The sequence below is a fragment of the Diceros bicornis genome, chromosome 27 (genome assembly GCF_020826845.1).
Source record: "Diceros bicornis minor isolate mBicDic1 chromosome 27, mDicBic1.mat.cur, whole genome shotgun sequence".
NCBI classification, from domain to species: Eukaryota; Metazoa; Chordata; class Mammalia; order Perissodactyla; family Rhinocerotidae; genus Diceros; species Diceros bicornis.
In genome coordinates, this window is record NC_080766.1 from 43,916,504 (window position 1) to 44,200,681 (window position 284,178).

The following is a 284,178-nucleotide window of genomic DNA, read 5'->3' on the forward strand; positions in this document are numbered from 1 at the left end:
TGAACTTAAGGTGTGAAAGATAGAAGCCCCCCCAAGAAGATGCTTAGAAAGGATTAGAAAGGGGGTGTTGGTACTTGGAAAGCTTCATGTGACTTGAAGTGGGGAGCGGACACGGGATCATTTGCTCGAGTTGACTAGGAGACTCAGCAGTTGCAGCAGAGACCCGAGAGGCTCGTTCGAAGGGGGCTGTGCTTTTTCAGTTATGGTGCGTTAAAAAAAACAGCCAGCATATTTCTGTACCCTCCCACACCCAGACGCCCCGTGCCTGCGTTCGCAGGGGGCAGGGGCCGGTGTGCGCAGCCTGCCCACCGTGGACAGAGGGGCACTTCTCTGCCCGCCGCCCAGACCAGAAGTGCAGAGTGGGAGGCGGGGCTCAGACGCGGCTGTCGAGGCCCACCTTGCTGCCTCCCATGGCACACGCTCCCTCCGAATTACGCCAGTCCACAGGAAACTGGCGGCCCCGCCCCCTTTCCATGAGAACTAAATCCAGGCAGCCAGTCTTAGTGTGGGTCCCCTCTCGTGACAGATGCCACGCGGAGCAGGTAAGCGCTGCTGCTGGCTGACCAGCGGGACGCAGGCGCCTTGGTGATTTGGGTCCCGCTTCTCCACCCACCCCAGGGCGCACACAGCGGGGAGAGGGTCCCGCCACACAAGAAGCTTGCCACCCGGTGGGTTTGTCCCAACGGATGTCACCCTGGGTCAGGGAAAGAGAGTGGACCAAGGCCAGGTGGGAGTGGCAGGGTCCTGCTACTGCCACTCATGTCCCATGGGGGCTAGACGGCCTCAGCGCTTTGGGGGGCTGGCCCTTCCTTACTGCCAGGGAACTCTTCCTTTGCTCTTACGCCAGAATCAGCCTCGAGCCTGGATGCCACCACAGCATGGCTCTTCAGGGGGTGCACAGGGAGTGGATGGGGCTCCCTCCCTCCCCACTCCTTTGCTGGCCCCCCAGCCTACTGCCTGCCTTCCCCTTAGTGCTGGCCCGCCAGGCTCCTGCCCTGCCCCTGCTGGGAAGAGGAGGTGGGCGAGGACCCCAGAGCACACAGAGGGGCTGCTCCCTCTCATCCTGAGCCCAGAGTCGGGGGCTGCTGGGCCCTCCTGGGCTACTCATCCCTTGGGGAGTATCCTGGGGGAGGGCACCTCCCTCCAAGGAAGATCACTAGGACCCCAACTCCAGGACCCCAAAGCTCCTTCCTGCTCATGGGCGCTCCTACCCCTGGTTCCCCGGAGCCCTCGGTTCTTCCAGGGTGCAGCCCTCCCTCCCTCTCCCCTCTTCCCGCGTCCTCTTCCCCTCCTCCAACTTCCTCTCCCCTCCCCTTAAGGGACCCCTTAAGATGACGCCCTGCCTGGGCCCACCCTGTTCCTTGCTGCCATATGCGAGTGCAGACCCCTCCACACCCCTGTGGGTCCTCAGGCTGACTCGGCCCCCTGCCCCACCGATGGGCCTTTGACCTCATCTTAAACCTGCAGAGGCTGGGGTCAAGCCAGCCCCATCGAGGGACCAGTGTTGACAGTTGTGGGGACTTGACAGAGGGGTTGCCTCAGTTGGCCCGTCCCGGTAGGGGGGCAGTGGGGTCGCACCTTTGTGGGATGTGGGTGACCACTGGCTCTCATTGCAGTCCAGGTCAGGGGCCCTCAGAGGGCTCACTGTGCATGCCCTCCTGACCCCATCTGCAGAGCCCCTTTTACCAGAGAGGTCGTACTTCCCAGGGTCTGGGGGTTAGGGCGGGGCGACTTTGAGGTTCCTCTAGGGGCAGAGGGGAGGAACAAGCAGACTGGCCCCGGGAGCCACCCCAGCTCGGGGTGGCGGCTAGGTATCTCTTCCTTCACCTGGGAGCCGGTGGGAGGGGTCTTGCTTCTAAGGAGACCTCAGGGCCAGAGGGGAGAGGAGGGGCAGTGAGGGGCTCATGGGGCCCCCTCAGAGCCGGATCTCCCTGCCCGGCCACACGGAGACTTCCTGCTCCTTTGGTCCTTGGCCTCACTGTGGATGCTTCTCACGGGACAGAGCCTCACCCCTGCCCCTGCCCCTAGGAGGGGGTGCCGGTGCTCACAGCCTCCTGCTACCTCAGCCTCCCTTCCCTTTTGGGCTTTGGGGCCCCCAGATGCCCGGTTACATTCACATTGAGCTCTAAGATGTGCAGGCGGACTCGCCATCAGATGGGGGTCCCGAGTGGGCTAGGCCGTCTTGGACAGCTCCTCCCCTGGGGCGTCAGCAAAGCCAGGGCAGGAACCCGAGGAATTCTGAGCAGCAGAGGTGGCACAGGGCCCTGGGCACCCCCTGAGGTGGGCGCTGTGCACGGCCCGGCCCCTGCTGGCTCGCCTTCCTGCCCCAAGCTCCCCGGGCTGCCTTGCAACGGGTTCTCGACAGATGCGTTTGCCCGAGACTTTGATCCTGGACTGAGTTTACCTGGGGAGGAGGCAGGGCTGCTGGTGCAGGCTGTGGTGGAGGTGGAATGTTCTGGACTTGTGGCAGCTCCCGGCCAGGGCAGGAGCCTGGGGCGGTTTCTGGAGTTGTCTTTCCTGGAAGTTCGGTCTCAAGTCTGATTCTGCCGTCCTCCCCACTGACTGTGATCCCTCAATAAACCTCTTTGTGCTTAAATGAGCTGGAGTGGATTCTGCTGTTTGCATCTCTGCGGCTCCACGCGGCCCAGACCGCCCTTCCGTCACTGCAGCCCTGGCCGTGCCGCGCTCCTGACCTGCGAGCCCACAGCGTGGAGGAGCCGGGTCCGGGCAGGGGGCGGTGGTGCTGGATCCGGCTCATACTGGCTCGAGATGGCTGATTGCTACAGTGTTAGGACTTTTGTGAGCCAGTTGACATGATGGCAGCTTGAGGCTGACCCTGGGGAGTCTTTTCACCGAGGCTACGGACAACCACTAAAACTGGGACCCTGCTCTCCGGCCCTGCTGCTGGGGGCGACCTTTCAGTCTGGGGTGAGAGTCACCTGAGACCGCCACCGTCAGTAGTGAAGTGCTGTGCCCATGTCAGGACAGGGTCTCCACATGGTCACAGAGGCCCCAGGCCCAGCCCAAGCTCTGCTTCCCAAGGGCCGAGACCATCCTGCTTCGCCTTCCGCTGGCTGCCTGGTGTCCCCCACAGCCCTGCCCCACCCCAGGCCTCAGCCTGCTCTGGGGTCCCAGGTGCCTGCTGCTCCCTGCCCGTCTGCTGCTCCCTGCTGCCTGGCCAGGTCACGTGTGTCCTCCAGGATGGCCTGGGTGCTCCCCCCTGCTCTCGGAGCCCGGCCTGCCCCTCAGCTCCCAGGGTGGGGGAGGGGAGGCCTCTTCACCTGCAGCGACTCCCGCTTGCCTTCCCAGGGCTCGCACACGCGGTCCACTACACACATACACTGTGCAAGCAAGTTCACACGCACAGTCCTGTACACACGTGCACGCACACACATACTCATACATGTGTACTCACGGGCTCACAAACACGCACACACATACTTTCACTACGCATACACACCAGGCAAACCCATGCACGTACGTAGTTGCACACATTCACATGCTCACGTACACATACACGCTCACACGGGGCCATGCACTGCACACTCGCACACACCCCCCGCTGACAGGTGTTCCCACATGTGTACACAAGCTCACTCATCACTTCTCCCCCTGCCAGGGGAGGCCTCAGGGCCCCTCTCAGCCTCACCCACCCCAAGCTGGAGAGAGAGGGAGAGCCTTGCCGATCCCCTGACCCCGGGACTCCAGGGCAGATGTGCGGGGGTTCCCCGTGCGCCAGGCTGGGTGTGGGGTTGGGATCAGGAGGAAGCGACCGTCAGAAGGGAAGGCTCTTCAGGGGGCAAGTGCTTTGGACAGCTTTGAGGAAGGGCCTCTGGATGGGAGCCCGGGCCCAGAGGCGGTGAGGGTGGGCCGGAGGGTGAGCTGCATGTGGAAGGCGCGGGCTGAGGACAGGGACGAGACTCCAGGCTCAGCGGCGGCCAAGCTGTACAGCCTGTGGGAACTGGGCAGGGAAGCCAGCTCTCAGGCCTCCGGGTGGGCCCAGGGCACGCCGCCCACCAGGGAAGGGGCAGCAGCCACGAAGTCCCGTGGCTAGCAGCACCACGGGCCAGGCTTGCTCACGAGAGTGCTCAGCTAATTTTCACAGCGGCCTGGCGTGGTTGGGTCGGAAATATTTCTATTTTCAGACGAGAAACCCGAGCTTCCAAGATCCAGAGGGGAGAAATGACGAACTCAGGAGCTGGCTTGTTTGGGGCAGAGCTGGGCTGGAATCCGGGCCTTCTGACGCCCAGGCCTGGAAATTCTCACTGCGGGAAACGCGGGCCCTGGAGTGTTGTCAAAACAAAGAAGCGAGTCCTCAGCTTAGCACCAGATTGAACGGCCAGCGGGTGAGGTAGAGCGGAGCCCAGGGTTGAAGTTCTGTCCCTGCAGCAGCCGCACCTGGCCAGGAGCAGGGATTCGAACGCTGGGAGCTGCGTGCCTCGGGGTCTGCATCTGTAACCATGGCAACCCCACTGCCGGGAGTGGGCGCAGGTTGGCTGCCAGGCCCGGCCACCAGGTGCTGCTGGCCATGTTGGCTATCCGAGGCAGCCATGCGCCTGTCTGGCGCTCTGTGCGCAGGGAGGTGCTGAGACAGCGTCCCAGAGCGACAAGCCCGCTAAGCTGATCTCCCCTGCGAACCCAACTGCTCTTGGAGAGGAGGGAGCTTTCAAAGGAAGGGCCACTGAGGCAGCGGAGGGAGAAACAGCCAGGGGGTATATGGAGAGTGGCCACCAGGCCAGGAGCCGATTCCGGAGGTGATGTTAGCGGCCAGCCCTTACAGATGGGGAAACTGAGGCACAGAGAGGTTAGATGACCTACCCAAGGTCATGTGAACTGGTGAATGCCCATCTGGGATGTGACCAGGCTGCTGGGCAGCAGTGGATGGCGGACAGACGTCCAGCGGCCGTCCACGAAGCCTCAGCCACGGAGCATGACGTTGGAGCAGTTAAGATACAGAGAAAATCCTGAAGGAAGGAGAGTGCATTTATTTAAAGACAGGATGACTGCACATTCCCCCAACTTGTGACTGTGGCAGTGTAGCTCCCAGGGCAGAGCCCAGAGACCGAGTTGTCATCCGGTCACCTGGTTGTTGAAAGTCTCTTGTTGCATCAAACCACACTGACCCCCAGCGCCCACCAGCTGGGGGGCAGGGAACCCGATGAGAATCGTTGTATGGTTCCTCTGCCGCCCCTCCTCCTCTTCACCCCAGCCCTCCGCCACACACACACTCAGACTCTTGGAAGGTCAGTGACGAGGCCCCAGAGGCGTCTCTGAGCAGCAGTCACCTCTGTGCTGGACTTCCCGAGGGGCCTGTTGTCCATGCCCGTGAGCAGTGTGGGCATCTAGGCCCAGGCTGGCGGGCCTGTGCCCAGCCCAGGCCCCCTGGCACAGCTCCGAGGTGCTGCCCCACCATCCCCACAGGAGAGCTGGAGGTGGCTCTCTTGGAGGGTCACCCACTCTCCTGCCCCCTAGAGCCCTCAGCACCCCCGCTATCTCACACTCAGCTGGCACTCCCTCTGTGCCAACTTCTGGGCACCAGCCAGGGTGGGTTGGGCTTGGCCAGCAGGGCTGGGTCCTGCAGTCTCTCTGAGGGGCGGTCGCCACCCAAGGTTAGTGGTGTTGGTGGTGCTGACCAGAGGGTGGCCCTGGGTGTGGTCAGTCGGACCCAGTTCCCCGCCAGGCTCCCTGGTGCTTTGTGGTCTCTGCGTAGCCGCTCGCGGGAGTCACTGGATCAAGGGCTTGGAATGGACGCCAAACCTCCTGTCTTTGCCCCAGCGGAGAAGTCACCTTCGAATCAGAGCCTGTCAATCTGGACGTCACAATAATTAGGACACTAAGACTGAAGTTTTCCAAGCCAGTAACTTGGATCACTGTTGTAAACAGAGAGGAATGGCTTTGTTCTGATTTTAATTGGTTAACATTCCCACGAGAAAGACCCGGGCAGGTCCTGGTCACTGCAGCTGGCCCGGGAACACCTGTCATTGTGACATTTGCTGATGACCTGTGGGTGTACCTCATCAGAATTTAAGTCTGTTTTCCACCGTTTGAATTTCTTCTGCTGTGAATGTTTGCCCATGCCCTTCGCTCCTGTTCCCAGGGCGCGTCGTATCTGTTTTAGTTTGTCATTCCTTCGGACCCCAATTACTGAGCATTCGAACGAATCAAGCCCTGGGTGTGCCAACAGCTTCATTAACTGGTGCTGGTATTTCAGCTTTACTTATTTATATTTTTTAAAAATGTAACATTATATATTCTACAAATACATAACACTATATACATGTGTATACTATATACATGTATACATACAAGTACATAACAGTATACACATATACACATACACACTTACATCTCTTCCCTTTATATTTATTTCATTTACTTCTATTTCATTTATTTCCATTGTTTTTACCTTTAGAAAGTTCCCCCTCAGTAGAAAAAAAAATTCTATTCTAGAATCTTTTCATTTCCAACATCTGTAACTTTAACTTTTCAGAATTATGCCAATACCACATTGAATTTTTTAATTTTAGTGTAATTTAATATCTAGTCCCCAGAGCCTGCGAATACGTCAGGCTCCATAGCAAAGGGGAATTACGGTTGCTAATCAGCTGACCTTGGGGAAGGGATGTTATCCTAGATTATCCAGGTGGGCCCAATGCAGCCATCCGGGTTGTTATAGGTGGAAGAGAGAGGCAGGAGAGAGAGAGCCAGAGAGAGGGCAGCATGATCAAGACGTGACCACCCATTGCTGGCTTTGAAGATGGAGGAGGGGCCATGAGCAAGGAATATGGGAGCCTCTAGTAGCTGGAAAAGGCGAGAAACAGATACTCCCCTGGAGCCTCCAGGAGGAACCAGCCCTGCCAGCAACTTGATTTTGGCCCAGTGAGGCCCGGGTGGGACTTCTGACCTCCAGAACTGTGAGAGAATACATTTCTGTTGTTTTAAGCCACTATGTGTGTAATAATTTGTTACAGTGACCACAGGAAACTGACATATGGGGCCCTAGCTGCTGCTTTGTGGCCACTGCAGGTGGTGCTTCTCTGTCTGGACTCTGCTGTCCTCCCTCCACGGAAATGAGGCAGGATGGTTGGGCTCAGATCCCCTTATATGCGTTTATTGGTCAAGGGAATTCACAAAACTCTTTTACTGTTTTGTCAACTTAAAAAGCAAATTCGCGGGGCCAGCCCCATGGCGCAAGCGGTTAAGTGCGCATGCTCCGCTGCGGTGGCCCAGGGTTCGCTGGTTCGGATCCTGGGCGTGCACTGATGCACTGCTTGGCAAGCCATGCTTTGGCAGCGTCCCATATAAAGTGGAGGAAGATGGGGACGGATGTTAGCCCAGGGTCAGTCTTCCTCAGCAAAAAAAAAGAGGAGGATTGGCAGATGTTAGCACAGGGCTGATCTCCTCACACACAAAAAAAGAAAAAGCAAATTTGCCTGTTATTTTATCTCAAAATGAGTTTATTCGGGAACAGCCAAAAGAATTGCAATTCAGGATGTGCATGCTCTGGGGAACCACAGAGCAAATCCAGGGAACAAAAGATGGGAGCTGCTTTTATAGAGAAAAGGGGGAGAGGGCGGGGCTGCTCTAAAGGAGAGTCCATTGGGGGAGAGTAACAGTTCAGGGCAGCAACAGCTCCTCATTTGCTGAGCTGTGGTGTTTCTCATTGGCTGGGCTGTGGCATTTCTCATTGGCTGATCTGTAGTGTCTCTGATTGGCTGGGCTGCTGCTCGGTGCAGAGAGAAATCTTTCTTAAGTAGTAAGGTAGTTGTACTTCCTGTCTTAGATGTAAGAGTAAGTCTCTTCCTGTTTGGTGCCATTGACCACGTGTGATGGAGGTGAGAGCTCCCCTCCAGGCCTTCTTGACTCCAGTTTAGTTGAGGTTTCTCTTATTAGTTTCCTGTTTCTAGTAGGTTTCTCACTGACCCTCTGTGCTTCTCCATCTGGGAAACAGATCATCTGCAAGGCTTCACTGTGTGTCTTCTCTTTCTCATACCATGTCTCTTACTGTGTCCTTTGCTCTCACTGCCAAGGCCAGAACTGCCTGGACTTCGGTCCATGAACAGTGGGCCACCAGGCCACTGGGTGCCTCCCTGATTATAATCTGAGGGCTCAAGGGTTTCATGGTAAATATACTGCTACCTGTTGGTCTGAGAGCTGTCTTTGTTATTATGAGAATTAAGGACATGAAGATGTGCCCCCTTTGGAGAACTATTTGGTAGTTTGTTATAAACCCTATGACCCAGCAGTTCTGCTCGTAGACATTTGCCAAGAGAAATAAAAACACGTGTCCACACAAAAACATTCAATGATGTTTGTGGCAGCCCCAAATGGGAAAGAACCCAAAAGTCGATCAATAGGAGAATGGATAAACAAATGATGGGATGAAGCAATAAAAATCAATAAAAACAAACAATAAAAACCCGCAATGAAAATGAGCAAACTGCAGATGCATGCGATGACATGGATTAATCTCAGAAACAGTGACCCGAGTGAGAGAGGCAGACACAAGAGTGTGCTGTGTGGTTCCATCGAAGGGAATTCAAAGACAGACAAAATGCCCAGGACAGAAAGCAGGTGGTGGTGGGTGGGGATTGATGGGGACGTGGCACAAGGGGACTTTTGAGGGAGAAATGCTCTAGGCCTAGTTTGGAGTACGGTTGTAGGGATGTATTCAATTGGCAAAACTTACTGAGCAGAGCACTTAAGATCTGTGCATTTTAATCGAATAAAATTAAATAAATTAAATCAAAATAAAATTAAACCAAGATCGGAGCCCTGCACGAAATTGAAAACAATACTTCAGAGTCATGAAAAGAACCACAGCCTGGCTGAGATGCCCTTTCGTTTACTCCACGCTGGCTCACACTCCCCTGACCTAACAGGTTATTATAAGGACTCTCCTAACATTAAACCATCCTTCCCTTGGTGAGGAAACCCTCCTAGGGCATTCTGTGCTATTGCTAGCTTTGATTTGCGAGTGTGTGGTTTAAATAAATGAATCCATGTTCAAAAGTAGGGCAGGCCTGTCCTTTTCCTTCAGACGGGGTCCTAAGTAAGAAAACACAGCTGAGCAGATACGTGATGAGGAGCCCGGGGTGCTGCTGTCCACTCTGCATCCGGGACCTGTGCTCTGGGCCGCATGATATTCATATCACGTAACCCTTGCCGTAGCCCAAGGGAGGAGGGCTCTTCTCTCTATTTTAGACCTGAGGGGACCTCCGGGAAGCAAGGTTCAGGGTAATTTGCTCAAGTTCAAACAGTAAATGGAAGAACCAGGGGGTGAACCCCTCTCAGTCTCACTGGAAAACTGTGCACTTTACACTCCTGCTGGACTGTGTCTACACAGCATGTACACCTGGAGCACCCTGGGGAAGGCTGGGAGCGCCTGGAGCACGTGCACCGTGGGGAAGGCTGGGAGCGCCTGGAGCACGTGCACCGTGGGGAAGGCTGGGAGCGCCTGGAGCACGTGCACCGTGGGGAAGGCTGGGAGCGCCTGGAGCACGTGCACCGTGGGGGAGGCTGGGAGCAGGAGGAGAATCTGCACCAAAGTTCCAGGCCAGAGACTAACGAGTTACTAAGCATGATCTTCTAAAGTTCTGTAAATGCTGTACATAAACTAACCCGTTGATGTGAGAGAGAAGGGAGTGTTTTGTGTGCCATGGAGTGCAGGGGTTGGGTGGCGTTTCTCGTGATGTGATTCAGGAAGAGCCTGAGGGGTGACACAGAGCTGAGAAGGACAAGGGAGTGTCAGCCTGGAGAAGAGCAGGTGTGGAGGCAGGTGGGGGTGGGGTGGAGTCCAGCCTGAGGGAGGAGGGAGCTGGCCTGTGACGGGAGAGGGGAGGACAGCCAGGCGGTCCTACAGGGCCTCGGGGTCGCTGTGAGGAATTTGGGTTTTAGCCACCGAAAGGTTTAAGCGTGGCCAGGACTGTATGGTCATGTGTGTGTCCCCAGGCCCAGCAAAGCGGCCGGCACATAGTGGGCACTCATGCGTGAGCAGGCAGCAGTTGCCACTGGCAGGTATCAGCCAGCACTGAGCTCCAGCTGTGAGCCAGACCTGGGGGAGGGTGCCAACTGCCCAAGACACAGCCCCTGGCCGGAAAGAATTGGAAGATGTGTACATGTGTGTGCATGTGTACGCACAGGCACGTGCAAATGTGGAGAGTGTATGCATGTGTGTGTGCATGCACACCTGCGTGTGTGTGTGGCAGAGGGCGGGGCGCGTCGGCGGGGCGAGGTTGGGGGTGCCTACAGGAAAAGTCCAACAACCACGATGCCAGGAGCGATGACCACGGTGAAAAGAAGCCCTGGCAGATTTTGAACTAGGTCGAGCCCCACCCATCCTGGCAGGGTGATGGAAGAGGTGATTTCCGCACGTCTGTTGTCCTTCCCCTTTTTCGGGGTTCCAGCAGGGATCCTTGGAAGTAGGGAGTGGATGCAAAACCTGCCATGGAGAGTATTTCTCCAGGAAATCACGACCTTGAAAAAATCACCCCAAATGAAAAGTGCAGTTTGCACACAGATGTTCTTACAGTGTTATTTATCACAGTCAAGACTGTTGAATTCCTGTGGATTAACAAAAGCTGACCGGCTCAGTAACCTCCGGAGCTGCGCCACCAGGAAGCACAACACGGCCGTCAAAATGACAAAAATGTGGCCACGTCAAACCGTATGCAAATTCACACGACACCGCAGGCTGCCTCGCGAGTGTTTATCCACAGGACAAACCAGAGGAGCTTGCTAGGAGGATGTGAATATTTTAATGTCTACATTTCCCCTCTTGTTCACATTCATAATTTAAACAAATCTTGATTTACGGGTTTTTGTTCCCATCCCGTGGAACAGAGATCGGATATTGTGCTAAGGACCTGGTGGCACCGTTTGATCCTCGACGAAGTCCTGGGCAGGGACGCGGTCGCTCCCTCTGTGTGTGCTGCTGCGCTGGCGCGGACGCCGGCCGCCTCCTTCCTCCCGGAGCGCCAGCCCCCCAGTGGTGAGCCAGACACTGCAGCGACACCCGCAGGGCAGAGAGGAAGCCGGCGGACGACCGGGTCACCCCAGGGGGAGATGCTGTGTAGGATGGGTGCTTGGGGAGCGTGGACCAGCGCCCAGCTCGCCCATCCCCCGTGGGTAAACTGAGGTCGGCGATTGGGAAGTGGCAGGTGGGACTAACACGAGACACCCTGACTCCTGAGTGCCTCGGCCAGTTTGCACGCTGTGTCCGTCAGGGCTCTCCCGAGAACAGCACCAGCTGCATGTGTGTAGAGAGAGATTGATTATGAGGAGTTGGCTCAGGCGATTGTGGAGGCTGGTGAGCCTGTATCTGCAGGGTGACGGCGTTGGGGTGACCCAGGAGAGCCGAGGAGCACTTCCAGTCTGAAGGCAGTCTGCCAGAGAAGCCCCCTCCTTGGGTGGCCAGTCTTTTGTTCCATTCAGGCCTTAGCTGATTGGGTGAGGCCCCCACCTTGTGGAGGGTGATCTGCTCTTCCCAGAGCCCACCGATTCGTGTCCATCTCAGCCAGACACTCCCTCCAAACTGACACATTAAAATTGACCATCCCAGGTATGGAGGCTGGGGTCTCAGAGGCCCCCGCAGGGCTCCTGGCCTGGGCAGCTCCCTCTCCTGTGTGGGTGCCCTGCCTCTGGGGGCACTTCTGGGGGTCCTTCTGTAGAATGAGCCCTGAGATGACAGGCCACTGCCCCCCAGCCTGTTCCAAGGCTGCCTCACCACAGGCCACCCTGGGCCCATGATTCTCCTTTTGTCCCTCTTCTTATGGGCTGCTCAGGCCCTGCCTCAAATCCCAGTTAAAATCAGAACACCCCCAGCAGGCCCCAAGAGGTGTGGCTTGTCCCTTTCAGGGACGGTGGGCAGATGGAACAAATCAAAATACAGACACCCACTTGAATCTGAATTTGAGATAAACAACAAACACTCCTTTAGTATATGTTCTATGCAATGTTTGGGGTGTATATACATATAAAGCATTCATTGTTTATCCGCAGTTCAAATTTAACTGGGGATCCTGCACTTCGATCTGGCACCCTCGGCCCACCCTCCCTGGACCAGCAGATACAGGGCTGTCACTATAACCCAGCAGGACCAGACATATGTGGGCCCCCGGCTGCCCAGGGCAGGGACATGGCCAGGCCTTAGGGACAGCGACAGCAGGGGTGTGTGGGTCCAGTAGGGACGGGGGGACTGCTGCAGCGGGGCCTGACTTGGAGGGAGGGGCACATCCTCATTCTCCAAAATACTGAGTGTATGCATAGGGCCGGGAGGGGTGGGGAGTGTTCCACGGCCGGGGACATCCTAGCCCTGGGACTTCTCTCTCACACAGGTCCCCTGGCCTGGCCCCAGACTCCCAGAACCTGAAGGAGGCTCTAGAAAAATCTCAGGTTTTGGAAAGCAGGAGGGCCCTGGTTACAGTCTTGACATCCCAGATCTGGTCTGGACTGAGGAGGAGTAGGCTCAGCTCAGGCTTCCTTCCTGAGGCGGGGGCCTACTCAGTTCTCACGTGGAACCAACCATGGGAGCAGGGCTCCGGCTGGCTGGAGCTGCCACTGTGTGATCTTGGGCAAAAATCACTGACAATTTCCCGACAGAAATAGCAGAGCATTAAACCAAGTGTGGGGCCTTCCTGCCATGGAGCGCCCACACCCCACCCTGTGCAGCATCCGCTCTCCGGGCAGGCTGGGCGTGGATAATGGAGAAGGCCTGGCCATGCTACCATCCCATGGTCTCCTGGCTGTGTGTGGACCCCACAGGGCCTTCCCAGCCAAACCTCTGGCACGGAGCCTTTACCTTCCACCCAGAGGCCTGCCTGGTGGTGCTGGCGTCTTCCCTCCAGGTTCCTAGACGTGGGAGGAGCTGAGCGAGCACTGGCCCCAGGGAGGCATTCTGAGTTGGTCCTGCATAGCCGAGGCCAGCTGCAGTGACCGGGGAGGCCAGCCTGGGCACCCAGGCATGAGGGCCCCACTGACCAGTGGTGTCTCCTGTGGGTCCCACCGTGGGGAGGAGACGGTACACATGCCGTGCACCGCTTGGATTCGTGACCTAACCCTACTCCCGCTGCATTCATGGGTAAACTGAGGCCAGAGGAAGAAGCTCCCTGCAGAGGGGAGGTGCCCTCTGTCTGCGATGGTGACTAGGGACCCGGGGGCGCGTCCCGCTGCAGTCGCAGAATGAGTCCTCCGGCCCGGTGACATGCTCACTGAGACTCAAGTCCCCGCCAGAAACATGCAGACGCAGCCGAGCTCCCTGTAAAGAGCGTCATAAATATATTTCAGTATAGACAGGATACAATAAATAACTGGCACGAACACGTAAGCGGCGTGAAGCCTGTCCCAAGTCTGGGCCCGCCAACGGGGAAGGTGACGAGGCCCCGCTGCTTTTGAGGTAAAATTTTGTGTGGACTTATCCTTTGAAGGGAAATCCTTGTAGGACACCCAGACTTGCAGGGGCGGCTCTGGTCTTCCGCCAGACCGACCACGAGGCACTGGATCTGGCCATCACGGTTCCCAGGGTGGAGAGGTGATGGACGTCCCCGACTGGACGATGGCAGGGACGATGCACTGGAAGCCACGCTGCCCGGGCTCGTGCCCCCGGAGGTTCTAGGGCTCCTCGGGCAGGATTCTGGGTGCGCCGGGCAGGTCCTGTTCCTGGGAGCCCAGGGACTGTCACCCTGTCCTCAGCCTCAGGACCCGGGAGAGGGGCTCCTTGGCGCTGGAGTAGACGAGGTAGGCACCAGCCGTGGTGCGGAAGGTTTCCCAGTCCCTGCAGCCGAAGGTCGGGAGGCTGTGCACGGCCACGAAGCCTTCGTACCCCTGCCACCTGCGGGGAGAGACAAGTCAGCCTGGGGACAGGGATGGCCAGGCTGCTGGCAGAAAGGGAGAAGCGTGCCTGGGCATCGGGGCTGCCCCCTCCCCGTGGCTCCCACCCCACCTGGTTCTGTGATCCTCTCCCACCGGGCATGGCGTGGAGGGGCCACGCACCCCTAGGCTGCACAAGCTCCTGGGTCATCATCAGAGAGCTGGGCTAGCAGGGGCCTTCTCAGCCTGTAAAGAGGGAAACCGAGGCCCAGAAGGGGGAACTGCCCTGTCCAAGACCCCGCAGCTCCTCACATCCACCCAGGGTCCGGCCCCAGCCCAGAGTGCCCTCGGGGTACCCCCAACGGGAGAGGGGACGGGGAAGGGGTCCTGGCAGTTCCAATGGGTACTGCAGGGGCCAAGCCGATGTCCCTCCCCACCCCTGGGGTCAGCGTTGACAGTGAGGCACGTGCCTTCAAACACACGCCCGTCACCACACACACTGGTATGGCCACCTCTGTCTTTCAGTGAAGGAAGCGCACTCCTGGAACACTGCTCTGCCACTCCCACCCCCGAGTTAGGATGCCGCACCCGCTGGCATCATCCTGCCACTGGCACAGCCAGCGGTTTCTAGATTTTGCCTTCAAAAGGGATTTATGGACATCTGGTTCCATTTTCATAGGGTGGAGTCCTCAAAGCGGAGCCTGGATCAAAGGCATGAGCAGTTTTAATTTTCATGTTTTTCCAGATTACTTTCTGGAAAGGCTGAGGCGGTTCCTGTCCTGATGGGAAAGGGCCAGACACCACCCCCGACCTGCCTTACAGCACAGTGGGTCTTTAAACTGATTCCAAATGGTTGGGGGAAAATGTATCATCATTGGGCTTTGAGGAAAGAAACTTCTTATGTGTTTATTCACATTTTTCATTTTTCCTTCCGAAAATTCCTGTTCATATCTTTTGCCCATTTTTTGAAATTTAAAAAATGTCTTTTATTAACTCATAATGGTTCCTTTTCTGTCATATGTGTGGTAAACAGTTTGTCTTTTGACTTTGAATAGGATGTCTTTTTCCATAGAAAACTTTTAAATTTGGGCAGGCAGCCTGGTGACCTCTTTCCAGCCTTGTTTAAGGTCCCCGCATCTTTGTGTAACTTCGAGGTTTTACAAAGTCGTCTTAGCTTTCCTTCTAACATTTCTGTTGTTTAACTTTTTACATCTAGATCCTTATAAAATTTAATCCTGATAAAATTTGTTTTTGTATATAATATGAAGCAGAGATAAAGCTTTGTTTTCTTCCAGTTGGACAGAAAATTATATGAAATTGTTTTATTAAGTAATGCATCCTTTTCTTATTGAATAGAAATACAACACACTTCATCACATTAAATGATCATAAATTACTGGCTGTCTTCTGGATTGTATTCTGTTTCTCTCCTATATTTGTTTATTTCTGGCAAAAAATCACCCTGCCTTTTTTACGTGCTCCCAGGGCCTCCTTCATTCTTCTTCTTTTTCAAAATTTTCTTGACCATCTTTGAAAATGTATTCTTCCATATGAAATGTAAAATCACTTTGTTATGTTGAAAATTTTACGGCAATAAATTAGAAAGTCTAAAGAAAATTTATGATTTTTCTGGTAAAATATAGATGGCGAAAATTGTCTCAAGAAGAGATGGAAAACCTGTTTAAACCAATAACCGTGGGAGAGATTAGACAAGTTGATCAAGAGACACTATTAAGAAGGCACCAGGGGCCGGCCCGGTGGCGCAAGCGGTTGGGTGCGCGCGCTCCACTGCGGCGGCCCGGGGTTCGCTGGTTCGGATCCCGGGCGCGCACCGAAGTACTGCTTGGTAAGCCATGCTGTGGCGGCGTCCCATATAAAGTGGAGGAAGATAGGCACAGATGTTAGCCCAGGGCCGTCTTCCTCGGCAAAAAAAAAAAGAGGAGGATTGGCGGATGTTAGCTCAGGGCTGATCTCCTCACAAAAAAAAAAAAAAAAAAAAAAAAAAGAAGGCACCAGGCCCAGGGGGCTTTGTAACTGAATTTGACCTAATCGTAAAGAAAACAGATAAATCCTACTATTCAAACTATCCCAGTCCACAGGTGCAGGTGGAAAACTCTGCAGTGGCTTTCTGTAAGTCAGGCTCCATCTCAAACTGGACAGAGGTCAAATCCCCCAAAGAAAACTACAGAGCCGTTTCATCTCCTAGTAAAAATGCAAAAATCTGAAATCAGTCAAACGGTTGGTAGCCAGTGGCATAGTAAATAACGACTCTTCATCATTCAGTGGCCTTCATCCCAGGAATTCAAGGAAACCCCTCATGAATCAATTCATCCACAGATGAACCGAGAAGACCCATGACAGGCGCTAATGACCGCCGAAGGGAGCCACGTAGACGCGCCATGACAGCTCACGTCCTCTCAAACAGCGTGATGCTCACCTGTTCTCACCCATCAGAAGACAGGTCCGCCGGCCATTGCCGCTATTGTCCAAGATTGTTCTGGATTCCTAGCTAATTAAGAAGACTAGCTAAGCAGTAAAAACAGGAGCAATTAGGAGGTAAAGTTGCCTTTATTTGCAGGGGTGGTTATATTCCTAGAAGTCTCATGAGACTCTTCTTCAGAAAACTATTAGAACTGGTAAGATAATTTGGTTGGGTGGGTAGACACAAAAATTAATTTTCACGATAAGCAGCTGGAAATGGAAATGAAGAATCCCAGTTGTCGTGCTTACAATAGTTGAAAAACTCCCAGCAGTGAATTTAATGAGAACGCCACGGTGCCCACGTGAAGAAATGGAAAATTCTATTGAAAGATGTGATAAATGGAGAGACCTGCCATAGTCCTGGGTGGGAACACTGAACAGAATAAAATATCAATAACTGTCAAATTAGCGTGTGGCATATGCATGGCTGGCGGGTCACTTGGCTAACATCAGGGGTGTGACCCAGGCTCAGCCTGCATTCAGGTGTGCCCGGCCCAGGTGACCCATGGACTCGATGGCCTGTGGCTCGCTCTGAGCCTGTGATCATCTGTGGGGATGGTGAGCGACCCTAGGTGAACCAGGTGGTGAGGAAGGGCCCTAGCCTGGCAGCTCTTTACCTGTAAATAATACTGTTGACTGAGAAGGTTTTTCCGTCGAAGGAGTTTGCAACCACCAGGAAATAATCTTCTCCCACTGAGAAGAACTCCCAGTCCAGAGCACTGTGGAGGCAAGAGGGCAGATGTTAGGACATGGAGCTCCGGGACACTGTCAGAGAACTCGGGGCGCTGACTTCAAGCCAATTCTCCCCCTAATCTCAGAACTCAGGGGCTAGGTCCCACCTGCAAAACCCACAGAAGGGGGAGCGATTTTCTCAGTCACACGGTGAGTTGCTCTATTCCAGGGAAATCAAATTAGTCATCCACTTAAAAAAATTTTAATTGTGGTAAAATACACATAACATAAAATTAACCATTTTAACCATTTTTAAGCGCACAGCTCGATGGCATTAATCACATTCACGTTGTTGCACAAGCATCGCCACCATCATCTCCAGAACTTTCTCATTTTCCCAAACTGAAACTCTGTCCTCGTTAAACACTAACTCTGCATCTCCCTCCCCCAGCCCCTGGCACCCACCCTTCTACTTTCTGTCTCTATGGATCTGACTCCTCTAGGGACCTTGTGTAAGTGGAATCATACAGTATTTGTCTTTTGTGACTGGCTTATCTCACTCAGCATAATGTCCTCAAGGTTCATCCACGTTGTAGCAGGTGTCAGAATTTCACTCCTCCTTAAGGCTGAGTAATATTCCTCTGTATGGATGGACCGCATTCTGTTTATCCACTCATCCGTCATTGGACACTTAGGTTGCAACTGTGAATAGTGATGCTATGAACATGGGTGCAAAAGTCTTTCACTTTGAAGAGGCTGAAATCATCAGAGAAAAAGTCCCAAGCTCATGGTCACCCCCTGAGGGCTGCAGCACCCCTGGAGGGAGAACTTGAGGACACCGGCCGAGAGGTCACCCATTTGGTCCCGGCCCCTTCCCTGACACCACCCAGGTGCCGACACAGCACGCTCCCCCGCACTTGGAAGCTGTGGTTCTTATCGCAAACCAACGCACTGCGTTCTGTCTTAGAGGAGAGTCTCCTGAATTTGCTAAGGGTGATTCTGTGCTCAGAGAGGGTCAGCTCCGAGGGATGTGACAAGTGGCCTCCTGGAAGGAATCCTCAGAGCCCCCGCCCCACTGAGGAGCCCACCTGGGCTGTCAGCCATGGCCCCACCATCACCTGTCTGACTACTGCAGGCCCTGAAACTGAGGCCACAGCCTTGCAGCAAGCAGGCGTCAGCCGGACACTCAAGGCCAGGCCAGTGCATCCGCGTCTGGCGGCCTCAGGGCTGCAGCCTGTTCAGGCAGCAGAGGGCCACCCTCCCTTCGTGGACACTCACCTCTGGGTTCCTTCCCTCTGGGAACTGAGGGTGCTGGTCTAGAGCAGGATGCTCACACAGGACCCTGGGAGTGAGGGGGCCCACGGAGGCATGTGGGGACATGCAGGGCAGGGCGCAGGCCAGAGGGGGCCCTGGGGCTCCTCACTCCTTCTTCTCCCATTGGCCAGGATCATGTCTCGGGCCCCTTCCAGCGACGGCCAGTTATGATTTGGCCCCAAAGTGGTGGGCGTGCCTCTGCTCACTGAGGAGTGGCCTGTGGGGTACCCTTGCCCGTGGGGTGGGGCCGCGGGCAGCGGGGCAGCCATGTGGTTGTCATGCGTTATTCCTCCAGTCGTAGCTGGGCTCTAAAACCAAGGCCCGTGGAGAGGAAGCACAGCAAAGTTCTGACTTACACCGTCTGCACTTCAGCTCACATCAGAGGCTGCCTCGGCTTACCCCGGGAGGAAGTGACGGGTGAGGCCGTGACCTCCTGTCTGCCCCAAAGCAGCAAGACAGGAGTTACACTGACAGTCATTTGAGGTATATTTTTATTTTCAGAACCACACCATTTGGTCAAAAGGTGGAAACAACCCACATGTCCATCAACAAACAAATGGGTAAACGAATGTGGTCCATCCATATAACAAACATCATTTGGCCATAAAAGGAATGAAGCTCAGATGCCTGCTATGACGCAGGTGGGCCTTGAAAACATGATGCAGAGTGAAAGAAGCCAGACACAAAAGGCCACCCACCGTATACTCCATTCATATGAAACATCCAGAAAAGGGCAGTCCACAAGCACAGACAGTAGACTGGTGGCTGCCAGGGGCTGGGGGAGACGGGGCAGAGGGAGTGACAGCTAAAGGGCAGGTGGCTTCTTTTCAAGGTGATGAAAATGTTCTGAAGTTACCGGTGGTGCTGGTTGCACATATCCGTGAATTTAATAAAAACCACTGAATTATAAAAAGTAAACAAGCAAACCAACCACACCATCTGAAAGCAATCAGAGCCTCGATGACAAATATGAGCCACAAAATCACTCAGCTGTCCCCAGAGAAGGTTCGAACCATGTTGGACCGTAGGCCACCTCACACCCTTAAGGGATGGGGCAGCCTTCTATATCGGCTAGCCGCTGCCCAGAGACCTTGGGGCTCGCACCCGAGGCCCAGCTGCTGCCGTCTCTAAGCCACGTGGATGATTACAAAGAGCTTCCTCGACACCGAGCCCAGCCCAGGCCTCGGTCTGCCCTTCTCGCCCCCCAGCCTCCGTGGGTACCTGCAGGTAAGAACCTCCTGGAACTTGACGAAGGTCTGGGCGCGGACGTTCAGCTCGTAGATGACAGAGTTGATGACGTAGGAGTCGTTCTGCACGTGCATCTCCATGTCGTAGCTGTGACTGTTGGCGACAGCCAGGAAGATCCTCTCTCCTATGTGGAACACTTCCCAGTCGGCGGCGCCGAACGTCTAGACAGAAGGAGAAGGCAGCAGAGCGCACGCGTGAATAGAGGCTCCCTCAGGATGGCCAAGTGCTGCCCCAAGGAGAAACAGCTGACCCACGAGCACGGCCGGGCACCCACCATGGGCTCCAGGCACCAGCCTGGTGATGCTCCCTGGTCTGGCTCACTCTCCCAGCCTCAGCGACCACCATTCCCCTTTACGAACGTCAGTGCCAGCTGCACCCGCACCAAAGAGATCATCTGCATAGAGTGCTTCTTAGCCTCTGTGCCTCCCACTCCCCCACACCCCAGTGCTGCCCGTCCTGCGAGGTCCAGCTGTGATGACACCTCTTCCAGGAAGCCCTCCCTGCTTCCTGCAGTCCCAGCTCTGAACTCCAGAGCAACGTCTAGGTACCTCTTGTGTTTCTTACTACGTGCTGTCCCTGGCCTGAGGTTCTCCTTTGGCTCTATGGACAGCCCCATCTCTGGGTCCCTGCACAGGCTGTTCCTCATAAACCACTTATCACCCATGAAGGTGAGGTGTGCGTGGGGCCACAGGGCGGGATTTTTACACGAATGGCGAGCTGCAGAGCCTTCCCCCAGACCTTGAGCTGTATAAGCTGACTTGCACACGGGGCCCAAGAGGAGGAAGTTTATGACCAGCATCTGAGGGATGATGGTGGTGGGATGCAAGGAGGAGAGGACCAGAGAAATCCTGATCCAGGCCCTGGTCCAAGCCCTGCAGGGAGAGGGTGGGGCAGAAACTAAAGGAGACACTTTCCTGGGGAACAGGTGTGGGTGCAGGGACAGGCCCCGTGTGGCGGGGGTCAGGGTGGGAGAGGCAGAACATGGTGGCACCCTGTGGCAGGGGCCTGTGGCTGAGGGAAGAGAGTGTAAACGCTCTCAGGGCCCCCGGGCGTCAGCAGAAAGGGGTTGAGTTGACTCTGTCTGTTCCCACAGGCTGGTGAGGGCTGTGAAAGCTCCATGCAGCACTTTGCATTGGAACTGCCTTTGGAAGTCTTGCCTCCTGATTTTCGAGTTCAGAACCTAGTGAAGAAACTTATATCAGACTGACCCTCCTGCTGAGAGCATTGTAAACTCTGGATGAAATACTTAAAAATGCCCACAACCGGGGCGGCCCTGTGGCTTAGTGGTTAAGTGTGTGTGCGCTCTGCTACTGGCGGCCTGGGTTCGGATCCCAGGCGTGCACCAACGCACTGCTTGTCAGGCCATGCTGAGGTGGCGTCCCACATACAGCAACTAGACATGTTGTGCAACTAGGATGTGCAACTATGACATGCAACTATGACATACAACTATCTGCTGGGGCTTTGGGGAGAAAAAGGGAAGAAAAGGAGAAAGATTGGCAATAGATGTTAGCTCAGGGCCAGTCTTCCTCAGCAAAAAGAGGAGGATTGGCATGGATGTTAGCTCAGGGCTGATCTTCCTCACAAAAAAAATAAAATAAAATAAAAAGCCCAAGACCACTGAAGGCCCTGGGCCAGGGGCAGCCAGAGACTGCAGGGGATGTGAACATTCTCTGAGGACCCTCCTCATCCTGTGGCATGTAGCCATGGCACTCAAGTGGATGCAGCAAGCTGGTTGGACGGGGAGTCCGAGGTGAGAGTTTAAGGCTTCCAGAGTGTTTAGAAGCAGAAGGGGAATATCCCAGAAAGGTGGGAGCCACAGAAGCGGAGCCCCAGTATCTCATATCAACTTCTCGCAAGTCCTTGTCGAGCTCCTGAATCGGGCACACACACATGGAGCAAGATTCCAGTGACCCAGAGACAAACAACAGCTGAGAGGCTGAAAGATCTGACCAGAGACTTCAACAGCTGGGGAAACAGCAGGCAAACGTGACCTACAACCAAGAGAAGAAACAGTATGTAGAAATAGGCTGACACCATGCAAAGGTTGGAGTTAGCAGATGAAACTTTACTATAACTATGACAAGAATTTATAGGGAAATATGAATGTAATGAGCAATGAGATGGGGAAATTCAGAGAGCTATGAAAACTCTAAAAAGAGCCAAAAAGAAATCCTGTAACTGAAAAGTATAATATCTACATCCATAAAGATATTGGATGGGATCAAGAGCTACAATCCAGAAGAAAGAATCTTTGAACTAGAAGACAGACCAATAGGAATTATCTGAATTGAAGCACAAAAGGGCAAAAAAAGATGATATAAATGAGAGTGAGCAGAGCGTTGATGACCTGTGGGATAATACAATGTGGTCTAACAGACACGGAGCTGGGTCACAGCAGGAAAGGAAAGGAGAAGGAGGCAGAAAAAACATTAAATAAATGATGGCTAAAATGTTTCCAAATTTGATTAAAAACACCAAACCACAGATCCAAGAATATCAGAGACCCAAAGCAGAATAAATACAAAGAAGCCACCCCTAGACACATCATATTCAAATAGCTGAAAAGAGAAGATAAAGAGACATTGGAAAAGCAGCCAGAGAAAAGGGACACATTCAGTCCAGAGAAACAATGATGCCAGTGGTCCTCAACTTCCCATCAGAAACAAGGGAAGCTCCACATCAATAGAAGAACATCTTCAGAGTACCTGAAAGAAAAAAACGTGAACCCAGAATTCTGCAACCAGCGAAAATATCCTTCAAGGGAAAATAACATCGTTTTCAGATAAAAGTGGTAGAACGAATTGCCAGTAGACCTGCTTTCCTAGAAACACTGAAGGAAGCTACTAAGGGCTGAGGGTGGATTACGCCAGATGAGATTAGAATCTGCAAGAAGGATGCAGAGGGTGCTGGGAAGGGTGAGTATGAAGGTATATAAAGAGAACAGCAAAATCATGGTGAACCGTGGAGCTTATAACAGAAGTAGAAGTGTGAGTACATATATGCACAATAGCCCCATGGAGGGGTAGGAATAAATGAAATTATACTGTTATTAGGTTTTGCATTATGTGTAAAGTATAATATTAATTCAAAATAGACTGTAATAAGTTAAATTGAGATTGTGATTACTGGAGCAACACAGTAATACAAAAAGAGGAGACAGAATAGAAGACTATATATGTGACAAAGGACTTGTAACCAGAACATATTTAAAAATTCCTGGGGGCGGCCTGGTGGCACAGTGGTTAAATTTGGTGCACTTGGCTTCGGTGGCCCAGGGTTCAAGGGTTTGGATCCCAGGTGCGGACCTACACACTGCTCATCAAGCCACGCTGTGGCAGTGTCCCACATACAAAATAGAGGAAGATGGGCACGGATGATAGCTCAGCGCCAATCTTCCTCACCAGAAAAACAAAAAACAAAAAACAAAACCAAAAAACTTCTACATATCAATAACAAAAAGGCAAAAATATTAAATACGGGCAAAAGACTTGAACAGACATTTCACCAGTGAAACTACAGAAAGCCAATGTGTCCATGAAGAGGTGCTCACTATCTAGAATTGAAACTTAAAAACCACATGGGGGTACCACTTCACATCCAATGTGTAAAACTAAGAATACAGACAGAACCAAATATAGTCACGCACCACACAACGACGTGTCAGTCAACAACAGACCGCATGGACAACGGTGGCCCCATAAGATTAGTACCACAGAGCCTCGGTGTGTAGTAGGCTGTGCCATCTAGGTGTGTGTAAGTCACTCTAGGATGTTTGTACAATGACGAAACCACCTAATGATGCATTTCCCAGAACGTGTCTCTGTCATTAAGGGACGTGTGACTGTTTTGGCAAGGATGCGGCAGGACTAGAACTCTCCTACATTGTTCGTGGGAGTGTATGAAATGGTACAACCGTTTTGAAAAACTATTTGGCCATTTCTTCAAAAATTAAACATAGATCTACCTTATGACCCAGAATTCCACTCCTAGGTTTTTACTCAAGAGAAATAAAAACATATGCCCATGAGGGGCCGGCCCCGTGGCTTAGTGGTTAAGTGCGCGCGCTCCGCTGCTGGTGGCCCAGGTTCAGATCCCGGGTGCGCACTGACGCATCACTTGCCTGGCCATGCTGAGGCAGCGTCCCACATACAGCAACTAGCAGGATGTGCAACTATGACATACAACTATCTACTGGGGCTTTGGGGAGAAAAAGGGGAAAAAAAGGAGGAGGAATTGCCATAGATGTTAGCTCAGGGCAGGTCTTCCTCAGGAAAAAACAAAAAAAAGAGGGGGATTGGCATGGATATTAGCTCAGGGCTGATCTTCCTCACACACACAAAAAAACATATGCCCATGAAAAGCCTCGTATGAGATGCACTTAGTTGATTTGGTCATAATAGTGAACAGCTGGGAACAGCTCAGGTGCTGTTTCCATCAACAAGAGAATCGCCGACAAATGGTAACATATTCCTGCAGCAGAGTGGTACTCAGCAATAAGAAGAAACACACTGTGTGTGTGTTCAACAGTAGACAGCACGTACGGTCTGATTCCATTTATTAGAAGTGTTTTAATAAGAAAAACTATTAAATAGTCACAGAAATCAACCGTGGTTGCCCAGGGTGGGTGGGGACGGAGGAGCCATTGACTGCAAAGGGGCAGCAGGGACGTTTTGGAAAGGAAGATGATATTCAATATGTTGATCAAGGTGATGGCTAGAGGGCAGATACACTTGTTGGAATAATCAAACTTAAAATCTGAACATTTCATTGTGTATGTACAAGAGAGTTCTAAAAAAAAGTAGGGCTCCTTGCCCAGTGAACTATGAGTCTGTTTCCTCCTCATCTTAAACCCTCCGGGGCTGGCCAACTCAGAGCCTAAAAGGGGAGCCCAGTGTGTTCAACGTCCACCTCCCCTGGGTGGGGCTCCGGCGGCGGCACCTTGCAGCCGAAGGAGATGCTGTGAGGGAAGAAGCGCGGGCAAGGATGGAGCGCAGGAGGAAGACAGAGGACGGGTTCCTTCAGTCCAGCAGCAGCGTTCAGTTTTTCCAGGAAAGTTGGAATGAGTAACCAGATCCAGAGATTTCTGTTTCGCAGCCACCTCCGAAGCAAGAAATACATGTGTTTTTGGAACTTTAGGTCAGCATTTGGGGGCACATTCCTTTGCCCTGTAACCGCTGCCGGGAGGACAGGAAGGTGCCTCCATCCCCTCGAGGGGGCGTCCCCACCAGCCACTGTGCACCTGCAGGAACGGGGACGACTCCCCGTGTTTGGATGGCGGTCGGCTGTTAGACCTCACCTCCTCCCCGCGCGTTTTGGGGTCATGCTCAGGTCTGGGTTCCAGTCCATTGTATAGACAAAGAATTGAGCCCAGGGACACAGAGATGCCCAAAGGCACGCAGGGGGGGAGTTGGGACCTGGGCTGCTTCCCTGGGGACACTGTGCGTCCCCCTGAAGCAGGTCGGTCCTGCGTCGTCCCAGGTCGTCCTGGAGAGGGGCAGAGCTGGTCACGCTGCAGGAGCATGCCTCAGATCCTCCGACCACGTCTCCCCTCCGCCCCCTGGCTTCCTCCACGTCCAGTGAGGCCTGTGTTTGAAGGACATCTCGCAGCTCCCAGAGGGGGTCTGATGTGAATGCCCCTCCTGGCACTTCAGTGACTTCCTTGGATGTCACTTTCCCCGCCTGTAATTCAGGACGTGCTGCCTGGCCCATCGTCTCGTCCCCTGCCAGTCTCAGTGCCTGGCTGGAGGCTCCGATGGGCACTTTGAAACGGCTGCTGGACCCAGAACAAACTCTGGCCAGATGCGGCAGTGTCTCCTCAAGCCCAGCAGAGGGCGCCATTGCCTACGCGGCCCCGCCGGCCTGGCCCTCAGCGGGAACATTCCCCGCGGGACCCCTGAAATGGGCTCATGGCCCTGGCGGCTCTAGAAACGAGTCTGGACCCGTCCTGAGGAAACAAGTGAGTTTAAGCTAACGAGTAAGACTCCCTAGGACAAGGGGCCAGGACTCCGGGCAGTCCCCGACCCCTCCCTGGGGCCAGGAGGCAGGCTGGGGCCTCTCTGGATTAGTGAGTCCTCTCCTCATCGAGGCTCTGTGAGGTGGCACTATTCTGTCCCCCAGGGCCACCCCACAACTACTGAGCAGGCTTGCAGACACTTGGGGCCGCGGGCTCTCAGCATCCTCCACTCTGCAGCTGCTTCACAGAAGACGACTGTTCAGGACCCGCACACGCGTGGAGAGGACACATGAGCCAGCCTGACTCTGCGGAAACCTAACAGGAGCCGTCAGACTGCTGGAGCACGGGCTCCTTCCGACTCCGTGCTGAGGAAACCACGCCCATGGGAAACCCACCCGTGCACACATGTAAATGCACATGCCTGTGCTCACACACCCACGACATGTACACACAGCTGTGTGCACACGTGTTTACACACACCTGCAGACACACACGTGTACAGACACACCTGGATGCACACACCCACGACATGTGCACACAACTGCATGCACACGTGTGTATACACACACCTGCACGCACACATCCACATGTGCACACACCTGCATGCACACATGTGTATACACACACCTGCACGCACACACCCACTACATGTGCACACACCTGCACGCACACATGTGTATACACACACCTGCACACACACCCACTACATGTGCACACACCTGCACGCACACATGTGTATACACATTTGCACACACACCCACTACATGTGCACACGTGCATGCACACGTGTATACACGTACCTGCATGTAAACACGTGTATACACATGTATACATGTGTGCATACCTGCAGGTCTATACAGGCACACTCCTGCATGCACATGTGCACGTGTGCATACACACACAGTACACGGGGCCAGGAGCGGGTCTGAGGAGGGCAGCTCCCCCGGAGCTCCAGGGCTTCTTTCCAGCTCTGAGCTCCTCCACTCTCAGCTTACTTGTCTGGAGCCCCGGCACGGAGGGGCGCACAGATTGGGGACTGAGGAGGGGCTGCGGGGCTTTGGGAGCACAGGGAGAAGATGTCCCGGAGGCGAGGAGGAAGGACGAGGGCGTGAGGCAGGGAGGGGCATCGACATGAGCGTGGATTAGAGGGGGCTCTCATCCTGCCTCTGCTCCTGCACCCAGCAGGGTCGGGGCACTCGATACAGCAAACCCAGGGGTGCCCCGTTCAATGTGAATTTCAGATAAACGTTGATTTTTCAGTCTACATGTATCCCATGCAATACCTGGGACGTGCTTTTTCTAAAAAATTATTCATTGCTTATCTGGAATTCAAATTGAACTGGGCGTCCTCCTGTATGTTATCTGGTGGAGGCTGGCAGCGACCTGCATGGGGTCTCGCTGGCTCACTATCACGGGCTGTTGATGACTCCTCCTCCCCATACCGGGGTGCCAGAAGCCCCTCAGAGAGCGGGGCCAGCACTGCACCCTCAGCCAGAGGCCAGGCTCCTCCGGCTCAGAATGGAGAGGGTGCAGTCTCCGGCCGGGGCTGCACCAGCCTGGGCAGGGGGTGTGCGGGCCTGGGGCCTGCTGTCAGGCTGCTCCTGGATCCTAAGCACATTAGGGACTCAAGGGGGAGAGAAGAAGAAATCCCCACATCAAACAGCCCCGCTGAACCCTGCTGGAGCCAAGGCGGTCAGCGGCCAGACACCTGCTGGGCTGGGCGGGCCCTTCCCCCCTCCTGAGCGGAATTCCCCTGGAGCCCTGCCCAGCCAGCCCTGGCACGCGGCGAGCCGGCTCCGGAGCACCCTGCAGGGATGACGGTGCTTCCTGGACTTGACAGCCAGGAGCCCCAGGAGCCCCTGACAGCCTCCCTCGAGGGTGGGTGGCTCCTGGTAATCAATGGATCAGTGGCTGGGCAAGGAGGCCTTGGGTTCTGGCTTTGATGGAGCAAAGAATCAAGGTCTGGGAGTGCCCGAGGGAGCCGGGGTGCACCTCCAGGGGCAAGCAGGCAGCCCCCGCAAAGGGCCCTGGGGGGCTGTTGCCATCCTCACTGTGCCTGTTGGCTAAGGTGGGCGAGGGTCCCATCCTGGGAGGCTGAGGGGGCAGCATGCTCCCCTGCCAACTTCTGGGTGCCCCTCGAGCTCTCCTCGGGTCAGCAGCTCCTCCAGACCTGCTCCGCGATGCTCAAGTCCCTTAGTCGGCCCTCTGAATCAGCGGGTTCTGCATTCAGGGATTGAATCTACCACAGATGGCTCCTTCTCCAGGCTGCTTGGGCCCCTGCCAGTCCCGCCTCACAGAGCAAACAGGAGTCACCAGGAGGAAGCCCCTCGCCCTCACCCTCGTGAGCACCTGCAGTCTGGCTGAGCTGGCCCCTCCCAGGGTCATCTGGGCAGTGCTGACCACTAAGGGGCGCTCTCACACCACCTCTACAGAGAGGGATCTTAACCGAACCTTCTTGCCTCTTTCTTTTCACTTGTTTCTGGACATTTACATCCTTGGTGGAGACTAAGCTCCCGACAAGCCCACAGCTTCACCTGCCGCCCTGGCACACCGCTGAAAATTCTGGCCAGCACCTCTACCCGTCCCCTGACCTGCCCCGTCTCGCGCTTCCTCGGGGCTTCACTGACCCTCTCCATCGAGTACCCCGGCCACTTAGCCGGCCCCTCCTGCTCCAAAGCTCCTGCTGCTTTTGGTGCCCAATTCCTCAGACCCGCCTCCCGAGCAACAAACCCAGAATCTCCCCTCCCCCCAGCACGACCCCCTCCCCAGGGCCCCCCCCATTCTGGGTCTACGTTTGATGACGGCAACCACAGGCCCCACAACCAGTCCCTCAGGGAGCAGAATGCCCAGCAGCTGGGTTTCCCGTGGACGGAGCCCTTTCCTTCCTGGACAAGCCCAGCTCGGGCCTCCTTGGGTCTACGATGGGGAGGCCAAGTTCTTGGATCCTTGGTCCCTGCCACCTGGGGAAAGTTCTAGAATTCCTGGTGGGGGGGGAGACCTAGAGGGTAGGGCTGAGGAGTGTGCCCCTGGGTGGGCAGCCAGCCTCCCACTCACACCGGGGCTGCCCACCCAGCGTGGCCGAGGCCTTCCTCATGAGCTGAACTCACCCGCAGCCCTGGGGCCCACCCGGCGCTCCTCCCCACCTGGTCTGTGCGCACAGTTCAGCATACACCGGCCTGCGCCCTGTGCCCACCGAGCCCTCCAGAAAGGCTCCCTGCGAGGTCAGCACCTCTCTGCACACGCACTTGCAAAGCACCCAGCCTCCCAGCTTCAAAGCTCACGGTCATGAAAGATGTTGCAAAACTCCAAACCCAACAGTAAACACATTAAGGCATATCCAGGACCTAAAAGGATTTAAACACAATATGAAAAACGTTGGCAAAACATGAAAGTGGAATTTTGTGGGTTTTGAGGAATTACTGAGCTGTGAAGAGATGCTGCTCGTGAGAGAAGGCAGCTGTCAGGCAGGGCGCAAAGTGCCCTCCCTCGGACGCTTGCAGGCGGTGGAAGACAGCAGTGCCCTCGGGGCAGTTTGCTTGCAGCCCCCAGAGTTCTGGCTTCTGGGACAGCTCTGCCTGTCGGGCTGGAGATGTGCTTTCTCATGGTCACCCTTCCGGATGTTTCTTTCAGGCCAATGTCACGCCCTTTGGCCTGCTCGCCTTCAGGTTATGTAGCTCCGACAGGCCCTGGCCTCGGCTCAGCTGGCCCCGTTCTGTCCCTCTGTGCCGGCCCCTCTTCTGAGGACACCTGCTGTGTCCAGGGCCTGTGGCCAGGCTGGGTGCAGATCGGAGCTGGCTCTCAGATGCCACCTGGAGATGCAGAGTGGCCACTACCTTCCAGGCCAGCTTGTCTCCTGCCACCAACGTCCCCCAGGATGGAATCCTGTAACCACATTCTGAGAAGACCTCCTACCTGCCTTCCAGAGCCGGCTAAGACCCTGGGTGAGTCTGCTCCGCAAAGCTCAGCATCTAGTCCTAACCCTCTTTGTATGAAGAGCTAGTAGTGTGTCAAAGGGACGAGCCACACACAGGCGAGGAGAGGAGACACCACGACTCGAGTAAGCAATGTGTCCAGGGAATCCTTCAAGCACAGCCCAGACTCCAGGCCTGGAGGAGGGACCTCGTATGGACGCAAGGACACCTGTAGACGACTGGCTCCTCCACTTACCACCATATGTTCCCCCCAGCCAGGTCCCCTCACTCCCCAGCCTCAGCTTTCTCATCTGTGAAATGGGTCTGAGACAGAATCACGAGCTGGCTGAGCACATGCAGCCACAGACCTCCCTCCAAAAATCTCTGTAAACAGCAGAAAGGCTTTTCACAAAGGGAAACAAGAAAGGTTGCCATCAGCGGAAATTCCAGGGTTACTGGAATGAGGCTGCCAGGAACGGAGAAAACCGGGCCCCGAGCACAGGGCGGGCCCGGGCCGTGGGGTCCTGCTTATTTGAGAGCGCCAGCGTGCCGGCGCCTGGCCCGGCACCTGAGGACAGAGCTGCCCCTGCCTGGGGGCTGTGGGTGACTGTCCCACTTAGGGGGTCCTGGGGAGGCCCCTCTGATTCCTGGTGGGTGGCTTTGGCATCCTCTCTTTGTGCCCCTCTGTAGGGCCCAGGATGAAGACAGGGGCTTGCTTCACACGTGGACCCTGCGTGCCGCGTACAGTTGCTTTTCAACAAGTTCCTAATTGCTTCTTCCTAAATCCCTCCCTCTGCTTTCCCTTCTGGGGGAAGAACATCCCCGTCTCTGCACTAACGATGTCCCCCAGCTCCTCACTTCTTCCCCTCCCCGAGCCCGTCTCTCCTTCCCTGCAGACGACGCGTCCTCAGCACCCTCCTGGGTTCCACCGTGGGTCTCTCCACCTGCAGTTGGTGCTTCCTCCGTGTCTTCAAGTGGTCCAGCCCACGTGTGTCCACGGAGTCCTCCTTTTATCCCGTAGTCCTCCGTGCTGGGTCCTGACACGCTTTTGCATCTCCAGTCTCACTTCTGCCTGATGGAGGCCCCCAGGACACCACAGAGGCCTGCTCTCCTGTCCCTCCGCTCGTCTGTTACATATTTAAACCATCACGCTGCATCGTCTTTCAGAACAAAGTCTTCACTGACTGCGGTTGTCCCTCGTGCACTATGTTTCAAATCACTTCCAGATTCTGGCCAGTCTCCGTGAACGCTCCCCAGCGCACTGGACTCCAGACGTGCGAACACCTGAAACCACCTCCTTGGGTTGGGCACGCTCCCTGGAGGGCAGCCCGCCAACCCATTGGCTTTCCAGGCACCCATGCAACCCAGGTGACACATGCAATTGATTTAGAGCCCACGGGGTTTCCCCAGGAACCGCCGTCAGCCCATCGTCTGCACCGCCTGCCAGGCCTCCACGTGGCCCTTTCACTGCTGCCCGACACCACCCTTTTCACGGTTAGCCACCGTCCCCGCTTGTTGGGACTTCCTTGGGAATCCTGATTTTACTGCCCTGTAGGTGTGCTACCTCCAGCCCACCACCAGCCCCAGACACTTTTGCACCTCCAGTCTCACAGGCCTGGCGTCTAATTCCCGTCAGAGATTCGGTCACCGATGGGCAGACCCCAGGCCAGCCTACTGCCGAACGCTTGTCAAATCCACGTACGCGCACCCAAGCACACTGGTGTCTAACCCAAGACAGCTATGTTGTTTTCCGGAGTCTTAGCGTCTATAAGGAGCTACAGCGATGATGAATATGACATCAAGGCTGATGGAGCAACAGCATCACACCGCCTGGGATCCAGTCCCGGCTCTGCCAGGAGCAGGTTCCTAACCTCTGAGCCTCTGCTTCCCTGTGTGTGAGGGTCTAGCAGCAGAGCTGACCTCACAGGGTGGCTGTGAGGACTGAGATGGAGGAAGTGGGTAAAGCTCTTGGCACGGCTGCCTTACATGGTTGCTGCTCAGCAAGCAAGAGTCACTGTCACGGCTCACCTCCCGAGACCGTCAGGAAGGAGAATGGCCGCCAGGGATCGCGCCTCATCCCAGCTCCGCTCCTCCCCAGGGCGCCCATCTCAGGAAACAGTACCCTGGGTCCATCAGGAAAACGGAAGGGCAGCCAGCTTCTGCCCCGAGAGCCTGCGATGGACAAAGGCCCCACCCAGCACCTGTGCTTCCCTTCACAGTTCTGTCACTAGCCCGGGACACGTGTGGTTCCCCGGGGCCTCCAGCACTGTCCCATCCTAATAAACACTTTTCACTTCCTCGACTCAAAGGGCTCGCTTGCCAGCCCACGGTGACGGGAAGTAGCTAAGGGACCCTCAAGGTCTGAAGGACAAATAGAGTGTGCTGCCCCTCCTCCCCCATCCCCCACGTGGCCGGGTCAGAGGCCAGCTGCCTGGCTGCCCCAGGGCAGGAGCCCAAGGCCCATCCGAGGGCGGGTCAGACCCCAGGGACCTGCCCGGGGGACCAGGGGCCTGCCTGAGTGCCTGCTGCTGCCCAGGAAAACTCCGTGCCCGAAGGAGGGCAGAGCCAGGGAGCCCCCCCATTTCAGGGCTCCCCAGGCTGTATTTGGGGCAACATGGGCTCAGCCTGAGCCTTACATGGGGGAGGCGCCCAGGTTGGGGGGTCTGGGGTGGAGGGTCTGGAGCCGGATGCTGGTCTCGGCTCATTGGGTCCCCCAGTCCCACGTCACACGTCTCCAGCAGCCACGCTGCGGACACCAGGTGGTGTGCCGGATCTGAGGTGAGGCTCGGCGGGTGGAGAAGACAGGGCTCAAGTCAGGTTCCCTACCTGGAAAGACTGGAAGAGCTGGAAGGAGCCGACGAGCCAGACGTAGAGGTGGGAGTTCACCTTGGTGGACGTGCCGTTGAAGGCGTTGGCCACCGCCAGGAAGGAGTAGGGACCCACGGTGAAGAACTCCCAGTCGTAGGCGCCCGAGGTGGCAATGGTCTGGTTGGCCTCGAAGAGACGGGTCCTGGGGTTCCACTTGTAGATGACGCTGTCAATGTTGTGGTTGTCACCTGGAAGCCAAGCAGCTGTGTTGAGGGAAGAGATGGACTTTTACAGCCTCATGGGGGCCTTGTGGGAACCCTGGCCCACCCTGTCCATCTAGTCCAGCCAGGCCGGGGGAGGCAGCACTCAGGACATGGCCTTGCTCACCCCTGTGCTCTCCTCCACCCTCCCCACCCCACCAGCCATGCTGGCCTTCACGTGACCACACCTCCTGCCTCTGTGCCCAGATGAAAACCCTCAGTGCGTCCTCATCTTTGGATGGCTCCGGATGGCCCATTGGCCTTCCAGTATCTTGGAGGTGGGACCCCCTCTCCCAGCCTCACCTCTCACACTACCCAGTGTCCCCTTTGCTCTCCTCCTGTGAAACTCTGCCCCGCAGGGCCTGCTGCTGCCTTGGACCCAGTCCACTCCTTGAGTTATAGGACGGGCTCACTGTGGTCAGCCGGGGCAGTCACTGGCCCAGAAACCAGGTACCCCAGCCCCTCCCAGGCCTGTCTCCCCACTGCACCCATGCATCACACAGAGTTTATGCCCAGACGGATGAGCCTGTCCAGGGGGAAACAACTCTCCCAGCTTGTCGGTCCACACCAACATCCTCTCCCTAACTCTGGGCCTGCTGTCAAATACCTTCCCACCTACTGCAGCCAGACTCCTCCCAAGAGGAGGTTAGTTAGTTAGTCAGCTGGTTAGTTTCAAATGAGGCAGTCTGTGCTGGGGGCTGGGCCCACATGTCCGTGGTGACTCTCCTGAGAGCGGGTACCCACACAGACCGGGTGTTTGTCTTCCCACCTGGACAGGTGGGAAGCAGGTGCTCGGGTGTGTTCGAGGGTGTGTTCGAGGGTGTGTTCACCCTTAGACCCCACTGTCAGATGGCCAAGCCCAAGGAATCAGGCCAGCTGTGGTTTATGGTTATTTTTTAATGAGATGAAAATGAACTCTCAGGCGAGTCATGCCCGGCCCCTGGGATGGTTTCCTTCCGGGTCAAAGGCCACAGCCCCTACCTTCCCGATGGTTGGCCACGGCCAGGAAGTGCTCCCCAGCCACCTGGAAGGCCTCCCAGTCCCGGGCGCTGTGGGTGGGGACCCTCTGGTATGGTGTGAACAGTAGCTTTCTCTGGCTCCATTTGTAAATGACGGAGAATTCCTGACCCTTCTCATTTGGTTCAAAGTTGGCCACGGCCAGGAAGATCTGAAAGAGAAGACCCAGGACGCTTGGTTCTCGTGATCGGTGCGAGCGGTCTGGTGCTAAAGGCTCCTGAATATCAGCGTCTCTGTCCGAATGGCATGGGGGACAGAGGCTGAGCCTGCCTCTCTGTTACTGACGGCCTTGGGGTGGGCCGGGAGCCCATTACTGTCTCCAGATCAGCTAATCATGTTTAAGACCCTTCAACATGTACGCGTTCCCCAGCCCATTACTTCCATTTCTATCTCCCAAACTCAGGGAAGTCTCTATGCACAAAAACAGTCTTCGTCATCCAGAGGAGTGGAAAGTCTTAGCGCCCTCCTGCAGTAAACACGTGTCTGTCCCGCAGTGAGTACATGGAAATGCCCCGTGTGTCACGTGACCAGGAGGCACGCTCGCTCGCCTATGTGGGTGTAACAGGAGCCAGGAGCTCGGTGTGCAGGACGTGCACACTGTGCCTGGAATCGAGGAAGCCCAAAGTGCACCCTGATCTGCTTGGGTGACACGAAAGCCGATTTTTCCCGTTGTTTTTCTAAATTTCCTGATTTTTCTTTGATGTATGTAAAGTTTTTATAATGAAAAAATAAAAACTTTTAAAATGGCATCAATTAAAAAACGAGAGAGCTAGTCACTCCTTCCCCACATTGGACTGGAGCGCGGCGGAACCATGGCGGCTGCGAGCGGCAGGAGAGCCGAGCTCTCTGTCTTGCTCACTCGCCCACCACCAGCGGGGGGGCCCAGGTGAGGGCAAGGCTGTACTCGGCCCACACGTGCTGGTGAGCGAGCGATTTGGGGGACAGGCAGGGGATGGTGGCCCTAGGACACCGCCATTTGGAGCCGAGGATGTAGAAGGAGCTGGGAAGAGAAAATTTATCACGATGGGGACGGCCATCCCAGACCCACCCGCCGTGGGCCCCCTGCTCAGTGCAGTCCTGACTGGAAGGGGGGCTGCCCATAAGGGTCTCACACCCCAGGCCTCCTGGGTCCAGCCCTTGCCATCCATGCCTGTACCCGCTCCACTGGACATCACGTGTCCTCAGTGTTTGTGGAGTGAGTAAAGGAAGGATCCAGAATGTAGATCCATTTCCATTCTCAAATGATTTCTGCGTTGTTGCCTGGTTCAAGTCAATGACCACAACACGTTTTTAATTTAGTAATGATGGGTCCACACAGAACTGGATAGCATCTTAGAAATGATCTTGTCTTCTATTTTGTAGGAAGCTAAAAACACTGTCTCAAAGTCACGTTCTGGATTTAGAGACTCAGCTGAGTGACTCTGAAAGCCGTTTAGAACCTGAATAAGGTGTTGAAACCATGAGAAATACTTTTTCCTGTAGAATCTGTGTGAGGAGCCCACCTTTGGACTCTGGGTTTTTCCAAGATAAAAAGGATCAAGAAAGTCACCGAATGCACACTTGCCCTTTTTCCAATGGTGAAATGTGTCCAGGACTGAGCTTGGTATGTGGGGATGTTCTGGTACGAGGCGAACTTTCCATCGGTCCACTTGTAGATGGCGGATGTGGTTTTCCGATTGGCGGTTGCTACAAAGAGCCCGGCCTCGGGGATGACGAAGACCTCGATGCCCAGAGTCTCCGAGTTTGTGAACAGGCTCTGATGTTCCTCCACATAGTCCAGTTTTTCCTTGGCTTGTGACAGAAATATTGAGACCCTGTTAACAACCCCAGAATGGAAGCCCAGAAGGACCGTCTTGGGAGCATGACCCCCAGGGAGCATTAGTATAGGGTGTCACTTTCACAAAGGGCGAGTCGCCCGGAGCGCCGTTTCACCCTCATGGAGAGGTCCGTCAGAGGAGCCTGCTCACTCCTGCACGGCTTTTAGGGTCTGGAGAGCCCCCAGTGATACTAATCAGATGGAATTGGTATGTCAGGTCCTTATTAGACATTTCCCATGCCTCTATGCTTCTATGAAAGGTTGTGCACTAGAGTGAACTTAAAGAGTAGAGTCAAGAGCTTGCGACCAGACCAGCTGGAGCCAGTTCCCATCTCCTGCAGACAGCTCATTTGGAGCATCCGCGGCAACCCCTGCTCAGCCTTCCCGTGAACAGGACTGGGCTGCTGAAAGCGCTTGCTGTAAACAATAATACTCTGGCGTCGTCGCACAGAATCTACGACCAGAGTGGGCAGACAGGGCGTGAGGAGGCAGGCGGGGCCCACGAGGGAGGCCGGCCCCCACAGGGAGACCCGTGCTCTTCCCTAGACTGGGACCAGGTGGGAGAGGACAGCCCTGCCAGCCCCCGTGTCGTGCCCAGGGTGGGGGTCGTTTCCTATTCCTAAGTCACGCTGGCTCCAAGAAGAGCCCCTGAGTCCCCAGGGCCCCAGAGCCACGACCCGCCCGCCCGTCTCACCTGCTAACACGGAGACCCACTCGCTGCCCACGCACAGGTACAGCCCCCTCCGGCTGGCGTCAAACCAGAATTGGGCGTCCTCCACTTTGGTACACGGAGGCCGGGATCCCAGTGTCACCTTCATGTCGGTTTCTGGGGGGAGACAAGGAAGATGAGTGTCCTGCGGGGACGTGCTCCCTGGAGGAAGACGGGTCGGGAGATGGACCCTGTCCAGGCGGTCCTGCCTTGCCTTTGCCCGCTGGGCTGTGAAGAACCACTCAGGGGTCTTAATTGAGGTCTCAGGGAGGCAGGTGAGACCCGGAGAGCACGTGGCCAGTCCTGGGGCATCTGCCCGGCAGGGCGCTGTGGTGGTCCCTGCACGTCCGCCTCCCAGCCTGCTCCAGAAGGCAGCGCATCTTCCCTCGGATCCTTAGCTCTTCTGAAAATCCTTAAGAGCTTGGGCACGGCCTCGCCCATCTCTCATATTTATTACTTATTGGCATGACTGTATCTAAACTTCCATTTTGTTGGTTCTGCGGCATTTCGTCCCCATCACTTCTCGTAATTCCGCCTCCATCTCAGGTCACACACGTCCTAATGATGCTATTTGGCCACCTTAAAGTGACATACATGCTGCACCCCAGTCCTGACAGCCAGGCTGTGACACTGAGCACGTCGTTGACCTCTTGTAGCGCCCGGCAGACGCCTGGGGGTCCGACTCCTGCCCCTGAGGCGCCCTCCAGTTACAGTGGCCTGTGCTGCCACCAAGGAAAACACGCCAGAGGCCTGACGCCTCTGAGAATTTGTAAACACCATTCCAGGGTTGGATCGGAAGGGGTGATGTGCTCGAGGGGGCTCCCCTGGCTTGCAAAGCAAGGACTGGGAGACTCGGCCCGTGGTGGGGAAGGGGTCGGGGAGGGGATTTTGGATTCTCCACGGCAGGGCTGTGGTTTAAATAAACGGTCAACATTGTAACTTCGCAGTGGTTAGATGCAAACACAGACTACAGAAGCAGAGCTGGGGACCCTCTGGGCTGGGGGTGGGGGGCAGTCATGGAACATAGAAACAAACCTCGGGAAGGTCAGGGTCCCCAGCGGGGCAGGGGCTGAGGTCTGGATGTCTGTCGGAGAGGGTTGGGGAGAAACGGCCCCAAACGCTGCTCTGAGGGCAAAACAGGCAGCAGGTCGAGGTCAGACACTCCAGGGAAGGAAGAGGGTGTCAGCGAACAGCCTGGGTCCCAGCAGGACGAGCGGTTCCTGAGGGCACCCTCCAGGCGGAGGCTGGATGACCATGCAGGAGTCCTCTGGAGGAAGGGTGGATGATGCTGTGTGTCTGACCCCACCGTTGGCTTTCCCTGGGGGCCTGGCTGCATCAAGGCTGAACGTTCCCTTTGTCAATTTGACAGTGGCTGTCCTGTCTCTGCGCCCGGGAGAGGTTGGGCAATGACGTGGCTCTTGGGGTCTACTGTTGGTGGGGGCAGGGAGCGGGTGGCTCTGGCCTACTAACCATAGGGATATTTTGGCACCTCATTATCTTCTGGCCTCCCTGTGAGACCCCACAGGATCGGGGGGATGGACAGCACAGCAAACTCGGCATTCCTGCAGGGACACAGCCTTGGGGTGGCGTCCGAGCCGGGCAGCAGGACCAGCTGCCTCAGCAGGCCCTGCAGAGAGAGGGACAGCACGTTCAGACTCACGCTGACGGAGAGGGATGGGACCACTGGCCTCGGCCTGTGCAGACCCTGAGGGAGGGGTGGGATGTGGGAGGAGGGTCTAACCTTCTTCAGAGCTAGAAGAGAAGAGTCTGCATATTGGTTACTTGTGGTGGTGGGGGGTGGCATTGGGAGCAATGGTGGAGAACTGTAACCTGTTCTAAGGTAATTAAACCACGGAAGGAAGTTTTCCTGTGGACTAACCTAGGGTAACTAGGCTACAATGCTCATCCATTTGTTATCTGTCCATTCATATATCCAGCCATATGTTCATCCACTCATCCATTCACCACCCATCCACCCACCCACCCATCTACACATCTACCCATTCACCCATCCATCCATTTGACCATCCATCCAACTATCCATTCAACCATCCATTTGTCCATCCACCCACCTATCCATCCAACCATCTCTCCATCCCTCCATCCCTCCATCCATCTATCTACCTATCCGACCATTTGTCCATCCATCCATCTGTCCATCCATCCGTCCATCCATCCATTTGTCCATCCATCCATCTGTCCATCCATCCATTTGTCCATCCATCCATCCATCCAAGCATGCCATTGATAAATATTCACAGAGCTCCTACGATGCATTAGGCATGGTTCTAGACACTAGACACAGCAGGGAACAAAAGACCCATCTGTCATGGAACAAAGTCCACCCCCACCCCCCCACTCCAGGGGAGAGAGAGACAATGAGCAAACACACAGCTGGTCTGCAGGTGGTCAGGGCTGGAGTGAAAAGACACCTAGGGGAGGGACTGGGAAGGCTGGGTACAGGGTCATCATCTCAGGGTGGTGAGGAAGCCTCCATGGTAAGAGGACAGGGCAGGGCCCAGGGCGTAGGGGTGAGCTGTGCTGGCAGTGGGGATGAGTGTGCCAGGAGGAGAGAACAGGAAGTGCAAAGGTCCTGTTGTAGGCATGTGCCTGCGTGCGGGGCTCCACTGCGCCCTCGTTTTCCCCATTTCCATTTAGCACACACAACAATCTGTCGAACCAGAGCATCGTGGTGACAGACCTGTGGTGACAACCCCTCTGCGGGCACTGGTGCTGAGAGGGCCAGGTGGGCAGCCCCCTCCATGCTTACCGTGAACAGGCCTTTGGTTCTCCTCCGGCTGCCGATGAAGAACCGGGCTCCTCGCACTGACAGGGTGGCCGGGAAGGGCACATCGGCCGTTCTGAAAACATTGGAGGTGGGTTTTAGGGCCATGGGAGGGCAGGGTCGCAGCCCGTTTATGCAGAAAAGGACAGAGTCAGCACCGCGTGAGGGACGGATCAGTGTCCGAGGGTGGCCGTAACAGAGCGCACAGGCTGGGCGGCTGAAGCAACAGAAACGTGTTCTCCCCTGGTTCTGGGGCCAGAAGTCCAAAATCAAGGCGTCGGCAGCGCCGTGCTCCCTCTGAAGGCTCAGGGGCGGATCCTTCCTGCTTCTTCCAGTTCTGATGACCCCAGGCGTCCCTGGCTTGTGTCAGCATCACTCCACTCGCTGCCCCATCATCACACGGCTTCTCCTCTGTGCCTCTTCTCCTCCCCTATGAGGACACCAGTCTCTGGATCAGGGCCCAACCTTCTCCAGTGTGACCTCGACTTAACCTGATCACATCTGCGAAGAACTTGTGTCCCATTCACAGGTTCTGGTGAGTGTGAATTTGGGGGGATGCTGTTCACCTCAGGACAAGGGTCTTTGGCAAAAGCGTATCCTACAGAGGTGTTCAGTGGCTTTTCTCCATCTCACAGGAACCTCCAGGAACGTGCACAGGGTCCCCAGCCTGCCTGCCCTCCACTGAGCGTGGTGGGGGACAGAGGGTCAGGGCAGGGGGGATTCGCCTTGATGGTGACCCAGGAGGTGTTGGAAGATGTGGCTGGAGTTGGGTCTTGATGTGCAAGTGCATCTGGGGATGGGGAGAAGGTGGGCGCCCTGCTGGAGGGGATGGGATGGCTGGAGCCTCTGGGGTGGAAAAGCCAGGCGTGTAAAACACACACTCCGGGCTGCCCAGCACCTCTCGGGCCACGAAGGCACGTCCTCTTATAAAGCACCGCTCCTTCTAGTCTTTGCTGTCTGGCTGCAGCTGGCCGTTGTGAAGTCAGCTCCTGACGGCTGTTCCAGAATGTCCTGTGCTCCAAGCACAGCTCCCCAGCCTCCTGAGTCCTGGCGTGTGCCCTCCATGGTGCCTGTCAGACCCGTGATGCCTGACCTCAGGGCCTAAATTCCTCCTTGGCCACCATCAGCTCCAGGCCCAGCTCCTCATCCCTACCTGGCCTGGCCTCCTGCACCCTCCCCATCACAGAGCTGTCCCCACTGCCGGCTCTCTGAGAAGTCACCGCCCCCAAATAGGCCCCCATGTATTTAGGGGCATGGTGAAGGAGGGTTGTAATAAAGACATGTTCAAACAAAGTGTATAAATGTTAAGCACTCTTTTTATTACAGAATAAGTTTCATAATAACAAAGCAGAGTAAGAGTCTACCTTTGAAAGTAATATTTGGAATAATGATAGATTCAGCATAAACTAGACCATTCGTGATTAAAGAGAAACAATCGCCAGCCTCACCCAGCAAGGATGGCAGCTGGGGGCCGATGTGGGTCATCAACTGGCCGGGCTGCGAGGACTCACCATTCCCTGGTCCAGCCTGCTGACTTCCAGGCCATGGGACCCAGGTGATCACGAGGACGAGACATGACCTCAGGCTTCCAAGCGCCCGGGGTTGTGTCAAAGGATTATTCTGCACGGTTATTTAGCATTTTAGTGAATATTTACTCCCTCATCCCAGACGAGGAAAGCAAGTCACAGGTTAAATCACGTGTTGAGAGTCACAGAGCAAGACCTGGGCCTCAAGTCAGGCCATAGCTCCAGGTTGGCTCTGCTGCCTGTGTTCTTTACGACCCCCTGCGGCCTTCCTGATGGTAACAACACTCTGCCGGGCACGTACCCCAGTCCAATCCAGGCCACCCAGCCTGGATGCCGGGCCTGGCGTCAGCTCCGTCTAGTCCCCCTCCTCCGGCAAGTGCCCCCACCCCACTGTGGCCTTTCTGGAGGGCAGGTTTGACCTCAGGCCCTGCCAGTGACCCTGATCCCCTTGCCGCAGTGGGTGGTTCCTAAGGATTGTTCCTCCACCAGCCTGACCCCGCCGGGGTGCGGGGCTCTGCCCCTAGGCCGGGCCCACACGGCACCCCGCGAGCCGCACCAGGGCCGGCCACTGCGGACCGGTCCAGTCGGGCAGTGCACAGCACATGCGACCCTCTCCGGGCGTCCTGGTACCTACATGTCCACGGGGAGGCCGCAGTCCATGGTGAGGGAAAAGGATCCTTCAGAGACGGCCAAGACCAGCGTGTGCCACTCGCTGTCCATCAAAGCCGGGCTGCGGAAGGACACGCGGGTCTGCCAGACGCCCGCCGCGTCCTCGCGGAGGAACAGGAAGTGCAGCTGGGCGGGCGAGTAGCGCAGGCCGAGCAGCAGCGCGTCGCGCTCCTCCGCCAGCACCGTGAGCAGGTACTCGTTCTTCTGCAAGAGAGGGCGGCGGGTGAGGGCGGGGCCGGGAGGGCGGGGCCTGGGAGTGCGGGGAAGGTGAGGGCGGGGCCGGGAGGGCGGGGCCTGGGAGTGCGGGGAAGGTGAGGGCGGGGCCTGGGAGGGTGGGGCCTGGAGGGCGGGGCCTGGGAGGGCGGGGGGGGAAGGTGAGGGCGGGGCCTGGGAGGGCGGGGCAAGAGAGGGCAGGCCTGGGAGGGCGGGGCCTGGAAGGGCGGGGCAGGTGAGGATGGGCAGGTGAGGGCGGGACAAGAGAGGTCAGGCCGGTGAGGGCCGGGCAGGTGAGGGCCGGGCTGACCGGCTGCAGGGCCTGCTGTGGTAACCATGGTCTGTGATAAAGCCAAATCCACCTCTCACACCCGTGAGCATGGCTACTGTCAGAAAAGCAGAAAATAGCAAATGTTGGCCAGGATGTGGAGAAATCGGAACCATTGTGCACTGCTGGTGGAAAGCAATGGTGCTTCTGTTGTAAAAAACAGTATGATAGTCCCTCAAAAAATCAATATAGAATTAGGTATGATCCAGCAATTCCACTTCTGCGCATATACCCAAAAGGATTGAAAGCAGGATCTTAGATATAGTTGTGTACCCATGCTCACAGGAACATTACTTACAGTAGCCAAAATGGAGAAGCAACCCAAGTGTCCATCAATGGAAGAATGAGTGGATAAGTCAAATGTGATCTATCCATACAGTGGAATACTATTCAGCCTTGAAAAGGAAGGAAGTTCTGACATCAACATGGATGAGCCTTGAGAACATTATGCCAAGTGAAATAAGCCAGTGACAAAAGGACAAATACTGTGTGATTCCACTTATATAAGGTACAAAAAGTAGTCAGAGTCATAGAGACAGAAAGTAGAAAGGTGGGTGCCAGAGGCTGGGGGAGGGGGATGGGGAGTTAGTGTTTAATGGGGATAGAGTTTCAGTTTGGGAAGATGGGAAGTTCTGGAGATGGATGGTGGTAATGGTTTTGCACAACGATGTGAATGTGCTTAATGCCACTGAACTGTGCACTTAAAATGGTTTGTGTAATGTGTATCTGACCACAATGAAAATCCATGCACTGCCCACCACGATCGTGATCTCAGGACACCAGCGATCCCGGCCCCACGTCAGTTTCCAGCTCGGACTATGCAGAAACCGTGTGTACTTGACTATATGTAATTGCAATTTAGAGCCTGTTAATTCCCAGCTTGACACACTAAAAGCGTAAAACATTGAAAGTGATTAAACCTGAATGCTTAAGCAGATATGTAAAGTAGTTATAGAGCATAATCTTTTTTAAGCAAGTCTGCCCAAATTCCATGCACCTCTTATGCTAAAGAAGTGAAGAGCCTCCATAGCCCTCATAGTTAATATAACGCTTAATTCAGCGAAACCCACTTGGTCACATGGCCTCTGCCACTCCAGGGGCTGAGGGGGACACACATGACCCATCGGTTTCCCTGGTGGGAGGTGGCACCTGGACGTGCCTTCCACGGGAGGGGAACTTTCCCATGTGACAACGTTCAGGAAGTGGATGTGATGCTTGGAGGCCAGCAAATGACAGTAAGGACAACATCCTTAGGGTGATGTCTGGGAACATGAGGCAGGTGGCTGGGGAAGGGGTTGACTTCACAGCAGGGCGCCTCGGAACAGGGAATCTCCACGCTGCCTGGTCACGTCTCAGGCACAGGCCTGAGCAGGCTCTGACCTTCCTGGGCAAGGGCGTGAGTCCCACCCAGGGACCCTGCCCAGAGGGATGAGGCCACTGCCCTTTGGGATTTCTCAGTCACTCGTTACTACGGATATTTGTGGCTGGAGGAGACCAATGTCTGGTCAAAACTGTGTGTGTCCCCCACCCCCCCGAGTGTCAGATGAGGGAAGCAGATCAGGTGATGAGGTGAGTTTATTGAGGAGTCCGAGAAAGTGCTGACAGGTTGGAAGTCGACAAGCAGAGTCTGACCAGAGCAGAGAAACTGGGAGAGGACAGGTGACCTGGAGGCAGGAGCTGGGGCAGCAGCGAGGTTGGGGGTTCCTGGGAGGCAGAGGTCAGGTCAGGACAGTGGACACATAGGGGGGCCCCGTCCTGGGTGGGGGCAGCCACCTAACAGGTCAGGACTGGACTGAGGGGGCCACAGTCATGGAGGAGCCTGGCTGGACCTGGGGGCAGTGCCTGGTCAGCAGCAGGACTTGTGGGCCGAGACGGGGCCACAGCAGGCGGCGAGGGAGCACACGGGGCGGCAGAGCAGGGACTCGCAAGAGGCCAGGCGGGAGCAGCTGGGCTGGCAGGAGGCGGGGGCACAGCAGGAGGAGACGGGCACGCAGCAGGCGGGCCTGCACACAGGGCGGCAGATGAGGGACACGCAGGAGGAGGGTCTGCAGCAGGATGAGGGGCAGGGGGTGTGCTGGTAGCACGAGGGGGCTGGGCAGGGGGCGGCCCCAGAGCAGACGGGTGTGCAGGAGACGGGCACACAGCAGTCCTGCTGGCAGGGGGAGGAGGTGCAGCAAGAGGGCTGGCAGCTAGACTGCTGGCAGCATGAGGGGTCTGAACAGGGAGAGGCCCCAGAGCAGACGGGCACACAGCTTGCAGGCTTGCAGCAGATGGGTGTGCAGGAGACAGGTGTGCAGGAGACAGGTGTGGAGCAGATGGGTGTGCAGCAGACGGGCACACAGCAGGACTGCTGGCAGGGGGAGGAGGTGCAGCAGGAGGGCTGACAGCTAGACTGTTGGCAGCAGGAGGGTGTGCAGGAGCTGGTGCAGGCTGACTGGCAGGGGCTGCACACACAGCTGGCTGGGGTGCAGAGGAGGGTCAGGCAGGGGGCCGGGGCGCAGCAGCTGGGGGCGCAGCAGGGGAGCTCGCAGCAGCTCTCTGGGCAGTCGTCCACCTGCCAGGAGGACCCAAGGCAGGAGTCCCAGGACCCGGGCTGGCAGACCCGGCTGCCGTAGCTCAGGTCGCTGGAGCAGACGGACAGGGTGGAGGCGGCCATGGTGGGGCTGTGGGGCTGGAGGAGGGTGTGAGTGTGAGTGTGTGAGTGTGTGAGTGTGTGCAGTGCCCGGGGTTGTAGGCTTTTATACCCCTCCAGGGTGTGTGTTGCCCCATCAGGAGGCTCAGTGAGCCTTCTCCTTCCTTGTTGGTGTTTGAGCTGAGTCCTGGGAGCCCTTATTACTCTGGTTTATTTACATAAAAGTGTTTGCTGCTTGTAAAATGCCTGTCATTGTTGAGGACATGGTTGACCCCCTGACCTGTGTTTGGTTCTCCAAGCAAACACCACAGGAAAAATCTAGAGTCTGGAGCCCTGCCAGCGGGTGTCTGCCCTGCTCACTCGCTCGCTCGCTCGCCCTCCAGGTGTTCTCTGTCACGCTGCAGGTGAGGAGGAGTGAGTCCCAGAGTCTCAGTGGCTGAGAACGTGGAGCTGGAAGCAAGACAGTGCAGATCATCAGGGTAGGACAGCCCCCCAAACAGAAGGGCTGGGCACAAGGACAGACCAGCCCAAGAGGAAGTGGGAAGATAGACAAAGAAGTGTATCAAACACAGTAAGAGATGGAATACAGGAAGGAGACTTCAGAGAAGCAGATGATACTTCTAGAAGGTCCAACGTTCACCAAATAGGATTTCCAGAAAGAGAGAGCAGTAAAAGGGAGAAACAGAACATTTTCCGGAGCAGAAGGGAAAGATGGGACTTCAGATGGAATTTGACCCAATATGGGACAAAATGAATGGAAAATGGTGCGTGTCTACACGCACTGGTGAAGTGTCTGACTCCAAACAGGAAGATACATCCTGAAAGCTTCCAGAGAGATCAGCATCTTACTTCAACTCAGCAAATCAAGATGCCTGAAGACGACGGAACCAAATCTTCAAAGTCTGAGGGAAAACGACTTGGATTATATAACTGCACTAGGTCATCTGGTGTACGGATATTGAAGTATTTCCGATAATACAGCTATTCTGAAAAAGTGCCACTCATACACTATCCATGAAAGCATCTCAAGAGTACATGGTCCAGCCAAACAAAACACAAACCCAAAGGAAGTGGAATACAAAAAATAATAAAGAAAAAAAAAAACCCCAAAAAACTAGCACAAAGCAGGTTAAGGGTGTTAGCTTCTTCGGGGAAAAGAAATGCATCTGCTTGACCTCACAGAACCAAGGAACTGTGAATCCTCCTCCTTCGTCTTCATTTAATTCACTCCTTGTGCTGTGTAGCTCTGAGTTCTGTGTGTACGTACCACCCCAGCACCACGCAGAATTCCTCCCCCTCTAAATTTCCCTTGTGTTGCTCCACTGTAGTCAACTCCTCCCTCATCCCAAACTGCTGGCAACCACTGATTCTGAGTCACTATGTTGTGTCTCTTCTAGAATGTCATATAAATCCATCATATAGTACGTAGCCTTCTGGGTCTGACTTCTTTCATTTAGCGAAATGCACTTGAGATTCATCTGTGTGGTCGTGTACATCAATAGTTCATTCCCTTTTCTTGCCGAGTAGTGCTCCACTGAATGGATGCACCACAGTTTGTTTATTCAGTCAACGACTGAAGGACATTTTCATCATTTCCTGTTTTTGATGATTAAGAACAAAGCTGCTATAACATTGTGTGCAGATTTTTGCATGATAACGACTTTCATTTCCCTAGGGTAAAACACCTAGGGGTGGAATTGCTGGGTCACGTGGTAGGTGTATGTTTAACTTTACAAGAAACTGCCAAACTACTTTCCAAAGTGGCTGTGCCTCTTAATATTGTGAGAATTTTTTTATATTTTAGCCGTTCTAATAAGTGTGCAGTGATATCTTATTGTACTTTAATTTGCATTGCCCTGATGACTAGTGATGTGCTGAAATTTTTTAATGTGCTTATTTGTCAAACTGTCTTCCAAAGTGGTTGTACTCTTTTACATTTCCACCGACACTGCAGGAGAGTTCCAATTCCTCCACGTCCTTGCTGACACTTGGCAGTATTTCTTCAAATCTTTAGGCCCCTTCCTTCGTTAGGTTTTCTTAATATTGAATTTTGAGAGTTCTTTATGTATTTTGGATGTAAGCAATTTGGTCAGATGTGTGATTTGCAAATATTTTCTACTACTCTGTGGTTCATCTGTCTTTTCATTCTCTTGACAGTGTCTTTTGAAGAGCAAAAGAGTTTAATGTTGATAAAGTCCAGGTTATCACTTTTTTTCTTTCTTAGATCACGCTCTTGGTGTTGAATCCAAGAACTCTCTGCCTAATACAAGGTCACAAAGATTTTCTTCTAAAAGTTTAAAACTTTTACATTTAGGTCTATGATCAGTTTTGATTAAATTTTTACATTAAGTGCAAGGTATGGGCCAAAGTTCATGTTTTTTTGTAGATAGACATCCAATTCTTCCAAATATGCTTCTGTTTCATTAACTTGCCTTTGCACTTTTGTCCAAAATCAGATGAGTCTATCTATGTGAGTCTATCTCTCTATTCTGTTCTGTTGATCTGCATACCTCTCCTTTTGTCAACATTGTGTTGTCTTGATTACTACAGCTTTATAGAAAATCTTGAAGTCAGATAGTGTGAGTCCTCCAACTTTGTTCTTCATTTCAAATTATTTTGTCTATTTGAGCATCTTTTCCTTTCCAAATAATTACAGAATCAACTTGTCAATATCAACAAAAAAATCTTTCTGGGATTTTGGTTGGGACTGCCTTGATCTAGCTGGAGGTAACTGACATCACAACAATACTTCAACCTGTGAACATGGTCTTGTTCTCCATTTATTTCTGTCTTCTGTGATTTCTTTCATCAGTGTTTTCATTATGTACATTTTCTGTTAGATTTATACTTAAGTTTTCATTTTTTATTCTGTTGCAAATCATACTTTTAAACAAAATTTTTGAATTCCAATTGTTTACTGCTATTATATAGAAATATAATTAATTTTTATTATTTTAAGCTTGCATTCTTCAACCTTACTGAATTCTCTTATATTTCTGGGAGTTTTTTTTTTTAATAGATTCTTGAGGGTTTTCTATATGGACGATCATGTCTTCTGTGAATAGACACAATTTTATTGCTTCATTTCCAATATGTATGCCTTTTATTTCCTTTGCCTGCCTTCTTGCACTGGGTGGACCTTCAGTACGATCTGATTCAGAGGACATCTGTGTCTTGTTCCCGGTCTTAGGGGAAAAGCATTCAGTCTTTTACAATTGAGTATGGTGTTGGCTGTAAGTTTTTCATAAATGTCTTTTACCAGATTTAGGATTTTTTAATTTATTCCTCATTCACTGTAAGCTTTTTTAAAAATTAAAGAGGAAGTAACACTCCCTAACTGATTCTGCGAGGCCAGCATTACCCTGAGACCAAAGCCAGATGAAGACACTACAAGAAAAGAAAACTGAGGACAAATATCCCTTATGAACATTGATGCAAAAAATCCCCAGCAAAATACTAGCAAACTGAATTAAGCAGTATATTAAAAGGATTATATACTATGACCAAGAGAGATCTATTCCTGGAATGCAAGGATAGTTCTACATATGAAAATCAATCAATGTAATGCTTCACATTAACAGAATGGAGGAAAAAAATACATAATCATTTCAATTGATGCGGAAAAAGCATTTGACAAAATTCAACACCCTTTCATGATAAAAACACCCAAGAAACTAGAAATAGAGGGAAACTACCTCAACAGAATAAAAAATATATATGAAAAACCCACAGCAAACATCATGTTCAATGTTGAAAGACTGAAAGCTTTTCCTCTAAGATCAGGAACAAGGCAAGGAAGCCCACTTTTGTCACTTCTATTCACCCCAGTACTGGAAGGTCTAGGATTGCAGTTAGGCAATAAAAGAAATAAAAGGCATCTAAATTGGAAATGAAGAAGGAAAATCATCTCTGTTCGCAGATGCTATGATATTATATGTAGAAAATCCTAAAGATTCAACAAAAAATACCTGTTAGAACTAATAAATGAATTCAGCAAAATAGCAGGATACAAAGTCAACGCACATAAAAAATCAGATGTATTTCTGCATGCTAACAGTGAACAACCCAAAAAAGAAATTACAAAAACAATTTCATTTACAATAGCATCAAAGAGAATAAAATAGTTAGGAATTAAGTTAACCAAGGAGGTGAAAGACCTATACAATGAAGACTATAAAACATTGCTGAAAGAAATTAAAGAAGAGATGAATAAATGGAAAGACATCCCATGTTCATAGATTGGAAGACTTAATATCATTAAGATGTCAATACTATCAAAAGTGATCTATAGATTGAATGCAATCACTATCAAAATCTCAATGACATTTTTTGCAGAAATATGAAAACCCATCCTAAAATTCATATGGAATCTTAAAGGACCCTGAATAGCCAAAATGATCCTGAAAAAGAACAAAGCTGGAGGGCTCACAATTCCTGATTTCAGAACTTACTACAAAGCTACAGTAATCAAAACAGGGGGGTACTGGCATAAAGACAGACATATGGACCAATGGAATAGAATAGGGAGTCCAGAAATAAACCCTCACACATTAGGTCAAATCATTTTTGACAAGGGCACCAAGTCCATTCAATGGAGAAAAGATAGTCTTTTCAACAAATGGTGCTGGGAAAACTGGATCTCCACATACAAAAGAATGAAGTTGGACCCTTACCTAACACTGTATACAAAAATTAACTCAAAGTGGATCCGTGACCTAAATGTAAGACCTAAAACTATAAAAGTCTTAGTAGAAAACATAGGACAAAACCTCCATGCATTGGATTTGGCAATGATTTCCTGGATATGACACCAAAGGCACAGACAACATAAGAAAAATACACAAATTGAACTTCATGGAAATTTTAAATATTTTTGCATGAAAAGACAATATCAACAGAAAAAAAAGATAACCCAAAGAAATAGGAGAAAACATTTGAAAATCATGTGTCTGATAAGGGATTAATATCCAGAATACAGAGAGAACTCCTAAAACTCAATAACAAAAAGAAACTGCTTCGGGGCCAGCCCGGTGGCGCAAGCAGTTAAATGCGCGCGCTCGGCTGCGGCGGCCCGGGGTTCGCCGGTTCGGATCCCGGGCACGCACCGACGCACCGCTTGTCAGGCCATGCTGTGGTGGTGTCCCACATAAAGTGGAGGAAGATGGGCACGGATGTTAGCCCAGGGCCAGTCTTCCTCAGCAAAAAGAGGAGGATTGGCAGATGTTAGCTCAGGGCAGATCTTCCTCGCAAAAAAAAAAAAAAAAAAAAAAAAACTGCTTCAAAAATGGGCAAAGGACTTGAATAGACATTTTTCCAACGAAGACATACAAATAGCCAATAAACACATGAAAAGATGCTCAACATCACTAATCATTAGAGAAATGCATATCAAAACTACAATAAGATACCACCTTACATCTATTAGGATGACTACTATATATAAAAAACAAACAGAAAATGACAAGTGTTGGTGAGAATGTGGAGAAATTGGAACACTTGTGCACTCTTGGTGGGAACAGTAAATGGTATGACTACTGTGGAAATCAGTATTATGGCTCCTCAAAAAATTAAGAGTAGAATTACCATATAATCCAGTAATTCTACTGGGTATATGCTCAAAAGAATTGAAAGCAGGGTCTCGAATAGATATTTGTAAACCCACATTCATAGCAGTGTTACTAACGATAGCTAAAACGTGTAATAAACCTAAGTGTCCATCCATGGATGAATGGATAAGAAAAATGTGGTATATACATACATTGGAATATTATTCAGCCTTAAAAAGGAAGCAAGTCTGACATCAACATGGATGAACCATGAGGATACTGTGGTAATTGAACTAAGCCAGTCACAGAGAGACAAATACCATATAATTCCACTTAGATGAGGTACTTTAGAGACAGAAAGTAGAATGGTGTTTCTCAGGGCCTGGGGAAGGGAAGAATGGGGAGTTATTGTTTAATGTTTACAGAGTTTCAGTTTTGAAAGTTGAAAAGAGATCTGAATATGGATGGGTGGTGATGGTTGCACAACATTATGAATGTACTTAATACCACTGAACTGTATACTTAAAAATGGTTGATAGTAAATTTCATGTTATGTGTATTTTACCTCAATAAAAAAATTAGAAAAAAAAAGAAATAGGCCTTCAAGCCATGAAAAGACATGGGAGAACCTTAAATGCACATTTCTAAGTGAAAGAAGCCAATCTGAAAAGTCTCCATAATGTCTGATTGCAACTATGTGACATTCTAGAAAAGAGAAAACTATGGAGACAGTAGAAAGATCAATGGTTGCCGGGGGGGGGGGGGGGGGGGGGGGGGGGGAAGGAGGGATGAATAGGTGGTGCACAGGGGATTTTTAGGGCAGGGAATCTATTCTGTATGATCTATAATAGTCCATATTTATCATTATACATTTATCAAAACTCACAGAACGTACACTGAGAGTGAACCCTAATGTAAACTATGAACTTCGGATGATATTGACGTGTCAATGAACCAATGTTACAAATAAACCACTTTTGTAACAAATGTATCAACATCTCAAGATGTTGATAGTGGGAGAGGCTGTGCAGGTGTGAGAGTGGGGGTATTATGGGAACTCTGTGTACTTGCCAATCAATTTTGCTGTGAACTTAAAACTTGCCTAAAAAAAAAGTCTATTAAATTGATATAGAAAAATTAAGTTTGTCTGTTTTTTCTTGAGTGAGTTTTGGTAGTTTGTGTCTTCAAGGAATGAGTCCATTTCATCTTAATTGTCCAATTTTTAGGAAGAGAATTGTTTGTTATACTCCCTTTTAATCCTTTTAATATCTATGGGGTCTGTATTAATTCGTCCTCTTCCATTCCTGATATTGGTAATTTGTGTCTTCTTTATGTTTTTCTTACTCAATCTAGCTAGAGTTTATCAAATTTGTTTATCATGTCAAAACACAAGTTTTGGTTTCATTGATTATCGCTATTGTTTTACTGTTTTCAATTTCATTGATTTTTGCTTTAATCTTTATCATTTCAAAATTTATGCCTGCTTGGAGTTTAATTTACTCTTATTTTTCCATTTTTAATTTTAACCTCTTTTTTTCTTTATATTTAAAGTGTACTTCTTGTAGGCAGCATAGCTGGGGTTTGCCATTTTGTCCAATCTGACAGTCTCTTTTCTGTTCATTCTCTCTTTTCTTCTTTGGGGACTCCAATTACACATGCATTCGGTCACTTGAAATTGTCTTACAGCTCACTAATGCTCTGTCTGTTTCTTTTTCTTCTCTGTGTTTCATTTAGATGATTTCCATTTCTCTACCTTCAAGTTCACTTGTCTTTTCTTCTGCAGTGTCTATTTTGCTGCTAATCTCATTTAGTGTAATTTTCACCTCAGACATTGTAGTCTTCCTCTCTAGATGTTCTATTTGTATCTTTTTTAGGTCTTCCATGTCTTTCCTTAATATGCTTGGTTAATCTTTTCTCTAACTTCTTGGACAGATGGAACATAGTCATAAGTCTTACTAATTCTATCGTCTGTGACATTTCTGGCTTGGTTTTGATGGATTGATTTTATCCTCATTGCGGGTTATATTTTCCTGCCTCTTTGCATGCCTGGTGATTTCTGAATGGATGTCTGACATTATGAATTTTACCTTGTTGAGTGCTGGATATTTTGTATTCCTATGAAGATTCTTGACCTTTGTTCTGGGGTGTAGTAAGTTCCTTGGAAATGGCTCATTCTTTGAGGCTTACATGTAAGCTTTCTCAGGTAGCACTAGACCAGTGGTAATGCTGGGGCTAGTTTTACCCCACAACTGAGGCAATACCCTTCTGAGTAGTCTACCTGGTGTCCTGAGAATTATGCGCATTTTCCAACTGGCAGGTGGGGCAGGCACTAGTTCAGTCTTGGTTTGATCCCTGGGGATCGGTCCATCTAATTTTATTGGTTTGTGCCAGTCTCAGTATCACATGTGTTTGCTGATGATTATTCAACTGACCCTGGACGGAGACCCTCTGTGGAACTGGGGAGTACTCAGTGCAGCTCTCTTCTCTCTGGCACTCTGACGCCAAACATGAGCTGCCTGGGTCTCCCCCAATGCCCAAGGCCATCTCTGAAACCCAGGGGTACGTGGAGCTCCATGTGGGTTCACTCTTTCTGTACTGGGGCCTGGAAATATTCTCTAGGTGGTAAGGTGGGCCAGATGTGAGAGCCACTTTGCTGTTTCTCTCTCTCTGCTGTGCCTGTTCTCTGTTCCTCAAGTCTAGTACCTGAACACCATTGTTTCATGATTTTGTCAATTTTGGGGAGTGGCCCAGGTGGGAAGGTCATCCAGTCCCTCTTACCACATCTCAGTTAAAGCAGCTCTTCTCTCCCTCCGTCACATTTCTGATAAAAGTCTAGACCTGTGGATGGACCATGAGGGTGACCCCGGGCCCTGTAGAGTCTGTGCTGCATGGAGCCCCCAGGCTGGCTTCCTGACAGGTAACCCTGGGGGTCTGGTTTGCCCAGATGGGAAAGTGGGTGGACATGGTCAGGGGAGCTGAGAACCCCCAGACCACGTCTGCAGGTGACCAGACTTGAGGAAGCAGTGGGCACAGGCCTGAGCAGGCACTGACTTTCCTGGGCAAGGGCGTGTGTCCCACCCGCTACCCTGCCCAGAGGAGGGAGGCCACTGCCCTTTGGGGTTCCTCAGTCATTCATTTCTACAAATATTCGTGGCTGGAGGAGATCAATGTCTGGTCAAAACCGTGTCCCTCCCCACCCACCCCAAGTGTCAGATGAAGGAAGCAGATCAGGTGATGAAGGGAGTTTATTGGGGAGCCCAATGAGGTGCTGACAGCTGGGAGTCAACAAGTGACCCGAGCAGAGAAACTGGGGGAGGACAGGTGACCCAGAGGCAGGTGGGGGTGCCTCCTGGAGGCAGGAACTGGGGCAGAACCCCCAGGTTGGGGGTTCCCGGGAGGCAGAGGTCAAGTGGACACATGGGGAGACCTCGTCCTGGGTGAGTGCAGCCACCTAATAGGTCAGGACTGGACTGAGAAGGGGCTGGGAGGACCATAGTCACAGGGGGGACCGGGAGCCCGGCTGGCCCCAGGGGCAGTGCCTGGTCAGCAGCAGGACTTCTCGGCAGAGGCGGGGCCACAGCAGGCTGCGCGGGAGCACACTGGGTGGCAGAGCAGGGACACACAGGAGGCCGGGCGGCAGCAGCTGGGCTGGCAGGAGGCGGGGCACAGCAGGAGGAGACGGGCACGCAGCAGGCGGGGCTGCACACGGGGCGGCAGATGAGGGACATGCAGGAGGAGGGTCTGCAGCAGGATGAGGGGCAGGGGGTGGGCTGGCAGCACGAGGGGGCTGGGCAGGGGGCGGCCCCAGAGCAGATGGGTGTGCAGGAGACGGGCACACAGCAGGACGGCTGGCAGGGGGAGGAGGTGCAGCAGGAGGGCTGGCAGCTAGACTGCTGGCAGCATGAGGGGGCTGGGCAGGGGGAGGCCCTGGAGCAGGTGGGCACACAGCACACAGGCTTGCAGCAGACAGGTGTGCAGGAGACGGGTGTGCAGGAGACAGGTGTGTAGGAGACAGGTGTGCAGGAGACGGGCACACAGCAGGATGGCTGGCAGGGGGAGGAGGTGCAGCAGGAGGGCTGGCAGCTAGACTGCTGGCAGCAGGAGGGCGTGCAGGAGCTGGTGCAGGCTGACTGGCAGGGGCTGCACACACAGCTGGCTGGGGTGCAGAGGAGGGTCAGGCAGGGGGCCGGGGCGCAGCAGCTGGGGGCGCAGCAGGGGGGCTCGCAGCAGCTCTCTGGGCAGTCGTCCACCTGCCAGGAGGAGCCTGGGCAGGAGTCCCAGGACCCGGGCTGGCAGACCCGGCTGCCGTAGCTCAGGTCGCTGGAGCAGACGGACAGGGTGGAGGCGGCCATGGTGGGGCGGTGGGGCTGGAGGAGGGTGTGAGTGTGAGTGTGTGAGTGAGTGTGTGTGCGGTGCCCGGGGCTCTGGGCTTTTATACCCCTCCCTGGCTTGTGTTGTCCCCAGGATGCCCTCCCTTCCTTGTTGATGCTGAGAGCCAGCTGCCAGAGGCCCTCATTAGTGCTGGGTCATTTTCCACAATAGTTCTCACTCATTAAACCTGTGTGTATGTTGCAGGATGTGTTTTCCCACATCTCCTTTGTTTGGTCCAGAAAACTTATGGAAAATATGTGAGGCGAGTTTTTGCTGAGTTGGGGTTTAGAGGGGAGCACTTCTCCAAAGTGGTTAATTCTGGTTCCGTCTCTCCTGTGTTTGGAGTGCTTTCAATTATTTTACTACTTTGAGGTATTTTAAAATTTAGGTGTAAAATGACACTTGCACGTGTTATAAAATACAACTGGTGCAGAGGATTAGGTCATAGAGACGGGTCTAAGGCCACGTTTGCGGAGGGCATGGTGGGGGACCACAGGCAGCCACCACAGCCCTCCCCACACTCGTTGTGCGGGGCGAAAGCAGGTGGGAGAGACGCCCAATGCCATCGCAGCCCCAACATACGGCGCCCGAGAGGAACGTTAACGGACTGCGGATAAGGCGTGGATACATTGTGCAACTGCACAAACAGCATGCATGTCGTATCTGACAAAATTGAGGTGCCATGACATAGCCATGGGGGACTCAGGGCCGTTACCGTCCTCAGTCACTCAGTGTCCATCAAGATTTCACCCACACACACATGGCCTTCCAGCACGTGCCCGTGCACTCCTCCTCTATGGCCGGACAAACACCTCCTCTGGCCAGAATTTGCCTCACTCAAGGGTGATGCCCAGAAAGACTTCGTTCACTGAGGGGGAGAGAAAGACCGTCTCCTGAAGACCCCACCTGTGAGAAACGGACACGTGGATCCAGGGCAATGCCCAAGAAGAAAACTGAGGCAACAGTAGCTTTGCGTCATGGAATACAAGACAATATGGTCCCAGTGAACCCGGGACGCAAAGTCCTAATGGACTGCCCCTGGTGAAAACTTCAATTTCTTAGAAATGATCCTCAAATAGCTCTGAGGACACTGCTAGTGATGTTAGATGACGTTTTCTGAGTGCATGCTCTGTACCAGGTGGTGTTCTGAGCATTTCACATCTGTTAACTCACCTATGTTCACATCAACTCAGTGAGGAAGTTCCTGTGCACAGATGAGGGAGCCTGGGTGCAGAGACGTTAAGCAACCTCCTCAAGGTCACACAACCTAAAGTGGCAGCACTGGGACTGGAGGGCAGCCATGTGTATACAGGATCTGCGCTCTTAACCAGGACGTCCCCATTCCAAATACAGTGGTGGAGATGAAAGACGGCAAGTGCCAAGGAAATTTACATCAAGCAGCTGGATTAAAAATTCACAACAGAGGCAGGAAGGAGCAAAATTAACACCATGGAGAATCAGTTCAATGGTATTAAGGACGAACATTGCTAGTTCCTCCAAAACACAGAAGTAAAAGATGACACCCACAAACTCAATGAGAGAAAATATAGTAAACAGACGGTGTGTTTAGCTGACACCAAATATGACAACTCAGCGTGAACCACTCTGAGTTGAATGGACAAAGATGTGTGCATCTGGAGTGGAAAGAGTTCACAAATTTCAAGAGAATCAGGTCTCTAGAGCCCACCCTAGACATATCCGGGCAACTTTTTAAATGAAAAGAATTAAGAACAGTCCCATCGCCACGCAGGAAGAAATGGCGTGCTCTCTGGAAATGCACCAACGCCGGACTGACCCTGGACCCCTCCTCCAGCAAACAGAGAAAGACACAGAGCTTCTAGGGGAACGCCAGGCACTAAGGGTGAGCTTTTCTTTTTCAAATTATTACATCGTCCTCAAGTAAAGATAGCAATGTATTTTCACATAAGCAAGAGCTTGGAAAGTATTCCACTCATGTTTCCCTTCTGAAAAAAATACTGAAAGAAATATGACAAGTGACCAAGTTCAAGGACACAGAGGTTGGGCTGGTGTGGGTGCAAAGGAAGGGAGACACGGGCGGAAGTCTAAATATCCTGCGCCATGGGTTCTAAGTGCAAATGCAAATCTCCGACTTATTATAACCGACGTGTGGTGGAATAGGTCCTCTGTCACAACAGCGGTGAGGCCCTGATGCTTTATCCCGTGCTGTCAATGTGAGAGCACTAGCCACTTGTGACAACTGAGCACTTGAAAAGTAGCCAGTACCGCATGTTGAAATGATAGCATTTTGGATATATTGGGTTAAATAAAATGTTATTAAATTAATTTCACCTGTTCTTTTCCATTTTCAAATGTGGCTACTATAATAGTTACAGTTACATACGTGGCTTGCGCTGTTTCTGTTGGAGAGTGCTGCTTTGGATTATACAGTCGTGTGTCACAACAATAGGGACGTGTTCTGAGAAATGCGTCATTAGGCGATGTCGTCATGGTGCGAACATCATAGAGTGACTTACACAAACCTGGATGGTACAGCCTCCTACACACCTGAGCTCGATGGTACTGGTCTTATGGGACCACTGTCATATATGTGATCCACCATTGAGTGAAACGTTGTGATGCAGGGCCTGACTGTGCCAGAAAGACTGATGAGTGGGAGGGTGGGGGGTGGAGGTGTGGATGGATATGGAGGAAGGAAAATCAATTCTGTCTTTGATAGACGTTTCTCACATTGTATTGTTTCATTCTTGACTTTAATGATTAAAACATAAATATAAAGGAAAACAGATATTCATTAGTATAACTAAAAACAGAATACATATATTTCAAAATTTCATGGTAGATATTTTAAAGACTAAAAGCAGCAGAAACAAGAAGAAAACTTACAACGCAGAGAACTTCACCAACATGGCAGAATCCAGAGCCAAGTGGTCAAAGTAAATGTCATCTAATATTTCTCATTAGATGAAAAAAAGTCTCTCAGAATGGTTCCTAAAATAAAAACCCAAAAGATGGCAGCACGGTCACAATTCAATCACGCGCCGCCCCCGCAGCAGTCATGCAGTGAAAGGACGGAAAGAGACAATGTGTAGGTAACGGCTATTTGCACCCACACTCAGAGCTTCCTCCCTTCTTCCCACTGAGCGGAAGGATGGGGTCTGCAAATGGGGGAACCTGTGTCAGCATGGCTCCCAACACCCCCAAGTCCGTGAAAAGTGCGAGACCAGGGCTGACAGAAGGGAGGGCTGAGCCCCTGCATGTGGCGTGCTCGTTTCATCCCAGCATCCCAGGCAGTGGGGACATGTGGCCGTCTGGCAGGGCGGGGCTGGTCCCAGGCAGGGGGGGACCCACGGGAAGAGCAGCCGCCACCGCCAGGGACTGCGGGCGTGCAAAAGCGCCCTCCCCGCTCCCACGTGGTACGTGGACCTGCCAACAAGCCAGGCCACACGGTGGGGGCGAGCCCGGAACACGCAAGGTCAGGTGGTCTCGAGGCAGGGTGGGTGGGCTCACGGGGCCTGCAGACCAGGCTGGGCACGGGGGGCAGGACAGCACTCCCTGCCGTGCCCCCCCACTCCCTCCCGGGTAGCCTCAGATGCTCATAGATCCTTTCCCAAGGATAAGGACCATTACTCAGCCAAAGATAACCAAGCACACCAGGAAAGAAGACACATGAGCAGGAACTGGCTGACACGGCAGAAAACCGAAACGGACCTGCAGAGACGTCAAATATGGCAGTTACCGCCCGCAGATGATGAAACGAATATCCACAGATACTTAGAGAGAGGAAAGTCAGCTTTAAAACATCTTCAGGAGTAAGAAACTCTAGAAAGTGATGGGGAGTGGGCAGCTGGGAGACGAGGGGATTGGTGGGCGATGGGCAGGCAGGTGGGCTGGTCACCGTGTACGGCTTGATGCCGTGAAAGGGTCTGTCGTGAGGCAGGATCTCTGGAAAGCTCACCCTGGCTGTGTGCAGAGAGAGGATCACTGCAGAGAGCGGAGGCAGGACTGGGAGGAGGGGTCTGCGGGAGAGCCAGGAGAGGGAGGGTGCCTGGGTGTCCCTGGGGGAAGGAGAGGGCGGGTTAGAAGATGGAGAGCCGCGTGGGACAGGGCAGAGGAGGGGAGGGGTAGGACAGGGAGAGGCTGGGCCAGTGCGGGTGGCTGGTCCCAGAGACCAGTGAACACAGGGGCAACGCCTCCAGGACCAGGGAGGAGGGCAGGACGTGCCCCACCCCACCCTCAGGAGGCTGCCGTGTTGGCATCCACGGGGATGGCCAGCCAGTGGTCAGCCAGCCACCATGGAGGTGGGAACCCGCGAGGACACCTGCTTCCTCTGACCTGGGGTCTGTGCATCATGACATCACCAGGCACATTTCCCTCGAATGTGGCCTGGGGTATTTGAGGTCCCCTAGCCAAGGCCCTTCCTCCCTGGGGACCACCTGTGGCTCAGGCAAGGCCTGCGTCCTTCAGGTGGTGTGCCTGCCCAGCATCGTCCCTGCAGGGCCAGTGTGAATCCCTCCTCCCTGGATCTCCCAAGAGGGTGACTGCCTTAATACTTGAATTCCTGAGGGAGCACCCAGTGAGCCCCCACATTTCAAAATATCGCACCCCCCTCAGCTGTTGGTTCCTGGATGGTTAATTTGGTGTGTCAGCTTGGTCAGGCCATGGTGCCCAGATGTTGGGTCAAACATGTCTGGATGTTGCTTCGAAGGTTTTTCTTAGATGAGGTTAACATTAAATCAGTGGACTCTGAGTAGGGCAGATTGCCCTCCCTAATGTGGGTGGGCCCCAGCCAATCAGTTGAAGGCCTTAAGAGAAAAGACTGAGGTCCCCCTAGGAGGAAGGAATTCTGCCTCCAGACCATCTTCAGACTCGAGCTGCAACATCAACTCTTCGCTGGGCAGCCTACCCTAGATTTTGGACTTGCCAGCCTCCACAACCACATGAGCCAGTTTCTCAAAATACATCTCTCTCTATATATACACACACATCCTATTGGTCATTTCTCTGGAGAACCCTGATGAACACAGGCTCCCATGGTCGCTGCATGTGGCTCTGAGCCTCCTGGCATCTTCGAATGAGGAAAGCACCCATCCCCATGCCCAGGGTTGCTGGAGAGCGGCTGGCACCAGCTTGCCCGAAGCTGGACCTGGAGTGGGCTTCATGCCTTCAAGGCAGATGCTTTATTAAATAGGGTTTCCTTTGTCATTAGCAAAGCTCCAATGCCTGGACATGCAGGGCCCAGGGCCTAGGCAAGTGGCCCCTCTGTCCCTTATTGGTGGAGGTGTTGGGAGGCACATGGGGGTCTCCCAGGTGGGCAGGATTTCCTGCACCGGAGGCTGCAGGGGGCTTGATACTACAGGAGACCCGGCAGAGGGTGGGAAGGCCTGGCCAGCCCTGCCCGATGGTGCTGTCGCCCCTGGACGTAGATCAAGGTCAGGTCTCAGAGGGATCAACCCACATGCCACATCAAGTTCTTCCCCATGGTTTGTCTGGATATGCTTTATTTGTCAACAGAGTGAGAGTCCCTTGCTAACATGGGGACAGAGTAACTGTCCTCCCACCAGGGGATGGACAGGAAGATGCTGAGTGAGACACAGGGCCTGGATGAAACTTGGAGCCTGCCCAGGGAGCCAGCCCAGCCTGCTGAGGTGGGTGGCTCTGGGGCAGAAGGAGACCCCAGAATGGGCTCAAGGCTGCAAAGATTTCAGGGGAAAGTCAGAGTGGGCCCTAGGAGTGGGGGGTGGTGCCTGGTCAGCAGCAGGACTCCTGGGCTGAGGCGGGGCTGCAGCAGGCTGCGAGAAGCACACAGGGCAGCAGACCAGGGACACGCAGGAGGCGGGGCGGCAGCAGCTGGGCTGGCAGGAGGCGGGGCACAGCAGGAGGAGACGGGCACGCAGCAGGCGGGCCTGCACACGGGGCGGCAGATGAGGGACACGCAGGAGGAGGGTCTGCAGCAGGACGAGGGGCAGGGGGTGGGCTGGCAGCACGAGGGGGCTGGGCAGGGGGCGGCCCCAGAGCAGACAGGTCTGCAGCAGACGGGTGCACAGCAGGACTGCTGGCCGGGGGAGGAGGTGCAGCAGGAAGGCTGGCAGCTAGACTGCTGGCAGCATGAGGGGGCTGGGCAGGGGGAGGCCCCAGAGCAAGTGGGCACACGGCAGATGGGGCATGGTGTTTGTACTGACTGTTTAGGCCCTGTGAGGCACTCTTATCCCACAGTAATGGGAACCCTCCCCAAGTCCCATTCCCAGATGCCAGCCAAGGGCCAGCCTTGTGAGCAGGCCCGGGGTGGCCGTCCCTGCCTGCCACACTAACTCCTTCCTGCAAAGGGCCTGTGGGGTTCAGCCTTCTGGAGTGGGGGGCTGGAGACAGTCTGAGGTCAGGAAAGTCATCCCTGAAGGGTGGCCCCTCCCCAGGGCAGGGCACCACTGTCAGATTATTCACTTTTTGTGTCCTTGAAAGTGAGTCAATCTCTTGGATATACATGTAATCAGAGTGATGGGGGCTTTTTGGACACCACTGAAGGGGCAGGACCACCCTTATGTGGGGGAATGTGAGGCAGGGGTCTTGGTTATAAACAACAGAAATGAATTCCAGTTAAATTCATCGGGAAAGGAATTTATTGGAAGGGACTGGCAGGTCAGAAAATGAGGGGAAGATAAAGAAACCAGCTCAGGAACCAGTGGAGGAGGCTGGGCCACACCCGAGTCCTGTCACAGCGATGAGAAACCAACTCCAAGTGATTCATCTTCTCTCCTTTCTCCACGCAAGCTTCAAAGGCCTGGGAGAGTCCAGCTGGCCTCGCTGGGGTCACTGCCCACCCCGGCTGGGGAGGCAGGGCACGTTGACTTGGGGAAAGTCAATACTTGAAGAAATGGGTGAGATGTTCTGAGGACTACACGTGGGTGACCAGGTGGCCGCAAATGCCCACTGGGAGCCCATGAAGGGGACTTGACAGCTGTCTGGGCTCCTGGTAAAGAATCCATGGGCTGCAGATGGCAGTGAGCTCTGGGGTGAGCTTTGGGGTGCCTTTAAGATCCCTCAGCAGCAGGACTTCTGGGCTGAGGTGGGGCCATAGCAGGCCGCATGGGAGCACACGGGGCGGCAGAGCAGGGACACGCAGGAGGCCGGGCGGCAGCAGCTGGGCTGGCAGGAGGCGGGGGCACAGCAGGAGGAGACGGGCACGCAGCAGGCGGGCCTGCACACGGGGCGGCAGAGCAGGGACATGCAGGAGGAGGGCCTGCACACGGGGCGACAGGTGAGGGACACGCAGGAGGAGGGTCTGCAGCAGGACGGGGGGCAGGGGGTGGGCTGGCAGCACGAAGGGGCTGGGCAGTAGGCGGCCCCAGAGCAGACAGGTCTGCAGCAGATGGGCACACAGCAGTCCTGCTGGCAGGGGGAGGAGGTGCAGCAGGAGGGCTGGCAGCTAGACTGCTGGCAGCATGAGGGGTCTGAGCAGGGGGAGGCCCCAGAGCAGATAGGCACACAGCTCATGGGCTTGCAGCAGACAGGTGTGCAGGAGACGGGTGTGTAGGAGATGAGTGTGCAGGAGATGGGCAGACAGCAGTCCTGTTGGCAGGGGCAGGAGGTGCAGCAGGAGGGTGTGCAGGGGCTGGTGCAGGCTGACTGGCAGGGGCTACACACACAGCTGGCTGGGGTGCAGAGGAGGGTCAGGCAGGGGATCCGGGCGCAGCAGCTGGGGGCGCAGCAGGGGAGCTCGCAGCAGCTCTCTGGGCAGTCGTCCACCTGCCAGGAGGAGTCAGGGCAAGAGCCCCAGGGCCCGGGCTGGCAGACCCGGCTGCCGTAGCTCAGGTCTCTGGAGCAGACGGACAGGGTGGAGGCAGCCATGGTGGGGTGGTGGGGCTGGAGATGGGTGTGTGTGAGTGTGTGTGTGAGGCGCATGGAGCTGTCAGCTTTTATGCCCCTCTGTGCTGTCTTTTGTCCCAGCAGTAGGCTTAGTGAAGCCTTCCCTTCCTTGTTGGTGTTTAGCAGTGTGCTGTGTTTTAACAGCGCTGAGTTACTGTTGTGAATGCCATGGCTTGTGAGGCTCCTGAGTGGAGTTGAGGCTATCCTGACCCTTGTTTGTCCCTGTAGGAAAGACTGTAGAACTGCTTTTGCAAGGACAGGAATAATCAGGTGACTTTCTGAAGGCAATAGCCCTTTGCTCCATCTCATGAGGGGCTTGTTCTTGTAAACAGAACTTCTACTCCAAGGGAAGGCATGAGGATGGGACAATCCCAGAACCTGGGCCTTGAGAAAAGGGAGATGTGTTCAGCTGTGGACACGTCTGATGATGCACTTTGTGGGTTGATGCTGCTGGCTCTAGAAGGCGTTAAGGGGCATGTGTCTACTGGGAGCGAGTGCTGGGGCAGTGTGAGAGAAAAGTGTCCTCCTGGGGCAGAGATTGGCTCACAGGAAGTGGCAGGGACACAGACGCAGTCTAGCACACTAGGAATGACCATGAGGGGCAAATGCCTTTTGCTTCATTGCAACTTTGAGCTTTTACAGAACTCTTCCTTGGATAGCATGCTCACACGCTCCTCCTCTCCTCATGGCCCAGATGCTATCACTTGCAACAGGGCCCTTGGGGGCTCCTGCAGCCCCTGTGTGCAAATCAGAACAAAGTCTCCTCCCTCAAGAACACCCCTCCACAGGCAGAAGGTCATCAGGATGTGGTGGCTTGTGAGCCTGACCCTCTATTGTCAGCTCCTGGATGCTGTCATAGTAAGTGTACAGTAGCAGAGTCTGGTTGTCAATGGAGCCTTGTCCCACAGACACCTGCACACCATGTAGCAGCCCATGCCCCAGTGCTCGGTTCTGCACCTGCAACCTCGTGAGCAACATCTGGTCATGGCCCCTTGTGTCCTCATTCTTCAGCCACTGGACACTGCCGAATCTCTGAAGGGGCAAGGGCAGGGGCCTCAGTGAAGCTCTGGGCTGCAGGGCTCTTCAAAATTAGCCCAGGGCTCCATGGAGGACTTGTTGGGGGGCTTCAGGGTTTGAGGCCTCACTGACTTTTGATGGGTAGGGCTGGGGGCTCTGCTGGAGGACTACACGGCAGTCAGGCCACAAGGGAGAAATATTATTATTCAAAGAAATAATGGTTGAAAACTTTCCAAGTTTACTGAAAAACTTTAATCTATACATCCAGGAAGCTCAATGAACTCCAAGTAAGATACACACAAAAGAACAAAAACAGACAAATCACAGTAAAAATGCTAAAAATCAAAGACAAGGGGAAAGTCTTGAAAGCAGCAAGAGAAAAACGATGAGTCATTCACAAGGGAACCCTAGTAAGAGTAACAGCTGGCTTCCCATCAGAAACAATGGAGACCAGAGGGCAGTGGGATGACATATTTGAAGTGCTCAAAGGACAAAAATTGCCAACCCAAAATCCTATAGCCAACAAAGCTATCTTTCAAAAATGAAGGTAAAATAAAGACATTCCCAGATAAACAAACTGAGAGAATGTGATGTTAGCAGGCTCACCTTATAAGACATACTCAATGGAGTTCTTCAGGCTGAAAGCAAATGACCCCAGACAGAAATTCTAATCCACATGAAAAAACAAAGAGCACCCGCAAAGATAATTATGTAATTACAAAAGACAATACAAATGCATATTTTTTCTCCTCTCTTCTCCTAACTGATTTAAAAAGCAACTGTATAAAACAATATGTATATAATGTATTGTTAGGCTTACAACATACAGAAATGTAATATATTTGATGATATTGGCACAAAGGAGGCACATGGGAGCAAAGCTGTATGAGGCAAAGGAAATGACTCCAGAAGGTAACTCAGATCCACAGGAAAAAGTGAAGAGAACCAGCAGTGTTATAAAGAAGGTTAGTGTAACAAAAGCTATAAATATATACTTGCTTTCCTTTCTTGTCTTACCTTCTTTAAAGTCATAAAAGCGTATTAAGTCATAATTATAATAATATATTGTTGGTTGTTTAACATTTATAGATGTAATATGTATAACAAGAAGCCCCCCAAAAGAGAACTAAAAGGAATAGAGTTATATAGGAGCAGGATTTTTATATCTCACTGGAATTGAGCTAGTATAAATCAGAAGTTGATTCTGATTAAGTTAAAATAAACATATGATAAGCCCTAGAACAAACACTAAGGAAAAACCAAAAAATATATAGAGGCATAAAATCATTACAGAAATAAAAATGCTACATTGGAAAATATTCAGCAAAGGCAAAAGAAAGCAGTGTAGGAGGACTAGAGGAGCACAGCAAAAAAAGACAGGAGACACGGGAAACAAAAAAGCGAAATAGCAGACATGAATCCAGCTACAGTCAATTCTCATTGTTAGTGGTGATTTTGTTCTATACAGTCACCGCAAACTCTGAACTAGCCAATACTGAACCATGGCTCCTAGGGGAAATAAAGAGGTTCCTGTGAGCCTCTGGTTTTATTTTTGTCAACTAATCAATACGTAACCTTGGTTTACGTGTGTCTAGAAAAAACGCACTGTGTTTTCCTTCATTCTCACAAATAATGCTTCTCACACCAGATGTGTGAGTGTTTTCCCACACTGGCCAATTCTCCTGCTGAGTGTCCTATAATTCAATTCAATTCAATTCAATTCTGAAACTAGCCCGAGTTAGCATAGTCCCTACAGGTTAAGGGCTCCGTCCAACAAGATTGGTGCCCCTGACTTCAGACTCCTATCACAAGTAGCATGTTCCCAGGTTCCCCACAACTTCTGTCCAACTTGGCTACAAATCAGAGGTTCCCATGACCCCCTCTTAGGGTTTGATAATTTGCTAGTGTGGCTGACAGAACCCAGGAAAACAGTTTACTTGTTATTGCTGATTTTGAAGGACATAGATAAACAACCATATGAAGAGATACATAGGGTGAGGTCTGGAAAGGTCCTGAGTGCTGGTCCTGAGTTCTGTCCCTCAGGAGTTGAGGCACATCACTCTCCTGACACATGGATGTGTTCACCAACCCAGAAATTCTCCAAACCCATACTTTTGGGATTTTGATGGAGACTTCATCATGTAGGCAAAATTAATTATTAACTCAATTTCCAGCTCCTTTCCCTTCTCTGGAGAATGGGGAGTAGGGCTGAAAGCAACAAGCTTCTAATCATGGCTTGGTCTTTCTGGTGACCAGCCCCCATCCTGAAGCTCACCAAGAGTTGCCTCATTAGAACAAAAGATGCTCCTATCACCCAGGAAATTCCAGGGGATTTAGGAGCTCTGTGTCAGGAACCGGGGTCAAAGACAAAATATTAGCAAGAACCAAGGGCAGAGCCATAAATATATATATATTTCCTACTATTTCACAATGTGTGCTTAATATTTATTGTTAATTCATTAACACTGAACTCACTTCCAACAGCTACATAACTCATGCCTGAAGGAAGCTCATCCAACACACGTATTTTCTCCCTAACGCACATCACAGCCTTCTTGCACTTAGGAACACTAGACAGCACTTCAGCACTACACCGGGGGCCATTTAAACAATGAAACAACCAATAAAAAGCACAAAAATGTGGAAAAGGTGGCACTTATTAAATAGACAGCAAAAAAGACGCTTGTTTACAGTAGGAGCTGACACAAGAAGGCACAGTGTCACCTTGTCCATCCTCAGCCGGGAACATGCATGTTGGACACTCACATGTTTTGCTGCTCTATGCATGTCCATCAATGACTAGGAAAGTGCCACGAGTATTGATTTGGGGGTTATGGATCAATTTTAGTGAGTAGGTGACTTTGTAAATACAAAATCTGTGAACAGTGAAGGTTGACTACATATCAATAATAACATTAAATGTGAGTGAATTAAACAATCCAATCAAAAGACAGAAATTGTTAGACTGGATAAAAATATGAGATTCAATTATATGCTCTCTATAGGAGACACACTTAAGATTCAAAGATACAAATAGATTGAAAATAAAAGGATAAAAAAAGATATATCATACAAATGGCAACCACAGGAAAACACTAATATTTTACTAGTATCAGATAAAATAGACTTCAAAACAAAAATTGTAAGTAGAGATAAGAGAGACACTTCATAATGATAAAAAGGTCAATCCATCAGGAATATATAACAACTATAAACATACATGCAAATAATAACAGAGCACCAAAATACATGAAGCAAAAACTGACAGAAACAAAGGGAAAAATAGACAGTTCCACAATATTAGTTGAAGACTTTAATATCCTAACTTCAATAATAGATAGAACAACTAGAGAGAAGATTAAAAGGGAAACAGAGGACTTGAACACACTATAAACCAAGTAGTCATAACCAATATCCATAGAACACCCCACCAACAGCAGAATACACATTCTTCAGAAATTCACATGGAACATTCTCTAGGATAGAACATAAGCTAGGACATAAAACAAACCTCAATAAGTTAAAAATAATAGAAATAACACAGAATATGTTCTTTGACCACAATAGAATGAAATAGAAATTAATAATAGAAAAAAATTTTCTATTATTTTTTTCCACTATTTGTGGAAACTCACAAATATGTGGAAATTAAACAGCACAATCCTAAATAACCATAAGGCCAAAGAAGAAACCAAAAGGGAAATCATAAAATACTTTTAGATGAATGAAAACAAAGATCAAAATACCAGAACTTATGGGATGCAGCTAACGCACTTCTTAGAGAGAAATTTATAGCTGTACGTATAAGTATATTAAGAAAGAAGAAAGGTCTCAAATCAATAATCTAACCTTACACTTTAAGACACCAGAGAAAGAAGGGCAAACTCACCCTAAAGCAAGCAGAAGGAAGGAAATAATAAAGATCAGAGCAGAAAGAAATGAAATAGAGAGTAGAAAAACAATAGAGAAAAATCAATGAAACCAAAAGCTCGTTCTTTGAAAAGATCAATAAAATTGACAATCCTTTAGCTACATTGATCATAAAAAAAAGAGAGAAGTCTCAAATTACTAGAATCAGAAATGAAAGAGAAGACATTGCTAACAACCTTACAGACATAAAAAGGATTATAGAGAAATGCGATCAACAACTGTATACAAATAAATTATATAAATTTGATGGAATGGACAAATACTTAGGAAAAAAATAACTGCAAAACTAATACTCTGAAAACTACAAAACATTGTTTCTGTTTTATTAAATAAGATCTAGCTCAGTGGGAAAACATCCCATGTTCATGGATCAAAAGATTAAACATTGTTAAGATGGCAATATTCCCCCAATCTATCTACATATTTATGCAATCTCTGTCAGAATCCAAGCTGACCTCTTAGTAAAGGTTGGCAAGTTGATTTTAAAATTCATATGGAATTACAAGGAACTCAGAATAGCCAAAACAATCTTGAAAACAAATTCGAAAAATTCATACTTGCCAATTTCAAAATTTACTACAAAGTTACAGTAATGAAGACAGTGTGATAGTAGCATAAGGATAGACAAATAAGTGGAAGAGAATTAATAGTCCAGAAATAAACCCATACATCTATGGTCAATTGACATCAAGAAGGTGCCAAGACCATTCAATGGGAAAAGAATAGTCTCATCAACAAATGGTGCTGGGACAACTGGAAATCCACAAGCAAAAGAATGAAATTGGAACCCTACCTCACATATACAGCAATTATATACATATACAAAATTTAACTCAAATGGATCAAAGATCTAAATATAAGAGCTAATTTTACAAAATTCTTAGAAGAAAATGTTGGAGTAAATCTTCATGACCTCAGATTTTGCGTTGGATTCTAAGATATGACACTAGAAGTACAAGTGAGAAAAGAAAAAAATAGATAAATCTGATGTCATCAAAATTAAAAGCTTTGTGCTTCAAAGGACACTACTGAGAAAATGAAAAGATAACCCACAGTATGGGAGAAAATATTTGAAAGTCACGTATGTGATAAGGGACTTACATCCAGAATATATAAAGAACTCTTATAAGTCAACTGTAAAAAGGCAAATAATCCAATTAAAAACTGAGCAAAGGACTTGAATAAACATTTCTCCAAAGAAGATTCACAAATGGCCAATACACACATGAAAAAATACACAACATCATTATTCACCAGGGAAATGAAAATCAAAGCCACAATGAGATATTGCTTCGTGCCCATGAGGATGACTACTATCAAAATGTCAGATAATAACAAGTGTTGGTGAGGATGTGGAGAAATCCCAACCCTTATCCACTGCTAGCAGGAATGTAAAATGGTGCAGCAGCCTTGGAAAACAGTCTGGCAGTTCCTCAAAAGTTAATCATAGAGTTACCATATGACCCAGCAGTTCCACTTCTAAGTATATACCCACGAGAAATGAAAATATATGTCCATACAAAAATGTGTACATGAATGTTTATAGCAGCATTATTTATAATAGCCAAAAGGGAGAAACAACCCAAACGTCCACCAACGGATGAATGGATAACCAAAATGTGGTATATCCACACAGTCAAATATGATTGGGCCATTAAAAGGAATGGAGTACTGATAACGCATTACAACACAGATGAACCTTGAAAACATGCCATATAAAAGAAGACAGTTGCAAAGACTGTATATTATATGATTCCATTTATATGAAATGTCCAGAATAGGCAAACCCATAGATAGAAAGTAAATTAGTTGCTGCTCAGTGCTGGGGAGTGGGGTGAGAGTTAACGAGCACAGGGTTTCTGTTTGGGGTGATAAAGATGCTCTAACTAACTGTGGTGAGGGTTGCACATATCAGTTGATATACTAACATGATTGACTGTGCACTGTAAAGGGGTGAACTGTATGGTATGTGAATCATATCTCCATAAAGCTGTTAAAAAATTACTGAGCATCACAGAAAATAAACAGATAAAGCAGACAGCAGAGCCAGCCCCCTGGGTGACCCGCATATTGGAGACGTCCGTAGAATGGAGTCGTTTCATCCAGATATTGGAGTCACAGTCAAGAAAGTAGCTGACGAGACAAAGACTTTAACCTGAAAACTGGAATTTATGTAAAAAAGAAGAAAATGGAAATTATAGAACTGAAAAATGTAATGACTGGAATTGGAAACTCAGCAGTTGGGTTTGACAGCAGATTCGACGGAAGGAAAGGAGAGAGGTTTAGTGAACTAGAAGTCAACAGAAACTCTCAGGGTGGAAACTCATTCAACAGAGAAAACCAAGGAGGAGACCCACACTCAAGGAGGATGGAGGATTCTGACTTGGAAACACGAAGACTCTGTTGCACACTGTGAAGTGCATTGTCCTAGAACCCGTGGAGAAGGGTGGCAGCCGCCCTCGGTCCTTGCCTTCCAGGGGGCTTCCAGCCTAGTTGGGGAGCCTGGGAAGGTTAGCTGGATCTGCGGTGGATGGGGCTGCAAGTCACAGGTAAACAGATCCCAAAAGGGTATGTTTTTGTTATTTTGTCGTTTACCTTTCCTGCGAAAGTTTGTCAAACTAAAATCTCTTAGCATTATCCCTAGCCTTTGACAGGTTAGCACACCAGAAAAATGATAATTGCAGGAATTACCAGTACAAACCCCCAGCAAGTGGTCACACAGGCTGCCTGCACACCTGCAGTAATGGGGACCTCACCACCTATCAAGACTGGCCACTCTTGGTCCCAAAGATACCCCAGGAGGCCTTGACCGGTGCCTCGTCAGAACCTGGAGCAGCCGTGCCCTTTGCAGGCTCTGGCACCGACAACACCGCAAAGAAAATCAGGCCATTCTAACACGAGGATAAAAAGCGTGACTGACCTTAGGGGGAAGAATGGGAACTTTCAAGGTTACAACGATGGAAAATTCTTCAGGGAACAGGTCGCATCTGACGAAAATCCTCGAGGCAGGGAAGCTCACGGCGTGGGGGGCAGCGGCCGAGAGCTGCAGTCCTCGCACACCTTGAACCCGCATCACCCTGATTCCGCCCGCGACGCCATCCAGAGGGACCGCCTCTGCCAAGATGTCCAGGGGGCGCAGGTCTGTGTCAAGGAAATCACAGCGGGGTTATGCCAGGTCGTTATGGGCCCCCAGCCCGATAGGCTCTGGCCTCAGCACTTCACAGAAGCCTGCAAAGCCCCTCGGAGCTGGTATCACCATTACTAACCCCATTTAACCAGGGGAAACGGAGGCACGGAGAGTTAACAACGCACCCAGGCCTGCCCCTGCTCTCCTCTCCTGAGCTGAGAACAGAAAAGCAGAGTGGGAGGAAACTGCATTGCTTCTGGAAAGAACCCGTGCTATAAAATAAGCCACTCACAGGGCAAGAGTGAAGACATTCGTACGCAGAAGGATCCAGGTCCTCTAATGTATCTGAATATCTAGGGCAGGGACCACCCCGGAGGCAGCTGTGTGTGTGTTGGGGGGTGGATCCTAGAATGACTGTAGGGAAGATTCTGGCATCTCAGTGGTAGGGGGCAAGTCTGTGCTCCGGGAGCCTGACCCTGACCCAAGGCTCGGGCTGGCCATGGCGTGGGGGTTGGACTCCACATCCTGTGATGTTGTGCCTGGTTGGGGTCCCTGGAGAGCGTGGGGCTCTAAGTAAACACTGTGTACCCTAAATTCACCCCCAAAACCTCCGAGAGACACAGGGTACATGGGGCCTGCTTGACAGTGGGCTTGCCCCTCTGGGTTTTAGCTTGGCTCCCTCATTTGGGAAACGTGAAACCAGGCAGGCCGCCCAGCTTCCAGAACATGCCTCATCCTGTGAGCCCCGGGCACAGGCAATTTGGGTGCATTAACAGCAAGGGGAACCCCGAATTCAGCTAATCCCGGTGGGATCCTGTCCCTCTATTGTTTAATTAAAATAGCCTCTTCCCGCTTCCACCCCACTCCCATCCGTGCAGACACGAACAGTCTTTGCTTTGACGAATATTCAGTCCATGTGGATTCGTTTCTCTATCTTTGCCTCATCTACATGCACAAGGGGAGAGTTTTCCAGGTTAACAGACACAGTGAGTTTTGTACCTTCCTGGAAATGTTCCCGCTGGATGCAGGAATGGGCGAGGGACTGAGTTTACGAAAGTGAGAGCTCTCCCCGGACATTCAGACTCAGGCAAGTGATAAAGTCCTGCAAATTAATTCTAATCAATTCGACACGCATTCATTAGCACCTGCTGTATTTGTGCTGAGACTGAACACACAAAGGACAATGGCCAAGCCATATATGCACGTGGAGAGAACTCCGACCCACACCTTCTGCAGCGACCAGCCCCTGCAGCCATCGGCCCAGAACAATCAGGACTTGGCCATGACTGACAGCTTCCCTAATTTTTGTCGCCACTTCCAATTCAGGACAACCAGAAAAGCCAGATTTGTTCCCTAACCAGTCACACAGGACACCCAGCTTGTGTGAGCCCACAGGCTCCCCTGGCCCCAGCCTCCAGCAGGGCACAGCTGAGCCTTCCTTTCTTCCACTCTAAGCCGTCCCCTCCCCTGCTCGTCTGAGTCTCTGCCAAACCCGAGTGATGGTGGTGGACCCCTGCTCCTGCCGCTCTGTATAAACGGCCTTTGCTGGTTCTCATCTGGGTGGACTTCCTTTATTCCACAAAGGCTTCTTGAAATGGCAGCTCAGAAATAAATAGTTGTCGCCCTCGAGGAACTTCCAATTTAGCACAGGGGACGTGGGAGCCACAAACAGATTAACTCAGAGCTGAATTCACATAGGGGCCTAAACCAGACCTCAAGATCTTGAGATCTGGCCCACGACTGACTCACAGAACCTCTCTGAGCCTCAGTTTCCTCGTCTGTGTAGTGGGAGGGTGGTGACTCCCCCTGTCAGGCCCAGCTGAGCTGGAGAAAGAGCTGAGCTGTCAAGTTTACAGCAAGAAGCCCAAATGGAAGGAACATGAAGGCTTCAGGCACTTAATGTGATGGTATAAGCAAGAAGTTAGAACCTGAGGAAGTGCTGGATGAAAGCTCCCTTTCATCATGCCCCATGGAAGGGGTCTCGGTGTGGGTCATGCCAGGGGAGCCCCAGGACAAAAGCCTCCTGCAGTTTGATGGGGGAGGAGGGGAAGGAGGAGGAGGGCGGGCTGGGAGTGGAAAGGCACTGAATACTGAGTCAGAGTCAGAAAAGTGTCCTCAAGACCCGCTAGGGAGGCCTCTTAATGGAGGCCCGGGGCTGGGAATGCAGATGTACTAGGAGTGAGGCCGTTGTGCCTGAATCCTTGATGCAGCTCCCTCCTGGACGGCAGGGCCCTGGCTGTGCCCCAGGCCTGGCGGGCGGGGGGCAGCTTCCTCGTGTGGCCTGTGGGTGAAGACTTTGTGACCACCTACCTATTCTCGGCCAGGAGCCAGGCTCCTCGTGCCCAGAACTGTTCCTTGGGGAGACTCTCTGCACTGGAGCCTGTGAGGACAAGGTTGTTCAGGAGGGGCCAAGGCCTTCGCTGGAAGTACAGGTGTGAGCCACAGGCCCCTCAGCCAGGTGGATGCCTGGCCACACTTTAGACAGTCTCTGGAAGGAGTTCCTCCACTGGGGGTGCGAAGGGAGAAAGAACTAAATGGCCAAGAAAATCCTCTTCCCCCTGTGGATTTCGTTGATTTAAATTGTGTGCCAGGGGCCGGGAACAGTTTATTTCCAAGAATTTAGGTTAGGGTATTGTAAGGGTTGCCCTGCGGGACAGTGAGACTGACTGTACAGCCACAGGAACAAAACAGTCCAGTTTGGGCCCAAGAAGAGGCAGAGGGACCAATGATGAGAGAGCATCGGAGAGCTCAGAGAGAGACCCTCAGGTAAGCAGTGCCCAGCGCCTCGCGGATCAACGGGGAGGGATCCACTGATCGGTGGATGGTGATGGGAAAGCTGGGCTTCTGTGGGGAGAAAAATCAAGCCGAATTCCTCCCTGAACAGGACACACCACTGTCAACTCCAGGAGGGGTAAAAGGTGAAACTTCCAGGTTACAGGGAGGAGTTAGGGGCATCTTTGTGACCTCAGGTTACAGAAGATTTCTCAAGGAAACTCAGTAAACACAAACCATCGGAAAGAAGTTAGTACATTTGCTCACATCAAAACAAGAATTTCCGCTGTGGGCAGTGCTGATGGTCACAGGACAGAACGGGAAAGGTGTTTGCCATGCCTAACACTGACCAGGGTATAGAAGGAACAGGGAGGCCCTAAAAACCAACAAGGAAAATGTAACATCAATCCTCAAAAAAAGCAGGCAACTTAAAAGAGCCAAAGGGCTCACAAACGTGATAAAATGCTCAAGTCAATAGAGTCAGAGAAATGCAAATTAAGGCAGTAACAAGATATCGCTTTTCTCCTATTATGCTGGTTAAAAAAGGAAGTAGAAAAAGTGTGAAGATGGAGCATAACTGGGAAAATGACTCGTCTCCCTTTTATGTGTTCAAAATTGCATTTCTTAACTTGTTTTAAAGGAAGTCGAGGGATGTGGAAAAAGCGTGGCCCGCTGGGCTTTGAATGGAGCACTGGGGTCTCTGGGGCTGCAGCAGGGGTGTGTCCACAGCCTGGAAAGCCAAAAGCAACGTGGAGATCAGGCCACTGAAGCTACAGAGGAGGTACTGAAATAGCAGCGACACCAACAATATCCCAGCAAACTCGAAACAGAGTGCTCCCTGGGCCGGCCCGGGCTAAGCCCTTTACACACATCAATGCTTTTAAACCCATACACATCCACTCCTTCAGTCATCCTCCAAAGTCCGCCTTAGCTCCTCGGAGTCAAGGGTTCTCAGAATGCACGACATTGTCCAGAGGGCCAAGCAGAGGGTGCAGCAAGGACCGTGGCCTCTCTTGGGACCTGCTGCGTTTGCAGCCTCTGTAACTGATCTCTCAGAGGCTCGGTCTCCACATCAGCAAGAGGAGATGGCACCCCCTTTCTCGTAGGGCTGTGGGAGGGATTGGAAATATCGTGTGGCAGGCAGAAGTTGCTCCCCCAAAATGGACTGCCTCACAGTGACTAGATTGGAGATGGACTGCCCGTCCCTTACAATGCAGTCAACCCGGTGCTGGGCCCCTTTTTAGGTCCAGTTTTAACTCCCGCCTGAGTTTGCGGGAGGGTCTGTGCCTGCAGGAAGGCGGCTGCCAGGCTGGCTGAGCAGGCCTCTTGAGTAAGATCCATGCTGCTGGAAAACAGCTGATGTTAAGTTGACTTTACGTAAGTAGGCTATAGGGCATCCAGGGGCGCCTTACAGCTGATGCAGAGAAGTCCACACACAGAGTGGGAACCAGTCCATCTGCTGGCCCCATGCTTGCCGGCTCAAAACCAGAACCTTTGCTCTCCTTTCTTGAATGTTGTCCATTAGGTACACCAACTGCTTGGCCTCGCTGGGCATATGGACGTTCAGGATGTGCAAGACCATGCGTGCATCACACAGACGGCAGAGCTGGCACGGGGCTGGGGGTTTGATCCGAGCTCTTCCAGGACAGGATGCTCAGCTGCCCTCCCACAGAATGCACCTCCACTGATCCCAAATGCCTCCTCCTGCCCTCCTCTGCCAGGAGCTCAGAGGGGGAGAAGCGAAGAGGCAGGGGAAGTCCCTGCCCCCAGGGGACTTTTACAATGAAAACACCGCTTTCTCCTGCCAGGCATGATTATCCCTGCCGCCCAGCCAGCTTTCCCTGTTCCCTTATCTCACGTCCTTCTGGTGAGTGAAAACATGAACGGAGGATTCCAGCTGCAACAGCCTCAGGCTGCAGGATGTGGAAGTCCAACCACTTACACCTAGCGGTTTACCTGCTGTCAAATCCCACTGCGTGTGGGTCCTCACCAACTCTCTCACCCTTAGAACACGAGTACTGGATCCAGGAATCATGGAATCAGAGCCAGACAGGACCGTGGTGATCAGCTCATTCAAAGCCTCGGGTTATAGACCAGGACCGTGGGCACAGAGAGGATTGTGGGACGCAGCGAAAGGAGAGGGAACTTCATAGTACTCACGGCTTCCATTCGGAAAGAAGAAAAATGTCAAACCAACCAGCTAAACTTCGACTGAAGAAACTTGAAAAAGAAGAGCAAATGAAAGCCACAGCAGGCAGAGGGAGGGACAAGGTGGAAATCAAGGTAACTGAAAACTAAAGAAAAAGTCAGCAAAACCAAAGCTGATTCCTGGAGAAGATGAAGAAAATTGATAAACTTCCAGCCAGACTGACCAGGGGAAAAAGCAAGAAGAAACAGTTTGTCAATATCAGCAACAAAAAATGGGATATTACTAAACATCTTTCAGAAATTAATAGGATAACGGGGGAACTCTACAAACCACACGACGCCTGTCAGTCAAGACCTTAGATGGAGTGGACCAGCTCCTCCATAGGCACAGGCAACCGAAACTCGTTCAAGAAGAAACAAATAATTGGAATGTTCTGTATCTATTAAAGAAAACTCTGGTTTCCTAGAAGACTCTACCAAACATTTAAAGAAGACAAATGCCAACTGTCTGCAGTCTCTTATAGAAAATAGAAAAGGAGCAGATGCTTGCCAACTCCTCTTGTGATCAACCAAGGATGATCCAATAAAAGAAAACCACAGGCCAATATCATCATGAATACAGACATGAAAATCCTGAATAAAAGATTAGCACATCAAATCCAGCAACGTATAAAAAGGACAAAACATCACAACCAAGCGGAGTTTATCCAGGAATTCAAGACTGTTTCTACATTCAAAAATCACCCAGGGGGTCGGCCCTGTGGCTTGGTGGTTAAGTGCGCGTGCTCCACTACCCGCGGAGCGCGCACCGCCACACCGCTTCTCCAGCCATGCTGAGGCTGCGTCCCACATATAGCAACTAGAAGAATGTGCAACTATGACATACAACTATCTACTGGGGCTTTGGGGAAAACAAAGGAGGAGGATTGGCAATAGATGTTAGCTCAGAGCCGGTCTTCTTCAGCAAAAAGAGGAGGATTAGCATGGATGTTAGCTCAGGGCTGATCTTCCTCACACACACAAAAAAATCAATCAGTGTGGGTACTCAGCACCTTTCTACACTAGCTTCGCAATTTCCTGTGACTCTATACCTATTTCAAAATAAAAAGTTTAAAAAATCAATTAATGTAAGTCATCGTGTTAACAGACTTAAAAAGAAATCTATATGATCATCTCAACAGGTGCCTAAAAAGCCTTTCATGAAATCCAACATCCATTCATGATAAAATCCCTCAGCAAGGAACGGAATTTTTTAGCCTGAGAAAGCAAATCTAGAAAAAAACTGCAGCTAACATGATCCTTAACAGTGAAAGACTGAATGTGTCCCCCTAAGTGCAGGCACGTGCTGGTACACATACATATGCCTCCTTGCTCTACCCACCGGGGGGCCTGGGAGCAGTGACGCCCAGTAGCAATGAGCACACCTAGCTCCAGATCTTGGTATCTAAATGCCATCATTCACTAAAAGGACCAGGGCTCCTTGGAGAAGTGGTTGATTCCAAGGATGGGGTAAAGAAAATTCAAGATGAGCTTGGTGCAGAAAGTGAGAAGTCGGGGAGTGAAGGCATGCCGAAGGGGTCCAAGAACCAAATGGAAGAGGTCCCAATGGTCAAAGTTGGAATGATTTAAATAACAAAATAAATAATGATAATATTATAGTATAACTCAATGAAATAAATATTCTTTAGATCATATTGAAATAGAATAAATATAGAAATGGAGGAGAAGGAACAGCTCTTCCTTACAGAAGAGTTTTAATCAATAAATGGAGATTGAATGTGGAGGGGGAAAATCACCATGGGACCACACAGTAACCTCAGTAACCGCGGCTGCAGGCAAAATCCCCAGGGGGCGCCAAGACCAGTGGGCAAATCCGCAGAAACTGGATATTTGCCAAGTCTCAATCTCCCCCAAATATTCATTAGTATAAAGGGAAAAATAGACACATCCCCACTGATAAGTTGCAACAACCACTGCTTCACTTGGACACATGACTCCTGTGGGGCTCCTCCCCAAAATGTAACAGCCCCAGTCTAACCGTGAGAAAACATCAGACAAACCCAAAGTGAGGGACGTTCTGCAACATGCCTGACCAGTGCTCTTCAAAAGTGTCAAGGTCACAGAGGACGAGGAAACTGGGCAGCTGTCCCACACTAGAGAAGACCAAGGAGGCTGACAAATGCAGCTTGGGGGCCTGGAACACAGGGAGGACATTTATGGGAACTGGTGAATCCGAGTACAGTCTGTCCTTGCGTGAATGGTAATGTACCAATGCTGATTTCTAAGAATCGGAAATTGATCTACGGTTACACAGATGTTAACACTAGAGGAAGCTGGGTGAGGGACACGTGAATTCTCTATACTCTTTTTATGATTATTCCATAAAATAAACTAAAATATATCATCCCGTGAGCTCAAGCGGTGCCTGGGCGAGCAGAAGACGTGCATGTGCTGCCGACCTGTCACGCCACGTGCCACCGGCACCCATCCTTCACCTGCTGCAGACTGGAGTCCCGGGAAAGGAGACCTGCTCAGCTTTCCCTCTGTCCCAGACTCTGGCATGTGTGTGCTTCAGAACAGGTACTTGTCATGGGTTAAATTATGTCCCCAAAAGGAGGCTGCTGCCCGAGCCCCCAGGCCCTGAGAATGTGACCTTATTTGGAAATAGGGTCTTTGCAGAGGTGATCAAGTTACAACAAGGTCATGAGGGTGGGCCTGAATCCAATCTGACTGGTGCCCTTATAAAAAGGAGAAATTTGGGCACAGACATGCACACGGGGGGAACGCCATGTGACGACGGAGGCAGAGATCGGGGTGACGCTTCCACAAGCCAAGGAGCACCAAAGATTGTCAGCAACCACCAGAAGCTGAGGGAGAGCCTGGGAAGATCCTCCCTCACAGCCTCAGAAGGAACCAACCTGCCGACGCCTTGATCTGGGACTTCTGGCCTCCAGAATTGTGTGAGCATACATTTCTGTTGTGTGAGCCGGCCTGTCTGTGGAGCTTTGCTATGACAGCCCCAGGACACTGACCCCGTACTGCACACAAGTCGTGACTCACGTTCTCTCTATCTATAAAAAACCTCTTCTGTGACCTTCCAACCACAGAGCACATGACCTTCTTCAGCCAGCAGGGCACCCACAGCAGCTCACCCCTGACCAGCGCCAGGATCTAGCACCCCACAGACATGAGCTCTGCCCTGGCCCCCAGTGACACCGGCTAAAACAAGATAACCTACACTCCACCCCAAGTTTTCTTTCTAGGACTAAAAGCAAGTAAAGACACCCCAAGCCAATTTCAAGAGTGTTGGGAGCTGAGCCATGACTCCTGGAAATAAAACAGCTTCTGTTTGTTCTCCAGGACCGGGATCCCAACAGCAACAAGGAAGGGAGGGCGTGGTGAGCCGTGTGCGGGGCAAACATAGCCTCAGCCTCGGACGGGTATAAAAGCTGACGGCCCCCAGCACCTCACACACTCACTCACACACTCACACACTCACACCCTCCTCCAGCCCCACCGCCCCACCATGGCCGCCTCCACCCTGTCCATCTGCTCCTGCGACCTGAGCTACGGCAGCCGGGTCTGCCAGCCCGGGTCCTGGGACTCCTGCCTTGGGTCCTCCTGGCAGGTGGACGACTGCCCAGAGAGCTGCTGCGAGCCCCCGTGCTGCGCCCCCAGCTGCTGCACCCCAGCCCCCTGCCTGACCCTCCTCTGCACCCCAGCCAGCTGTGTGTGCAGCCCCTGCCAGTCAGCCTGCACCAGCTCCTGTACACCCTCCTGCTGCCAGCAGTCTAGCTGCCAGCCCTCCTGCTGCACCTCCTCCCCCTGCCAGCGATCCTGCTCTGTGCCCGTCTCCTGCACACCCATCTGCTCCACACCTGTCTGCTGCAAGCCTGTGAGCTGTGTGCCCATCTGCTCTGGGGCCTCCCCCTGCTCAGACCCCTCATGCTGCCAGCAGTCTAGCTGCCAGCCTTCCTGCTGCACCTCCTCCCCCTGCCAGCAGGACTGCTGTGTGCCCATCTGCTGCAGACCTGTCTGCTCTGGGGCCGCCCCCTGCCCAGCCCCCTCGTGCTGCCAGCCCACCCCCTGTCCCCCGTCCTGCTGCAGACCCTCCTCCTGCGTGTCCCTCACCTGCCGCCCCGTGTGCAGGCCCGCCTGCTGCGTGCCCGTCTCCTCCTGCTGTGCCCCCGCCTCCTGCCAGCCCAGCTGCTGCCGCCCCGCCTCCTGCGTGTCCCTGCTCTGCCGCCCCTTGTGCTCCCGCGTGGCTTGCTGTGGCCCTGCCTCGGCCCACAAGTCCTGCTGCTGACTGGGCACGGCCCTCAGGGCCAGCCGGGCTCCAGGTCTCTCCCGGGACTGTGGCCCTCCTAGCCCCTCCTCAGTTTGGTCCTGACCTGTGTCACGTGGCTGCCCCTACCCGGGACAGGGTCAGGTCCTACCTGGAAGCTGACCGCCACATCCTGAATTGCTCCAGCACTCAGACCATTTCCTAACGTCTGTGGTCCAGTCTGCTCCTGCATCCATCACAGCTGGATGATGTGGAAGCACAGGGCATCCATACTCAATTCTGCGGCCCTGGAGGGGGCTCCTAGTAAGTCCTCATGGCAGTGGCCCCTCCTCCATATCTACCACACCTCAGGGTCAGCTCAGCCTCCACCCACGGTGTCTCTGTCCCCTCAGCTCAGTGACCCTAAGCCTTCTCTGGACGCACTTGAGCAAACTGACCAATAAATACCCCTGACTCTTAGCACAGCACTGAGATCTGTGTGTCTCTATTGTTTGTTAGTCCTCAGCTTGACCGCATGTCCACGTTTCCCCTCTGTACACAGCACTCTGCTGTCCTGCAGGGACTTGTGTGGTTTCCTGTGGCTCCCAGGGGCCCCGACTGGACCACAGAGGGTGGGGGTGGGCTTTGCAGCCATTTGGCCATTTGGAGCCATCTTGGGTTCATCTTTCCCCCTCCCGTACTGTTATTCACTGAATGGTTCTTTTCCTTGATTTGACTTTGTAACTTCTTCTCCACAGACATATTTACCATGGGTTCTGTGCAAATGGGACACCACGGAACCTGGGGTGGATGGGGGGTTGATGATGTTTCTCATGGAGCCCAGAGCCCCCTAGAAGTTAGGCTGAGGTTTCTCATGTCTCTCCAGGACCCACTGTTCAAGTCCCTACTTGGAGAATGTTGGCTGCATGGGCCAGTCCTGGGGCAGCAGGTATGTCTCAGGTTGGGCTTGAGTTTAGCTGGAGCCTATACCGGAGTGGAAGTAGACGGATTCAGTTTCAGAGTCAGGGAAGATTTGAGTAGTCAAAGAGGGAAGCAAGGGATCAGGCTGGATGAGAAACAGAGTTCCCAAAAACTAGGGTCAGGCTTTGCTTTGGGTCGTGATGAACCTGACTTATCTCCCACCTGAAGTAACTAGAAAATGAAATGAAAGATATGAGGCACCTGTTTTCAGACATTGGACAACTGACGGTGCAGAATGTGGGTCCCTGAAGGAAGAGAAACAAAAGAAGTGAACCCTGAGACTTCCCCGGCTCACGGGCTGAGAGAGTTTCCAGGTTGCGGCACACAGAGTGGAATACCAATAACATGGTGATTTTGCCCAACTGAAGAGGTAGGAATCAGAGTACAAGGAGGCTGAGGCAGCTGGAATTTGTGGAGCAGACACAGGAGAAGGAGATATACAGAGACAAACTCCACGAGGTTCCCTTGGGTTCACTGCTGAATACTAAGCCATTCATCCAGAGCTCAGAACCCCACGAGCCTGGACAAGAACCATCATGGAGCTGAAAGGTGAACAGTTATGAGAGCTTACCCAAGACTGAGAGACATCAGAGCTCCAGACAACTAGAGTGACCTTGCTGAATACCAGAGGCATTTAGTGCAGACCCCAGAGGAGTCACATCTGAATAGTTGTGCTAAACCTGCCCAAGAGTAAAGGCTTCTCTAGATCTGTCCTAATAAAACTTAAAAACAAGCTCAGAAGCATTGAAATCATCAAGCCAATCCACAGGTAGTAACTACCAGACAGAACAAGGTGCAGCACTCTTTAAAGGAAGGAGATGAAGTACAATGTTCAGCAGCATTACAGTATTGTTTTATCAAAGTCCAGCATTCAATAAAAAATTACTAGACACATGAAGAAGGGGAAAATGTCACCTATAACCAAGAGATAAAACAGTTTATAAGAACAAACCCAAAAATGACAGAGTTGATAGAATTAGCAGACAAGGTAGTTGAAACAACCACTGTAAGTATTTTAGAGATTTAAAGGAAAACATGAACATAATGAGCAGAGAAATGGAAAATAAAAAAGAGAACTAAATGGAATGCCAAAGTGTAAAAATACAACATCAACAATAAAAAATTAAAAAGATGAGCTTGAAAGTAGATTAGACACTGAAGAAGAAAGGATCAGTGACCCTGAAGACATAGCCATAGAAATTACTAAGCCAGAGGACAGTGAGAAAAAACATAAAAAATTTACAGAGCCTTGGTGACCTGGGGAACAATATTATGTGGTCTAACATACATACAATTGGAGTGTCAGAAAAAAAAAAAAGGTGGAGGGAGGGCAGGAAAATATTTTAAGAGATAATGGCCAAATATTTTCTTGATTTGATGAAATTGATAAGTATATAGAAAAATTGAAAAACACTATAAACTAACCTGACCTAATTAAAATTTACACACTATACCATCCCCAAAAGAGTAGAATTCACAGTTTTTTTCAAGCACATATGAAACGTTCAGCAAAATAAGTTATATGCTAGCCCATAAAACAAATCTCAATGTATTTAGTAGGATTGAAATCATACAGAAAATGTTGTCTGACCACAACAGAATCAGAAATCATTAACAGAAAGATATCTGGAAAATTGTCCAATGTTAGGAAATTAAACAACACACTTCAAAATAATCCACGATTCAAAGAAGAAATCACAATGGAAAATAGAAAATATTTTGAATAAAATGAAAATGAACTTTGTGGAATGTGGCTAACAGTGTATAGAGGGAAATGTAGAGCTTTAACAACATATTAGAAATGAAGGAAAAACTAAAATCAATTATCTAAGTTTCTACCTAAAGAAGCTATAAGAAGAAGCACAAGTTGAACCCAAAAATAAGTAGAGGGAAGAAAATAATCAAGAATTGTAGAAATCTACCAAATAGAAAGTGGACAGACAAGAGAGAAAATGAATGAAACCAACTAGTTTTTTGAAAAGACCAAAAACATTGATAAATTTCGAGCTTTCCCAGTCAAGAAAAAAAGAGAAAAGAAATAAATTACAAATATCAGGAATGAAGAAAGGGTTATCAGCACAGATTCTAGGTACATTAAAAGAGCAATAAAGGATAGATTTATGTTGATTTTATGCTGATACATTCAACAACTGTGATGAAATAGGTAAATAATTGGAAAGACATAAATTATAAAAATGAATACAAGACAAAATCAAAATCTGAATAGCTCTCTATCAATTGAAGAAATTGAATTCATAATTAAAATCTTTCCCACAAAGAAAATGCCAAGCCTAAATGGCTTGACTACTGAAAATCCTAGGGAAGGAATAGTATACAAGAAAGCCATTAGAATTCATAAGTAAGTTTAGCAAGGTTGCGGGATACAAGGTCAATATACAAAAGCCAGTTGTATTTCTACATAGTAGCAATGAATAGTTGGAAATGAAATGGAACATTCCATTAACTAAAACATCAAAAAATGAAATAATAGATAAACTTAACAACATATGTACAAGGTCTATGTACTAAAAATGACAAAATATTGCTAAAAAAAGCAATCAAATGACAGGAGAGACATTATGTTCATGAATTGAAAGACCCGATATTGTTAGAATGTCAATTATTTCCAAATTTATCTACAAATTTTATACAATTTCAATCAAAATCCCAGAAGGCTTTTCTGTAGAAATCAATGAGCTGATTCTAAAATCTATATGTAAATGTAAAGGATCTAGATTAGCCAATTTTGAAAAAGAAAAACAGAATTGAAGAACTTACATTGCTTCATTTCAAGACTTAATTTAAAGCCACATTGACCAAGACAGTGTGTTATTGGTTAATAATAAACGTGGAAGAATGGAACAGAATAGAGAGTCCAGAAATAGATCCACACATACAAGGTCAATAGATTTTTTCGCAAGGGTAATTCAGCGTAGAAAGGATAGTCTTCTAACAAATGATGCTGGAACAACTCACAATATATTCAAAAATTAACTTGAAATGGATTCTAGAACTAAACATAAAGTTAAAATCATAAAATATTTAGAAGTAAGCATAGGGCAAAATCTGTGTGACCTTGGGTTTAGGCAAAGATTTCTTATACCATTGGAAAAAAAATTGATAAATTGGAATTGTTCAAAATTAAAAATGTCAGCTTTTCAAAAAGCACTGTTAGGGGGCCGGCCCCGTGGCTTAGCGGTTAAGTGAGCGCGCTCCGCTACTGGTGGCCCGGGTTCGGATCCCAGGCATGCACCGACTCCCCGCTTGTCTGGCCATGCTGAGGCGGCGTCCCACATACAGCAACTAGAAGGATGTGCAACTACAACATACAACTATCTACTGGGGCTTTGGGGGGAGGAAAAAAAAGGAGCAGGATTGGCAATAGATGTTAGCTCAGAGCTGGTCTTCCTCAGCAAAAAGAGGAGGATTAGCCTGGATGTTAGCTCAGGGCTGATCTTCCTCACACACACAAAAAAAGCACTGTTGGGGGGCTGGCCTGGTAGCATGCCGGTTAAATTTGTGCATTCTGCTTCTGCGGCCCGGGGTTCACCGGTTCAGTTCCTGGGAGCGGACATACTCACCGCTCATCAAGCCATGCTGAGGTGGCGTCCCACATAGAGGAACTAGAAGGACCTACAATTAGGATATACAACTATGTACTGGGGGCTTTGGGGAGAAGAAAGAAAAAACAGGAAGATTGGCAAAAGATGTCAGTGCAGGGCCAATCTTCAAAAAAAAAAAAAAAGAAAAAGAAAAAGCACTGTTAGGAAAATGAAAAGGCTCACCACAGATGAAAAGATTTGCAATACATGTATATGATAAATGACATATCCAGAATATTTAAAGAACACTGACAATTTAATAATAATAACACAATCTGATTTGATGAAAATGAGCAGAGGTTTTGAACAGACACTTCACTGAAGAAGATACACAAGCGGCAAATGAGCACAGGAGACGATGATCCCATCATTATCCATCAGGGAGACGCAAATAACCCTACACACGCTACACTTACCACATGGCGCAGCAATCCTACCCCTCAGTATTTACCCAGGAGAAATGAAAACATGCTGAGTGCAGGTGTCGACAGTGGCTTGGTTCATAATCACAAAACCTGGAGACAACCCAAATCTACTCAACAGGTGAATGGGTCAACAGCTGTGGTATATCCATTCAATGAAATACTACTCAGCAATTAAAAAGGAATTAACTACTGATATATACAACAAAAAGAGACAAGCACACGAAGCCAAACACCGAGAGTACATGCTGTGGGATTCCTGTCGTGTGATGCTGGAGAAAAGACCCATCTGCAGGAACCCAGCAGGGCAGTGGTCGAGGGGCCGTGGGTGGAGGTGGTGACTGGGAATGGATGGTAGGAAAGCGTTGGCATGATGGAAGTGTTATATGTCTTGACATAGTTGGAGGCTGCAGGATGTAGACCTTTTTCAACCTCATCAAACTGTACAATTAAATTGGGTGAGTTGATTACATATAAACTGTCCTTGACAAAGCCGATTTTAAACGGAAGTGGTGGGTGAAAGGTTGGTTAAGAGGTGAAAGGTGGAATTTGGGGGAAGGAATATGCAGCAGGTGGGGCATGCAGCATGGGGTGGGAGGGGCCTGGGGTTCAGGGGAGAAGGCTGAGACCCTCAGGGGACAGGGGGCTCCTGTTGTGGGTTCTGGCCAGGGACACAGGCCTCAGGAAGAGGGAGGGGCTCACGGGCAGGAGGGGGCGCCTAGCCCATGGTGGGCTCGGGAAGGGCTGAACATTGTCTGATCCCTTACGGGCTGGGGACAGTCTTCCACTTCCTGCAACAGTTCTGGCCACCCTCCCCGTGGGTGATCTTCCTGGGAGATTCCTGCCCGTGTCCACCTGTGCCCCCACGTGGTGCCAACGTCGTCCTCATGTCAGAGCGGGCTGCTGTCCACGGCCCTTTGGTACGTCCAGACCTGGCGGGGCGCTCAGGTCACAGGGGAGGCCCTGCAGCAGCGACTCCCGTGTCCCTCACCCTGCCAGATGGAATCTAGACCCACCAGAGGGGGCCTTCGAGGCAGGCGCAGGACACGGCACCCTGTAGGTCCTGCCACCCACCCCTAATCTTTTGTTCTCACGTCTAGCCGTTCAACTCCTGTGAACTTGGAGCGGCTCCTGTCTCCTTCCATCACGTCTCTGCTAAATGGGTGCAACACGCTGGTGGACCATGAGGCTGACCCCAGACCCTGTAGAGGCTGTGCTGTATGGAACCCCCAGGCTGGCTTCCTGGTGGGTGACCCTGGGGGTCTGGTTAACCCAGACGGGACAGTGGGTGGAAATGGTCAGGGGACCTGAGAACCCCCAGACCATGTCTGCAGGTGACCAGCCTCTGGGCACAGGCCTGAGCAGGTTCTGACCTTCCTGGGCAAGGGCGTGAGTCCCACCTGGTGACCCTGCCCAGAGGAGGGAGGCCACTGCCCTTTGGGGTTCCTCAGTCACTCGTTCCTACAGATATTCGTGCCTGGAGGAGACCAGTGTCTGGTCAAAACCATGTCCGCTCCCCCACCCCCCGAGTAGGATGACAGAAGCGGATGAGGTGATGAGGTGAGTTTATTGGGGAGCCCAAGGAGGTGCTGACAGGTTGGAAGTCGACAAGCAGAGTCTGACCAGAGCAGAGAAACTGGGAGAGGACAGGTGACCCAGAGGCAGGTGGGGGCGCCTCCTGGAGGCAGGAACTGGGGCAGCAGTGAGGTCAGGGGTTCCTCGGAGGCAGAGGTCAGGTCATGACAGTGGACACATGGGGGACACTGTCCTGGTGGAGGCAGCCACCTAACAGGTCAGGACTGGACTGAGGGGGCCACAGTCACGGGGGGGACATGGAGCCCGGCTGGTCCTGAGGGCCGTGCCTGGTCAGCAGCAGGACTTCTGGGCCGAGGCGGGGCCACAGCAGGCCGCAAGGGAGCACACAGGGCGTCAGAGCAGGGACACGCAGGAGGCGGGGCGGCAGCAGCTGGGCTGGCAGGAGGCGGGGCACAGCAGGAGGAGACGGGCACGCAGCAGGCGGGCCTGCACACAGGGCGGCAGATGAGGGACACGCAGGAGGAGGGTCTGCGGCAGGACGAGGGGCAGGGGGTGTGCTGGCCGCACGAGGGGGCTGGGCAGAGGGCGGCCCCAGAGCAGATGGGTGTGGAGCAGACGGGCACACAGCAGTCCTGCTGGCAGGGGGAGGAGGTGCAGCAAGAGGGCTGGCAGCTAGACTGCTGGCAGCATGAGGGGGCTGGGCAGGGGGAGGCCCTGGAGCAGGTGGGCACACAGCACACAGGCTTGCAGCAGACAGGTGTGCAGGAGACGGGTGTGCAGGAGACAGGTGTGTAGGAGACAGGCTTGCAGCAGACGGGCACACAGCAGGATGGCTGGCAGGGGGAGGAGGTGCAGCAGGAGGGCTGGCAGCTAGACTGCTGGCAGCAGGAGGGCGTGCAGGAGCTGGTGCAGGCTGACTGGCAGGGGCTGCACACACAGCTGGCTGGGGTGCAGAGGAGGGTCAGGCAGGGGGCCGGGGCGCAGCAGCTGGGGGCGCAGCAGGGGGGCTCGCAGCAGCTCTCTGGGCAGTCGTCCACCTGCCAGGAGGAGCCTGGGCAGGAGTCCCAGGACCCGGGCTGGCAGACCCGGCTGCCGTAGCTCAGGTCGCTGGAGCAGACGGACAGGGTGGAGGCGGCCATGGTGGGGCTGTGGGGCTGGAGGAGGGTGTGTGTGTGAGTGTGAGTGTGTGAGTGAGTGTGTGTGTGGTGCCCGGGGCTGTGGGCTTTTATACCCCTCCTGGCTCTTGTGTCCAGGCCCACAAGCTTCCGGTTTGGGCTCCCGGGCCGGCATTAGGGATGTTTGTTTGCCTGTGATGTTGTCCAGCTCATAAATCTCCTGGGATTGTCTGGCTCAGGAGTCGGTCCCATTGTGCCCCCAGGGGGGCAGAAGCAGGGATGGGCGGGGTCCTGGCCCAGGTCCTGGGGGCAGAGTGGGTGGATGTTGGGTGGGTGGTGGTGCCTGGGGCCATCCTGGGTGTGCTGGGACCTCATCCAGTCACCAGCTAGGGCAGCCCCAGGGCGTCCTCGCTTTGCAGGCAACTGGCATGAGGCCATGTCTCCCTATAGCTCAAGCGTCTCATCCCATGGAGACACAGGACTGTTGCCACCTTGTGAGGGAGGAACCTGAGGCCAGGGGCATTCACTGTTCTCCCAGGGCCACACGGCTGTGACAGGACCTGGACCTCTTGGCCCGAGGGCTCATCGCCAAAGCGCCTGTCCGAGGCCTCCTGTCTGTGTGTCCACCTCCTACCTGTCCTTGAGCTGGGGAGACCACAGGACTTTGTGTTCTAGGGCAAATCGTGTGGTTCCCTTCCCCGCAGGATGATGACAGCTTCCTGGGCGCCTGGTTTCCACTCGTGAGCCAAGCGGAGCACCAGGGCTGGACCACAGAGTTGTCACAGCCCTCATCTCCCTCTCGGGAGCCTTCTCTGTTCGGACAGCCCAGCTTCTCTGAGACAGCCCCCATCGGCCTTCACCCAGCCCTTCTGCTGGCTGGATACCCAACCTGCCTCCCCCACATGACACCAGACAACCTACAGGTCACTGAGTAGCACGGGGCCACAGAACAGAACAAAGAGACAGGAAATGCAGCCATGGAGAGGTCTCCCTCGCTTCCGTCTGCCAGCACCCATGTGCCCTCTCAGCAATCAGCTACTTCCACCCATTTATCTTCTCTCTCTCTGTCTCTGTGCCTCTCTCTGTCTGTCTCTCCCTCTCGCTCTCCCCCTCTCTTACTCTCTCTGGTTCTGTCTCTCTCTGCACACACACACACACACACACCCACAGCGTCCATTCTCATCGTTCGCAGTAGTGTTCTATAAAGTCAGCACAGACACTGACTTGGTGAACACAGACCCAGCAGCTCTAGGGGAAATACAGGGTTGGGTTCTCGCCAGCCTCTGGGCACATTTTCCTCAACTGATCCATATGCAACCTCACTTGATGTGTGTTTCTCTTTAAAGACATCTTGTTTAATATATATTTGATGCTCATCTTATTTAACACTGGACTTGCAGCCAACAGCACTATAACTCACTCCTGAATGAGGCTTATCTAACGTATTTTCTCCGTAAGGCACATCACAGCCTTCTCGTGCTCAGGAACACTAGACGGCGACTCAGCTCTGTTTGGGGGACATTTTAACCGGCAAAGTCAGAAGCATAAAGCCCCAAAATGTGTAAAATGTGGCACTAAAGAGACCGTGCAAAGGACACATTTACAGGCAGAGCTGAAACAAGAAGGCAGAGTTCCACCCCTCCTTGCTCCACCTCAGCTGGGAACACGGGCCTTAGGGGTTTCAGATTTTCGGCTGCTCTGCACATGTCCACAAATGACCACGTGAGCACTGCGAGTATTGGTTTTGAGGCTACAAATAAATTTTGTAAGTGAGTTTGCAAATAAGGAATCTATGAATAATGAGGACTGACTGTGTATATCTTTCTATCTATCTATCTATCCATCTATCTATCTATCATCTATCTATCTACCTATCATCTATTCTCTATATGTGTATATACATATGTAATGTCTTTGTGTGTATAAATTTTTAAAATACAAATTATATTCTACCACTAGGGTTTTTTTTTTTTAAACATAATATAATGTGGAGCTCCTTTCCTATGAATACATACAGATGGCTCTTTCTTATTTACAGCTGCGTAGAATTCCACATTGGTCTGTGTGTTGGTTTCTTTTGCTGTGTAACAAATGACCACAAGCTTAGTGGCTTAAAACCACACACATCTGTTGTCTCACAGTTTCTGAGCCAGGAGCTCAGGTGCAGCAGAACTGGGTTCTCTGTGGGGCCACATCACTGGGTCTCATCTGAAGGCTCGACTGGGGAAGGACTCACTTCCAAGCTCACGTGGTTCTTGTCAGAATTCAGTTCCTTGCAGGTGGTCTGACTGATGCCTCAGTTTCTTGCTGGCTGTCTACTGGAGCCCACCCTCACTTCTTTGCCATGTGGCCCTCTCCATGGGCAGCTCGCATGGGACAGCTGGCTCCTTCACAGCCAGCATGGGGGAGAGAGTCTCCTCCCCAGACCAGCATTACAATCTTACATAATGTAATCATGCACATCCCTTCACCTTGCTGCATTCTTTGTGCCTATAAGCATGTCATGGGTCCTGACCCCACTCAAGTGGCAGGGACCATATGGTGAATGGACACCAGGAGGTGGGGGGCATGGGCCACTCAGTGTCTGTCTCTTGTGGTCTGTGTCACTGGCTGTTGAACAAGCTCACCGCTATGATGCATTTGCACAGACCTTATGCCTCTTCAGGAACACCTGTAGGATAAATGCCTAATGACTCTGATGCAAAAGTATAAGGTTTTAAATTCTGACACCTAGTAGCAAACTGCCCTCCAGAGCTGTGGAAGCAACCACATCCCACAGCAGGCCAACAGTCCTGACCTGCCCACTCCCTGCCCAAACCATGTCTGCAGCATCAACGATTTTCATCTTTTCCTGTTTGATATGTGAAAAATGACATTGCATGGTCATTAAATTTGTTTTCTCTCATTTTGAGTGGGGTTGAGCATATGTTCACATTTAAGAACCTTTCCTATTTCTTTCTCTGTCAGTTTTCTCTCTGTATCCTTTGCTCATCTTCTGTTATGTTGTTGGCATTTATTAGCAACTTGTAGGAGTTCTGTGGGTATCAGTTAGCTCTTTCTCTGTGATGTGCGTGACAAATATGTTTCTCATATTTTTGTTTGTCTTTTACTTTATGATGTTTTATCCCATGCAATTTTTAAGAATTTATGTAATTAAATTTACCAGTCTTTTTTGTTTTAATAGCTTCAATGTTTTACTCCAAACTTAGAATAGCCTTTCCCATTCTGAGATTATTTTTGTCTCCTTTTCTATCAATTATTGAGAGAGGTGTATTAAGGTCCCCAACTATGATTTTTACCTTTCTCTATTTCTACTTTTAGTTCTGTCAATTTTTAATTTCTATGTTTTAAGCTATGTTATCATGTGCATACATGTTTAGAATTGTTATAGCTTCCTGGTGGGTTGACTCTTTCAGCTTTATGAAATGTCTTTATCTCAAATAATGCTTCTTGCTTTAAAATCTACTTTATCTGGTATTAATAAGCCACATCAGCTGTTTTCAGTTAGTGTTTCCGTGATGTATCCTTTTCCAGCTTTTTACTTCCAACCTTTCTGTGCCCTTATAGTTAGGATCTAGCTCTTGAAGGCAGCACACAGGTTTTCTGTTTTATTTTAATCCAGACTAACAATCTTTATTTGTAAATTGGAATATCTAGTACTTTACATTTAATTTAATTATTGACAATTGGGTTTATACCCACCATCTGATTATATGTTTTCTATTTGTCCCAATACATTCTTTTTAAAAATTATTTCCTGACTACTTCGGATTAATCAGTATTTTTATATTCATTTTCCCTTTTTTATTTATTATAAGTTATACATGGCTTTTACCCTTCTTTCAGTGGTCACCCTAGAGATTAGAGAATGCATTCTTGGGTGATTCACGCACACTTAGTACTTTCACCTCTTCCAAAGCCATGCTAAGACCACAGAATACTTTAACTCTATTTATCCTTCCCACTTTTTTCTGTTAATGTTGTGATGCATTTTATTTCTACTTAGAGTTTAGACCCCCCATAAGAAATTATAATTGTGATAGATATCATCATAATACTGTGAATGTAAATATAGGTCAATTTTCACTTCTGTTTGTCCTCTTATTTATCCTTTCGTATTCTCCTCAATTTTTCCTGCATTTCTATCCTTCGGTCATCCTGCCTGAAAAATTCCCTTTAATATTTTCTTCAGAGTGGGTCCTCTGGTGCTGAATGTGCTTGGTTTTGGTTTGTCTGGTGATGTTCTGTTTCGCCTTCATCTCTGAACGGTACTCTCAGTGGACTGGAATTCCAGGTCTGCAGTTCTTTTCTTTCAGACCCTTAAAGATGCCGTTCCATGACCTTCTTGCTTTTCATTTCCGTTGGGATATCTGCTCTAAGTCTTATTGCTGCAACTTTGAAGTTGATGTTTCTTTTTCCTCTGGTTGTTTTCAACAATTTGTCTTTATCTTTGGTCTTCATCAGTTTCATTATGATGCACCCAGGTGTGGCTTTTTTAGTATTTATTCTCTTAAGGCTTATATTATTACTTGGATATGAAGTTTGACTCTTAGTTTTGGAAAATTCTTTAGCATTATCTCTTCAGATATTCCCCCATTCTCTCTTTCCTCCTATATGGGACTCCAATGACCAAAAAAATGTGAAATCTCTTTACCATGTTCTATCACATATTCAGTTATGTTCCCTCCTTTTTACTCTGCAGCGTCATCCCATATGCTTCACAGCTTCCAGTTCACTAATCCTTTCTCTGCTGTCCATTCTCTTATTAAACCCATCTGTTGGTTCATAAATACTATTGTTACATTTTCTCAGTCCTAGAATTTCTACTTGTTTCTTTATGTATTTCAGTTTTTTGATAAAATTCTCCATCATTACACCTATTTTTTCACACATATTCATCAAAATTATTTTAAAAATCTATGTCTGATAACTTCAACACTGGATCATCTCTGGGTCTATTTCTATTGTCTATTTGTCTCTTGGTATGACTGTAATTCTTGATTGAATGTTTGACATTGTGTATGAAAAATTCTAACAGCTCTGAGTGAGTTTCTCTTCCTCTGAAGTTTCACCTCGTCCTCTGGCAGATGGCCTGAGTGGGGGCAGAGGACAGGTACTGACATGAGGCTGGAAGGCAGTCTCTGGAAGGTCTGGTTTTCCACACTCCTAGGATTTAGCTCTCCAGGGACCCCAACTGAGGTTGGGGTTGAGCTCCTTCTTGGCTAGTCTTGACTCCCAGTTTTGTCTCCTTGGTAATGAGGTTGCAAAAAGTCTGCTTGGCTTTTTAGTGGCTTTCTGTCTGCCTTCTTAGTGTCTTCCCTGCATAGCATGAAAATCTGGCAAATTCCTTGAGGGTTCAACCTTCAATTCTAGAGTTCTTCTTGGTGCCTCCCATCTGTCTGAGATCTTGTCCCCTTAACTTCTTGCTGTCTCTGCAGTCACAAATTCCCAGATAATTTTCTCTAACCCCATAAAATTTCTAGAAGCTCTGCTGGCTTCTCTACATTTTAGTTGCAGCCTTCTACCCACCCCACTCAAAGATTTATCAGTTGCACTTAAGAGAAAAGCCATTTGGAGTTGCTTGCTGACCTCTCTGAAGTTCCCTCATCTCCAGAATGTTTGCCCCTCAATTCTTAGTTTCATCAGCAGCCTTCAAAAGCTTTAAACAGATGTTTTTGTATTTTATCCAGATTTTCAAGTTATTCCCAGCAAGAGTATATGTCTGGCACAAGCTACCTTGTTATAGATGGAAGCAGACACGTCTTCTCTCTCTCTTTCTCTCTTTAATGCACATCCAGTTTATGTGATCAGTTCCTATACCTCTGGAAGGGCCAGGAGCTGAGCACAGGAGGCCGGGCTCAAACCTATATTATTTTTATAACTCAAAATATAAATTTAATTGAATTCCTAGATCTCCTTTCTTGCCTTTCATAAATTTCCTAGGAGTTGAGAGGCCTGGGTTGACAACCACCATTGGAAACAAAACTGCCAGGAAGGGTGAGGATTTGAGGCCCCAGACTTAGTGAGAGCATCACACTCTGCCCCAGACCCTTCCCACCAGGGTCAGATGCCATTCCTCTCGGCCCAGTGCATGCTGTGCTGTGCCCAGGCATCATTGACATCACAGGGCACCGAGAGCCCGCCTCTGCTGGGCTGGCGAGGCTCCACAGGTTGGGGCTATGACTGCATCTTTGCATTCTCGAGCCTAGCGCAGTTTCCAGCACATGGGAGGATTTGCTGCATAATGAATAAGTTCATGCTTGGGAAGTAAAAGGACCAGAGAGGATTTGAAACACATTTAGCAGAGAGAACCAAGAGGACTTGGTGGCTACTTGGATATTTGCAGAAGGAAAGGAGAGACTTGGGTGACTTTCAGATATCTGGCTGGGGTGAGGCAAGGAATTGTTTGGTTAACAATCAAAGAAACCAAGAGGAAGCACAAGAGCAATCGTTGGTTTTCGTACAAGGCTTTGCTGCATGGCTGTGCCTTCTGCGGGGAGAGGGACAGGCAGCTCTGGTTTACACTCACAGCTTTGCAGTGTTTGGGGTGAAGGCAAATGGGGATGGCAAGGCTGTGGACAGATGTGGGGTCTGGGCCTCGCTGAGTGGTCAGGCGGAAGGCAGGGGTGTGCACTGCCCACCCAGGGAAACAGGAAGTGTCGCCACCTGACTGCCTCACCTTCACTTGTTTGCCACCTGTGCCCTCAGGGGACCTCCTGCACCAGAAAGGGTGCTGGGGAATCGTATGGGAGCTCTTCTGGCCTCACTCCCCCTCTGACCTGCGCTTCTCCAGCCTGGCACTCTGGAAGCCATGGCGCTCTAACAAGCAGAGTCCCCAGGTGTGCACAGGGCCCATCCCAGGTGTCGGCACAAGGGCTGTTAGGATTAGGAGAGATGGATCTCTTATGCTGAGAACACAGACCCAGGACATGCTATTTGTAGACACACATCCGTTCTACCTCAACATTATGTTCTGGACCAAAGGTCGCCTAGGATGTATCACCACACCCCAAATACACTAGGAGTTTTGTAGCTGAGCAACACCTCATGGGACTAAACACAAACTGACCTTAATGAGTTTTCACGGCGCCAAACATCAACAAGGAAGGGAGGGCGTGGGAGCCTCCTGCTTGGGCACCACACACCCCGGAGGTGTATATAAGCCTGAGCAGCTCACAAATCCTCAACCACCCACTCCCACACTCACTCACACACTCACACTCACATCCTCCTCCAGCCCCACCGCCCCACCATGGCCGCCTCCACCCTGTCCGTCTGCTCCAGCGACCTGAGCTACGGCAGCCGGGTCTGCCAGCCCGGGTCCTGGGACTCCTGCCCCGGCTGCTTCTGGCAGGTGGACGACTGCCCAGAGAGCTGCTGCGAGCCCCTCTGCTGCGCCCCCAGCTGCTGTGCCCCGGCCCCCTGCCTGACCCTCCTCAGCACCCCAGCCAGCTGTGTGTGCAGCCCCTGCCAGTCAGCCTGCACCAGCTCCTGCACACCCTCCTGCTGCCAGCAGTCTAGCTGCCAGCCCTCCTGCTGCACCTCCTCCCCCTGCCAGCCGTCCTGCTGTGTGCCCGTCTGCTGCACACCTGTCTCCTACACACCCTCCTGCTGCCAACAGTCTAGCTGCCAGCCCTCCTGCTTCACCACTTCCCCGTGCCAGCAGGAGTGCTCTGTGCTTGTCTCCTGCACACCCGTCTGCTCCACACCTGTCTGCTGCAAGCCTGTGTGCCGTGTGCCCATCTGCTCTGGGGCCTCCCCCTGCTCAGACCCCTCATGCTGCCAGCAGTCTAGCTGCCAGCCCTCTTGCTGCACCTCCTTTCCCTGCCAGCAGGACTGCTGTGTACCCGTCTCCTGCACACCCGTCTGCTCTGGGGCCGCCCTCTGCCCAGCCCTCTCGTGCTGCCAGCCCACCCCCTGTCTCCCGTCCTGCTGCAGATCCTCCTCCTGCGTGTCCCTCACCTGCCGCCCCGTGTGCAGGCCCGCCTGCTGCGTGCCCGTCTCCTCCTGCTGTGCCCCCACCTCCTGCCAGCCCAGCTGCTGCCGCCCGGCCTCCTGCGTGTCCCTGCTCTGCCGCCGCATGTGCTCCCGCGTGGACTGCTGTGGCCCCGCCTCGGCCCACAAGTCCTGCTGCTGAGGGATCTTAAAGGCACCCCAAAGCTCACCCCAGAGCTCACTGCCATCTGCAGCCCCTGGATTCTTTACCAGGAGCCCAGACAGCTGTCAAGTCCCCTTCATGGGCTCCCAGTGGGCATTTGCGGCCGCCTGGCCACCCACGTGTAGTCCTCAGAACAACTCACCCATTTCTTCAAGTATTGAATTTTCCCATGTCAACGTGCCCTGCCTCCCCAGCCGGGGTGGGCAGTGACCCCAGCGAGGCCAGCTGGACTCTCCCAGGCCTTTGAAGCTCACGTGGAGAAAGGAGAGAAGATGAACCACTTGGAGTTGGTTTCTCATCGCTGTGACAGGACCCGGGTGTGGCCCGGGCTCCTCCACTGGTTCCTGAGCTGGTTTCTTTATTTCCCCCTCATTCTCTGAGCTGCCAGTCCCTTCCAATAAATTCCTTTCCTGATGAATTTAACCGGAATTCATTTCTGTTGTTTATAACCAAGACCCCTGCCTCACATTCCCCCACATAAGGGTGGTCCTGCCCCTTCAGTGGTGTCCAAAAAGCCCCCATCTCTCTGGCTACATGTATATCCAAGAGATGGACTCACTTTCTTTTTTTTTTTTTTTTTTTATAATTTCATTTTTTATTTATTTTTCCCCCCAAAGCCCCAGCAGACAGTTGCATGTCGTAGCTGCACATCCTTCCAGTTGCTGTACATGGGACGTGGCCTCAGCATGGCCAGAGAAGCGGCACGCCAGTGCACGCCCGGGATCTGAACCCGATCTACCAGCAGCGGAGCGCGCGCACCCAACCGCCAAGCCACGGGGCCGGCCCTGGACTCACCTTCAAGGACACAAAAGGTGAACAATCTGACATTGGTGCCAGCCCGGGGTGGGGGGCCACCCTTCAGAAGTGGACCCTAGACTGTCTCCAGTCCCCCACCCCAGAAGGCTGAACCCCACAGGCCCTTTGCAGGAAGGAGTTAGTGCAGCAGGCGGGGATGGCCACCCCTGGGCCTGCTGGCAAGGTAGAACTTGGGGGGCATTTGGGAACGGGACTTGGAGAGGGATCCCCCACCGTGGGATAAGAGTGCCTCATGGGGCCTAAACCATTGGTATAAACACCATGGCTTGTGCTGATCCCTGCTCTCCCTGCTGGAGTCTGGATTTTGGTATGTGCCAGGCAGAGGCTGCCTGTGGGCCCAGCCCCCCGTAAAAACCCCAGGCGCTCATCTTGGATGAGCTCCCTGGTAGACGATATCTCACACGTGTTTCACGGCTCCACGTGGGAGAGTTAAGCACATCCTGCGTGACTCCATGGAATGGGTTCTGGACGCATGCGCCTGGTGTCCCCGGAACCCCCACACGTGCCCTCTCCCTGCACTGAGTTAGCTCTGCGTGCTGAGTCCTATGAGTTCTCGCAAATCATTGAACCTGGTGGGGGAGGTCCTGGGGACCCCAACACCCATCAGATTGACAGAAGTGTTCAAGTCTGGTAATAACAAGCATGACCTGGAGTGTAGAGAAAGACCTGCTCTACGCTGCAGGGAAGAAAGTCATCTTTCAGAGCAAGTTGGTACTACCCGGAAAAGCTGAGCCAGCACACAATCCACACCCCGAGGGTGGCTCTCCTGGAGACCTCACACGTGTCCACACGAAACTCACACAGATCATCTCACAGCATTGTTGGAAAAATCTGATTATAAAAATTGTCTAAATGCTCTTCAAGAGGAGAATGGACAATTAAACCAAAGTACATACGCACAAAGGAAGAGCACATGGCGGTTAAAATGACTGAGCCGGGAAAGACATCAATGTGGGTGAATTGCAAAAACATAACATTGACTTAAAAAAAAATATGCTGCAGATTGATATGTACAGAATAGTACATATTTAAAGATCAAAATCACAAAGCAATTCTTTGTCTCCACGGCTATAAACATCTCTATTCAAACTACAAAGGCTTATGTGGGAATGACAGACACCAGCCTCAGAACAGTGTGCCCTGAGGGAGAGGGTAAGGATGGAACAGGAGGGCACGCGGGGGCCTCAGTGGCATCTGTAATAGTCTGTAAATGTGGCAAAATGTTAAGATTGGTTTATGCTGATTTGTAGATACATGGGTGTTTATTATACTATTTTCTATACTTTCTGAAATATTTCATAATAAAAAACTATCTAGACAAGTAACAAGAGGTGACATAGACCACATTCCTGAGCCAGATTCAGTGAGATAAACTTATAACAATAAAATGAAAGTCTCCTATGGGAAATTTAAAGGTGCTGCCTCAGGATGAACAGAAAAGGGGAAACCCAGTGACAAACTCAAGAAATAAATGGGGAAAGTCCTAGACCACAGAAGATGAGAGCTTTGGAAAATCAGTATTCAGGGAATAGACTAAATCCTTAAAGACCAACAGTAGAAAATAAGCAAGACTGAAAATAAATAAGATTTCAGTTCAGAAAGTTAGAAAAACTTCTAAAAGGAAGTAAAAGAAATAATGATGAAATTAATGAATTAAACACAAAGAAATAGTAGATATAATTAACAGAATGAAACATTTGTTTTTAAAAGGTCTATAAAAGAATTAAAATGTGGGCAAATCTAAAAGAGATATAAATATTAAATATGAAAACAGGCACAAGACTGAAGATGGAGAAATTTTAAATTATGAGAAAAATGTGTATCTTTAAGCGCACACAACTGAAATTTTTAGATGAAGAGGATAATTTTCTAGGAAAACATCATCACTGGAATCGATACAAGAAAAGGTATAAAACTTGAACAAGTTGGTGAGCCCAGAGCTTGAAAAGAAAAGAGAACACTTTCTGTAGCAGTAAGTACGAGATCCAGATATCAGTACAAGGAGAGATAGATAGACCAAGGTGACCCAAAGGAGTCAGGCAATGACCCACACCTACGTTGTCACTTGATTCACAATCAGGGTGCCTCTGAAAACTAGAGGGTCGTGATAGTACTGGATAAATGGACATCTGTATGGAAAAAAATAAACTGACTTCTACCTCACACCATGTACAAAAACTAGTTGGAGATGGATCACAGGGTTAAACGTGAAAGATAAAATAATGAAGATCTAGAATAATATGCAAGAGGATGTCTTCATGACATTGTGGTAGGCAAAGACTTTGGAAATAGGACATAAAAAACATTGAACATAAAAGAAAAGAATCAATAAAGTGGACTTCATTAAAATTAAGAACTGCTATTCATTAAAAGACACCATGAATATGACAACGCATCCATTGGAATGACTCAAATGAAAAAGACTAACAGGGGCCAGCCCCGTGGCATAGCGGTTAAGTGCGCGCTCCGCTGCTGGTGGCCCGGGTTCGGATCCCAGGTGGGCACCGATGCACCGCTTCTCAGGCCATGCTGTGGCGGCATCCCATATAAAGTGGAGGAAGATGGGCACAGATGTTAGCCCAGGGCCAGTCTTCCTCAGCAAAAAGAGGAGGATTGGCATGGATGTTATCTCAGAGCTGATCTTCCTCACACACACAAAAATATATATATATATAAAGACTAACAATACCCAGGGTCAACAAGTGAGGGACTGGAACTCTCATACATTTGCTGACAGGAACGTAAAATGGTACAATCACTTCCAAAACACTTTGGCAATCTCTTAAACATGAACCACTCACCTATCACATGACCCAAACCTTCCACTCTGGGCTATTTCCTCAAGAGAAGGAAATACACGTGTCCACACAAAGAAGTGTGCACAAATGTTCAGAGAAGCCTTTTTCATACTACCATCTGTGCATCAACAGTTGAACAGATAACAAGTTGTGTTATAGTCACACAATTGGAATTTGACTCACAAAAAGGAACCCAGCGCTGACACATGCCACCACACGTGTACTTCCACATCTCAATATGCCGAGGGGAAGAAGCCACACCAAAAGAGTTCATACCATATAATGCAATTCATGTGAAACTCTAGAAAGAGAGATCTAATCTAGATAGGGAGGAGTCTGTAGTTTCCTGGGGCCAGCACCAGGAGGGGGTGGGACCAACTGTGAAAGAACCCACAGGAAACTTCTGGGATGATGGGAAAGTTCTCTATCTTGCTTGTGGTAGTGGTCACACATGTATAAATGTTTCCCAAAACTCAGCAAACAGAAACTTTAAATGGGTACCTTTTACAGAATGTAAGTCATACCTCAACAAAGTTGACTTTATAAAAAGGGCACCTTCAAGAGGATAAAAACACAAACCCAGACTTGGATGAGCTGTTTGCAATGCACTTATCCAGTGGTGTGTTGGAGTGGTTGGACCTGCACCAGCTCACGAGAGCTGACCCTGCACCTCTCTTCCCAGCTTGGTGTTCGGTAATATCACCTTGGTAGCTATGGTGCAAGTATTTACACCATGGAAATTGGAAAATACAACAAAATGGCTTTTTTGTTTTTGTTTTACAGGCAGCCAGTTATTAAACATTTACTGGCACACCACTGCATATATACAGCAAATAACTCATCTTTAGAATACATAATAAATTTCTACAAATCAATATGATACAAAAACCTCAGTTAAAAAAAAGGTAAATGACTCGAATAGGCACCTCACAAGAAAAGATGTCCATATCTTCAATGAGCAGCTTTACTCACCAGGGAATGCAAATTAATACGACTATATGGTATCCCCACACATTTTCCAAAATGGATAAAATTTAAAAAGACTGACAACACTTCATTTTATAAAGGATATAGAGCGATTGGAATTAAGTTTCTTTAGAAAGTTGTTGGGCAGTATATGCTAAACTAAATGTATACCTGTCATATGACCCAGCAATTCCACTCTTGGGTGTACAAGGAAAAGAAGTTAGTAAATATATTCACCAAAAACAAAATGTACAAGAATTTTTATAGTGGCATGAATATTAGCCAAAATCTGGAAATAATCCAAATCTCCATCATTGGGAAACAGACTGGATAGGTAACGTGTGGTAGGGTTTAATGCAATGATGTACAGCACAGCAAAAAACAATGAACTATGATGCAGGTAGCGACATGGGTGCTTATCACAGACATTTTGTTGAGCAAATGGAGCCGTAAACAAGAGAGTAGATAGAACAGGCAAAACTAATCAATGGAGAGAGAGGGAGGAAGAGCGATTACTCCTTGGGGGAGGTAGGTTAACCAAGAAACAGCACAAGAGAACATTTAGAATTCTGGAAATGTTCTACATCTCCAACAAAATATTCTAAGGGAAAACTTTTCCAATCCAGAAGACTATACTCAGCTAAACTATCAATGCGGTATAGGGTGGAATAAAGACATTTTTAGTTACGCTACACTTGAAAATTTAATCTCCCATGCATCCATTTTCAGAAAGCTACTGGAGGGTGTGCTCCACCAAAATAAGGGCATAAACCCAGAGAGAAAAAGACATGGCATCCGGGAAATAAGGGATCCATGATAGGAGGGAGATGAAGGAAAATTCAAAGACAATAGTCAAGGGAATCTCTGGATGACACCTGTGCATCAGGCTGAAGGAACAGCCAACAGAGATTGGCCCATAAATAAAGAGGGCTCTAGGAGAGATGTTTCCAAAATTAAATGAAGCTGACAGATTACCTGATATGTTTGAACCTCTTGAGCAGAGTTTGGGGATGAATTAGTCAGAGAGCTTGGGGATGATTTAATGATAGGTACACAGAAAAATAAGCAAATAAACAGAAGAAGCAATTGTTAACTCTAAGAAAAACACAAGCAAAGACAAAACACTTACAAGTAAGGAAATTAAATCTGGTTCCACTACACAGACTTGGCTATGAACAACACTCAGTTAAAGTAGTACAGACTTTGAAGACTGATATAACCAAATATTGGGGTATTGCTGCCTTCTGAGGATGGGAAGAGGGGAACTTGTCACGGGGCTGGTGGGAAACAAGAAAAAGCGTTTTCTTCCACAATAGAAAATTAGATCATATCTAAAACTGAAAACTCTAGAAATAACAGAATATGCACCTTACTTGGTAATTGTGCGATAAAGAGGAAAACTAAGCACAGTGTCTGGGATGGATATTGGGAGTGACATATGCAGAGAAGAGCCGTGGACACTCCACCAGCGTTTGCAGATGCAGCAGGCGAGAGGGAGCACTCCTTCAGGTCAAGACACCTCTCGTTCAGTGGAGGAAGGTCTGAGACATGTGTGGAGCATCTGTGGGTATAAAACATCCTGGGACTAGAATTCATACCAAAGATACACAAGCATAGAGATGGAAAGAGGAGCCAAGGTTTTACAGACACACCCAACACAGGAGCCATTCATCCAACAGAAACTCTGCATCTCAGCGCTCGCTTTAAGGACACAAAGACACCGCCAGTGACCATCCATCACCGGACACACTCAGAAGTCTTGGGGACTCTGTTAAAAACATCTTATAGCAAATAAACTAATAAGTGTTGTCTGGAAACACACTCTGAGCAACAACAAGGAAAGGGAAGGCTCGTTGAGATCGGGTGAGGCTTAGCATCCCAGGGAGGGATATAAAAGCTCCAATGCCCAGAGCACTTCACTCACTCACCTGCCACTCACCCCCATTCAGCTCCCCTCCAGGTGCACAACCCCAACATGGCCGACACCTGCTGCCCTAGGACTTGCGTTATTGCTGCGTCCACCCTGTCTGTCTGCTCTAGCGACCTGAGCTGCGGCAGCCGGGTCTGCTCACCCAGTGCTTGCGCTGGGTCCTCCTGCCTGGTGGACAATTGCCAGGAGAGCTGCTGCGAGCCCCACTGCTGTACCCCCGGCTGCTGTGCCCCAGCCGCCTGCCTGACCCTTGTCTGCACCCCAGTGAGGTGTGTGTCCAGCCCCTGCAAATCAGCCTGCACCAGCTCCTGCACACCCTCCTGCTGCCAGCAGTCTAGCTGCCAGCCCTCCTGCTGCACCTCCTCCCCCTGTCAGCAGTCCTGCTGTGTGCCCGTCTGCTGCACACCCGTCTGCTCTGAGGCCGCCCCCTACCCAGCCCCCTCGTGCTGCCAGCCCACCCCCTGCCCTCCGTCCTGCTGCAGACCCTCCTCCTGCGTGTCCCTCATCTGCCACCCTGTATGAAGGCCCGCCTGTTGCGTGCCCGTCTCCTCCTGCTGTGCCCCTACCTCCTGCCAGCCCAGTTGCTCCCGCTCGGCCTCCTGTGTATCCCTGCTGTGCCACCCGTTGTGCTCCCGCGTGGCCTGCTGCGGCCCCACCTCAGCCCAGAAGTCCTGCTTCCGACTGGACATGTCCCCCAGGGCCAGCTGGGCTCCATAGATCCCTCTCCCCTCTACCCCTGGAAGCCTCTGATCTCCCAGCCTCCTTGGCCCACCCTACCCAGCTATAGCTCAGCACAGAGGAAACACTAGCCCCCACTTCCGCCAGCACAGCCCAGGTCTGGGGCCTAAAACACTCACGGAGCTCCTCTCCTGATTTTGGTCCACAGGCACCCTGGCCACTCCACACTATGCTCCTTGCTCCAAGCCATGTCCCTCCTCTGGTCAGGGCTGGGCCCTGCCTGACCCTGGTCTTGCACCGAGCTATGTCCCTCTCAACCTCTGAGTACCAATAAAAAGTCTGCTCCCCTCACTGGCCCTTTGTGCTGACTGTGCCCACACCCGGGGTAAGAGGGGCAGAAGTGAGGCCTGGGTCCCTCTCTATGTCACCATCTTTGGGGACACCTGGAAGCTCACGTCTACCTTGTGCCATCATTCTTCTCTCCTGCCACTGTCCCAGGTCCTATGGGGTTCCAGAAGCTTTACTCTTGGGCAAGTCCCATGGGCTCCAACCAAAGGCCCCCCGACTCACTGTGGGTAGAAGCAGCTCCTCCCTGGGGGACAGTCTGGGCTGCAGTCGTGCTGGGAGATGGGGACAAGGAAGACTTTGGCAGCTGCTGGCCTGGTGCCCACACAGTCCTCTCAGACGGTTGGGCATCCTGGACTCTTGCACACATTCACAGACTTCACACTCCAGTACTGTGCCAGCTGCTGGATGCAGAGGGCAGAGAACAAGGCGTAGTCTCGGTGCTTCTGCCCGCTGGGCTGGGTTGGTGGAAAGCAGGTGGGAAAGGGAAGATCTCAGGTGGTGATGGTGGAGAAAGCCCAGAAGAGTGTGAGAAACTTGTCCAGACCATGGGGCAAGGAGGCACATGAGAACACACATGTCCAGATGTAGACAGTTTCAGTTTCACACACAAATAAAAATAGGCTGAGAACTAGAAGTGAAGAGCACAGGGGACAGACCCTGGTGATGTGAAAATCACCATGTTGCCCACAAGAGGTTCTGGGTCCTTACTTCTTAATAACAGCATAGATTCACATTTTTCTATCTTTGCCAATTTGATGAGGAAAAATATCTTATGGTGGTTTCTTTTGCCCAGGGGCATAGGATCCCAAAGTGTGGATACAGCATTATTGATTTATGCAGAACCAGGTGGATGGGCATTTAAAGTCTCTCTAGTTTTGATTATTACAAACACCACTGTGAGGGTCCTCACCATGTACTTGTGTGCGTGAGTGTGCGTTTTCACAGTGCCTCAATTCCTAGAAGTGGGATTTCCACGTTAGAGTCTTTGCCAATTTTAAATTTTAAGAGTTACTGATAAATGCTCTCAAAAGGACTTTTCAAAATTGTGCCTGCTAAGAATGACGTCTGAAAACATAGGGAATAGGGAACTCTAACCCCCCAAGAGAAACATTGAGAAACTAGCAACGCTGTCAGAATCAACTTTATCTGAGCTCTGGAAAATGATCAAAGGTTTACAACAACCAAGGGAATGCTTCATTAAGAAAAAAGTGATTGCAGGTAGAGGAGCTTTGTGGCATTGCAGTGGACCTTGCCTTTCCCCCGTCCCCAGCAGCCTGGGTCCCGGTGAGGGTCCTGGTGCTGGAGGGAGCAGTGTGGACCTTGTTCTGAAAGAAGTATGGCTGTCTGTTTTAACCCGCCTGGTGGCTTCTTGAAGGACTCAGATAAAGGGCTTTATTTCTCCTAACTCAGAACTCTCTCAAGGTGGAGAAGTAGCTACACAGAGAATGTCAAATGAATCCATTCTTGCACGTGGGAAAGGCACAAGTTGTGGCAAACAGAAGACACCCCAAAAAGCCTAGGATGAAATGCAGAGGAATGAGATGCGTTGAGGAATAGGGCTTTCAAAGCTTCCACAGATTCCTGGGAGTCTAAAAGGCCCCACAGATACCCACAAGGGGGCACACGCTCAGAAAGGACCTGAGAAGGCCCTCAGCACTCATCTCTGGCTGCACTTCCAGGCCTGAGCAAGCAGGAAACAGGTGAAGGCAGAGTTGTAAACTGCCCAGCTGAGGGTTGAGGGTGTGCCCCAACACACAGAGCCCAACTACAAAGACTGGGAAAATATTTTATGGCTCCAAGTGTTTAGGAAACTCTCCGTTGAATCACCATCTGACCACTAAGCTAATGGAATAGTGACCACACATGACAAAGAGTACAGCCATCATAAAAATAGTTTAGGACAGTCACTAAATAAAAAAACAACTACAAACCACAGTAATCAGCAACAATAAACTCTAGAGAGGGAGGAGAGTCTGATATCCAGATTTATCACATTATAATGTTCAACATGTCCAGTTTATGACGAAATTTATGAAGCATGCAAAGAAGAAAGAAACCATGGCCCATTCACAGGGGAAGAAAAGCAATTAGTAGAAATATTCCTGAAGAAGCCTAGGCTTTGAACTTATTAGACAAAGCCTTTAAATCAACTCTCTTAATATACTCTAAGAGTTAAAGGCAACCGTGAACAAAGAACTAAGACAAACCAAGAGAATGATGTCTCACCAAATAGAGATGATCAACAAAGAGAAATATAAAAAGGAACCAAACAGAAATTCTGGAGTTGAAATGTAAAATAACTGAAATTAAAACTTCACTAGAGGGGCTCAATAGCACATTTAAGCAGGCAGGAGAAAGAGTTAGTGAATGTGAACACAGGCCATCTAAAATACTCCAGTCTGGGGGACAGGCCCCGTGGTGTAGCAGTTAAGTGCACGTGCTCTGCTGCTGGCGGCCTGGGTTCGGATCCCAGGCGTGCATTGAGGCACCGCTTGTCAGCCCATGCCGTGGCAGCGTCCCACATAAAGTGGAGGAAGATCAGCATGGATGTTAGCTCAGGGCCAGTCTTCCTCGGCAAAAAGAGGAGGGTTGGCATGAATGTTAGCTCAGGGCTGATCTTCCTCACAAAAAAATAAATAAATAAAATACTCCAGTCTGAAAATTGATTGAAAAAGAAGAATGAAGATAAATGAACAGAGCTTAAGGGACCTGTGGGGCAGCATCATGTATACCAACGTACACTTAACAGGAGACCCAGAAAGGGGAGAGATTGAAAAGAGCTGAAAATTTCCCAAATTTGATAAAACATATGAATCTACACATCCAAGAAGCTCAATGAACTCCAAGTAGAATAAACTCAAAGAGATCCACACTGAGACACATTATAATCAAATTATCCAAAGACAAAGACAGACTCTTAAAAGCAGCAGGAGAGGTCAACGGCCAATTTCTCACCAGAAACTGTGAAGCCAGAAGGTGTGGGATGAAGTATTTAAAGTGCTGAGAGAAAAAACTGTCAACCAAGAAGTCTACATCCAGAAAAAATATCCCTCAAAAATGAAGAAGAAATGAAGACATTTCCAGATAAGTAAGAGTTAAAGGAATTCATCACTAGTAGATCAGTCCTGCAAGAAATGATCATTCAGGTTGAAATAAAAGGGCAATAAACAGTAACTTGGAGCCATATGGAGAAATAAAGAACAGAAGTAAAGGTGTCAGTTTTGGTAGTTTGTGTGTTTGTAAGGATTTTCCCATTACGTCTAGGTTATCTAATTTTTTGGTGTACGGTTGTTCATAGTACTCTCATATAATCCTTTTTATTTACGTAAGGCCAGTAGTGATGTTCCCATTTTTGTTTCTGATTTTAGTAATTTTTGAGTCTCCTCTCTTTTTTCTTAGTCAATCTAGGTAAAGTTTTGTTAACTTTATTGCTCTTTTCAAAGACCCAAGTTTTGTTTCATTGATTCTCTCTGTTGTTTTTGTAGTTTCCATTTTGTTAATCTGTGCTCTAATCTTTATTTCCTTCCTTCTGCCAGCTTTGGGTTTAGTCTGCTCTTCTTTTTTGATTTCCTTAAGGTATAAAGTTAGGTTATTGATTTGAAATCTTTCTTCTTTTTTAATGTAAGTGTTGATGGCTATAAATTCCCATCTGAGCACTGCTTTTGCTGTATCCCATAAGTACTGCTTTGTTGTATTTTCATTTTCATTCATCTGAAAGTATTTTACAAATTCGCTTGTGATTTCTTCTTTGACCCATTGACTGTTTAAGTGCGTGTTGTTTAATTTCCACATATTTGTGAATTTTCCAGTTTTCCTTGTTATTGATTCCTAGTTTCTTTTCATTGTGATCAGAGAAGACACTTAGTATGATTTCAATCTTTTAAAATTTATTGAGATTTATTTTGTGACCTACATATGGTCTAATCTGAAGAATGTCCCATGTGCTCCTGAGAAGAATTGTGTTCTGCTGTTGTTGAGTTGAGCTTTGTGTATCATCTGTTAGGTCTAGTTGGTTTACAGTGTTCCTCAAGTCCTCCATTTCATTGTTGATCTTTGATGTAGTTGTTCTATTATTTTATTTTTTTATTAGTGGAAATGATTTATTGAAGTCTCCAACTATTACTGTAGAACTAGAACTGTCTATTTCTTTCTTCAGTTCTGCCAATTTTTGCATCATACATTTCACAGGTCTGTTGCTAGGTGGTTATATGTTCAAAATTGTCATATCTTATGATATATTGACCCTTTTGTCAATATTTAATGTCCTTATTTGTCTCTTACAATAATTTTTTGAGTCAAGTCTATTTTGTCCGATATTATTATACTCATTCAGTTCTCTTTTGGTTACTATTTGCGTGAAATATCTTTTTACATCCCTTTACTTTCAATCAATTTGTATCTTTGGACATAAAGTGAGTGAACTGACTCAAGAAGAAACAGACAAGCTGAATAGACATAAAATAAGTAACAAGATGACATCAGTAATCAAAAACCTCCCTAAAAAGAAAAGTCCAGAACCAGGTGGCTTCAATGCTGAATTCTACTAAACATTTATAGAACAATCAACACCAATCCTTTTCAAAACCTTCTAAAAAGCAGAAGATGAGGAACATCTTCTAACTTATTCTATGAGGTCAGCATTCTCCTGATATCAAAGCCAGACCAAAACAAACAAAAAAACTCTACAGACTAATATTCCTTATAGATAAAGATAAAAAAATCCTCAACAAAATATAATCAAACCAAATCCAGCAGCATATTAACAGGATTATACATCACAATCAAGTGGGATGTAGCCCAAGAATGCCAGAGTGATTCAATGCATGAAAACCAATCGGTGTAATGCACCACATTAATAGAATGAAGATGGGAAATCACATGATCATCTCAATCGATGCAGAAAAAAGCCAACAATCTTTCACAATAAAAACACTCAACAAGGGGCCGGCCCGGTGGCGCAAGCGGTTAAGTGCGTGCGCTCCGCTGCGGTGGCCCGGGGTTCGCTGGTTCGGATCCCGGGCGCGCACCGACGCACTGCTTGGCAAGCCATGCTGTGGCGGCGTCCCATATAAAGTGGAGGAAGATGGGCACAGATGTTGGCCCAGGGCCGTCTTCCTCAGCAAAAAAAGAGGAGGATTGGCGGATGTTAGCACAGGGCTGATCTCCTCACAAAAAAACCAAAAAAAACAAAACAAAAAAACACTCAACAAGCTAGGAATGGAAGAGACCTTCTCAACATACTGGAGGGCATTATGAAAACCCACAGCTCACATTATACTCAGTGGTGAGAGATGAAAGATCTCCCCCTGAGATCAGGAACAAGACAAAGGGGCCACTTTCACCTTGTATTCAACATCGTACTGGAAGTTCTAGACAGAGCAGCTGGGCAAGAAAAAGAAATAAAAAACATCCAACTTGGGCCGGCCCGGTGGCTTGGCAGTTAAGTGCGTGCACTCCGCTTCTGGTGGCCTGGCTTCGGATCCTGGGCGCGCACCGATGCACCACTTCTCCGGCCATGCTGAGGCCGTGTCCCACATACGGCAACTAGAAGGATGTGCAACTATGACATACAACTATCTACTGGGGCTCTGGGGAAGAAAAAAAGGAGGAGGATTGGCAATAGATGTTAGCTCAGAGCCGGTCTTCCTCAGCAAAAAGAGGAGGATTAGCACGGATGTTAGCTCAGGGCTGATCTTCCTCACAGAAAAAAAAAAAAAGACATCCAACTTAACAAGGAAGAAATAAAACCTACTACAAAGCTACAGTAATCAAACAGTGGTATTGGTATAAGGATAGACATATAGATCAATGGAATAAAATTGAGAATCTGGATATATAAACCCATACATCTATGGTCAATTGATTTTTAACAAGAGTTTTAACAAGAGTATCAAGACCATTCAATGGGGAAAGAATAGGGTCTTCAACAAATGGTTCTGGGACAACTGGAAATCCACATGAAAAAGAATGAAGTTTGACCATGACTCAAACCATATATGAAAATTAACTTGAAATTAGTCAAAGATCTAAATACAAGAGCTAAAGCTATAAAACTCTTAGAAGAAGCCATAGGGGTAAATATGCATGCCCTTAGATTTGGCAACGGTTTCTTTGATATGACACCAAAAGCACAAGCAACAAAAGAAAATATAGATAAATTGGACTTCATCAAATTAACAGGTTTTGTTTATCAAAGGACACTATCAAGGGAGTGAGAAGATAGCTCACGGAATGGGAGAAAATACTCACAAATCATAATTCTGATAAGCGTCTAGTATCCAGAATACATAAAGAACTCCTACAACTCAACACAAAAAGACAAGTGACCCAATTAAAAATGGACAAAGCACTTGGATAGACATTTCTCCAAATAAGATTTACAAATGGCCAACAAGCACATGAAAGGAAGCCCACTATCATTGGTCATCAGGGAAATGCAAATCAAAGCCACAACGAGATGCCACTTCACACCCACTAGGGTGGCTATAATTTTAAAAATAGAAAATAACAAGGGTCGTTGAGCTTGTGGAGAAATTGGAACCCGCATACACTGCTGGTGGGAATGTAAAATGGTGCAGCTGCTGTGTAAAACAGTCTGGCAGTTCCTCACAAGTGAAACACAGAGTTACCATATGACCCAGCAATTCCACTCCCAAGTGTATACCCAAAAAAATTGAAAAGAAGCATTCAAACAAAAACTTGTACAAAAATGTTCATAGCAGCATTATTCACATTAGCCAAAAGGTAGAAGCAATGCAATTGTCCGTCAATTGATGATTGGATAAATCAAATGTGGTCTATCCATATGATGGAATATTATTCAGCCATAAAAAGGAATGAAGCACTGATACATGCTGCAACGTATCTGGAAATCTGGAAAACACCAGGCTAAGTGAAAAAAGTCAGACACAAAAGGCCACATATTGTATAATCCCTTTTACATGAAATGTGCAGAACAGGCAAATCCGTAGAGACAGAAAGCAGAGTAGTGATTGACAGGGGATGGGGAAGGACTACTTAATAGCACAGGATTTCCTTTTGGAGTGATGAGAATGTTCTGGAACTAGATAGTGGTCATGGTTGCACAATATTGTGACTGTACTAAATGCCACTGAATTATACACTTTAAAATGGATAAAAAGGTAAGTTTTATATTATGTGTTATCACAATTAAAAAAAAAATCATGCCTGTTAAGTTTTTGTAAGGGTGAAACCCCCATGTCCAACAGCACTGGAAATTACCAGAATTGTAAACCTTGGGTGATCTTACAGGTGGGACACTTATGTTGTAATTTGAGAAACTTGAATCATTAATGAGATCAAGTAGCTTTTCTTATGCTTCTTGGGAATTTGAGTGTTTTGAACTTTGTATTCGATTCTTTTGTATCTTACCCTGTTTTAGTTGTAAGAAGTTTTTAATTTTCATATTAACCTTTCATCCATCATGCACACTGCAGATATTTTCTGGCAGTTCAATATTCTCAATTTATATACCAAAGAGATTCCCTTTGGGTTTGATTGAAATCACGCCAGTGGTGGATTGCCCTGGAGCCTCTCCACACCACCCTCGCTCCCTGCCTCCTCCTCCAGATTAAATCCCACCCCGCCCCCGAGTCCTGTCCCCCGACTTGCCTCCCTCGGGACAACTGACCATGGGCTCCGGGAGACATGGTTTAGGACCCGAAGGTCAGTCCCTGTATCTGGTCCTCCCAATGAACCAGGGAGTGCAGGCCTTGCTGGAATGTTCCGTCTCCTTCTTGGGGAGGGCAGGCCCTCTCCTGTCCTCTGGCCTCATCCTCCTCGTTGCCCTCTGCCGACACTGGGACCATGAAGTTCACGGAGCCCACCCAGGAAGGGCTGCCTTCACGTTGTCTTCGCCCCAAAATGGGCACCTCCAGCCACTTGTCCCTTAATCACAGGCCAGGCCACCCGGCCCAGGTCAGGGCCTGCACACAAAGCCCAGACCCACATGGAGTGTGTCCCCGTGGGCCCAGAGCCACCGTCACTAGGCATTCTGGCTCATGACCCACCGGGTGGAGGCCGTGGGGTCAACCACAGGGCGGCTGCTCCTTCCCTGCAGGAGTCCCTGTCGGGCCAGACTCAGGACAGGGACGGCCAGCCCTGCCCAGCACTGCCCCAGTTTTACGAGCTGAGCAAGGACATCTCAGGACGCAGGACAGGCCCTAATGAAGGTCCTCACAGCGCCAAACACCAGCAAGGAAGGGAAGGCGTGGGAGCCTCCTGCTGGACAACACACCCCCCAGAGAGGCATAAAAGCCCAGAGCCCCGGGCACCGCACACACACTCACTCACACACTCACACTCACACCCTCCTCCAGCCCCACCGCCCCACCATGGCCGCCTCCACCCTGTGCGTCTGCTCCAGCGACCTGAGCTACGGCAGCCGGGTCTGCCAGCCCGGGTCCTGGGACTCCTGCCCAGGCTCCTCCTGGCAGGTGGACGACTGCCCAGAGAGCTGCTGCGAGCCCCCCTGCTGCGCCCCCAGCTGCTGCGCCCCGGCCCCCTGCCTGACCCTCCTCTGCACCCCAGCCAGCTGTGTGTGCAGCCCCTGCCAGTCAGCCTGCACCAGCTCCTGCACGCCCTCCTGCTGCCAACAGTCTAGCTGCCAGCCCTCCTGCTGCACCTCCTCCCCCTGCCAGCCGTCCTGCTGTGTGCCCGTCTCCTGCACACCTGTCTCCTGCACACCTGTCTCCTGCACACCCGTCTCCTGCACACCTGTCTGCTGCATACCCGTCTGCTCCACACCTGTCTCCTGTACACCCATCTGCTGCAAGCCCGTGTGCCGTGTGCCCATCTGCTCTGGGGCCTCCCCCTATTCAGACCCCTCATGTTGCCAGCAGTCTAGCTGCCAGCCCTCTTGCTGCACCTCCTCCCCCTGCCAGCAGGACTGCTGTGTGCCCGTCTCCTGCACACCCGTCTGCTCTGGGGCCGCCCTCTGCCCAGCCCCCTCGTGCTGCCACCCCACCCCCTGCCCCTCGTCCTGCTGCAGACCCTCCTCCTGCGTGTCCCTCATCTGCCGCCCCGTGTGCAGGCCCGCCTGCTGCGTGTCCCTCATCTGCCGCCCCGTGTGCAGGCCCTCCTCCTGCGTGTCCCTCATCTGCCGCCCCGTGTGCAGGCCCTCCTCCTGCGTGTCCCTCATCTGCCGCCCCGTGTGCAGGCCCTCCTCCTGCGTGTCCCTCATCTGCCGCCCCGTGTGCAGGCCCTCCTCCTGCGTGTCCCTCATCTGCCGCCCCGTGTGCAGGCCCTCCTCCTGCGTGTCCCTCATCTGCCGCCCCGTGTGCAGGCCCTCCTCCTGCGTGTCCCTCATCTGCCGCCCCGTGTGCAGGCCCGCCTGCTGCGTGCCCGTCTCCTCCTGCTGTGCCCCTGCCTCCTGCCAGCCCAGCTGCTCCCACCTGGCCTCTTGCGAGTCCCTGCTCTGCCGCCCCGTGTGCTCCCGCACAGCCTGCTGCGGCCCTGTCTCGGCCCACAAGTCCTGCTGCTGACCGGCTCCATCTCGTGCCTCTAAAGCTGCCATCTTTGCACCTGAGCACAGGTCTCCTCTCAGGAGCCCCTGGAGCCTCCTGACACCAGGACCTCCCTTCTCCCCATCGGTGGACTCACAGGAGCTGCCAACGGGGATTTGAACATGCTGCCACCATCCCTGTCTGAGAAGAGATGAGCCACAGATCCCTCGACGGGGAGAGGACTGGGGGACCCGGGAGCCCTCTTCTGCACGATTGGTTGCTTGTATTCGGTGTGACAAAGGTCAATTGCTATAATCAATACAATATTAGTGTCAGGAAATACCAACCAGTGTTTGCTTTTTCCTCCTCTGGAGCCCCCCGCCCGCCCTTGACCACTCCAGATGTGGGCAGCGGGTGCCCCATTGGTAGAACCAGACAATAAAGACTAGTCTCACCTACGAGTTCAGACAGCTGGGAGACGAGAGCTGAAAGCAGATGCATCCGCATGCTTTGCTCCCCCTCCCCGTCCCAGCAGCCCCCGCAGTGGAGAGCCCTCCAAGGCTGGGCCCAGGAGGCAGATGTGGTGCAGGAGGCTTGGACCCTGAGGGGCCTTGGGCTTCCTGTCCACTCCATCCCCCTGCCCTTGCAGGATGAAGGTGAGTGGGGAGCAGCAGAAACCCTGTGTGGTCGGGGATGGTGCTGATGTCCCTTGGAAAGAGGGGCCTACAGAGAGGAGCACCTGCCTGCTGGTCCAAGCACAGGACCTTGAGGCCTACCCCTGCAGGCTCTGAAGCATCAGCAAGTTCCCAGGAGCCCTAAGAGGGGTATGGGGGTCATCTCTGACATCATTCATTTTACTGAAGCTTTCAAGGCCTGATTGAAGAGGCACAGAGCAAAAAAGACACCTTGCAGACAAACCCATGGGACAGTGGGGGAGGATGAGCCTGCAGTCTCAGTGGACCACTAGCACTAGAGAGTCAAGTGGGTATCAGTCAGACTGACAAGGTCAGCATTGGACACCCTACTTATCCCTTGGGCCAGGAACAGACCGAGGAGGCCCGTAGGACCAGGAACAGAAGGCACCTTCCCAGGGAGGCCACTGCGGAAGCCTGTAGGACCCGCCCCCACCCCAGCTTAGTTCTACCCAGGGGAAGAGGGGATAGAGCAGAAACCTTTAAAGAGAAAGTGCGTGGATTGTAAACCTGCCTTGGCTCTGAAATCTCTCACTTTGCCCGGGTTTGTTGAAAACCCGTACCATTACTTGTTCATTAAATTTTAAGAGAAATGGGACCATTTCCGTAGATAAACAGACAAAGGCCTTGATGGACTCTTCACAGCACAAAGAGATAAAACAGACATGGAAGTTTTCACCTCATCCCTCACCCAAAAAAGTGAAGTGCAGGGCTGTTGACACACGTGGAAACCAGCAACTTACAACCCACAGTGACACCAGAACAGTCCATCGGGGGGACGGACAGAAGGACGGGGCCGTCTGCACGGACGTGCTCTGCCTTGATCCCTCTGGTACCAGACTATCCAGAACCCTCAGATGGTTCCTGACAGGAAAGTCAGTTGCAGCCACGGATGGGCACGGCCCTGCACCACGTGGCCGCGTGTGTACCGTGTGACCCACGGAAAAACAGGCTGAGCTGCTGGCAGCCGCGGGCGTCTACACGGGTCGCATCGGCAGTGCGGACACAGAAGCAGAGGATCAGAAAGGACGGGGAGTCTGTACTTTGGAGGTTTATTTAATACACGTTTGTGATGCAACGACCACTCCAAATGCCCTGAGACCCCCCAGATCTCAGGGGGCTGCTCTGTCGGCAGCGAACGAGGCTCGTGCTCCTGGACCCTGTGACACCCCATCATCCGTCCTGAGACCAGGACAGTTGCAGCCCTCACAGGATCACCGGAGGAGCCTGTGGAGTGCTGGTGGACAGCGCAGGCAGCCACGGGGGTGTCGGGAGGGTGTCTGAAGGCGAGGACGTGACATGGAATGATGCAGCTTGGAGACTGGGGACCCAAAACAGCCGGCGAGACCGTTTGGTTCAAATGGAAAGCCGGATGAGACAGTGCTGTGGGTAGTGGGCGCTCTAAGAATTCCTCCTGCCTTTCACGTCCTCATTAACCTGTGACATCATCATAATGGAAGTTTCTAGACGTGTGTCTTCCGGCAGGAAGCTTCCCGTTGGTGGCACTCCTCTTAGACTATTTCTTGGTTCCCAAACAGCTCCCCCCTGGCACCCTGGTGTGCCAACAGCTTCCTTCTCCTGAGGACGGTGACCCCTCGGGCATCTCCCTCCGCTCCCCAGGACGGCCCCAGTGCCTTGCTCCTGAGTGGCCCATGGTCACACCATGGGGCTAAGCCAGCGCTTTCGGCGGCAGCCCTCAGCTTTCTGGGCCGGATTTCCCCTGCCCTGAATGATGCTGGCATCCCGCACGGGGGATCCTCCTTCTACAACCACCATGATTCCCAGACAGAAGCGGGGCCACCACAGGCCTGGTGTCGGCCTTCCTCTGTGAACTTGGGCTTGGCCTGTGTCACAGCGTGTGTCAGTCAGAGTGGAATTCTCAGATTGGAGTCTCCTGTCCCCTCGTTCCCCAGGAACCAACAACAGATGCCACAGTCCCCAGGGAGCCACAGCACTGCCAGGTGGGTGGATAAAGGAGGGGCCTGTCTGGTCTTGTAGCTTTGAGCTGACCCCCATTAGGGGTTGAATTGTGTCCTCCTCCAAAAAGAGATGCTGGTGTCCTAACCCCTGATGCCCCGACCTGACCTTGTTTGGAAATCACGTCTTTGTGGAGTAGTCAAGGTAAAATGAGGCCGGTGGGGTGGCCCTAGTCCATAGGACAGACGACTGTGTCCCCATGAGAAACAGGACACTGTGGACACAGAGACGTGCACAGAGGGCAGACGCTGTGGAGAGGGAGGCGGAGGTTGGGGTGATGCGTCTACAAGACAGTGGATGGCAAGGGCACCAGCAAACACTGAGGATGGGAGAGGATGGGACAGACTCTCCCCCACCGCCCTCGGAAGGAGCAGCCCTGCCCACACCCTGGTCTCAGACTTCTGGCCTCCAGACTGGGGGGAGTAACTTCTGTTGTTTCAGTCACCCAGTATGGGCACTTTGTTGAGGGAGCCCCAGGAAGTTACTAGACCCCCCAACTCCAGCCCCCAACGAGGGTGGAGAGCCAAGAGGAGGGGCCCGTGAGTGCCGAGGCCGGGAGTCCAGGCTGGCGGGCGCCGGGGTCCGGAGAGCATTTCCTTGGTGAGAGCTGTGCCGCATCCCCCCGCCTCCCGAGGGGGAGGGACTGGAGCTGTATGTCCTCAGCAGGCAAGGGAGGGGGCTCCCAGGGGATCAGCAGGAGGGTGACAGAGGCCCCGCAGGGAGGGCCACCGCGGCCTGGGTCCCACACAGCCCAGGATCTGTGCTGGATGCTCCGGGGAGGAGGGCGGGTGGACTAAGGGGGATGCTGCTGAGTCCCCACGGGTCAAGTGAGGACCCTTGGGAAAGAGGACGGGGGACTGAGGCCGGGCAAGAGCCTGGAGCGGGACAGCCCCGGGCAGACGGAGAAGGGACAGGCCCAGCTGGAGCGGGGCGTCCTCCTTGGCTGGGGCTGTGGGGCAGAGCTGCCGCAAGGTGAGCACACGGAGGAAGAACGGGCTCAAAGACCCCCCAGCTGGGAAGGAGGAGCCGGCCTCACAGCCTCCGGGGCACGCCCTCCTTCCCTCCCCAGGTGTCTCCCGCCTCCTCCTACACACCTAGTAGTCAGGGCTGCTGTTGGCAGGAACCCGGGGGGGGGGGGGGGGGGGGGGGGAGATCGGAGGCTGTGCCATAGAGAGGTTGTGTCTGTCCTGTGGCTGCCATAAAGAAAGCCATGAACATGGTGGCTAAAACAACACAAATTTATCATCCCGCATCTGTGGAGGCCGGAATCTGAAATGGGTGTCACGGGGCTAAAATCAAGGAGGGCAGGCTGGCTCCTTCCAGGGGCTCCAGAGAGAATCTGTTCCTCGTCTCTTTAAGCTTCTAGAGGCTTCCACATTCTTCGGCTTGTGGCTCCTTGTTCCACGAACATCTTCCCATGGCGTCCTCTTCTGTAGCCGGGTCTCCCCCTGCCTCCGTCTCAGAGTCCCTGTGATGACCACAGGCCACCCGGATGACCCAGGACCATCTCCCATCACAAGACCCTTAATTTACTACCATCTGCAAAGTCGCTTTGCCTGTAAGGGGATGTATTCACAGGTTCTGGGATTAGGATGTGGACATCTCTGGGGGACCACAGAAGTTACCCACGGAGCTCTTTCCCACCGGCTGGGAGGAGGAGGAGCTGCACTTTGCAATGGAGTTAGTTTTAATTTTTATATTATAATGGGCCCCGCATATTGATTGCTGAGCAGGGGACCTATGTACGTAAAAGGGGTCAGATCAGAAAGTTAGAGATTTTCCCTCAATCCCACCCAGAGCAGGGTAGGAACTTACCTCAAAAGTTTAAGGGACAAAGTTTCTCGAAAGGAAGCCCTGGGGGTCCCATCAGGCTGAGTGCTGGGAGCATGTCCACTCGCCCAAGTGGCCACCTTTGTGGGTCAGTCTCCCAGGCTTGGCCATCTGGTAACCTGGTCTTTCCCTGCAGAGAAGGAACTTTCCAGAATCCTTGGGAACCACCCCTGGGGAAGCAGTTTAGGGGAAGTCGCTAAGAAGAGATGTCACTAAGTGACACACTGGAAGAGCGTCCACTCTGGTGTTTATTAGACCTTTGATGCTGGAGGCTGCAGAGCCTGGACACACCGCACCAGCCAGTTTGGGCACCGAGGGGATGACCCAGGCCGCGGCCAGGGGCCACTGGGGGGCGAGTCCCTCAGCTTGGCTGGCTGGGATGGAGCAGCCTTGCTGCAAGGTGGTCTAGTTGGGTCCAGAAGGTCTGAAGTGGACGACACCTGGGCTGCCTCACAGGAGTTCAGAGAGCCGGCTGCTTCTGACCCCACATGTGGAGGAGGAGTCCTGGGAGGCTGCAGGCTCAGGAGCAGGAAGGGGTGCAAGAGGGGACGGGTCTGAAGACCAGGGTGGGGCAGGAGGGCTGGCAGCACCCGGAGGACTGGCAGGAGGGGGCCACACACACAGTGGGCCTGCAGCTCACGGGCACACACACGGCGGGTCTGCAGCTCACTGGTGCACACACAGCTGGCCGGGAGCTCACAGGTGTGCACACGGCTGGCCTGTAGCTCACGGGCACACAGCAGGTTGCCCGGCAGGGGCTGGGCACACAGCAGGCCGGGCTGCAGGAGGAGGCCTGGCTGCAGACCACTGGGCAGACTGGGGAGGGACAGCCGCAGGCCGGCTGGCAGGAGGTGGCGGAGCTGCATGTGGGCCGGCACAGCAGAGTCACGCTGGAAGCTGGGTGGCCGCAGGAGCTCCCGCAGCCTGGGGGAGGGCAGCAGGTGGCAGGGCAGGCTGGCTGGCAGCCCGAGGAGCAGCTGGTGTGGCACATGGTGGCGTGGGGACTGGGCTGCTGTCAAGGAGGAGGACGGGGCTGGTCTGCAGGCTCCTTCCCCGGGTGGCCTTTACACCAGGGCTGTGGGCGTCCTGGCAATGAGTCACACACATACTTTCCTTGTGGTTACCTGGTTGTTTTCCTCCTCTTCCTCTTCCTGGAGGAAGCCTCTTCCTGGAGTTTCTGGTTGAAGTGACGCAGTTCAGGAAGCTCCTCCTCAGCTGGAGACTCACTGGGACTCAGCGACCCTGTGATTTTTGGAGTCCGAGCCAAGAATGGACGGTGAAGGGCCCTCAGCTGGGAACAGGGGACCCCACATCATGATTTTCCAGGTCCTCCCCAATTTTGAATACCCTGTCCTCTGTCTGCACGAGCACAGTCATACTCGCTGGACCGGGGATCCCCCATTTTGCTTTGGACACTCCGTGATCCAGAAGGTCTTCCCAACTGACGAGAGCCACATGGTTGGCCTCCTCACTGGGAAGTGCAGGGACCATGTTATTGCAACAATAACAATGATAATAATAATAACAAATTCCAGCTTTGTGCCAGGCACCATATAAGCATTTTATGTGGAAGATGTTGTATCTGATTAATTACCAATCCTGCCACCATTCAAGGGGTTGGTGACACCCCATTGCTACAGACGTGCACTTAGGAAGATCTAGAAGGAGTCCATGATGTGGGCACATTCTCATCACTGCAGATGGGGGAGCGGCATTTGAAGCTGCTTGGTTTCACTCTGGAATCTGTCATCTTTACCATTCTGCCAAATTATGTTGGGGCTTTAGGGGTTTTCTGAGATTCTTGGATCTGTAAGTTAGTCTTTTTTTTAAAAAAAAATCAAATTTTGGAACTTTGTCCATTATTTCTTCAAAACATGCTTCTGCATCAGTGTCATTCTCTTCTTCTTGGGTTGAAATTACTTGTATGTTAGACTTTCTGATATTGTCTCATAGGCCCTCTTCCTTTTTCTTAACTCTTTTTCCCTCTTCTTCAGATTGGATAATTTCTACTGATGCGTCTTCAAGTTCACTGATTCTTTCTTCTTCCATCAGCCTAGGATTGCAGGATTGCAATGCCTGGTACTCAGGCTGCAGGATCTGAATCTGTCCACCTGCCCCTGCACCCTCGCACCCCACATGACGGGATTTCCCACTGCTCCTGGGACATGCCCACTTCTGCAGCAGTGTCCTCCCCCCGATGGCTGCCTCTGCCTGGAACACCGTCCACTGACCCCTCCACATCCCCCCTTGCCAGCTCAGCATGGCCTCCTCACAGAGGCCCCCAGACCACACACCAGCATCCCGGTTACTCTCTATCTGCTGAACCTGGTTTCCTTTCTGGGACTCAGCCCTCTCTGGAATTATTTCATGCATGAATTTCTTCATTCACTCATTTATTCATTGCCCTGGAAGGCTCAGGAGGCCAAGACATCTCTATGGCCAGCACACAGTATGTATTTGTTGCATGAAGAAATCAATTCCTGTATAGGTTACCATAAGGCAGGAGTTGAGGTAGACAAAGGAGTACCCTTTCCATAAAGAGCAGATAGTATTTCCAGCCTTGCAGTCACACAGTCTCTCAAGTCACTACTCAGCATTGTGGTGCAAAAGCAGCCCTAGACATCACGTAAACGCCTTGGCATGGCTGTGTCCAATAAAACTTTATTTACAAACAGGCAGCAGGCCAGATTCATCCCACAGACTTCAGTTTTTGAGCCTTGCTTTAACGCGTCCTGTGCAGAACAAGAGATCAAAATACGTTATCGCCTGAAAGTCTCCGTTGATGGCACGAGACAAACAGGAATGAAAGGACACATTCCTGAGGGGGCCTGGGGGCTGTGTGCACGATGATGGCCTGGAGAAACCCCACGTAAGGTCAAACCAGAACATCCTGTTCACAGAAGGAGAAACTGCCCTAAAGCCAAACTTGTTTGTGGTGGAGCCTAACACAGGGACGTGCGTCTCCGGATAAGAAGATGTTGGGGAACGTGGTGGAAACAGCCAGGAGGAAGTCAACAGTGTGCTCTGTGTTGTCAGGACGCCCACAGTCAGGTATAAAGGCCGCCCAGGGAAGAAGCCTGCAGACATCACCACCTCCACCCCAACACCAGCCCAGCCCCACGACACCATGTGCCACACCGGCTGCTCCTCGGGCTGCCAGCCGGCCTGCTCTGTGCCCAGCCCCTGCCAGGCATCCTGCTATGTGCCTGTGAGCTGCAAGCCAGCCGTGTGCACACCTGTGAGCTGCAAGCCAGCCGTGTGCACGCCCGTGAACTGCCAGCCTGCCGTGTGCACGCCCGTGAACTGCCAGCCTGCCGAGTGCACGCCCGTCAGCTGCCAGCCTGCCGTGTGCACGCCCGTCAGCTGCCAGTCAGCCGTGTGCATGCCCGTCAGCTGCCAGCCTGCCGTGTGCACGCCCGTCAGCTGCCAGTCAGCTGTGTGCACGCCCGTCAGCTGCCAGCCCGCTGTGTATGTGGCCCCCTTCTGCCAGTCCTCTGGGTGCTGCCAGCCCGCCTGCCCCACCCTGGTCTGCAGACCAGTCTCCTGTAGCTCCCCTTGCTGCTATTGACCACAATTCCCTTACTCAGCTGCTCTCCGTGCAGACGGGTCCACACCTGTACCCCTCCCAGAACAAGTCCTCTCTGGGCCTCCAGGTTCTGCACGTGGCAGATGAAAAGCATGTTCAATGAAGCCTCTGACCTCCAGCGTGAGAATGTGGCAGGATGATCTGGATCCCTCTATGACCCTGTGCATCCCCTCAGGGAAGCCCTGGTTCCCAAGGTCCTTCTCTGTCTCCAGCAGGAAACCAAACCCCATGTGAGCCAAATAAATCATGTTTTCCAATGCAGCTTGTCCCTCTATTTTATCTTCATATAGTTTTGAAGTTCATCCCTTGAAGGTGTTTACAAATCGTAAGCACAGCAGCCCCTCCTCAAAGAGCCCTCTTCCCGATGCCTCAGCTGAAGGTGGGGGCCCTTGGTGGATGGAGGGGGTGGGGAAGGCGCTGTCCCCACCTTGACCAACTGAGACTCACATTGTGGATGGGGAAGGGCAAAGGAAAAAATTCCCTCTCCCTGAGTGAGACATGGGAAACAGGCCTGGGCCCGGGTCCCATGCGGTACCTTAAAGGATTACTACACCAGGGAGGGCAGGAAATTCTCACACAGTCCCACCAAATACAAAGCAGGGTCCGGCCATCCCTGAGAGAAGCGTCAGGAAGTGAGACGGCCTCGCCCTCCACGTCCCAGGCACCCAGGGCCTCCTCAAGACTGACACTGGGACAGGACGCCAGAGAGCCCTCCTGTCTCCCGACCCACCTGGCCAGCACAGCTGCATGAGCAGCAGCAGTCTCCACCTGGGAAAGGGTGTCGAGGTCCCCTCCACGTGCCAGGCATGAAGGGGCAGCTGAAAACTCAGGGTGGAGCAAGAATGCTGCACCCCCAGCCCTGGCCCGAAGCACAAGCTGACGGCAGCCCACCACAGGACGAATCTGAAGCCTTTGGTACCCTAAAGGTCACCACCACAACAACAAACCCAAACCAAGATCAACATGTGACCAGGTTGATTCAAACCTCCCCACACACACACTGACGACCTGACAGAAGACATACCCACTTCCAAGAGGAAATTCAAAGTTCAAAAAGAAGAAAATTCTGAAATCAATTATCTAAGTTTTCACCTTAAACTAGAAGAGTGGGTTAAACTCAAAAATATCAAAAGGAAGGAAATAACTTAAGATATCAGCAAAAAACAATGAAATAGAAAAACAATGGAAAAAAACCACAATGAAACCAAAACCTGCTTCTTTGAGAACAATACAATTGATAAAACTCTAGCCTGATCAGAAAAATAAAAAAGAAAGAAAAGAGACAAAATACCAATATTAGAAATAAAAGAGTTATTACAGATCTTACAGTTGTTAAAAGATTATATCTTACATCATTACAGATATTACAGTCATTAAAAAAGATCATAAGGGAATGATATCAACAACTTTATACTAATAAATATAATAACAGATGAAATGGTCAAATTCTTTAAAAGGCTTAACTACAAAAGCTCATTCAAGAAGAAATAGATAATCTAAATAGTCTCATATCTACCCAAGAAATTGAATTTACAGTTAAAAATCTTACAGCAAGGAAAACTCCAAGAACAAATGGCTTCACTGGCAAATCTGCCAAACATTTAAGAAAGAAATACTGCCAATTCTACATGAACTCTTCCAGAAGATAAAGGGAAATACTCTTCCCTATTCATATGTAAGGCCAGCAGAATCTTGATATCAAAATTAAATAAAACCATTACAAGAAAACTGTAGACCAATATCTCTCATGAACAAAGGTGCAAAAACCCTCAACAAAATATTAGCAAGTCAAATCTGGAAATATGTAAGAGAGATAAAATGTCATGATTGTGTGAGATTTATCCTAGGAATACAAGGTTGGTTCAGTGTTTAAAAATCAATTTATATAATTCCCATGTCAACAGACACATTGTCTCAATAAATTCAGAAAAGAATTTGACAAAATTCAATGTACATTTAGGATAAAAACTCTCAGCAAACTAGAAACTAAAAGGAATTTCTTTTAAAGGGCATCTACAAAATGCCTACCGCTAATATCAAACTTGATGATGAAGGACTGCATGCTTTCTCCTGAAAATCAGGAAGAAAGCAAGGATTTCTAATTTCACCTTTTCTATTCATTACCATACTGCAGTTCCTAAACAGCGCACCAAGGGAACAAAAATAAGTACAAGGATACAAATAGGAAAGGAAGAAATAATATGGTCTCTATTAACACATTATTTTTTATCTAGAAAATCCTTAAACTTCCATGATAAAGCTATTAGAACTAATATGTGGGCTCAGCAAAGTCAAAGAATAAAGGTCAATATACAAAAATCAAGTATATTTCTAAATACTAGCAATGAATAATTGAAAATTGACATCGAAAAAGAATACCATTGACAAAAGTATAAAATACTTAAGGATAAATCTTGGGGAAAAATGTGCAAAATTTATATGTTGGAAACTATAAAACATGGGTGAGAGAAATCAAAGAAGATCTAAATAAATATAGCATGTTCTTAGATTGCCAGATATGTCCCCCAAATTGATCCATAGTTTAAACACAATCCCAATCTAAATCTCAACATGAATTTTTGTAGATATTGATAAGCTTATTCTAATATCTATTTGGAAAGACAAAGAAACTAGAATTGCCTGAACAACTTTTTAAAGAAGAAGGAACAAAGTTGGAGAACAAACATTTATCATGGAGCTATGCTGACCAAGGCAAGACGGTGTTAGCAACAGGACAAACACTTAGCTTACGACCCAGCTATTCCCATCCCAGACATTTATCTCAGAGAAATCAAAACCACGTCCACGAAAAAAACTGTATGTGAATTTATAGTGGATTCAGTGGTTGCTAGGAGGGGAGGGAGAGGATTGATAACAAAGGAGCATGAGGAAATTTGTGGGGTGGTAATGTTCTATTTCGTGATTATGGTGCAGATGTGGTATATATAAACCATACGCATTTATAAAAATTCATTAAAAGTACACCTAAAAAGACTAAATTTTACTGTATGTAAATTATACCTCAATACACCAGACTTAAAAAGTCAAACAAACAAAAGAGAGCGTCAATAGCAGGTGTTGTTGAGGAGGAGGAACCAGAACCTCGTACCAGCTGGTGGAAGCATAACCTGGTGGAATTACTTTACACAACGTACCTGAAAAGCATTTATGTTGGGCTTTATCTACTAAGTTGAACATGTGTGTGTCCTAAGAGCCAGAAATTCTGCTCCTAAATATACACCTGATAGAAATGTGTACACACAGAACACGAAAGATGTGTGCATGTGTCGGCTTAACATCAGTTTGCATCACAGCCATAAGCAGGGAACAACCCAAAGGTCTGTCAACTGTAGAACGGATAAGCTGTGGTACATCCATACGATGGCACACTAGAGCAATAAAGATGACTAGGATACCACTCCTGATGTCAGTGTGAACCTGCGTCCCCACAATGTTGAGAGGGAGAAGACACAGGCAGATGCACTGCCCGAGTCCATGTCTACAGTGTTCAGGAACAATCTGTGCCGTAGACCTCAGGACATGGGCTCCTCTGAGGAGCAGTGATTGGAGGGGCTGGGAGAGGAGGTCATGGGGTGCCGGAACTTTCTATTTCTTCTATTTCCTTCTATTTCTATTTCTGTGGTTTCACATTTGTGTCCACTCTGTGGTCATCAAGCGGCCCATTTATCATTTGCACACTTTTCTGTATGCATTTTATATTTCAATAAATTTTTTTTTTAATTCTGAGAGATTACTTTTCACCTAGAATTGTAGACCCAGCAGAATATCAACATCAATTAAGCGTGATACACAGCTCAACTGGGTGTAGAAAATAAACACAACAGTAGACCCGGGAGATCAGAAATCCTACTTCCCAGAACCTGGCCAAGAAGGGAGACAGTGAGGAAGGAGGAAGGCCTGGGACCCAGGAATGGGGCCCACTCCCTGCAGGAGGAAAGAGGACCTCCCGGGCGGCCCAGCGCAGCGGCCTGCACGGCCCCCAGGCCAGGTTGGATCTGGACAGAGGGCTCCAGGGTGTGAGTGTCAGGGTGGCCAACAGGTATATGATGACGATGACACCCACTCATCTCAGGAGAGGGGTCACACATTACAGATGACATGCCACCTCCACCCCCATCCTGGAGGAAGTGGAGAGCCAGCACCCACAAGAAGTAACCGGGAGCCAAACGCCAGCGTCTAGACTTTCCTATGACAACCAACAGCAAGGAACTCCGAAATAAATCCCAGCAGAGCGAACACCAGCCGGCCTCAGAGGTTCCCAACGTGGTTTCAAGCTCTGCTGTCACTCTCTCGAAATTCCCACTTTCCTCTGTGACCCTGTGATCTGTAACTGAAGTCCAACGGGACAGGGGAGCATGTGCAAGCAACAAGACACATGCAACACGTGTGTCACTGTTCCCAGCGCCTGCTCACGTGCAGTGTCTGTGTGCCCAGGAGTGGGGAGCTCCAGGGCCACCAAGGTCAAGGCGGGTCCAAGGCGGGCAAGCTACATCTGTGACTGAGCAAGCCAGGACAGGAGGGACTCCTTGGAACACAGACGGGAGGCAATGGCATTCTAGAAACCAGATGACGTGACCAAGAGGCCCCGTTATAACCTTTCAAGCTTGTGTTATCTCCTGAACCAGCCAACCCCCTAGGCAGAAAATGGTGACACAGAAGGACGAGAGGAAGGGGCAGCCCCTGGGCCCCTTCCTCCTCAAGGAGTGGGAGGTAGAGCGTGCACATTAAGACGTGAAACAAACACAGCCGAGCACATTAGTGTGGTGTCCCCACCGTCCTGGAAGCACGAAATGCACTGTGCACGCTAACTGCAGGAACAGGGCCCCGCGGTGACTGCATTCCAGGAGTGTGTGGGGGCAGGGCCGGAGATGGAGGGAAGCCGGTGGATGGCCCTCGTGAGGGCCGCCATGGCCCGGGGTTGTAGGTCACTCGCTGACAGTGAGGGGGTGGGATGGGGCAGAGGCCTCCAGGTAGGGTGACCCTGAAATTGACTATCAAAACTGGGGCAATTTTGAGAGAAAAGAATCATTATTAATAATTACATGGGACTACCCTGGGGAAATGGACCCGGGGGCATCCTCACTCTAAAGAACTTGGACCTGAACCCCCCCATCTGGAAAGCAGGGCCAAGGGCAGAGTTTGGGGTTCAGGGTGGTGGCCAGCCTCATGGGTTGCTCCTGAGGACATGAGCAACGCCAAGCTGGGACAGCTGGGGCACCTTCCGGACAGAGATGACATGGCCCGTGTCTGTGCAGGACCAAGGGTGGGCCCAGGAGAGTCGGGGCTGACTGTGGAGGGGACCTTCAGGAGAAGCAGGGGAAAGAAAGGCAGCCAGGCACACCCAGACACGGGTCTGCGTCCTCTTTTATTAGCTATTGGGTGACAGCTTAGTTGGGCGGGAGCCCCCACAGCCGAGACATGGACCCTGGGCCCCGGAAACACAAAGGTGAGGGCAGATGAGCCATCCTGCCCTGGGCATAGTGGGCGCCCGGAGTTCACCGGGAGCACAGCAACAGCACATGCAGGATGTTGCAAAGGAGGCTGAACACTAAGGTGGGGTCTGTGACAGGGCCTCACGGAGGTGACGGAGACCAGGAGTCACAGCCTCACACCAGGTTCTGAGCAGGCTCAGCACAGACGGGGCCCTGGGGGACAGATGGCAGGAGGGGCCATGCTCACGGCGGGCCTGCAGCTCACAGGCACACAGCAGGTGGGGCCGCAGGGGGAGGCCGGGCCACGGGCCGCTGGGCAGCACGGGCACGGGCAGCCGAGGAACAGCAGGTGTGGCACACAGTCTAGGTCCCTGAGGTGACTGAGGGGAAGAAGGGGTCAGGGAAGACGGACAGGGTCTGGCCCGGGTCCCCATCAGGTGTTACAAGAATCTTCCATCCTGTTTTGGAGGTGAGCTTGGCTTTAGCTCCCATAGGCAGGACCTTTTATTCGGCCTCACCACTGCAGCGGCCTGAGGCCTGTGCTCTGCACCGTGGGGGTCTCCAAACTAGGCTTCCTCCTTCACAGGCCCCGGGGAGCACTGGCTGTGGGTGGGAGAGCACCACACCAGCACTGCACCCGCCTGCAGGGCCCATGTGGAGAGAAGATCGCCCTGCACACCCAGGAAGTCTGCTGCTTCAGACGGGGAATGTCGTGAACAGGAAAGCAGATTCGGGGTAACTGCCCCAGAGGGAAGGTCCACAGTCAGCTCTGTTCACACCCCCCCATCACCCCTGACCATCCCCCAGCCCCCAATGACTGGTTAATAAACTGATCTATCTAGCACTCTCTCCTTGGAAATTGTCATCAGCACACACCCCCAGGGCTGGCAGGGGTGGCTCACTGTCTGGAGGAAGGGTCCGGGATGAAGGGCTGGGGGCTGCCCCGTCCTCATGAGTATGGCCCGAGTGTGGCCTGAGCCTGGTGACCACCTCTGTTCCCCCTGCAGGTTGCTGGCTGTTCTCTGCCCTCGCAGCTCCTGCTGCAGCCTGTGAGGCTGTGCGCCCGGGCTGGCCGCCACGCTCCCCTTATGCATGAAGCCTGGGATGCTCTGCCAAGCCTGTGAAAAAACCCTCCCGGGTCGGGGCCGCTGCCAGGGAGACTGGTGCTCCCCGCAGCTCCCCAAGCTGTCCCTTCTCGCCACTGACCGATCCTCGGCAGACAGAAGCAGCGCCTTCCTATCTGAGCATATCGCCTCTGGGCTCCTCAGCCAGCTCCCTGAGCAGCGCGCCAGTGTGCCGGCCATCGCCATCACCGGGCTGGGGGTGCTTGTGGCCACAGTTCCCTCCAGGATGGAGAGGAGCAGGACACCAGCTCTCCTCTTATCTCTGACACCACATTTGATATTTCCCAAGCACCTCTGTGGAGGCCCAGGGCAGAGGGCCATGAGCTACCACAGGCAGAGCCCCAGCCCAGTCCAGTGGGGGACAAGATGACCCTCGGATGACCACACAGGTCAGGGTAAACATGCAGCTGCAGCCAGAACAGAGAGGGTGTCACGGTGCACGTGCCAGAGCGTGCATCTCCCTGCTGCTCTCATTGCTGGCCCTTTCTCAGCTTTTGCAGTCTAGCCAGTGGTGTCTCGCACAACTCTTGGACTCACAGAAACCTTCTTCCCCCCTCCCTCCTGTGAAGGGTAGTGTCTGTGTAGTCTGGAGCTCAGCAGCCCTCTCTCCATCGGCAGGGCAGGGGTTAAGGGCAGGGATCAGGTGGAGCTGGGTTTGAGTTGTGGCTCCACCATCTACAAACTCTGTCACCAGGAGCAACAATCCACCTCTCTGTGACCTCAGTGTCTCCATCTGTAAAATGGGTACTTGACCAGTGCCTGACTCAGGAGGTTGTGATTAGTGCTCAAGGAGATGCTGTTTCTGGCACATGTTTTCTAGAGGCTTGCACCTCTAATCAGGGCTTTTCAAAGTTAACACAACTGAAGAATCTCGAGTGTGAGCTTACAATCCCAAACCCAAAACACCTGAGAACACGTGCCCACACAAGCAAAGGGCAATGGAAACAACAAACAATAGAAGCAGGCATTCCAAAACGTCATGTTGTGGAATTCTTGATCACAGAATTGTAAATAAGTGTGTTTAAAACATCTGTAGAACTGAAAGATAGAATATAAACATGAGAAAGGAACAAAACAGATATATTTGAGAGAACCAAATACAGCTGCTGTAGCAAAAACATACAAAATCATTGAAATAAAAACACACTGCATGGGTGAGATGGAAGATTAGGCAGCCTGCATAGAGTTCACATGAACTAGAAGGCTGACCTGAAGAAATTATATGAAAACAAAAGATATTTTTTAAAAGCTGAAAAAGTAGCTAAGAGATTTTTAAGATAGAAAGAGAAGATCCAATATTCAATTAATTGATATTCTGGAGGAAGAGACCAGAGAGAACTGGGGAAGGCAACACTCAGAGATATAGACTGTTCTCCAGAAATGGTGAAAAACATGTACCTCAGAGTCACAAAGCACAACACATATTAGTAAAAAGAAATCCACGCCTAGATCCACATAGTGAAAACCAAGAACTCAGGAGAGAATATGTTGAAAGCAGCCAAGGAAAGGAGCAGCTTGCCCACAAAGGATGACTAAGACCGGGCTTCTTGGGAGCAACACAAGAAGGCAGACAGAAAGGTCAAAATGCCGAGATATGATCATGCTCAGCCTCGAACTGCACTCACCAATAAACTCTCATTCGAGAACTAGAACACTATGATATTTTCAGACAAAGAGAAACAGTATTTACCAGCAACACTCACTACGGAAATTCTACAGGATGTGATCTAGGAAGAAGGCCAATATCCCAGGAGGAAGATCTGAGAGGCAGAGAGAAGCAGTGATTTAACAAGTTGGTAGACATGTGGATAAACAAACATTAACTGAGTAGAATAATAACAATGCAGACTAATTAGAGGGTTTAGGGAAAAAAAAGCAAGGTAAAGCTAGAGCCCTGGACAGATGCTGCAGATACGTGGAGGGGATCTGCCTTCACTCACAAGGCGAGAAGGAATGTGACCAACCCCACCCAGACTGCATCAAGGACGCCTGCTGAAATCCTAGGCATCACCAATAAAGGAATTGAAAGCATGTGAACTTCTGGACCAGGTAAGGCAGAAAAAGAAACAAAAAATTGTAAACCATCCATACAAATGCAAGTAGATAAGGACTTTTACAAGAGTGCAGAAAAGTCAGAGTAAAGAGAATCACAAAATAAGATAATAGAAATAAATTCAAATATATTAGTAATTACAATAAAGGTAAATAGATTAAACTTGCTAGTTCAAAGACAGAGATTGGATATTTTCTGTTTGAGACTGGATTTTTTTTAAAACAAAATCCAGCTGTATGCTATTTGTAGTCTAAGTCAGAGGCTGGCAAACTATATCCCTTCCTCTAGGCAAATCTGGCCTCTGCCTGTTTGTAAACAAAGTTTTATTGGATGCAATCATGCTCCTTTGTGTATGGATTATTTGTGGCTGTTTGTGCTACAGCAGCAGGGCTGAGAAGCTGTGACAGAGACCATAAGTCCTGCAAGCTTGAAATATTCACTATCTCCTCCTTTCCAGAAAAAGGATGTCAACCCTGGTCTAAAACATAAAGAACAGAAAGATTGACAGTAAAAAGAGAGAAAGAATTACACCTAGCAAATACTAAGCAAAGAGATCTAGTACAACTACTTTAATAAAATATACTTTAGGGTAGAAAACATTATTATGAACGAAGACAATTTCTCAAACGATAATAAAGTTCAATTCACCACAACGATATAATAATCCTCAACTTCTATGTATCAGAAAGTATAGCCTCAAAATGGCAAAATCTGGTGGATTCCAGGGAAGAAAGACAAATCCTCAGTGATAGGGAAAGACTGTAACACACTTTTCTCAGAACATGACAGAGTAAGCAGACTGACAACATTAAAGATCAAGTTATTCAAAATTTGAAAAACCACAAATAATTTTTTTTAGCTTTAGATGAGTTGTGCTGAAATGAGACACCAGCTAATTAATATTTGGAGTACGTTTTGTGTCAAAGAACTTCCAATTTTATGAGGAAGTGTTGTTAATTAATGACCTAAAAATTGTGCTCATGGTATATATACATACTTGAATCTTTTGCCTCTGTCAAAGAGGAATTTCAGCTAGGTATAAAAAAAGTGGTTTCTATGACAATTGATGACCCCCAGGGATGACACGTCAAAAATCTGAATTAATTGTCTTTTTAAAACAAGGGATGGATGTTTCCCTTTTTGCTTTGTTCCACTATATGACATAGCGAAAATATTTGTGTTCAGTTTTCTGAAGATTTCCTGTGAAAAGTGTCATGGAAAAGCTGTTAAATTCTTTCAGTATATAAATAGCAAAACTATGGGCAGAAATTAATGAAATACAAAACAATAACACCACACAGATCAACAAGGCCAAACTATGGTGCTGTGAAAAGACAAATCTTTGACAACACTGGCCAGTGGAATAAAAGAGAAGCACAAATAAAGACTATTAGGAAATTAGGAATGAAAAATATGTCACAACTAGAGATAAAAGAGAGATCTTAAAAATAATCATTGGCCATTATGAATGACTTTATCCCAAGAAATTTTCTAAAAATATCTTCTACCAAAATGAATTATTTAGAAATCTGAATAACCTTTAACCATTAAAGAAATTGAATGGAGAGTTAGAATCCACCCGCCAAGACGGTACCAGACCCAGATGCTTTTATATATCTTGGCTGACAAACATTCAAGAAATAAATATCTCTAAACTTATACAAATTCTTGCAGAGAATATAAAAATAAGACAGCCCCTCACTCATTTTATGAGGCGAGACTAACCTGAGCACCAAAAGCAGTTAAAGACTACAGGATAAAAAGAAATGGGTACTGTTGATTCCACTTATAGAAGTTCAAAAACAGTTGAAACTAACCAATCATGCCAGAAATCAGGGCAGTGTTTGCTCTGGGAGGATGGGGGGAGGGGTGACTGGAGGAGGCATGAGGGTCTCGGAGCTGGCTGTGATCCTTTCCTGGACCTGGAGGCAGTTACAGGGAATGTAAATACTCATTGAGCTGTATCCTTATGTTTCATGTACTTTTCTGTGTGGGTGTCACTCTATAAAAAATAAATAACATAGAAAATAAAATTCCCAGGACGTATTCTACAACCATCAGACTGCCCAAATTTTGAACATCTGACAATAGTGGCTGTGGGTTAAGATGTGGAGTAGCCCAATCCCATCCCTGTTGGTGTTGTAAATTGGAAACAACCACTCAGCAGTGTTGCTCTCTCTGGTGTAGGTGAAGGCACGCATAGCTATGCACAAGCAGGAGTACTTCTAGGTAGATAACCTTGAGAAACTCTGGCGCATGTGCACAAGGAAAAAATTAAAAGAATGGTATTTGCAGAATTTGGGGTAGTAGCCAAAAATTAAGAACAACCCAAATGCCTGTGATAGGAGAATAAATGGATAGATTGCCGCATATTCAGACAGTGGACTACTATACGGTTGTGAACAGAAATGACCAAAGCTACACATATCAGCAGGGATGAATTGCTCCAACATAATGTCGAGAAAAGAAAAAAAAAGCAAGTTATAAAAGGGTACACAGCTTATGGCAGCATTTAAACTTTAAAAACATGCCAAGGAATATAATGTATTGTTTCAGAACACGGATGAAGAAATGCACTGGGGTAGTGAACCCAGCTACAAGTGGGGGCTTCCTGCAGAGGGAGCGAGGGAGGGTCTTTCAAACCCAATAAAGCTCATTTTCCCTTTTCTGGACTCTGCTAGCAGTGTTTATCTTGCCACACACCTCTCACACTGCAACGTAGACAAAGGTTCCCGCGCTCGCTCCCTGTCTCCCATCTACACTGTGAGCTTCACATGAATTACCACCGGTCAGTTCAACAAGGGACCCCGACAAGGCAGTACAGCACCATGTGGGTGCATGTGTGGGTGTGCATGTGTGTGTGTCCGTGTGTTTGCACGTGCATGCAGGAGTTGTCTGTGATATGGGACCAGGTGGAGACCGGGCCAGGCGGACCCGCTGGAGTACCACCTGAAGCAGGAAGAGGGAGGCAGACAGAAGGCCCATCTGTAGGGAGCTTCTGTGGAAAGATGCCTCAGGGCCTCTCCTGGGCTAAGTCTCCCGGGTCACGATCCTCCTGCGCCGAGACAGGAACCATCATGGCAGGGTGTGAGTCAAATCAATGGTGCTGTGGACATGACAAACTGCGTGGAAAGTAGGGTACAGAACTGACAAGAAAACAAACAACCAGGTTCCGCTTCTGCAGGAGAAACGGGCTGCAGACCCTGTGACAGCTGTCAAGCCTGAGCAATGATCCAACCCAGCAAATCCAACAGGATAATCAGGTGTTGGGAACGGAAGAGGAAGACTAGTGTGCTCTGTATCTCCTGGACGCCACGGCCAGTCCTCTGCTCTAACCCCACCCCAGCCCCAAGCCACCATGTGCCACACCAGCGGCTCCACTGGTTCTCTGGGCTGTGTCCCCACCTGCTGCCCTCCCTCGGGCTGCGGGAGCTCCTGCAGCCACCTGGCCTCCAGCGTGGCTCTGCCTCCTGCCAGTCGTCCTGCGGCTGCCCATCCCCACGCTGCCCGATGGCCTGCAGCCAAGCCTCCTCCTGCAGCCTGGCCTGCTGCGTGCCCAGCCCCTGCCAGGCGGCCTGCTGCATGCCCATGAGCTACAGGTCCACTGCGTGTGTGGCCCCCTCCTGCCCGTCCTCCCAGTGCTGCTGACCCTCCCGCCCCACCCTTGTCTGTAGGCCTGTCCCCTGTGCCACCCCTGCCTGCTTCTGACCATCCGTTCCTGGTCCTCCAAATCCTGGAGGAACTGCTCTGGTCACATCAAGCAGCCCTCATGAGACTGTCCAACTGAGCCAGGGCCTCCCCCCTCCCTGGACCTCTTTCATGGTGACAGCAGGGGCACCTAAGGGCCCGTTTCTGACTTGCTCCCTTTCTTCCCTTTACCATGACTTTGAAGAAAATTGGACCTTTCACTGGGATATTTTCTAAATTAATAAATCTGTCAGATTTTCATCCTCTTTTTTGGTTTCTCCTGTTCTAAACTTTGCTTCCTATGGCATGTCCGATGTGGAAAACCAGCATGGCAGAATGGAGGCTGGGAGGGGCCACAGCCCATGCAGGGCAAGGCTGAGCGGGCCTCTGTGCTCATTCCTGCCCCTCCCTCCACTCCTGCTCCCACCGGCCATTTCACCTCTTGCTCCCAACTTGGGAGACCCGAGGGCCTGCATGTGTGTGCTGAGTGTGCACATGCACGTGCATGTGTATGCATGTCACACATGTGTATACGCTGGGTGTGTGTATGAGTTTGTGCATGTGCAGGTGCATGAGGGTATATGTACATGTTCTGTGTGCACATGTGCATGTGTGTATTGATGTGTGTTTGTGTGTGCATGCTGTATACGTGTTTACATTGGTTGTGTGCATGTGAGTCTTTATGTCCAAGTTGACTGGTTCCATTTCTGGGCCAATTTTATCTAAAGCTTCCCAAACTTAAACACTACATTAGGTTCCAGACCACCTCGGCTAAAAGATTATAAAACCAGTTTTGCAACTCTAAGCTCATCATCTGCCTCCAGGACATAAATAAAAAAGTTGGAAATCCAAGGTGGCCAGTAGTGAGAATGTGTTTAGAGGGACTGTGTCCCCTCCCCACCCACAGGAAAGGGAAAGGGGTACTGCCCTTGACGGTGGGTGAAGGAAGCCCCAGGATTCAAGCACTCTATCTAGAGAGCTGACGTGACTCCCCCACCCGCACTGGCCCCGTATGGAATCTCGGGGACAATGGGGTCCAGGGGGTGGGTTTGGGGAGAAGTCCAGCGTATTGTGACATCTGATCAGCTGAGAGCCGGGAGGGAAGAATGGAGACTCCTGGACAAGTGAGCAGTCATGCTCCTGTCCCCAGGGCTGGGCTCTGGACTTTAGCTGGGAACAAAGCAAAAGAATCCAGTGGCCACCATGGTGCTGGCACATCAAACTACACCCATTTCGCCCTCTTAGAAAAGCTCCCAGGAAAATTCACCACTAAATGAACCCCCAGAAACAGAAGGTGTGGAATCCGTGGTTGTTTCCGAGAGGGAGGTGGGAAGTAGATTTTCCTGCATCCCCGGCCACTGCCTGAGGCGTCCACCTGGATGCCAGGCTCTACCTGGCTGCCTGTGGGCACGGTTCCCGAACTGTCAACGCCCGTGCCTGAGGATGGCACTGGCTCCTGCGTTTGCACAAGTTGGCCAGCTGCTCCCTGTGACCCGGCCGCTCCCCTGCAGAGCCAGCGTCTCCAGCGTGTTGCCGTTCTCTCTGCCGCCACAAACAGAAGATGAGCACCTTGCTTGGGGTGGGAGGTTGGCTTGGCCCCAAAGAGAAAGGTCACGGATGCCGAAAGGAGGGACAAGGACAGTCTTCAACCAGGTCCTCCCGCCCCACAGTCCCCTCAGCACCCTTGGCTATCCACCTATTGGAGCAGGTTTAACCTGAAACAGCCCCCAGTAGAACAGCAGAAGAGGTCAAGACGAATGGACCACAATGCACAGGACATGCGGAGGAATCTTAGCAATATTGTACGGAGTGACTAAAGTAGGTTCCAGAAGGTTGCATTCGGGATAATGCCCTTCTAATGTAATGCAAAACCATTAAATTAGGAAACACATTTTTCAGGAATACATAGACTCAACTCTATTTTTTTAAAAGGTAACAATAATGAGCACACACTTCCAACAGTGGTTACCCTGAAAAGTTAGGGGTAAATTATTAATGTTCTAGGTTCCATGTTAGGTAGTGAGTTCATGGTGGTTTACTATATTATAATACTCAACAATTGACTTTCAACCAGTCAGTCAAAAATGGGCCACACCCAGACTATTGATGGAAGTGAGTCATGAGTCAAGGACCAGAACTAATCCAGTTCCACAAACCTGAGGTGCAGAAGAGTCAGAGGCTGCCCCATTGATTTAACTCTTCACAACACGGGAAATAGGACATCTTCCAACCAGATGGGTAAAACCATCCTCGCGGCCTGATGCATTTGACATCAACCACAGTGCTCGCTGCCCCTAGAGGCAGGAATCTACACCCAAGACAAGCAAGAGCAGCCACCGAGAGAGGGCATGTCACTGCCCCTGGCCACGTGCACCTGGGTCTCGGAGCCTCGGGAAGCGTGAAGGCATCAGCCACTCCCTCCACCCAGGAGCTCCCCCTCCCACTGAGCCTCTGTGAAAAGGGATCGCTGAAGACAGGATAGCCTGAAACCCTTCATATAACAGGCCAGATAGTCAGAAAACAGAAATAGAGAAAGACAGGAATACAGAGAGCATGGGAAAGCACGATTTATTTGGCTCACATGGGGTTTGGTTTCCTGCTGGAGACAGAGAACGACCCTGGGAGCCAGGGCTTCCCTGAGGGGATGCACAGGGTCGCAGAGGGATCCAGATCATCCTTCCGAATTCTCAACCCTGGAGGTCAGAGGCTTCGTTGAGCATGTTTTTCATCTGCCACTGGCAGAATCTGGAGGCCCACCAGGACTCGTTCCGGGAGGGGTACAGATGTGCACCCATCTGCACTGGGAGCAGCTGAGTAAGCGACTCGTGGTCAATAGCAGCAAGGGGAGCTACAGGAGACAGGTCTGCAGACCAGGGTGGAGCAGGAGGGCTGGCAGCACCCGGAGGGCTGGCAGCAGGGAGCCACAGAAGCAGATGGATTGCAGCTCACTGGCACACGCACCAAGAACTGGCAGGAGGGGGCCACATACACAGCGGGCCTGCAGCTCACAGGTGTGCACACGGCTGGCTGGCAGCTCACTGGCACGCAGCTGGACGCCTGGCAGGGGCTGGGTGTGCAGCAGGCAGCCTGGCAGCCTGAGGAGCAGCTGGTGTGGCACATGGTGGCGTGGGGCTGGGCTGGTGTCAAGGAGGAGGGCGGAGATGTCTGCAGGCTCCTTCCCTGGGCAGCCTTTATACCCGAGCCGTGGGTGTGTGGACAACATGGGACACGTTTTCTTCCTTGTTTTGGTTCTTCTGGGCCATCTCCCAGAACTTGGCTTCTGCTGTAGACATTGTGTTGTTTGCTTGGCTCTCCCCTCATGACTAATTGCCCCTTCCTCAAGCTCTTGTTACACCTGGAAATCAGAGCGTATCTCGGGAGCTTCGAGATGGAGTCGAGCACTGGAGGGTGCACAGGAAAGAGATGGAGACCCTCGCTCACAGGACAAGTGTACACTGATGGGTGAGTTCACAGGGAACTCCGGGGAGGGTGACCTTGGATCCTTGTCTGGAGGAAGCCTCACAGTTAGAGAAGTGAGATGAACACCGCCAGTGGACCTCCTGCATGGAGACACAGACCCACAACAAGCAGAGCAGGCCCCAGCGGGCCCCAGGTAAGTGTGTAGGGGCAAGTGGAGGGCCCCTGGGGGCCCGGGAAGGAGAGGTGTCAGCTGTTTGTGGAAGGCCTGACTCTGGACATGTCCAGGGTAACCCCGCTGGCACCACTGTGGCCTGTAGATGTCCCCACAGGGTCACTTGACACTTGTGTGAGGGTGTGCCTAGTCCGGCAGCGGCTCTTTGCACAGTCTGTTTGGGACAGCCAAGGTGAGGGAGCACAGCCCCCTAGAGACCACAGGGATGGTGGTAGAGTAAGTCTTCTCCAGCACACTCTGCCCTCTCTGGTGCTAGTGACTGTAGAATCTGGATTATGCAGTTGGACAGCCCTCCATACCATTTTTACAAGAATTCAAGGTCCTTTTATATCACCTCCACCTTTGACAGTGAGGGAGCTTTGAGAAGTTAATACAGAAGATGATGTTTCTGAAAACGTAGCTCCTGAGTTGACACACCCAGGGCAGGATTTATAAGATTTCTCTTCAGGGGGTCCCTAAATACTGACACACAGCTCAGCGTGGTAGACCCACCTCAAAATGTACACATGCCTGGGCCCAGGCATACACTCACAGGTGGGACCTATTTGTGCCCCCACCCCTGAGGTCTTCTCGACTGGGAGATACCCTCTACACTCCCTGCACTGCCCTGGCCCCACCCACACCTCACTCTCCCTGCAGAAGGGAGAGGATCCTCAGAGGGGGGACCCTGGGGCAAGGATTGGGACCAGCCTGATGGCCTGCAGAGAGTACCTGCTGTGGTCGGCTTGGCCAGGGCACTCTCAGCACACAGACCCGGACCCTGTGGGTGGTCTGTGGTTTTCCAGGATGGCCTGTCCCTGATGGGAGATTCTGACACATTCTGTTCTAGAAGACAACCTCTAGCCAAGTCCTCCAACTGTTCTCTCAGCGATACCAGGTGGATTGAGCTCCACCTGCCTGGTGGCTGCCTCTCTCCTCTGGTTCCACACTGAGACAAAGACGAGTGGTACCCGAAGACCTCCTCAAACCACAACCTCTGCTTCATGGACCAGGAACCTTCAGAACAGATAAGAGTTGAATACGGGGAACAAAATAACACTGGCAATACTCGATGGAATAACTGGTACAGACCAGCCCTCCCACCAACTATACGACTGAAGGAAATTGATGAGACACCCTTTACAGGCAGTGGTCAACAAGCAGCACAGACTGTGACTCCTGGGAGAAAAGAAACGTACTAGATGAGCTCTATATCTGCCCAGCTCTCTGCCTGGGCTCAACTTCAACGGATAACTTCTTAGACTCATACGACCTCCCAAAACTGGACCAAGAAGAAATAGAGAATCTGAATAGACCAATCACAACTAAAGAGATTGAAACAGTAACCGAAAATCTCCCAAAAAATAAAAGTCCAGGACCAGATGGCCTCTCTGGAGAATTCTACCAAACATTCAAAGAAGATTTAATACCTATCATTCTCAAACTATTCCAAAAACTTGAATAAGTCAGAACACTTCCTAACGCATTTTATGAGGCCAACATCACCCTGATCCCAAAGCCAGACAAGGACAACACAAAGAAGGAAAATTACAGGCCAATAGCGCTGATGAACATAGATGCAAAAATCCTCAACAAAATATTGGCAAACCGAATACAGCAATACAGTAAAAGGATCATACACCACGATCAAGTGGGGTTTATCCCAGGGACGCAGGGATGCTTCAATATCTGCAAATCAATCAATGTGATACACCGCATTAACAAAACGAGGAATAAAAACCACATGATCATCTCAATAGAAGCAGAGAAAGCATTTGACAAGATCCAACATCGAATCATGATGAAAACTCTCAATAAAATGGGTATAGAAGGAAAGTACCTCAACATAATAAAGGCAATATATGACAAACCCACAGCCAACATCACACTCAATGGGGGAAAATTAAAGCCATCCCTCTGAGAACAGGAACAAGGCAAGGGTGCCCACTCTCATCACTCATATTCAACATAGTACTGGAGGTTTTGACCAGCAATTAGGCAAGAAAAAGAAATAAAAGGTATCCAAATTGGAAAGGAAGAAGTGAAATCTCGCTGTTTGCAGACGACATGATTTTATATATAGAAAACCCATGATTTTATACATAAAAACCCATGGGAAAACTATTGGAAATAATCAATGACTACAGCAAAGTTGTAGGGTACAAAATCAACTTACAAAACTCAGTTGTATTTCTATACTCTAATAACAAACTAGCAGAAAGAGAACTCAAGAATACAATCCCCTTTACAATCGCAACAAAAAGAATAAAATATCTAGGAATAAATTTAACCAAGGAGGTGAAAGACCTATACACTGAAAGACTTCTACAATGAAAACTATAAGACGTTATTGAAAGAAATCAATAATGACCTAAAGAAATAGAAAGATATTCCATGCACGTGGATTGCAAGAATAAACATAGTTAAAATGTCCATACTACCTAAAGCAATCTGCAGATTCACTGCAATCCCAATCACAATTCCAATGACCTTCTTCTCAGAAATAGAACAAAGAATCCCACAATTAATATGGGGCAACCAAAGACCCTCAATAGCTAAAGCAATCCTGAGGAAAATGAACAAAGCTGGAGGCATCACAATCCTGTACTTCAAAATATACTATAAAGCGATAATAACCAAAACATCATGGTACTGGTACAAAAACAGACACACAGATCAATGGAACAGAATTAAAGTGCAGAAAGAAAACCACACATCTACGGACAGCTCATTTTTGACAAAGGAGCCAAGAACACACAACAGAGAAAGGAAAGTCTCTTCAATAAATGGTGTTGGGAAAACTGGACAGCCAGATGCAAAAGAATGAAAGTAGACTGTTATCTTTCACCATACACAAAAATTAACTCAAAATGGATCAAAGACTTGAATGTAAGACCTGAAACCATAGAACCCCTAGAAGAAAATACAGGCAGTACACTCTTTGACATTGGTCTTAGAAGGATCTTTTCGAATTCCATGCCTCCTCGGGCAAGGGAAACAAAAGAAAAAATAAACAAATGGGACCTGATCAGACTAAAGAGCTTCTGCAAGTGAAGGAACCCAGGAATAACACAAAAATACAACCCACTAACTGGGAGAAAATACTTGCAAATCATATATTCAACAAGGGGTTAATCTCCAAAATATATAAAGAACTCATACAACTCAACAACAAAAACAGAAAGAACCCGATCAATAAATGGGCAGAGGATATGAACAGACATTTTTCCAAAGAAAATATACAGATGACCAACAGGCACATGAAAAGATGTTCAACATCATTAATCATCAGGGAAATGCAAATCAAAACTACAATGAGATACCACCTTATACCTGTTAGAGTGGCTATAATTACCAACACAAAAAACAACAAATGTTGGAGAGGATGTGGAGAAAAGGGAACCCTCCTACATTGCTGGTGTGAACGCAAACTGGTGCAGCATTGGAAAACTGGTGCATACTATGGAAAACAGAATGGAGATTTCTCAAAAAATTAAAAATATAAATACCATACGACTGGGTATCCCACTACTGGGTATTTATGGAAAGAACTTGAAATCAACAATTCAAAGAGACTGATACACCCCTATGTTCATTGCAGCATTATTCACAATAGCCAAGATGTGGAAGCAACCCAAGTGCCCATCGATTGACGATTGGATAAAGAAGATACAGGGGCCAAACTGGTGGTGTAGCAGTTAAGTGCGCGCGCTCCACTTCTGCAGCCCAGGGTTGGGAGGTTCGGATCCCGGGCTCCCACTGATGCACCACTTGTCGGGCCATGCTGTGATGGCATCCTATATAAAAACTAGAGGAAGATGGGCACAGATGTTAGCTCAGGGCCAATCTTCTTCAGAAAAAAAAAGAGGAGGATTGGCATTGGACGTTAGCTCAGGGCTAATCTTCCTCACAAAAAAAGAAAAAACAAAAACAAAAACAACAAAAAAAGATGTGGTGTATATATACAATGGAGTACTACTCAGCCATAAAAAACACAAAATCGTTCCATTTGCAAGAACATGGATGGACCTGGAGGGTATTATGTTAAGTGAAATCAGCTGGACGGAGAAAGGCAAATGCCATATGATTTCACTCACGTGTGGAAGATGAACAAACACACGGACAAAGAGAACATATTAGTGGTTTCCTGAGGGGAAGGGGGTTGGAGGGTGGGCATAGGGATAAAGGGTCACGTATATACAGCGACAGACAAATAATAATGTACAACTGAAATTTCACAGTGTTATAAACTATTAACACCTAAATAAAATAAAAAATAAAGAATTCTATATCTAGCCCCTGAAAAAAAATATCCTTCAAAATAGAGGGTGAAATGAAACATTTTCAATAAGCAAAAGCTGAGAGAATTCCTCACCAGCAGACCTGCACTACTAGAAATACTGAAGGATGCACGTTGGGTAGAGTAGAAATGTGCCCAGAAGGAACACGAATCTTCAGGAAGGAAAATAGAAAAGATGCGTTTTCACTCATCCAGGAAAGGACTTGAAGGAGACTGACTGTTTCAAATGTGTCCTCAGGAACGAGGTCATATTTGGATATGTGATCTCATATGGCTGCTCCAAATTCTCTTTGTTTTCGTTTTTGTTTTTTATTTTTGGTGAGAAAGATTAGCCCTGAGCTAACATCCATTGCCAATCCTCCTCTTTTTGCTGAGGAAGATTGGCCCTGGGTTAACATCAGTGCCCATCTTTCTCCACTTTATATTTGGGATGTCTGCCACAGCATGGCCTGAGAAGCAGTGTGTAGGTCTGAAATCCGGGATCCGAACCTGTGAACCCCAGGCCGCCAAAGTGGAGTGTGGGATCTTAACCACTATGCCACCAGGCTGGCCACTGAATTGTCTTTGATTTAAGTGTGGTTTTCAACTGTGATCACAGTCAAAGGAGGAGCCTGTGAAAGAACTGACCTCAGAGGAGGGAGCAGCGCTGCCCTGAGAGACGGTCACTCCCCGTGACACGGCCCCACAACAGAAAACGTGCTATGTTCCACGTGGAAAGAGAACAGAGCCAGGGAACATGAGGAAGAACATGGAATCCACACCCCACCCCGTGGCCTCTCGCCCTGTGGAGGGGCATCACGGAATTCCATGCTGCTCCTCTCTCCACTACCTGCTCTGCAGGGGCCAGGCTGATTGGACCCTTGGGCTGGAATAGGAATCCGGTATGGGGAGCTCGACCCTCTCACCACATTCGGTCCTCCTGGGCTCCACCTGCAGACGGTTGTCTGCAGCCACTTGTGCTGCCTGACTAGGTGGGCAATTCTGGGGTGTGATGCTGGTCTCCACGGCAGCATGTAGGTGTTCGTACACCTAAGCCGTGCTCTCCACGGACCCAAAATGACTGGTATGGTCATCTGTCTGCCCCTTGCTCTTGTTTGTCCCGACTGATTCAGGAATTCAGGATATGTCACTATTGAACCCTAAAGCCCCAACATAATTTCGCAAAATGGTAAAGACCATGGATTCCCGACTGAAACCAAGAGCTTCCAATGCCAATTCCCCATCTTCAGTAATGAGAACATGCATACACCATGAAATCCTTCTAAATCTTCCTAATTGAACATCTGTACAAAAAGGGTCTCACCGACCCCTTGAAGGGTGGTAAAGATTGGGAACAAATCTATTATAAGATAATCCATGTAAAATGCTTATACAGCACCTGGCACAAAGCTGGAACTTCGTTATTACTGTTATTATTGCGATAACGCAGTCCCTGCACTCTCCAGTGAGAGGCCCAACCCCACGGCTCTCATCAGCTGGGAAGACCTTCTGGGTCACTGAGTTCCTGAATCAAATTGAGGGCCCTTAGCCCAGTGAGTATGACTGTGCTTGTGCAGACAGAGGGCAAGGTAATTAAAATTGGGGAGGACCTTGAAAATCATGACATGGGACTCCCTGCCCCCAACTGATGGCCCTTCACCATCCAACCTGGGCTCTGATTCCAGAAATCACAGGGCTGCTGAATCCCAGTGAGTCTCCAACTGAGGAGGATCTTCCTGAACTCAGTTACTTCAGCTGGAAACTCCAGGAAGAAACCCACAGAGAGAAGAGGAGGAAAACAACCAGGTATCAATGAGGAAGACACTCATATCTGTGAGTTCATTTTTTCTTTTTAGAATCCACATGTAAGTGAGATCATACAGTATACGTCTTTCTCTATCTAACTTATTTCCCTACTCATAGTTATTTTAAAGTTTCTGTCTGATAGCTCTAACATCTGGGTCATTTTGGAGTCCAGTTTTGTTGATTGCTTTGTCTCTTGACAATGGACTGATTTTTCCTTGCCTAGTTGATTGTCTTCTGTTTTTGAGTGAATATCAGATAGCATGTATTAATTGAAATGGACATGAACACTGTTTCCTCCAGGAAATAGGTGTCTCTTCTGTCACGTCCTCAGTGTGTGTGTGGACAGGTTTGAATCAACCTGCTCACTTGTTGACCTTGGTTTGGGTTTTGTTGTTATTGTGATGACCTTCAGGGTACCCAGGACTTCAGATTCGTCCTGTGGTGGGATGTCAGCAGTTTGTGCTTAGGGCCAGAGCAGGGGGTGCAGTGTTTTAGCTCCACCCTGAGTTTTCAGCTCCCCCAGAGTGCCTGGCACACAGAGGGAACCTCAATGCATGTCAGCGTTTCCCAGTGGAGACTGATGCTGCTCATGCAGCTGTGCTGGAGGCTGAGTCGAGAGGCAGGAGGGCTCTCTGACTTAGCGTCCCAGTGTCAGTCTTGAGCAGGCCCTGAGTGCCTGGGACCTGGAGGGCAAGGCTTTCTCACTTCCTGACACTCCTCCCTGGGATGGCCAGAATCTGCTTTCCATCGGTGGTGGGACAGTGTGAGAATTTCCTGCCCTCCCTGCTGTAGTAATCCTTTAGGGTACCGCATGGGACCCGGGGCCCAGGCCTGTTTCTTGACCCCCATTCAGGAAGAGGCAAGTTTTTCCTCTTCCCTTCCCCATGCACAATGCAAGTTTCAGTTGGTCAAAGTGTGGACAGCACCTTCCTCAACCTCTCCACCCACCAAGGCCCCACACCTTCAGCTGAGCCATCAGGAAGAGGGCTCTTTGAGGAGGGGCTGCTGTGCTTATGATTCCTATACGCCTTAAAGGAAAGAACTTACAAAATAAATGAAGATAAACTAGAGGGACAAGCTGCATCCGAAAAACTAGAGGGACAAGCTGCATCCGAAAAATATGATTTATTTGGCTCACATAGGGTTTGATTTCCTGCTGGAGACAGAGAAGGACTCTGGGCACCAGGAATTCCATCACGCAGAAATCCAGATCAGAGGTCAGAGCGTTCGTTGAGCATGCTTTTCATCTGTCACCTGCAGAAACTGGAGGCCCAATGAGGACTTGTTCCAGGAGGGGTAGAGGCGTGGACCCATCTGCACTGGGAGCAGCTGAGCAAGGAACTCGTGGTCAATAGCAGCAAAGGGAGTTACAGGAGATGGGTCTGCAGACCAAGGTGGGGCAGGAGGGCTGGCAGCACCCGGAGGACTGGCAGGAGAGGGCCAAACACACAGCTGGCCGGCAGCTCACGGGTGTGCACACAGCAGGCCGGCAGCTCACGGGTGTGCACACAGCGGGCCTGCAGCTCACGGGTGTGCACACAGCGGTCTGGCACCTCACGGGTGTGCAAACAGCAGGCTGGCAGCTCACAGGTGTGCACACAGTGGTCTGGCAGCTCACAGGTGTGCACACAGCAGTCCTGCAACTCACAGGTGTGCACACGGCTGGCTGGCAGCTCACGGGCACACAACGGGATGCCTGGCAGGGGCTGGGTGTGCAGCAGGCCCGCTGGCAGCCTGAGGAGCAGCTGGTGTGGCACATGGTGGCGTGGGGCTGGGCTAGTGTCAAGGAGGAGGGCGGTGATGTCTGCAGGCTACTTCCCTGGACGGCCTTTATACCCAAGCCGTGGGTGTGTGGACAACACAGGACATGATGTTGTCTTCCTTGTTTTGGCTTCTTCCAGGCCGTGCCCCAGAACTTGGCTTCTGCTGTAGATGTTGTGTTGTTTGCTTGGCTGTCACCTCATGACTAATTGCCCCTTCCTCAAGCTCTTCTTACACCTGGAAACCTGCCCAATGTTTTACTGGCTTCATCTGGATTCTGCCTCATTCCTTAACATTTCACCTGAGCGACTTTTCTGTGATTCCAAAAATGTGGGTCTCCGATTTCCCTCTCTGTGTGACTACGGTCCTGGACCAGCATCCTCTCCCGTGTCAGGAGGGCTCCACAGCAGAGGCAAGGAGAGCCGAGCGTCTCCTGGGAGCTTCATGGTAGAGTTGAGCGCTAGGAGGCACACAAGAAAGAGATGGAGACCACTCGTCCACAGGACAAGTGCACGCTGAAGGCTGTGGTCACAGAGAACTTCTGCTGGGCATGACCTAGGACCCTTGTCTGGAGGAAGCCTCACAGTTAGAGAAGTGAGATGAACACAGCCAGCGGACCTCGTGCATGGAGACGCAGCCCCACAAAGAGCAGGGCAGGATCTAGCGGGGCCCAGGGAAGTGTGTAGGGGTGAGTGGAGGGCCCCCAGGGGCCGTGGAAGGAGAGGTGTCAGCTGGTTGTGGAAGGCCAGACTCTGGACATGTCCAGGGCAGACCTGCTGGCCCCTGTGTGGCCTGCAGATGTCACCCACGGGGTCATTTAAGATTTGGGTGAGGGGGTGCCTAGTCTGCCAGCAGGTCTTGGAGCGGCCTGTTTGGGAAAGCCGAGGGGAGGGAGCACACAGGGAGAGTGTCAGAGCGAGTCTTCTCCAGCACACTCTGCCCTCTCTGGTGCTGGTGACGGTAGAATCTGGATTATGCAGTTGGATAGCCCTCTATACGATTTTAACAAGAATTCAAAGTCCCTTTAATTTCACTCTCCCTCCAACCTTGACAGTGAGGGAGCTTTGAGAAGTTAATACAGAAGATGGTGTTTCTGAAAGAGTAGCTCCTGAGTTGACACACCCAGGGCAGGATTTACAAGATTTCTCTACAGCGAGTCCCTAAACACTGACACACAGCTCAGCGTGGTAGACCCACCTCAAAACGTACACACACCTGGGCCCAGCGCACACTCACAGGAGGACCTGTTTGAGCCCCACTTCTGAGTCCTCCTCCATGGAGAGATGCCCATTACACTCTGGTCCCACCCTGCCCCCACCCACTCCTCATCGTGCCTGCAGAGGGGAGAGGATCATCAGAGGGGGGCCCCTGGGACAAGCCAGGGGACCCGCCTGCCTGCCTGCAGGGAGCAGCTGTTGTGGCCAGCTTGGGCAGGGCACTCTCAACACACAAACCCAGACCCTGTGGGTGGTCTGTGGTTTTTCAGGATGGCCTGTCCCTGATGGGAGATTCTGCCTCATTCTGTTCTAGAAGCCACCCTCTAGCCAACTCCTCCAACTGTTCTCTCAGGGATAGCAGGTGGATTGAGCTCCACCTGCCTGGTAGCCGCCTCTCTCCTCTGGTTCCACACTGAGACAAAGATGAGTGGTACCCGAAGACCTCCTCAAACCACAACCTCTGCTTCATGGACCAGGAACCTTCAGAACAGATAAGAGTTGAATACAGAGAACAAAATAACACTGGCAATACTCGATGGAATAACCGGCACAGACCAGCCGTCTCATCAACTCTACAACTGAAGGAAATTGATGAGACACCCTTTACAGGCAGTGGTCCACAAGCAACACAGACTGTGACTCCTGGGGGAAAAGAAACATACAAGATGAGCTCCACATTTGCCCGGCTCTCTGCCTGGGCTCAACGTCTCAAATGTGCAACAGTGAGCTGGAGTTTGAGCAGAACATGAGGGCCCTGCTCCAGTGAGGAGGAAGAGGTCAGTGTTGGGCAGTGGAAGCACCTAGAATCAGGAGTGGGGCATCAGAAAGAAGGGACCTGTGCTGAAGGTAGTGTGAGAGTCCTCAGTAAATCTGTGGAGGAGGGCGGGCTGTCTGATCAGGAGAAAACCTCTGGAGGCTTAATACTGAGAAGCTGCTTCAGGACTGAGAGTGGACCCTCCTAGCACCCCACTGAGATTACATACAGTTGCCCCTAAGGAGGTGGGACCACACACCAGAGTAAGACCTACCTAGACCTGCCTTGACAAAGCCCAGCCAACCCACGGCCAGATTGCCCAGGAACACAGTGTGAAAGTTGAGTCCCACCGAGGTAGAGAGCTTAGGAATCGCTTTGTGTTTTCTGCAGATCCACCCTAAGAAAGTGTAAAACCAAAACTGCACAAGTTCAGAGTGAGGACCTAGTAACAGACTGTCTGCTAGAACAGAAATCAATAATCAGTAAAAGACAATAGATGCAGACTCTAAATGTACTATCATAATTCCCAATACACAATCAAAAATCACTAGACATAAAAAGATATAGGAAAATGTAGTTCATAGTTAAAGAAAAAAATCAATCAATAGAAATGGAACCTGAGATGGTCCACATATTGGCTTGGCAAACACCGACTTTAGAGCAGCTATGATAAATATGTTTAAAGAATCAAAGGAAGATGTTTTCCAAGAATTAAAGGAAAACATTATTTCCATGAGTGAATACATAGGGAATCTCAGCAGAGAAATGGAAACTGTGAAAAAATAAGAGTTCTAGAACAGAAAAGCACAAGAGCGGAAGTAAAATGTCCACTGGGTGGGCCTAACAGCACCTCGAGGATGGAAGAAGAAAGAATGAGCAAATGTGAAGACACATGAATAGACATTCTCCAGTCTGAAGAAGAGAGAGAAAGAAGAATTAAGAGAAATGAAAAGAGGCTGTGAGACAATATCCCAGACCTAACATCCATGTACGTTCAGCCTCAGGAAAGAAGAGAATGAGAATGCATAGAAGCATGAAAGCGTTTTGAGGATATAGTGAACAATTTTTGTAAACTTGATTTAAAAAAAATACCAACTTACAGATCCAAGAAAACCCAAAGCAAGACAAATACAAAGAAAAACATATGGGCAGGTACCAGTTAAAAAGAGGAAAACCAAAAATAAAGAGAAATATCTTCAAAGCAGTGAGAGAAAAAAATCATGTTACATACAAGGAAAGGGACAAGAGCTGACTTATCAGAAGCAACCGAGGCCAGGAAGCAGTGAGGGGACATCTGTAAAGGCTGAAGATGACACTGCCAGTCAAGAATCCGAGATCTAGCCCCACCTCCCCCCAAAAATATCCTTCAAAACTGAGGGTGAAATGAAACATTTTCGATAAACAAAAGCTGAGAGGATTCCTCACCAGCAGACCTGTGCTACTAGAAATACTGAAGGATGCCCCTTGGGTAGAGTAGAAACACGCCCAGGTGGAGCGTGAATCTTCAGGACGGTAGATAGAAAAGATTCATTTTCACTCATCTAGTAAAGGACTTGAAGGCAACGGACTGTTTTAAATGTGTCCTCAGTAACTAGGTCGTATTTTGACATGTGGTCACCTGTGGCTGCCCTGAATTCTCTTTGCTTTAAGTGTGGTTTTGACCGGTGGTCACAGTCAAAGGAAGAGTGTGTGAAAGAGCTGATCTTGGAGGAGGGAGCAGCGCTGCCCTGAGAGACGGCCACTCCCTGTGACACAGCCTCACAACAGAAAATGCACGGTATCCCACGTGGAAAGAGAACAGAGAGCCGGAGGATGTGAGGAGGAACATGGAATCCACACTCCAGCCTGCAGCCTCCCGCCCTGTATAGGGGCATCATGGAATTCCGCTCTCTCCCACAAACCGCCCTGCAGGGACCAGGCTGATTGCACCCTTGGGTTGGGAGAAGAATCTGGCATGGGGAGCTCAGCCCCTCCCCCACATTCACTTCTCCTGGGCTCCACCTGCAGAGGGTTGTCGGCAGCCAAATAGTGCTGCCTGACTAGGTGGGTAATTCTGAGCTGTGATGCTGGACATCCACGGTGGTCATACACCAAAGCTGTGCTCTCCATGGACCCAAAATGACTGGTATTGTCCTCTGTCTGCCCCTTGCTCTTGTCTGTCTTGATTGATTCAAGACTTCAGGATACGGCACTATTGAACCCTGAAAGCCCCCACATAATTTAGCACAACAGTAAAGACCACGGATTCCAGAGTGAAATGAAACAGCTTCAAATGCCACTTCCCCATCTGCAGTGATGAGAACACACACACATCATGAAATCCTTCTAAATCTTCCTAATGGCACATCTGCACAAACAGGGTATCACCGACACTTTGAAGGGTGGCAAAGATTGATAACTAATCAATTCTGAGATAACCCACGTAAAATGCTTATACAGCACCTGGCACAAAGCTGGAACTTGGGACATCGTTCTTATTGGGATATCGTGGTCCTTCCCCTACCTCCCCTATGAAGATCCAACAACTTGCTCTGGTCAGTTGGGAAGACTTTCTGGACCATTGAGTGTCTAAAGCACAATGGAGGACCCCCAGTCCAGCCAGTACAACTGTGCCTTGCAGACAGTGTACCAGGTATTTAAAATTGGGGAGGACCTCAAAAATCACGATGTGGGGTCTCCTGTCCCCAGCTGAGGGTCCTTCACCATCCATCTGAGGCTCCGACTCCAGAAATCACATGTCCTCCGAGTCCCAGTGAGTCTCCAGCTGAGAAGGAGCTTCCTGAACTCAGTCAACTCAACCCAAAACTCCAGGAAGAGACCCATGGAGAGGAGAGGAGGAGAACAAGCAGGCAACCATGAGGAAGGCATCTGTATCTACGAGTACAGTTTTTCCTTCACATTCCATGTATAAGTGAGATCATATAGTATTTGTCTTTCTGTGGCTTATTTCCCTAGTCATAGTTATTTTAAAATCTCTCTCTGATAGCTCCAACATCAAGGTCATCTCTGAGTCCAGTTTTGTTGATTGCTTTGTCTCTTGACAATGGACTGATTTTTCCCTGATTTTTCAAAGGTCTTCTAAGTTTTGATTGAATAGCAGATTTCATGTATTAATTGAAATGGACATAAACAGTGTTCCCTCCTGGAAACTGGTGTGTCTCTTTTGTCAGGCCCTCAGGGTCTGTGGGAGGAGGTTTGAATCAACCTGGTCAGATATTGACCATGGTTTTGGTTTTGTTGTTATTATGATGAGCTTCAGGGTACCCAGGACTTCAGCTTCTTCTTATAGTGGGCTGCTGGTAGCTTGTGCTTAGGGCCAGGGCTGGGGACACAGCATTCTTGCTGCACCCTAAGTTTTCAGCTGCACCAGCAGGCCTGGCACACAGAGGGGACCTCAACACATGTCAGCATTTCCCAGGGGGAGACTGACACTGCTCATGCGGCTGTGCTGGCCAGGTGAGTCGGGAGGCTGGAGGCCTCTCTGGTATTCTCTCCCAGTGTCAGTCTTGAGGAGGCCCTGAGTGCCTGGAACGTGGAGGGTGAGGGTTTCTCATTTTCTGCCATTCCTCTCAGGGACGGCCAGACTCTGCTTTGTATCTGTGGTGGGACTATGTGAGAACTTCCTGCCCTCTCTCTTTTAGCAATCATTTAGGGTATTGCATAGGACCCGGGGCCTAGGCTGGTTTCCTGTCCCCCGCTCAGGCTGAGGGAAATTTTCCTCTTCCCTTCCCCAACCACAATGCAAGTTTCACAGGGTCAAAGTGGGGACAGCACCTTCCTCACCCCCTCCACCCACCCAGGGCCCCCACCTTCAGCTGAGCCATCGGGAAGAGGGCTCTTTCAGGAGCAGCTGCTGTGCTTATGATTTCTATACGCCTTCAAGGGAGGAACTTCAAAAATAAATGAAGATAAAGTAGAGGGACAAGCGGCATCAGGAAAGCATGATTTATTTGGCTCACATGGGGTTCAGTTTCCTGCTGGAGACAAAGAAGGACCCTGGGAACTAGGGCTTCTCTGAGGGTACAGGCAGGGTCACAGAGAAATCAGATCAGAGGTCAGAGGGTTCATTGAGCCTGCTTTTCATCTGCCCTGCAGAAGCTGGAGGCCCAATGAGGACTTGTTCCGGGAGGGGTACAGATGTGCACCCATCTGCACTGGGAGCAGCTGAGTAAGGGACTCGTGGTCAATAGCAGCAAAGGGAGCTACAGGAGACGGGTCTGCAGACCAGGGTGGGGCAGGAGGGCTGGCAGCACCCGGAGGGCCGGCAGGAGGGGGCCAGGCAGACAACTTGCTTGTACCTCACAGGCACACAGACGAAGGACTGGCAGGACGGGGCGACACACACAGCAGGCCTACAGCTCACTCATGTGCACACAGCTTGCCGGCAGCTCATGGGCGTACACACAGGGGGCCTGCAGCTCACTGGTGCACACTCGGCTGGCCAGCAGCTCATGGCTGTGCACACAGCTGGCTGGCAGCTCACAGGCGTGCACACAGGTGGTTGGCAGCTCACGGGCACACAGCAGGACACCTGGCAGGGGCTGGGCACAGAGCAGGCCGACTGGCGGCCTAAGGAGCAGCTGGTGTCGCACATGGTGGCATGGGGCTGGGCCGGTCTCAAGGAGGAGGGAGGTGATGTGTGCAGGCTCCTTCCCTGGGTGGCCTTTATATCCGAGCCGTGGGTATGTGGACAACACGGGACATGATGTTGTCTTCCTTGTTTTGGCTTCTTCCGGGCCGGCTCCCAGAACTTGGTTGTGATGTAGATACTGTGTTGTTTGCTTGGCTTTCACCTCATGACTAATTGCCTCTTCCTCAAGCTCTTGTTACACCTGGAAATCAGAGCTTGTCCTGAGAGCTTCAAGCTGGAGTCAAGCACTAGAGGGTGCACAGGAAGGAGACAGAGACCACTCACCCACAGGACAAGTGTGGACTAAAGGATGTGGTCACAGAGAACTTCTGGGAGAGGTGACCTAGGATTCCAGTCTGGAGGAAGCTTTACTGTTTTAGAAGTGAGATGAACACAGTCAGCAGACGTCCTGCATAGAGATGCAGCCCCACAAAGAGCAGAGCAGGACCAAGGGGGGCCTCAGGGCAGTGTGTATGGGCGAATGGAGGGCACCTGAGGGTCGCCACAGGACCAGTGTCAGCTGGTTGTGGCAGACCTGACTCCAGACATGTCCAGGGGAGCCCCACTGGCACCTGCGTGGTCTGTAGATGTCACCATGGTGTCACTTGGGAACTGGGCAAGGGGTTTCCTAGTCTGGCAGCGGGTGATTGCACCCCCTGTTTTGGCCCACCAAGGTGAGGGAGCACAGCCCCCGGAGTCCAGCAACACCTGTCCCCTCTTCCCTGGGGCTAGTGCCTGTGCAAAGTCTGTAGAGTCTCCTGTAAATCTGTGGAGGAGGGCGGGCTGTCTGTCCTCAGGACAAGACCTCCAGAGACTACACACTGAGAAGCTGCTACAGGACTGAAAGTGGACACCCCCAGCATCCCACTGAGACCCCACACATTCACACCTGAGGAGGAGGGACCACACCCACAGGAAGACCTATCTAGACCTGCCCTAACAAAGCCTAGCCAACCCAGGACCAGACTGCCCAGGGACCATTTTGGAGGTTGAGTCCCACCAGGTAGAGAGGTTAGGAAGCACTGTGGACCTTCCTCAGGGCCACCTGAACACAGTGTAAAACCAAGCCTGCACAAGTTCCAAGTGCATACTTAGGGACAGACTCTCTGCTAAATAAAAATCAACAGTCAGGAAATGACAATAGAATGCATGCTCTCTAAATGTATATCATAATTTCCAAAACAAAATAAAAAATCACTAGACAAAAAAACGTATAGGAAAACGTTATTCACAGTTAAAGAAAAAAATCAATCAATAGAAATGAAATCTGAGATGGTCCACAAATTGTCTTGGCAAACAGCGACTTTAGAGCAGCTATGATAAATATGTTAAAGGGTCAAAGGAAGGTAACTTTCAAGAATTAAAGGAAAATATTATTTCCATGAGTGAATAGATAGGGAATCTCAGCAGAGAAATGGACACTGTGAAAAAAATGAGAACTCTAGAACGGAAAAGCACAAGAGTAGAAATTAAATGCCCCCTGCATTGGTCTAACAGCAGATAGAAGATACAAGAAGAGTGAGCAAATATGAAGACACATGAATAGAAATTTTGCAATCTGAAGTAGAGAAATAAGAAATAAGAAAAATAAAAGAGCCTGTAAGACAATATCAAAGAGTCTAACATACATGTACATTCAGCCTCAGAAAAGAAGAGAATGCTACAGAAGCTTAAAAGTGTTTTGAAGGGCCGGCCCCGTGGCATAGTGCTTAAGTTTGCACACTCCTCCTCGCTGGCCCAGGGTTCCCATGTTCAGATCCAGGGGTGCACGGATGTACCGCTCATCTGTGGCGGCATCCCACATACAAAATAGAGAAAGCTGGGTACAGACGTTAGCTCAGAGCCAATCTTCCTACCAAAAAAAAAGTGATTTGCCGAAATAATGAACAATTTTCCTGAACTTGATTAAAAAAAAAAATACCAACTTACAGATCCAAGATTCCGTAAAACCCAAAGCAAGATAAATACAAAGAAAAACATATGGGCACATACTAGTCAAAAAGATGAAAACCAAAAATTAAGAGAAATATCTTCAAAGCAGTCACAGAAAAAACCACTTTACATACAAAGAAAAGGATAACAAGAGCTGACCTCTCATCAGAAGCAACGGAGGCCAGGAGGCAGTGGGAGGACATCAGGAAAGGCTGAAGACGACATCGCCAATCGAGATTCCCAGATCTAGCCCCCTGGCCCCCAAAAAATTCCTTCAAAAGTGAGGGTGAAATGAAACATTTTCAATAAACAGAAACTGAGAGGATTCCTCACCAGCAGACCTGCACTACTAGAATACGGAAGGATGCCCCCTGGGTAGAATAGAAATGCGCCCGGCTGGAGCATGAATCTTCCAGAAGGTAGACAGAAAAGACTCGTTTTCCCTCATCTAGTAAAGGACTTGAAGGCAACTGACTGTTTTCAATGTGTCCTCAGTAACTAGGTCATATTTGGACATGAGGTCATGCATGGCTGCCCCAAATTCTCTTCGTTTTAAGTGTGATTTTCAACTGTGGTCACAGTCAAAGGAAGAGCGTGTGAAAGAGCCAACCTCAGAGGAGGGAGCAGCGCTGCCCTGAGAGATGGCCACTCCCTGTGACACAGCACCTACAACAGAAAACGTGCTGTGTCCCACATGGAAAGAGAACAGAGAGCCGGGGAACGTGAGGAGGAACACAGAATCCACACTCCACCCCGCTGCCTCCCACCCTGTGGAGGGGCATCATGGAATTCCATGCTGTCTCCACTCTCTCCCACAAGCTGTCCTGCAGAGGCCAGGCTGATCGGACCCTTGGGCTGGGGGAGGAATCCAGCGTGGGGAGCTCAGCCCCTCCCACCACATTCAGTCCTCCTGGGCTCCACCTGCACGGGGTTGTCTGCAGCCACTTGTGCTGCCTGACAAGGTGGGCAATTCTGGGGTGTGATGCTGGCCTCCACAGTGGTCATACACCTAAGCCGTGCTCTCCACGGACCCAAAATGACTGGTATTGTCATCTGTCTGCCCTTTGCTCTTGTCTGTCCTGATTCAGAACTTCAGAATATGTCACTAGTGAAACCCAAAAGCCCCCACACAATTTAGCCCAATGGTAAAGACCGTGGATTCCCTAGTGAAACCAAGCACCTTCAAATGCTGCTTCCCCATCTGCATGATGAGAACATGCACACATCTCCAAATCCTTCTAAATCTTCCTAATTTTGTATCTGTACAAAAAGGGGTCTCACCTACCCGTGAGAGCTGATAAAGTATGGTGACTAATAAATTGTGAGATCGTCCATATAAAATGCTTATACAGCAGCTGGCACAAAGCTGGCACTTGGTTCTTACTGTTATTATTGCAATTATGCAGTCCCTGCAGTTGCCAGTGAGGAGCTCAACCCCGTGGCTCTCTTCGACTGGGAAGACCTTCCGGATCACTGAGTTTCCAAATCAAAATGCGGGACCCCCAGTCCCGCGAGTATAACTGTGCTTGAGCAGACAGAGGGCAGGGTATTTAAACTTGAAAATCACAACATGGAGCCCCCTGTCCCCAACTCACGGCCCTTAACCATCCATTCTTGGCTCAGACCCCAGAAATCACCCAGCCGCTGAGTCCCACTGAGTCTCCAGCTGAGGATGAGTTTCCTGAACTGTGTCACTTGAACTGGCAACTCCAGGAAGAGACACACAGAGAGGCAAGGAGGAAAACAACCAGGCATCCACGAGGAAGGCATCTGTAGCTATGAGTCCAGTTTTTTTTTTAGTTTTTACATTAGACATATACGTGAGATCATATAGTATTTGTCTTTCTCTGATTTGTTTCCCTAGTCATAGTTATTTTAAACTTTCTCTCTGATAGCTCCAACTTCTGGGTCATTTCTGAGTCCAGTTTTGTTGATTGCTTTGTCTCTTGACAATGGACTGATTTTTCCCTGCTTTGTTGAATGTCTTCTATTTTTGACTGAATATCAGATATCACGTATTAATTGAAATGGACGTGAACACTGTTTCCTCCTGGAAATACGTGTGTCTCTCCTTCTGTCAGGTCCTCAAGTGTGGGGGGTCGGGGTTTGAATCAACCTGCTTACATGTTGACCTTGGTTTGGGCTTGTCGTTCCTGTGATGACCTTCAGGATACGGAAGACTTCAGATTCTTCCATGGGCTGCCAGCGGTTTGTACTTAGGGCGAAGGCTGGAGACACAGCATTCTTGCCCCACCCTAAGTTTTCAGTTCCCCCTGAGAGCCTGGCACGTGGAGGGGGCCTCGACACCTGTCGCCCTTTCCTTGGTGGAGACTGATCCTGCTCATGCAGCTGTGCTGGCCAGGTGCGTCCGGAGGCAGGAGGGATCTCTGGTGTCCCAGCCCAGTGTCAGTCTTGAGGAGGCCCTGGGTGCCTGGGACCTGGAGGGTGAGAGTTTCCCACTTCCCTGACGCTCTTCCCTGGGTTGGTCAGATTCTGCTTTGTATTTGTGGTGGGACAGTGTGAGAATTTCCTGCCCTTCTTACTATAGTAATCTTTCAAGGTACCTCGTGGGACCCGGGGCCCGGGCCTGTTTCCCGTCCCCCACTCAGGGGGAGGGAATATTTTCCTCTGCCCTTCCCCATCCACAATGTGAGTCTCAGTTGGTCAATGTAGGGACAGCACCTCCCCACCCCCTCCATCCACCGAGGGCCCCCACCTTCAGCTGAGGCATCGGGAAGAGGGTTCTATGTGGAGGGGCTGCTGTGCTTACGATTTGTAAACAACTACAAGGAAAGAACTTTAAAAAAAAATGAAGATAAAATAGAGGGATAAGATCCATTGGAAAGCACCATTTATTTGGCTCACATGGGGTTTAGTTTCCTGCTGGAGACAGACAAGGAACCTGGGAATCAGGGCTTCCCTGAGGGGACACACAGGGTCACGGAGAGATGCAGATCAGAGTTCAGATGGATCGTTGAGCATGCTTTTCATCTGCCACTTGCAGAACCTGAAGCCCAAACGAGGACTCCTTCCATGAAGGTTACAGGTGTGGGCCCATCTGCACTGGGAGCAGCTGAGTAAGGGACTTGGGTTCAAAGGCAGCAAGAGGAGCTACAGATGGGTCTGCAGACCAGGGTGGGGCAGAAGGGCTGGCAGCACCTGGAGGACTGGCAGGAGGGGGCCACGCAGACAACTTGCTTGTAGCTCACAGGCACACAGACGAAGGACTGGCAGGAGGGGGCCACACACACAGAAGGCTGGCAGCTCACGGGAGTGCACACAGCGGGCAGGCAGCTCACAGGTGTGCACACAGCAGGCTGGTAACTCACGGGTGTGCACACAGCGGGCTGGCAGCTCACAGGCACACAGCAGGACACCTGGCAGGGGCTGGGTGCGCAGCAGGCAGCCTGGCAGCCTGAGGAGCAGCTGGTGTGGCACATGGTGGCGTGCGGCTGGGCAGGTGTCAAGGAGGAGGGCAGTGATGTCTGCAGGCTCCTTCCCTGGGCAGCCTTTATACCTGAGCCGTGGGTGTGTGGACAACACAGGACACGATGTTGTCTTCCTTGTTTTGGCTTCTTCCCGGCTGTCTTCCAGAACATGGTTCTCTGATGTAGATATTGTGTTGTTTTCTTGGCTCTCAACTTTATGACTAATTGCCCCTTCCTCAAGCTCTTGTTACACCTGGAAATCAGAGCTTGTGCCGGGAGCTTCGAGCTGGAGTTGAGCTCTAGTGGGTGCACAGGAAGGAGACAGAGACCACTCCACCACAGGACTAGTGTGGACTGAAGGGTGTGGTCATAGAGAACTTCTGCGAGGGGTGACCTTGGATCCTTGTCTGGAGGAAGCCTCACAGTTAGAGAAGAGAGATAAAGACCGCCAGCGGACCTCTTGCATGGAGATGCAGCCCCACAAAGAGCAGGGCAGGACCCAGCGGGCCCCAGGGAAGTGTACAGGGGTGAGTGAGGGCCCCTGGGGGCTGTGGCAGGAGAGGTGTCAGCTGTTGTGGAAGGCCTGACTCTGGACATGTCCAGGGGAGCCCCACTGGACCTGTATGGCCTGCAGATGTCACCACAGGGTCACTAGGGACTTGGTGAGCGGGTGCCTAGCTGGCAGTGGATCTTTGCATCGCCTGTTTAGGAAAGCCAAGGGGAGGGAGCACAGTCCCCTAGAGCACAGAGGGAGGGTGGCAGAGAGAGTCTTCTCCAGCACACTGTGCCCTCCCAGGTGCCCGTGACTGTAGTATCTGGATTATGCAGTTGGAAAACCCTCTATACCATTTTAACGAGAATTCAAGGTCCCTTTAATTTTACTCCACCTCCAACCTTGATAGTGAGGGAGCTTGGAGAAGTTAATGCAGAAGATGGTGTTTCTGAAAAAGTAGCTACTGAGTTGAAAGACCCAGGGCTGGAGTTACAAGATTTCTCTACATCGGGTCCCTAAACACTGACACACAGCTCAGCGTGGTACACGCACCGCACATGTGCACACACACCCGGGCACAAAAGCACACTCACTGGAGGACGTGTTTGAGCCCCACTCCTGAGTCTTCCTCCATGGGGAGACACCCACTACACTCCAGGCCCTGCCCTGCCCCCACTCACTCCTCACTCCCCCTGCAGAGGGCAGAGGATCCGCAGAGGGGAAACCCAGGGACAAGGCGTGGGACTCGCCTGCCTGCCTGCAGAGAGCACCTGCTGTGGTAGGCTTGGCCAGGGCACTCTCAGCACACAGACCCAGACCCTGTGGGTGGTCTGTGGTGTTCCAAGATGGCCTATCCCTGATGGGAGTGTCCTCTTCACTCTGTTCTAGAAGCCACCCTCTAGCCAAGTCCTCCAACTGTTCTCTCAGGAATACCAGGTGGATTGAGCTCCACCTGCCTGGTGGCCACCTCTCTCCTCTGGTTCCACACTGAGACAAAGATGAGTGGTACCTGAAGACCTCCTCAAACCACAACCTCTGCTTCATGGACCAGGAACCTTCAGAACAGATAAGAGTTGAATACGGAGAACAAAATAACACCGGCAATACTTGATGGAATAACTGATACAGACCAGCCCTCTCATCAACTATACGACTGAAGGAAATTGATGAGACATCCTTTACAGGCAGTGGTCAACAAGCAGCACAGACTCTGACTCCTGGGAGAACAGAAACGTACTAGATAAGCTCCACGTTGGCTCGGCTCTCTGCCTGGGCTCAACCTCCTTAATGCAGAACAGGGAGCTGGAGTATGAGCAGAACATGAGGGCCCTGGTATGCCAAGGAGAAAGAGCTCATTGTTGGGCAGTAGAAGGACGTAGAATCAGAGGAGTGGGGCATCAGAAAGAAGGGACCTGTGCTGAAGTCTCTGTGAGAGTCCTCAGTGAACCTGTGGAGGAGGGCAGGCTATCTGCACTCAGGAAAAGACCTCCAGAGGCTTAACACTGAGAAGCTGCTACAGGACTGAGAGTGCACGCCTCCATCATCCCACTGAGACCCCACACAGTCACACCTGAGGAGGAGGGACCACACCCAAGAGTAAGACCTATGTAGACCTGCCCTGACAAAGCCTAGCCAACACAGGAACAGATAGCCTGGATATACAGTGTGCAAGTTGAGTCCCACCAAGGTAGACAGTTTAGGAAACACTTTGGACTTCGCTAAGATCCACGCTTACACAGTGTAAAACCAAGCCTGGACAAGTTCAGGGTGAGCACTTAGTAACAGACTCTCTGCTAGAATAAAAATGAACAGTCAGGAAAAGACAATAGATGAAGACTCTCTAAATGAACTATCATAATTCCCAATATACATTCAAAAATCACTAGACATAAAACGATATAGGAAAATGTAATTCACAGTTAAGGAAAAAAATCAATCAATAGAAATGAAACCTGAGATGGTCCAGATATTGGCCTGGCAAACAATGACTTTTGAAGAGCAATTATAAATATGTTTAAAGAATCAAAGGAAAATATCTTCCAAGAATTAAAGGAAAACATTATTTCCATGAGTGAATAGATAGGGAATCTCAGCAGGGAAATGGATACTGTGAAAGAATGAGAATTCTAGAATGGAAAAGCACAAGAGTGGAAATTAAATGTCCACTGGGTGGGCCTAACAGCACACTGAAGATGGAAGAATAAAGAGTGAGTGAATGTGAAGACACATGAATAGACATTCTCTAGTCTGAAGAATAGAAAGAAAGAAGAATTGAGAGAAATGAAAAGGGCCTATGAGATGATATCAGAGTCTAACATATACGTAAGTTCAACCTCAGAAAAGAAGAGAATGATATAGAAACATAAAAGTATTTTGAAGAAATAATGAAGAATTTTCCTAAACTTGATTAAAAAAAATACCAACTTACATTCAAAAATCTTAACAAACCTGAAGGAAGAAAAATATAAAGAAAATCATTTCTGGGGACAAACAGGTAAAGAGATGAAAACCAAAAATAAAGGGAAAAAATCCTCAAGGCAGTGAGAGAAAAACCACTTTACATACAAGAAAAAAGACGACAAGAGCTGACTTCTCATCAGAAGCAATGGAGGCCAGGAGGCAGTGGGAGGGCATCAGTAAACGCTGAAGATGAATCTCCCAATCAAGAATCTGAGATCTAGCGCCCAGCCCCTCAAAAATCCTTCAAAAGTGAGGGTGAAATGAAACATTTTCAATAAATAAGGTGAGAGGATTCCTCACCAACAGACCTGCACTACAAGAAATACTGAAGGATGCCCCTTGGGAAGAATAGAAATGCACCCAGGAGGGCCGGCCTGGTGGCATAGTGGTTATGTTCGTGCACTCCGCTTCAGCGACCAGGGGTTCACTGGTTTGGATCCTGGGCGCGGACCTATTCACCACTCATCAAGCCATGCTGAGGCAATGTCCTACATAGAGCACTAGAAGGATGTACAACTATGACACACAACTATGTACTTGGGCTTTGGGGAGAAAAAAGGAAAAAAGGAAGAGTGGCAACAGATGTTAGCTCAGGGCCAATCTTCCTCAAAAAAAAAAAAAAGAAAGAAAGAAAGAAATGGACCCGGGTGGAATCTGAATCCTCAGGAAGGTAAACACAAACGATTCCTTTTTGCTCATCTAGTAAAGGACTTGAAGGCAACTGACTACTTTAAATGTGTCCTCAGTAACTAGGTCATATGTGGACATGTGGTCACATGTGGCTGCCCCGAATTATATTTCACCTTAGTTTTGACCTGTGGTCAGAGCCAAAGGAGGAGCATGTGAAAAAGCTGACCTCACAGACTTGTGGCTTGTCCACAGGCCTCAAGGTCATCCCGCTGTGTGATCTCATATTGGATCAGGTCCATTAGTTTTCTAAGTGCTGACCACACTTTAGCCCCTGAGACCACAGTGGTCTTCATTCTTGGAGTGACTTAATTACTATGATGTGTTAATCATCACAGGGCTTTGTGGGGGAGTCCTCACGTCCAAACCAGCTGCAGAAGGTCCCATGGGCACAGCCTCAGAGGAGGGGGCAGTGCTGCCCTGAGAGATAACCACACCCCATGAAATGGCACCCACCATGGAACAACACGCTGTGGCCAAGTAAAGAGAACAGAGACCCGGGGAATGTGAGGAGGAACATGGAATCCACACTCCAGCCCACTGCCTCCTTCCCAGGGGAGGGGCATCCTGGAATTCCATGCTGCCTCCACTCTCTCCCACAACTTGCTCTGCAGGGGTCAGGCTGATTGGACCTTTGGGTTGGGAGAGGAATCCAGCATGGGGAGCTCAGCCCTCTCACCACATTCGGTCCTCCTGGGCTCCACCTGCAGAGATGTTGTCTGTGGCCACCTAGTGCTGTGTGACTGGGTGGGCAATTCTGAGGTCTGATGCTGGACCTCCACAGTGGACATACACCTAAGCCGTGCTCTCCACAGACCCAAAATGACTGGTATTGTCGTCTGTCTGTCCCTTGCTCTTGTCCATCCTGACTGATTCAGGACTTCAGGATATGTCACTATTGAATCCCGAAAGCTCCCACATAATTTGACACAACAGTAAAGACCACGGATTCCCTGGTAAAACCAAGCAGTTTCAAATGCCGCTTCCCCATCTGCAGTGATGAGAATGTGCAAACATCTCAAAATCCTTCTAAATCTTCCTAATTGCACATCTGTACAAACTGGGTATCAATGACCTCTTCAACAGTGCTAAAGGTTGCTAATAATCATTTATGAGATGATCCATGTATAAAGCTTAGCACAGCACCTAGTCAAAACTGGAACTTTGTTATGATTATTCTTATTGTAGTAACATGGTCCTGGCATCCCCCCATTGAGGAATACAATAGCTTGGCTTTCGTCAGCTGGGAAAACCTTCTGGATCCCAGAGTTTCTGAATCAAAATGGGGTCCCCCCAGTCCAGCAAGTATGACTGTGCTTGTGCAGACAGTGGACAGAGTATTTAAAATTGGAGAGGATCTTGAAAATCATGACGTGGGCTACCCGTCCCCAAATGACGGCCCTTCACCATCCATCTGAGGCTCTGATTCCAGAAATCACGGGGCTGCTGAGTCCCAGGGAGTCTGCAGCTGAGGAGGAGCTTCCTGAACTGCATCACTTCAACCCGAAACTCCAGGAAGAGACCCACGGAGAGGAAGAGGAGGAGAAACAACCAGGCAACCACAAGGAAGGCATCTGTATCTACGAGTTCAGTGTTTTCTCAGATCCCACATAGAGTGAGATCATAAAGTATTGGTCTTTCTCTGACTTATTTCCCTAGTCATAGCTATTTTAAAGTTTCTCTCTGACAGCTCCAACATCTGGGTCATTTCTGAGTCCCGTCTTGTTGATTGCTTTGTCTCTTGACAATAGACTGATTTTTCCTTGCTTTTTTGTTTATTTATTTATTTTGTTTTTATGAGGAAGATCAGCCCTAGGCTAACATCCATGCTAATCCTCCTCTTTTTGCTGAGGAAGACTGGCTCTGAGCTAACATCTATTGCCAATCCTCCTCCTTTTGTTTTTTTCCCCCAAAGCCCCAGTAGATAGTTGTATGTCATAGCTGCACATCCTTCTAGTTGCTGTACGTGGGACGCGGGCTCAGCATGCCCAGAGAAGCAGTGCGTCAGTGCGTGCCCGGGATCCGAACCCGGGCCACCAGCAGCGGAGCGCGCACACTTAACCGCTAAGCCACGGGGCCGGCCCTTCCTTGCTTTTTTGAATGTCTTCCAAGTTTTGATCAAATATCAGATATCACGTATTGACTGAAATGGACATAAGCAGGGTTTCCTCCTGGAAATGGGTGTGTCTTCTGTCAGGCCATCAGGGTCTGTGGGAGGAGGTTTGAATCAACCTGGTCAGCTGTTGACCTTGGTTTGGGTTTTGTTGTTATTGTGACGACCTTCAGAGTACCCAAGACTTCAGATTCCTCCTGTGGTGGGCTGCTGGCAGCTTGTGCTTAAGGCCTGGGCTGGGAACAGAGCATTCTTGCTCCGCCCTAAATTTTCAGCTGCCCTTGCATGTCTGGTGCATGGAGGAGACCTCAACACGCACCTTCCTTTCCCAGGTGGAGACAGAAGCTGCTCTTGCAGCTGTGCTGGAGTCTGAGTCGGGAGGCAGGAGGGCTCTCTGGCGTCCTGTCCCGGTGTCAGTCTTGAGCAGGCCCTGGGTGCCTGGGACCTGGATGGCGAGGCTCTCTCACTTCCTGCCACTCCTCCCTGGATCGCCAGACTCTACCCTGTATTTGTGGTGGGATTGTGTGAGAGCTTCCTACCCTCCCTGTAGTAGTAATCCTCTAGGTTTCCACATGGGTCCCGGAGCCCAGGCTTGATTCCGATCCCCCAGTCTGGGGAGGGAATATTTTCCTCTTTCCTTCCCCATCCACGATGTGAGTCTCAGGTGGCCAAAGTAGGGACAGCACCTTCCTCACCCTCTTCACCAACCAAGGGCCGCCACCTTCAGCTGAGCCATCGGGAAGAGGGCTCTTTGAGGAGGCGCTGCTGTGCTTACGATTTGTAAACACCTACAAGGAAACTTCAAAAGTAAGTGAAGATAAAGTGGAGGGACAAGCTGCATGGGGAAAGCACGATTTATTTGGCTCACATGGGGTTTGGTTTCCTGCTGGAGACAGAGAAGGACCCTGGGCACCAGGGCTTCCCTGAGAGGATGTGCAGGGTCATGGAGGGATCCAGATCAGAGTTCAGAAGGATCGTTGAGCATGCTTTTCATCTGCCATGTGCAGAACCCGCAAGGCTACTGAGGACTCGTCCTGGGAGGAGTACAGATGTGGACCCACCTGCACTGACGCAGCTGAACAAAGGACGCGTGGTCAATAGCAGCAAGGGGAGCTACAGGAGGTGGGTCTGCAGACCAGGGTGGGGCAGGAGGGCTGGCGGAACCTGGAGGGCTGACAGGAGGAGGCCACGCAGACAACTTGCTTGTACCTCACAGGCACGCACACGAAGGACTGGCAGGAGGGGGCCACACACACAGCGGGCTGGCAGCTCACGGGCGTGCACACGGCTGACTGGCAGTTCACGGGCGTGCACACGGCAGGCTGGCAGCTCACGGGCGTGCACACGGCAGGCTGGCAGCTCACAGGCACATAGCAGGACGCCTGGCAAGGGCTGGGCACAGAGCAGGCCGGCTGGCAGCCCGAGGAGCAGCCGGTGTGGCACATGGTGTCGTGGGGCTGGGCTGGTGTTGCGGTGGAGGTGGTGATGTCTGCAGGCTTCTTCCCTGGGCGGCCTTGATACCTGACTGTGGGCGTCCTGACAACACAGAGCACACTGTTGACTTCCTCCTGGCTGTTTCCACCACGTTCCCCAACATCTTCTTATCCGGAGACGCACGTCCCTGTGTTAGGCTCCACCATAAACAAGTTTGGCTTTAGGCCAATTTCTCCTTCTGTGAACAGGATGTTCTGGTTTGACCTCACGTGGGGTTTCTCCAGGCCATCATCGTGCACACAGCCCCCAGGACCCCTCAGAGTACTGTGTCCTTTCATTCCTGTTTGTCCCGTGCCATCAACGGAGATTTTGAGGCGATAATGTATTTTGAGCTCTAATTCTGCACAGGACACATTAAAGCAGGGCTCAAAAACTGAAGTCTGTGGGACGAATCTGACCTGCTGTCTGTTTGTAAATAAAGTTTTATTGGACACAGCCATGCCAAGGCGTTTACGCGATGTCTAGGGCTGCTTTTGCACTACAGTGCTGAGTAGTGACGAAAGAGACCACAGGAATTTCCAGGCCTGAAACACTTACTATCTGCCCTTGACGGAAAGTTTGCCAACTCCTGCCTTATGGCAATCTATACAAGAATTGATTTGTTCATGCAGCAAATATATACTGTGTGCTAACCATAGAGATGTATTGGCCTCCTGAGCCTTCCAGGGCAATGAATAAATGAGTGAATGAAGAAGTTCATGCATGAAATAATTCCAGAGAGGGCTGAGTCCAGGAAAGGAAAGCAGGTTCAGAGGATAGAGAGTAACAGGGGTGCTAGTGGGTGGTCTGGAGGCCTCTGTGAGGAGGCCATGCTGAGCTGGCAGTGGGGATGTGGAGGGGTCAGGGGGTGTTTTTCCAGGCAGAGGCAGCCACAGGGGGGAGGACACTGTTGCAGAAGCATGTCCCAGGAGCAGTGGGACTCCCACCATGTGGGGTGCGAGGGTGCAGGGGCAGGTGGACAGACTCAGATCCTGCAGCCTGAGGACCAGGCATTGCAATCCTGAGCTGACAGAAGAAGAAAGAGCCAGTGAACTTGAAGACAAGTCAGTAGAAATTATCCAATCCGAAGAAGAGGGAAAAGGACTTAAGAAAAAGGAAGAGGGCCTATGAGACAATATCAGGAAGTCTAACATACGAGTAATTTCAACCCAAGAAGGAGAAGAGAATGACACTGATGCATAAGGATGTTTTGAAGAAATAATGGCCAAATTCCCAAATTTCATTTAAAAAAAAAATTCAATTTACAGATCCAAGAATCTCAGAAAACCCCTAAAGCCCCAACATAATTTGGCAGAATGGTAAAAACCATGGATCCCAGAGTGAAACCAAGCAGCTTCAAATTTTGCTTCCCCATCTGCAGTGATGAGAACATGCCCACATCATGGACTCCTTCTAGATCTTCCTAAGTGCACATCTGTACCAATGGGGTATCACTGACCCCTTGAATGGTGGCAGGATTGGTAATTAATCAGTTATGAGATCGTCTACATAAAATGCTCATACAGGGCCTGGCACAAACCTGGAACTTAGCTATTATTGTTATTGTTGCAATAACGTGGTCCCCACTCCCCAGTGAGGAACCAACAACTTACTCTCATTGGTTGGGAAGACCTTCTGGGTGACTGAGTTTCCAAAGCAAAATATGGGACCCTAGTGCAGCGACTATGACTGTGCTTGTGCAGACAGTGGACAGGGTATTCAAAATTGGGGAGGACCTGGAAAATCATGATGTGGGGTCCCCGTCCCCAACTGAGGGCCCTTCACCATCCGAGGCTCAGACTCCAGAAATCACATGGTTGCTGAGTCCCAGTGAGTCTCCAGCTGAGGAGGAGCTTCCTGAACTGGGTCACTTGAACTGCAAACTGCAGGAAGAGACCCACAGAGAGGAAGAGGAGGAAAACAACCAGGTAACCACAAGGAAGGCACCCGTGTGGCTCGTTGCCAGGACGCCCACAGCCCACAGGTATAAAGGCCACCCGGGGAAGGAGCCTGAAGACTAGCCCCGTCCTCCACCCTGACCCTAGCCCAGCTCCACCCCACCATGTGCCACACCAGTTGCTCCTTGGGCTTCCAGCCAGCTTGCCCTGCCACCTGCTGCCCTCCCCCAGGCTGCGGGAGCTCCTGTGGCCACCCGGCCACCTGTGTGTCTCTGCTGTGCCGGCCCATATGCAGCTCTGCCACCTCCTGCCAGCCAGCCTGCGGCTGCCTGTCCCTAGGCTGCCCAGCGGCCTGTGGCCAGGCCTCCCTTTGCAGCCTAGCCTCATGCGCGCCCAGCCCCTGCCAAGTGGCCTGCTGTGTGCCTGTGAGCTGCAAGTCAGCCAGGTGCACACCTGTGAGCTGCCGGCCTGCCGTGTGCACACCCGTGAACTGCCAGCCTGCTGTGTGTGTGGCCCCCTCCTGCCAGTCCTTCGTTTGCGTGCCCAGGAGCTGCAAGCCTGCCGTGTGTATTCCTGTGAGCTGCAGGCCCGCTGTGTGTGTGGCCCCCTCCTGCCAGTCTTCTGGGTGCTGCCAGTCCCCCTCCTGCCCCCGCCCCGGTCTGCAGATCTGTGCCCTGTGGCACCCCTTCCTGCTGCTGACAAATCATCTGGAAAATGAATTCTCTGCTATTGATCTGAAAGCCTTTCTCTTTGTCTAATTGTCAAGATCCTGCCCGCACTTCTCATTATGGAATCAATGATGGACCCACACTCCATAGGAGCCGGAATGTCCCCCTTAGTTTTCGTATCCATGAGAGCTCAGTGATTGATAAAAAATAAATCTCTCTGCTCCTAGTGCTGTTCTTTGTGATTCTCCCTGCTGCTGTCTTTCCTTGCTGTTCCCTCCGGGACAAGCCGATGGCAGCATGGAGCTCCTGTTCTAGGGTGGTTGTCCTGGGACAGTCACACCCCTCGGGATGTCGGGGAGACCCTTTGGGCAACGTGGTGGCCCTGGCTGTTGACTCTAAAGGGGGCGTTCCTTCCCGATGGTCTCAACTGAGGATCTTAATCCAGGGCTCTGGGGTCCTGGAAACTGTGCCAATGAGGCATGATCGGTGGAGGCAGAGGCAGGGCCTGAGCCACCCAGAGCTGCCTGACAGTTTATGAAGGGCTTTCGGTGGAAGAGCTTCATTGTATGTTGCTCCGAAGGCTGGACCAAGGAGCCAGGGTGACAGGAGGCGGATTTCAGCTCAACAGAAGGAAGAGTTCCCTAAAAGGCAGAGCTACCTGGCCACATCACGGGCACCTGGTGACTGTTCCAGCTCCTGGGTGCTGACAGCTTGAAGAGAAGGCACACTTATTCCACTGTCTTCATAACAGACAAAAACTGGCATCAACCCCCATGTCTATCAGCAGGGGAACGGATAAAGAAACCACGATATAGTCAGACGATGGAAAACAAGTCAGCAATAAAAAGACGCATGACCTACACATGCAAGAGCATGAATGAATCTCGAAGACACTGTGCTGCCAAAAGAAGCCAGGCAGGAGTCCCTGCTGCATGATTCCATTTACATGAAGTTCCAAGACAAGCTGAACCAAATTATGATTTTAAAACATCAGAACTATGGTTGCTTCTGGAGGGTTGGGGTGAAATTGACTGGAGTGGGGCAGGAGAGGACAACCTACTTTTTGCTATGTTTGAAATTTTTCACAACAAAATGAACGAAAAAATGGTTGAAAATAATAGTTAAGAGCTAAGCAGTTAAAAATAATAAAAATTTTCATAAAAAAAATAGAAGCCACAAACAGGATTCCTGCTTTGGACGGGAAAACCTCTCCCCTCGCACCCCTCTTCTTCTCTTACTGACACACATCCTTACCTAGGTGGCCTCTGATACATCTCCTCAGAAGGTGGTTTTAAAACCTTGACACTTTGAGTCCCTCTCCCTCTCCAAGCTTCAAGAGATCATGGAATTGGCATGTACATCAATGGGTACCAGAAAGCAGAGCTGACAGCAAAGAATGCCATTCACCTTATGTCTCTAATGTTTCAAATTGTTGACGTAGTATGATGAACCAGCCATTACTTACAGCTGACTTTCTCTATAATAAACTTATTTTGTGAGAATGCCTATGTCCCCATTAATACACTAAGACCCTAAAAACTGACAGACATAATATTTACCAAGGACCTCTTCATCCATATTATACCAAATGCAAAAATGCACAAGAGAAGGACATTAGATATTGATGAAAGGCTCAATTCATCAAGCAGATATAAGAATTATAGACATGTATGCACCACACCAAAGAGACCCAAAATAGAGGAAGCAAACATTGACAGACTTGAAGTGAGAAGTAGATAGTTCTACAATAATAGTTGGAAACTTTAATACCCCACTTCCAATAACAGACAGAACATCTAGACAAAAGATCAATAAGGAAGAAGAGGACTTGAACAACACTGATAGACCAACTAGTCACAACAAACACACACAGAACACTCCACCCAACAACAGCACAATGTACATTCTTCCCAAGGGCACATGAGACATTCTCCAGGACAAACCACAAGTGAGGACACAAAACAAGCCTCGATGAATTTAATAAGACTGAAATCATAAAAAGGGTCTTTTCGAACCAAAATGGAATGAAGCTAGACATCAATAACAGAAGGAACTAGAAAATTTACAAATATGTGAAAAGGAAACAACATACTCTTAAAAAAAAGTGTAGGTCAAAGATAAAGTCACAGGGAAATTAGAAAATTCTTAGAGATGAATTAAAATTAAAACACAACATATCAAATCCATGAGATGCAGTCAAGGAAGGGCTCAGAGGGGAATTTAAACCTATAAATGCCTACACTGAAAAAGAAGAAAGACCTCCAATCAATACCTTGAGGATTGCTCCTCAAACTACACCTTGAGGATTGTTCCTCAAACTACACCTTGAGGAACTAGAAAAAGAAGAGAGAACTAAGCCCAAAGCTACAAGAAGGAGGGAAATTGTGATACTATGATTTATAATAATAAAAATATATTTGGTCTTTCTCCGTTTCTGGCTCACAACTCCTAAAACCCTCGGAATTCCCTCAGTGAAGAGAGCGATAGAGGTGACTTTGGAAAGCACCTAAGGATGTGGGCTGGTTGCCAGGGGAACCAACCATGTGATTACAGGGTTGGAACTTCCAGTCCTACCCCCAGACCTCCAGGAAGGGTAAAGGGGCTGCAGACTGAGTTCAGTCACCAATGGCCAATGATTTAATCCACCATGCCTATGTAATGAAGCCTCCATTAAAAACCCAGAGAGGCTCTGGGTTGGTAAACACATGGAGATTTGGGCAGAGTGGCATACCTGGATAGGGGACAGAAGCACTGTGCCCTTCCCACATACCTTGCCCTATGCATCTCTTCCATCTGGCTGTTCCTGAGTTACACCTTTTTATAATAAACCAGTGATCTAGTAAGTAAAATGTTTCTCTGAGTTCTGTGAGTGGCTCTAGGAAATTAATCAAACCCAAGCAGGAGGTCGTGGAAACCTCTGATTTATAGCCATCGGTCAGAAGCACAGGTAATAACCTGGACTTGCAATTGGTGTCTGAAGGGGTTGGGGCAGTCTTGTGGGACTGAGCCCTCAACCTGTGAGATCTGATGCCATCTCCAGGTAGATAGTGTCAGAATTGAATTGAATTCTCGAACACCCTGCTGGTGTCCCAAAATTGCTTGGTGCTGTGTGGGAAACCTCTCCTCCACACACTGGAAATTGAGTCTCAAAACCAAAAGAGAAATAATAAAGATTAGAGTGGAAATAAACGACATAGAAGAAAGAAAAACAACAGAGAGAATTAACAAAACCAAAGGCTGATTCTTTTAAAAGATGAACAGAATTGACTAAAAAAGAAAAAAGAGAGAAAAAAGAAAGAAAGAAATTTAGTAGGGATATCACTATGGACCTTACAGAAATAAAAAGGAGTATAAGAGAATACTATGAACAAGTGTATGCCAACAAATTAGATAACCTAGACAAAATGGAAAATTTTGTATAAACACACAAATTACCAAAACTGACTAAGAAGGAAACAGAAAATCTCAACAGACCTATAACAAGTAAAGATATTGAATTATTAATCAAAAACCTCCCAAGAAAGAAAAACCCATGACTAGATGGCCTCACTGGTGGATTCTACCAACATGTAAAGAATTAACACCAAACCTTCTCAAGCTCTTCCAAAAAAGAGAAGAGAGACAATACTTCCTAACTCATTCTATGATGTCAGAAAAGAAAATTACAGACCAATATACCTTATGAATATAGATGCAGGAATCCTCACAAAATACTAGAAACTGAATCCAACAGCATATTAAAAGGATTATACACCATGACCAAGTGGGATTTATACTAGGAATTTAAGAATGGTTCAACATTTTAAAAAATTAACCAATGTAATATATCACATTAACAGAATGAATGGGAAAAAAAAAAAAACCTGATCTTCTCAATTGATGCAGAATAGGCCTTTGACAAAATCCAATACCATTTCATGATAATAATTTAAAAAACTCAGAAAAATAGGAATAGAAGGGAAATTCCTCAACATTATAAAAGGCATTTATGAAAAACCCACACTCAATGGTGAAAGACTGACAGCTTTCCCCCTAAGATCAAGAACAAAACAGGATGCCAATTTTTACCACTGCTATTCAACATTGTACTAGAAGTTCTAGCCAGAGTTATTAGACAAGAAAGAGAAATAAAAGGCATCAAAATGCGCAAGGAAGAAGTAAAATTATCTCTATTTGCAGATGACATGATCTATATAAAGAAGATCCCCAAAAATCCATAAGAAAGCTACTAGAGCTAATAAAAGAATTCAGCAAGGTTTCAGGGTACAAGATCAACACACAAAAAATCAGATGTGTTTCTATACAACAGCAGTAAACAATCCAAAAAGGAAATTAAAAAAAGAATTCCATTTACAATTGTATCCAAATGAATAAAATACCTAGGAATAAATTTAACCAAGGGGGTGAAAGACTTGTACACTGATTACTATAAAACATTGCTGAAAGAATTAAAGAAGACTAAAATAAATGGAAAGACATCTCATGTTCATGGATGGGAAGACTTAATATTAAGATAACAATACTACCAAAGCCATCTACAGATTCAATGCAATCCTTATCAAAATTCCCAACAGTCATTTTTACAGAAACGAAAAAGCTGATCCTCAAATTCGTATGGAATTGATAAGGGCTTAGAATAGCCAAAATAATCTTGAAAAAGAAGAAGAAAGTTGGAGTATTCACACTTCCTGATTTCAAAACTTACTATGAAACTACAGTAATTGAAACATTGTAGTTCTGGCATAAGGATAGACATACAGACTAATGGAATAGAATACAGTGTCCAGAAATAAACCCCTACATTTATGGCCAATTGATTTTTGACAAGGGTTTCAAGACCATTCAATGGGGAAAGAATCATCTTTTCAACAAATTGTGCTGGGAAAACTAGATTTCCACACGCAAAAGAATGAAGTTGGACCCCCTACCTCACCCCATATACAAAAACTAACTCAAAATGGATCAACGTCCTAAATGTAAGAGCTAAAACCAAAAAAGTCTTAGAAGAAAACATAGGGGGAACGCTTCATGACCTTGTATTTGACAACGTACTCTTAGATATGACACTAAAAGCACAAGCAACAAAAGAAAAAAACAAACTGGACTTCATCAAAATTAAAAACTTTTGTGAATCAAAGGACATTACCAAGAAAGTGAAAAGACAATCTACAGAATGGGAGAATATATTTGCAAATCATATATCTGATAAGAGTTTAATATCCAGAATATATAAAGAACTCCTGCAACTCAACAACAAAAAGACAAACAACCCATTTTAAATACAAAGGACTTGAACAGAAATTTCTCCAACAAAGATATACCAATGGTCAATAAGCACATGAAAAGGTGATCAAAGTCATTAATCATTAGGGAAACACAAATCAAAACCACAATGAGAAACCACTTCACACTTACTAGCATGGCTGTAATTAAACAAAAAAAAAAAAAGGAAAATAACAAGTGTTGACAAGGATATGAAGCAATTGGAACCCTCAAAACATTACCAGTGGGAATATAAAGTAGTGCAGCCAATGTGGAAACATTTTGGTAGTTCCTCAAAAAGTTAAACATAGAATTACCATGTGACCCAGCAATTCCACTCCTAAGAACATACCCAAAAGAACTGAAAAAAGGGGACTCAAATGTTCTTTGCAGCATTATTCACAAGAGCCAAAAGGTAGAAACAACCCAAGTGTCTATCAACAGATGAATGGATAAACAATATGTGGTATATCCATACAATGGAATATTATTTGGTCATGAAAACGAAAGAAGTTCTGACTCATGCTACAACATGGATGGACCTTGAGGACATTACGCTGGGTGAAATAAGCCAGTCACAAAAGGACAAACACTGCATGATTCACTTATATGAGGTCCTTCGAGGAGTCAGATTCATAGAGACAGAGACAGGAAGTAGAATGGTGGGTCCAGTGGCTGGGAGAAGGGGGAATGCGGAGTTAGTGTTTAATGTGGACAGAGTTTCAGTTTGGGAAGATGGAAAAATTCTGGAGATGGACGATGGTGATGGTTGCACAACAATGTGAATGGACTTAATGCCACTGAACTACATTTAAAAAATGGTTAAACCAGCAAATTTTATGTTATATATATTTGACCACAATAAAAAATAATTCAAACGGAAGAATATATTGTTTCGGCATACATATAATGATAAATATAATAACATATAACAATTACCAAGTGCTTATAACAAAAAATATATACACATGAGGCTGCAGGTGGATGGGCCAAGGCCCAGGAAAGCGGTGAGGGAAGGAAGTGGGGAAGGATACTGTGTTTGCAGAGTGTCCGTGCGTGGGCGTGGACTGAATTATCCAGCACACAGTGTCAGTGCCTGCTCCAGGAAAATGCTGTGCTTTCTGGCTCTTTGTGGCATCTGCTCACACCGAGAGGGCAGGATGGCTCCTCGCCTTGGCTGTGCCTGGGGAGGCGCAGGCTGGGAGGAGGGCCCGCGCTGTGGGAAGACACTTGGCCCTCAGAGTCCTCGCCTGCTCGACAGGGTGAGTGTGAGCATGGCCGCATCCCAGGGGCCAGGGAGACGAGGACACACGGGGGAGAGGGCAGCTGCGGGCAGAGGCTGGGGACAAACATTCATCCACATCCACACACACCAAGAGCCTTGGACAAGCACTAGCCTGGCTTCCAGTAGCGCAAGGCCGGGCCTGGGATGACCCAGGCCCTGGAGGGCCTGCCCGCAAAGTCACCAGAATTTCCTGTTTGTTGCAGCCAACACCTGACAGCAGGCCCCGGCCCCGCTTAGGGCAGCCACTTCCCAAAGCTCGCCGTTCTGCTTGCCGTTATAGATCCCATCTCTTGGAGATGCACCTTCCACAACCCAGAAGTCTTTCTCATGGACCTGGAAGCCATCCTTTGAAATGTCATCGTCAAGAGAGACAAGGCCCAGCTGCCAGTCTTTGTGGAGGGCAGGAGCCTCACAACCACAAGCGCCAGGTGCAACCCAGTGGCCTAATCAGTGACCCGCTCTCTTCACCTTTTTGTAATTTCCACCTCCCGGACTCTGCGGAGCCCCCTCTGGTCCCCCTCCCTCATTCTCCCTGTAAAACGCCAGGTCACCCCCACAGGTCACACCAGACAGGTAGCCCCACTCAGGTCGCCCACACAGGTCACCCTGCACAGGTCACCCCACACCGGTCACCCCACAGGTCACCCCCGACAGGTCACTTCCCACAGGTCACCCCCCACAGGTCACCTCCCATAGGTCACCCCCACAGGTCACCCCACACAGGTCTATGCCGAAGTCTCGTGCCCCTACCCATTGTGCTGAATAAAATCTGCCCTCACCGCCTGTAGCTAGTGTTGAGCCTTGTTGCTGTTTGACAGTGACCAGGCGTGGTCCCTCCACGGCCAGTGAGAGCCAGGGCTCCTTCGGAGAACCCCTGCGCCTGCACCTGTCCTCCCAGCATGGGAAAGATGGGCCCGTGGGACAGCACCTCCTTTGTCCTCAGTGCCCCTATTAGCCAAGAGGGGCACTGCGACCTCACCCTCACCAAGCTCGTCCATCGGGCCCCTGCTGGCTACCTGGGAGCCCCTAGGGTCCCCAGAGACGCCCATCACCACCTCCAAGAGGGGGCCTCCCAAGCTGTGGGCACCCACCCGGGGCCCTCCCTCGATTCCTGCGGCTTCTGGGTGCTCACGCTCTCGGGGCCTCCCCGCATCCCTGCTCCCCTGACTGGACACAATGCTCACCTTTGGGCCAGAAGTGCCTCCACAGATCCTCCTCCCAGCACGGAACACGGCCCCTGGGCCTCAGTCTCCCAAGCCCTCTTCTCAGACTTCCCACTGCAAGGTGGGCAGGTCGGGGGTGATTATGGCACAAAGCAGGCAGTCCTGGCCACGCCACATCCCACTGGCCACGCCCCACCTTGGCTCAGACTCCCTCAGGGCGGCCAGGACCCCCATCATCTGAGACCCCTTTCCTGGATCCGTTTCTCCTCCAAGTTCCCCAGCCCCGGTGGTGTGCCAGCTTAGGAGAGCCACCTGCTCACCACACGGGACTTTTGCAAGCCAGTTGTTACACCACCAAGAGCTTGAAATCAGCCGTGGAGGGAATATTTACCCCACGGGCACTGGCAAACAGCCCCAATCAGGGCTTGTCATTTCAGAGCCAGTTCACCCCAGACGCCCCTCCTCTCCCACTGCCTGTGGACATCAGGCTCCCTCTGACTCTTCGGGTCCAGCCAAGCGGCCCTCCCTTACTCTGGGTCCCCTCCTGGCCAGCCCCAGCAGAGGGCTGCAGAGTTCTCAAGAAAGAAGGCTGCAGAATGTCTCTGTTCTTGATTAAAAACAACTCAGCTCCCGAAAGGAAACCTTCCAGCCTCTACAACAACCCCTCTGAATGCTAGCTTCCCCTCACAGTCCGTGTGTCCACCTTCCTACATGTGAATAAATGCAAATTCTCTCGCTCTTGATAGAAGCTCCTTTTTCAGAGCTGGTCCCAGCTCTCTGAGAACCCACACCTTCCACATATTTTCACACCAATCTCACACCACCATTTCTAAATCGAACTCCATCCTGCCCCCTCACCCCTCTGACAGAATCCAGAGTTCTCACTGTCCTTCTGTGTCTCTCTGCTCTCTGGGGCAGCAGAGTTTATGGTTATAACTCGGGCCCACTGGGGTTCCCATCCAGCTCTTCTGCTTGCTAGTGTGGGCTCTGGTGCGAGTTCTTCATTGCGCCTTGGTTTCCCCATCTGTAAAGTGGGAATAAAGCAGCACCCAGCTCACAAGGTTGTCGTGAAGGTTAGTGAGTTAATAGTCATAAGTGGCTCAGAATAGTTCCTGGCATACCAAGACCTAGTATTTGAGTGTTTGGGAACACAGTAAAAATAAATACAGCTCCCAAGCCACCCATTAGTCTACGGATTCAGGAGAGGATTATATCCCATAATAAAGAGGATATAAAAAAGGAAAGACAGAATATGGTTATGATTCAACCGAATGCTGAGAAGTAGGGGAAATAAAAGTAAGAAGCCTCAGAAAGATGCTCAGATGGAGGCTGTCAGGAGCAACTGGCCCTCCTGGGCCCACCCTCAGGTCTGGCTCCAGCTCGTCGTGGCTTCCCCCGTGCCGGGACCCCAGCTCCGTGCATCCCCTGGGCTCCAGCCTCTCGGGAGTTTAATGAGATGAGCTACCCGTTGTGGGTCCGGGATGCGCATCCTCAGGGACCTGCTCCAACAACAATAAGGAAATACTCTTCTAGACCACATGATGGACAACACACACCCCGGAGGTGTATATAAGCCCCAAACAGCTCACACACCCTTAACAACCCACTCCCACAGACACTCACACACACACTCTCCTCCAGCGCCACCACCCCCACCATGGCCGCCTCCACCCTGTCCGTCTGCTCCAGCGACCTGAGCTACGGCAGCCGGGTCTGCCAGCCCGGGTCCTGGGACTCCTGCCCCAGCTGCTCCCAGCAGGTGGACGACTGCCCAGAGAGCTGCTGCGAGCCCCCCTGCTGCGCCCCCAACTGCTGCGCCCCGGCCCCCCACCTGACCCTCCTCTGCACCCCAGCCAGCTGTGTGTGCAGCCCCTGCCAGTCAGCCTGCACCAGCTCCTGTACTCCCTCCTGCTGCCAGCAGTCTAGCTGCCAGCCCTCCTGCTGCACCTCCTCCCCCTGCCAGCAGTCCTGCTGTGTGCCCGTCTCCTGCACACCTGTCTCCTGCACACCCGTCTGCTCCACACCCGTCTGCTCCACACCTGTCTCCTGCACATCCATCTCCTGCACACCTGTCTGCTGCAAGCCTGTGTGCCATGTGCCCATCTGCTCCGAGGCCTGCCCCTCCTCAGACCCCTCCTGCTGCCAGCAGTCTAGCTGCCAGCCCTCCTGCTGCACCTCCTCCCCCTGCCAGCAGGACTGCTGTGTGCCCGTCTCCTGCACACCCGTCTGCTCTGGGGCCGCCCCCTGCCCAGCCCCCTCGTGCTGCCAGCCCACCCCCTGCTCCTCGTCCTGCTGCAGACCCTCCTCCTGCGTGTCCCTCATCAGCCGCCCTGTGTGCAGACCCTCCTCCTGCGTGTCCCTCATCAGCCGCCCTGTGTGCAGACCCTCCTCCTGCGTGTCCCTCATCAGCCGCCCTGTGTGCAGACCCTCCTCCTGCGTGTCCCTCATCTGCCGCCCCGTGTGCAGGCCCGCCTGCTGTGTGCCCGTCTCCTCCTGCTGTGCCCCCGCCTCCTGCCAGCCCAGCTGCTGCCGCCCGGCCTCCTGCGTGTCCCTGCTCTGCCGCCCCGTGTGCTCCCGCGTGGCCTGCTGTGGCCCCGCCTCAGCCCAGAAGTCCTGCTGCTGACCGGGCACGTCCCCCACCTCTCCCACTGCTGCCGTCAGATGTAACCCCAGCACAAGCTTCAGTACTCGTCTCAGCGTGAGCATTCGCTGACCTCAGACCCCAACGACCAGGGCTCAGCCCATCTGCAGCCTCCACATCAGGCCTGTATGAACCTGAGACGGCCCTCCCCTATCATTGGTGGGCTCCCCGGCCATGGCCCCAGCCCTTCCCCCGTAGCCTTACTGGGGCCTCTACCCTCTACCCTGGAAGCCGTTTGCCCTGCCCACCCCAGACACGTGTCTTGAGCTGAATGAATAAACTCGCCATCCTTGCCTCTGCTGGTCCTCTCTCCTGGCCCCATTTTATGTTTCATTTTTCCGGCCCTCCACGCAACCCTGGCCTCAGCAACCCTGGAGATAAGCCACGTCTTGGGAGCATTTCCAACGGTGATGCATTCTGAGGCCCACCCATTGGCCCACGACCCCCAGCCCCTGCATCTGACCTCCAGGCAGCTCTATGGTGGCTGTGCTGTGTGTCTGGGGCTCAGGTGGTCAACAGCCACCTGGCCAGCAGGCCCCTGGAGGGGAAGGCCCTGTTGCCCCAGAACTGGCTCTCCATGGTCAGTCTGAGGACACCCAGGGGGCAGGGCCCAAGCTGTCCAGGGCCTTCCTGGGGCACGGCTGAAAAGGAGCGTTTCTGCCGACCACCAGCTCCCTGAGTCTGTCCCTCCACCTCCCCTCGAACCTTAGCACTTTATTCAGATGTCCCAACCCCATCTGTCTGTGCCTATGCAGGCCAATGACAACTCCCTTTCCCCAGCCCCAGGTCCAGCTCGGAGGTGGCAGAGGTCAGGGGGAAGAGGCCAGAGGGTAGGTGACTTCAAGGGCCCACTCTGAGGTCTGGGGCCCGCTTGTCGCCCTTGGGTGGTTTTCCCTCTGGGCCAGTCTGGACGGGTCCCCAGTTTCCCTGAGCTTCCCACACTCAGGTCTTAGACCTGGACACAGCCGCTTCCTAACCTGCAGTCCCCCTGCCTCCATATTCCCACCAGTGCCACCTCCTAGCTCTTGATCCCACCCTGCTATTGGCATGACACCCCCATTCCTCCCAGGAGGTGATGAAATCCAGTAAGGTGTTCCCCCGAGAGAGGCAGAGCAACAGTGAACCCCCCTAGAGCAGGTCTAAGACAGCACCTGACCCTCAGCCCCTCCCCTGGAGAACCTGGGCTATATTCCCTGGGCTGGGCTGACTATTTCAGTGCCATCCTCCCAAAAGGGGGTTCTTCAGGGAACCTGTCAGTGGAAAGTAGGGCCCCCTCTCAGCAATTAGAATTGAGTGGTGTAAATGGGTGTAGACAGACTAGCACCCTACAGTCCTTCCTCTTACATTCTGGGGCTGTGGAGGTAGGTGGGAGTCCCGACTCCTACTTCCCCTGAGGACCCTGCCCCCCCACTCTCCTGGGGGACCCACCCCTCCCTCCCAGGACCCTACTATGGAAGACAGGGTATAAGATGTCAATCCGAGTGACACCAGCATCATGGCAGAGTGAGCTGTTCCCTAGTCTCTCCCCTCTAAGTTACAACTAAACGGACATTCATTAACCAACAGAGGATTCCCTTCAAAGCACAATAGGATGTCTGAGAGATCCACGCAGCCATACATCTGCAGGTGGGGGTACTGGATCCCAGGGAAGCAGCGGAAGGAGGTGAACAGATCCCCTCCCCCTCCCCAGTCACAGCGATCTAGGTGGCAGGTCCTCAAGCAGCAGCCAGTACACGACTGTGAGAGGAAGCGGGGAGCAATGCAGGCCTGTGAACAAATGCTTTCGCTTTTGGAGTTGCAGCCCCACCTGTGGTAACACTCTCCACCAAGTGGCACAGTGCAGCCACCACTTGGGCACCCCTACCAAGCTCAGCAGCCCAGGTACTCCCCATGACCGCAGAGCCAACCGCATGCGTGAAAGAAAGCACCCCTCCCCCCAAGCCTAGCGCACCAGCTCAGCTGGCCCCCAGCAAAGGCAGTGGTCCCACACCAGAGTGCCCGCGCAGGCATGTGTGGCGCGCCAAGCAGCTGCGGCCAGTGGGCTAACACAGATGATCCCTATGGGCACAACTTCCAGCAGACAGAGCAGGTTCAGAAAACAGGTCCTGCCCCCCCCCACACAAGTGGTGGCAGGTGAAATCTGCAACCTGATGCTACCACCATGTGCCAGAAAAGGATCACTTCATCAAACACCATGAAGAACTACATTAACACTCCGGAGCAGAAGGGAAATGACAAGTCTCCAGAAACCAATCCTGAAGTCACAGAAATTTACAATCTAAACGACACAGAATTCAAAACAGTTGTCGTAAAGAAACTCAATGACTTGCAAGAAAACTCAGGAAGACAGTTCAATGAGCTCAGGATAAAAATAATGAGTAGAAGGAATACTTCACCAAAGAGATGGAAATTCTAAAAAAAAAAAAAAAAAAAAAAACAGAAATTCTGGAGATGAAGAACACAATTAATGAGATAAAAAATAATCTAGAATCCTTAAATAATAGAGCTGACATTATGGAGGACATAAATAGTGACTTAGAGGGTAGAAATAGAAAAATGCTTCAGGTGGAAGAGGAGAAAGAACTAAGACTTTTAAAAAATGAAGCAATTCTTCAAGAAATATCCAACTCAATTAGGAAATGCAACATAAGGATTGTAGGTATTCCAGAGGGAGAAGAGAGGGAGAAAGGAGCAGAGAGCTTGTTCAAAGAAATAATAGCTGAGAACTTCCCAAACCTGGAGAAGGAGCTAGACTTACAAATACATGAAGTCAATAGAATGCCTATTTACATCAATGCAAAAGGCTTTCTCCAAGGCATATAATAATAAAACTGGCAAAAGCCAATGACAAAGAAAAAAATATTAACAGCAGCAAGGCAGAAGAAAATAATCTACAAAGGAACCCCTACCAGGTTTTCAGTGGATTTCTCAGCAGAAACCTTACAGGCTAGGAGAGAATGGAATGATATATTCAACATACTGAAAGACAAAAACTTTCAGCCAAGAATACTCTATGCAGCAAAACTATCCTTCAGATATGATGGAAATATAGAAGCTTTTCCAGATAAACAAAAGCTGAGGGACTTCATTGCCACTAGACCTCACTTACAAGAAACGTTGAAAGAAGCCCTCCAACTGTAACAAAAAGACAAAAGTTTACAAAGCTTTGAGCAACTAGATAAATAAACAAAATTAGAAAATTGCAGCTTTCTATCAGAACAGGTTAGCAAACACTTAATTATAACATAAAACATAAAAGGAAGGAAAGCATCAAAAATAAGTATAAACACTTCAATTTAGTTACAAACTCACAACACAAAACAGAATAATTTGTGACAATAACTCAGAAGGGGAAGACGAAAGGGATTGAACCTGCTTAGGCTAATGGAGATAAAAGGCTATCAGAAAACGGACTATCTCATCTACGAGATCTTTACAAACCTCACAGTAACCACTAAACAAAAAATCAGAGCAGAGTCACAATTAATAAATAAAGAGAAAACTGAGAAAACCATCACAGAAAACCATGACACTGAAATGGCAGTCGGAAATACAAGGGAAGAGAAACAACGGAAATAGAGAACAACCAGATAACAAGAAATAAAATGACAGTATTAAGCCCTTATATATCAGTAATCACTCTAAATGTTAATGGATTGAATTCTCCAATCAAAAGACAGAGAGTAGCTGGATGGACTAAGAAACAAGATCCAACAATATGCTGCCTCCAGGAAACACATCTCAGCTCTAAAGACAAACATAGGCTCAGAGTGAAGGGATGGAAGACAACACTCCAAGCAAACGGTAAACAAAAGAAAGCTGATGTTTTGCTTACTTATATCAGACAAAGCAGACTTCAAGGTGAAAAAGACAATGCGAGACAAAGAGGGGCAGTGTATAATGATAAAAGGGACACTCCAACAAGAGGATATAACACTTATGAATATATATACACCCAACACAGGAGTACAAAAGTATGTAAAGCAACTATTAACAGACCTAAAGGGAGAAATTAACAGCAACACAATAATAGTAGGGGACCTCAACACCCCACTTACATCAATGGATAGATCATACAGATAGTAAGTCAACAAGGAAATAGTGGGTTTAAATGAAACACTAGACAAGATGGACTTAATAGATATATAGAAAGCATTCCATCCAAAAACAGCAGAATACACATTCTTCTCAAGTGCACATGGAACATTCTCAGAGCTAGACCATGGTGGGAAACAAGGCAAGCCTCAATAAATTTATGAAGACTGAAATCACATCAGGCATCTTTTCTGACTGCAACACTATGAAACTAGAAATCAACTATAAGAAAAAAGTTGGGAAAGTCACAGATATGTGGAGTCACAAACATGCTACTGAACAACCATTGGATCGATGAAAAAATCAAGGAAAAATAAAAAAATACCTGGAGACAAATAAAAACGAAAATACAACATATCAACTCATGGGAGGAAGCAAAAGTGGTCATAAAAGGGAAATTCATAGCAATATAGGCCCACCTCAACAAACAAGAAAAATCTCAAATGAGTAATCTTAAACTACATCTAACAGAACTAGAAAAAGAAAACAAACAAAGCCTAAAGTCAGCAGAAGAAGGGAAATAATAAAAATTAGAGCAGAAATAAATTAAACAGAGACTAAAAAAACAGTAGAAACGATCAATGAAACTAAGAACTGATTCTTTGAGAAGATAAAATAGAGAAGTCCTCAGCCAGTCTCACTAACAAAAAAGAGAGAAGGCTCAAATAAATAAAATTAGAAATGAAAGAGGAGAAATTACAATGGATACCACAGAAACACAAAGGGTTATAAGAGAATACTATGAAAAACTACGTGCCAATAAATTGGATAACCTAGAAGAAATGGATAAATTCTTAGACTCATACAACCTCCCAAAACTGAATCAAGAAGAAATAGAGAATCTGAATAGACCAATCACAAGTAAAGAGATTGAAACAGTGGTCAAAAACCTCTGCCCCAAAAAAGTCCAGGATCAGATGGCTTCTCTGGAAAATTCTACCAAACATTCAAAGAGGTTTTAATACCCATCCTTCTCAAAATATTCCAAAAAACTGAAGAAGACAGAATGCTTCCTAACTCATTCTATGAGGCAAATATTACCCCAATACTAAAACCAGACAAGGACAGCACAAAGAAGGAATATCGCTGATGAACACAGATGCAAAAATTCTCAAAATATTGGCAAGCCAACTACAGCAATACATTAAAAGGATCATATACCATGATCAAGTGGGATTTATACCACGGGCACAGAGATAGTTCAACATCCACAAATCAATCAATGTGATACACCACATTAACAAAATGAGGAATAAAATCACAAGACCATCTCAATAGATGCAGAGACAAGATTTGACAGATCCAACATCCAATTATGATTAAAACTTTCAAGAAAATGGGAATAGAAGGAAAGAACCTCAACATAATTAAGGCCATATATGACAAACCCACAGCCAACATCATACTCAATGGTAAAATCTGAAAGCCATCCCTCTGAGAACAGGAACAAGGCAAGGGTGCCCACTCTCACCACTCCTATTCGACATAGTATTGGAGGTTTTCGCTGGAGCAATTAGGCAAGAAGAAGAAATAAAAGGAATCCAAATTGGAAAGGAAGAAGTGAAACTCTCGCTGTTTGCAGACAACATGATTCTATATATAGAAAACCCCAAAGAATCCACCAGAAAACTATTAGAAATAATCAACAACTACAGCAAAGTTGCAGGGTAAAAAATCAACTTACAAAGATCAATTGCATTTAAATACACTAATAATGAACTAGCAGAAAGAGAAGTCAAGAATACAATTCCACTTACAATCACAACAAAAAGAATAAAATATCTAGGAATAAACTTAACCAAGGAGGTGAAAGACCTATACACTGAAAACTATGAGACATTATTGAAAGAAATCGAAGAAGATATAAAGAAATGGAAAGATATCCCATGCACATGGATTGAAAGAATAAACATAGTTAAAATGTCCATACTACCTAAAGCAATCTATAGATTCAATGCAATCCCAATCAGAATCCCAATGACATTCTTCAAGGAAATAGAACAAAAAATCCTAAAATTCATATGGGGCAACGAAAGACCCCAAATAGCTAAAGCAATCCTGAGAAAAAAGAACAAAGCAGGAGGCATCACAATCCCTGACTTCAAAACATACTACAAAGCAATAGTAATCAAAACAGCATGGTACCAGCACAAAAACAGACACGCAGATCAATGGAACAGAACTGAAAGCCCAGAAATAAAACCACATGTCTGCAGACAGCTAATCTTCAACAAAGGAGCCAAGAACATACAATGGAGAAAGGAGAGTCTCTTCAATAAATGGTGTTCAGAAAACTGGACAGCTACATGCAAAAGAACCAAAGTAGACCATTATCTTACACCATACACAAAAATTATGCAAAATGGATTAAAGACGTGAATGTAAGACCTGAAACCATAAAACTCCGAGAAGAAAACAGAGGCAGTACACTCTTTGACATTGGTCTTAGCAGCGTCTTTTTGAATACCATGTCTACTCAAACAAGGGAAACAAAAGAAAAAATGAACAAATGGGACTACATCAGACTAAAAAAGCTTCTGCATGGCAAAGGAAACCATAAACAAAATGAAAAGACAACCCACCAACTGGGAGAAAATATTTGCAAATCATATATCCGACAAGGGGTTAATCTCCAAAATATATAAACTCATATAACTCAACAACAAAAAAACAAACAAGCCAACCAAAAAAATGGGCAGAGGATATGAATAGACATTTTTCCAAAGAAAATATACAGATGGCCAACAGGCATACGAAAAGATGTTCAACACTACTAATTATTAGGGAAATGCAAATCAAAACTACAATAAGATATCATCTTACACCTGTCAGAATGGCTATAATTAACAAGACAAAAAATAACAAGTGTTGGAGAGGATGTGGAGAAAAGGGAACCCTCATATACTGCTGGTGGGAATGCAAACCGGTGCAGCCACTATGTAAAACACTATGGAGATTTCTCAAAAGATTAAAAATAGAAATACCATACGATCCAGCTATCCCACTACTGGGTATTTACCCAAAGAACTTGAAATCAACAATTCAAAGAGACTTTTGCACCCCTATGTTCATTGCAGCATTATTCACAATAGCCAAGACATGGAAGCAACCCAAGTGCCCATCACCTGATGAATGGATAAAGATGTGGTATATATATATATACAATGGAATACTACTCAGCCATAAAAAAGACAAAATCGTGCCATTTGTGACAACATGGACGGACCTTGAGGGTATTATGCTAAACGAAATAAGCCTGACAGAGAAAGACAAACACCACATGACTTCACTCACATGTGAAAGATAAACACAGGGATAAAAACAGATTAGTGGTTACCAGAGGGGAAGGGGGTTGAGGGGTGATAAAAAGGGGTAAAGGGGCACATATGCCCAGTGATGGAAAAAAATTAGACTATTGGTGGTGAGAACGATGCAGTCTACATAAAAACTGATAAACAATAATGTATACCTGAAATTACACAATGTTATAAACCATTGTGACCTCAATAAAATAACTGCAGAAAGAAAAAAAGAAGTCAATTCCCCAGCTGTTACCGGGGCCAGGAAATTCCCTGGATCTCTGCCCACGGCGGCGCTCTTCATGCCTTTAGCAGCCTCCCTCTAACCAACTTCACGGCCCCCAAGAGACCAGCGAACCGGGGGGGCCTCAACATCCTGTGTGCCTTGAAGCCCACAGGCGCCTGCTCAGAAACACGTATTTAAATGCATAAAATATAACACTCCAGTGTTCAATCAGAGACAATTATGTGCAACTACAATCACCAAAATATTTTAAAAACAAATGATGTAGTGAGATGTGGGCTTTTTCGTTAAGGCATTACGAGGAGCCTTCCGCGGATGGGGGCAGGATGTCGCAGCGCACCCATGATGGGGCACCGGGATGCCGGCGGCTTCGCTGGGGACAGTCCCCACGTTGCCGACACCGCGGCGCGCATCCCTCCCTGGGGAGCTGCTGCGTCCAAGTTAGAGTCGTGAACACAAAGACGCGGTGGGTCCTGCCCAAGTTCACGGCCCCTGAATTCCACCCCCCGACTGGACGCAGCCCGCGGCGTCGGGAAAGCGCGCACCCGGCGAAGAACGCCTGGCTTAACCAGAAAGGAGCCGAAACGCGGACGCGCCTGGACACTGTTGTGTTCCGTCCTGCGGCAACGTCCAACACTGTGACCCCTCCCCGGCGCGCCCCAAGCTCAGCCTCCGACCCCCAGACGCGCCACACGCGGAGCGAGGCGTCCGCGGAGGGTCGCGGTCCCCATTGCCCACCTCGCGCCCGGCCCCCACCGGCTGCACCCCAGCCCGGGCGCCTGCAGACCCCAGAGCCCGGCGCGCGCTCGCCCCGCACCCCGACCTGCGCCGCCGGCGGTTTTGAGGAATTTCCCGTCGATCTCGCTGTGCCAGCGCGGCAGCGGGCCCCGTGGAGACCGCGGGGACGCACGGGGCCGAAAAGACGACGAACACACTTGTCTACCTGGGTGAGTACGCCCTGGTTTCTCCTCCGCGCACACACACACACATATTCGCACACGCACATACGCGCGCACACGCACTGCCTTCGCCTCGGCGTACTACCACCCCTCTGCGTCCCCAGCGCTCGGCCCGCGCCCGCACGTCCTGCGCGCTCCCCGGGGGTCGTCCCGCCAGGTCGCACACGGTCCCATCCTGCAGGTGCGCGGCGAGGCCCGCGGTGAGGGCCCCGGAGGAGCCGGCGGTCGGGGCTGGCCCCCACTCCCCCACCCAGCGGTGGGCATCTCCTGTCCTCAGCGTCGACCCGCCCCCCTTCCATCGCCCGTGGCTGGAGCGGGGGCGGTGGGGGCTCGCCGGGCTGCACACCGACCCTGGGCTCACCTTGGAAGTGCGGTTGGCATTTCTTCTCCTTTTCTGCTCCCACCTCCCAGCGGCGGGCTAAGTACCCCTGACGTGGCCGGAGATGCTCAGTAGACTGGATTCGCCTGAGACCCACACGAAGTCCCCACCCCAGGGCAAAGCTACCTGGGCCCTGGCGGCGCCAAGCCCCGCCCTGGGGATGGGATGAAAAGTGAACCGTTAACAGATGGGGTCCCCACCCCGGAGCCGCGAGCCCCTCCGAAGACCCAGACACACCGGAAGGTCCCAGATTTCACGTCGGATGCGGGGTGAGGAGGGGTCACAGAGAGCGTCGGTGAGCCCCCAGCCTGGCCCGCGACGCTCCTTCATGCGCTGATGCGGGGTTGGGACTCGGAGAGTGACAGCCCAGGACCACGACCCCCGTCGCTTCCCCAGACTCTCAGGATGGGGAGAGAAGTGGGCGCCCTCCCGTCCCTACTCCACCCGGACACGGAGGCCTCCTCCAGGCGGGGAGCTCAGAATCCACCTGGGAGGAAGCGGGTAGGGGGGCGGAGGGCAGCGGGAGGGGGAGCGAGGGTCTTCTACGCTGCGGGGCGGGGGGTGGTGTCAGCTAAAAACCAAGCCCAGACCGGGAAGCATGCGTTGGTGGCTTCCTAGATTTTATCCTGAAAAAAGACTGCCTGGAAATCCATGACTTACTCTTAAAGATCAATACCATAGAACCAGCATATAGTGTATGAAGTTACATTATAAAAAGGAATATTCTTTGTTTCCTAATTTCCGTGCCAACCCAAAAATGCCCTGGCCTAAGGGTTGAGAAATTTTAAAAAGGAAAATGGTGACAGGGTGGCAGCGTGCTGGCTCTGTGGTGGCAGAGTGTGAGTGCTCTGGTTTGGCATGGCCTCTTCTGTGCCTGGGAATGAAGGAGGTGTTCCCTCTGAGATTAGCTTTTGGAGAGACCAAGGAGCGGGGTGTAGCGGGTTCTGGGGAGCACAGGTGGCTGAGCCTGTGCTGACGGGGGTGGTCATTCATTTAGCGGCGCGTATGGACTTTCGCTAAAAGTGACATAAGTAAAAAGCACTACAAGTGTCGGGACAGCCTGTCCCCAATTGCCACAGACTCCAGCCCTGCAAAATTGTCAACCCGGTGAGGTGGGCCTTTCAGCCTTGATCCTGTCATGACCTCCACTACCTCCTAGCGCAGTGCGAGGGGTCACCTGGGGTTGTGGGGCTCAGACGCGGCTGGTCTTGGCAAGGGGGGCTTCGATTTGACCACGGTGTGAGCTCCTCCGAGCTGACAGGGACCGTGCTACCTGTGCTGCGTCCCCAGCGTCGGGCACAGTGCCCTCCTTGCAGGGGTATTGAGCGAATGAAGGAGGAAGGAAGGGGAGAATGGAGGGGTGCCATGTAGATTAGGTCTGACGCCTCACCGAGTCCCCGAGTCCTGGGTGAGGAGCCCACCTCTCCAGGGTTAATGTGCTCTCGGGCACGACCTGGAGATGCATCGGAAGGTTGTCATCCTGACATCCTGCAGCAGGTGACAGTTGTGCCCCCCAGACCCCACCCCACCCCCTCTCTCTGTCCAGCCCCCCTGGAGCCCGCTAGTGACTCCAGCCCATTGGGGTCCAGCTGCCCCCATTACGGTTCCCACAGAATCCCTCCGCCTTGGCCTGTTCACCTGGAGACGAGGCTAGGTCAGGACAAGCCGGGCAGATGTGGCCGTTTCATGTCCAGACAAGGCCCTCCCTCCACCCCCAGGCCTCCAGGACTGTCCCTCCCTAGGTCTCCTCAACGCTGAACTTGAAGCCCTACAGATGCGCTGTCCTGTTGAGCCATTGTCCCCTCTGTTCTCTAACTCCTGGGCCACTCTGACCAGCCCGCCATCGTCCGTGAGTTAACTCTTTCTAAGGTGCGACCCTAAAGGTACGGATTTCCTCCCCTCTACTCCCAAATATCCCAGCCCATAGGTTCCCCGCAGCCTTACAGTGATTTATTTGCAACCTACTAGGAGGGAGCGAGTCTGTACACCGGGACAGAGAGAGATGGGATGGTGCTGCCAATCAAAGCGGCTCCCTCTCCCCAGCACAGCACCCTCCAGAGACAGGGGGTGGCACCAAGGGGCATCTCACAGCAGCCTTCTGAACTGCCTGTCAGCCACCAGTCACTGCTTCAGTCCGATGTCAACGGTGGTCACAGACTCGGGGGCCAGGACTTCAGAACCCAGGACCCCTGCACGTCACACACACAGCGGCACAGACCGATGAAATAGGCCTAAGGAAAGTGGATCCAACCCCCTCTCCACACACACACACAGCCCTACACTGTAAACTCGAATGCTTTTCAGAAGTGGATGGAATCAAAGTGACTTTATTAACTGTTTGAAACCCTGACTCACCTTTATGCAAATGTCTTGGGAGCGGTCCAAATTCAGTTCAATATTATTTACTTGACTTTTATCTTTCCTCCCCAGTTTGAGGTATTTATAACTGGGTCATCTTTTAACTATTTGCAACACACCTTCGGGGGAGAGGGGGCAGGCTTTATAAATGAACTTTTTTATTATTTTATGCAGGTTGATTCTGTTCCCAGCGCTGAAGGGAACGTGAAGATACATGTCAGTGACTCATCCCCCACCAGGGAGGCTGCCGTGCACTCAGGACTATGGCGGGCTCCAGGTGCACGGAGTCCTTCTGTGAGCCCCAAGTGTTGGCCTCTGTCAGGGGAGGGAGCACGACCTTCAATTGCTTGAAGCCAGGGGATTTTGCTGGGCCACAGATGGACTTGGCTCCTGTACTGTTTGCAAAGTCGTGCGCCCCCAGGCAGTACCCATGGGCAGGTGCAGCCCCCTGGGGAGCCCAGGAGGGGGGGCTTCAGTCCTTCCCCCGACACCCCCTCACCCCAGGGCCTGCTCATCTCCCACCCACACTGCCCTGGCTGTTCCCAGGGGGCCTGGAGACCTTTACAGAACCCCTCCAGGGTCAGCCTTCCAAATGTGGGTCATCACTGGTCAGCTCCTGGTCACGTCATTGGGAACCAAGAGCCATCAGAGGGAAGAGCCATACACGGAGGGGACTTCAGAGGGCTCCAGGGACCCAAGGATGAATAATTTGCAAATAAAACTGGAACCACACACACGTCACTTCAGCGCCTCCCTCTGACACCCACAGGCTGACCTCTTGCCCAGGCCACGTGTGCTCCCATGGCTCACTCGCCGTCCTGAAACTGGGTTCTGGCACCCGGGTCTCCTTTCCCCGTTGGTATGCTTCTGAATGTGAGATTTGATAAATACAATCTCTTGGTGGGAACTCCAGAAAGGTATGATGATGTCATGGTCATTAGCAAATCCATGGACCTTTCTGAAACGGAGGGGCAGCACCTCCCCTCCAGCTGCGCTCTCCGCTCCCGTGGGGGCTGACCCCAAGGGCTCTGCTCTTGGCTCCTGTGTGGTGTGTTCGGGGCTGTTCCCACCTTTCTCGCTTCTCTGGGACAGAACTACCAGCCCCGGGTACCAGTCCTGCGCTTTGCTGAGTGCAGACCTGGGCTCTGTGTCCCTTGGGCGGGCGAGGGAATGGCTCCTTCACAGGGACCCTCCTCTTCGCCTTCCTTCCTAAAGCTGGTATAACGCCTTTCCCGGAGGCAGAGCAGGTCAACACATGTGAGGGCCTCAGGCGGCGGCTGGTTAACTCTTTGAAAGTCGTTCCCACCCTGTTAGTATTTTAAGGAACCGCGTTTCTATTGTGACCGCCTCGCTGTTCCCTCTCATCTCTGCCGCCGCCCTGCCCACCTCTGCCCGGCTCCCGGTGCTACCCGCTGGCGCTCCTAAAGCAACGGCGCCCCGGTGGTCTGGAATCTCGATATAAAGCAGCATTTAACACCGCATTTAACACTCATGACACTCCTCCTGGCTCTCAGCGTGGCCCCCCGCCCCTATCTCCGTGTCACCCCATTACCTGTGCAGGGCTCCCATTGCTGGGCGCCTCGGCCTGGGGTCGCCAGGGGCAGGAGCGCGAGACACAGCGTCAGCAGGACAGACATGAGGGGCCCGGGTCCCAAGCTCCATCCAGGGGCTCCACACTCAGCCCGCGGGGACACAGCTGCTCCTCAGACACCTGGGTCAGCCTCGGGGCCCCCGAGCGGTCACTGCAATGGCCACATGTCCGCGGCCTGCAGCAAGGACAGAGGCGGCCCTGGCAGCAGCAAAACTTCTAGCGGCTCTGCCAGAGGAGGCAGGTGTGCTGGCAGGTTGGGGCTGCAGCCGCCGGGCTATCTGCTCATTTCCGCACGGGCGTGGGTCCTGCTGTGCAGGTGACAGCTGATATCATCTCAGCACGGCCGCGATTAGTCATTGGCAGAGCGCATTTTTCCCGAAGGAAAGAAATTGATGGTCCAGTAGAGAGCTGAGAGCAAACCAGAAAAACTCAGAGAACCTGTTTTCCTCGGTACACACTCCCGTGCTGCCTGCCTTTCAGGACCGGGAGGCCGGCCACCAGTGGAGGAGGCCGGTCACAGATCCCAGAGGGTGTGCGCCTCGGGGCTCGGGCTGCGGTCCCTACGCTCTCCTGGTTCCCCGCACTCGGCAGTGGCCGTCTGCAGGAGGAGCCCAGCTACCGCAGAGGGCTTTTATCTGGTGCCCAGCCCTCCCGAGGGTGTGTGGGTTTGTCAACTGTTGGGTTTCAGGAATTTCCCTCCGGAGGGAAGTCAGTCCTTCAAGGGAACAGCTAATGAGAAGACAGAAGGAGAAGCGTCGCCCCGGGGAGGGGAGTGAGCGCCTGGTGGCCTGCGCCTGCGCGCCCACGGCTGGTTCATGTCATCAAGGCCCAGGGTCACTCGGGTCTGACCTCCCAAAACTGCAGTGGACGTGAAGTGCTGCTCCAGACGGGACAGCTGTTAAGCGTGATTATTCTTTTTTAAAACACCCCGCCTGCCTACCCCTCCCTACAGTGTACAAGAGCTGCTGGGAGAGACCTCCAGTGCAGGGTTTACACCCTTGGATGGAGACCCCTGGCGTCCCGGTCCCACACTGCCAGCTCTCACTGGGTCAGGAGGATCCCTTTCATAGGCCCCCGAAATGCACATTTGTCCTTGTTTCAGAACGACAGTGTTATGGTCGTGAACTCCAAGCTCCCGGGGGAGCCCCAGCTCTGAGGTCTGGGCAGAGGCTGGTCTGACACAAGAAGCTGTTTGTGAAAAGCAGGGATCCCGGGCTTAGGGCTTGTTGTGGGGTGAGGGAGGGAGCTGGAGGGAGAGACAGACAGAGAGACAGACAGAGACAGAGAGACAGAAAGATAGAGAGGGAGATGGAGAGACAGAGAGAAAGGGAGGGAGAGAGAGTTGAAAGCTCTTTCCATAAAACAACCCCTGTGACTGGAGAGATTCCTTTTCTTTCTTTCTCTCTGTCACCTTGTCTCTGTCTGTCTGTCTGTCTGTCTTTCTCTCTCTATATATGTATATATATGTATGTGTCTCCAACAGATACCAGCAGATGTCTTACGTCCTAGTCATTCAGTCTCAGTTACATGGGGTGATAGGGAGAAAGTCTGGAGAAGCCTCTTATTCCACACGGCCCCATACCCAGCGCCGGGTGAACCTTGGGGTGGGCCTCCCTTACCCCTGGCCGGGCACAGAGTCGAGGACACAGACTTTCTGACCCCACTGGATCTTAGGGGCTGTGAGACACACACGGTACATTTCATTATCACCCTCATTTGATGAAAGGAAGGACATAGTCCCCAAAGTGGGGAAGGCCTGATCCTTGGAGAAAGGACAGCTGTGTAAATTGAGTAAATCGAGCTTTCCTCTTTTCATTCCTGACTGGTGAGCACTTTGTGGGTCACAGTGGCCCTGGGTGGGGCAGGGGCAGGGGCAGGTCAGGAGGGCAGGGGCTTCCCACAGGATGGGCTGGCGGCACCTGCGCAGGCCCGCAAACCCAGGCAGCGTCACTGTGACTGCTGCCAAACTTGCCACATGACCGTTGACCTCTGACCCCAGGACTCTTGCTGACCTTTACTTGGTTGATAAAAATGAAATCGTGTGTCATTTTGTAAAAACAGATCTGAAGAATCGAAATCACGTTGCCGTGAACCCTCCCAGGAAATGTTCCTTCTATTACATTGGATCCAGTAATACCCATAATACTCGATGACAAAGGGTTAATCGGTACAAACCTTGCTCTTATTCAAAAGTACAGAAATATGTGACTGAATGCAGAAAAAAGCTCAGAATTTCCTTCTCTACGCTGATACGACCCTCGACCAGCCACTTAAATGCTCTGAATTTCATTTCAAAATCTATAGAACGGCCTGATAAGACCTGCACATAGGACACCCTGTAAATGAAATGACGGACATAATTGACATGAAGCAGCATTTCTCCAAATGTGTCCCGGGCACACAGACTCCGAGATGTGCAGTGAGGGCATCCCCGCCCTTGAGCACATGCCAGAACGCCCACGTTGAAGCCCCTGAGGCAGGGGCAACAAAGAAACCAGCCTACAGCTTTCTATCCCAGTTCTCTCCGAGCTCATCTGCCGTGGAAATCAGTTTTCCCCACGTCACACACACTAAAGTCATAGGGATGTGTCCCAAGAACCTACAAAGACAGACGCATGTGTAAAGAACAAGCATGTCCCTGCCACAACACCACAGATCAGAGTCATTCTGGGGATTGTTCAGAACCTGCCCAAACCTTACAGAGCCGGGATTTCACTCTTGGGAAGCAGGCTGGGAAAGTCCCCAGTCGTTAGCAAGACACAGGCCCAGCCAGCCCTCGAAGTGCAGGCCGGACTGCCAACCCATCCTGGATCTGCCTCCAAATGAAGAAAGAGAAAATCTCCCAAGAACCTCCCCAAACATCTCGTTTAACTCTGGGGCAGACCATCAGTCCTCTTTGTCCACTGTACCGACACACAGGAGGGCCGCACTGACTCCGCTGGGAACACAGCTTACTTCACCGAGTCCACAGACACGCACACCACAGATGGGCCGCCCTGGGCTTCCTGAGGATGCAGCAGTTGGCCTGAGAGCATCACCGTGCAGCCGAAGTGTGTCCACTGCTCTTCAGGGGCTATTCAACAAATCTCAACCAGGGAATGACGCTCTGTCCGGGAAAGTGAAGAGAAGTGACAGATAAAGGAGAAATTTGAAATGAGAACTCCATGTGACAAAAATAAGACACTAATGCCATCCAATCCCTCCAGTTTTGGGCTCGATTAAACTAACCTGTCACTTATGCAGACTTTTGAACCTCAGGGCTTTTTAATAATTGTAAGACACAAAATTCCTCCAGAATATACCATCACTTGGTATTCAATGACTACTTTTCCAAGGATGTTTGAAAAGGTCTCTGGGGAACAAAAGAGAGCACTCGACATGTGACAGCAAGTCTAGAAAGACTTGGAAGTCTTTGGCAGCCTGGACAAGGAGCGAGAGCCAGCTCCCGGGGCTCCTGCTCCTGGAGAGGTGCACGTGAGGCCATTGTCTCCAGGAAACACAGGCTGGAATGCCATTTGGAAAGGGATTTAATAAGAGAGGTCTTGCTGAGCGACAGCAGAGAGTGTGTTGTTCTCATCACGTGAAGAGTTCCTTGGAGAGTAGGGCCATCAACCCTCCCTCTGCTAAAGGGCTGCTGCAAATATTTCCTCCCTACCACTTCGTTCTTTATGCTTTGGTTTAAATGCTTTTTTTAAAAAAATATCCTTTTTGATGCTTTTGTCTTTGCCAGGTATTTTATTTAGTCAGCAACATTTTCTGTAAGACTTACGCGTCTTTTTTTTTTTTTTTTTTTTAAAGATTTTATTTATTTTATTTTTTCCCCCCAAAGCCCCAGTAGATAGTTGTATGTCATAGCTGCACATCCTTCTAGTTGCTGTATGTGGGACTCGGCCTCAGGATGGACAGAGAAGTGGTGCCTCGATGAGCACCCGGGATCCGAACCCGGGCCACCAGCATTGCAGCATGCGCACTTAACCACCAAGCCACAGGGCCGGCCCAGACTTATGGGTCTTAAAAGACAATTTTTAAGCTTTTCTGCTGTCATGTTGTGTGATGTTTACTTCTGCTCCATCTGCACTGTGATCTTGAAAATCTAGAATGCAGCGAGTTGAACTCTGTTTCAAGAAAGCTGCTATGAACGCTCCATTTATTAAATACCTCTCCTTTCCCCCACACCTTGAAATGTCGCCTGTGTGATGAACTGGGCTCCTACCGAGATTTGGGCCCAGTCCACTCATCTCCATTCTACTGATCTCTTGGTCTGTTTCCTTTGCCAGCATGTTATTTTGATAACAGTATTTATAGTAAGGGTTCATACCTATAGACAAAGGATGTAAACATTAGTTTGCCCTTTTCAAAAACGTATTAGCAATTCTCACATATTTGCTCTTCCAAATGAACTTCAAAAATTATTGGTTCTCATCTCCACCTCCCAAACCAAAATCAGACAAACAAGCAAAAAACGTTATAGGAATACCTATAGCGATGGCAATAAACGTATAGATTAATTTCAGAATAATGGGCATTTGGATGATATGAAGTCTTCCCACTCAGCAACATGTATATCTCTCTGTTTATTCCAATCTTGAACTCAGTTCATCAAAAAAAATTTTATAGAGCCAGCCCTGATGACCTTGTGGTTAAAGTTCAGTGCTCTCACCACTTTGGCAGCCTGGGTTCATTTCCTGGGCACCGAAACACACCACCCATCTGTCAGTAGCCATGCTGTGGCAGAGGCTCACATAGAACTAGAAGGACTTTCAACTAGAATATACAACCATGCACTGGGGCTTTGGGGAGGAAAAAAAATAGAGGAAAATTGGCAACAGATATTAGCTCAGGGCGAATCCTTCCTTGAAAAAGAAAAAAATTTTATAGTTTTGACTCTAGAGGTCCTGTACTTTTTCTGTAAAGTTATTCCTGTAAATATCCTATAAATTTACTTATAATTTTATCATCATGAACATAATCCCCCCATTTCCACTTGTAATTGATTACTGCCAATATAAAGAAAATTGGTTCTTTTTGTCCAGTTATCTTGTATCTAGCAACCTTAAATTTAGTAAGTGATTTTAGAATCTCTGTTTTTCTAGGTAAACAAACACTGTCTGCAAATAAAAATAATTTTGGCTCTTCTGTTTTAATTTGTGTACCACTTTGTTTTCTTATTTTATAGGATGAACGAGAGCCTTCCAAACAATGTTGTAAACAGTGACAACAGTGGGCTTATCTTGTTCCTGATTTCAGTGGGAGTGGCTGTGGAGTCGGTAGCATCATCATATTAAAGAATTTTTCTTCTTTTCCTCTTTTACTTAGAGTAGGAACAGCTGCTGCATTTTCTCAAATGCTTTTCACATGATATGATTTCGCAAGTTTTCTATTTTAATTTGTCAATGGAATTAATCACAAGGATCTCTTTCCTGACGCTGAACCATCCTTACACTCCTGGAGTAAGGCACACCAGTCATGGTGCATTTTTCTTTTAATAGGCTCCTGGATTCCATCCAATGTTTCATTTAGAATGCTTCCTTTCATACATTCTTCTCTTCTCTTCTCTTCTCTTCTCTCTCTTTCCAGGCAGCCCCCTCGGGCTCCAGTGTTTCCTTAGACGCAGAAGGCAGAGAAATATGTGTCACAGCCCACACCTCTGTGCTGATCAGCAGACTATATTTGCAGCTACTCGCCTGACATCCTCCTGGGTGTCTCAAAGGCACTGTCCCAATGCTCCCCACTCAGAAAAGGCCCCATCCAGGGGTGCAGGCCAGAAACCCAGAACTCATCATTGGCACCTCACTCAAGAAGTCCCATTGAGTTTACCCTCAAACACTTCTGCCCCCTGCTCCCCACCGCCTTCCTGGTCCAGCCACCTTCATTCCAGGATGTTGTGGCCCAACCGACTCCTGCACCCCCCTGGGCCTCCTGCATCTGCCCACAGCAATCTCTGCAGAACTCAGACCCGGCCGGACTGGTCTCCCTTCAGTGGCTTCTGGTTGCTCCTAGAATAAAGACAACATTCAGGGTGTGGCCTACAAGGCCTTGGGGTTTGGCCTGCCTGTCACCTGACTGCAGTTTCACCCCTACACACACACACACACACACACACACACACACACAAACGCCCTCCCTCCGAGCTCCAGCCATGGGTTTTGTCTCAGACCCACATGCAGGATGTGCCTCTTCCTACTGGGGCTCTTCCCAGACTGGGCCCTCTCCCTGACACCCTCCTCCTTCTTCGGCCTAATTAACTCCTTTGGGGAGCACGCCTCTCCTTCAGGGCAGTTTTGATCACTCACTCAGGTCATCCTTTGAATGACGTCTGTCTTTCTCCCCAGACTGGAAGCTCCAGGCGCCCAGACCATGCCTCTTTGGGCTCAGCCTTGTATCCGACATTCAACAACGTGTAATCTATTAGTGAACTTCCTGACTTGACTGTGGGGTGATACTAAGGTTATGCTGGCTTTATAAAATTAATTGGGTTCCCATGCTTTTCCATGGTCTAGAATACTTTCATTATTGTAAGAATTTGTTTTCTGCACATAAACTGGGCCTCATTTGTGAAAACCTTGAGCATTCCTCTCCTTGCAACGTTTAAAAAAGCTTTTCAAGCCTACAGGAAATTTGACAAAAAGTTTGCTTTGCCTCGATGCAGCACATGGGAAAGCTCTGTCTCTCATGTCTACATGTGCCTGTGTGAGCTTTTTCCTGTTGAACCTTTTGGACATGGATTGTTAACATGACTTTCACCCTAGACATTTCTGTGTGTGTTTCCCAAATTAAGGACATGCTCCAACAGTTCTACAATAAGATCATGATATCTAAGAAAAATACCCTTAACCCAACAAGGTTACTTAATACAGTGACCATATTTAAATTCCAGCTGGGTGCTTTCTCAGTGGTAAATGTTTCAAAGAAACTTCTCAATTTCTTTTATGTTTATCTGTTTATTCTGTTTTTGTACTCCTTCGTGGGTTAATATTGATGACTTACATTTTACTGGGAAATCACTCACTTCCTCAAAATTTTCAAATTTATTGCCAAAGAATTAACATAATCTTCTTTTAAAATAAAATTAGTCTCTTCTGTATCTGCAATTATGTTCTCATATCTAATGTTGCATATTTTGGGTTTCTTTCCTTTTTCCTTAAGGTTTGCCATGAAGTCATGTAATTTATTGGTCTTTTGAATACCCAAGTTTTCTTCTAGATGTATATTAAAATCTCTTACTAAAATTATGTTTCACCAATCCTTAGATTTTCTTTTTTTTCTAGACCTGACATTTTATTAGCTTTATTGTTCTTCCTTTCAGTTTTTTAGCTTTAATTCATTTATACACTTTTTAAGTATACAAGCACATTTTTTCCTCCACACAGTAGACAGTTTTACCAACATTATCTACAAAACAATTCATTATCCTACAGTGTGGGTATAAGTCCGTGTTTCTGAGCTCTCTGTTCTATTTCATTTCTCCCTGTAATTCTGTCCATTGTTACATCACAGATTCTGATGCCATATTGTTAGGTGCATATATGTTCATGATCGTTATATGTTCTTGATTTATTTTTCCCAGGGTTGGTATATAATATTCCTCTTTATCCACAAGTGCTTATATTTCTAGAAGTTTGTTTAATGTGTTTTGCCACCTTGGTTGTGGTACACTTTTCTTTCATATCATTACAAAAGATGCATCTTTGCCTCCCCACCCAACATTGGTGCTTTTTCTAATCTGGGCGAAACACTCAAAGTTGCAGAAATTGATGTGCTCCCTGAAGAAAACATGGCAACAAGAGACGAAATGCATATAGCCTGAGCCTCACAGATGCCACAAGAAAAGAGAAAGGGGAGTCAGCAAGGAGTTCTGGAAGGAAAGGTGACATTGTTACACAGGACAGGGGAGCTTGAACTGCCCAGAGACAGCAGTTGACAAGGAATCTTGGGGCAGCTTCAGGAGCAGTGAGACAAAGAAAAGACGGCTGGGTGTGGGAAATGTGGGAAACTATGGAAAAACGTGAACCCTCTTTGCAGCCTTCAGCTGTGGAAGAGGAGAGTCACAGAAAAACTGGTAGGAAGGGAGTAGAGATTGCCATTCTGCATTGGAATTAAAGCTGTTGATAAGGTGGAGTAAACATCAGAGCATCTTCTTTGCCCTTAAGAAGTGTTTCACTCATATAACATCTACTTTACCCATAAAACATTACTCATGTAACATTTTCAATGTGTAAAAATATAATTAAGCAAAAAAGAGGAAAAGATATCTACAATTCTACCACACTGACGTAATCATTTTTAAGGTTTTATTCTAGATCCTTCCAGAGGTCTATATGTAAATATATAGCTGAAACAGTTTTACAAAGTGATTATGCTGTATATCTTTGCCTATACAAAGACAATGTAGAATGGTGGCTAAAAGCACAAACTCTTAAGCAAGAATTCCTGGCTTTGAATTCTGGCTCCACTAATTACTAGCTATGCACATCCTGGGCAAGTAATTTAACCTTTCTGGGCCTCCATTTATTCATGAGTGAGATGAGGATAATGATAGTCCCTACCTCACCAGGATGTTGGGAGGATTAAATGAGGTGGTAGACACACTAAACTCTTAGAATTGTCTCTGAAGTATTGTAAGCATGAGATAGAGATGGGTTATTGTCGTTTCTATCATTCACTTAACTATACTGTGTACATCTTTCTATTCCAATAAATATACACCAACCATATCACTCCAATGGCTGCTCCATGATTCTTCATAATGACACCCCCACTGGTTAAATAAGGAGAGTTGTTTCACATGGCACTTTATGCCATGGACAGTTCATAGATTTGGAATTAGAAATTAGAACATTAGAAGCATTTAATGCTTGGTAACAGACTATCAGGAGACAATTCTCCATGGATCTCTTGCATTTCTGCTTGTTTCGAGCCTCAGGGTCACTGAAGCCTCTTTGTTCTGAACTATCTTTTCAAGGATATTTGTATAGAGGATGGCCTTGGAAGTCAGAGATAGCGTCTCTCTCAGGAGCAATGAGCAGACTTGCTTACTGTCCAGTAGATTAAAGACAGTGTTTCCGTCCCAAGCACAAGGCATTCATGCTTATAGCCTGTTATAGATTGAATTGTGTCTCCCCAAAATTCACATGTTGAAGTCCCAACCCCCAGTACCTCATAATATGACCTTATTTGGAAATATGCTCATTGTGGATATAATTAGTTAAGATGAGGTCATACTGGAGTAGGGGGGCCCCTAATCCAATATGACTGTGTCCTTATAAGAAGGGGAAATTTGAACACAGACACACACACACAGGGAGAATGCCAAGTGAAGACAAAGGCGGAGATCAGGGGATGTTTCTATACGCCAAAGAACACTAAAGATTGCCAGCAACCACCAGAAGCCAGAAGTCAGGCATGGAACAGATTCTCCCTCATGGTCCTCAGAAGGAAGCAACTCTGGCGACACCTTGATCTTGGACTTCTGGTCTCCAGAACTGTGAGACAATAAACTTCTGTTTTTCAAGCCACCGAATTTGTGGTGCTTTGTTATAGCAGCCCTAGCAAATGAATACACCTCTTTTATAAAATATTCAGGTTCCCTAAGCTCAGGTTCCTCTCCTGTAATGCAAACCACTACACATGCGTGTGTCACCTGGCCCTCTACATGTCACCCTGTGGAAACTGGGCTTGGGGAACTGGTGCAAAAACGCTGACACTCTGCCTCCTGCCATTGATGTGAATGATAAAACGTCCTTTGTCTCTGACCCAGAAGTCTTGTGTCTTCTGCCAGAATCCATGAAACTGTGGCAGTTTGATGTGTTGGTTTGCAAATGGGGCCAAACTTCAGCCCTTCAGAGTTCTTGACATAAAGCTCTTGAAGTACTCAGAGTGATTTCACTTTGACATGAGCCAGATGATGTTGATGGAGAACACACACACACACACACACACACACACACACACATATCTCAGGAACCTGTCTGTCTGTCTCATTCCCTACCAAGACAAATTCCCTTCCCTCCCCCTCCTCCAGGCATCTCTCATTCCCAAATCTCTGCTTTTGTTTTCCTGGGTGACTTTGGCCCAGGAAGTCCTCCTATCAGCAGGGATATGTGGAGCACAGGCTGTGTCAAAGCTCCTCCAGGATCCCTCAATGTCCCCCAGGCAGCTCTCGGCCTGGGTCCTCACTCCACCAACACTCATGGCATTTGACATCCATGTCACTTGTCTCTGCTTTCACACACCAGACACCCCCATACAGATTCCCGCCTGACAACAAAAGTACCAGAAGAGCCTACAAGAGGGCTCTCCCTTTGGGGAGTTGGGGAAAGAGTCACAAAAAAGGAGACATGTGAGCCAGTCCTGAAATATAAACACATTGCAAAACCCCAATGTGAGGACCTCAGAATTTACTAATGAATTTCATGTCAAATAAAGCCTGATGCCCAGTCTATCTGCCCCCTTTGCTTTTCCTCTTAAACATCTCTTTACCACTGAGTGAAAGGGGAGGCACTGTGTACCACCGTTCATGATGCCCAGCCAAGTTAGGAAAGAAAGGGATGCTGGACATCAACGGAGTCCCAGGCTGTCAGAAAAGGCACCCAGTGTTCCAGGGATCCAGGAGAGCCTACTCAGAGCCTGTGGGAAATGTCCTGGGAGAAAGTGCCTTCATTTGGGAAATGAATGATGCCCTGAAATTCACTAGTGTGATGGTTAATTTTATGTGTCAGATATTTGGTTAGATGCATCTGGATATTTCTGTGAAGGCATTTTTAAGATGAGATTAACATTTAAATCAGCAGATTTTGAGTAAAGCAGATTATCTGCCATCATGTGAGTGGGCCTCATCCAATCAGTTGAAGACCTTTAAGAAAAAGACTGAGGTTCCTTTCAGGAGGAAGGAACCAGAAGTCTGCATTCCAACTTGAGCTGCAGTATCAGCTCTTCCCTGGGTCTCCAGCCTGTCAGCCTGCTCTGCACATTTTGGACTTTTTGGAGTTGTTAGCCTCCACAATCACGTGAGTCAATTCTTTAAAATCTCTCTCTCTCTCTCTCTCCATATATATATATCTATCTCTTATTGGATCTATTTCTCTGGAGAACCCTAACTATAGCTAAGGTAGTGCTTCTTAAATTATCTTCCAAGGCACACCTAGGGTGGGGAGGGGAGAACTGAGGAGGAGGAGGAAGAGGAGGTGGGGCAGGAGGAGGGGGAGGAATTTGAGCTGAGAAGGTGAGGCTCCTGGGTCCTGACCTCTCTGCAAACAGAAGAGTTCTGTTTTTATTATTCTTATAAATTGGATTCTATGCAATGTCACTTTAGGCAGGAAAGATTCTCCTAAATTAAAACTTAAGTCTGGAAACTACTCTTCTAGGGAATTTCAATGTGATCCATTTATGTGGATTCAGAAGGTAGGATTTGTTTTCAGTGGGCCCCTCTATTCCCTAAGTAGGTTATGACGTGCCTTAGGAATTTATTTACTGTTTCTACACTCTTCTGGCCTATAATAACATCCCATAAGCTTCTAAGAGACTCTTTAGTACAGACTCCACCCAGACAAACCCTGTCCGAGGGCTCAGTAAATTGTGTCATATTTGCTGTTCAAGGAGGGCCCTGGGAGTTTTCCTTTGAAGGTTCTGGGCTCAGCCAGGTTTGCTCACAGTGGGCCTCATGTAGGTGTTTGCAGAGGAGATGCAGAATGGGCTGAGGGAAGCCATCCATTCCAGAAAGAAGGAAGGCAACTCATTGTTACCAAGAGCATGCCCAGCGGAAGGCATACTGAATTTCTATTTATTGCTTTTCTCAACACCAAAACTCTCTGTCCCAACCCCAAGTAATTATTTCTAGAAGCACATTTACTGCTGCAATGGTCATCTCTAAAGGCTTCACCCATTATGTTTTCTTATAGAGAAACAAACGGGGGTGGGAGGGTACGAAGGAAATATTTCCCTCCTTTTCCCCCACTAACTTGTTTTTGGCTTATTTCAAAAACCAAAAGCCGAATTTTTTAATCACTCAACTTAGTTTATTAACTAGCTATAAAATGGGAGCAGATGCAAAACTAGCCAACTAGGGAGGGCTTTCTGCTTGGTGCTATTTATGACTACAGTGCTCTAAAGGCAGGACAAGGAATGTCAGGGCACATTTGCTCTGAGAGGGACAGAGGGCACTGCCTTAGCCTTGGTGCTGAGGCCACCAGGCTGCTTCCTCTCCCTGGTTCACCAAGCCTGCCATTTTCAACTTGCTCAGGGCACCAGTTCCCACCTCCAGGCAAAGCCCATCCTTACCACACAAAGCATGTTCTTAAAATTCTTTACAGATTAACCCACATTAATCTAAACCCGATAAAAGCATAGGTTTTACCTTCTACTGGGAGCTGCATTGTAATTTCCTCCAACAACCTGCTGAAAAGACCAAGGGAAACTTAGCAACCAGCAGCCGGCCCTGGAGGGAAGCTGCAATTACCGGGGTGCGAGGCCAGCGGGGCAGCAGCACCCACTTCAAAGGCGCACAGGGCGGGAGCAGGCAGAGCTGTAATTAGCGCAGCCCCGCCGGGCGACCACGGGCGTGCTCACGCCTCGCGGCCGCCGAGGAGCAAGAAAGCCCCGCGTGCGCACGCAGAGCCGGCAGGAACAAAGGCGCCCACTGTTTAATGTGAATCACCCGGAGTCCGGGAGGGGAGGCGCGCCCTGCACCCGGAGACCCGGCGCGGCGCCCTCCCTTCGCCCGGTCCCTGCAGACTCAGGGAGGCAACGAGGAGGCCAGGCTCTGGGGAGACCGACGGGACGTATCCGATCCCCTCCAGCGCTCGCCTGAGCGCCCCGAAGCAGGATGAAGATGCGCAAGGTCTGCCGGCCCACACTTGTGGGATCAGGGGCGATCTGCGTGGACAGGGCCCGGTCTGCGCCCCAGCCACGCGCCGCAGGCAGAGCACAGAGCCTAGCTGTGGCTGGGCGTGTCCTGGGCGCCTGCGTAGGAAGGGGCCAGGAGAGCAGGGGTGGCACCCTCCCTGCCCCAGGGACCTTGGGAGCTGGGGAGGGGAAGCTGCTGACTTGGAATGCCTCCAGAAAGACCTACTCACAGAGAAGGAAGTGTGAGATTCATGGTGGCCGCCCACTGGCCACTTGCTCAATGGCCAGATGGCCCCCTACTGCCCCCAAATCAGAGTATTTTGGCCTCTGTAGATGTCCTATCCTTGTTATCATAAGACATTTTTAAAACCACATTTTCCAAGGACACAGGATGTGCAAGAATGCTGTCACTGGGGCACCCGTGTGTTCAATTTAAAATGTATTTTGTGGCAGTCAGTGACAGCGAGGCTCTTTAATTAGTTTATGCACAATTTTTTAGCTTCAGTAGAAATAGAGTTTGGGGCATTTGTGGATTTTCTTAGCCCTGCATCAAGATTTTCTTTAGCAATATATTCTTGCCTATGTGGGCTTGGGTGAACTACTCTGCCTGGTCAGTGAGATGGACCAGGTCATGCTGGAGCCTGCCTCAGAGGTGGGGGTGGGAGGCTGTGGGGATCAGAGTGAATGCACAGTCTCATTGTTATTACCACCAACACCATCCCCATCATCAGCCTCTTTCCTAGACACCCCTGCGACTTAATGACCCCCACCTGCTGCACACCCACGAGCTGACATGTGAGACCCCCAAAGAGCAGAGATTCATGCACCCTCCCTGAGTGGCTCTCTACACTCGCCTCTCTTCTCCTACAGCTGAGCAACCTCACTTTCAATGGGAATCCACAGCCTGCAACACCTGCTCCTTCTCCCACCAAGTCCACACACCTGCCCAATTCTGCGTCTCCCCCTTGCACTGTGGATGAAGCCATTCACTTTTGTAATCCACAGCCACTGCAGCCACCTGGGTTGTCCATCCCCTCCTCCTCCTCTCCAAGGTCCTCATTCCTAAGAGTGCCCCCTCTCTCCTCAGCCCTACCATCTCTTCCCTCTAAAGGCCATTTGTTCCATCTGCTAAGGGACTGCTTCAGGACAGTGGTTCTCATAGTCTGGTGCACAGGAACCCCTGGGGGTTCCGGTTTGGGAGTAGGAGTGCCCTGACTCCACTTTGAGAAATGCTTCAGCTCCGCCCTTTACCCAGAGGTGCTGGGTCCCACTGGGCTCCGTCTCCACCCTGGAGAGACATGCCCTCATGCTGTTGCCATCTGAGGACTTGTGCCTCTTCTCTTCCCTTACTCTCCCTTCTCCTGTTCCTCCAGCTTCTCCTGCCATCTCAGCACTCACTGTGAGCCCCTTGCTCTGCTAAGCCTCACTTCTGCAGCCCTCAACACCCAGGAGGTGCTCAGTAACTGCGTGATGCCCGTGCTTGGATTCGAGATTGGGCCTAACTACAATACTTAGGTCACGGAGGTTGGAGGATGACTGAGGCCTTCCTGTCACAAGACCCCATGGGTTTCCCCAAAGAAACAGATGCCTCAATGGACATTCAAATTACTGCATCGTGGTGCTTTCCAGCAGAGTCGGTGATAACTTCTGAAGTCATGCATCATTCACACACTCAATAAATCCTGAGGGAACACTTACTCCCTGCCAGCCACAGTCCAGGTGCTGGGCTGCAGCCAAGGACGAGAGGCACTTCTGCTCGCCAGTGATGGTGGGGGCTGGGAGATGGGCACTTGAGCACAGTGCTGGGACAGGTAATCCCAGGTGATCAAGATCAGACATGGAGATGGTGGCAGGAGAGGGTTGGCCCCTGTCTCGGTGGCAGTGAGCCTCTCTGAGGATGGTGGTTGGAGCCATCATCTTCTTCTCAAGCAGTGGAAGCAGAGTGGAAAGACTCAAGGCAGGAAAGAGCTTGAGGGTTCTAGAAAGAACTGAGCCCCATGTGGAGAGGAAAGGAAGAGAAGTGGGAGACAGTCAGTGGAAGATGGAGAGATCCAGAGGATGCAAGGCCATGGGCAAAGCCCACATGCCACTGAAGTGCCATGGCAGCGTGGAGGGCTCAGGTCCACATGTGAAACAATGCCTCTGGCAAATGGCCTTCTTCTCCCCAGGTCCTCATGTTACCGCACCAGGTCTATTTTTGCCTGCCGCCCAGAAAGCCAATCACCGAGGCGTCGAGATTGCAGAGAGAGAGGGTTTAATCACAAGGCAGCCAAGTGAGGAAAACAGGAGAACAAGTCTCAAATCCACCTCCCCGAAAATAGGGACTCAGGGGTATTTATGGAGAAGGGGGCAAGGTGGTCTGAAATGATTGAATGTGAGGGGAGATGAGGTAATTGATGATCTGCGCAAGCGTAGTCAGGCTTCGTGTCTCTTCGTAGGACACGTGTTCACAGAATGGCGGCATTAGCATGCCCTAAGGGTGGGGTTCCAACCTCTTGCCGTCAAAAGGGCCCAGTTGATGGGTGGTGGTCTCAATCTGGCCTGAAGTGAACAAGGTGTTCAGTTCCTGAAAAAAAAAGCTCAAACACCCATTACCATGGTAACCCAGGCTCCAGGGAGATGTCATCTATAGGAACCTAGGGGGAGTCAGATAGCATATTGCCCAAACAGCACAGTTAACAATGAGTAAGGTTATTGTGCAGATTTAAGTCCTCGCCTTCCGTTTTGATAAGTTTCTAGGTAAGGCCACCTGCCTCCTCTTCCTTGTACAGGGAAGAAGATACCTTTACAAATGGAGATTTTCTTTACAAGTGTAAATGTCTCCTATAAAAGGTAGCCAGAACTAAGAATGATTAGCACAACCCACCCAGGTACCCAGAGATGTCTATGGCGATGGCCTTTTCTGGGGGCAGGCCTCCCATCCCAAACTCCTTTGGTCAGTTAGTGGGGGTGGGGGTCAAAAAGTCATTCAGGCAGAGACGTATTTTGAGTTGGCAAGTTCCACTCCCCCATAGTTACCAGCTGCTTAACCATCAACGGCTGTTTACTGGTTTCACTCACGTGGTCTTCCCCTGTGTGCCTGTGTCCTGATCTTCTCTTTGTATAAGGACACCAGTCCTGGGGCCAGCCAGGTGGCGCAAGCGGTTAAGTGCGTGCGCTCCGCTGCAGCGGCCTGGGGTTCACCGGGATAAGGAGGATTGGCAGACGTTAGCTCAGGGCTGATCTTCCTCACCAAAAAATAAATAAATAAATAAATAACCACAACCCCTACATTAAAAAAAAAAAAAAGGACACCAATCATATTGGATCAGGGCCCACCCTAGTGACCTCATTTAAACTTCATCACTGGGGCCGGCCCCGTGGCTTAGTGGTTAAGTGCGCATGCTCTGCTACTGGCGGCCTAGGTTCGGATCTCGGGCGCACACCGATGCGCCGCTTCTCCGGCCATGCTGAGGCCGCGTCCCACATACAGCAACTAGAAGGATGTGCAACTATGACATACAACTATCTACTGGGGCTTTGGGGAGAAAAAGGGAAAAAAAAAAAAAAGGAGGAGGATTGGCAATACATGTTAGCTCAGGGCCGGTCTTCCTCAGCAAAAAAGAGGAGGATTGGCATGGATGTTAGCTCAGGACTGATCTTCCTCACAAAAAAACAAACAAACAAACAAAAAACACTTCATCGCCTCTCTAAAGATCCTGTCTCCAAATACGGTCACACTCAGAGGTACTGGGGTTAGGACTCCAACGTATGAATTTTGGGGACATAACTCCCCCCATAAAAACCACCATCATGGAAGAAACACGCTAAGTCATTATTCAAGATAACAGTAGATATGTAAAGCATGTCATGGTATTAGTCCTTTCCTCAGTGTTGGGAATCAAATCGGCAACAGGGTAGACAACTAAATATTCGTCTTCACTGAGGGGTGTGTTCCATGGAGGATGTAGAGAGTGAGCATCGCAGACCCTGCATTAAGCATGTCCCTTTCACGCTGCATAACAAGTCAAATATAAGAAACGTGTTGGTCTAATTGTCACTTGAATAGTGGCATGTAGAATTCTGAAATGACAGTGAGTTTGCAGCATGGGCCCTCCCCCTGCCAGATGATACACTTCTGTGTTGTTCCACAAGAATGTGCTGCTCGTGTCTTGTTTGTGTAATTGGTTAAAATAACAACGACAGAAAGGCCACTGAGCGTTTACAGTTTTATTCCCCGCTGACAGATTTGAGGAGAGCTGTCAGCCGGGAAGCGTTTGCAGTCGTCTACGACGGTTCTAGTCTATTCTAGCCGGCAAATAAATTACATCACTTAGACATACATTTGCTTTTAAAAATAACTTTGTTTTTCTTATTACACAAGTAAAAATAGGTTCACTGTTGAAACCTCATCACATACTGATGACAAAAGAAGGAAATGAAAATTATCCTTAATCCTACTGTCAGAGATAATCACTTAGCATCTCAGTGTATTGCAGCAAGAATCATATACACAAAGCTTCAACACACGGACACGCATACTCTTCTCTCTGCCGTCTTTCTTACCTGGCGACATAGCTGACAATGTGAGTCGCCATGAGCACTGAGACCATCCTTATAACGGACTCCTGAACAGGAGAGGCTGCATTCCCCTTTCCTAAATCCGGGGGAGGAGCTGCCCATCTGGGCGCCGGAGGCCCGGCTCCTGCTCCATGTGGCCGTGCAGAGGTAGTGCACAGGTCTGAGTGAGCTCAGGGCTCCCATGTGTCCCTCTCCCAGGTCAGAGTCAGGCACATGCTCCCTGCAACCCCTCCCCACCCGCTCTCCGCCCAGGGCCAATTCCCTGCGGCGGAGGGGCCAGGGGTTGCAGAGCATTTCCTCAAAGGGAAAGCACCCACTCCATCTGAAGTTGGCCTCCCTACCAAGCCCTGTGGCTCTCTGCCACCTCCATATGTCACTGCCCAAGGTCAGGGTTCTGGACTGAGGGTACACCACCCCCCAGATGAAAGAGGGAGGGCCAACCCCTTCACCTCACTGAGCTTCTGTTTCCCGGTGTTCCCGGTCTGTACAACGGGAACACGAGCAGTGGTCGCTGCCCTGTCCCCCTGAGTTGGTACAAAGCAGGTGACCTGGTTATGGGAGGGTCTTTGCCCAGCCCCCTCCACTGGGCCGGGAGACGCGTCATCACGGAGAACAAATGGATGAATGGATTCCGTTACTATAAGCTGCAGCAGATGCTCTCAAGTGCCGCGTGTCCACTGGGAACTCACACCTTTCATCCTGGGGTCCTCTGAAGCAGAAATCGGTCCCACCCTTGGTCATTCTGTGGAGTAGGGCCCGGCACATGGTAGAGGCCTCTCTCTGTGTGGATTGGTTGTCTAACTTGATGGCTTCTGACCCACATGTCAGGTGTAGGACACGATCCAGGCCTTCAGGACACACATGTTTAGTCCTCGTACTTCCCCACACTCATCCCCAGTGCCTGTCCCCTGAGCCTTCTCACTCCAACCAAAGCCATAACAGTCCCTGCTGACCAGGCACCCCTCTCCTTCTCCCAGACCCGGCTGTGCAGCACTGGAAGAGGGTCCTGGGGTCTCGAGGCCCATCCCCAGAAGCAGAGGCCAGGGAGCTGCTCCAGGAGCCACCTGGGACACCATCGGACAGAATGGCACCTCCTGGGTGGGAGGCCACCTTGGAACAGTGACTCAGTGGGTGCTCAGGGAGGGACGAGCAGGCCCTTCACTGGGCGCCGGCCCAGCATGGGCTCCTGGTCCTGGAAGGGCCAGAGCTGCGGTTCTCTGTCTTCTCAGTGAAGAAGAGTTAATGTTCCAGGATGGGGATGAATGCTCATGAAAACGTGGGCCAGAAACTGTGTGGGACACAGTGAGCCCCGAGGCGTTGAAGTGATCTGAAAGACAGCTGGCATCAGGGTACAGTCTGAAGACGTGCTCTGATTGGACAAAGAGTGGCCGACGGTCTCTGAGCCCCTGAGCCCGGGGCTTCAGCACCTCCCTGTCCAGCCTCCCACAGCCCGACCAGCCCGTGCTGAGCAAATGCCCACCCGGGCATGTTTACCCTACTGAGGCCGTGCTTTCTGACAACAACTTAACATTGAAAGGCAAGAAAAATATGCCGTGTCTTTTGGCTCTGATCCAAGACAGACAGCATGGCAGACCGGGCAGAGGGTTCTCCCATGTGAGTGAGACCCTCCACTCAGTCTGCTGGCTACCTCAAAGCTCCCAAGTTGAAGTTAGTACCATTCGCCCCGAGGAGAGAGGAGTGACTGATCCTCATCTCTCAGTCGGACGTGGCAGGTGCTCTCAGAGTGCACGGGGTCTCTGTCCTCTCACGGGGGTCATCAGGGGGCACTACCTACAGCGTAGGCAGGAGAAGTGCACCATCAGGAAGAGAGGTGCTGGTTCTCCCACATGATGGCCAGGTAGGTAGTGATGAGACCTGAGATGACAGGTGTGTTAGCTCCCTGGGGCTGCCGTCACAAAAGACCACAAACCAGGGGGCTTAAAAGAACAGAAATTTCTTCTTTCACAGGGCTGGAGGCCAGAAGTCTGAAATCAAGGCGTCTGCAGGGCCGCGCTCCCTCTGAAAACTCTGCAAGGATCTTTCCTGCCTCTTCCAGCTTCTGGTGTTTACCAGAAATCCTTTGTGTTCCCTGGCTTTCGTCAGCATCACCCCAACCTCTGCCTCTGTCACCATGTGGCTTCTCCCTGTGTCTGTGTTTCCACTCAGCCTCCACAGAAGGACACCAGTCATTGGATTAGGGTCCCCCTGCCCCAGGCTGACCTTATCCTAACCAATTTCATCTGCGATGATCCTATCTCCAAATAAGGTCACATTTGCAGGCACTGGGGGTCAGGACTTCAGCAGATCTTTTGGAGGAAACAGCGCAACCCACAGTAGGTGACCACTGCTGACCTTAAAAATAAAACAGTCAGTTATTTTACCAGCAAAAATGGGTTTATTTGGGAACAGCAAAGAATTGCAAATCAGGATGTGCAATCTATGGTGAACCACAGGCAAGTGTGGAGAACAAAGGAGAGGACGGTTCTTTTATAGAGGAGAAGGGGGAGTTATGAGGGGCTGTTATAAACAAAGAGTCTACTGGAGGAAGCTGGGAGTTTGAAGCATAGTAACTTTTCATTGGCTGAATTGTGACAGTCTCTCATTGTTCCGGCTGTTGCCTGGCAAGGAGGAAATCTTCCTTCCTCCTGCTGGGGCTTCTGCCTGTTGGGTCTGCAATTGACATGGAGTGGTAGGGTGTAAGAGCTCCCCCTTCTGGCCTTCTAACTACCTTTTAAATGAGGCTTCAGTTTATTAATTTTCACACCACCCAGAACCACTGGTGCTTCTACAAACTGACCTTGGAGGTCATGAAGTCCAGTCTGTCGGTGGTGAGCTGGGTCGGCTGAGGCACAGAGAGCCGAGGGCTTCTCTCAGGGCACAGGGGCCTTGCTACCAGATTTTGTACCTTGTCCCTGAGCCTCCAGGGCTCTCCAGGAAAGCCTCACCTGGGGGATATCTGTGTGTCACTCCCTGTTGCCACATCCCTGGGTCCTCAGGCCCACCGACATCTCAGCTCTGTCCTCAGGAGCCACAGCGAGGCCAGGGGCGCATCCACCCCTCCCTGTGAGGCAGAGGTGAAAGCCCGTTAGTTGGATTTGGGACGTCCTGGGGAGAGGTGAGGCTTGGACAAAATAGACACATTCTGAAGGCCAAGTGGACAGGGCTGCAGAAGGGCGAGATGTGGGTGTGAGGGAGAGCCAGCAGGGGACCTACACACCACTGCTCAGCCAGACTGAAGAAAAGACATGAATCATTGCATGGCCTCTGCATTTTTCTCACATTGAACAAAAATGCAGTATCAAGATTGTGATTTAGGGGGACGTGAGTTTAAAAGCATTAAAAGCATCCAGATAAGGCATTTTGAACAATAAAGGAAGATGTTTCTAAATGGATTTGGAAAATAAATGACGCCCCCCCCAGCCCAGCAAGTGTCCTCTCACCTGTGAAGAAGAGGCAGCCCTCTTCTGCTAAATGGCCCACTGGAACAGAGGAGTCTGTGCACAAAGTTGGAGCGGAGACTTCACAGCACATCAGGGAGGACTTCCTGGAAGAGAAGGTGCATGAGCCAGGCCTTGAAGGATGAAAAGGAGTTTCTGGGTGGAGAAAGGAGAGGACAGGAGCTCCAGGCAGAGAAGAGCATGCAGGAGCGTCTCATCCTGATATGCTCACAAAGGAGTTGCCATTCACCAGGAAGTCCAGTAGAGGCATTAAGAGCTCACCACCAACTGTCAGGAAGGTGGGACCGGAGGCAAGTGCTGCTGTCTTTGCTGTGTGGGGCAATAGTGCTCTCTTGCATCTGGTGGGAGCACAGCTCAGTACGTCCTGCTTGGGGGCAGTCTCTCAGTATGAAAATAGCAATCCCATCTGACCCAGTGATTCTCATTAAGAACATTTTTACAGATTTACTCCCACATATGCACAAAGACATGTGAACAAGGCAGTGTCATGTGTAAGAGCAGAAGACGGAAAGAAGTTGACTGTCAATCAAGAGGGGACTTGAGTAAAGGTGAAAACGGCAATGTGAGGGACACGCTACAGCCACTAAAGGGAAGGAGGCACATCTGCATATTTTCTATGACACAAGAACCCACATAGGTCCTCAAGAGGAATAAAGACGGTGAACATCACAGGCCACCACCTGGTAAACGTGCGCAAAGCCAGCAGCTGGCAGACATGGGTGGGAGGAACTCACCATCACTCTATGCAACTTCGAACCATGTGCATGCAAAGCCTACTCAAAACAATATATTTTAAATTCAAAAGTCCAGCCTCAGGGCCACCCAACTTGTGGTTGAGTTTGGCATGCTTCACTTTGGCAGCCCAGGTTTGCAGGTTCAGATCCCAGGTGTGGACCTTCACCACACATCAAGCCATGCTGTGGTGGCGACCCACGAGCAAAATGGGGGAAAACTGGCACAGATGTTAGCTCAGGGCCAATCTTCCTCCCCCCAAAAAAAAAGTCCAGCCTCTGGTCTGGTGGGCACCAGCTGAGTGGGCTGGCTGGCCCTCCTGTAGGGACTACTGAGCACAGCTGCTCAATGTCCCTCCACAAGAGCTGGCCTCTGATCTGGGAGAACTTGGCCAGTCTCACCTTCCCACTCAGCCCACGTGACATAAGGAGCCCACACTGTGCCTGAGCTTTCTCCTGTCCTGGAGCCTGCTCCCCCAAAGGGTGTGGGCCCCAAGGCCAGCAGGCTGTTGTTAGCAGGGCAAAGGTGAGGGGTGCTGGACAGGCCAAGGCCATACAGACCTCAGAGGAGGTAGCAATGATCCCAGTGAGAGAGGAGCAAGAGTGGAGGGGGGACAACCACATCCAGACAGAGATGTGACCCCAAAGCAATGGTCCTTAACTCCCCCGGGGCATTCAGGTAGCCCTCGGGGGACGCAGGCCAAGAGCTTCAAGGGATAGACTTGTTCCTTGAACTGTAAAGTGAAAGTGTGGTGTGAGAAACGGGGCATTGGGGCCACAGTGGGAGGCTCTGAAGGCAGGACTGCCCACCGACAGTTCCCGCTAACCACACCTTGTCTACCCCTGCACCTGCCCAGGGACACACCGCTCCTGGGACGGTCCTGTGTGAGTGAAGACAATCTCAGGAAGAACTCGAAGGTGGCTGTTGGGGCTCCCTGAGTCCACCTAGGAGACACTGACACCAGGGCAAGTCTCTGTGCCCTTTCTTCTGTCCCTCCACTGGCCATCCATCCATCTAAGTATCTCAGAACTAGGAGATTCAAGTATCCAACACACACTCTGCAAAACGCCCCTCTTGTCCTCCCTGTCCTGGGCAGCGAGGAGGAGCTCCACTCTCCCCCAACGCTCATCCTCAGCCTCCTGCCAGCTGCCTGTTTGCAGAATTCAAGGGGGAGGAGGAAGGCTCACATTTTACTTCCGAAGGATCAGTGGTGCATCTTTGAGGACACGGACACGTATCAGAACTCCCTCCCCTCCTTGTCCTCTCAGTCTCCTCTCCCTCTTCCTCCCACTCTCTCTCCTATCTCTCTCCCCCCTCCTCTGTCTCTCCTCTCCCTCCCTCTCTCTCTCTCTCTGTCTCTCTCTCCACTTCCTCCCTCTCTCTCTCTAGCTCTCTCCCTGTCTCTCTCTCCTTCTCTCCCTTTCTCTGTCTCTCCCTCTTCCTCTCCCTGTCTCTCTGTCCCTCCCTCTCCCTGTCTCTCCCTTCCTCTCTCTCTCCCTCTCTCTGTCTCTCCTTCTCCCTCCCTCTCTTCCTCTCTGTCTCTCTCTCTCTCTCCCCCTCTGTCTCTCTGTCTCTCCCTCTCCCTCTCAGAGCCCAGCTGCCATGTAAAATAGTCCAGGCTATCCTCCAAAGCGGCCATGTGGTAAAGCACTAAAGCATCCAGCCAACAACCGGCACCAACGACTACCAGCCCTGTGAGGGAGGCTTCTTGGGTGTGGACCCTCCAGCCCCAGTCAAGCCTTCAGTTGATGCAGCCCAGCCCACATCTTGACTGCAACCTCGAGAGCCGCCCTGAGCCAGAGCCACCCTGCCAACTGCTCCAGGATTCCTGACCATCAGGAACGGAGAGAATACACGTTGGCTGTTTTAAGCTACTGAGTTTTGGGGTAACGCACATTACACAGCCGTAGGACAACTAATGCAGACACTATAAACTGCAGCCACTTGCTATTTAGGCACTTGCCTTTTATTGTTCCCTGTCGCTGTCTTTACTTATCCGTTCAGTCCTATCATGTACTGATTTGATTTGGATCTGATTAACAGCAATACATGGTCAATTCCAGTTCAAACAAGCACTTAACCAGTTGTCAAAATACTCACATAAGCCCAGACCTCTCAGGGGCCCAAGGCATTATCGTCAACATGATTTCAAGTCCACTGGGCCTGTTTGTTCCATCAGTAAATGAGACATGAACTACGGGAAAATCCAAACACTCATCGAACCAAGAGATGCATTTTCCAAAAAACTGCCTATTGTGTTTTAAAATATTTTAGCAGAATTTATGATTATTTTTGTGCAGTTTTATTCATTTTTGTATTAATACTAATTTAAAGGAAAATCCAAAAGAAATTATTGAGCACATAGAGCCTGATGCTCACAGAAATTTTTAAACTGTTATTTTGATTGACATTCTTCATTTTTTTGCAGAGAAGTACGATAGGATGAACCACAAAAGCCTTTCCAGAATGAAAATATGTGACACCGGGCCAGTGGAGTGCACCTGTGGGAACCAGCCCCTCGGCTCCTTGCTCCATGTCTCGGCAACTTTGTCTTCCCCCGACCTCGGACAAGCCAGCTCTGCACTGCACCACAAGCAGCCCCTGCTCTGTTAGAACCGTGGGGTGTGTGGGGGCTTCCATGACAGCCGGCGCTGCGCCCGGACCTGAGTCAGACTTGAGGCCGCCACCTGGCAGCAGCCTCTTCTGCAGCTGATTGTCCCAGGTGCCAGGGTGGGGCCCACCACTCAGGGCAGAGAGCAGCCCCAGGGGCATCACCTGGGACCTCCTTAGAAATGCAAATTCTCAGGTCCCACCCACACTCCGGGAGCCCCACCCCCGTTACAACATGCCCTCTGGTTCTGAAGCTGGACAACGATGGAGACATGTCAGCGGCCTGAGGCATTAGGAAGGGGGTGCAATGGAAGAGGGGGGCACAGGGCGGAGGAGGGTGTAAAGCCTGAGGCAGAAGGAGAAAGAGTGGAATTTGAGTAACTGCAACAGAAAGGCCCAGAATTGCCCCCAGATCCACAGGCACTGAGGGGCGTGGACCAGGACGATACCGAGTTCAGAGGATGTCAGGGAGCCGGGAGGTCAGAAGACAAGGTGGAGAAACGAGGCAGAGCCCCCTCCCACGGCCCCGCCAGGAGGCCACGTGCACTCTATGATTTCATTTAAGGCAGCCGCTCCGCAGAAACTGAGCTGGCGCAACGTGGAAGGACCTCAAACCCCAGGAAGAGAAGGTGGACCTGCGACAGCACGGAGCCCATGATCTCGATGATATGCAGCGTCCACAACAGGCAAATCCACAGCGGCAGAGAGGGGATTAGGGGTGACCAGGGGCGGGGGGAGGGGAAGGGAGTGACTGCTGATGGGTGCGGTGTTTCCTTTTGGGGTGATGGCATGTTCTGGAACTAGTCAGAGGTGATGGTTGTACAACAATGTAAATGTACTAAATGCCACTGAAATGTTCACTTTAAAATGGTTGATTTTATGTTATATGAATTTTATCTCAAAAAACAAAAAAAAAACAAAACCCACTTGGTGCCATAGGGCAACTCTGTTCTATCAGCCATCCACAGGTCCATTATTAGTTCAGTTACGAGCCATTTAAGATCCTTCCCAGTCAACACAGCTGCTCAAATATCACTGACCCAAGAGTGGTCAGCCGTCGTCTATGGGCTGCTGGTGGGCTGCTGGTGGGCTGCAGCCAGGCCCACCCTCCCCCCACCTCCCCATCCCTCACCCCCCACTCCCCACCCTAGCCCCCATGGGTCCTGGGCTGGAAGAATCTCTTAAGGTTCTGTGCAGGAGAGGGCGCTCCAGTGGGCCTGGCCAGCCGTGACACCTGCATTCCGAGCCTCGTCCCCCAGCTGTGAGTGGGGCCACGGTATAACTCCATGGGGTCACTCTGAGGCTGAAGGGGGCACGTTGTGTGCTCCTGGTTTGGGAGCCAGGGCTCTGGGCTGGGGAGGCCTAGGCTTTGGGCTTCATTCCAGAACTGCACTATTTCGGGTGCCCTCACCCACTGAGAGCTGTCACCCGAAGTTTTCATCCCCAAGCACTGCCTGTGGCAAATAAACGAGGAACACCAGGAACAGGAAAGGCCGGGCGCTAGCACTCGCTTCAGCTGTTGGTCAGGTCTGGGGGACCAGTGTGCCCGGATCCCCTTCAGCATGGGTAGCTCTGGTTCTCCCCATGCGGCCAAGCCTGGCCCGGGGTCCCCAGACACAGGACACTCACTGCTGACCCAGCCGGCCCTTGACTCCTCCCAGGCTGGTCCTAGGAAATCCTGCAGGCCAGGGCAGCCTGCTATGTGCCACCCCCGCCCAGGCACCTGCACCCCTGCCCCGGGTGCCTACAAGAAGCCCCCAGGTGGAACACCTCCGCCTGATTCCAGTCTCCCACCCAATGGCCCGTGCCCCTCCGATGCCCCATGCCGGGTGCTGCATCCCGCAACATCTGTGTTTAATCGGCCTTCCCGTCACCCAGAGTCCACCTGACCCTCAAGGAAACAGTCCTTAGGCCTGGCAGCTGGATCCTTGGAGCTTGTGTCCAGGGATGGTGCAAGCCCAGCCCCTACCTAAGAGCTTTGAAGGACTTTGCATATCTTACCAAAATCTTGTGCAATGATCTTACAGCTTACTCCTCCTGCATTGCCAGGCTGAGCAGAACACACGTTCACAGAGTGAATGATTGCGTGAATGTCCCTGCCCCGCTGATGCCTGGGGTGGACGGCCTGCCCACTTTGAATTGGGGGCTCCCAGGAACCTCGCTGCACCCCTGTATCCCCCAGGACCCGGCCCCCAGTCTGGGGCAGGAGCCCGGCTCTCATTGGGTCTGAGCAGTAGAGGGGCTGGAAGTCAGGCTACCCAACTGCGCGGTCCAGACGCCTCAGTGGAGCCCGTGGGGCTCTGCGTGTCAAAGCCTCCTGACTCGACTCCGGCCTGTTAGGTTTCCAGTCACTTATCTGACCATGATCATAATCGTGGCTCTGAGCCACGTTTTCCCATGCTCAGCACTCAGTCAGTCCAGATGATGGGCGTCTGCCCGGACACTGCTGCTCACAGGGCAGCACACCCCGACTGGTTCTCGCTCCATCTACCAGAGCAGCTGTTTTAAAGCAGCATTAATTCCTCGCTCCACCGTGGCTGGCCGGAGTTGGGTGAAAGGTAGACCTAAATGCCAGGTGTGCGTTGGCCAGACAGTGGAGGCGAGTTCATGCAGCGCAGCTGGGGCGAGGGGACCAAGGGTGACGATCACAGGAACAGACAGAGATGATGGACCCACTGCTCCTCAGAGTCACACCACCCGGGCCAGGCCCTGGAGACTGGGATGGGCACCATGCCGAGAACGTCCCCAAGGGAGCAGAGCCTTGCTGGCGACACCCCCACAGAATTCACCAGAACACTTCAGAGCATCAGAATTATGGGTGAGCATCGCAAACACAAATGTCCCCGTCTAAGCCCAGGCCCCTCCCCACAGTGACGTAACACGTCCTGCGCAGTTTCACTCACTGGGGTTTGCGGCTCCTCCCTGCCGTTGTCCTTTGAGCTCGGGGCACATGTGCCGGGCACCTCCTGCGGTGAAGGTTTCAGAGGCCCCAGCATTGGGCTCCTCAGGTTGCAAAGAACAAAATCGGCCCCTGGTGGACTGAAGTGGGTGGAAGGCTCCCGGGTCACAGATCCGCCAGGACCTCCATCCCCGGAGGAGAACTCGCTCCGCATGTATCTGTCCCCGGATTCGCAGCTCAGCGCTCAAATCCCAGGAGGTATCGCCTTAGCGGCTGAGGAGTGAGTTACACGCTCCCACATGATACCCGAGTGTGGAGCGAGGCAACTCCCAAAAGGAAAGTGGGGAGGGGGGGACGTTGCCTACATAAGGGAGAAGGGGCACGGGGCCCAGACAAACAGCGTGTCCTGCGGCATTCACAGGTCACATTGCCCCCGCCCAACCCTGTCCCACAGTCATCTCGACTGCCCCACTGCCCGCCCGGGGGGCTCCAGCCAGCAGCCTTAGTCCCTCTCCTCCACTCCTCCTCTGATCCACAGGCAAATCCTGTCGATCCTCCAAATCCATGCTGAGTGCATCCACCATCTCCATCTTCACAGCGCCCGAGCCCTGGCCGCCCCACCGCAGCCTCCAGCTGACCCCCGGCCTCTGTGCCTCCCACCTCACTCCAACCCCCCCCAGCAGGAGGGCCTGTTTGCAGATGCCACTCCAAACACGTGGCTCCTTAAATCCCTGATGGCCCCACTGCCTATAGAGTAACAGCGAAGCTCAACACATTGCCCACAGGGCCCAGGGCCAGGCCTCTCCCCGTCAGGCCTCACCTGAGGAAGCCCGCATCTGGTTCACAGCCCTCTCTCTGTGTGCGTGCGTGTGTGTGCACGTATGTGTGTATGTGCGTGTCTGTATGTGATGAGTGTGGTATGTGGTGTGTGTGCATGTGCATATATGTATGTGTGTACATGTGTGCACGTGTGTGTATGCACGTATGTGTGTGTGGTGTATTCCTGTGTACACGTGTGTGTGGCCATCTAACCAGTAAGCACAACGGCCCCACTAGATTCCGGGGCCGTGTGAGTCACCTCCGCCGCAGGGAATGAAAGCTGGGGCAGGCCGTGGCTGTGAACAGGGAGATAGAATCTTGCCGACACAGTGAGCGACTGCGTCTCCAGGTGGCTGAGGGGAGGAAGCTGGACACGTTCCAAGCGTGACTCCCAGTTTCGGGAGGAAAGCACCGGGAGAGACGTCGCTGTGTGCCGTTGCTAATGAGGCGGCTCACGACCCGTCCTGACACGTGTCTGTGCCCATAAAAGACAAAAGAAGAGCTCCCCGTGAAATCGCACACTGTGCTGTCGTCGGCACTCAGAGCCCAGGTCCCTGCTGCAGGTGTCTTGGGTCAGGCTGGTCTTCACCATGCGCTCATCTAGGGGAGGACAGCGCCTGGAAGACACCTTAGTAGAAAGTGTCTTTTATTGTCAGATCCCTGGACCCTCAAGGGCTCCGGGGGGGAGGTCCTGCTCAGGGAGCCACAGGACAGCGATGGTAACAAAAACAACAACAATAACAATAGTCATGGGTTCTATTTATCGAACACCCCCTAGAGCCAGGCTCTAGCTCCTGCAAGGTGGATCCAGGACCAATCCCAGGCCGGTCTGGTTCCCAAGCCAAGTTCTTAACCAGCCCCCAGGCCGTTCTGCAAGGCCCTTGATGGGACCCCCGTGGTCTGGCTCAGAACGAGTGGGCTCAGGATCAGGTTCCATCAACACTTTATTTTCGTCACTGCAGCTTCTCAGAGAAGCCAGCTCACAACCAGCAGGGCAGCTTCTCGGGGAACCTGGATGCAGGAGGTGAGCACATCAAACAGCATCACGTGGCTCTGACTTGGAGCCCCGTGGAGGAAATGGAACGAAAAGCCACACTCTGCCTCTGTGCAGTGCAGGCCAGGCCATTCGTGCCCCTCCTCATGCTGGAGGCCACTCACAAAGCTAGGAAAATAAATTTCATGAATGTCACCAAAGAGGTAACAAGCCAGTGGGCATTTCGAGGCGAGACCCAGGAGAGGACCGGAAGCCGAGAGAGGGCCCAGCGTTTGGGGCTGTTCTGCTCTGGGGGCATTTGCCAGCCGGGGAGGTGGCTGGGAGCCCCCCGAGGCTCGGAGGACAGGAGGCAGGGCCTATCCTACAAGGGGCCCACCCTGGAGCCTGCCCCTGCTATGCCAGACCCAGAGGGGTCGACCTAAGAGCAGGACAGCCAGCACAGCCCGCAGCCGGCCCTCCAGTCTTGCCTCAGCCCAGGACACCAAGCCCAGAAATTAGGATCCCCAAGCTCTGCTGCCCGCAGGCGCCTCGAAGGGGCGAGTTAAAGTCCTATCTAGAAGAAGATAACATCATCCTGGGCCTCAAGTTATGTTTACAAATAAATTTGTAATTATCTTTGTATGCCCAGCATACACAGATAACAGGCGTGCAAGGACACACAGCCACGGGAGCAGAAACTGGTCGAGACAACAGAAAGCGAAGCAGACCCTCGAAGACTTCTGAAGTTGGAACGGCCAGATACAGATGGAAAATTCTGGACAAGATTGAAAATTTTAGCAGGAAACTGGAAACTGCGAAAAATGAAATTTGCAGGTTTGAAACCCCACACAGAAATTATACATTAAAAAATACAGCAACCCTATCAGTTTCCGGTGGCAGTGTTAACAAATTGCCACAAGGCTTAAAACAACACCGTCAACGTTCTCACAGTTCTGGAGGTCTGAAGTCTGACCCAGGTCTCACTGGGGTAAAACCAAGGTGTCAGCAGGACTGGGTCCTCCGGAGGCTCCAGGGCAGAATCTGCTTCCTGCCTTTTCCAGCTTCTGGAAGCCCCACACTCCTTGGTTCGTGGCCCTGCATTGCTCTGACCTCTGCTTCCCTCATCACACCTCCTCTGACTCTGACCCTCCTCCCTCTTTCCCTTATAAGGACCTGGTGGTGACACTGCACCCACATGCATAATCCAGGACCTCCTCCCCAGCTCACAATCCTTAATAAGGCAGCATATTTGCAAGCTTGGGGATTAGGACGTGGACATCTTTAGGGAGCCATTATTCTGCCTAACTTAGTAGCCAAAATTAAGGACTTAATGGATGGGTTTAACAGCAGATTTAAATCACAGCTGAAAAGAGAACTAGTACAGTAGAAAATAGATCAGGACAAAATGTATATCCAGAAAGGTGCAAAGAAAGATAACAAGATGGAAAATAGAGATTGGGTGTGAGACAGGGAGGGCACAGAGAGAAAGCCGGGCTTACTTTTCATGCGAGTCCTGGAAGGAGAGGGGAGAAGGGAGGAGAAAGCGACCGTGGAAGAGGCAACAGCTGAGAATTTTCCAAAACTGATGAGACGCATCCACCTACAAATCCCAAGCAGTGCATAGCCGACACGTCAGACAGAAGCTACAGGAACCGAAGGCCAAAGAGAAAACACCAAAGCCGCCCAAGAAAAAGGCAGCTTCCCTCAAAGGAGCTGCAGAAAGCCTGGCAGCGGCAGCAAGGCAGGAAGGCCGCAGGACGACATCTCCAGGACACTAACAAAGTCCCCGCTGTCTTCAGTCATCCCCGTAGACGCCCTTGGACATGCCTTGCCTCCTCTGCGCAGCGGCGTGGGGCGGGGCTGGGGGGGATCTGCCCAAAGGCACCACTCACTCCACCAACACCTATGGAGCATTCAGGCTGTGCCGGGCATTGTTCTCTGTGCTGGGAAGACGCCACTATGGACAGAAGGCTTCTGTCCCCAAAATTCACACGCTGAAGCCCTAACCCCAACGGGATGGTGTTTGGAGGCGGGAACTTTGACAAGTAATTAGGTTTAGACGAGGTCATGAGTGTGGAGCACCTGTGATGGGATTAGTGACCTTATAAGAAGAGGCACCAGAGCTTCCTCTCTCTGCCACGTCAGGACATGTGTGAACAACAAGGCGGCCATCAGCAAGCCAGGAAAAACCCGACCGTGCAGGCATTCTGATCTCGGACGTGTAGCCTCCAGAACTGTGAGAAATAAATGTCTGTTGTTCAACCGCCCCGTCTGTGGTATTGCCTACAGCAGCCTGAGCTGACTAAGACAGATGCCCTCTCTTAGTGTAGTATGTGGAGACAGACATGAAACAAGACTAACGGGGGTGTGGGTGCCAGAGGAGGGCCTGAGTTAGTGGTGTGGTTGGGGAGACCCCACTGACATTTGAGGAAAGGCCTGAAGGAGTCGAGGGAATGATCCACTGGATATGAGCAGAGCAGGCTGAGCAGAGGGAACAGCCAGTGCAAAGGCCCTGGGCGTGATGGGTCTGGAAGAATGGGCTGGCTCCTGAGGAGGGTGTTGAGGAACATGGGAGGATATTTCTCAGTATTTTGCAATAATTTAAAAATATCATCGTGACCTTTTTTGTAATTTCCTTGAGATTCCCCAATCAAAGTTCAAATTACTTTTTTAACATTTATTTCAGAATGGGCAGGATTGGAGAGATGGAGAAGAGGGGAGGGCATTCCTACTGAAGTTCAGGAATGTGGGAAGGTTCCGGAAGACGAACGGCTAGTGCACCGAAGCACTAGGAGGAGCAGGGAGATCTTGGACACCAGGCAAGGCCAAGTACCTGTGATTCACCTTGCAGGGTCATGAGACCAAACCGCAAATTCTGTGGACAAACGTATCCTAGGAGATTTGTCTGGACTTGGCCCATGATAGGCCCCTCGGCCTCCCTGCTCCCTCCAACAGCTGTCCAGTCGTCTTCAGGAAACCATGGAAAATATGCACAATGATATCGTTTGCCATGTTTTTTGTGGTAGCAAAGAACTGAATCCCACGTGGAGGGCTGACAGAGCAGACAGTGGTGGCTTTGAGGTGGGAGGCCACCCAGACGCCTGATCCCCGGCTGGCGGGGACACGCACAGAGGCTGAGAAAACGCCCGCAGTCTGGCTCCAGGGAAATGCACGGATACGGTGCCCTAAACACAGCGGTGACTCTCGGAGGGAGGCACCCTCCACCATTAGTAATGTTCTCCATCGACGCCCTGCCTCGGTGCCGGGGCCCCAGCAGGTAGCCCACATAGTAGGAAAAAGCCCCCACTTGATTCAGATAGGCCCCCACCAGGGGAGGGAAGCCGAGCCCACCCTCACCACCCTGGCACCCTGACAGAGCGTTGTGCCGTTTATTTAAATATAACAAGGGTGGGTATACTGGGGTAGGAGGCACCAGGACGCATTTATTATTAGTGCTGATCCAGGACCATGCATATATTTCAGCTCCTGCTTTTTGCTAATCTTTACCTTTCCTAATTTTTCAAATTGATTTTCCAAAATGATCACAAATTGATTTTGCATTAAGAATTAAAGTTTTTTTCAATTTGTTTTAAATCAGAGGCCACAGCCGTGATCCAGGTGAGAGAGAGCAAGCGATGGCGTGAGTGGGGTGGTCTCAGCATCCTGGGGCCGCGTCTGGGAGGGACCTGACGGGGAAGGCTCGGACCTGGGCTCTCAGGGGTCGGCTCACCACGTGAGGTGGCTGGAGCTCCAGCCGCAGGGTGAGCCAGCTGCTCTGCGGCTCAGAAGGTGCGGGGTGGGGATTAGCGAGTGCAAAGATGTTCACGGGAAACCTACGAGAAGACTGGGGCAGGAGGCCGGGTGCAAGAGGCCCCAAGGCAGAATCTCACCGAAGCCCAACTGAGACATAGCTGGAGGAGGGGCTGCCACCAGCGAGACCGTGCAGTGACAGTCAGAGATCTTGAAGGACCAGGAGCCAGGCTGGCTGGGATTTAGGACGGAGCCTGAACACTCTGCACACTGACATGAGGACAGTGTTGGCTGAAATGGGAAAAGCACAGGCCTGGATGCAGCGAGGGCTGACGGCAGTGGAGTCCACAGGCCTGACCCATGGGGAGGCGAGGACAGGCAGGCGAAACCCTGCCTGTTCCGGAGGGCGTCTGTTTGCTGGACCTGTGAACTTGGGCTTGGGCTCGGGCTCTCCCAGCCTGGCCCAGCTCACAGGACAGAAGGCAGGTCCCAGGGCTCCCAAGATGGGGTGTCTCATAGATCTCACCCCCCTGAGGCTGCATCTCCAAAGGGCTCACCCTCTGGGTGCCACAGCCCCAGCCACAGGGATTCGGGGGTCCTGGCCCTGAGCAGGGTCAGGGAACCCATCCTGGAGGAGCGGTGAGCACAGCAGGTGAGCAGCCTCATCCCGTCATCTGGGCGATCAGAACCAACCCAACCCAATCCAAACCAAACCTCGGGCGGTGCAGGCAGTCTGCGGAAGACCATGACGGTGGGCTCCTTGCACCTGGCGGAAGCAGAGGCAGAGGCCCCCTGGGGGAGACACGCCTCCAGCCAACCTCACAGTCAAAAGGAGCCGAACACAGGGGGAGGCCCCGGAACATGAGCCACAGCAACAAGAGCAGAGGCCGACGGGGAAGACCTGAGAGGCGGGCACTGTCACACAGGGTGAGCAGCCACGCCTGCTGTCTGAAAACAGGGTGGGAAGCCATCTTTTACTTCCTGACAGCGGCCAGACACAGAAGGAGCCCACTCCCCAGGTGCCAGCCGAGTCCCTCGGGCACAGGCAGGTCCTGCCGTGCTCCCAGGGAGGGCACCCGGGAAGCAGGATGCTCCGGTCCCAGCCGCAGGGCCCTGCCCCTCCACCCCTCAGGAGCAGAGATGCCCTTCCAGAGGCCAGTCAGACTGCCTGATGCGCATCCAACCTCCTGGCAGGGGAAGAGGTCACGGAGGGGGTTGAACAGTCATACTGATTATGTGCATTGGCAAAATCTAAAAGGAAACAATTAAGTTAAAAAAAATTAAATACAACTGAGAAAACCTTGTCTAGTAGGTTGCCATCCAGAAGACACCCCCATTCTCAGGTGAGCCCGCGGTTCTCAAGAGCAGGGAGATGCGCCGGCAAGGGGTGGCTTGAGAGGTGAACCCCCATCTGACACCACGGTTTCCCAATCCTTCCAGGCCCGGGAGGCCGCCCTTCCTCGTCCCGGGCCTGTGTGTGACCGCTTCTGGCCAGTGGGCTGTGAGGGAAGGGACCACTTCCCAGAGAAGCGCCTCCAGGCGGGGCGGCCTGCAGGTCACCCACAGAACACAGCATGCTTCCTGAAGAACAGGGTACGGGATCCACCCTGGATCGGCTCCCAGTGCCCACCCAGCTGGGCCCTGAACACCGTCTCTTGGCTCCAACACGGTCCAGGCCCCGGGGGCTCACGCCTGTGGTTTGTGCGGCTGCAGAGCTGGACACGGGCCCTGACTGGATGGGGGGAAGCGCTGGGTGAGAGAAGACGTGGGGGAACGAACTTGTCAATTCCTGGGAACAAAGTGGTGCAGGGCTGAGGACATCCCCATTCCCTTCCTGTCCTCACCGGTGGTCTCAGTTCCTGCAGCCAGAGCAGGATCTGAAGCAGCGGCTCCTGTCATCTGGGAACCCCTCACGTTATGAAACATCCCGTGATGGAGGTCCAGACCAGCACGCTGACGCCTGGGCCGTCATCACAGTGCACATCCAGATCACAAATCACTCCTTTAAAGCACATTCAATAAGATTTAATAGCATTGTCAAAAGAATTCGATTTTCAAAAGCCTAATTTTAAAAATTTTGATTTACGTTTTATATTCATTAATTATAATTTGTATTTTGCAAATTAATTATAATTTGTATTTTCTAATTTTAATATATACCTTTGAATACCTTAGAAGAAAATAACTTTTTGAAAACACTGAAAAATATTTTTAGTTTTTTATTTTTATATTTAACTTTAATTTACATATTTTATGGAAATGCATTCAAATTTTCACTTTGAATGCAATTACAGTTTTTAAAAGTATTTTAGACCAACACTGTTAATAGATATTAATAAAAATCTTGCGTATAATAACATAACTAGTGATTTTGTGGAAATGAGGGTAAGAAGTAGAAATTTTATGCGATAAATATATAACAATGTGTGAATAATGTATGTCTATATTTTATTACATGTCCAACATTACTAGCCCATCAAGAGATCGCCCGGCTCTGTGCAGTAACAATTAAACACAGTGCGTTTTTATATTTTGCAGTCAGTCAAAAACATCATACCTTTCTACTTTGTCAAGGTGGGGGACAGAACCTAGTCTTAGCTGGATTTTTGTCATTTCCCTTGCTCTGAGCCCTCTACTGCCTTCCTGGCGGGGCCATGTGGAGGGGAAGGGAGCTCCCAGCTCTGTGGAGCAGAGCCCCCTGCAGACCACCTGGCCCAGTTAGAAGAGGGAAGATTAGGTCTCCCTCAGCCCCGAGATTTGGGGTGTCTGCATCGTAAGCCAGGTCCATCCTGGCTAACAGAACCATGTCCCATTGTGGGTCCCCACAAAACCACGTGCAGGTGGGAGACATCTGATGGCAGCATGAGTGGCACCAAGGCCAGATCCCGAGACCTCGCTGGATCCTGCACCAGAGGATGCTCCTCCCTGGAGGGTGGGCTCCCCTCGGCCATCGGCTGGGCGGAGCGGGCCAGCCAGTGCCCAAGGCAGACTCACCGGGCTCTGCTCTCTGCCAGCGTGCGGGAGCTCCAGGCAGGAGCCACAGTCTTAGCCACCAAGGCAGCCTGGGGTGTGACAGCACACCTGGTGACCTCCTCTGCCACCTGCGGTTCGACAAGACAGCGGCAGGTGTGGGAAGGAGTCCGTGTCCTCTTGACGAGGCTGCAGGGCTCCGCTCCCCTGGTGGGGGGCAGCCGTCTCCCTCAAGGTGACGTTCACCTGGAAGCCAAGCGTGTGCAGGCCTGCACTCACAGATGGTTCATGTGGCTCATTTATTTATGACAATCAGGCTAAATTTAGGTTAATTACTTCTCAATCATTCTCTCGAGGGAACATGAAAATACTTGAAGCCGCTCCACAAACTCTGGGCGCTGCGAGGTAAGTGGGCGCTGTCTGATGGACCAGGTGCCAGCCCGGGCTCGGGTGCTGCGGGTGCAGGGGAGGCCGGGCGGGCCCGAGCCTCTGCCCTGCTCCGTGAGGGGACTGGGCGCCAGCTGGAGACAGCCTCATGCAGCACTGGTCCAGCTTGCAGACTGGTGGCCCCTGCATGGGGTTTTCTCTCAGACATGCATGTGTGCACAGGGCGCCTGTCGGCTTGTCCAGCCCTGTGGCCCCTTCACCTCCCGGCCGTGTGTCTTCTCAGCCCCTCATCTGATGAGCCTGGATGCTGAGACCTGGAGGCCCCTCCTCGTGCGTCCCTGGGTTCCCACCACAACTCCTTCTCCCTGGCTCCCCGTCCCGCCCACCCTTTCTACTCAGCAGCACATCTGGACTTTCCAGAAGGTCAATCTGGAAACCTTGGGATGCAGGGCCCACTGTGCTGCCAGCAGTCTCCCAATCCAGAGACCCCAGCCCCGCCAGGTGGGGCTCAAAAGCCCCTGCCTTTCCCTGAGCTCCGCCCTCATTCTAGAACACACTGCTGCTCCCCCTGCTCCATCCCAGCGCCCTCACCTGGCTCCTTCTGCGAGAACTCAGCCTTCCCTGACCCCGCGCCCGCTGGAGCCCCGCTCTGGGCCACCTGTGGCTCCGCCACCACCCTGGCTCACGGTTGCTGATGGAGTTGTCTGGCTCCCCCAGCTGACCATGGAAGTGAGGCCACTTCCCACTGCAGAGGAGCTCCGAGGGGCACACACAGCCAGTACAGCCACAGTCAGAGAGCTGCCAGGACTGGCACTTCCTTCACACTCTCCCCATGCGTTGACCCAGAATGCCCCAGAAGCCCCTGTAAACTCCATTCTCCCTCTCGCACACCACGCCAGCGGTGAGGCCCGAGACCCTGCCCTGCTCCCCAGGGACCACACCTCCTGGGGAGCTTGCCTCACAGACGGTGGACGCCCTCCTTGCACAGAGTCACTGACCACAACCCCCGTGGGCCGGCAGGCCACGCACACCTGCACGGAGGCCTTGCCAGGTCAGGGGGTCTGGTTCTTTTTGCTGTTTTTGACAGGCCTGACATCAAGGCCTGGGTGAGGCCCCAAAACAGAGTGTGGGTTCATGGAGAAGACAGTCTAAAGCCAAAAAATAACATAGAATACACTTTAACAGTTGTCTCTAAAAGGTGAAGAACTGGCATCAAATAAAACCGTGCTTATTTCCACATCCCCTCCTAGACACGGGTCGTCCCTGTGGCGGTCTGGAGGAACAACGGAACGCCCTTGTTTCTCCTCATTCCCTCCCCTAGACGGCCCGCAAACAGTCGGCAGAATAGCCTGAGACCCGGTCACAGATGTGCCTGCGGGGGTGGGGGGGTAACGGCTTTAACACCGTTTTAATCTTTATGTTTCTCAAATTACAGAAGTAACACATGTCGGCTGTAGCAAGGAGACAGATACAAAGCAAAGATGGCGATGGCCTCGGTCCCACCGCAGCCGTGATGGCAACTCATCATGGGCCAGCACTTGTGCCCTAAACCCCCAACACAGTGCACGAGATGACAGGCACCTGTCTCCAGGCGGCAGACGAGGACTGTGCAGGATTGTGACCCACGGAGAAGGGAGCCTGAGGTGGAAGGTACCACGGATCCCTTCCTGGAGACAGTTTCCCACGACGGCACAGAGCTGGACTCCAGGCAGAGCGTGGCAGGTAGAGATAGGAGTGGAATGTGCAAGGAGGGCACCAGGGAGGCAGCTACACGGAGATGGGGCCCAGAACCCACGGCCCTGAGTCCTTGGCTGAGGGCTGCCTGCACCTGCCAGTGTGAACACACGGGAACTGCCAGGGAGAAACAGCTCTGGGGTGGACGGGAGCAGAGACTGAGGGATTGAGTGGTGCTGGCCCAGCAGCATAGGGTGACCTCCTCAGCCCCTTGCTCAGCCCCTGGGCATCTGGCTGAGACACCAGAAAGGCCACGCCTTGTAGTGAGAATGACACGGTTCAGTAAGGTCCACGCTAGAGACCCCCCACACCCCCACACCCCACCCCCCAACCCCACCCCCTACCAGCAGAACCCAAAGTAAAGCCCTCACAGGAGCCCCGGGGCAGCGTTTGGATGCTGAGTCAGCCAAGGTACAGGAGCTGGGGAAACACCGAGGACACCCATCAGATCTAACCTGACAAAGCATAAAACCAAATTCACACAAATTCAAGGGCCAACGGGATCAAAAATCAGCACTCTTAAGAGGAAAGTAAGAACCCAGAGTCTCCAATATCTCAGCAGCAAGGGTTAGTAGCCAATAAAAAATTACCAGACATGAGAAGAAAGAGGAAAATACGACCCACAGGAATACAGAAGTCGATAGTAATAACCCTGAGATAACAGATGTAGGATTTGGTGAAGACTGTAAAACAGATGTTATGAACAGGCTCAAAGAGCGAAAGGAGGGGCCGGCCCGGTGGCATAGTGGTTAAGTTCAGATGCTCCACTTCGGTAGCCTGGGGTTCGCAGGTTCGGATCCCAGGCACGGATCCATGTACCCCTTATCAAGCCACACTGTGGCAGGTGTCCACCTATAAAGTAGAGGAAGATGGGCACAGATGTTAGCTCAGAGCCAATCTTCCTCACACCAAAAAAAAAAAAAACAAAAAAGAGTGAAAGGAAAATAGAAGGATAAATATAAAGATAAGGAATCTCAGCAGACAAACAGAAACTATAAAAGCATAAATTAGACTTCTCAGTTCTGAAATATCCAATGTGAATAGTTCACTGGATGGGCTTAACTAGAAAACAGATTAATAGAAATTAACTAATCTGAGGAAAAGAGGGAAAAAGAGTTTAAAGAGAAAGAGGAAACAGAGACTTGGGACATGTAGCACAATCTTGAATGTTCTGACCCATGTGTAATTGGTGTCCTGGAAGGAGAAAAGAATGAGAACAGAACAGAAAAATATCCAAGAGCAAATAAACAAAATTTCCCAAATTTGATGGAAAACTGAAAGGTTCTGTATCTAAAAAGCTCAGCAAACCCAAGCAGGATAAGTACGAAGAAAACCACCCAGAGGCATGTACTAGTGAAACTGCTGAAAACCAGTGAAAAAGAGAATCTCAAAAGCAGACAGAGGAAGACAGCACTTGACACACAGGGACCAACGACAGTGCCCACTGCCTCTGCCTCAGAAGCGACGGAGGCCCGGAGAAAATGCAGGGCACCTGCAAAGAGCAAAAGGAAAGAAAAGTCCATCCAGAACCCTATGCCCAGAAAAGATACGGTCCACGTGGAAGAGGAGATAAAGACGTGTTCAGATCTGCTGAGCGCGGACCTGCTCCAGGAGAAACACTGACATGAACAAGGACAGACAGACGCAGACACCAGGAAGGAAAGAGGACTCGAAAACGGACGTCAATGGTAAAGGGGACACGAAGGCACTGGATCTTTTTCTTCTCACAATTTCCTTCAAAGACAACTGTCTGCTTAGAGCCTAAATAATCCTGCTGTCAGGGGGTTTGTGACCCATGTAGATGTAAAAGGTACCCCACAGCAGCGCACAGTACAGAGGGCAGAGCGGGATGGTGGCAGGGGGTGATGGCCTCGTGTAAACAGGTGTGAGCCACAGGAGCCATGGGAGCCGAGTGACAGGCAGGCAGCAGCGAAGTGGCACACTGATGACTCTGGAGACTTGAGTGACCCGAGGACGCAGATCAAGAGCCGAGCAGCTGTCACTGAGACAGGAAACAGAGGGGCCCAGCTGAGAAGCCGGTGGAGGAGACTGGGGCCCTGGACACCCTGTGGGCTCCGGTGCCGCTGAGATGGACACGAGGCCGCCGCAGCCTCTCCCACAGCTGACGGCCCAAACCCCGCAGCCAACCCCTGGGGAGCAACCTGAGGACTCGGAATGAAGCACAGCGGGCAGCCAGGCAGGGTGAGGCCTGGGTGACAACCCTCCTTTGTCTCCGGCTGGGACTGGAGGCAGCTGACCAGGGACTGTGCAGCGAGAGAGGAGGGCAGAATCCCCGGAGAAAGCCCTGGTTCCAAGCGGAGGCGCGGCTGCATGCCCAGGAATGCGGGACATCCCAGCAGCTCCTGCCCTCCCCGCCTGGTCCTGCCCCAGGCTGGCCTGTCACCGGCTGCCCTCTGCAGCCACAGCAGAGCAGGTGCCGGAACCCCAAGACAGGATCCTACTTCTGGCCAAAGGAATGGGAGAAAAGGCAGCTGCTGCCCAAAGCTGGAAGGGGAGGCCTGCCGTCTTCTCTTCCCACTCCCGGCTCTGCTCCCAGGGTGGCCCCGGCTGTGCTGAGCCGTGTACAGCCCAGAGGCGCCAGTGCTGAGAGGACTCCAGGCTCTGGCAGGGGACATGGGGGCGGGGTCCCAGGGGCTGGAGGGCATGGGGGAAACAGCAAAGAGCGGCACTGGAGAAGGGGATCCCTTAACCCTGGGTATAGCCAACACAAGTCCCGGGTCCCCCCCAAGCCACACACACAGAACAAACCCAAAGAAGCACATAAAACTGAAAACTAAACTGTGACCCAGCCCCCCAGCCCCATCCTGACCCTGACGGTGTCTGCTCCACACAGACCCAGACTCCACCGCAAAGGCTCTGAACGCCAAGCTGGCCTGGAACCACAGACGGCAAGACAGAATTTCAGTATGAACTGACAGCGGTGAGGCCCTGCTTTGAAAAAGAAATCTCCAGAGAAATTAAACAGAACCAGTCTGAAAACATACTATTCGAAATATTCACATAAAACAAAAAATTACTCAACATACAATACCTTTAAAAATCTATAATTCCCAAGGGAAAAGATAATCTGCAGATGCTAACCCCAGGATAACGGAGACACTGGAATTATCAAGGACTTTAAAGCAGTTATTTCAACCACCCTCTGCGAGGAGAAGGTGAACACAGTTGAAATACATGAAAACAGTTCTCAGCAGAGAAATAAAAAGCATTAAAAAACCTAATTTTAGAACTGAAAAAATACATCAGATAAAATAAAAATTTTACTCTAAAGGCTTGTCGGGGGAAGAGGGAGAATTTCCCTCTGCCCTTTTCCTTAAGGTTCTTATGGCTGGCCAAATAATTAACAAGACAGGTTAGCAGGAGAAAATAATACCAAGTTTAATAACATGTATACATGGGAGAAAGCAGGGACATTGCGTTTCTCAACACAATAGCAGAAATTCTCGTCTTAAATACCATGTTCAGCCAACGACAGAGGAGGATGTTGGGGGTGGGAGGAGTCAGTTACAGGAGATTACCACTAAAGCACAGTAAACAAGAGTAAGGTTATTATGCAGATTTAAGGCCTCACCTTCTACGTTGATAAGCCTCTAGAAATGAGGCCATCCCCTCCTCTTCCCAAAACAGAGAGGGAGATACCTTTATAAATGGAGATTTCCCTTATAAATGTAAATGTTTGTCTGGCAACTCTTTGCAGGGCCATCCGGAGAATGTGGCCAGAGAGACAGAACTTCCAATAAGATGGGCTTGTTGGTGCCTTTCCTATTGTAACATTTATCCTACATTATCTTTACAGCCATCATGATAGATCTGTTCCAGGAAGGAGTTACTATGTCAAATTCTTTAGGCAGTTAGTGGGGGAGGTCAAATGTCCCTCGGAGAAAACAATCAAGGTAAAGAGATATATTTTAGGATGGCCAAATCTTGATCTCCCACAGGCTCAAAAGCTAAATGGAGACGACAGAGAAAAGTCAGTGAACTCGAAGATGGATGGATGGAAACTGTCCATTCTGAAAACAGAGAGAAACAAAGGTTTCAAAATGAGAACTCGGGGACAACATTAACGGGCCTGACACTCGTGTCATGGGGTCCCAGAAGGACAGGAAAAGATCGGTGCAGAAAAATGATTTTGAGAAATGATGGCTGAAAACTTCACAAATTTGGCAAACATAAATTTATACATTCACAAACTCAGTGAAACCTAAGCAGGATAAACTCAAAGCCATGAGCAGAAACATCGTAATCAAACCCCTCAGAACCCAAGACAAAGAAAACAACACGACAGCAGCCAGAGGTCGGGGATGGATGGTGAACACGGAACGGCGATTTGAACCTCCAGGGATTCTCCTCAGAACCAGGGAGGCCGACGGGCCACGGAGCAATAGCTCTAACGTCTGAAAAAGAGGTTAACCCGGAATTCCACATACATGAGAAGTTCTTCAGGAGTAAAGGCAAAATCAAGACAACCTCAGATGAAAAAACTGAGAATTTGGTGCCGACAGACTTGCTCTCAAAGAATCGTAGATGAAGTCCTTCAGGCAAGGAGAATGACACCAGAGGGGACGGTGGCCTTCAGACGTGGATGAAGAAAACAAAAGTAGTACATAGCTGAGTAAGTATAATATGCTCTTCTTCTCCTTCAAATTCTTTAAAATAACTACTCCTGAAACTAGATCGTGGTCTGGGGTGATCCAGGCTGGGCAGACGTGACACAGACAACATGCAGAGAGGGAAGAAAGGGCTGGTGTGGCGGCAGGGGTTCTAGTTCCACTTAAAGAGGTAAAATGTTAACTGTAAGTAGACCGGGGAAAGTGAGGTATGTTGTAATCCCTAGAGCAATCACTGAGAAATGAATACAAAGACATAGGTTTGAAAAGCTAATAAACTAAATGGAATACTAAAGAATATTCAAATAATACAAAAGAAGGCAAGAAAGGGGGAACAAAGTCACAGGAACCAGAGGGACAAAGAGAAAGCAAAGAACGAGACAGCCGACCAAAGTCCAAGCCACTCCTCATCATATTAAACACAATTACACTACGGTCAACGACGGACTGCATGGACAACGCTGGTCCCACGAGATTAGTACCATATGGCCTACGCGTGTAGAAGGCTGTACCATCTAGCTGTGTGTAAGTCACTCTGTGATGTTCGCATGACCACGAAATCGCCTGACAACACACTTCTCAGAACATACTCCCATCATTAAACAATGCGTGACTGTAATTAAAAGATAGAGATTGTCGGGACTGGCCAGTGGCACAGCGGTTAAGTGCACACACTCTGCCTCGGCGGCCCAGGGTTCGCCGGTTCAGATCCCGGGCGTGCACCGACACACTGCTCGTCAAGCCATGCTGTGGCGGCATCCCATATAAAGTAGAGGAAGATGGGCATGGATGTTAGCCAGGGCCACTTTTCCTCAGCAAAAAGAGGAGGATTGGCAACAGATGTTAGCTCAGGGCTGATCTTCCTCACCAAAAAAAAAAAAGAGATTGTCAGATTGGATAAAAAATAATAAAAACAAGACCCAATTATACGCTGTCTACAAGAAATCCACTTTAAATATAATACCATGGTTTAAATGTTAAAAAAAAAAACTTTTTCCCTAAAGAGAGCAGCAGGCCCAGGTGGTTTAACAGGGGAGTTCTACCACACTTTCAAGGAACAGGTCGTTCTGTAAGAAAAACGAAGGAAGAATTGCCACATCACTCCTTGAGGCCAGTATAACTCTGATTCCAAACCAAACAAAGATGTCACAGGACAGGAGAAGGCAAGGCCCACTCACTCGATACCATGGATATAATCCACCCGACAAAACACCCGGCCATCGAACTGAACAGGGAGACTTCAGGAAGAACACACCACAGTCAAACTGGATTACCCCAGAAATACCTTAAATACCCCAGAATGCCTTAAATACAGAAAATCCAGAAATGTTAACCCATTTTAATAAGCAGAAAAGGATGCTCACGGATGCAGGCGGGTGGAGCGGGCAGGGTGGGCACTCTAGGAGGAAGTGATGTTTCAGCAGCAGCCTGAACAGGACCAGGAGAGGGGGACAGCGTCTGGGTGGGGAAGACCTTCTCAGGCCGTGCTCGGGGAGGCCCGAGGTCCTTAGCGAGTCTCGAGAGGGCAGGGCAAGGCAGCAGAGGCAGAGTCCCTAACCCCCGCCCCGCCACCCCCCAACTGCACAGCTCAGGGACACAGCTCTGCAGGCCCACAGGGGACACGGCATCTCCACCGAGCCCTGCAGTCTTTGCAGGCAGGCCCACAAGAGACCTGCTATAGGCGTGTGTGGGTCATGACCCATCTCCCATTGGTTTCAAGGGTTGGGTTCTTACCACACTTGCACCATGGTAGCCACCGCAGGAGGAGAGAGGAACGTGTTCCAATAGCAGGCCGCCAGGCTGGGCTGCTCTGAGGTCCCAGATGAGTGGGTGTCTGGCACGGCACCTGCTCCAGCCCTGCTCTGGCCCAGGCTCTACCACTCATACCTGGTACTGGAACCGGGGTGCTTGTGTGAACCAGGCCCAGGCCAGGGAGCCACTAGGCTGGTCCACCCTACTCTGCCTCCACAGAGAGACAGAGACAGACAGACAGACAGACAGAGACAGAGACAGACAAAGAGAGACAGAGAGGGATAGAAAGACAGAGACAGAGAAACAGAAAGAGAGGGAGAGGGCCCGGCCCCATGGGTTAGCGGTTAAGTGCACACGCTCCGCTGCTGGCGGCCGGGGTTTGGATCCTGGGCGCGCACTGACGCACCGCTTGTCAGACCATGCTGTGGTGGCGTCCCATATAAAGTAGAGGAAGATGGGCACAGATGTTAGCCCAGGGCCAGTCTTCCTCAGCAAAAAGAGGAGGATTGGTGTGGATATTAGCTCAGGGCTGATCTTCCTCACCAAAAAAAAAAAAAAGAGAGGGAGAGACAGAGACAGATAGACAAAGACAGAGAGACAGGGAGATCTGCACAAAAGAACAGGCTCCATACTTTCTTGAGGTTGTTCCCAAAACCCGCCACGGACCCTGGGTAAAGTATGTGCATGCGTCTACTCCCTTGACCACCCACGGGCCCCAGCCCTGGAGAAGCCTGCCCTGAAGCCTTGCTGTAGGCCTCACACGCTGGGTGCTCTGAGCCCCAGTGCCCGGCCCACCCCTCCACCCTCCACCATCCTGCTTCAGGCCCTGCATTCCTGGGGCGCCCTTGCCCTCCGGCCATGGGCCGAGTTCAGCCAACGCAAGGCCCAGTGTGTCCCCACGGGCAGGAGGAGAGAGGAAGAGGAATTCACCCCCAGCCTCCTCAATCACTGGGCTCTGGTTGGCAGGGGCTGGTCCCTCCCCTGCAGCCCCTCTTCCTCAGCTCCAGCTCAGCAGGTCTGGGACACACTCCCTCCCTTGTCCTTGCAGCCCAGGCCCACCCCCTGGCTGGTCCCTGTAAGCCTGCCCATGCCTTTGCCCACAAGCCTTCCAGGTACCCCATCGAACGTCCATCTGCCCCCACCAGGACCCGCCCAGTGGGCTCCTGGGCAGTGCCCAGGGGTTTGCAGCAGTGGGAGGTGAAGGCCAAGCTCCGTCCCCCACTGCATGGCCAGACCTCAGGTGCTCTCAGCCTCTGAGAGTGCACTTCCTGGAAAATAGAGGCGGGCTGGGGTCAGGTGCCCACCGCTCGACCAGCCCCCAAAGCCACAGGGCTTCTCGCCCTGGAGGAGCGGTATGTGTGTGCACACGTGTGTGTGCATTCATGAATACCATACAAACATATGAGTGCATGTACACGTGTGGGTGACTGCACAGATCTTGACCAAGGCGGGGGACATGCTCCGTGATGGTGCCTGGAGGTCTGGTGGGTGGGACCTTGCTGCTGCCTCGACCCCCCCACCTTAGCTGCTTCATCGGGCGGGAACCGGTTCAAGAGGAAGAAACCGTGAGAATCCCTGAGTCTGCTCTGCCCTTAAGCTGCACTGTTTAATGTGGTTCCAACTCAGTGAGCATGTTATCCGGGATTTCAAAGAGCCACCAGCAAAAGACAATCCCTCAGTCTCTTGTTTCCATCAGAATCGGTTCCAACGTCAGGTCCTCTGCCAGAAAGGGGAATCCACATGCACGTGCGCACACACACATGCGTACCTGCACACGCACACCCACACGCACAACTTGAAATGAACTTGTTGCCACCATTTCCCTGGAGCAAACAGGAGTCAGGGGGACCGGGGTGGGCACACAAGGTCGGTGCCATTAACACGCTCACATGCAGACCTCACCGTGGGGGCCCCGGGTTGGGCACTGAGCACAGGCCACCTGCACTGTGTGGGACACACGCTCTGGTCTAGCTTCCCCTGAGCCCACCCCCCATGCCCCAAGCAGGCCACGCCCACCCCCACCTGTACATGGACAAGCCTGTACAAGCTCCCTGGCAGTGCCATGGCAGCTTCCAGGTCGGTGGCCCCCCGCAACAGGGCCCAGCCCAGGACGCGCTCACTGGACCTGGCCCAGCCTGTCTGAGGCCCACTGGCCTCACTCCTTAGCTGGGAGAAGGCAGGTGTGAGGCAGGCCTCTGAGGCTGGTCCCACAGCCCTGGGCGCAGGCCCCCACTGCGGCGTGCTGAGGGGCCGGCTCAATGCAGGAGCTCTGCACAGGACACTGCGGCCGGGCGCTCCCGATGGAGGATGCCAGCCTGCTAAGGTTGTGATGGTGATGCCAGCAGCCTGGAGAGGGAAGGCAGCAGTTCCACTCTCTCACATCCATTCTGACCTCCCCACTCCCCACCCTCACCAGGCTGCGGGCCAGCCGTTTCCCCACCTGCTCCCATCCTCGGCACACCTCAGTTCACAGCCCACCCTTCCAGGCACCATGCCCCCCTCGGCTCCGCCCAGCACCAGTGCTGAGCTCAGTTCTGTGTGAGGCCTGGTGGGGCCCGTGCATATGTTCACTCTCCTCTCTGCTCTTGACAGATGCCTGCCACAGGGACTCCGTTCACCTAGAACCACCTGACAACTGCAGAAAAGTGCCCTGCCCCGCAGGCACCCACTTCTGGAGCGAGGGCAGGACACAGCAGCCAGGGCAGACCGGAGGGGCAGGCAGGGCGGCACGGCCTGGGGGCTGCACCCGATGCTGGCTCTGGGGGGCCCTCAGCACCGGCTCCACCCTCTGTCAGGTGACCACAGAGGCTGTCACCAGGAAGACTGAACCCTGCAACTTGCCCAACCCTGGGATGAATCTGTACATTCTGTGCTCTCTCGAGTTAAAACATCGGTTCCTTTCCTTACAGTTGCCCTGGCTTCAAGTGAAACGATAAATTCAATCAAAAGACAAAGTGAGGGCAAAAGAATGCGACTGTGTTCCGTGTCCTAAGGACTGCAAGGCAACGGACAGCAGCAGCGCTGCCACCTGCCGGGGCGCACACTCTTCCACGGAGTCCACGGGGCCGGTCCTGCCCTCACCACAGCCCCACAAGGGCGGGTGTTTTTATCCCCTTGTTCACATGAGAAATCCCAGGGGAGAGGCACTGGTAACTTGACCAGGTCCCTGGACAGTGATGGCAGCTGGGACGCAGGCAGCAGTCGACTCCAGGGCCCCACCCAGGAGGAAAGCAGCAGGAGCCCAAGGGAAGGGGCGGTCAGGTCTGGGGACGGAGCACTCCTCCCGGAGAGGGGTGGACAGAGCAGGTGGCTGCGCTCCGAGGAGAGGAGGGCACTGGGGGCCAGCTTTGCCAGCAGCAGAGTGGGGCTGGCGAGCCTCACGTGGCTGGCGACTATGATGGGAAGGGCCAGCAGCAGAAGCTGAGGAGGTGGAAGGGCCAGCAGGCCCGAAGCTCCCCTGCAGGCCCCTGGGTCCAGGAGCTGAGCTGGGCCTGTGCTGCCTGGGAGGTGCTGCCGGCAGTGATGCAGAGCCCCACCACACTGGAGGGCAGAGGGGGCTGCAGTCCCAGAGGGCAGGGCCTTCCCAACTCCCCGCCCTGCAGAGGGGCTGCAGCGCGTCCTTGGCATGGCCCTTGATGAGTCAGCTCACAGAAAGCACCTGAGGGGAAGCCCACGTCCCTCAGCCCCGGAACCAGAGCCCAGCCCAGCCCAGCGCGGCCCTCACTTCCACACTGCAGGAGCCCTGCTACAGCAAGCAGGCTCCCAGCCAGCAGTGCACAGGCTGCAGCTGTGGCCGCCTCCAGCCACACACCAGCCTGGGCACACTGCAGTGGCAGCCCTGCAGCCAGAGGCCATCTCCACCTCCGGCCCTGCCTTCCTGGGCAGGAACTTCCCCTCACAGAACCCGTGAGCACTTGTGGGCGTCTGTGTGCCCAGGCCAGCCTGGTGATGCTGGCTATGGTGTTTAGCTGGTCACCCACGGGACCCTGCAGCACCCTCAGGAGGCAGGGCCGGGTGGAGAGGAAGTCTCAGCAGATGCCCAAGCTGCCCCTAAAACCAAGGTTCCTGAGGCTCAGACATGATGGGAGGGTGACAGGCCTCACGCCATGCAGGGTGGAGAAGCAGCCTCCACGAGACCAGGCCAGGGCTTCACTTGAGTGTGGAGGCAGTGGGCAGGGGTGAGTTCACAGCCAGCATACAGGGCCAGCCAGATGCTACAAGGGGCCCCGAGCAGCGGAAGGCATGGTCACAGGGGCCTGGAAGGTACTGCTGGCGGGGCTCTGGGTCAGGGTGGGAAGGGCAGACATGTTTTTCTGCAGGGAGGGAACAGATGTTTTGTCCCGTCTACAAAACCCAGTCCTGGGGGTGGAGGGCACATGCCCTGGATAGATTTGGGGGGCCATAATACTGGGTGGGCCTCCAGCTTCCACATAGCTCAGGCCAGGAACGCCATTCCCTGCAGAGAGAGGGATGCGTGGCGTGGCACAGGGTCCACATAGGGCACCTCCCCTGCAATCAGATCTCCTGGGACTGGTCCAAGGATCCAGGCAGGCCCCAGGCCCCAGGCCCCAGGCCCACATGCTCAGCATGATCAGCCCGAGCTGCCTCTCCCACCCGCCACCTCCACGGGCCCCACCGGATGAACCTCAGCATAGCCGGCCCTCCCCAGGCATCAGTCATTTCCCAGGAAGCCCCCAGTGTCGTGACGTTCTTTAAAGGGCTGGGAAGGCACCAGGGGCCTGGGGCATACCCTGCTGGCCACGTCCTCTGCCACTAACCTGCAAACCGGGAGTTGCGCTCACAGGACTTGCAAGGCCTAAGTGACAAGCTGGGGAGGGAGCAGAGCAAAACCCCAGGATACACCCCAGCCACGCTCCTCCCACAGAGGACTGTAAGAATCAGCCCCGGACCACGCAGTTGGCTTCTCTGGCCCCCATGGCTGCCCCAAATGGCTTTAGTGTTCTCCTCCTGGTCCCCAAGTGGAACGCCCATGATAGGCTCCCAGGGTCCACTGCCTCTAACCTGTGGACACGTGGCTGTCATCAGCCAGGCTCAGGCACAGGCTCCAGATGGGGAAGGGGTGAAAGCTCGCAGTGGGGGCTTCTGGCAGTGGTGGCCGCAGTCCTGGTGTTGGCCTGACCGCATCCAGGGCCAGGGAGGCAGCAGAAGGCACTCCTGGGCCTCCTCTTCTGTGTACTAGAGCAGGTTCCTGACTCTACCAAGGAACTCTTGACTCATATACAGAAAGAAGCATCAGACTAGTACTTACTGTGGAAAAACCAGCAATCTGGCTGCACAGAAACTGAACTGGAAAAAGGCGCAGCCCACACACAGGAGGAAGGGTGGAGTGGCTGCCCTGCGAGCTCCGTCTCCAGTTAGCCAGTGCAAGAGAGCGGGGACGCAGGGCCACAGAGCCTGCAGGGCGCACCCCACCTCCAGGCGAACACAGGGAATGGGGCTGCTGAGCCCCACAAGGTAAAACCAGAGGTTTTCACCCAGAAGGTAAAACCCCAGAATTCCCCTCTCTGTCCCTGGAACCAGACAGGCAAACAGAAAAAGAAGGGTGGACATTCACTCAAAATATCCAAACCTCTGAGAAACACCAATACCACGGAAAAGGGCACCAAACAAAGCAAATGAAAAAAGAAACACGAAGAAACATAATAGAGCAAACCATGTGAAATAAATAATAAAAATCCCCTGATGGGAAAATCAGGATACCTGTGAGCATCCTCAGGCCTGCTCACAAGGTAGAACTTGGCAGGCATGTGGGAACATGGACTCGGGGAGGGTTCCCACCACCCTGGGATAAACCACCCCGTGATAAGAGTGCCTCACAGGGCCTAAACCATTGGTACAAACACCACGGCTTGTGCTGAGCCTTGCTCTCCGCCTGGAAGTCTGGATTTTGGTACGTGCCAGGCAGAGGGACCCCAACTCAGTATCACATTAGAGATCTTCGATATTAAAAGTATGAGTGAAAACCCCTCAAACAAAAGGCAGAATGAACACCGCTGCAAGAGGGGCTGAGAGCTTCACTCAGAACACAGCACAGAAGAGGGCAGAGAGCCTGGAGTCGGAAAGGAGGCGCCAGCCCTAGCTGTGGGGAAGCCTGGGAACCCGTCTCAGAAGGAAACCACAGGGGATGTTGAAGAAAAGCCAATTATGATAGTCACCAGAACAGTAACAACAGATCGTTGCAACAGGCAACTGTGCCTCTTGATTAACACATTAACCGGCAAGCTTCAGAGGCAAGCACAGTGCGACCGCAATTTCCAAGTCCTGATGAGAACCAACTGCACTCGCCATCTGCGCAGCTGAAGTGTGATCTCACCGTCCTGCTGGCTCCTCTGCACACCACTGCAGCTTGCTGCCTTTATTCACAGTCCAAGGAAATGCGAAGTTCCACCTAGAGGTTCCCCACCCAAGCTCACAGTCCTCCTGAATGCTGTCAGACCCCGACTTGGAAACCTGGGAGTTCCAGAGGAGAGAACACAGAGAATGGAGGAAGGGAAATAAGAAGAGAATGAAACTTTCCGAAGCTGACACGGGTCTCTGGAATAACGTGGCTCTCTCTTGGTTCCTCCGTGGGAATCCCGTGCCATGCACTCGGCCTGTGGGAGGGCACCTCTGCTGTGGGGCCTCTGTTGGGGTCCACAGTGGGCAACATGGCCTTGGGTTTCCATATGATTATGTAACAACACAACGAAGAAAAATATAGTGCAGAACAGGGGGAAAATATATAACTTTATTTTTAACATAGTAATTAAACTCCACCACAGAATAAGGACACCATGGGATTCCTTCTTTTTTTCCATTTAATAAATACAAATGAATAAAAATACTTTGTTTTGCAAAGAGACTGCCTGTTTTCCTTCTCCCCATCTCATGAAAGCCCCTGTGGCCACTGATGTGACTACAACGCCCACAGCTGTGTCCACGAACTACATCCACCCCCACAAACCACTTCTTTCCTCTCCATGGAGAGGACTAAGTCTCATTTAACCTGCCTGAAAATACTATTTAGGTAGAATACCTCTCCTTTCCCCATCCCCTTCCAAATATAAGTTCTTGTATTGAGTTTCAAATGTTAAATGATTCCCTTCCGAGAAGGAAAGAATCTGGTTTCCATAGAAGCCCAATATGGAGCCCTTCGACCAGCAGTTGTTAACACCAAGAAGTTACGTGTAAGGCTTCAGTAAAACAGACTGCTGTCCACCAGATCCATTATGAAAGGGAAGGAGAGGGTAATGTAAAGCAACATCTATTGTATGTCTTGTAGACTGTCCCTTATTTCAAAAATTGAAATCCCTACTTAAATTTAACCTGTTTGAAACAGGCCAAATATCTGATTCTGCATGCCACAGATCTGTTATTGCTTGTAATGGAGGCCCCGGCCTGTGCTGCTGCGCTGCCCTCGCTGGGATATCCAGACTGCATCAAAATCACAAGCCACAAGGAAGTGCTGTCCCCACCAAGGCTGGGGGCCCCGCACGCCACACCTCCACGAGCACCGGTCAAGTTCGGGGATAAGGCACACTCTGTGCTCTGCTCTAATGGCAGATGCCCTGCCGACCCCAAGCTGTGAAGAACAATCTTGTCCCAATCAAGGTCCTGGTGCAACCACATATACAAACCTTAGCACTTTCCAGTGTTTATACTGGAAAAGACAAACTCCAGTAGATCCAGTGGAAACTTGGACTAAAACTCTCAGTCTCGTATGTTGCTGCTCTAGCAATGCCCTAGTAACTAAGACATAAATGTAAATCTCTAATAAATATGATCAGGAAAATACCACCAGTCTTTATGACCAGTAGTAACTTTTCCATGTATGCCATTTTTTTTTCATTAATCCACCTTTGTAAAAAGTATTTATTTCCTGAAAGTTTTTCTAAGTGTGATAGCTTGTAATACATAACAAATGAAAAAGATGTAACTAGATTATAAGAAAAATATCTGCTTGTAAAATATAAAGTACTGGGACAGAGTTACATACTCCTCACAGGCACCCGGGAAGCAGAGGGCCCAGAGACGCTGGGCCCCGCCCTTTGCTTTGCCTCAAGCCCCATTTCTCCAGAAGAAACATTACTGGGTCTAGTCCCCTGGAATCTGGCACATACCCCCTCAGCACTCCGGGAGGGAAGGGAAGTCACTGACTGTTGGGTTCGTAGGCGCTTCATCTGGGAGAGGTAGTGGTGACAGCCTGGACGATCTACCTGAACTGCCGAGCCAGGAACACTGTGAAACTGCATCCAGCTGTCATGATCCTACATAAATCACCATTTCAGAGGAGAAGCCTGTTTGGGGTGGGAAAGGTGGAAAAAAAATAGATGCTGTGGTTCTGCAAGCTTGCCTTTTTTGGTACTAGCACAGAGTGCCAATGTCACTAAGTGTTCCAGAGAAGAAACACTGGAAACTGCTTGGTGGCGTGTGTTGGCACGCACGCGTGGGGCACACGTCTGTGCTCGCGTGGGCGAGGCCTTAGAGCCCCAGAGACTTCTGTACGATCTGCTTGGCGATCTTGTAAAACTGCTCCCGGTCATCTCGCCACATCTTGGAAGCATCCACGTTCGCTCCACTTTCATCATTGGGCTCTGGAAGAGAACGGAGACATTCCCCACATGAAAGAGACTCTGAAAAATAAGGACTTGGCCAGATGTTCCATTTCATTTAAAAACATTGATGGGTCTTCCCACAGATGTATCGCAGAACAAACACGAGCCTCCCCACCTGAGGGAGGGAGACTGAGAAGCGGTGTGAGGAAGATCCACTCTCATAACCCTGCCTTCTGAGTGTCTGAAAGTGCCCGCACCAGTCATCTCTGTCTCACTCTAGAAACACTAAGACAACCTACACACGACCTGCAACCTCACCCCGGACAGCAGCCACAGGCCACCCACCTGCCTGCTTATGCCCCCTTAGGAGGTGGCTCAGTGGAGACCACTTCTCCCCCTTACAGCCCTACCAGAGGACAAGGCAAGGAAGACGCGGCCCCACCATGGACATTTGGCCCCCACGGACAGTCCATGCGCTTGGCCAGCTGGGGCCAGCAGTTGCTCCAGAACTGGAATCAGGAAACACACCGAGAGGCAGCCAGGGCCTGCCGGGAAGGGGCGGGAGAACTGGAAGTTAGGGAGCGCTGAGCAGCAGGCGTGAGCCAGCGCAGCCACGCAAGGGGTCAGAACGCTGTGAAGTGACTGGACCAGAGTAGAAAGGGCAGCCAAGAGGCCGACACGCAGTGGGCAGTCCCGACCCCATGGTGGCCCCAGGCTGCTCCCTCACACTCCAGCCTTGCTTCCCAACACTGCCACAGTGTCTGTTTCTCCAACCAAAACCTTTTCCCCTTCCTCCTTTCTTACTAGGTTCGATGTGCGAGGCCTCCTGCTGGACTCTGGGTAGGCTGAGGGCACAGTGATGTGGCCCCTCAGAGGGGTACCGTCTAGCAGGCTGACAGAACTTACACACGCACAAATGCCTCATTTCAAACTAGTGCTACGAAGGGAGAATCAGACAGCAAGAGGCAGAATGACCAGGGGTCCTGCAGGCCCCTCGGAGGATGTGGCACTTAGGGGACCCCTGCCTGGGCCTGACGGTGGGGGGCACACAAGCATGGACAGAGCCAGCCCTGCTCCCACCCAGCACCTCCGACAGCAGAAGCCCCCACTGCCCAGACGGCTTGCAGAGGGCCGGAGGGCAGCAGCCCCTGGAGCAGGTCAGGCCAGGGGCATGGCTGAGCGGGGCAGCAGGCCAGGCAGGAGGGGAGAGGCACGACCGGCCGAGCTGGGTGTGGTGATGGAGCCAGAAAAGCAGCTCAGACCAGAGGACGTGTATTGAGAGGAGTGTGTAAGGAATACAATGAAACCCGAAAAAAAGAAGAATTTATAGCAAAACTGTTTATAATGGTAGAATTTATAGCTGCCATCTGAAGACAGCCAAATCACCGCCTCTCTGCCATCTTCCAATGCCCCTCACCCGATTCCTTCCACTCAGGGTGTGAATGGAGAGTGGTGTCTCCACTGCTGTATATCGTATGGTTGACCATAATTAACCATGCTCTGGAGCCGAAATCCTGGACTCCACATTCCTCTGGACTCTGCCAGATCCCAAGTGGCCGCTCGAGGTCGGCCTCTTCCTTGGGGCCTCTCACAGCACTGTCAGCTCTCTCCTTTTGATGAGCCTCCATTTCTGTAGCACCTTTCTCTTGCTGGTTTTCTAGACCATTCCTCCTACATTCCTCTGAGGACTCCTTCCCTTCCACAGCCCTTTCTACATCATCCCTTTGTCCCACTCGTCGTCACCTACTGTCTTATCCAGAGATGACCCCACACCCTCCACCACCGGCCCTCAGCTGAGGGCCTCCCAGACAGCCCCCGAGGGTGGACACTCACACCCCAAGCTCTTCTCTTCCCCAAATCCTGCTCCCTCTGGATTCCCGTCCCCAAAGACAGCACCCTGCTACCCACGCACTAGGTCAGAAACACAGGAGCCACCCTGCACGCCAGTGAGCCTGAGCCTCCCCAACCCAGCCCTTCCTCTTGGTCCCAGGACCCTCCCTGTCCTGCTTCAAGCCCTGATCTTTCCTCTCAGGCCATGTAAATCCCAGACCAACAGCTCTCTGTTTCTCCTCCATTCCGGCACACTGCCGGAAGGACGACCTTTCTAAGGCACAGCATGAATATCTAACATCCCCGTGGAGGGTCAGGCTCCGACCGAGCATACTTCCCCAGGGCTCCCCCACCCCCAGCTGGGCTCCAGCCATAACAAGTCCAGGAAGGGCCCCCACGAGGGTTAGCCGCCTCATCCCAAATGCCTTTCCCTCCCACTCACCTCGTTAACTCTGAGATATTCTCACCTCAGCCCAGCAAGTCCCATTTCTGGAACTGGCCTGAGAGCCCGTGTGTATCTTAATCTCACGATTTATCACAGTAACCACTGGTGGATTTGGAAAGTTCCCTTAGGATGTGGGGTCTTAAAGTCAGAGTCTATGTCACACTGAGCTTTACACCCCAGAATAGTGTCTGCAATACAGTAGGTCCCCACAAATGCCTACGAATGAATGAAATGCCCAAGGATCAGAGCATGGTTAATTATGGTCAACAATACAATATACACGACACGAGACCATCTTTAAATTCATAATTATACAAAGTATGCTTACACTTAGAAAAGTGTACACAAATAGCATTAAATGGAAAAGCAGAAAACAGTAGACATAAACTAATCCCTAACGAATAGAAGCGAACTGTAAGGATTAAGTGAGGAAAGAAAAGCAGCCCCTGTGCCGTCTGATTTTCAGCAGTGCTTTCTTCTATCAGAGGTTAGCTCCCAGCACCATGGGAGCCCGGGGCAGTGGAGCATTACCTGCCAGCATGCTAACCACCGACAGGAGGATCTTCTCCACGCTCTGCACCGGGCTCCACCTCTCGGCGCTGCTCTCGTAGCCCATGGGGTCATCACCCGGAGCATGAAGGATGGAAATGCAGACTCTTCCGTCAGGGTAGACTGTGGGGGACAGAACACAGCACGTGAGCCGAGAGAACAGGCTGGGGTGACCCACGTGGCATTTTGTCAGGCCCCACTGAGAAAAGGGGACAAGTGGTGCAGACACAGAGAGCGAGCTGTCTGCACAGCTGGAGCATAACCTGAGGCCCGAGTGTCATGCTCACGTCCACTCAGTCCCGGCGGGCTGTGTGGGCCTCTCAAGGCGCTGCTCACACTGATGGCTCTGGGCTGGTCTGTCAGTTCCCATCAGTCATGGGACAATTCCACCCTCATACGGATTGTTTCAAGTATTATATCCAAAAGGATTAAATGAAGGTTATCAGGCCGTCAAATATTTCACCAAAATATCTCATATAATTGGGATCATTCACAATACTCTTCAGAGTTAGTTTCTTAGCTACTCCCAATTTTACCGTTAAATCCCTGAAGAGGACTGTGTAAAATACATGTTCACATAGCTAGGACAACAGCAACTGGAATTATCTAAATATCCAGAAAAAGACAGGCACTGTGATTTCTCTTGGTAACTATTCTAATGGAAAAATGATCGTCTGTACTCTCTAGAAATCAGCTGTGTCTAAATCTAATCCATCTCCCATCAAATAGCATCATTAACAAGATACCCAAGGTCTGATGAGAGAAAAAGGAATTTTCAATTCACAGTATATAATCGGTCCTATCAAGAAAGTTAAAAGCATCGGTTATTTTTCTTCTACACACATTTGGGGAAATTCTCAGATGGTTCAGTACATACTGAGATACACAGGAATCCATTTGGATAGACTCACTTGTAAAATTATAATGCTATTAAGTTATAATAATAAAAATAGACAATTTAAAATAAATTTACTTAATTTACCTTCACCCATGAGCTCAGAATTTCATGAAAATTTAGAAACATGAGTAGTAGTTCTCATTTACCTCCCAATAGCCTTTCTTTTATACCTGGTCCCTCATTTTTGCCATCCATCCCTTCTAGTGGTTTCTGCTCTTTGGCTATCCAGAAACTAGCACAAATTCTCGCTGAAGGGAAGAGTTGAGGACACTACGTGCATATCTGTCGTGGACATCAAGACGTCCATCTACAGCACACATACGTGTGGTGACACTGCACACCACAGAAACATCAGAAAGCAGACGTGTCCCTGCCACCCCCCCTCACCGAGCCCCACCAGCTTTGCTTCCTAAAGCTCCCTTGAATCCCTCCACATCCACATCTCATTGTCAGCAAGGCCACATTCCGTTCCAAGCTGCTGGCCTCTCTCCCCTGGATCACACAGCAGTGTCCTACCAGCTCCCTCCCATCTGCACTCTACACTATACCACAGTGACCCTCCAAAGACCATGCTGGTCAAACTAGTCCCACACACTCAGAAGCCTTCAGTGCATCCCCACTGCTCCTAGGACAAACATCAGAATCCTTCAGATGGACCCAAAGGCCTGAACTGGCTTGGCCCCTACCGTCCTGTCCCCCTCCCTCCTCACAAAGGGCCTCTGCACACACTGGACCCCTGCCAGCCCCCAGAGTGCGGGGAGCTCCCACTGCTCTCCCTGCAGGCGGCCAGCTCCACTACCACCTCTGCAGGGTGCTCTCCTGACCTCCCTGTGTGACTGACTTTACAGTTATCTGCGTGGTTCTCCCAGCAGCGTCCATCCCTGCCCGCAGACTGGGCACTCCAGATGGTCAAGCCCCTTCCTTTTATTATTTGCTCACCACTGTATCCCAGCAACTCGCAGTAAATGTGTTGAATTATTTTTTAAAAGTGTTTATGGACTGACCAATTTTTACGATATTGGTAGACCAATCCAACAGTTCTCAAAAATAATTTCTATGAAATAAAAATAGCACATATCCACTTACAGTAAGGCCAAATTTAAAAACTATTTGTATTAATTATCTGAACAATAAAAATAATATTATCTGACTACTGTTAGTACATATTCACATAATTTAATCAGTTTATTGATCATATTTGCCTCTTTAACTCCATGTCACAGGCACTGTGCTAAAGAATGTATTTATCTTCAATATAATCTTATTTTTACTTTTTTAATTACCCACAATCCTCTTTATAGTTGTATTTTATGGTTAATCAACTTGAAATTGTTGGCCTCTTCAATCAACTCTACCAACCATAATATATTTTTTAACTTTTTATTACGGAAAATTGCGACAGACACCAAAGTAGGCAGCAGTGTGATGAATGCCATACGCACACATCACCCGGCCTCAACAAGTGCCAGCTCATGGCCAAGCTTCTGGAAAGGATGAATGTTTCCGAGCTCCTACCAGGCGCATGGAGTTGAATTAATGCTGAGATAAGAAAAAAGTACAAAACAGTCTCTCTGAGGAGGAAGTTAATTATCTACACGTAACAACATGTGAACAACAAGTTCCAGATGAGGGTTTGGGCGGCAAGTCCAACAGGAGAGTGTAGCCCACCAGATGGGCAGTCCTGAAACCCTTTGTGGGGACAGAGGAGCCTGGCTATGCTGGGGGGCACGGGCTGGGGGAGGGTGTGCCACGTGGGTTCATTTGTAAACCAAGAGAGAAGTCAAAGGCTCAGAAAATTCTATAAATTTTCTCACGGACTAAATTAGCTTTTAGCTATTGGATACACAGAAAAGTACAGGAGAAGGAATTGGTCTCAAATAAGTAAATTATTTAATTTCTACAAAATAGTGTATCTTACTTGCTTTTCTTCTCCACAACTATTAAGATCATAATTATTAGCGGCAATAATCATTTATAAAAAGGACACTATTCTAAATATGATCACTGAAAATACAACGTTTCCTTATTAATTCTCTTATCTATAATCCCCACCTATAAAAGGAAGAAGTAAAAACTACAGCCATTCAGGAATTAGGATTCCTGCCACTGAACACTTTTTTTTTACTAAAGTATAGTAAATTTATTTAAATGACCTTAGTTCTCTCTTTTTAAAAGTAATACCTGTTTTTAGAAAAAAAATTTATAAAAAGAAAAAAGCGATCCCACCACTGAAAGAGAATCACTTTTAACATTTTTCTGCTACATTTCCAGTTATAATACATTTACATGTGAATTTTTTTCAAAAAATTAAATTATAACAGGCCTACTGCTTTTCTCATTCCATATAGCACAAATATCATTCCATATCATTAAATATTACTCTAGATTATTTAAAATATCTATATAATATTCCAACATATGAATTAGTAACTTATTTAACTAATTCTCTGTTGTTGAAAACACAGGTTGCGTTCAATTTTTTCCACTGTTAAATAAACACTGTGACAAAGACTAGCGTGACCCACTCTGAGGGCACATCCACGCTTGATCCTCGGAACAAGCCCACTAAATGAAGGACAGCGGGACAAACGGCATCTGGGTTTAGGTCCGCATTTTCTTTTATCTGCACTCATGACGTCAATCCCACCACGACTGACTTGCTGAAGTTCTAACGGTCTACGTCACTGGCATGACCTTTCACGTGATTCTACACCTCTGTGCCTCTCCTGGCTCCATAAGAACTACTCCCAAAAGCACTTACTGTTGGGATGAAACATCTCACAGGTAAATCTCATCTTCGGGGGACTTAACGGGTAATCAAGTGGGAAACTCAGGACGGCAGGAAAAACACCAAACTCAAAGCAGGTGTCCTCTGGGCCCCTGGAAGACACAAAGGACAGACAGAGCTTCAGGGTAGACGTTTCAGTGTCTACACACTTTAGAATATCTCATTGTCCGGTTCCAATCTGGTTTAAATCTTAGGTACAAGCACCAAGACTGAATTACAGGCACAGTTTCTACATCAATAACGGTACGACTGGGCAGCAGAACCTCTCTAGAATAATGGGATCAGAGAAAAGAACTAATGCCAACATTGCAAGATCCAGGGGATTTTGTTTTTCTGTGTATGTTGTACTATTACATTTGAGGATAAAAATATAAATTACGGCAGATGTTAGAGCAAGATTCTATTGTAGTAAATAAACGAAGGGTTAAGAGTTATTTCAAAGGCTATTTTTTTTTTTTTAAAGATTTTTTATTTATTCATTTTTTTCCCCCCAAAGCCCCAGTAGATAGTTGTATGTCATAGGTTCACATCCTTCTAGTTGCTGTACGTGGGACTCGGCCTCGGGTTGGACGGAGAAGTGGTGCCTTGGGGCATGCCCGGGATGCGAACCCGGGCCGCCAGCATCAGAGCGCGCGCACTTAACCGCTAAGCCACGGAGCCAGCCCCTCAAAGGCTATTTTTAATTTTTAAATGTGCCTTACAAGTGATTTTTGTAACCTTTCAGAAACAGATAAAGAGCGATACACGTGATCACTGAACTCACTGCAGCAGGCCGGGCGTGCACACGTGTACCAGGGCTGTAAGCCCCGCCCCTCGGGCCTGAGCTCGGGGCCACAGCTCCGCACACGGTCACCTGAGCCTCACCGTCACTAGGCACGTGCATGTCTGTCTGCCTGAGCTTACATCCTCCTTGTGGAAAATAGCAGAAACGGACTCAACCATTTCAAAAGTCTGGTCAAATTTTAAAACTCTATATTTGATAAATTAACACTGTCTTGACCAACATACAAGACATGAATGCCAGCAGAAGAGGAAGAGAGCCACCCAGCTCACATCCTAACAGAGATGAACTCCTCCTCCCCTTCAAATTTCATTTATAAAACATGCATTAGAGTAGTTTTAAAAAATCTTAGACCATCTTCCCTATGGGAATTTTTACAAGAAAACAGAACTGCTGAATGACAGCTACAGACACTGAACAGCAGCAACTGCTTTGGGTACGACCCACCAATCCAATAAGTAAGCAAGTGAATCCTATCCTATTCATGAGAGCTGAGAGGAGCAGTCCCATTATAAACACCTCGTCTCCCTAGGCAACGACCTGTAACATATTAATTCTACAACACAATGCAGGGGACCATCACAGGCGGCGGAGACCTTGTTCACCACAGAAGCAGTTCAACACAGGAGACCTGCTGCCTTGCACAATGAATACAAGATGTGGCACAGGAAAAAAAATAATTAAAATATATTTATTCTAAAACAATCTTCATTTTTTTAAAATTATTTCTTAAAATTACAAATTTGTTTTAAAGCTTGATCAAAGTATTTTGATTCCATGAAATCAAAATATAGATTTGCAAATTCAGAAACAATATTTATATCCACAATTAAAGGATAAAGACAAAAAAAATTCCCAAAGAAACTGAACAGAGAGCTTGGTTTTCTTTGGTGACAACACTCAGGGCTTTCGACGGCACCACTGCAGCGGCCACCAGGATTGTGTCATAGGGACAGAGGGACAGACCACAGCAAAATGGTCAAAACGAGAACAAAGTGAAAAGGTGTATAGAGCCCAATTTTTTCAATTTAAGACACAAATCTTGATTCTGAAAACTGTGTCCTTGCTACCGCTTCGGAAAACAAGAGTGAATCGCTACTTTGTTTTGGAGGGGTGAGCGTCACTGTACCGCAGCACCCGGAAGCCTTCGAATGAAACCAGGACAGGGAACGCCACGTGAAGAAGAGGCAAGCACGGGGCTGGCTCCAGGGCTGCCGCTGGCCGGGGAGGCCGTCTGTCCCAGGGAAGGGGCTGCAGGCGGCACGGGAGCGAGCACCACCACCACCTGGCAGCTCGGGCCCTGCACTGCTCTTCCTGAAGGACACCCGCAAAGCCTCCCCCTCTGCACAGACCACAGGTGAGAGATTCACAATCATCCCCCACCTCTTCTCCAGTATAAATTTCAGCATTTCCAGCTCCAAGCAGACGATAAACGCCACTCCGTTAGCACTCCATGCGTCCTTCTGACGAAAGGTGCCAGGGAGCGCTGTTTTCATGTCACTGTTAAGCAAAGCTGGGAAGTCCAAGGATTAACTGACTTGACATCAAGTTGCTAAATCGGTTCAGTAGAGGAGTCAGGGGTAGAGCACAGTTCAAAGTGCTACCTCAGAAAGCTGGGCAGAGAAAACACCTTTAAAAGCAACATTGTTAATATGTCAGGAATGCTTGCCAGTGACTCTGTATTTCTGGCACCTTTGAATTAGAAGAGAAAAAAAGGTCTGGGTAGTGCTTCTGGAATAAGCCAAGTGGTATTTGCTCAATACTTTGATAAACAGTTCTTTGTTTCTCATAAGAGGGCTTTTTTTAATTAAAAAAAAAATCCACTGGGTCGTTTGTAGCCTCAGAAGCATGATCAAACATTTCCTAAAATGCTCCCACATCTTAAATATCAAAGCTATTTTCAAATGCTCTAGTTCGCTACCGGTTTGAAACTGGGTTTTTTTTTTCTTCCAGAATGCCCTGGTGCCTGGGACAAGTATGCAGGTGGGCCCATGGGTGCAGTGGCATGCCTGCTGACTTAATGGAAAATGCTATGGAGTAAATTCCTGAACCAAGACAGGGAGACACAATTAGTGTTACTTTTGGACAAGTTTTGTTGCCATAATCCAGGATGGCCTCACTTCTCTTTCACTAAAGAAGGCCTCATCTCAAAATCTTCAGGAAAAAACAGATGAAAGGTACAAGAAGAAGAAGAAGAAAGGAAACAAATTTTTCTGAGGCAAGTGTAAATTCGTCAAAGCCTGCAAATTATTTTCCATCTTACTGATTAAAATAATGGCCTAAATTATTTCCGAGCTCTGAGATAAGTCTTTTACGTGTCTTCTGAGACAAGTAAAGCCTAATAACCACGCTCCACTCTGTAAAGGAAATCACACTTCAAATAGTTCACTCTGCGTTACTGGCTTTAGGTGAGTCAGACGCTAAGGAGCAAATACTGAGAGCAACACTCGTGGTCTAAACCTGACCATTGATTAGCAACAGCCACTCCTCGAGAAGGACAACTGCCTAACTCACCCCCTCCCCCAGAGCTGCACCGCACCTGCGACTGCGCACCATCATGACCATCGGACACTTGCCGAGCCAATGAAAATGGAGAAATGCTTACTTACTCTTTCAACATTAAACTCCAGTGAAAAACTGTTCTCTTTGCTTTTCATATCTAAAACTGTGTCTAGATAACAAAAGAAGCCTACAGGCCTGCATACCGAAGGCAGCAGGGAGACCAGAGGGCTTTATCGTGGCACCTAGGCGTGTCTGGGTGTAAGTGAGCCACCTGCCTGCCAGGCATGTTCCAGGACCGCAGCCTGCACGGCACTGCAGCTGCAGCAGGTGTTGGAGAAGCTGACTGTTTTTTCCGCTGTCCTCTTTTTCAAGTTTGTCACAGCACGTGGACAAAATGTCTCAAACATACATATGACAAGGTTTTAAATAATGGAGATTGTAAACCCATTCATTAGCACTTAAACTTGAACTAGATTTCTAAGGGACGATGATTCCCCAGAAGTTATAAGGACCTGAAGCATAAAAAAGAAAGACGCACAACTTCATAAACACCTTCCACTTCTAGAGGAAGCCCCCTCCCCCACCAGCCCTCACGCTGCAGAACCCACACAGAGCATCCAGCAGGGCAGGCCGTGAGGGGTGCCTGGTGTCAGAGCAGGCACACTATCCCCTTTCCTGCAATCTCTGCTCCGAGGTTCAGCAAGCACTTCTTGCCAATTCCCCCGCCACACTGATGCAGGTGGGCTGCAGGCACAGCCCGCATGATGCAGCATTTTAGAAGCCCGGGGACACTAGCTCTGCCCTGCCCTGCTGTGCCTTTAATGCTCAAGTTACCGGGCTTCACCCCAAGCAAAGACTGAAGGAGCGCTTGCTGCTGAAGGTCATGGTGCCAGGCAGGGGGGAACTGCACAGAAATTGACCAGGGAAGGTTCCTGCTCACAGGACCTCACACCCTTGTAGGAAAGACTACACAGACTGTAGGCACTAGTGATCCAGGGAAAATCGCCCTCGAGGACCTTCCCTTGGGCACTTGGCGGTCTCAACCTGGACTACGTATTTACCACCCCACCTGGGCATAAGCCCTGCCTCAGCGCAGCGTCTCTGGGGATGACCCAGATATGCGTTTTGTTGCGTTTTTTCCTTCTGTTGTGTTCTAAGCACCTCAGGGGATTCTGAGATACAGAACCATGCTGAGAACTGTGCGGAGGAAGAGGACAGACGCCTTCCATTTCAGGACATCACGGTAGTAGCAAATACAGATTTTCTTCCATATAATTATTGTCATCATTAAATCTGTTCTAAAGGAGTCTACAGTCATGCTCTAATTTTTCTGCAATACAGTCATTTCTGAAAACATTAAATCAAATATATTTGAACTATATTTGAAGTGCACTAAAGTTCATCAATTACAAGAACTTTATAGTGAACTCTGACATAGACAATAACTTTTACAACATAAACTGACTTTATTTAACTAGAAAAATATATGCATGTTGGAAAATATTCAACTACATATAAGTACATAAAATAAAAAGCAAATGCGGGCCCGCCCCGTGGCTTAGCGGTTAAGTGCGTGCGCTCTGCTGCTGGCGGCCCAGGTTCGGATTCTGGGTGCATACCGACGCACCGCTTCTCCGGCCATGCTGAGGCCGCGTCCCACATACAGCAACTAGAAGGATGTGCAGCTATGACATACAACTATCTACTGGGGCTTTGGGGGAAAAAATAAATAAATAAATAAATAAAATTATTAAAAAAAAACAAAGAAGCAAATGCCTCCCTACCACCCCCACTCCCCTCCCTACCTCCCCAAGGTAACCACAGCTAAGTTCGGTTATTCTCCCAGGCTTTTTGTATATAAACTCACATACCTTCACCCACAAAATTGGATTGTTTTAAATTAAAAATATATTACGGTATTGCTGAGAGGAATTTTAAAAGACCTAAATAAATGGAGAGACATTCCAATCAAGATTGTTAAAATGGCAATATTCCTCAAATTGATCTAAAGACTTAATGCACTTCCTACCCAAATCCTAGCTAGCTTCTTTGCAGAAACTGACAAGTTGATCCCAAAATTCAGATGAAAATGCAAGGGACCAAGAATAGACAACAATCTTGAAAAAGGAAAACAAAATTGGGGGACTCACACTTCCCAATTTCAAAACTTATTATAAAGCTACAGAAATCAAGACTGTGTGGCACTGGTATAAGGACAGGCACAGATCAATGGAACAGAATTCGGAGTTCAAAAATAAACCCTTACATTTGTGGTCAACTGACTGTTGACCTGGTTTTTCCACTCCAGTGGGTTCAAGGCAGAAAGGATTTTCTTTTCAACAAATGGTGCTGGGACAACTGGACATCTACATGCAAAAGAATGAAGCTGGCCTCCTACCTACCTAATACCACACCCAAAAATTAACTCAAAATGGATCAAAATAAATGTAAGAGCTATAAATATAAAACTTAGAAAACATAAGAGAAAATCTTAGTAACCTTGGATGTATAACACCAAAAGCATGATCCATAAACGAAAAAAATTGCTAAAATGCACTGCATCAAAATTTAAAACTTTAAAGTTTCAAAAGACTCCATCAAGAAAAGAAAAGGAAAGCTGCAGACTGGGAGAAAATACTTGAAAATCATACATCTGATAAAGGACTCGTATCCAAAATTGGTAAAGAACTCTCACAACTCAACAATAAGAAGACCTCCCAATTAAAAAATGGGCAAAAGTTCTGAAGTTCACCAAAGAAGATATATGAATGGCCAACAAGCCACGAAAAGACACTCAACACCGTTAGTCCTTAGGGCAACGAAGATCAAATCCACAATGAGATACCACCTCCCACCCACTAGGAGAGCTGCAATCAGGCACCACCCTGCGTGGGTGAAGAAGTGGGGAAACGAAAACCCTCAGGCACTGCTGGGGGGATGTGAGACGGTGAACAGTCTGGCAGTTTCTTAAATTGTTGAACATTTTTTTCAACAATTTACTCCATACTCCAGCAACTCCACTCCTATTCTAGCCAAGAGAAAAGAAAACGTGTCCACACAGACCGGTGTGTCAAATGTTCGCAGCTGCACTATTCACAACAGCCAAAAAGTGGGAACACTTAAATGTCCATCAACTGGGGAGTGGATAAACCAGCTATGGTCCATCCAGCAAGTGGACTACTACTCAGCCATAAAAGAAGGAACTACTGACACGTGCTGCAACATCGCAGCAGGAGGAGGAGTCGCAAACGCATTACGTTGAGTGAAAGAAGCCAGACACAAAGATGAGATACTTTATGATCCATTTGTAGGAAAAGTCCAGAAAAGGCAAATCTGTGGAGTGAGAAAGTAGATCAGAGGCTGCCTATGGCTGAGGGTGGGGTGGGGACTGACTGCAAATAGGCATGAGGACCTTTTTGGAAATGTTCTAAAACTGGATTGTGGTGATGGTTGCAAAACTTTATAAATTTACTAAAAATCATTGACTTGTACACTTAATACAGGTAAAATGTATGGTATGTAAATTACATCTCAATAAAGCTGGTAAAAGTTTTTACGTTGGGGGGAAACATCTCATGCCACACCAGGGTTTCTCGACCTCGGCACCACTGACATCTCGGGCTGGAGAGCTCTGTGCTGTTTGTGAGGGGCTGTGCTGTGCACGTGGGGGGTCCAGCAGTCTCCCACTAGATGCCAGTAGTAGAGCTCCCTCCACTCCCCAGTTGTGACAACCAAAAATGTCTCCAGACCCTGCCAAATGTCCCGTGGGGGGCAAGATCATCCCCGGCTGACAACACTGATCTACACCTCATGTTCCCTAATTCGCTTTTTCCACTCAGTAACACATTGTGGACATCTTTCTACAGCAGTACGTAGATTCTGCCAGAACCTTTTTAGTGCTACACGGCATTCCACTGTATGGATGTTCCATAACCTACATTGAACAGTGACTACATTGAACAGTGACATTCTTTTTTTTTTATTACTGCAGTGAATATTGCAATAAACTTCCTCATATAGAGATCTTCATAACACTTCTGTTAAAAAAATCCCTGGGGTTGAGACTGTTGGGTCAGAGAACACACAATATAAACTATAAACCTCTATTTTAATATCTCAGGTTTAGTTTAGCTGGCACAGTACTGACAAGAGACGCTCTGCAACAGCGTTCTGTAAATGAGAAAGCCTGATAATAAAGGGTGGCTGCTGTAACCATGACTTTCGCACCTGGCGTAGGCCAAGCACAGTCCTCAGAGAAGCGACAGCCTAGGAATCCTTGCATCTGTGGCTGTAAACCAGCTCGGACTCAAACGCGCCGGCAGTGACATGAGGATGGAGTCGGCCAAGGGTCCCCAACCACTTGGGAAGGGAAAGGTCCTTTCGCTGGACAGGACCAGCGCCCCCTGGTCTGCAGAGGGGACAGCAGCTAGGCCATGGACCAGGCACGGAGGTCACCAATGCTAGCTGCTTTCAGAATGCTGGGATAGGACCAAAATGGGGCAGCAAGATTCCCAAGGGATTCCACGCCTTTTCTAGCCACTGAGGATAAACAGCTGTCCTGCACCACGGGGCTCTCTCTGTCCTACAGAAGGGCTCCAATGGAAGAGTGTGGCCAACCCTCACAGTAAAGGACCTCAGACAGCCCCCACAGCACAGCCAAGAGCCAACGAGGTCACAGAGACCAGAGCTCCGGAGCTGGAAGAGGCGGAACGTGAAGCCACTTGTCTAAAAGGATGCTGAACCTCTTTGTTTTGATGGAATAAGTGAGGGTCAGAGAGACAGTGACTGCCTGAGACCCTGAGCCACGCCACCATATGCAGCGCTGGGGGACCCACATCCCATAGTTCAGCCCGAAGCTCTGCCCTTTTCTATTGGGCCACATGCCTGAACTCCACCATAAGCTCAGCTGGGAGTCATTTTCTACTTTTAATTAGAGAATAAGCCATGGCAATTTTATTATTTAGCTCTTCTCTTGCTCATTAATTGTGTTCCCCATCCTAGTCCCTCAATCTCCTTCTTTCAGGGTGGAGATTTGGGGTCACCTATGACACCTGTATCCTTAGACAAGGGCCCTAATACAACAGGCTCTCGCTATTTGTTGTGTAAACATCTGAAAAGATGTATCTTCACTGCATAGCTGACAAGGGATGAAGGCCCCGTGGGTAAGCAGTACTGCAAACCCCACAGCACTGGACTTGCAGAAAAGGAGGCAAGCACGGTTTTAGAAACACTAGGCTATGGAAGAAACTCTGGAAACAATCAAAGACTACAAAGAGGAAAAAGAACATCTTTCACAAAGGAGTAAAACTCAGCCAGCTGTCTGCCAAAATAGCAAGGTGAGACGAGTCAACGGGAGGACAGTTAATTCCTTAATAGATGTTTTAAGTACATTTGTAAACGGCCTCTTGTTTGTGAAAGGAGCTGGAAGAGGACCAAAACCCACAATCTCACCAGATCCTGAAGCTGGGGAATTCCATACTAACGCAAAAGCCTTATTCAAACATAAAAGTGCTCTACCTAAAAATAGTTCTAATTACTTTTTAAGACAGGTTTTCAAAGTATTAGTTTAATTTTATAATGTTTATCTAAAATTAGTAATAGTTACCCTAACAGATTCTTAACAATAAACACTTAAAAAAAAACTACACTGGAAGGCTCAAGTATCCCTTTAAGGGCTTCTAAATATGCCTACCGTGGATGTGCACAGCCAATCTTCCAAAGATGGAAGAACTGTCAGGTGCCACTGCCCTCTGCACTCAGAAAGGACAGCCTGTAACCTGTGCCCCTACAAGCAGGCGTGCTGCCCCGGTGGCACGCGTATGTGTCTGTGTTAACACAAAAAGAATGCAAGTGACACATTCAATTAAAAAACCGGGTTACAAGTCAAGTTCACATGATATAATCTCCTTCTTCAAAAATAAACGGAGCTCTACCTGACCTGAGTGCGCAAGGCCGTGTTCCACTGAAGGCAGGACACCGCTGACCAGGAGACTCACCATCCACTCTATCGGTGCTTGAGGGGATGAAAGACACACCACCACAGCAGATACAGACAGAGACCAGGACGACAGCCTCACGCCAGAAACATTTAAACACAGGAGGAAAACAGGTGTCACAGGCCCAAGCAATCAGGGTATGGAAATGATTAGGAAATGTTAGGTGTGCTGTACGCCTCTAGATAGTGTTTGCTGACCATGTTTTAAATGTTTTTCTTATCAAAACAACTCATTTTCATATCAATTTTCCTGCACTAATCTAACCTCCACAGACAACATTTAGCAGCAACTGTTTCTCAGACTAAATGTGATGTAAGCACTGGGCAAATTCAGCAAGTCTGACAAGATTAAGTCCCCTCTTCAAACCAGTGTTCACACCTGCTCCAGTAAACTTCACACTTCCTCCAGTCCCTGCCCTCTAGACACTTCTCAGTCCAACAAGATCCAACCTGGAAACTTTCTAGCTAACTGAATGACCTCATTTTACTAATGAGAAAACTGAGAGGCTGATTATAAACTTCAACTTCCCAAATTTTACCTAACCACATTTTGTTACAATAAGTCTAAGACTGGCCAAAAACTGAACATCTAAAGCAGAAAGAAGACAAACAAAGGGCCTGGCTCATAGAGCCAAAGAAGACTCTAGAATCAGGAGTCCATCTGTGGCTCTTTCCAAGCAACATCCCTTATAAGTGAAAAATCATGAAATCCAGTCACGATCTTTCCAGAATGGGGTTAGGAATCACACTGCTCACCTGAGTAGAACCCCATGTCTCAGGGTCAGGGATAATGGAAGGCGAGACAAGGCACACAGAAAAAGGAAAGGCAGCAGAGGGGGAGTCGAATGGGGGGAGGAGAGGAGAGGAGAGGAGGAGAAGAGGGGGAGGAGGCGGAGAAAGAGTTCTGGTGCACAGGTGGGGCATGGCCGGGGCTGCGCCAACAGGCCCAGGGTATCACCCACACCCTGAGGAGCCTTTCCCACGTCGAAGCCTCGGGCTCCTAGGGACTTCCTGAAGCCACAGCCGCCCACACTGCTTGAGGCTGCCCCAGCACAGCCACACAACACTCGAAATTTATTACCTTAAAAGTCTACAAATATCTAATACTCACAACTAAACCTTTTACTAAGGAAGCATTTTTATTTCTTTTGGATAAATGTTCATGCTGTTTTCCGCTTTAACATTAACAGACTAGAGAAGAGCTCAATATAAGAGAGACACTTAAGCCCTTTTCTCTACTGGACACTCTGAGCCCAGTCCCACTGCTAAATGTGATTCACCAGTCTAGTTTCCAGTAAAGTCTTCAAAACTATTAGCACATAAGATTAACTTACATGATCAAGGCCTCCCATTCAAAAAAATTCTCTTCATTCATAGGGCCTGCAAGGAAAGAACAAATTCCACGTTTTACCTTTGAAGGCAACTTTGGCAGCTGGAAGTAAATTATAAAGAGGTTACTTTAGTACCTTACCTGCCACAATTCCTTCTGGAGGATTCAGTGTTAATTCTATAAAATTAAAAAGTAAAACCATTATGAAACAGAATGAGTGTTATGTTGGCATTTTAACAAAACTTTTATATTATACATATATACAATACGTGTATTATACACTACACATATTAACAGATTAAAACTGTCTGTCTCAAGTGAATGCCTGCTCCAGTTACGTTTCTGATAAAGGCTACGTGAACAATTCTTCATTCCAGCAAAAAGTAGAATTTTAAAGCTATGAACCCTTCATTTCACAAATGAAGAAACAAACAAAAGGGGTTAACTGCCCTTCCAGAATACCCCTGCTGCTCATCTGATTAAAGCTCATAGTCAAACACAGTACATTACTTTCCAACTGAACGGCGTTTCCTGTTGTTTCGAGAGCTGGCACAGACCCTCCTGAATGTGACCGACTAGAGACAGGCACCAGCACGGAGGTTTCTCAAGCCTGATGTTATCAGATACAGCACGCACTGCACAGGCCAGCTGTCTACCTCTAATACCACTGCAAACCTGTGAGCAAATCCCCCAGACGTGATATTCTGCAGAACGTCAGACTTTAGCGCTGAGAATACAAACAGTAACAAACAAGTCAGCAGCAGCATTTCTCAGCAATTTAAGATCGGTAGTTGCTGAAAGACCTGAGGCCCAACTCTGCCACTTGGAAGCTGCCACTAAGCAATGTCACTTCAACTCATGGCCTCCAAGTTTTTTATATGGGAGGCTCCAAAATGAAACCAAACCTGTGGACAAATTTGGCGAGGTGAAGAGCGGAACATGAAAAAAGCCACAGGCAAGGAGGGTGGCAACATGGGAGTCAGGCCCCAAATGCTCTTCCCGCTTGGGCTGGGTGCCAGGGGAGTACAAAAATAGTCAGAAACACGCAAATCGATGATTCACAAAACCAAAGTTGGCTCTTTGAAGAGACACAAAAGTAAATACAAGGCATAAGGATTGGAAAATAAGAAATAAAACTGTCATTTTTCACAGATGATATGCTTGTATACATAGAAAGTCCAAAAGAATCTAAAGATACAATAAATTATGAGAAAAAGTGAGCTTACCAACACTGCTGAATACGAGGTCATTATATATAACTGAATTGTTATTTCTATATAAGCAAGTTAGAAAAGGAAAGTCTAAAAAAGATGCCAGTCAACGGGAAACATGTACAAATAAGTTTTCAAAAGATGTGCAAGATCTGTAATGGAACAGTAAATATTATTAACAAAAAGTTTTAAAAGACTTTAATAAATGGAGATTATATTATGTTCATGGACAAAAAAAATCAATATTATAAAGTTATCAATCCTCCTCAAACTGAATCTATGGATTCATGCAACCTCAGCCAAAATCCCAACACATTTTGTTTGAATTTTACAAGATGATTCTAAAAGATATATGAAAATGCAAACGACCGAGAAAAGCCAAGACATTCTTTGAAAAGAATAAATTGAGAACTCCACGTAAGGGCTAACAAGACTTATTATAAAGCCACTGGGATCAAGGCAGTGTGATACTGGCACTAAGTTAAACAGACCAGTGAAACAGAATAGACAGCGCTCAGGAGCAGATCCCACGCAACACAGACCTGATTTCCCACGAAGGCAGCACTACAGAACAGAGGTGAAGGGCAGTCTTCTCCACCAATGATGCTGATCTTTAAAGCCAAAAAAATGAAACTGTCCACCTATCTCATACTACATAAAAAAACCAAAATATATAAGAAAAAAGGGCAAAGGGGTATGTGAAATAATGGAAAATATGTATACTGGTCTCTGCGCCCGGTTCCCCGCACAGAGCTCCTAAAAACCTTTGTAATTTCCTAAGTGCTCAGAGTACTAGGAGCATCTCTGGTTCTAATATTTAGTCTCTGAACCCAGTTCCTGACATGGGGCTCCTAAATCCCTTCTCATTTCCTGGGTGATAGGAGCATCTTTTGTCCTAATGAGGTGCCTTTGGTGGCCTCCTAGATGGAGGCTGGTCACCAGAAGGACCACCATGATTACAAGCTTGGAATTTTCAGCCTCACTCTCCCATTCTTCAGAGAGGGGAGAGAGGCTGGAAATGGACTAAATGACTGATCATGCCTATGTGAGGAAGGCTCCATAAAATCCCAATAATATGGGGTTCAGGGAGCTTCCAGGTTGTGAACACACAGAGATGCAGGGAGAGTGGCGCGTGCAGAGGGCACCCATTTCCTCATACCTCACCCTACTCATGTCTTCCACCTCGATGCTCATCTATATCCTTTACCATATCCTTTTATAATAAAGTGGTAAACTGTTTTCCTGAGTTCTCTCAGCCGCCCTAGCAAATTAATCCAACCCAAGGAGGGGGTCGTGGGAACCTCCGATTTACAGCCCATCAGTCAGACGCACAGGCGACAACCTGGACTTGTAACTGGCATCTGAAGGAGGAGGAGGCAGTCTTGTGGGACTGAGCCCTGAACCTGTGGGATCGGACGCTAACTCTAGGTAGACAGTGTCAGAATTGAGTTAAATTGTATGACACCCAGCTGGAGTCACAGAATTGCTTGGTGTGGGACAAATCCCCACACATCTGATGTCAGAAGTGTTGTGAGTGTGGCAGTAGTGTGTGAGTAAGGAGAAATACAGGGGAAGTGTAGGTTTTCTCAACAGGGCAAAATATTTGAACAGACCCATCACCAAAGACGACATGGATGAAAATAAGCACATAAAACAATGCTCCACATTGTGAGTCATAAGAGAAATGAAAATTAAAACCACAAAAAGATACGGCTATACATCTTTGTCAGTAAAAACATCTTTATTTAGTCAGAAAAGAATAGCTAAAATTAAAAAGACTGACAATACCAAGTGTTGGCAGGTTTGGCAACTGGATCTCTTCTGCATCACCGGTGGAAATGCAAAATGGTTTGGTTACCCTCTGGTAAACGGTTTATGTTTCTAATAAAAACAGTTTAAACATTCACTTACCCTGAGACCCAGCAATTGTACTGGTGGATATCTACCCAAGAGAAATGAAAACTCATGTCCCCATAGACTCACAAGAATGTCCACAGCAACTTTACTCATAACAGCCCCACCCTGGCAACAACCCAAATGCCCATCCAAGGTAAATGAACAAGGTGTCATCTATCCATATGAGCGACACTACTCAGCAACAGAAAGGAGCAAACCACTGACCCACATACCACCAAGACCCACACAACACCACGGGGGACTCTCAAAGCACTATGCCAAGTGAGAGACGCCTGCCGCAAAAGTCCACACTGTATGCTTCTATTTATATGAAACTCTAGAAGAATTGAAACTATAGTAATAGAAAGCAAATCAGATGTTGCCAGAGGCCAGGGGCCAAGGTGGAAGTGGGAGGGGGTTGCAAAAGGCACAAGAGAACTTTCTGGGGTGATGGAAATGTTCTGTATCATGGTTGTGCTGATGGCTATACAACAGGACACACTTGTCAAAGCTCAAAGAATGATATATTAGAAACTGGCACATTTTATTGTGCATAAATTTTATCTCAATAAAGCTGACCCTCCCAAAATTAATTTCAGTTGTTTTATGAAATATAAAATAATCAATCTCCTAGAGGATAATATAGGAGAATAGTTTCATGCTCTCAGTATAAAGACTTCCTAAATAGGACTAACTATAAAGTTAATAACCAAAAAGCACTAACCATAAAGGAAAAAACTGATAAGATTAAGAACACTAAAATTAAGAACTTCTGACATCAAAAGACATCCCTTTTAAAAAAATATCCAAAAGATATCTTTAAGAGAATGAAAAAGTAAGCTCCAGAGAGGGAGAAGATATTTGCAATAGATATAACCAACAAATGGCTAATATCCGAACTTCTAAAGAACGCCTTACAAATCAACAAAAATATACAAACAACCCAAAAGAAAATCAAGCACAAGACTTGAACAGGCACTTCACACAAAAAAAGATATGTAAGTGGCCAATAAAAACATGACAAGGTGTTCAACCTCATTACTCGTGGGGAAATGCAAACTAAAACCACGAGATAGCACTACCCCCGCCAGAACAACCCAGTAATCAAAGTTGAGAAGAGTGACAATAAGAGCTGTCCACACAGATGAAGAGCTGCAGAAATACACTGCTGGTAGGAGTGAAAACTGAGACAACCGCTCTGGAAATGAGTTGCTGCTACCTACTACGACCAGCCATTCCTCTCCGGAGTGTAAACTCACAGAAAAGTGTGCACACATGTGCACCAAAAGACATGTCTAAGAATCTATTTTTTTTACTTGCTGATGTCATCACTCAGAACAGCTTCAGATTCCAGGTAGCAACCAACAGGCTTCTCTGCAGAGCAACTTATAACAAATTTTAAAAATCCCCCTGTGAACTGACTTCTGGAAAAATACAGGGAAACAGCAGGTGAAATGTCACTGGATGTAATTACGGCGTTTGATACTGTGACATTAGGCACCCTCCCTAAAGAGAGAGAGTGGACTTAGATCAAGGATAACAGTTTAAGTAAGAGCGAGGATTCACCAGTATCAGTGATCAAAGGCCACGATGACTAAATCTTATAAACAAAGGACCACTTAAATATTTCACTATTGTGAAAATATGGTTCTCACTGGCATTTTAAAAGTTTGTCATGTGTCTCTATTTAGCTATATAATTTTATGTATTGAAAAGTACATAAGTAAAGTACATAGTTACAATTCTAATCACAAAATCATTCAATTCCAGGTGGTATTTTTTCTCTTCACATTTGCTTCTTGGTCATATCTGAAGCTTTGAGGAGCTATACAAAGCAATGGGGCAGTGGTTTGAGCACCCCTACTTGGCCAATATGACTACAAGTGGCCAACCACCAATCAAATACCAATTAACAAATATCAATTATACTTCCTCTCTGCCAAGCACTATTCTAGGCAGTGGAGATGCAGTGGTGAAAGAGACAGACAAGGGCCCTGCCTTCAATAGCTGAAGTTCTAGCAAAGGAAGACAGGTAACACACGAGGAAACATAAATAAAAGGACAATTTCAGAAGCTGAGGACTATAGTGAAGAAATTGAAAGACAGACAGACATGGCCGAGGTGGGCAAGAAAGGCCTTGTTGTGGAGGTGATACGGGAGGTGGGGTTCTTTTTTTTTTTTTAATGGCGATATAATCTACTGTAACATTATATTAGTTTCACATGTACAACATAGTGATTTGATATTTGTATATATTGCCAAATGATAACCACAATAATTAACATCCCTCACCACAGTTACAAATTTTTTTTTCTCGTGATGAGGACTTTTAACATCTACTCTCAGCAACTTTCACATACACAATACAGTATTATTAACTATAGTCACCACACTGTACACTACATCCCCAGGACTTATTTATTTTATAACTGGAAGTTTGTACCTTTTGACTCCCTTCACCCATTTCACCCACCCCCCCCACGGCAACCACCAATCTGTTCTCTGTATCTATGAGTTTGCTCTTTTTTTTTTTTTTTAAGATTCCACATATAAGTGAGATCATATGGTATTTGTCTTTGTCTAACTTATTTCACTTAGCATAACGCCCTCAAGGTTCATGTCGCGAATGGCAACATTTCCTTCTTTTTTATGGCTGAATAATATCCCATTGTACATATGCTGCATATTTACAGCAGCATTATTCATAACAGCCAAAAAATGGAAACCACCAAATATCTACCAATAGTAGAAGAGAACAATATATTGTGGTATATTCAGACAATAAAACAAAAACGAAAATGAATGACGCACAGCTAGATACAACGTATCACTGTGCAAAAGAAGCCAGGCCTACAGAATATGCAGGTATTGTATATGTATACATATATACACACAAAATAGAATATACACATATACACAATATAGAATACACAACACATAATTACATTTATAGATAGATTACATTCCTCAAAAAACAGGCAAAGCTACACTAGAGTGTTTAAGAATGCATGCCCTGGTGGAAAAACAAAGCAAAGCCAGGAGGTGATTATCCTGGGAGGACAGAGCTGCCTTTGGGGGGTCCCCCACGTGGGGGTTCTGGAGAGTGGTGGTCTTCTCGCTTACCCTGGGTGGTGATGTGCTCTCTGAGAACTCACTGAGCTGAACATGTCTTCCCTTGCACTTTTCTTCATGACGGTTGTATTTCGAGCTAATAAACAGTTTTAAAAGTTGTTACTGCAACAGTCCAGGCAGGGCAGATGGTGGCTTGGACCAGAGTGGCAACTGCAAAAGTGGTAAGAAAAGGTGAAACTGGGGATCTATCCTGTAGGTGGAGATGGAGGGCTTGCTGATGAAGCGGGCGTGGTATGTGAGGAGAAACAAGAATGCTCCTGGCCCAAACAACTGTGTGCGTGGTGGCACTATCACTGGGAATGGAAAGGGAGAAGGAACAGGTTTGAGGGGACAAGCAGGAGTTCTAATTTAAACATACTAAGGTTGAGATGTTTAGTAAACAGACAAGGAGATGCCGGGCAGGCGGCTGGAGAAATGAGTCTGAAGCTCAAGGGCGAGATCGATGTTGGCGATATAAATTTGGGCATTATCTGCCCAGGGAGCGTATGGAATCCCTGGGGAGTGAGGGGACTCTCCAGAGCAGTGTTTCCCAGGGAACATTTGGACGTACAGGGTGTCGTTTTCAGGTTTTCACAATGACTGGGGAATGCTACTGCCATTTAGTAGGAAGGGAGCAGGAATGCTTAACATTCTGCCATAAACAAGTACTATAGAAAGAAAAACTATTGCACTCAAAAAGCCAGTAACACCTGACCCAGGGAACAAGTACAGGTACAGACGAGAGCCACAACTGCTGCCGAGGGTGTGCTAACACTGGGAAGTGGGAAGGGAAAGGAACAGCAGACACATTAAGCAAAGGCCAGTGAAGCAGAACCAATGAGTGTCAGTCCCAAAAGTCAAGTGCATTAAAAACTTCAAGGAGGGAGGAATCAAGTGCGAGTGAGGTCAACAACCAGGCAGGCTGAGACCCCTGGATTTGGCAAGACAGACCCTGACTGTCTCAGTCCCTCTGTGTCTCTTCACAGTAGCACACTGGGAGAAGTAACCCCAGAACCAGCGCACCAGACTTTATACACCCTATCATCTGAAATCTAGTTCGGTTTTTGTGTCTAAAGTCAAACCCCCTTATTATAAGAAAAAGAAAACCACAAGAGATTAAGGCAAACTGCTACATGGGGGGACAGAGGGGCACAATGTTAGTAGGAAAGGGAGTAGGGTGCCTAAGAGCAAAAGAGAGAAGTTACACCAATCATTTTTGTGAAACCCCGAGGAGAAGCTTACACCAAAAAGAGCTGTCTTTATTCTTAATTTCTGGAGTTCCCCCTCGGAACTTCCCTCTGGGAGACCCTCCCTTTAGGGAGACGCAAAAGGTAGTCCAAACTCTGCCGCTGGAGAACCATCCCGCAGCCAGCAGCCCTCCCACCAGCAGCCTTATATAACAGCAGCACCTACTGGTCAGCAGAGAATTACAGGAGCCAAGTTCTCCAGATGAAGGGAATATTTGGACTATACTCTTCTTGTTTTCCAAACACACACAAAACCATATACAGTGTCATGTTCACTGATAAAAACTTCAAAAAGAGAAATAAAATATTAATATCAGAGAAATTTGCAAAGACCATTCTTTGCCAGTGATTCTTTGAGAATGTTAACTTGTTAAAAACATTTTTTAAATAGTGGCTTAAAAAACAGCCACCACACAAAATGAAATATAAATTTAACCTTTGACCCAGCAATCCCATTTCTCAGAATCTATCCCACAGGCACACTGGTAAAAATAAGAGAAGACACATGCATAAGGCTATTCACTTCAGGATTATTTGTAATAGCAAAAAACTAGAAACCACCCAAATGTCCATCAATAAGGGACCAGATTATAATCCATCTACCAATGGAACACTGTGCAGCTGTAAAAAGGAATGATGGATACTTCTATGTACTAGTACAGAATGAACTCCAGGACACATTAAATAAAAAAAGCAGAGTGGAGAAAAGGGTGTTAACTAGGTTCTTTAAAGAGATGATTCAGGTTAAATGAGGTCACTAGGGTGGGCTCTAATCCCATGTGACTGGTGTCCTTATAAGAAGAGGAGACACATGCAGAGAGAAGACTGTCTACAAGCCAAGGAGAGAGGCCTCAGGAGAAAGCAACCCTGCCAACACGTGGAACCTGGACTGTCAGAAAATAATTTCCGTTGGTTAAGCCTCCCAGTCTGTGGTACTTTGTTATGGCAGTCCAAGCAAACTCATAGTGCTCAAACAACTGGATGGCCATTTGCAAATAAACTTTGACCTTTATCTCACACCATACACAAAACTTTACTTGACACAGATCACAGATCTTTTATAGTTTTAGCTGGCATCACCCAGCAAAGCTGACCGTGTGAGTGCTCCAGGACTCCGCACCACACCCCAGGTATACACCTTGCACATGTGCACCAGAAATATCCACAGCAGCATGATCTGTATAATAACCAAAAACTGGAAATAACCTAAATGCCCATCAGCAACGTAAAGGATCAATTTTGGCTTATTCATAAAATGAAATACTGCTCAGCAGTGAAAATGAACTACAGCTATATGCTTCAACATAAATGAATCTCAGAGAAACAGTACTGAGCAAAAGATCCAATCTGCAGAACACATACTGTCCAATTCCATTTCTATTAAGTACAAAAACAGGCAAACGTAAACGATATGTTGTTTAGAGGTATATTAAGTGGTGAAACTACAAAGAAAAGGAAGACAACAATTTACACGAAATTCAACGGTGGTAACTTCCGGTGGTGGGGAAGGAGCACAAAGACTTCTAAGTTATTGCTAATGTTCTATTTCTTAAGCTAGGTGTCATGGGTACAGATGTTCATTTTACTACTTCATCTGAACATACACCTTTTATATACTTTTACATACATAATACACTTCAAAATATAAAATGTTTTAAACAGCTAAAACAGGTTAATGACAGGGAAAGATGACAGTAACAGGAAGGACAGGCTGAGTCTGGTAGTTCAGGGAAGGCTTCTCCAGGGAGCAGAGCACAAGTGATGGAGACATCCAGGAAAAGGAAGTGCCCACGCCCCAAGAGGAGTGTGCCAACAAGGAAGTCGGGAGGGCTGGAGAGGAGGCTGCCAGGACAGAGGAGATGAGGTCGGGGAGGCAGGAGAGGGGCCAGAGCACGCAGAGCCTGAGGTCACTGCAAGGACTTTGGTTTCTACTGCAACAAAGGGTTCTGGGCAGAATGACAAGACCTGACTTGAGCTTTACTGGGGTCTCTCTTTCTGCTGCATTAAGAATAAAACCAAGTGGAGCAAGAGCTGAAGCAGAAGAATGCAGGACTGTGCCACGGTGCGCAGGACTGTACCATAGTGCGCAGGACTATGCAGCGCTGTGCAGGGCTGTACCTCCGTGTGCAGGCCTGTGCCGCGGTGCGCAGCACTGTACCATAGTGCACAGGACTGTGCCGCGGTGCACAGGCCTGTACCAAAGTAATCCAGGCCAGAGGTGAGTGCCTTGGGCCAGTGTGGGACTCTGGAGAAAGTCTGATGGTAGGACAACAGGTTACATGTGGATATAAAACAAAGTGAGGCATCAAGGACGAATCTAAGGTTGTGAGCCCAAACAACTGGAAGAAAGAGGCTGCCACCAACTGAGACAGAGAAGACTGTGGGATCAACAATGGTGCAGGAAGAGTAGGAGCTCAGTTCTATACACATGAGTTTGGGGTTCCTATTAGATACTGTACTGGGGTGAATAATGTCCCCCTGAATCTGTGAATGTGACCTTATTTGGAAATGGGGGCTTTGTAGATGTACTCTAGTTAAAATGAGGTCATACTGGTTAAGGGTGGGCCCTAAACCAACAACTGGTACCTTTATAAGAGGGAAGACGACCATGTGAAGATGGCGGCAGAGACTGGAGTTACACTATCACAAGGAACGCCAAGGATTGCCAGCAGCCATCGGAAGCTGGAAACGGCAAGCAGGGATCCTTCCCTAGAGCCTCCAGAGGGAGCATGGCCCTGCCCACACCTGGATTTGGCACTTCTGGCCTCCCGACTGTGAGAGAATTAACTTCTGCTGTGTTAAGCCGCCCCCCCCCCCCCCCGGCTTGTGCTACTTTGTTACGGCAACCCCAGAAGACTAACACTCCAGTCTGTCTCGGACACTCCTAGGAAAGGCTAGATGATGCGTGAAGACAAAACATCAAGAAAAAGTATCAGCTTAAAACACCTGGGTTCTTTTCCTGACTCTCCCTTTTTCTGCTTATAAGAATCTAGCCAAATCATTTTGCCTCTCTATTACTCAATTTCTCGTAAAATTTGTAAAATCAGAGGCCTGAACAGAATGATATCCAAGGTCCTACCACCTCTAAATTTCTGCAGTTCTATGACTATTCCCAAGTATAATCAAGTGTGCCTGAATACCCAGCCAAACCTCTTAAACTCCATGCCACACAGGGGTTGTTTCTGTCAAGTCTACCTTTACACTGGTTGTGCCACCTTAAAAAGTGGTAGGAGGAGAAACTAGACGCTGAGACATGAAAGACACGAAGCACTAAGTGGAATGTGACCCTGTCACTAAGATACAGCAACAACCACAAAACTCCCCTCAGTAACACACCGCGTTCACTTTCCATAGCTGATGTGACAAATGACCACAAACTCAGTGGCTTAAACAACCCACTGATGATCTCACAGTTTCCACGTGTCAGAAGGCTGGGCACAGCATGGCTCAGTTGGTTCTCTGCTTGGAGTCTCACAAGGCACTAGTCAAGGTGCTGGCATGGCTGCCGCCCTAAGCTGATCACGTTGTTGACAGAATTCGGTTCCCTGCGGCTACAGGATTGAGGTTCCAGGTTCCTTACTGCTGTCATGTTCCTCATCTCCTGGCCCCTCTTCCATCTTCAAAGTCAGCCGGGCAGGTAGAGAGGCCCTCTCATACTATGAATCCCTTCTGCCACATATCCCCCGTTTTGAGGCCTCTGTGATTATTGGTCCTACCCAGACAATCCAGGATAATCTCCCTATCCGAAGATCAATTATTGACTAACCTACAGATTACATCTCCAAAGTCCCTTTGAGGCAGTGCCTAGATTAGTGTCTGATGGAATAACCAGGGGATAGGAATCTTAGGGAGACATCTTTAGAGTTCTGCCTTCCACATACTCCAAAATTTCATAAACTAACACATAAAAACACACAGAATACACTTCCATGATACGTCTTTGGAAGTCAACCATTATTTACATTTTATTACTGCAAACTAATTGACAATATGGTTGAAATAATGGATGAGGCTTTTGTAAGTACAATAAAGGGAAAAATAATCTCTGCTAATGCAAATATCCCTAGGAAATACAAGTCCAACAACGCAAAGACTGGACTGAAGCAGCAGCCTGAACTTAATTCCCCACGCAGGGGCTTAAAACAGATTCTTTCTCTACAGAAAAGAGAAAATAATACCTGCCCGCAGTCTAGAAACAGGGCTAAACAGACTAAAACAGATATAGAAACACAAACCAGGATGGCGGGCAATGGTAGGTGTTCACACACGTCTGACCTCTTAGCCAGGTTTCCACGAAGAGATGGAGGCAGCAGCCCCCTCCCACCCAACACTCTGTTCAGAGTGAACCATCTCTCCCACCATAAGTCTCTCTTCAATATCTGTTCCTACTTTAGAGGACACTGGGTGGTGAGCACTGTTTAAACATTTATTTTAATAAGCCTGCATGGTTTGCACACACCAAACATCAACTCACCCTGTGGAGCGCCCCAGTATGGTTCAGGAAATTCAGCTGCATGCACAGTTACCAGGTAGTTTTACTACATTCCTTATTTTGGTTTATTTTCCACTTTCTTCTCTAAGTATCCTCCATGTAACGACAACAATAACAGCTAACATTATTTAGCGATAGCCATCAGGTATCTTGCTAAGCACTAATCTTCGCAGAGGAAGCAAGCACAGAGGGAAAGGGCAAGGCCACGGTCAGAGGTAACAAGCAGAGGCAGGATCTGCACCGGGCTCTGTGGCTCCAGAGGCCCTGCTCTTCACCACACCAGGCCACCACCTCATCTCCACCAGCTAATCAGGACGCTTTCAAACACAATGGCACTCCACGACTTCTCAGGGCCGCTCTGCCAAGGAGCATTCGCTGTAAAAAGGTAGACTCCGGAATGTTCCTAGGTCCTCATCTCTCCCTCTGCTTTCCCCAAATACCGGGAAATCTTACTGGCTAAGAAAGCACTAAGGTTTTCTGAACACTACCTAGGAAGAGTGACAGGTGGCACTGTTCAAAAACTCCGTTCCCTCATTAAACAGAAAACCGAAACCTGACCTTTCACCTCAAACTCATCACAATGCGCTTTTTCTCTTAATACGCTTTTTTTAACTTCTCAGTACGCGATTTAGGTTTTCCTCCCGTCCCTCTCACGGCATGTCTGCAAGGCCGGAATTGGGAAGTCCTCTAAATTGCCAAAGGCGCCAAAGACACAAAGAGACTACAAACACAGACAATGTAATGAAGCATTTCTAAACTAACACGGTAGTAACGCCGACTTCCATGTTTTAAAGAGTCCTCCTAACAAGTTTGTTCATACGTTCGAGAGGAGGCAGTGGGCAGGGCAGAGCGACCGGAGCCTCGACGGCTCATCATACGAGAACAAACCCTTCTCCAACGTGGACGCACGGGCAGACGCGGTGTAGAGAGCGCCCCTCCACGAACTCGGCACCGACGCCCGCCCAGCGGCGGCCCGGGGCTCGCCGAGCACCGGACGGGGCCGAGCCGGGACGGGGCGGCGGAGGGCTGGCCCGGGAAGAGGGCGCGGGACCGGGGCCCGGGGGGGGAGGGGGCGGGCGGAGCAGGACGCCGGCCCCGACGTGAGGCTCGGCGGCCGAGCGGGCCGCTTCCGGGGGGAGGGCGGGCCGGGGCCGCGGCCTCAGCGCTGTCCAGCGGGCTCCGGGCGGGCCGCGAACTCACGTTTGTACTCGGCCATCAGCCTCTTGAGCGCCGTCCCCGCCATCGTCCCGGCAACAGCTACGCCGTCCCGCCTCGCCTGCTAAGCGCTCAGCCCGCCCTCCCGGCGCCAGGGCTGCTTCCGGGTCGCCGCCGGGGCAGGAAGCCCTTCCGGGGCGAGGGGCGCGCGTGCGTACTGGGCGGCCAGGGGCCCTGGGGGCGCGGGGTGGACGGGCGGCGGCGGGCCGTGTGTCTCTAGTCCGTGTCCCTGCGCCCGAGCGGGACCTTCAGGCGCCGTGCGGGGTGGCGCCGCCTCGGTCCTCCGAACTCTTGTAGGGCCCGCGTCGTCCAGAGGATGCGGGAGCAGCGGGCGCCCCGCTTGAGTGTCTCAACCGCCCGTTAGGTCGTCCAGGCCTCGGGAAGGTCCGATCACAGGACGCGGCCGCCGCGGGTCCGAGCCGCCGAGGGGGACGGGGCGGGGTTCGGGGATGGAGGACGGGGATGGCGTGACCCCGACTGACCCGAGGCAGCGGGCGCCTGGACCTCCGCACGGGCCCTTGGCAGGCCCCCGGCTCAGATGGGTGCGCTGCTCCAGGGGGCCGAGGAGGGACTGTCCTCCGCCGGCTCCCCACAGTGTGTACGTGTAGCGGATAACTGGCGAGTCCTTTTTTCGTGATATCCCTGGTGGTTCTACTCCGATGGACCACCGTGATGAGGTGCTCTATTTATGCTTCTCAGAAGCCCTTCTTACTGACTTTCAAAAAAGTAAACACATTTAGTTGTGTGGGCCTTTAAAAGAAGCTTTCGTCTCCACGACACTTATCCCACACACTGTCGCATACAGTTTATTATATGATGTCCTGCATAGTTTTCTAGCATAATAACTTTTTTTTGTCAACTTAAAAAGCAAATTGCCTGTTATTTTATCTCAAAATGAGTATACTTGGGAGGAGCCAAAACAATTGCAACTCAGGATATGACACTATGACAAACCTCAGGCAAATCCAGAGAATAGAGGAGGGGGCTGCTTTTATAGAGAAAAGGGGAGAGGGCAGGGTTGCTCTAAAGGAAAGTCCATTGGGGGAAAGTAACAGTTCAGGATGGCAATGGCTTCTCATTGGCTGAGCTGTGGCGCTTCTCATTGGCCTGGTTGTTGCCAGGTGGAGTGAGAAGTCTTCCTTCAGCAGTAGTTGTACTTCCCGCCCTAGATGCAAGCCTCCATCTCTTCCTGTTGGCTGTACTAGAGGATGTGTGATGGGGGTGAGAGCTTCCCCCTATGCGCCTTCCCACTCCAATTGAGTTTGGTTTCTTATTATTTTCCACAATTTATTTTAATCTATCTCCTCTAACCAGAAAACATGTTCCTGAGGGCAGGGAGTATTGTCTAACTTGTTCCTGGATGCAGCCTCGGTACCTGGACATGGCATAAGTACCTGTTGAATTGAATGAGGTTGAACATGCAAACAAACCTCACAAGTGTGCATATTTTAGGGTAGGGGTGTCACAAAAATTCAGCCCAATACTATCTTTTCAAATGACCATGGTGACTTATAAAAATGACATGGTACTTTTAGACAGTTTCAAAGAGTAATGGATTTGCACAAATACTCATGAAGTTCCCTTCTCCCTTTCCAAATAGCTGCCATCTCCTCTGATCAAACCACACACCAACCGGGAAGCCAGTCAGGGGTCAGCAGGTGTGGTTCCACGGGCGCTAAAGGGAACTCCACTTTTCCACTTAAAGGAAATGTGGGTGATCGAAAGCATTGTCATCAACAAGATGACCCTCAAAATAATTGAGCCTGTCAGATGCTTGGTATTTTCTTAATTGCATCTGTCTTGGTGTCACTGATGTCTTTTTTCAGACATCATTTTCTTGTAGAGTAGTGTGTGTTCTTCAGTTATGATGTTCAGAAATGTGATTTCCAGCTCATATCAGGACTAATTTCAGCTTTAAGTGACAAAAACCCAAAATGTATGTTACTGAAACAAGACGGAAGTCTCTCACCTCCATGAGGCGGGTGTGACAGCCTTACCTCCAAAGAACCAGGCTCTCAACACATCATCCTCCTCGTGGTCGTTCCTCTTCTTTATCTGAGATTTAAGTCTAACTAGGCAGCCTGTTTTTTAAATCTGCTAAGTTGGGCAACCCTCAACTTGGGTCAGTTGACACTGGTGTCCCAAGAGTTCTGAGTAGCAGCTGTGTGATACTTAATGGCTTTCTAAGCAACACACATTGGGGAGGCCAGCAAGTTGAAAATAAATTTAGTCTTTTTTATCTTTGGCATCTGAAGCTCTGAAGTATAAAAGGATCTCACAGCTTAACCTGTGTTTTACGGTCGAGTTTTAATAGTCATACCATGCTTCCTCAGCTGTGCACTTGTGCAGCACAATTAGAGTGACACCACCTTAGTTTTCCTGGGACCAAGGGGCTCCTGGGATGTGGGACTTTCAGTGCAGAAACTGGGAAAGTGGCCGGCCCCGTCGCTTAGTGGTTAAGTGCACGCGCTCCGCTGCTGGCGGCCCGGGTTCGATCCCGGGCACGCACTGACGCACCGCTTCTCCAGCCATGCTGAGGCCGCGTCCCACATACAGCAACTAGAAGGATGTGCAGCTATGACCATACAACTATCTGCTGGGGCTTTGGGGGAAAAAAAATAAATAAAATTAAAAAAAAAAAAAAAAAAGAAACTGGGAAAGTGCCACTTGGGACCCGGTACACCGATAACAGGATAAATAGGGTATATCGCCTCCTGAAGCATCATTAACCCAAAGACTCTGAGAGTTAGGTTCATGTAACAATATTTTTAAAACTATAAGTACCAACAGATCCATTATTCCTAATGCACAATTTGCATACATTTTTAAAATAAAAGACAACCTCAAGGACATATCCTGCTCTTTCTTCTACTGTCAGATGTTGTGGGTGGAAGTTCAAGCAGCACTGTTCTAACACTCCCAAATCAACTCTCAGCCTTGCTCTCCTAATTTAAGGCACCTTGACACATCCCTCTCAAATGCAGGGGCTCCTCTGCTAGATTTAACCACCCCACCCTCCATACTCTCCAGGGCATCTGGCAAATGACTCCAGCTCTGGAATGTGCTTTAACCATCTACTTCTGCTGGCATCAATGAATCAAGTGCTAGAGTGGACGTGCTCTGTTTTCCAAGCTGCCCTTGATCTTTCAACATGTGCTCACCTCACCTGATGGACTAATTAAAACAGCTCAGTCATTTTCAACCCTAGTTTTGTCACAGCATAGTACACTGGTAAATTCTCAAAATTAGTGTTAATTCACTTCAGTTTCAAAGCAGGTAAATGAGCAGGCTGTTGACTGCACAAAGGAAAATAGTCCTACACTAATGTCCAGGTTCATCTGCCTGTAAAATCTACCCTCTCTTTACACACATCCAGGAAAGGAAACGTGTCATCATGATACTGATTCAGCTCCACCTCGAGAGCTCTGTGAGGAGTGAGAGGATGCACCCCTCAGCAAGAACATGTCGGGCCGGCAAGGAGGATCTGCCAGGGGTGTGGAGGGGAGCCGGCAGGTGAATACTTACTTTTCAGCAACTAGCTTTTAAATCAGTCTGAGGGGCCTCACTGAATGGTCACTGCAAATACTGAATTGTGACAGTATGCCCCAACCTCCAAATGCAGTATTTAATACAAGCCAAGAGACAGAATACCAAACTATATTTACTGTTTACAGTAGTAAAGGACAACAAATAATGTACAAATTGGTGAATAAACACAACAGAGCCAGCAGCCGTCCCACCCATGCCCAAACAGCAAAACACAAAGGAAATGAGAACACCTTCAGCAAAATTTCAGGCAAGCAAGAGATGAGAGTCGTGGTCACACTGTCCAGGTGACTAGACAAGGCAGAGAAGGCCATACGGCAGCAGTGGGTCCATACAGAAGGACAGTGGGAGAACTATCAAAGTTTGATTGGTACAGATCCCAGAATGTTTCACAGAACTGAAATCACATACTAATGCATAAATTCCATACCTACTTGGAAAGTGGCATAGCACAAGTCCATGAGAAGAACACGAAGTCATCTTTCCGTGGGCTTCATTTGTAACCACGCTTTGAAGCAGCTCTTTTACACAAAAACATAACTGCAAATTCAGCAATACTTAATCTTACATTTTTATAGAGAGACCATAATTATTCATCAGAAGCAAATACTAGAAGAAATCTGAGGCAATGGCACTAACACCAAGTGAGCAATGTGGGCATTACTTTCTTCTATATTAAGAAAAGAGGAAAAGCCAATTTTCACTGTGCAAAGCTTTGCCCATGCAGCGTCTCTGGCACTGGGCAGTGGGTGGCGATGGGTCCTGGGCCCCAGACCCTGCCCAAGGGATGCTCAAGGAACAGGGCGCCCAGGCCCACGTTACTGAAGGACTTTTTACCTTTTAAGAAGCATTCCAGTATTTTCCCTTCAACTTTACCATATTCTGACAAAACTTAAATTTGCAATATTTAGCATTTAAAAAACCTGTACCTACAAGAAATAGTAAGTGAAAATTTGTCTCCCAGCTCCACCATGCCCCCAAAACTTGTCCACCAGAAGCACCCCCACTGTGGTGGTGGAGTTCTCTACATGACTGGAACAAGCAGTGGGGGCGGGAGGGGTCAATACCTGGGACAAGATCCCCGTCTGGACTCACAGTGGACGTTCAGGCCACAAGTCTGGGGGACACGTTATAGGAGGGTGAAAAAACAAAAGTGAAAGCAAAAACAGACCCCAAAACCTTGCAATTCATTTTGCCTAAACGAAGATGATGACCGAGATTGGCCCTATTTGGTGGTGGCTCCGTCCCTGCGGAGAGTGGAGCTGCACTCGCAGTACGTCAGAGAGGGAAGTACTTTGGGTGACTGTCCTCGGGTGTCTGCAGACTCCTCTGTGATTGGCGTGGTCACGTGTTCACTATTCAATGACAATGCAAGGACGGCGACACGGTGGGCACGCTCCCTCTAGAGGCCGCACCCTGAGAGGCAGCTGGTCTCCCTCGAGCCTCCCGTCTGCTGCTGGAACACGTCAATGGTGTCTTCATCCTCCATCTCCAGCTGGCAGGGTCGTGGTGACAGGCACAGCAAGAGAGGGGGAAGCTGTTAGTTTTATCAGCATTGCAGGAACGGAAAACGCGCAACTGAATCCCGTGCTCGCTGAGCTGTCCCCCCGCACTAGAGAACACTGCCCGACTTGCTCCGTGGCCTTCCTCGAGGGTAAAGCGCAGGGAGAACAGCTTAGGTTTGGATTTCCAATAAGCCCTACTTATTCACTATGCTTCCCCTAACAAAACTCACAAAAGAATATTCAAAGCTAAGGACTTGAACTAATAAAGAGAAAAACTGAGTCTCATTAAAAAAATAAACAAATGTCTAGGGGCCGGCCCAGTGGTGTAGCAGTTAAGTTCACGGACCCCACTTCTGTGGCCCGGGGTTCGTGGGTTTGGATCTGAGGCACTGACCTATGCACCGCTTATCAAGCCATTCTGTGGCGGCATCCCACACAAAATGGAGGAAGATGGGCACAGATGTTAGCTCAGGGCTAATCTTCCTCACACACAAAAAAAATAATAAAAAGAAATAAACAAGCATCTAAAATTTTTACTGAAAATTACACAAAATCAGATTCCAATTAGAAACATCCGATGAGCGGCGCGGAGTCCTAGGGACCAGCAGGGGCCACACGCTTTCTAAGGAGTGCAGTGGATGATGACTGTGAAATCCAGAGCAAACTAAATCACAAAGCCTCCACTAGTGTAAGAGATCCACTGCTGGCTCCCCCTGCTCCCCTTCCCTCTCTCTCACGACAGGGCAGAGACAGAGATGGCGCGAACTCCTCCCGCCCGCTTCTGTCTTTCTCACATAGCGGGGACATGAACATCTACTCTGATCTTTGTCATTCTCTGAACAAATGGAAGCTTCTGCCAGTTCATACAGAGACTAACCAAGGCCAGAAGCAGTAACAGTTCCCAGAAATGGAGAGAAGTACCATTTGTGCTGGCAGGGACCCTCTCCTGCTGCAGACATTGCCTGGGCGGTAGCCAGAGGTGACAGGCTGGAGGGAGAACTGGGCTTCTAAAGCCAGCGAGCTCATCACCTGTGCTTTCCAGCCTCCCCTCGCCCCACAGGACAAGCCCCACCTAGGAATCCTCACAGGGCCGACCACCCTGTCTTAGCAGTGGAAGGCTTCCTAAAGCAAGCAGATATAAAACCTCTTGATATGTAGCCCTTTCACATAAACCAATCGATTGATTCTCACAACTCTGTAAAGGAGAAAAAACATCATCTCCACTTTACAGTTGGACAAGACTGAGACTCCAGAGATTCAGGGGCTCTCGATCACAAGGTCGTCCAGCTGACAGAGGACGAGAGCCGCAGCTTGAGCCTCAGCCATCTATTTCCAAGCCCAAAGCTCTTCCACTACAGGGGGATGCACCATAACACGATGGAGCGACGCTTGTAGATGTGTGTGTGAGGTGGGCATATGCTTAAAACCTCTGCTGACTGATAACCACGTGTGTGCCTTCTCCTTTCCACCCACACCCACGTGCATAAATATTTAAAGGGCAGGAGAATCAAGCCAGTCATTTAGCTACAAATTGACTAACATTGCAAACTCAGTGTCCAGAATATGCGGGTGGTAACTGCGTCTGTCCCGCATGTCCGTGAGCCTGGACGGCCTCTCTGAGCGCCCGGCCCCCTGCTCCACCTCCTGACATGGAGGGCGATGTCTGACAAAGTGCATTTTTCACATTTTGAAAAACTGAACTTCAAAATTAAAAAATCAAATAATCTAATAATTAAAACCATTAAGAAAATGTAAAGTATTCTCTATGAGCACCAATCAGTAACTCGCATGTAAGAGAATTCCGAATGATCAGTGCAAATCGGAAGCTGCCTCGCGTGTCTACAAAGCCGGCTCTCATACCTGTGCTGGGGTATCTGTTTCATTAATTGGTTGCCCATCAAACCTGAATCTAATCTGCCTCATTGACAAGCCCTGAAAAGAAAAAGCAATTATCATTAAATATTTCCAGATAACACATTAATCCAAAAAAATCAAATATTTATATCCAAATATCAGAATTCTGAATATAGATTTATGATCTGTTGATTATAAAAACTTACCAGTGGGCCTACAATCTATTTCATGCGCTGCCCCAACACTAGTACTTTCAGACACCTCTGTTCTCATCTCCCAGCCCTGGTGCCCTGCCCTCATCCACTCCTCTCATTTCCCTCCAGAGGCCGAGCAGAACTGCGACACTGTTGGTACCACCATTTCCTCCCCTTTAAAAAATTCTCAGAAACAGGCCAGGTGACAATGATGCATGTCATAAGAAGACTGCATAAAACTAGCAAGCAGTCCCAATGATTTTGGCCCTGAGAAAGGCAGCGGAAGGAGGGCGTTTTCCATCAAAAAAGGAGTCCCTGTAGCCTTTCTGCGTCCTGAGGGAATGGTGAGCGTGGTCAGGGTGCAGAAACATTTCCTTTTAAAAAGCAGTGCTGACTTCACTAAACAGCACAGATAGGATTAAAACATGCATTCCTGCTCCCTCCTGGAACCCTTCTGAAAAGACATAAAGAAAGAAAAGGGGCATAAACAACAAAGAGAACAAGACAGGAGACCAGCCAGCAGACCAGGGACATACAGAGACACACAAATGAGAGAACACGCACACTGACACACACATGCATGCAGACACACACAGGAGCGCACACACACACCTGCACGCAAACTAACACACAGACGTGCACACACATGCTTCCAGGATGATGGAACCCTGAACAGCTTGGACATCTGGTGATGTTGAGTCACTGCTAATTTAAGTGAAATGAGTCACTGCTCATTTTTAAAGGCAAAGGCGCTCAGTCTCTGGGTGGCTGCTCTCCGGCCCAGGCGCACCTGCCTCTCGCAGTAGGCCTTCATCAGCTTGCTCAGCGGGGTGTGTCTCTTGATTTTGAACTGGACCACAGAGCCGTCCTGCCCAGCCACCTTCAGGTTGATGTGGTCGTTCTCTGTCTTCACTCCCTCCTGCAAAAGAGATGTGAAACTGGGCCTCAACACCGCGTCTCAAAATAGCCACCATTTTAAAGGGCAAGTCTTAGGTAATTGCTGGGTTTTTTTTTTAAGTCATTAAAACCAACCTAATTCTTAAAATTCTCTAGCAATCCAGAGTCACTCATGTGGTTTTTATTCTTATACAGAATTTATTTTAATTTCCATTTGTTAAGCATCCACGTATAAGGAAATGCAATGCAAATCTACAGAGTTTTCACAGATTGTTAATTCAAAGAAAAAATCTGCTTAATAAATCTAGGAAAAAACAGAGAAATCCATCTTTGTTATAAGGTTACTCTTATGAAACTAGTAAAAACACATATTCACAGGTTATCTATACTTATTTAGGACTGGTAAAATAAAACAAAAAAAAACCCCTTTACGACAGAGGAAACCATGGCAGGTGTAGTCGTGCTGGGAGGTCCAGTGTGCACGGAGCTTTCAGCTCCTCGCTGCCCACGACAGGCGCGAGGGGCCCCGTCCCTCATGCAGTTTCTAGTTTCGGCCAGTCCGACCTCCTTGGGAGTAATTCAGGGCATTTTATCTTCACAAAACTCACAATACACTCAAAGCTCCTGAACAATCACGAAACTGGGACACACATTCTGAAGTGATGCAGGAAGTCCGAGTCCAGGATCGGGGCCAGCAGGGCGGCTCAGGCTGAGAGTGAGGCCTGTGACCCAAGAGGGACGCCCAGCGTCCTGCTCCACGGGCCAGCGCACCTCATGTACCTGGCACCGCGTGGGAATAGGAGTCGTTTATTTTTGAACAAAACCACGAAGCTGACCCCAGTCCATCTGAAAGTACAGTTTTGATGGAAATCGCAGTGTTTTTTGCATGTCCTCCTGCTGACACTCCCATCTCTTCCCTGTGTGTCATCTGTCATGCGGTCATCTGTCCTGTGGCTGGAGGAGCTGCCCACCCGTAGGACTGAGGGCCAAGCTCTGGGAGGATTCCATGCTCCCTCCGTGTCCACGCCTCTTTTCTCCCCGGGCGGGGCAGGGCCCTGGCTCCCCTCCCTGAGCCCCTGTGAATAGCCTCACAGAGGGGACCAGGATTCCCTCAAGGCCACATCAGTTCTTCGGCTCCCGGAGATCCCAAGTGGGTGTGCTCTGTCCGGAGCTCCAAGTGGCCGAGAAGTGGCCCCAGGAGGGTGAGACTCAAGCACTGGGGCTGAAGGCAGACATCCTGGGGTGGCCCTTACACCCACCGCAGCTGGGGGCCAGCTCGGCCCTCCCTCTCTGAACCTCGGACTCTAGTACGGAGAGAAGGAGGCGATACAAAAAGGGGCACTCAATGACCCGAGGCCAGGATGGAGCTGGGGTCCCCAGCCCTTGGACTAAGGATGCATATGCTTTTTTTTTCAAATAAAGACTTCATTTTGAAATAATTTTACATTTACAGAAGAGTTGCAAAACAGAGATGGAGAGAGCTCCTGCATACCCCTCGCCCAGTTACCCCTATGTTAACATAGCACACACCCATGGTACACTGTCACACCTAAGAAACCAACATGGGCACATCACCAGCAACGAAACGCCAAGCTGTTTTGGTATTTCACTACTTTTTCCACTAACGTCCTTTTTCTGTTCCAGGATCCAATCCAGGGTACCACACTGCATTTAGAGATATGATTGTTTTTCAATTTTTTTTACTATGTTACAATACAAATAACATAAAATTTATCATTTTAACCATTTTCAGTGGTATTAAATACATTCAGAATGTCATACAACCATCATCATCATCCATCTCCAGAACTCTTTCCATCCCGTAAAACCGAAACGCTGCCCCCATTAAACATTAACTCCTCATCCCCCTCCCCCAGCCCCTGGCACTCATCATTCTCCTTTCTGTCTCTAGGATTTTGACTATTCTAGGAAGCTCATATAAGCAGATTATACAGTATTTGTCTTTTTTGTGACTGGCTTACTTTACTCAGCATAACATCCTCAAGATTCATCCATGTTGTAGCATATGTCAGAATTTCACTCCTTTTTAAAGCTGAATAATATTCCATTGTATGGATAGACCACATTTTGTTTATCCACTTACGCATCAATGGGCACTTGGGTTGCTTCCACCTTTTGGCTTTGTGAATAGTGCTGCGGTGAACATGGGTGTACAAATATCTCTTTGAGACTCTGCTTCCAATTCTTTTGGATAAATATCCAGAAGTGGAATTGCAGGGTTGTATGGTAGTTCTATTTTTAATTTTTTGAGGACCCTCCATACTGTTTTCCACAGCAGCTGCACCATTTCACATTCCAACCAGCCGTGCACAAGGGTTCCACACCCCCATCAACATTTATTGTTTTCTATTTTTTTGATAGTAGCCATCCCAGTAGGTGTGAGGCGGTGTCTCACTGTAGTTGCGAATTGCGCTTCTCTAATGATTACTGACGTTTTGAGCATCTTTTCATGTTCCTTTGGCCATTTCTATGTCTTCTCTGTAAAAAGGTCTGTTCAAGTCCTCTGCCCATTTTTGAATTAGTTAGCTTGTTTTTTTTAATTGTTGTCATTAAGTTGTAGGAGTTCTCTATATATTCTGAATATTAACCCCTTATCAGATGTGCGATTTGCAAATATCTTCTCCCCTTCTGTGGCTGCCTTTTGATTCTGTTCATAGTGTCTTTTGACGCACAAAATTTTTAAATTTTCATGAAGTCCAATTTGTCTATTTTTGTTGTTGCCTCTGGTGTCATATCTAAGAAATCATTGCCAAATCCCATGTCGTACAGCTTTTGTCCTGTTTTCTCTTAGGAATATTACTGTTTTGGGTCTTACATTTAGGTCCTTGATCCATTTTGAGTTAATTTTTGTATGTGGTGTTAAGAAGGATCCAACTTCATTCTTTTGCATTTAGATAGAGGACACATTTGCTTTTTTAAAGAAAAGATATGGATGTGTTCAAAACAAACAGATGCAGGGGCCAGAACACAGAACAAACAGAACCACAGGGCAGGGGCTGCAGACCAGGCAGCGGAAGGCAGCAGGAGAGCCTCACAGGGCCACTGGGTGCCCTGGCTTCCTGGGGAGACTGGTGCAGGCGGAGAAGGCGCCAGGCACCTCTCCCCTCTAACAGAGGGAAACCAAGAATGAGCAGCCTGTCCGAGACCCCTGGTGAATTCCTAATAAACAAAGAGTAAAAGAAATAAAAGAAACCCTGAAAACAATGACCACAATTCACTACCGTCAATCCCCCGCCTATCCAGAGGGGGCAGAAACTGTTTTCCGAATCGACCCACAAGGTTTTCTTTCCACCCCCAGGACAGCTTGGGAGTGAGTCTCCTACCCCTCCTCTCCAGGCCCAGAGGAGAGAGCAGCACGAGAGCCAGCAGGCACCGAGGGCACGGTAGGCAAGAATGAGGTGTGAGTGAGGCACAACCATTTAGTCGTTTTGGAAGCAGTTCAAACAAGTTTATTCAACTGAATTGGACCATGGATGTTGAAGACATGGGAGAGTTAAGTTTACACACACTGAAGAAATGAGTATCATATGTATTTCATTGTATTTAAACTTCAGTAAGAGGAAGCCACCCAGAAAAACAAAGGCAAGCATTTACCTTTGGCCTGGAGGAGTGGTATAAAAAGCTGAGTTGGCACCAAAATGTAAAAAGCCATGGCGGCTCCATCTGCATCTGGAGGCTTTCCTGGGGTGTGACCTTTTCTCAAAACACAGCGGGCAGAGTGCAGGCTTCCACTCTCCCTCCAGACCACGGGCTCCGTGCAGGTCCACCCCAACCCCAGCTCTGCCACCTGCGTGCACTGGGGACACGCCAGGCCGCAGTCTCAGCTGTGGAGGGGGTGCAATCTCCAGCACCAGGCTGGTATCAGAGGAAGCCTATGTGCAAAGCATTCAACTCAACAGCAGATCTTCCATTTGGTCAAAACAACAGACCCCAACGGTGCAGACAAAAAGCTTCAGGAACTTGCTTTTGCAGTTACAACCGTGGACCTCCCCAAGAACTGACAGCCAAGGCATCGGAGTGAGGAGAGCCAAATGGGGACAGGTGGAGGCACACCAGAGGGCACCACGGAGAGGGGTGGGCAAAAATCCCCAGGAAGAGATGAGGAGGGGCAGGTGCACACCGGAGGACAGCGACGGGGAGGGGGGCGCACCTGAGGACAGCGATGGGGGGGTGGGTGCACACCTGAGGACAGCGATGGGAAGGGGTGGGTGCACACCTGAGGACAGTGATGGGGGGGGTGGGCGCACACCTGAGGACAGCGTGGGGAAGAGCAGAATGGCGGGTGCACACCCGAGGGCGCGGCGGGACGGGCTG

At 49.9% G+C, this 284,178-nt stretch overlaps 16 protein-coding genes and 4 pseudogenes across 24 annotated transcripts in view; 8 read left to right on the forward strand and 12 right to left on the reverse strand.

The window, feature by feature from the left end:
- Positions 1-2,610, forward strand: part of LRRC3 (leucine rich repeat containing 3) — a 5,589-nt gene extending 2,979 nt beyond the window's left edge. Inside the window, 1 exon segment of the mRNA XM_058523250.1 lies at positions 1-2,610. This exon segment is cut by the window's left edge and continues 1,949 nt beyond it. The gene's annotated coding sequence lies outside the window, so the exon portion shown is untranslated.
- Positions 2,611-13,253: 10,643 nt separating this feature from the next.
- TSPEAR (thrombospondin type laminin G domain and EAR repeats) lies at positions 13,254-189,471 on the reverse strand. The gene is made up of 12 exons (XM_058523267.1): positions 188,852-189,471; positions 69,778-69,998; positions 40,944-41,182; positions 38,769-38,859; positions 37,469-37,625; positions 35,984-36,115; positions 35,038-35,264; positions 33,438-33,624; positions 32,215-32,444; positions 19,495-19,682; positions 16,905-17,006; positions 13,254-13,828 (listed from the first exon to the last, which is right to left on the reverse strand). The coding sequence occupies exons 1-12, from the start codon at positions 188,934-188,936 to the stop codon at positions 13,675-13,677; spliced, it is 2,013 nt and encodes a 670-aa protein (XP_058379250.1). The 5' UTR covers positions 188,937-189,471; the 3' UTR covers positions 13,254-13,674.
- Positions 43,366-54,187, reverse strand: LOC131392936 (keratin-associated protein 10-4-like). The gene is made up of 2 exons (XM_058523254.1): positions 53,424-54,187; positions 43,366-44,023 (listed from the first exon to the last, which is right to left on the reverse strand). Exons 1-2 carry the CDS (start codon positions 54,047-54,049, stop codon positions 43,366-43,368), a joined length of 1,284 nt encoding a protein of 427 aa, XP_058379237.1. The 5' UTR covers positions 54,050-54,187.
- On the reverse strand, positions 61,086-61,892 carry LOC131392935 (keratin-associated protein 10-7-like). Its single transcript, XM_058523253.1, has one exon. The coding sequence runs from the start codon at positions 61,890-61,892 to the stop codon at positions 61,086-61,088; it is 807 nt and encodes a 268-aa protein (XP_058379236.1).
- On the forward strand, positions 78,350-79,210 carry LOC131392946 (keratin-associated protein 10-12-like). The gene has a single exon (XM_058523265.1). It carries the CDS (start codon positions 78,431-78,433, stop codon positions 79,208-79,210), a length of 780 nt encoding a protein of 259 aa, XP_058379248.1. The 5' UTR covers positions 78,350-78,430.
- On the reverse strand, positions 86,040-86,848 carry LOC131392939 (keratin-associated protein 10-3-like; annotated as a pseudogene).
- LOC131392948 (keratin-associated protein 10-12-like) lies at positions 94,023-94,961 on the forward strand. The gene is made up of 2 exons (XM_058523266.1): positions 94,023-94,408; positions 94,529-94,961. The coding sequence occupies exons 1-2, from the start codon at positions 94,077-94,079 to the stop codon at positions 94,959-94,961; spliced, it is 765 nt and encodes a 254-aa protein (XP_058379249.1). The 5' UTR covers positions 94,023-94,076.
- Positions 101,538-102,209, forward strand: LOC131423038 (keratin-associated protein 10-8-like; annotated as a pseudogene).
- LOC131392937 (keratin-associated protein 10-12-like) lies at positions 110,873-112,021 on the forward strand. Of its 4 annotated transcripts, none has more exons than XM_058523256.1 (3): positions 110,873-111,212; positions 111,303-111,570; positions 111,865-112,021. In XM_058523256.1, exons 1-3 carry the CDS (start codon positions 110,873-110,875, stop codon positions 112,019-112,021), a joined length of 765 nt encoding a protein of 254 aa, XP_058379239.1. The 4 variants fall into 4 exon arrangements, with proteins under 4 accessions (XP_058379239.1, XP_058379240.1, XP_058379238.1 ...); XM_058523257.1 differs by having other exon boundaries at positions 110,873-111,192; positions 111,283-111,570; XM_058523255.1 differs by having other exon boundaries at positions 110,873-110,912; positions 110,961-111,570.
- LOC131392940 (keratin-associated protein 12-1-like) lies at positions 117,002-117,472 on the reverse strand. 2 transcript variants are annotated; one of them, XM_058523260.1, is made up of 2 exons: positions 117,441-117,472; positions 117,002-117,260 (listed from the first exon to the last, which is right to left on the reverse strand). In XM_058523260.1, exons 1-2 carry the CDS (start codon positions 117,470-117,472, stop codon positions 117,002-117,004), a joined length of 291 nt encoding a protein of 96 aa, XP_058379243.1. The 2 variants fall into 2 exon arrangements, with proteins under 2 accessions (XP_058379243.1, XP_058379242.1); XM_058523259.1 differs by having other exon boundaries at positions 117,002-117,472.
- Positions 119,609-120,049, forward strand: LOC131392941 (keratin-associated protein 12-2-like). The gene has a single exon (XM_058523261.1). It carries the CDS (start codon positions 119,609-119,611, stop codon positions 120,047-120,049), a length of 441 nt encoding a protein of 146 aa, XP_058379244.1.
- On the reverse strand, positions 135,214-135,504 carry LOC131392945 (keratin-associated protein 12-1-like). Its single transcript, XM_058523264.1, has one exon. The coding sequence runs from the start codon at positions 135,502-135,504 to the stop codon at positions 135,214-135,216; it is 291 nt and encodes a 96-aa protein (XP_058379247.1).
- Positions 143,449-143,859, reverse strand: LOC131392943 (keratin-associated protein 12-2-like). The gene has a single exon (XM_058523262.1). It carries the CDS (start codon positions 143,857-143,859, stop codon positions 143,449-143,451), a length of 411 nt encoding a protein of 136 aa, XP_058379245.1.
- On the reverse strand, positions 150,016-150,426 carry LOC131392942 (keratin-associated protein 12-2-like; annotated as a pseudogene).
- LOC131423039 (keratin-associated protein 12-1-like) lies at positions 155,487-155,834 on the reverse strand. The gene is made up of 2 exons (XM_058570610.1): positions 155,644-155,834; positions 155,487-155,598 (listed from the first exon to the last, which is right to left on the reverse strand). Exons 1-2 carry the CDS (start codon positions 155,832-155,834, stop codon positions 155,487-155,489), a joined length of 303 nt encoding a protein of 100 aa, XP_058426593.1.
- Positions 162,670-163,020, reverse strand: LOC131392944 (keratin-associated protein 12-1-like). The gene has a single exon (XM_058523263.1). The coding sequence runs from the start codon at positions 163,018-163,020 to the stop codon at positions 162,670-162,672; it is 351 nt and encodes a 116-aa protein (XP_058379246.1).
- On the forward strand, positions 165,111-165,645 carry LOC131392947 (keratin-associated protein 12-1-like; annotated as a pseudogene).
- On the forward strand, positions 174,982-175,947 carry LOC131392934 (keratin-associated protein 10-12). 2 transcript variants are annotated; one of them, XM_058523252.1, is made up of 3 exons: positions 174,982-175,350; positions 175,438-175,637; positions 175,749-175,947. In XM_058523252.1, exons 1-3 carry the CDS (start codon positions 174,982-174,984, stop codon positions 175,945-175,947), a joined length of 768 nt encoding a protein of 255 aa, XP_058379235.1. The 2 variants fall into 2 exon arrangements, with proteins under 2 accessions (XP_058379235.1, XP_058379234.1); XM_058523251.1 differs by having other exon boundaries at positions 174,982-175,035; positions 175,084-175,637; positions 175,707-175,947.
- Positions 189,472-239,730: 50,259 nt separating the features above from the next.
- UBE2G2 (ubiquitin conjugating enzyme E2 G2) lies at positions 239,731-271,937 on the reverse strand. 3 transcript variants are annotated; one of them, XM_058523269.1, is made up of 7 exons: positions 271,833-271,918; positions 264,906-265,064; positions 258,817-258,852; positions 258,680-258,725; positions 248,041-248,159; positions 244,364-244,504; positions 239,731-241,596 (listed from the first exon to the last, which is right to left on the reverse strand). In XM_058523269.1, the coding sequence occupies exons 4-7, from the start codon at positions 258,718-258,720 to the stop codon at positions 241,484-241,486; spliced, it is 414 nt and encodes a 137-aa protein (XP_058379252.1). In that variant the 5' UTR covers positions 258,721-258,725; positions 258,817-258,852; positions 264,906-265,064; positions 271,833-271,918; the 3' UTR covers positions 239,731-241,483. The 3 variants fall into 3 exon arrangements, with proteins under 3 accessions (XP_058379252.1, XP_058379251.1, XP_058379253.1); XM_058523268.1 differs by lacking the exon at positions 264,906-265,064 and having other exon boundaries at positions 271,833-271,937; XM_058523270.1 differs by lacking the exons at positions 258,680-258,725; positions 258,817-258,852; positions 264,906-265,064 and having other exon boundaries at positions 271,833-271,928.
- A 3,551-nt stretch (positions 271,938-275,488) lies between these two features.
- Positions 275,489-284,178, reverse strand: part of SUMO3 (small ubiquitin like modifier 3) — a 9,751-nt gene continuing 1,061 nt past the window's right edge. Inside the window, exons 2-4 of one of the 2 annotated variants that reach the window (XM_058523271.1) lie at positions 279,737-279,865; positions 278,759-278,830; positions 275,489-276,888 (exon numbers count right to left, since the gene is read on the reverse strand). In XM_058523271.1, coding sequence (XP_058379254.1) covers positions 276,796-276,888; positions 278,759-278,830; positions 279,737-279,865 — 294 coding nt within the window. In that variant the 3' untranslated portion in view covers positions 275,489-276,795. The remainder of the gene's footprint in view (positions 276,889-278,758; positions 278,831-279,736; positions 279,866-284,178) is intronic. The other variant, XM_058523272.1, reaches the window with a different exon arrangement.

Coding starts and splice junctions, on each gene's coding strand:
- LOC131392936 (XM_058523254.1), bottom strand. CDS start 54,049: ATGGCCGCCTCCACCCTGTCCGTCTGCTCCAGCGACCTGAGCTACGGC. Junction 44,024..53,423: donor TGCAGACCCTCCTCCTGCAT/GTCCCTCATCTG, acceptor CTGCGCCCCCAG/CTGCTGCGCCCCGGCCCCCT.
- LOC131392935 (XM_058523253.1), bottom strand. CDS start 61,892: ATGGCTGCCTCCACCCTGTCCGTCTGCTCCAGAGACCTGAGCTACGGC.
- LOC131392946 (XM_058523265.1), top strand. CDS start 78,431: ATGGCCGCCTCCACCCTGTCCATCTGCTCCTGCGACCTGAGCTACGGC.
- LOC131392948 (XM_058523266.1), top strand. CDS start 94,077: ATGGCCGCCTCCACCCTGTCCGTCTGCTCCAGCGACCTGAGCTACGGC. Junction 94,409..94,528: donor TGCTGTGTGCCCGTCTGCTG/CACACCTGTCTC, acceptor ACCCGTCTGCTC/CACACCTGTCTGCTGCAAGC.
- LOC131392937 (XM_058523255.1), top strand. CDS start 110,873: ATGGCCGCCTCCACCCTGTGCGTCTGCTCCAGCGACCTGA. Junction 110,913..110,960: donor CGTCTGCTCCAGCGACCTGA/GCTACGGCAGCC, acceptor ACTCCTGCCCAG/GCTCCTCCTGGCAGGTGGAC. Junction 111,571..111,864: donor ATCTGCCGCCCCGTGTGCAG/GCCCGCCTGCTG, acceptor CCCCGTGTGCAG/GCCCGCCTGCTGCGTGCCCG.
- LOC131392940 (XM_058523259.1), bottom strand. CDS start 117,472: ATGTGCCACACCAGCTGCTCCTCGGGCTGCCAGCCAGCCTGCCCTGCC.
- LOC131392941 (XM_058523261.1), top strand. CDS start 119,609: ATGTGCCACACCGGCTGCTCCTCGGGCTGCCAGCCGGCCTGCTCTGTG.
- LOC131392945 (XM_058523264.1), bottom strand. CDS start 135,504: ATGTGCCACACCAGCTGCTCCTCAGGCTGCCAGGCTGCCTGCTGCACA.
- LOC131392943 (XM_058523262.1), bottom strand. CDS start 143,859: ATGTGCCACACCAGCTGCTCCTCAGGCTGCCAGCGGGCCTGCTGCACA.
- LOC131423039 (XM_058570610.1), bottom strand. CDS start 155,834: ATGTGCCACACCAGCTGCTCCTCAGGCTGCCAGGCTGCCTGCTGCGCA. Junction 155,599..155,643: donor GTGAGCTGCCAGCCTTCTGT/GTGTGTGGCCCC, acceptor TGTGCCTGTGAG/CTACAAGCAAGTTGTCTGCG.
- LOC131392944 (XM_058523263.1), bottom strand. CDS start 163,020: ATGTGCCACACCGGCTGCTCCTCGGGCTGCCAGCCGGCCTGCTCTGTG.
- LOC131392934 (XM_058523251.1), top strand. CDS start 174,982: ATGGCCGCCTCCACCCTGTCCGTCTGCTCCAGCGACCTGAGCTACGGC. Junction 175,036..175,083: donor ACCTGAGCTACGGCAGCCGG/GTCTGCCAGCCC, acceptor TGCTCCCAGCAG/GTGGACGACTGCCCAGAGAG. Junction 175,638..175,706: donor TGCAGACCCTCCTCCTGCGT/GTCCCTCATCAG, acceptor CCCTGTGTGCAG/ACCCTCCTCCTGCGTGTCCC.
- TSPEAR (XM_058523267.1), bottom strand. CDS start 188,936: ATGTCTGTCCTGCTGACGCTGTGTCTCGCGCTCCTGCCCCTGGCGACC. Junction 38,860..40,943: donor TGCGGCCTCCCCGTGGACAT/GTAGGTACCAGG, acceptor CAATGTTTTCAG/AACGGCCGATGTGCCCTTCC. Junction 17,007..19,494: donor CAGGAGGTTCTTACCTGCAG/GTACCCACGGAG, acceptor TTGCCTCCACAG/TGCTCTGGACTGGGAGTTCT.
- UBE2G2 (XM_058523268.1), bottom strand. CDS start 271,875: ATGGCGGGGACGGCGCTCAAGAGGCTGATGGCCGAGTACAAAC. Junction 258,853..271,832: donor GCTGATGGCCGAGTACAAAC/GTGAGTTCGCGG, acceptor TTAATTTTATAG/AATTAACACTGAATCCTCCA. Junction 244,505..248,040: donor TGAGATGTTTCATCCCAACA/GTAAGTGCTTTT, acceptor TGTCCCCCACAG/TCTACCCTGACGGAAGAGTC.